This window comes from Talpa occidentalis, unplaced genomic scaffold (assembly GCF_014898055.3).
Source record: "Talpa occidentalis isolate TD23 unplaced genomic scaffold, MPIMG_talOcc4v2.1 talOcc4.2, whole genome shotgun sequence".
NCBI classification, from domain to species: Eukaryota; Metazoa; Chordata; class Mammalia; order Eulipotyphla; family Talpidae; genus Talpa; species Talpa occidentalis.
In genome coordinates, this window is record NW_023602073.1 from 135,460,272 (window position 1) to 135,748,629 (window position 288,358).

A 288,358-nucleotide genomic window follows, 5' to 3' on the forward strand; every position below is an offset into this window, starting at 1 on the left:
TGTAGTAAAGTTTTAAATTATATAAAACTACTCATGGAATTCTATACTTGATTCTTCTAATTTGGCAATATCTATTACACCTTTTTTATATCAACATTATTAACCTATATTAATTTTAATGTGACATATTTCATCTTATGTTTTTATCATAATTTAGTCTTCCCTTTTCGCTATTGCTGACAATTATTCAATAAACATAAATGTGGATATGGTCTTTGGTTTTGGGGAGTTAATTTGGGGGGCAAAAGTTTATGTAAGTGGGTTTGCTGCATGAAAGAATTTTCATACTTTACATTTTTTAATATATTCTCCATCTGCTTTCCAAAGGCTATAACAAGTCATATTTCCAACATGCACGTGATTATGCAGTCCATTTCCCAAAGCCCTTTCCACATAAACACCTGGTATTAACCATGTTTTCACTTTTGCAATAAGACAGGTGAAATAAGTTTCATTTAATTGGTTTTTCTTTTATTAGTGAAACTGACTATTTTTAGTTTTCGGGGAGTCATTTGTTTTTCTTCTCTTATAATTCCCTGCTACTGTTTATAGTCTGTCATTCTTTTAGAGATCAATTTTTATTATATTAATTTGCACAAGCTCTTTGCATTGGGTTATCAATTATTTTTCCAGCTTGGACTGTATCCTTATCTAAGTTTTTATATGATCATGGTAAGAAAAAATTTTAATTTCAAAAGAGTCAAATGTTGGGCCTCCCCTGGTGGCGCAGCGGTTGAGCGCTGGGTTGCGAGGCTGCCCGCAGCCCCTGCAGCGCCAGTTCGATGCCCGGCCACCGGCGAGAGGCCCACCAAAAAAAAAAAAAGAGTCAAATGTTATTTGCATTTATTGTTTCTCTGTCTTGTGACATGCTTAGAAAAACCTTCCTTAACTGACATTTTTTTTAAATATTCACTACAACAGATTTTTAAATTAGATTTTTTTCAGTATTAAAACTTAGTTGAATCCCAGCAACAGAATAAAGTAATATTTGTCATATAGCAAAGAACCTCTGTGAAAGGACAAAGGGTAATAACTTGGTAATTAAATAAGCCTTGGCGTAACATTGTCCAGGTCTAGGAAATTTTCATTTAATTTGCTGTTTGTTTACATAGTCAAACATACAGTTCAACTCATTATCTTTTTTGAATTGATCAGGAATTTGTTTATGAAATAAATACAGCTTTTGTGTTATTCTTATGCCATTCATTTAATAAGGATAATGGTAAAAGTTCAGTGTCCATATTGTATTATGTATATAAAACACAAGTCTTTTAAATATATTAAAGAAACCCCACCAACTGGGAGAACATTTTTGCACCCAACACTAATGATAAAGGACTGATCACAAAAATCTGCAAAGAGCTGATGAGACTCAACAACAACAAAGAAAATAATCCAGTCAAAAAATGGGCAGAAGAGCTAAAAAGAAACTTCTCTGAAGAAGAAATGCAAATGGCCAACAGGCATATGAAAAAATGTTCAACATCACTTGTCATCAGGGAAATGCAAATCAAAACTACCATGAGATACCATCTTACACCAGTGAGAATGGCACATATTAAAAAAACTAGCAACAACAAATGTTGGCGAGGGTGTGGAGAAAAAAGAACTCTCCTGCACTGTTGGTGGGAGTGCAAACTGGTCCAACCACTATGGAGAGCTGTGTGGAGATTTCTGGACCTACTAAACATAGAGCTTCCATATGATCCAGCAATTCCACTCCTAGGTATTTACCCAAAGGACACAGAAACATCAATTCCAAAGAACACCTGCACCCCTATGTTTATAGCAGCACTGTTTACAATAGCTAAGCTTTGGAAACAGCCCAAATGCCCAAAAATAGATGACTGGATCAAGAAGATGTGGTACATATATACCGTGGAATATTACTCAGCATTCAAAAAAGATAAACACATGCAATTTGCAGCAACATGGATGGCGCTGGAAGGGATCATGCTCAGCGAAATAAGCCAGAAAGAAAAAGAAAAATACCGGATGGTCTCACTCATAGCAGGAATCTAGAAAACTTAAATAAGGGACCAGGAAAACGAATAACTATAAGAAAGTGAAAATCAAAATCAACAAAAAACTACGAACCAGAGACACTTTTAAGGGGGCGGGGGTGGGAGGGGAGAGATTGGGGTCAGAATGGGGGGGCTGCAATTGTATGGGGAATATAAAAATAAAATTTATAAAAAAAAAAAAAAGAAAAAGAAAAAAAAATTATTTAAATTCATTTAAAAAAAAAAAGGTCAAATTATATATACCCATTAATTTATATTTATTTTCTCAGATTTATCAATTCCTCTGAAATTTATGTTATAATGCAATGTTACAGCAATTAAAAAATGAAATAAAAGCTTAAATATGATTCAACTGTGCCACTGTTTAAATCCCATCAGTGTGATTTCATTGCCCTCTGATAAAGACCAAAATACTTCAGTGCCTCCCTGGTGACACAGGGGTTAAAGACAGTGCTGGTGGCACACAGGGTTAAGATGCAACCTATGAAGCTATCCACGGGTAAGGCTGGATAAGTCAACCTATGAAGCTATCCACAGCCAACGCAGGATGAGTTCGATCCCCAGCCAGGGCAGACTTTTGACTCGCCTGCTGCTCCCCTCAGCAGTGCATCTCAGTGGATCTGCCTGTTCTGTTCCCGACTCTGTCTCTGGTGAATCCTCTCACCCCCACTTCTGGTCTGTACCACAGTTCTTGGCAATATATCTTAAACATAAATAAATCTTTAAAAAAAAGGCACTATCAAGCTATCACCGGCCACTGCAGCACGAGTTCAATTCCCCAGGCCAGCCAAGAAGCAACCCGCATAGCGCTGCAGACCTCTCCTGCCTTGCCCGCTGCTCCCCTCTGCAGTGTATTTCAGTAGAAATGCCTGTTCAGCTCTCCCACTCTCTCTGATGAATCCTTTCACCCCCCTGCACCTCTGGCTTACACCCTAGTTCTTGTATGCATAAAGAAATAAATCTTTAAAAAAAAAGACCAAATACTTCATGTTGCCTCCAAGGTGCCCTTTCTGTTGATTTATCCTCCACCTCTCCAGTTAATCTGTTATCACTCTCTTCACTGCTTGCTGGGCTTAAGTCACTTTCAGTTTCTTAATGTTCCCCAAGAGTCACTGCTTTCTCTGCCCCAGGACTTTTGCATACACTGAAGGTTTGTTTGGAAACAGATTATTCTTCAGCCTTATTCTAGACATTTATCTAGCTCAGTCTTATTTACTTTTGATCTTCAGATGTAGGGCAAACTGAAACATGTTAGTGGTATTCACACTTTTGCAAAAAGGAATATTCCATTTTAGAATATATAGTCATTTGAAAAATCATTACAGAGTATGTATTTTATTAGTAAGTTTAGTGTTTCTGATCTATTACCTTCTCTTCAAGTTGACATTTCATTCAGCACAATTGCTAGAGAAAATATGACAAACTATACCCAGGATCAAATCTGGCCTACCATCCATTTTTGTCCATAAAGTTTTATTGGAACACAGCCACACTCATTGATTTATGTGTTGCCTGGGTCCACTATCATACTGCACTGAGTTGCTGAGTGACCAAAACTATATAGTCCAAAAAGCTTAAAATATTTACATTCTGACCCTTTACATACACAGTTTCCTGACTTATAGTATAAAAAGAAAAATGTAGTAGGAAAACTACAAAGATTATCAATGAATTATCATGCTCTTCTAAGATATAGATAGATACATAAATAGATAAATAAATAAATAAATAAATACTGTAATGTAATGTAATGTAATGGGCAAGGATTTAAACCTAGAACATTCAAGGCCAGGTAGTGCCAGTAATTCTGAAAGAGGTTCTGTGGGGTTTTTTTTTTTTTTTAGAATAGTTGATATAAATCATGCTCTATTTTGATGGCCCTGCCAGAAGGAGTTACAAAGCAAGAGAACCAATTGATTTGTCTGAAACATAACTTGAAATTGCACATTCAAACATTATAAAATGTCTTCCGAATGTGTGTGTGTGTTTGTGTGTATTTACAGATGTTAAAATTGATATAACAGGGAAACTAGTTATCAGGTCCTATTCTTAAGGAAATACTTGTTGATGATAGTAAAAAGACATCATCATCAAAGAAGAGAACTTTTTTTTTCATTTGCTGACAGTCTGGCATGTGTCCAATTAAGTAAACATCAAATCACTTACAAATGTTAATAAGAAGTCATGGTTTGCTCTGACCTCTTTTTCTGCTTCTAAGCACTGAATTTTCATCTGTCAAGAGGCTTTTTCTTTCATCTCCAACAGTTGTAACATTTCAAAACTTCTGGGAAACATAGTTGCTAAAAATATGTCTTCTTCTAATATTTCAATCTAAATACAGTCAGCAAGTGCATGCTTATATACCTAATTCTCTAACTCTGTACCTTGGATGTTAATAATGGTCCATGGGGGGCCTCCCTGGTGGCACAAAGGGTTAAGATGCAGCACAATGACGCTATCCTCAGCCACTGCAGCATGAATTCCATGCCCTGCCATGTGGGTCAGCTCCCTGACCAGGGATCAAACTTGAGCTACAGAGGCTGTGGATAGCTTCATAGTGCTGAGACAACCCCTTGTGCCACCAGGGAAGCCCTAATTCCCTGTTAGTGAAGACTTTGTGTGGATGGTCTGACACTGTTGGTCACTAACATTCTGGAGCCACTACCTACACCAGGTGGCAAAGCTAGTCTATCTTGTTTTCTCAGGTTCTGTCCCTCTCCCATGCAGATTTCTCTGTTGTGGCTTCACTTTTCAGCCTCTGCTCCCTGACCTCTGACCTCTACCAGTTCCCTTAACCACTTCCACATTCCTTTCTAGGACACACAGAAAGTTCTGGGTCCCTTCACTACACATATAGACCCTGGGAACAAGGAATGTATGTAGGGTCCATTCATCCACACCTCCTTCATCATCATTCGAAATTGTTTGGTTCACTGCTATATTCCAGTGATGTCATGCTGCCGGGGCATTAAACTGAATGCAAGCTTAACAAAGGCTTAATAAAGCTTAATGGAGCCTTCTTAGTGGAGCAAATCCTCTGCTTTAGGATTATCCCAAAGTGATTGGGGTTTTCCTACCACTGTGCCTAGCACAGTCCTTCTTTATCTGTGTAAAGTGACATGGAACACAGATCAAATTCTCCAGTTGGCTCACCTCTTGTTAGGGGGAAAAGACTGTCCCAAAGCAAATTCCATACAGGCTTTGTGGACTCCACCCCCACCCCAGGTCAAAGCCAAGACACTGGGAACTCCAAATCCCATCACCACCAAAGGGAAGGTGGCTGGGACCTGAGGGTGGGGTTAAGCAGCCAGGTGGATACAAAAGGCAGACACGTGGGCTTTGGGGGCGCTCCATTTTTGGGCTCCCCGCCAGCTCGCAGCGTCCGGCCAGCTCTGAGAGTGACTTTGGGTTTCCAGGTCGTCGGATCGGGTAGGACGCATTAAAGACTTTATTTCCCTATTTTCTCCCTGAGTTGTACATTTTCCTTATTTCTTTTTCTCTTGTAAATAAACCTTTTATTAACCCTTTTGTGTGTGTCTGTAGTAGAGTATTCATAAGTCCCTTTAAAGCGCGCGGGTGAGGACCCACAGCCAGGAACCCGTTTAATATCGGGGTTGCTCTATAACAGCTTGGTGCCCAAACGTGATTTGCAAGTTTCACCCGTGGTTGACCAGCCCAAAGTAATTTTTCTTGCGTTGGTCACCATAAAAGCGCATTAGGTCTGCAGGACTCGCAGTGAAACTCTTTGTTTCACGTCTTGAAAAATTTTTTTTTTTTTTCTCCGCGCATACGGCTGTTGTGGGTGTGGTTTTGACCCAAACTTGGCCTCAACCATGAACTTCAGCAGTTTAATCCCTAACTTGAGTTCTTTCAGTTTTTTTCCGGCCTTGAATTTAAGTAGCCTTTTTCCATTAAATATTACCACCAGTTTGATAAGTGTAAATAATTGGATTAGACCTAGCTTATGGCACATGATTTTAATTCTGTATACATATGTGAATGGTTTCCAAGCCATCCCTTTGCAGTCTGTGCTTCTAGGTGTTTTTTTGGTAATGTGCATAGGCGCCATGTGCTACATTCTTGTTTCTATGAGAAGTAGTGGTGGTACTTCACATACTGAGAATGTGCTCCAACAAATTCAAGCTCTTAACTTAGCGATGAAACAACAAAATCAGGCTTTTGAGTCAGCTTTTCAAAGCATACAGGATCAAGTGCAACGACAAAATCAGGTTTTTGATTCAGCTATTGGCAGTGTGAGGGACGAAAATCGTAACGTTTTTGAGTCCGCCTTTAAAAGCGTGCAGGACCAGATACAGGCCGCCCTCCATGAATGGGATATGAAGCAGAAGAGACTGAGGAAGGAAGCTGGATGGAGCCAGGAGACCTGGAAGAGGCGCATGGAGCCTAGAGACACGTGAAGAAACTGCGCTTGTCTTTTGGTCGTGGACTGGGTGACACAGATGTGGGTGAGACCCGTGGAGAGATGACAATGGCAGCTTTTATCTTGATGTTGATTTTGCTCTTTTCCTTCCGGGCTTGTCCGGTTGTTTGTGACCCTTTTCTGTGGGTCCCCACTGGAAGATGTTTTAGACTTGTAGCAGGCTTTGGGGCCTTGTTCTGGGCCGATCCCATTTGGATGGAGTTTTACCCACGAGGGGATGGGTAACTTTGGGTGCTTCATTTAGAAACTAGACTCTTCGCCTTACCTGTATTGTTTCCTAGTTTTATTAAAGTTCCTTCCCATTAAAGTCTCCTATGCTTTGTGTTGATGCGGCGGATGGCAGAACCCATGTAGAATAGGCAGGTTTGCGGGGTTTGGGCTGCCCCTCTCCCTGTCCTATAACACTCTTACTCTCTTAAGAACAGTGTTCTTCATACTTATTCAATGCATGTGTTCTGTCTTTGTCTTTGTTTCCACCCCCACTCTCTCCTCCGGCCTCTCCTGCCCCAGTTCCCCTCTGAAAGGTACTGAACCCAAAAGTGGTGAGTGTGCGTATGTTGAGGTGTGTTTCCCACCCCAACAAGCAATTATTGGATACAGCAAAGTTCCAAGAATGCAACATAATTCAGCTCAATTCTGAGAGGAACTGGACAGAGTATCAGATTCCACAGAAAGGGGCTAGCGTCCCAACACCACCTCCTTTCCACACACCAGTTACAAACCCAGGCTGTTATCTGTGCTCTGGGACATCCTTTCCCCCCTAACACTCTGACCAACTTGCCAGAGGTTCTTGATTCCCCCACCTCAGGTTCATTTAACTTGGAAGAGCAGCTCTCGGAACTCAGACAGCTCCTTTACTCACTAGATTACGGATTTATTAGAAAAGAATTCAAGTCAGGAGAAGTGACATGGAAGAGACACAAAGGACAAGGTGTGTGGGGGGGAAGTGCCCTCACCAGTCACACCGCCCAGTGGCTGAAGGCGGCCACCAGCTGGGAACTCCCTGGAACCTGCCCTCTGGGTTTTCTGTGGCGGCTTCATTACTTAAGCCTGAAGGACACACTCACCCAGGACTGGTGATTGAGCACAACCTCTTCCCCTCCCCAAAAGTCTTTAAGGGCCAATCCTTTAATCACTAGTTCTCTGGGCAACAAACCACAATCCTAAATGTCACTCATTTACATAATAAAAGTCACCCTCAAGGCTTGCTTGTGAAATTCCAGGGGCCTGGGGAAGTGTGAGCCAGAAACGGACAAGACCAAATATATGTGAGAAATCTATTTTGGTAATCCGAATGACCAAATACCTATTTTTTATAAGCCACAATATTGCACTCTCCATACACATAGGGAAAATGTTATTTCCTTTTCCTCCTTAGTATGAAATGCCTCCATGCCATAGTCACATCTTTCTCTATTCTATTGTTTATTGTAAAATTCCTGGCTATAGTCTTTTATACATAACTCTTAGTAGTCAAAGCCCAGATTTAGAAACTCTTAAGAAAAAGCTTTATCTTCTGTAAAGCAAGACTTTCACAAATCAACAGATTCTTTCCATGGATTTCAAAAATCCCTTTTTGAAATTCAAATTATATTGATTTCTTTGTCTGGTCCTTGGGTGCCTGCCCTCTGCTGCCTTTGGGCAAATAGGTCAGGCTTGTATGTAGACTTTTAAGGTGGAGTAGCTGCCAGGGACAGCTACTCAGAGAAAAAAAATGCAACAGGTTATATATTTAAAATGCTACCCCAAATTCAAAGTTTTTGCTCAACAACACCGGACTTGGCTCTGAATGGAACCCCCCATAAATCCTAGTCGCCATACCTTATATCAGAGGTTTTTGTTGACATCCCTCTTCACCCATGTATTCAATCAAATGTCAAGTACTGTCAATTTTTTTCATTGTCATGTTCCTATTATTTTCCCATTATCCCCTTTTATTCCCTTTTCCCCTCTTTTATCAGGTCCCCAATGGGACTTTCCAAATTCCATAAATTCATCCCTTAGTTTTTACTTGGATAGTTTCTGGAAACTTTTATCATGTTTCCCTTCCAAAAATCTCTCCTTTAACATATGTAGAGCACTTAGCAAGGTGTCTGTCTGATTTAGGGAGGGAACAAATACCTACCACAATGAAGGTGATGAAGATGCTGCTGCTGCTGCTGCTATGGTTTGAAATGTTTCATGACATTCATGACTGAGATGGTGGTCACTGATGGCATGGTAGGCTTCAGAAAAGTGTAGTAGTATGAAATGATCATAAACTTGGATATGAAGGCAGGGAGGCACAGAGCAGTAATTAAGCAGAGCGGGGGAACAGATGATGTTGAGGAGACAGGGAAAGAAATACTGGAGGGGGCCCTGGTGGTGCAAGGGATTAAGCACCAGCACTATGAAGCAATCCACAGCTACTGCAGCACCAGTTCCACCCCCGGCCAGGAATGGGACCCACCCACATGGAGCAGCAGACCTCTCCTGTCTCGCCCGCTGCCCCCCTCAGCAGTGTATTTCAGTCAATCCGCCTGTTCGGCTCCCCACTCTGTCTCTGGTGACTCCTCTCACCCCTCATACCTCTAGCCTACACCCCAGCTCTTGTATGCATAAATAAATAAATCTTTAAAAAAAATAGAAAAGAAATACTGGGAGGTAAGTTACAGAAAAGTTAGAAATGATCGTAGTTTCTGAAGTTAATTTGTATTTTATTTCATAGGCATTGAAGATAATTTTGTTTTATATTAACAACATTATGTGTGTAGTATTGTTACAGGGCAGGGAGAGGGGCAGCCCAAACCCTGCAAACCTGCCTATTCTAAACGGATTCTGCCATCCGCCGCATCAACACAAAACATAGGAGACTTTAATGGGAAGGAACTTTAATACAACTAGGAAACAATACAGGAAAGGCAAAGAATCTAGTTTCTAAATCAAGCACCCAAAGTCACCAGTCCCCTCGCGGGTAAAACTCCATCCAAATGGGATTGGCCCAGAGCAAGGCCCCAAAGCCTGCCACAAGTCTAAAGCATCTTCCATTGGGGACCCACAGAAAAGGGTCAGAAACAACCAGACAAGCCTGAAAGGAAAAGAGCAAAATCAAAATCAAGATAAAAGCTGCCATTGTCACCTCCCCACGGGTCTCACCCACATCTGTGTCACCCAGTCCACGACCAAAAGACAAGCACGGTTTCTTCACTGTCTCTTGGCTCCATGTGCCTCCTCCAGGTCTCCTTCTGGCTCCATCCTGCTTCCTTCCTTCCTCAGTCTCCTCTACAGCTTCTATCTCTCCCTGCTTAGCTCCACCCTCCATTTGGGTGGGGCAGGGAACCTGGAACCTCCCCTTTTCCTGGGGACCACCCTGTTACAGTAGGAACATGAAAATGTGTGTGTGGATTCTAAATATAAAAAAAAAAAAAAAACCTGAATGTTCCAAAGATAGCAAAAACAGTAAATTATTGAAATGCATAAAACTGAATACCCTGGATTGGAGCATCTGAACTCTGGCCATGGGACTGGGTTGACTTTTAATCATCTTCACAAGAAATTCTATATTATTCTGCCTCAGCCACATGATACCTGACCTATAGAACTGGTTGAGTCAATGCTTGAGTAATTTGCATGCTGAGGAAAATTTTATGAGGTTGTTCTTTCCATTATTGGTCCTTCAGTGTAAAAGGAATTCATTGATCGTGACTTAAGCTCAAGGATACAATATTTTCTTTCACTTCAGTTCTCAGGAGATATGCAGAATGGGCCAGTGCTTGGACCACCGAGTTATCCCAGAAGGATGATATTCACATTACAATTCTTATTAATTCATCCATCTTACTCTTCCACCCTTCTAAGCATTCCTAAAGGACCATGGGATGTTCTGCAAGGAGTTCAGAATTAATGATAAGTGAAAAAAAGGAGAAAAGGTAAGAATGCTAGGATGGGTGGATTAATTAAAAAAGTAAAAATTTCAAATAATGATCTGAATTTAGCCCATGTCATTCAGACTCATAACTACCCTGTTCTGTGTACAAAAAAAAAAAAAAAAACCAGCCCAAAATTACAATGTCTTCAGTCCCAATGGATAATCACTCTTTGAACCTTTCACTGCACTTGAATTACAACTACTAAGAGTGAGATGGGGGCCTCCCTGGTGGCACAAGGGGTTAAGCACTGCACTCTGAAGCAATTCACAGCCTCTGCAGCTGTGAAGCAATTCACAGCCTCTGCAGACAGGAGTAGTCTGCTTCTTGATGAATTAACAAACACAAGTTTGGACGATGTGTTCCAGGACGAGATGGTCCCCAAACCACATTTTCTTTCTAGTGATGAATTTTTAAGATCTACTCTCTTAGCAATGTTCAAATATAAAATACAGTATTATTAACTATAGTACTTTATATACCCAATTTGCTCAGGTCTTAAAATCTCCAGTTCAATTTGTTTTTTTCCAGGCAACTGAGGTGCTACAAAGTTGAAATGGAAATAAGTTGAAATGAACTGAGAACAATGCTGATTGTAAAAAAACTACCCAGTTTTATGCAAATTCTTGACTGATTAAGCTGCAGAATACCTGAAAGGGACAGGAGATGAGGTGGCTACTCTCTAGGCTGACAGACTCCTGCAGGGAATAGAGTAAAAACCAGAGATGAAGCCAAAGTCACATGTCTCCTGGACACTATTCCCCTGAAGACTTATAAACATAAAACACGTGAAAAAACTAATTGTGTAGCTATAAATTCCATTAGAAAAGATTTCCAGTGGGAATAGGCAATAAGCCCATTAAAAATAAATCAAAATTGGCATTTTTGATGATGGAAAACATTACACATAACTTGCAATCTGGCAAGAAATTACAACCAATAATCATGTTCTAAGAATAGTAGACTGGAGAGGGAAACTATCTACAGTCAATGATTTCCAAAGGAAATTCCAATTAGAAAGAAGCCACCAGAAGAGGAGTTTTAGCACACAGGCCTCTGTCTCTCTGTTAGTTTAATTAGAAACTTTAACGAGTTTCAGTTAAAAGGAAGAATTTTTTAAACTTTCCTTTTAATTTTAATTTGGTCAGAAGATTTATGTTCACCCCATAATGTAAAAGGGTATGTCATCTAGGATTCACGAAGGTAGCCAGCTGATGGCTATAAAGCAATGCAGTCATACAAGGAGCACATGTGTTGGTTGTCCCTTGAGAGTCAGCACTGGGGATTGGGGTTAAGCCAGACCTTGGCCTCATCCAAGATTGTGCTTCAGGTAAGAAGGTGAACAAATATGTAAGTTACAATATAATTGGTACAATAAGAGAGGTATTCAAAAAAAGGCCCATGGGGAGAAAAACAGCTGAAACTCTGGGTTCTGGATCTTCTCACCTGAAAAATGGAAACAAGATTAACGAACAACACCATATGGGTGTTGATGGGATCAAATGAAGTCTATTATAATGAAGGTTTTGGAAAGTTAAGCATACCATATAGATATGCAATCTATTATTAATTTGCTTCTAAAATAAAAGTCTACTAAATGCTAAACACTATTATTAGTCATTTATGTACATAAACTTATTCTGCTATCAAGATATTATTCCCACTTCATAAATGAGGACCCTGAGACTCAGAGATTAGGCAATTTGTGCAAGATTACACAGCTAGGATTCAAACTCAGACAGCTTATACCAAGCAGAGGACTCATCAGGAAACTTAAGCTTTGGACTTGTCATTGGCATGCACCACTCCAAGGCTCTGGGTAGAAATCCATAATATCTTTGCCTGGTCATAGTCTTATAGAATTTGCAGAAGTTAGTTATTTTGAAATAGGCAATTAGTTAAGAATAGTCTTACCTTCCACTCCAACTTGAAACCCCTCAGTCTCTCCCTAGTCAGAACAGCAGTAACCATGTCACTTTTAAAATCTAGCTAAGGGGGAGTTGAATTGATAACATGTTTAGTACAGGTTTAGCAAAATCTGTTCATGTCATTTGCAATCACTCCTCTGTCTGGTTTACTTTTGGCTAGAGGAAATAGAATATGGAGGTTCATCCAACTCTGTGGATAATGCTCTGATGTCCAACTCTATGGATAATGACTGTGATGTGTCTAGCGATCCATAAACAGGTATAATTCCTTATATTAATGGCATGATAGTGTATCCTGAGCCACAAAGCAGTGTGTGAGGAAATTACCCATGTTCTGCCTGCCTGACCACACTTAGTTTGAGTCCCCCTCTACCTCACCTGTACCACACTCATCCCAACTACACACCTTTGATGAATCATATTTGTGTTCATGCTGAGGCTCTGTTAAATTCCTTGATGTCTTGATACAAAATCTGACATTAACAAAGATAACATACACTCCTAATGAACCATAAAAGCATGGCGACAAATGGTTAACAGGTATTGGCAATTCAATAAGCTTCTAGAATAAGTCACTAGACAAGAACATTTTGAAGATTTATTTTATTTATTTATGCATACAAGAGCTGGGTGGTAGCCAGAGATGCAGGGAAGGGGGTGTGAGAGGATTCACCAGAGACAAAGTGGGGAGCAGGACAGGCGGATTGACTGAAATACAGTGCTGAGGGGAGCAGTAGGCGAGACAGGAGAGGTCCGCTGCGCCATGTGGGTAGCTCCCTGGCTAGGGATCAAACTCATGCTGCAGTGGTTGCTGATAGCTTCATAGTGCTGAGATTCAACCCCTTGCACCACCAGGGAGTCCCCTAGACAAAAAACATCTTGAAGAAAAGAAATCCTATGACTTTCATATGAAAAAAGAAACTTGTTAGAAGTACCCCAGATTTTACAAGAATCCTAAAAATTTATATAACATTATTGTAGGGTAAATGGTTTTCAGGCTTTTCTGCCCTCCTGCCATTAGGATTGCCCTGCCTGATAGGGCACCTGCATTTTGTTACTTTGTTATAAGTTATATTGTTTACTTCTGTGGGCCATGCATGGCTCAGTATTGAGATATCTGCCAAGAGAAGCAGAAGCAGAAGAGGCAGGAGAGAGAAAGGGAGAAAGAAGGCTCAGAAACCCAGAGTGAAGACTTGCTTGGGGCTTGGAGACCTGCCCGCCTCCTGGCCCCCTGGCAATCCTGCCTGCTGTGTACCTGGTTGCTGCATTATATACAAAAGCTCAATAAATGCCAGAGAAACCCACCGAGGGCTCCAGGACTCTGCTTTGCCCGGGTCTGCTCAGATCATAGAAATCCTGCTCAGTGGCCCATCCTGCCCCTACAATTATCAACAATGGATTTTGTACTGGAAAGCTTTCTACAGTATTAATAACTGAAATTATTAACTAATGCTTTAGTCTCTCATGTTAGTCAAACAACTAAATTTTCTTTCCATTCTTGCTGAAAGAATATTATCACAGCTGTAAGGTACAGCAAGATACACAGATATTTATATATATTACATATAGTAAAAAAGCATTGTAAGATATCAGCAGTTAGTTAATAAAATATTGTGCTGTGTTTTCTGTTTTGTGGTGTCAGGGTTTTTTAAAAAAGATTTATTTATTTATGTATATAAGAGCCAGGGTGCAGGCCAGAGGTGCAGGGTGTGAGATGATTCACCAGGGACAGAGTGGGGAGCAGAATAGGTGGATCTACTGAAATACACTGCTGAGGGGAGCAGCGGGTAAGACAAGGAGAGGTCTGCTGTGCCATATGGGTCACCTCCTCTGCTGGGGATCGGGCTCATGCTGTGGTGGCTGCTGATAGGTTCAGAGTGCTGCAACTTAACCCCTTGCACCACCAGGGAGCCCCCTGTGGAGTCAGTTTTTAGAAGCTGTAGTTCTTAGATATTTCTTTTCTATTTTTTTTTTTTTCATATTTGTTTTCCTATCTCCCTCAAGAGAGCCCTACAAGTTGTATACAATTAGGGATCCACAAAACTTGGATTTGCTCCCATTCCCAATTCACTTTTTAAAAACCATTCTGTTGGCTGAGTATTGCTTTGGACAAAGGCACTCTCTTTGTTACATGGATTTCTAATTGTTCAGTTTTGCTTTAAATGAACCTTTCTTTGAGGAGACAAAAGCCTACCGGGCAGCGCTGTGGTTGGCGGTGAGCAGTGCTGTGTCCCGGCCAGTTCTGCCTCTGGGACACTGTGTCCTGGCTTGCTGTGTGCCTAGGTCGCCCGCCTCTCTCCGCCTCTTCACACATGTGGTGGCTTCCACTACCTATTGCCAACGATCCCTCTGTGGTTCTGGGTTCTGTGGTTCTCTGACAACTGTATGAAAGATATTTTCTCTCTCTACTTTCTCCTTAATTTTCATTTGGTTAACAGGAAAGGAATGTTTTCCAAACAGCAGAAATCAAATAATTAATGATGCCTAGCTTCTCTCTTCAATTTCCTTCTAGCCCTATGGTCTGCATCACTGAAACTTCTTTAGCAGTAGTATTAATAATACAGGTCAACTAGACTAAAAGACTGACACCATGAATTACTGTGAGGGAAAGAAAAGCAGTTGCTGAGGTCAGAGCAAAGATCAGGAAGCAGCAAGGTATGTGACTGTGACAGGGAAGAAGCCTGGCTGATACACTGCTTTGGATCCAAAGACTAAAAGCAGGTCCCTGGGAGTAGGGGACTGGCAGGTGGGTACAGTCATGAAGGACAGAGGAGCGAGTCAGCAGCAGGAGCAGAAAAATCAGCAAGATCACAGACAAGGCCATGCCCAGCCATGCCATGGCCCTTCCCATAAATACAAGTCTATGGGGGATCAGCTCCAGCTGAATATTAGAACCACTGGAGCCCTTTTAAAACTAACAATGCATTGCTGTCCTCCAAACACCCCCACATTATTTAACTTCCCACATGATTCTAATGTGTAATTAGGTTTGAAAACCACAGGTCTTGGTGTTATGCTTTCCCAGCCATCCAGGTACCGGATGCTAGTAAGTTCTCTTTTAAGCAAAAGCTAGTACCAGAGCAGGACCTGTTTAGCAGAATTTAGTTAAATATAGCTCTCCCTGAAGGGAAAATATTTTAAGCTGTCATTAGTCACTTGTACTGTAGTGCAACCCTATCCAATAAACAGAATTTTCTGTGATGATGGAAATGTTCTATTTATATTGCGCTGTCCCACTTGGTAACCCTCTGGCCACATGTCACTGTTGTCCACTTGAAATGAGCCTACAGAAACTGACAACTAAATTTTTAATTCAAATTTTTTTTTTTTGTGGGACCCTCGCAGACAGCCAGGGAACGAACCAGCACTGCAGTCCCGCTGCGCCACCAGGGGAGGCCCAATTTGTACTTCTATTTTAACTCATTTGGGTTTAAACAGCTACACATGGCCAGTAGCTACTACATTCAGTGTAGTTCTGATGTGGATCGCTGATGAGTAAAGGGAGAGAAAAGGGCACACTTGGGAAAAGGAGTAAGAGAGAACCCCAAGGTTGGAAACCCAGGCTCACTGTCAGAAGCTCATTCCCTAAGAAAACTGGGAGGAGTTGCTATGGCAAAATGCAGTGTGGGGAATGCCCGTCATTCTCTGTCACCCCAAAATACTGCTGAAAAGGAAATTTCTCAGGAGATAACTCTCTTCCACAGAACAGTGCTTGTACAAATAAATGCTCAGTGAAGTCCCTGATTCTTTATCTATTATTGGGAAAGCAACAAGAAGGCAGGGCAAGATAAAGCAGCACCGGGACTCAAGTAACCTCTGTTGACAAGGTAGGAAAAGTCACCAGATAGCGCTGAGTCACTTTTTTTTTTTTTTTGAGATAACATTGGTTTACAACATGGTATATGATTTAGGAGTATTGATTTAGATATATGTCACCATGCCACACCAAACACTAAAGCACACATAGACCTTTACTAAAGTCTGAGTCACTGCTTTTTGTTATATAAATCATGATTACTAATACATGAGTATCTGCTTGACATTACTCAGTATTTCTGATACTGTAAGATTAAATAAACCAGAAAGTCCTTGGACCCCAAGAAAATCATTAAAATATTACTAAGGAGCTTCCTGGTGGCATAAGGGGTTAAATACCAGCACTATGAAGTAATCCGCAGCCACTGCAGCACAAGTTCAATCCTGGGCCAGGGAGCTACCCAGATAGTGCAGCAGACCTCTCCTGTCTTGCCTGCAGCTCCGTATTTCAGTACATTTGCTTATTCTATTCTCCACTTTGTCTCTGGTAAATCCTCTCGCCCTCCCTCTTGCCCCTGAACCCTGGCCTACACCCCAGTTCTTGTGTGCATAAATATATAAAATAAATCTTTAAAAAAAATAAGTAATCAACAACTCATAGTTCAGAAAAAAATCACTCAGATAAAAAAAAGTTAAAAAAATTTAATATTAATAAACCAAGTGCTCTACCAAAATTAATAAGCCTTTGATAAATGTAATCAAGATAAACAATATGAAAAAGGGGGACTGTTTATAATAGAGATATTCTTTAATCATAGAAAATAACATGATAAATCTTCAGTTTGTTAAATTTGGACATGAATAAAATTCACATTTCATAGGAAAAACATGTTCACTTTAAGAAAATTTGAATTTGTGGGATTAAGTCCCATGCATAATCAAAAAAGAAAAGTTCCTGGAAAAAAAACATGTCAGAAAGTTTTATTTGGCAAATTATATGTAATCTTCAAGCAACATATAATATCTATCTGAAAATAATTGTTCCATAGGATAAAAATATGGCAAAACTCTCTGACTTATATCATGGAGTTGGGGTGGGGTAGAGAATGGGTGGGTGAGTGAAGCATTCCAGAGTTCTCCTGGGGATGAGAAAGGAAGTTAAACAGAAAGGGTCGTGAAAGCTTTCTAAAATTTCTTATATTGAGATGGCATGGAAGTAAGGGGCAACAGAACTTCTTGTATAGTAAACTGAAATTCAATGGGCACACGTTTTGTCTATGTACTAGTGATTATATGAGCGCAGAAAGTAAACCACTGAAGCAATGTAAAATCACAGTAGAAATTCTACAAGGTAGTGAACGACAAAATAAATAAAAATTTGGTCAACCTGCAAATACAATATGCAAGAAGTCATGAAAAAAGAATCTAAAGTAACTAATAAATTTAAAGTAAGATAAAAAAGATATATGATTAATACTTATCATCACACTAAAAGTGAATGGACTGTATTCTGTTTTTCTATAAAAGAGAGCATGTCAGGTTACATCCTAGAGGGTATCCAAGAAGTTGGGAAACATGGGACGCACTTATTTTTAAGTAGTAAGATATAATTTCAAAATTATATTAATAATCTTTAATAAAAAAACTTCAGATCCATTTTCAAGTAAGTTATCGCTAGATTTAAAGCAATGCTTTCAGTTTTGAATATACTAGGATCTATCAAAAAGGCTGGAAACACAAGAAAAATCATGTGTTTATATTTTTTCCAGATAATAGATATTTAGAGGTAAAATATAAAATGAGAATAATTTTGAAGAAAATTATAGAAGAGTACATGTAAACATAATGTTCAAAATTCAGAATTGTGTAACAATTTTAAAATTAAAAGGTTATATAGCAAAAATATTGCAAATAATATCAAGAGTAACAATAAAAATGAGGAAATATTTGCAATACAGATGTTAAAGAATTAATATATATCCTATACAAAGAGCTACTACGTTTTATAGGAAAATGACAGATAACCCAATATCTATTAAATAGCTTGGGAGCAAATCACAGAGTTGTTCATCTAAATGGAAAGAAACGCTTAAAAAAGAAATGCTTATTTTTAAAATATGCTTTAAGAAAAGGAGAAAGACATCACTTTTTCCCCATAGACTAGAAAAATTTAACAAGAGCTATGAGACCTATTGGTGGAATGAGGGGAAAGATTAGTTTCATATATTTTCAGTGGAAATATGATGTGCTATAAACTTTTGGAAGGCAATCTGGCAAGAAATCCTAAAATTAAATATAAATACATCCTCCAACCTAGCCATTCCTCTTTTGGCACCTTATTCCAATGGAATAAAAGTACCAGCATGTAGAGACAGATGGATAAAGCTATTTGTTACAAATATGTTTTTAATATTAAGAAAATAAGCAAAGTGTTAATTAATACCCATTAATAGGAGTATGGATGAAGAGTTTATAGAGCAATCTTTCAGTGCTCTCTGAATACTTGGTTCTTGAACTCTTTTTCATAAACTATTAGTTATTAAAAAAATCATTGCTGTAGGGCCTTCCCGGTGGCGCAGCGGTTGAGCGCTGGGTTGCGAAGCTGCCCGCAGCCTTTGCAGCGCCGGTTCGATCCCGGCTGCTCCCCGGTCACCAGAGGAGGGTCCCGCATGGAGCGCAGACCTCTCCTGCCGCCCGCTGCTCCCCTCAGCAGTGTACTTCGGTCCTTCTGCCTGCTCTGCTCCCCGCTCTGGCTCTGGTGAATTCTCTCACCCTCCCGAGCTTCTGACTGTGCCCAGTGCTTGTATAAATAAATAAAATAAATAAATAAAAATAATTCTTTAAAAAAAAATCACTGCTGTACTAATTATTTGTAGTGCTTCCACAAGATACTCTTGAACAGAAAAACATGATACATATATACAAAACATGATGTCATTTTTGTAAAACAACAATTTTTTTAAAGACCCTCTGCATTTCTGTGTTTATATATACAGAGAGGAAAGGAATGGTCAGTTTCTCAGCTCAGTCTTCTAGCCCAATAGTTTAAGGTTGTATTGAAGATCAGATGGGCATTACAAGATACACTGCAGATTAGTAAGGAAACAGTGGAAATTTTAATAAAAGAGTATGGAAAAAATTAACCATGAGAGAAAAAAAGATAAAATTAGAAGTGTACTGCACATCAAATACTAGTAAATAGCCTGGAAAAAATCAAAATCAAATTTTTTAAGCAACACTTTTTTGTATGTGAAAATAGGGGAAATTATGATATTTGGGGAAAGACATTTTTTAAAAAATAAAAAATACACAATATATAAAGGGGAAAATTAACAAAATTCCTATTTTTAATTAAAAAACTACACTTATGGATATAATTTAAAATGCCGAAAAGCAAGTCACATTGGGAGAAGATATTTGCAACTTTATATATCCATCTGATATTGAAAAATTACTAATTATTGACCAAAAGACAACCCAACAGAAAAATAGGTAAGGGATTTGTATTAGTTAAGATATTGCTGCTAGCTTCTCTAACAAATAAACAATCAAATTTCATTGGATTAATATAATACAAAAGCTAATTTTTCATTCATGTAATATCCAAAGGGAGCATTGCTGATGGACAGCCATATTTCCTCCATGTAGTGATTCCAGGAACCAAACTCCTACCTCAGAGAGCTGTTATCTCCTCAGGTTTCAGAAGCCTCGGTATACAGAAGGCAAGGGGCGGGGCGGGGGGGGGGCGTGTGGAGGGGGGATTGAAATAGAGAAAAGGAACAATGATTTCTTATTCACTTTGACCCAAATGTAAACACGTCCCTGAGCTCATTTTCCACTGGGAAGAGCAAGTCATATAGTTCAATGCAGATGTCATGAGGTGCCTGAAATATGATTTCTGTTGATATCATTTAGCAACAGGTCCAAATGATCACAGGAAAGCATGAATATTTGGCAGCTCTTGGCCACTGATTATAAACTGGCGAGTAAGTGAAGAAACTGGAAATATCTTTAAACAAACGAAAGAAACTTAATCTCAGCATTCATCAAGGAATTGTTAATTAAGACAACAATGAGATACACAGGATTTTTTAAAGATTTGTTTTTATTTTATTTATACATACAAGAACTAGAGTGTAGGCCAGAGATGCAGGGGATGAGAGGATTCACCAGAGACAGAGTGGGGAGAAGAACAGGCTGATGTACTGAAATACACTGCTGAGGGGAGCAGCTGGCGAGACAGGAGAGGTCTGCTGCAACATGTGGGTCAGCTCCCTGGCCGGGGTTCAAACTCATGCCACAATGGCTGGCCATAACTTGATAGTGCTGAGACTTTAACCCCTGAACCACCAGGCAAGCCTGAGATAAGCAGAATCTTATATCAAATGTGGTTAAAAATTATGGGGAACCATGTTTATAACCATGAAGTTGACAGTTTAAGTTGAAAGAATCACTTTGGAAAGTCATTTAATTATCAAGTAAAAATGAAGATTCCATCCCTACAACACAGTGATCCACATCTAACTGGACTCCCACACTTGCACAAAGAGACAGCAGGAGGATATGCATTTGTAGCATGGCTTGTATCCAAAATGGGGGAAAAATCAGTAGGAAAATGATATATAGAATTCACTCAATATAATTTATGCTGTCATTAAGTTAAACATCAAAACATCAGATAAAGTTGCAAGAGTATAGTATGGCACCATTTTAAGATATAAAATTAAATATAAAATTAAAATAGTAAAGTAGTACATATTGCTTATAAAGACATTGAAATGCAGTCAATGTATAAAAACATGCATAGCCATAAAACTCCCAATTGTAAGGCAGTGTTTGCCTTGGGCAAGTAGGAGTGGGGAGGGAACTTGGGGGGTGGGGGTGGAAGGAAGGCGCTGGGGAAATTTTAGTTTACAGATCTGAAACAAAGGTGGCAAAATATGAATGTTTAATATCAGTGTTGATGTTGAGTACATGTGTGTTTTATTATTTCTGATGCTCTTCTCTGTGCTTAAAATTAAAATTATGAAATTCTGAAAACTGATATTTACTTTTTGAAATTGAAATATTTATTACAGGACGTCTCATAACCTTCATTTTTTCTGATTTAGTCTTCAAGAGGTGGTTTTACTACACATGACTGTGTGATTCTCCATTTTATATAGTCTGTCACTCAATAAATATTTTCAGGAACATATGCTGAAGACTGACCCCTGAAAGCTTTGTCTCACAATATACCATCTTGCTTTGTATTTGGTACACATTTGTTTATTAGATTACTGCTGTGTACCTTGTACTTTGGTGGTGACTGGAGACCTAGTGAGCTTCAAAGTCTATTTGGAGAAGCAGGTGTGCAAACAAAGTGTTCTACAGTAGGCTTAATTTAAGGTTGGTTCTGGATCAGAAAGACATTGGAGGGCCTCCCCGGTGGCGCAGCGGTTGAGCGCTGGGTTGTGAAGCTGCCCGCAGCCTCTGCAGCACTGGTTCGATCCCCGGCTCCTCCCTGACCACCGGAGGAGGGTCCCACATGGCGCGCAGACCTCTCCTGCCGCCAGCTGCTCCCCTCAGCAGTGTACTTCGGTCCTTCTGCATGCTCTGCTCCCCGCTCTGGCTCTGGTGAATTCTCTCACCCTCCTGCGCTTCTGACTGTACCCAGTGCTTGTATAAATAAATAAATAAATAAATCTTTTAAAAAAAAAAGACATTGGAAGGTAAGGAAAAACAAACTTTTGCATTAGCAGTGCACTGTAGAGAAAAAACATCTCGATTGCAAGTAGGCAGAGAAATAAAAATTAGAACTGTGCCCACATAAAATTGAGAAGTAGGAAGTTTACCTTAACATCTAATGTGAGACCAAAACTCCACTGAAGAATCTTGGTTTTTTTTTTTTCTTTCTGCAATATATTCAAAGGATCTAGTATACAGTAAACACTCAACTATTTGTTGAATTTCTTACAGAAAAACTTCATGTCCCCTACCTTCAAACCACATCCCTGGCAGGAACTTACCTGGAACACTCTTTTTTGGATCCTGTGATTCTAATTCTTTGTTTTCACACTCATCTTTGTTCTCAGGGCTGAACATCTACTGAAATTCTGTTGTTCCTGTCCACACTTGAAGGTCTCCTTCCTGAACGACCTTAAAGATGACCTCCTTCAGTTTCTCCAGAATTGTATTTATGTTCTTATCCTATCTATCAAAGCCAGACTTTCTGTATTTTTCAAGGAAACGGTTACTTTATCTGATGTACTAATTCTTTTTTTTTTTAATATGAAGAATGTTTTCTCTCTTTTTTAAAAGATTTATTTATTTATGCTTACAAGAACAGGGGTACAGGCCAGAGTGCAGCGCAGGGTGGTGAAAGGATTCACCAGAGACAGACTGGGGAACAGAACAGGCGGATTGACTGAAATACACTCTTGAGGGGAGCAGCGGGTGAGGCAGGAGAGATCTGTTGCACCATGTGGGTAGCTCCCTGGCCAGGGATCGAACTCTTGCTGCAGTGGCTGTGAATAACGTCATAGTGCTGAGACTTAACCACTTGGGCCACCAGGGAGGGCCCTGATGTACTAATTCTTGCTAACTTGTTTATGGGGCAAGGGAGCTGTCAGTTTTAGGTCTCTGAGAAGTAGAAGCCACATGGGATTATTAATGCAAGAACACTATTGGGGGAAATATTTATGAAGATTACAGGGAAGAAAATAGAGGAGAGGATGGGAGAAACTTCATTTTGCAGCATAGGTCTGACATCTGTGAAGGAGGAAAAGGGATGGAGAAGGAATGGCCTCAGACCACAGACATAACCCGCTTCTGAGAATTTCAGCCAGACAAATGTAGAGTCCGTGAGATAAGTTACCTGTGATAGGTGACAGGACTCAGGTAGGCATGGCTGAATCTAATGCCTTTGTAGTGTTCAGTCATTGGCTGGAGATGGGAAGCTGAACTTGAAGGGACCTGGGGTGGGTACAGTGGGGAGATCAACAGCTGGAGCTGTTGATCAAATAAGCTACCTACAGAAGATCTTAGTGGTGTATTTAGATGATTGTGGGAAAGAATTAGAAATGCCCCTTTAGTGTTTCTCTTCTTGCCCTGGTAACAAGTGTGGGCTTCTTATAGTGCTCTCTGGGAATCAGGCTCTGGTCTTTGTTTACATTCATGCTTCCCAGGTTTTTTGGTGTCTTGGCACACATAGAAAATGATAACATATCCACAGCACATTGCAAAATAGGAGATGAAGATACTCCAGCAATCCGCAGGACTGATGCAGTCAATCTCTCTCACTCTCTTAAAGCCTAGATTAAAGACTTTTAAATCTCTTTCAGTAAAATGATTCTATAATTCTAATTGCAGATTATACAATTGAAGGCAGCAAGACCCTATACAGGAACTTCCAAGTGGGGTGTCCTGTGTGGGAGACTGAGGGATGAGTATCTATCATGTGGGCAAGGACTGCTTTCCACTGGAAAAACTTGATGTGCATGCAACATGGATCTGTGACTATGCAACAAAATGAGCTGTAGGGCCTTCCAGGTGGCACAGGGGTTACATCTCAGCGCTATCAAGCTATTGCCAGCCACTGGGCACGAGTTTGATCCCCAGCCAGTGACCTGACCCACATGGCACAGCAGACCTCTCCTGTTTCATCTGCTGCTCTCCTCAGCAGTGTATTTCAGTAGATCTGCCTGTTCTGCTCCCCATTCTGTCTCTGCTGAGTCCTCTCATCACCCCGCACCTCTGGCCTACACCCCAGTTTTGTGTGCATAAATAAATAAAATAAATGTTTTTTTTTAAAAAATGAGCTGTATGCTCTATGGTAGGTCCAAGAAAGGTAAGATCACCGTGTCTAAATATACTCATCCATTGCATGTCTTTTATTTTTTAAGGTACTAGAAAAGTCAAAAGACCTCCCATACCAGATTGATAACTTCTCCCTGATATGACTCTTATATTTGTATTATTTTAATATGTACAAAAGCATCTCACACACATACACTACTGAAGCACACGCATTGACTCCATCAACTCATGTTCTAGATGTCCTAGGAGCACGGATGTAGTCATCAGTGTTCTGTACTTGCAAATAATGTAAACAAACTCTGGATCATTTAAGTGGCAATAGATTTTACTGTAAAATGTTGAGTGCTATCACAGAATTCAAAGTATAATTACCATTAGAAGAAAATTCAGGAAGCAGCTGTAGGGTTTCTGTGGCAGCAAAAACCCTGTTGCCTTCATCAGACTCACCAGACCTAGAAGAGGCAGGTTCCAACCATGTTTTCTGACTTGAGGCTCAGTATTCTAAATTCTGGAAGAGAAAAATGGATTAGCAAACCTTTGGCTTTATGTGTCCCTCTTAGCGAGTCATTTTGTAGTAGCGCTTAGATTGAAACGAAAGAGGCAGAAAACTGGATATGTCAATATTCCCCCCAAACAAGAAAGGAGTGAATAGGTGCTGAGTAGTCAACATGAACACACATCCATTACAGAATGGATGAAGGCAGCAAGACCCTATGCAGGAATTATAGAGTTTCTCTTTGAAGAAACTTTATAGAGAACATTATAGAGTTTCTCTCTGAAGAAACTCCACATTTTTCTTTAAAAAGCTATTATCACTAAAGCTTTTTTCCAAAGGCTGTTTTATGTCACTTCCATTTATTTTTAAAAATAGCATTTTTAATCTCTGAGAGTTTGGGGAAGTAAAATTGATGCTCCAGGATTATAAACCATGTCTACTTTTTGACTATAAGAAAGTCCCCACGCATTGTGTGAGACTCAGAAAACAATTATGACTAACTAGATAAAGGAATTGTTGGACAGAGCTGGGAATAGTGTCAGAGAATTTAGATTTGAATTGCCATTATCGATTACGTGTGTAATTTTAAATAAATCCTTTGATTCCTCTGAGTGTCAAATGTCTAAATTAAAAAGTAGAACTAATCTGTGACTAGTGCCAGAGAATATAAAACCCTAAGGACAGTACTAGTAGATGGAAAATATTAGTTATGTTGTTGCTGTTATTTCATAGATCAATAGGTTAAAGGAAATATGTAACATATGTATAATAATTTTAAGGCATGGAAAAAAGTCTAAAGATCTCCCAAACCAGATGAATAATTTCATCTTCCTGCTCTGAAATGCTCCATAAAAGTTAGGCATCATCATTATTTCCTATTCCTAGAATTTTCCACACTAACCAGATACATCTTATAATTCCTATATATTTTTGCTATGAGACTTCCTTAATGATGGTGTCTACCTAGAAAGATAAGCAGCTTTCCCCTACACACATGAATACCAACCTTTCTCTCCCTCAATGCCTAACTCATCTTTCTACTTCATGATACTTGTAGCTTTCACTTTTCTCAGAACTCCTGTATCATTTTACAGGGTCCACCCATTTTATCACCTACTTTGTAATATTATTGCCTCATTATTTCATGAGGGTGGAACTCACTTTGCTGACCAGGCATTAGCATTCAACCAATGTTTATGCACAAGTCACATTCTCCATCTGATAGTCGAGGATGACTCAAGGAAGAGGAGATGGGCTAAGCCCTCAAGAAATTTGTTATGGAGCCAGCACAGTATAAAGAAGAGAAGTTAGCACTTGTAATACCCTTCCTCACCAGGAAGTTTGGGGAAAGCTGGGGAAAGGCCAGGCAACAGGAAGGGCTTTCTGGTCAGCAGGGTAATCAAGGAAAAAACAGATGTGAATCACATCTTCTGTTTCTCTTCAACTTTCCACAGAAGCTGGCCAAGTGCTAAGTACATCCTTAGGACCTCAGTCATTAACAATTGAATTTCACAGAAAGGAAGAAGTGGGGAGAGAACTACATTGGAGGGGTCACGGAACTCAATATTGTTCTGGGTCATTTCTTTTTTAAAGTGAAACAAACCTGAGTAGGTACCCAAGTGTTTCAGGGCAGAATGTTCCGGGAACAGAGATGACAGTGGCCATGGACGTGGTGACTGTGAGTCACTGTGACCTGCCCCAGGAACCAGGGGATCTCTGTGAGCTCCCAGCACAAGCGTCCCAATATGTGACCAGATCAGCAACTCTGCTGAGTGGCTGCAACTTCCATTGCTCTGCGATTACTGAGACCTGATTTCTTTTCATTAGGTGCGTCTGAGGTAGGGACAGCGCTCTAATCCTTACTTGATTTAATCAATGATTATAGGATAAACAACCACAGAAAAATAAAACTGTCAAGGACTACTGGGTTTCATGTCTTTGTTTCCAGGTAAAATTAGGCTTGGGTGATGATCTATGAATCCAGATCATCAGTCTTTTTAAAAGCAAGTGCATTAAGTTACTTTCATCAGTAAGTAATTCATTTCACTGGTTTACAAATTTCCCTCAATAACATTTTATATTTACTGTTTTCTTCTACCACCTTATGTTGTTGTCTACATTTCAAGCCAAACTCCATTTTGTGGCTCCATTCAATTGACTTTGTTTTTACTTCAGGATCTCATTGCCCCACAGGGGTCTTTATATATTTTTATCTCTAAAGAAGCACGTAGAGTTTTCCACAAAGAGCTTTCCAGTTTGCTCTGGTTTCCATTGTGACCACTGTATTGTACTGACCACCCACCAGTTCCTTGTTTTTCGTGCATAATAAATTTTAAACCGCATGTTTCAGCCAACATTTCTGGTAGAAACTCCTACCCCCAGGGAGGGAAATTAGGTATTCCCTTGATTTATTAATTGACAATTAGGCATAGGCGTTTAAATGCATGCAGAGACACAAGTGCTTTGATGAAGTCCAGGTGGCCAAAAAACAAAGTTTCCTGTAAACAAAATAAAATGAAACAAAAAGATACCCCAGAGAAGCCATACTTTAGGGGTGTCTCAGAGGGCATATCTTCATTAGCCTCAAATACAGAGATTGTATACTGTTTCTGGTAGAATTCTGGACACTTGTCAAAATATTCTCCATCAATGGGATTTTTTTTTTAAAAAGACTTATTTTATTTATTTATTTATACAAGCACTGGGTACAGTCAGAAGCGCGGGAGGGCGAGAGAATTCACCAGAGCCAGAGCGGGGAGCAGCGCAGGCAGAAGGACCGAAGTACACTGCTGAGGGGAGCAGCAGGCGGCAGGAGAGGTCTGCGCACCATGTGGGACCCTCCTCTGGTGGCCGGGGAGCAGCCGGGGATCGAACCGGCGCTGCAGAGGCTGCGGGCAGCTTCACAACCCAGCGCTCAACCGCTGCCCCACCGGGGAGGCCCCATCAATGGGATTTTTAAAGCAGAAATTTAATAATGACTTGGCAATGACAATGGTGCTACATACCTGCCAATTTAATATTCACAGTTCTCAGCAGTTTAAATATCAAGTGCCTATGATTTACATGTCTATACACCTGGGAGATACTGGAAAGATATTTTTCTGTGACCTAGCGTCCTCCGGACACAATCTGAAGAAAGCAATGTCTCGTTTTATTCACATCACGTTACAAATTACTTAGGTTCTGTATTGACTTTGGTATGTTCCACAAAACTAAGGTGTTGCTCTCTTTTGACATTTTTAAATAGGACCCCCCAAAAGTCACACTCCTGTTGCCATTCTGATATTTTTCTGATTCATAATACTTGTCTGTAGCCCCAGATGAGGGGGGGTCACTACTTATCTTTACCAGAGCTGACTTCCCAGCTGCTAACATTGTAAATCCTGAAATCCACCATTAGCTATTTTTTTAAGATTTATTTTTATTTATGCATGTAAGAGGTGCAGGGGGGAATGGCGAGAGGATTCACCAGTGACAGAGTGAGGAGCAGAACAGACAGATCTACTGAAATACACTGCTGAGGGGAGCAACTGGAAAGACAGGAGTGGTCTGCCGCGCCATGTGGATTAGCTCCCTGACTAGGGATCAAACTCTTGTCCCAGTGGCTGGTGATAGCTTGATAGTGCTGACTTTAAGCCTTGCGCCACAGGGAGGCCCACCATTGTGAGACTATAAATACGGACCAGGAGGAAGGTAACTGCAACACTTCTAGCTCTAACAACTAAAGCTTTCACAACTTTTCAGTTGGTTTTGATGGGAGGGGAGAGAGAAAACAGACGAAAGACTGTAAGGGAGACTGAATCCTAAGGAGTAAGGGAAAGGCTATAATAAGAGAAAGAAAAACAAGAAGGGGGTTTTATGGGGCAATTAAGCCAGAAACTTCACCTTTTTTGAGAGCCAATTTAATGTCACTTTCTCCCTGAAGTCTTCCCCCTGAGTCCCAGCTAGAAGCAAGAGGTTGCCTCTCTCCTATTAAATCTAGATAGATTTGTAACCAGAGGCTGAAGCCAAAAACTGTTACAGGTGGTGCCCCCTGGAGGGGGTTGCTGGTGAGCATAGATAGCCCCAGGGAAAATGCTAAAAAGTATTGCATTTTGGGGTGGAGCGACTGATAAGAAATATAAGGGACTACAGAAGCAGCTGAGGATTTTTTGGTGTTCAGGATTCAGCGTTTTTCGATCTTCAGCAATTCCAAAGTCAGTGACTTCAGCTCCCACCATACTGATCTACCAGAAGGCTGGTGTGGGCCTCAGAGGATATCTAGAGGCCTTCAGCAGCCAACCTCAGAGAGGAAAAGTTCGGAGGTTTTGCAAGTAGCCGAGCCACTGAAACTTTTCCCGGTTTTGTTGCTGTTACAGCCTGGCAGGGAAGGTGGAGACCAGGAGCTGGGAGCCTTGCTGAGCTGCGTGAATGTGGCTGTTTATCTGGACATTCAGCTGTGTTAGCTGCTGTTTTGAGTGTTGCTTGTCTGGTGCTGTGATGGGACATCTCGGCAATTCTGGGGATGATTCTTCTGTTGTTTCTTCTGCTGTCTTCATGAGTTGGAACCTGGCCTATAGTTTGGCTGCCGTGTGCTCCAGGCAGGAAGATGCCATCTTGGGTACATGGCCTATTGTTCAGGAGAGAAGTTCTGCATCCTCAGTGGCAAGAAGATGCCATCTTAGCTGATTTTTGTTTAGGACTTAGGAACACTGGACACTGCTTCGAGTGAGGTAAATGGCCATTTGTGGCCTCAGTAACTCTTTGTTTTTTCCTGGTTTGTTAAATAAATCCCATTGTTGTTCTCTAATCCTGAGTAGTCTTGTACAAGTGCGTAGGTGAAGAACTCAGACAGTGACCAGCAAACTATTCAGACAGTGTCCTTGGCCAGTTTTAGTTCCCCTTGCTGCCCTGTATCAGATTAGTACCAACATCATATTTCAAATATTTAAAAAAATTCTTTGATCCTCTTCCCTCTATAATTTATAAGTAGGTTTGTCTTAACCTGGAGCAAGTCAGTTTATACATTGTTTATTGTAATAATTCTGGAGTGAGAAGATGAGGAAGGGAAATGGAGTCTTCTTTCCTGAGAACAAATGATGCTTCCCTAAACTATAAACCTCAGAGCACCCTGAGGATGCTCTCCCTTTGACTATAGGAAAAGAATGCAGTAAGGAAGTAATTTAAACCTCATTAAGCAAATACTCCATGTTACTGGATGATATTGTATTTGAACAACAGTAATATTCATGTTTGCATATCTCTTTATTCTCATTTCATTAAAACAATACTGTGATGACATTGGGTATTTGTTAATTTCTTTCTTTCACTTTCAAATAGAGATGAATCATCTGAAGCTAAGTGAAGTTAAATGACCTGACTAAAAGGCAGAAAGTTTCAGTGGGTGCAGAATGCCAAGCATACTATGTCCAGAAAAGAGTTGGATCAGTATAAAGATTTTTTTAAAATTCATTTATGCAAAGAAGAACTGGGGTCAGATGTGCAAGGGGTGAGGGGATTCACCAGAGACAGAGTGGGAGCAAAATAGGCAGCTCTACTGAAATACACTGTTGAAGGGAGCAGCGGGCGAGACAGGAGAGGTCTGCTGTGCCATGTGGGTTAGCTCCCTGACTGGGGAATCGAACTCATGCTGCAGTGGCTAGCGATACCTGATAGCACTGAGATTTAACCACTTCGCCACCAGGGAGGCCCAAGATTTGGATCAGTTTTATATCGTTAATAACTTACTCATCCTTTTCTAGAAAATAATGCTTCGGGCCTCCCTAGTGGCACAAGGGGTTAAGTTGCAGCACTATGAAGCTATCCGCAGCCACTACAGCCCAAGTTCCATCCCCGGCCAGGGAGCTGACCCACATGGTGCAGCAGACCTCTCCTGTTCCACCCACTGCTCCCTTTAGCAGTATATTTCAGTAGATCTGCCTGTTCTGCTCCCCACTCTGTTTCTGGTGAATCCTCTCATCCCTGCACCTGTGGCCTGTACCCCAGTTCTTGTATGCATAAATAAATAAATCTTTAAAAAATATATATGTTTGAAAGAAAAAAAGAAAATAATGCCTATACTTTCTTCTCTGTCTTATTTTGAAATTACATCCCTGTTCTTCATCTGGATACAAGCCTCAGAACCATTTCATGTCTTCCTTCATCACTAGAATACAAGTTCCTTTCTTTCTGTTTTGACAATATTCAAAATATTCATTTTCACTGATAATACCTTAATGCAATTCCCTTGCCTACCTTATTGCAATGAACACATATTTTTTTTTATCCAGTCCACTTTCTATACTGCCTTAGTATTCTTATTGTTTTGACCATTTCACTACCTGATTCAACTCTCCATTGATGGGTGTAATAAATGCCTGCTTAACTTCATGTCTAGTCAGTCAAGGAAAGAAGACTCCTAGTTTTTCCCAAAACATGTCTGTGATTTCAAATTCTGTGCTTTTCCTCTTTCTTCTCTGAGCATATCTATATCTAATTTTTTATCTTGTTCCAGGTCCTGGACTCTGTTTTAAGTAATGTATATTCAGTATCACATTTATTTCTCACTAACACATGATATGAGGCTTGCTTTCCTTCCATTTTATAGTTGGAATGCAGAGATTTGATTGCTTTTGGAGTTGTAAAGTATATGGAAACATAACGGAATCAACTCTAGCTGACTAAAGCAGCACACTTCATATTTCCTCTTCAGTCTTAGGAAATTTTGCCAGAATGTGTGTTTCATCTTAAATACAAATATTTTATTCCTCTTTTTATATTCTTTGTGATGTGTTATATTTAATTTGAAAATGGCATTACGGAGTTTTACAACTGTGCCTCAGAGGAAGGCGTATTTGTCTATAGGTTTTACCTTGTAGTGTTTTATTTTTTCTTTTCTGCTTTTGCATTGGGGAATAACAGCCTCATAAAATGAAGTAGGACATTTTCCTTTTTCATCTAATTTCTGATAGAATTTGTGAAGGGTTGGTAATTTTTCTTTAATGTTTAATAACATTCACCATTTAAGTCAATTATGAATTCAGTATTTTAATTGACATAGGGCTATTAAGATTTTGCTTCTTCCTGAGTTAGATTTTGATAGTTCCTTTACATTTTTATTTATTTTTAATTGGTAACAATGGTTTATAAAACTGTATAAGCTTTAGGGGTGTAAGTTCATATCTCCTGTGTTTCTGAATTATTACCTAGTGCAATTTTCTTTCATTTGAAAGGGTTTCTATAGCATTTAAATAGTATGGTTTGATGGCATTAATTTCCTGCAATTATTTTAATCTAAAAATATCTTTAGTTTTAGTTTTGAATATAGTTTCTCTGACTAGAGCTATCTTGAGTAATATTTTTTTCTTTCATCACTTAGAATATGTCATCTGATATATTCTGACCTATATTGCTTCTGATAAAATGTCAAACATTACACAGAGAGACTGTTATCTCCCTGTAATATGTCATTTTTCTCTTGCTCTTTTCAGACTTTTTATTTATTTTTGGTTTTCATTAGTTTGAATCTGATGTGCCTAAGTATGTTTGTCTCTTTTTTTCCTATTTAGCTTTCACAGAACATCTTGAACTTATAAATTTGCTTTTCAATAAATTTAGTAAATTTAAGCCATTATTTCTTTAAGTGTTTTTTCCAGTCCTCTCTGGAATTCTAATTACATGTGTTCTAGACCATTTTACAGTTGCAAAATTCAAAAATTTTGTACAATCTTTTCTGTATTCTCATTTGTCAGATGGGATAATCTCTATTGACCTGTCCTCAAATACACTAATTTTTTTTCTTGGTGTCATCTGAAATCTGCAGTTGAGCTTATTAACAGTTTCTTTTTTTTACTTTAAGTTATTGTTCTTTTTCTTTCTAAAATTTTCCATTTCCAAAAAAGTTTTCATTTTCTTGCCGTTATCCCTATATATTACACTTTAATAAAGATATTTTTTCCTTTATTTGAATAAATGTATTTGAAATTTATGACCATCAAATGAAACCTCTGGGTCCACTTTATTTTTTCTCTCTCTCTTTTTAAAGATTTATTTATTTATGTATACAAGAACTGGAGTACAGGCCAGAGGTGCGGGGGTTGAGAGGATTCACGAGAGACAGAATAGGGAGCAGAACAGGCAGACTGATTGAGCTACTCTGCTGAGCTACTCTGCTGAGGGGAGCAGTGGGTGAGACAGAAGAGGTCTGCTGGGCCATGTGGATAACCTCCCTGGCCACTGGGGATCAAACTCATGTTGCAGAGGCTACAGATAGCTTCACAGGGATGTGCTTAACCTCTTGCACCACCAGGGAGGACCTCTTGGGTCCACTTTAAATTAGTGTATGTTGACATGTGTTCCCCCTCCTTATTTTTAGTATAATATTTTAGAACTAATGTGTTTTAATTGAAAAGAAAGACATTTTACCAACTATGAAATATGTTTTACTCTTCTGAGGATTGTCAGGTGTTTTTTTTTTTTTTCTAGACGTCTGTAACTTAACTAGACTCAAGTTATAAAACCTGTCTCCATATGGTGTGTGTTGAAATCTCTGTTCGATTTTTTTTTTCAGTTGTTGGTTTTCTGTTTGTTATGTATTTTTGCTAACATCCCAAAACTTTCCCTGGCTCAAGAGAAAAAAAAATTCATATGGTAAGAGGTGTGTGTTCACACATGTGCCTTATCTTGGTAATGTCTTGATTTTGCGGGATGAAAATGAACAGTTGTAGAACTGTTTTTGCACTGAGAGCTTCTCCACCACACTGTTATACCAATGAATCATTCCTTACCAAGGTGCCATATTTTTACATTTCCTCATACAGTCTTACTGTCACTTCCAGAACTTGATGCTAGTGAGATTCAGTGGTGCTTCAGAGACCATCCTGTCTCCTCCAATATAGCTGTCCCAAACAAAAGATAAGCTATTAATTTTGACTTTGGATGTTGATTTTGACTCTGAGCCAACTGTGCCCAAGGTATTTTTGTACTGTTTTTTAATCACAGAGTTTTTACTCATTTGGTGGCTTTTCTTTATTTATTATGATTCAACATTGTATTTCCCACCATCATCAAAGATAGAGTTGTTGAGTTTTCTTTCTGACATCCTAAAATCAAAATATGAAAACAATTTAGAACACATGGAAGGGATTCAAGTACTAATAATAAACAGTTGCCCAATACTTTCCATTTAAAGTACTGCTCCCTCTATTATCTAAATGTGACCCAGACAATATGTGAAATAGAAGTTGCTATATGTGGAACTGGTGTTGCTGTAATTCAAATTTCACACAAATTAAGCTAAATGTTCAAGGTATCTTAGATGACAGCTATAATTCGTATTTATAGGATGCATGAGACAATCCTGCTTTACATTTCCATGGACCATGTCATCTTCCATTCAGTTTAGCTTCTCTGGAACTATTACAGGACCCATATTCATTTTCACTCAAGAATAAACACTTATTTGTACTATGTTTCCATAGCTATAACATTGTAGGGCCAATTGAGATTATTTTGAAAACTGTTAGTTTTTAGAATTCCAAATAACAATTCAATATGAAAGTTAAATAATGAAAATATATTCTTACATTTTAAACATATTACATTCAAACCAGATATAGTTACATGAAATTATAAAACTTACAAAAGCTCATGACACTTATTTTATATAATATGTAGTTCATCAACTTAAGCCAAAATATTCATTTTAGTATATGATTATTTAGTATAGGGACATTAAAGAAAATATATAAAGTAAATGCTTAGGAGTTTAATAATATAAAGTGAAATGTGATCAAGCAGGAAAAAAATGTAGTATGACTATATTAATAAATTACCTATAATATTAGACAGAAATTCAAGATTCAGTCTGATGTGAAGGAAAGAAGTGTGTGTTTATTGAAAGAAATTTATATGCATAAAAAATGAATAAGAAATTTATGAATATATATCATAGCCAATGCTTTATTTTAATGACAGGCACTGGAAATTATTTTGAAGACAAAAGAATACTACAAAAACAAAATGTAGGCAGTTCAAGTTCTCTCTATTTCTCCTTCCATGCAGAAGGATGTCTATGGGGAAGAGAGTAATTTCCAGGTGGCTTCTGGAAGCTGTAAGGAAACCTCAGACACGAGGTCTTCTGGCCAAATGTCTGTAATTTCACATTGTTGGAGTATTTATTGTATCTTATGGGTTGCAGCTACCTATAATTTTGCTGTAACTGAACAAAGAAAGAAGGTATAGGCAAATTTCTACAAAAATTATGATGCCGTGAAAGATTTGAGGTAAGAAATGCTGGAATTTTTCAGAGTACAGTTATTTTGGAACATAAAGAATTTCTTTGGCTTCACTTCCATGGAAGCTTGTCACTGACTTGTGTTCCTGAACTATGCCACACCAGTATTTGGTGTAAGGAATAGTTTCTCTTGGTAAATAATGAATTAAAAAATACTGTGGACAGAATAAAAGAAAGCAATACTTTTTGTTAACAAAATAACTACTTTTGGTAATTGAGTTCCTAGTTTGTGGCACACTGTAATTTGTAGGTGCTTTATATTTATTGCCTTTTTCAATTAGAGCTATACAGCAAAGTTTATTTTATTTTTCAAAATCTGAAAAATGATTTTGATAATTGGCTTTAAATCTGAATTCACATATAAAAACTGGTCTTGCAGACTAGGACTACCACTTTACTTTCTATGAAATATCAAATAAAATCTCTCCTGAACTTTCTATATAATAGAAACCTAGCAAATGTTGATTTGCTAATAATGAAAAATGAAAAGTTTCCATTAACTTTGCTTTGAGAATTAAAAACAAAGAATTACTGCAAATTATTTTCTTGTCTGCCTTTAGAATGATTCACCAAAGGACAATGTCTCCTTTAAGAAACAGTAGCCACCTCAAGTCTGTTTGAAAAATACATTTGCTTTTGTGGAATATGACTATATTGTGTTCATTCCGCAGACATGAAAAACATTGCCCAATGGGAATAGATTAATAGTTCTCTACAGAATTGATCTTGCTCAAAGCGATGACCTATGCCTTTATTATTAAAGTTTATTGAGTCTAGCTGAGCTGGGAAAGCAAAATTCATTATTCAGGTTCACTTGGGGAAACCATAAAAATGAACATGTGCTTACAGTCATGAATGTTATTAACTTTGGCAAAGATTTCAATTTAAGTCAATGGCCACATATAAAAACAAATATGCCAATAGTGCAACTCCATAGATCATGAATGGTATTTGGTACGTAAACAGCAGCCAGCTTAAATTTAACATACTCACATGTGGCTGCTGATAAATTAAAACAAAATATCAACTTGTGGTATGAATGATAAGTTCTTTGATATGTGTAATTTTTAAAATGGGAACATAAATTCACAAAATTTATTAATATGGCAAAGATAAAATCAAGAAATCGTTGTGGTACTGTTGAATATACTGATTTTTAAATATTTTAAATTAAATTCATTAAAAAATATTTTGCTGGTTGAATCAGTTTGGATTCTAGACATAGTAGCCCATGCCCAAATGCACTAGCATTTTCCATGTCAAAATATTTTTTTTCCTGAAATACCTAACTATTAGCAGCTGTCTATGTGAGAATAGAGAGAGGACTGTTTTCACTTCACTCAAAGATTAATGATATTTTACAGCTTTAAAAGAAGTTTTCATTTCTGGCTTTCATGGCAGGCACCTCCTTCTTGTCTCCTTTAATTTTATTGCCACTTTTTAAACAATTATTCATTCTGTGGCATATTAAAATAGTCTGCAAAGCAAAAGTTTTTATTGGAAATAAGATTTGCTTGCTGTAACTCTGTGGAGTACACTTCTCTTTCTAATTTGCCAGGTAGCATTATGATCATTCCAATCCATTTGTTTTGTTTTTGCTCAAAAACTTATTTAGTTTTTTAAAAAGAGTTATTTTATTTATTTATGCATACAAGGACTGGGGTACAGGCCAGAGGTGTGGGGAATGAGAGGATTCACCAGAGACAAAGTAGGAGCAGAACAGGCAGATCCACTGAGATACACTGCGGAGGGGAGCAGCGGGCAAGACAGGAGAGGTCTGCTGCGCCATGTGGGTCAGCTCCCTGGCGGGGGATTGAATTCATGCTGCAGTGGTGGCTGATAGCTTCATAGTGCTGAGATTTAACCACTGGCAGCACCAGGGTGGCCTAATCCTGACGATTTTAAAGGAGGAATGCTTGTTACCCAAGGTTGGCTGGAATACCTAGTCCATGTCATCCTCACTCTGGAGCCCAGGGTGAAGTTATTGCCACCGTTTTATCATATTGCCACTTGTTGCGTCAGGAGAAAGAGACAAAGACAACTTTTTTTTTTTTTTAAGATTTATTTATTTATGTAGACTAGAGGTGTGGTGTTGTGAGAGGATTCACCAGAGACAGAATGGGGAACAGAACAGACAGACTGACTGAAAGACACTGCTGAGGGGAACAGCGGGCGAGACAGGAGAGGTCTGCTGTGCCATGTGGGTAGCTCCCTGGCTGGGGATTGAACTTGTGGATAGCTGCAGTACTTGTGGATAGCTTCATAGTGCTGGTGCTTAACCCCTTGCTCCACTATTTTTGAAAAACTCCCTGCCCTCTATTTTTGAAAAACTTATGTCCTCAAATGATATACATCATTTTATACTCCCATCCCATTTGCCAAAGCAAGTCTTATTACCGTGCCTATCCTCCACGGGGAAGAAAGGAAAGAGCACTACTAGCATGTACGGAGAGGGGAAAGAGCCCCAATGATGCCTGCAGTTACACTATATAAAATATAATAGCAAAGGATCATGCACAATTGCATAAATTACCAAGAATCCAGTCCATCATACTTTGCATGATGTCACGCATCAAAGAATTTGGATATCTGTTGTGTAGATTTGAACTAAATATGAACCATATCTCCTTGACTTCTTGAAACTGTTATTTCTTTTCCATTTCATTGTTTCCAAAGTATTTATTTTCTTACCCAGTGCAAATGCAGTTTTCTCCTTGTACTAATCTTCCTCTCTAGTTCATCCTGATTATTTCTCTATAAGTATTGCCTTCATCATGTGGCTCCCTAGACAAGAAGGTAAAACAGAGGCAGGTATAAACAAGTCAAAGTCCTTAGCCTGACCCTCAAAGCTTCCCACTGTCTACATTAATTAGCAATTTGACTATCAATTCCAGTATCTCTAACTTAACTTCAAATATTTTATCATTTTTGCTACTTTGTTGCTGAAATAATTTCATTCCTTTAAATTCTTACTCATTTCCTCTTCACCATGAATCTGCTCTATGTTTTTAAGATTTAACTTCTGACTCTTCTGTTACAAGCTATTCTGTATAAAAATGTCAAGGAAGCTTAACTTTGATCTCAGTCAAAACCTTAGAATGCTTATTTAGTGAACTAACTTTTATTGAGCACCTAATATATTCTAGGCATTGTGGTAGGTCATGTGTTAGCTTGTCTAATAGACATCTCAGACTTACGTCCAAAACTATAATCTTGATTTTCCCTCCAAACTTAATTCTCCCTCACTCTTGCCCCACTGAGCAACAACATTATACCCAATTGTATAGTGGAAAACCCAGAATATTGCTTATTTTTGTAACTATCAGCAAATTGCCATCAATATATCCCAAATTCAGTTACTTCTCACCACTTTCACTCCTATAACCCTAGTTCAACCCATCTCTTTCTTTGATTATGCAGCCTGCTAACTAGTCTCTCTGCTCCCACTTTGACCTCCTTAAAGTCTATTCTCCAGTATGTCAGACCATGTTCTGGTGCATGCAAAGTTACTTCAATGATTATCTTTCAGTAAAATCCAAGGTTTGTGCTATTGCCCATAAAGCAAGTTGACTTTTGTCTACTTCTCAAACCTCATTCATTCTTTCTCTCAAGGCCAGCCTCTCTCATCTCTTGAGGAGAGCTGGACATGCTCTGATGTGCAGGTCACCCCCAACTGTTGCAGGACACTTGCACTTGCTTATCCTTATTTTGGGAGACACACTCCCTTCATATAACTACTTGGCTCTATTTGCCACTGAATTGAAGTATCATTATCATAATATCTTAACAGAGAGGCTTTCTTTGACCATTCTAGAACATAGCACCTGTCTTACTTTCTAAAAATCTGTTCCTGTTTATTTTTATCACCATCTCACCTGTAATTTACATAACTACATTTCATGACTTTACTATATACTTCCCCTTTAACACTACCCCGAGTGAAATATGAGCTTGATGAAGGCAAGATCTTAGTTAATTTCTGCTCACTGCTGTAATGACAGTGACTAGAACACTACTAACCATATTGCAGGTGATCAACACTTTTATTAAATGAATGGATGAGTGAATGAATGAAAAGGAACATTAATCATTACTTAGATAAATGTAACTTTTGTTGCATTTTTCTTGATATTAAATTTTATTTAAGCAATTCAGGAGTGTTCTCCAGTTTTGAAACTGAAGATTATTAGAGTGATGTACATATATACAGCTAAATCATCAGAAACACTGATAACCAACCAGATTGTGAAAGCCAGTTTGAGAATACTTTTGAAAGCAGAAAATCTTTCTTATACTTCTAAGATCTATGTCTTTTTTTTTTTTTCTTTGCATTTCTTCTGATCAGAATGTACACTGCAGCCTCCATGTAAATGTTCCAGGCAAATATAGTTGGGCATGTCAACTTGTCTGGTCAAGCTTATAAGTGAATGTTTTAAAAAAAAAAAAGCCCTGGTTGCTTAAACTCTTTTTGGACAAGTTTCTATATTTGTAGGTTGGTGTGAAGATTAAAGAGATACTGCATTGGGCCTTCCTGGTGGCGCAAGGGATTAAGCACCTCACTATGAAGAAATCCATAGCCTCTGCAGCACGAGTTAGATCCCCGGCCAGCCAGGGAGAAATCCACATGGCACAGCAGACCTCTCCTGTCTCGCCTGCTGCTCCCCTTAGCAGTGTATTTCAGTCAATCTTGCCTGTTCTGTTCCCCACTCTGTCTCTGGTGGATCCTCTCACCCCACTGCATCTCTGGCCTGTACCCCAGCTCTTGTATGCGTAAATAAATAAATCTTTAAAAAATTAAAAAATGCTTTAAAAAGCTCTATGTGTAGTTATATTAAAGTGTCAAGTATGTAGGAAGCTCTTTTAAAAAAAAAGGTAGTAATTTTTATTGATATTTTTATTATCTGCGCAAGTCTAAAGAGCTGCCAATACATGTAAGAGTTTTCAGCCCATGAAGTTAATAGCAGTCTACATGTATCACCAAACTATAAGAATTGGGCTTATGATGTATTTTATGCCAGCTTAACTCAATACATACTTTGTTCGAATCTCATCATCACAAAGGAGGATTTGTCAATTTTATAGATTTTATAGATCCTGTGTCTCCTAGATATTATCAGGGGTGTTTTGTACAAAAGATTGGAATGAGCAATTACTAAGAAACAACAAGAGTTCATCAAGAACAAGTTACATTCTCATATTCACTCTAGTGGATAACTAGGATGCCTAGATTAGTAAGTAGATGAGGATATAAAAGTTATAGAAATTTCCTGATATGTAAAATCACCTGTGATAAATTGGGGACTCCAGTTGGAGAAAGATATGAATTCAGAGGAAGGCAAGATAGAAAAACAATTGATTGAAAATGTGTGCCTTCCAATGTCAATCTCAGTTATCGGTATCACAAGGAAGAAGATCCCTCATGAAAATGAGGAGAAATGAGGCTTAGCTAGGGTCCACATTCCCATTCTGACCCGAAATATATGTAAAAGTATAATTAATTAAGTCTGCATGTAGCAAAACTTGGGAAGGATTATTAATGAGATTAATGAAGGAATCAGTCTTCAAACTGGTTTGTTCATACTGAACGAAACAAAGTAAAACAGCTTCTTGGCCATGGGTTCAGATCATTGCATTAGAGCAGAATGGGCTTTCTGACTTGAGGACCACTCTATTGAAAAGACGTGGGGTTCCCAGTGAAGAGAGACATTGAGGGAAAATACAGCATTGTGAGTCACTCAGAACTTGGCATGGACTCAGCTTCCCTAATTGTTGCATGATCTTGAATAAAGTGACTAGGCTGACTGAGAGTGATGGACCATCATGGATGGAAGTGAGAACAGGACGTTGGAGGAAGCACGCTGATAATTCTGACAACCTGTATGGACTGAAGACTAGAAGTCAGATAGCTTGTTATTTGCTCTCACAGGCAAATCAAGGACAACGTTCTTTTTACCCTTCACTGACAAAAGCAACAAGCCTGGTGAAAGGGATGGAAGTGAATTTAAGAATGAGAGATTAAAACAGAAATTCTGTTGAATTATTTACAAATTAAGATCTATGTCTAGATCAACTTGATTTATAGCATAAAATTTATACACTATCTGGCATACAGAAGATCAATTGAGTAAAATCTGCTCCATTCTCATTATAAATATTTTATATGATTGTTAAAAAGGTCAACATTAATTTTTATTTACACGAGAGTAATGTCCAGTTGAGGAAGGAATCCTACTATCACCAGGGGCAAAGTGCAGAATCCTCTATGTGCACGTGGCCCAGGGGTTGATACTGACTCATGCTGATGAGGAAGGGTGAATGACATGCATGGTGCAGAGCCAGGGACCAGATGGTTAAAGTAACCAGGGCTGTGAAAACGAAATAAGGGAAGGCTGAGGAGAGACATGATAACTGTCTTCAAATATTTGAAAGGCTTTTTGTGCAGATAGAATGTCCTTGTTCTGAATGGAAGTCAATGGCATGAATGTTTGATTCAATCAGCAGCAAGAGGAAGTTTCTCATAGTTGGGTGTTTGTCAATGCTAAGGATTCAAACAGATGTTCAATATTCATTTTGTCTGGAATGTTGTCAGAGGATTCCTGAATGCAGAGGAATGTGATCTTGGCGCTTTCAGTTTTAAGATGATAGATGGGCAGGCGGAGGCAACCAATATCACCAAATTCCAGGAAATATGCTGAGTGTTCTCTGTCATTCGCTCATTGAATCTGACCAATGGCTCGGTGAGTGTGTGTCATTACCAGTCAGTCTAAACAGCGAGCTGTTAGTTCACAGTGCTGGTAAATTACAAGAGCAAGCTTTGAATCCACATTGCTGCATTAAGGACTGAGTATTTTCATCTGCACATGCCATTTCCCTAACACATTCTTCCAAAAGGAAAAGAACACACCCTTAGCTTGAGGACAAAAGTATTAAATACACAGATTTTATTAATGTATTGACCAGTAACAGACACTAAATGCTTGAAATATTTTAGCTATGATTCACGTCGTTGTATAGAAATATCAGAACATAAATTGCATATCCATGTATTTGGGGGAAATATTCTGAGTGTTTCTGTGAATTTTTTTCATGTGAGATTAACATTTAAATTAGTGGATTTGAGTAAGCATATTATTCTCAAAATGCAGGTATGTCTCATCAATCCATAGAGGGCCTTCACTGAATAAAGACTGACCTCCTCTAAGCAAGAAGGAATTCTGCCAGCTGGCAGCTCTTGGCCTTGAACCTCAACTCTTTCCTGAGTTTCTAGTCTATTGGTCTACCTCGCACAATCACATGAGGCAATTCCTTAAACCTCTCACCATAAATATGTTTGTGTGAACACACACGCACACACACACAGTGTTGGTGGGTCTGTTTCTCTGGAGATCCTGTAATTTATTATTTCTTTGTTTATCCTGTTCCTAATTTTTTTTTCCAGCTTTAAAATTATATGAGTGGAACAACTATGTGTTCGAGCTTGGAAGCAGAGGATTCCCTAGTGAAGTCTTCAGATAAGACCACAGCCTTCGTTAACACTTTCACTATTTCTATAAGAGATACTGTCCTGAGTCGTGTCTTGATACCTAAGCCTGAGAACACTGAAATAAGTTTGTTGCTTAAAAAAAAAAAAGTCCTGGGTGGAACTTAAATTTGGGGGATGTTCATTGCAAGACCTGGGAAGTAGCCCTTTATAACTTCTGGTTTGCAGATCTCACATCCCTGGGTTTCATTTCCCTATCGGTAATACAAGGGGCCAGGAGAGAGGACCTTTAGTTTCCCTTAAGTGTTACAATTCAATGTCTCCATTAATCATACTGTTTATTCATCAAAATAAATACTGATAAAGTCACAAGAAGAACACACCCTGGATTTTCAGGCCTCTGGATTTGGTGGCTGAGTTCCAGCTTCCTTTCTGGCGGTCCTTGTCTGTGCTCCAGTGCTGTGCTACCTCCTTTCCCACCCCAGAAGCTGTCACTAGCCAATCAATGTTATATAAATTTGTTGGCACTTCTGCATGGGGCCTGTGTGCATGCTCACAGTTCAAGCTGGGTTGCTCTGGCTCTGGATGTGTACATAGCTCTAGCATTTTGTGGGTTGACTCTGGCAGTGCAAAGGGGGAAGAGAATGTCTTTCCAACTGTGAGTTCGTTTTCTCATCTCCAAGGAGGTGTGTCCAGATTCCTTTGCCACGCAGCTACTTTATAGGGGCACTGGTGATCAGGCAGTGGATCTTGCCCTCAATAGGTAGCTGAATTTGAATTTGCAAGTCAATCCTTTTGAGTACAATGTTGTGTGAACATCTTCCCAGTTCCATGTTAATATCCCTTCATTTTTCTTATGGCACAGGTTTTCAAAGAAGGTAGGACTCATCTAGCCCTGTCCCTGAGCCCTCGTGAAGCAGCAGAAAGGGTCCAGGCAGGACAGTTCAGGCAAAATTGTGAGGCAGGCATTGTCTCACTGGTCCTGCTATATTATACGGTTCACCTCCCCCTGCTGCCCCCTTTTCAGCCCCCCAGACTGTTTCCACCTCTGACCACAGGCCCCCACCACCTTTGTTTCCAAAAGGGATATCAACAATTCAAACTGAGGGCAATGACAAAGGTTTAAAGTGTTACTACCCAAAGGGTATTCAGAGGTATTTAAACAGGAACAAAAGGATGAATTTCCCTCTGTGGAACCGCAGGTGTCAAGAAATCAGTGGGAGAATGTAGTGGGGTGCACTGGGATACAGCAGCGGCCTCTGGCTCAGGCTCTGCAAGCTCTACATTTCGGTTATAGAAGGGCGTGTTGGGGGGCTCTCACCCCCTTTATCCCTGAAAAGACCAAGAGATGTGATGGCAAGGGGTGGCAAACTAGGTGTACTCTGAAAACACGGAGACTCTCCCTCCACTCTGATTATTAGCAAGAAAAAGAAGGAAGAGGCGCAGGGCAGGGAGAGGTCGGGGTGCGTGTGTGTGGAAGAAGAAGTTAAGCGAAGGAAAGAAGGGAACAAAGGTCCAGAAAAAAAAAAAGAAAAGAAAAGAAAAGCCAGTCAGTGGCCCTGGGCTTGGCGGAGGGTGGTACGCGGACCCTGCCGGCTGGCACGCAGGACCCCAGCCCGCAGGGAGGAGCTGCGCCCACCGCTGTCCCCACTCCGCGCTTCCCGAGGGTCATCTGGATTCAAGACCTCAGCTCTCCGGCGACCTCGGGTTCCACAGGGCTCCCGCCCCTGCCGGGGAGCTGAACCCCGCGGGGTGCCAAGCCCCACAACTCTGTCCTCTCTGCCCCGCCCGGGGGGCGCCATCCCGCTCCGCAGCCGGACTTCTCCTTTGCTGCCCCAGGACCGGCGATCCTGGGTGGGGCGCTGCGGCCCGGGACGGCCCCCGCCGCGGGGCGCGGAGGCCGGGGCCGGGTCAGACGCCGCGCACCGCCGGGGCAGCCGCACCTGCGCCCCCAGCCCCGGCCGAGCCTGGCGCCGGAAGCGCGGGCGGGCGGACCAGCCCCGGGCGCACCCCGCCCGCGGGGGAGACCAAAGCCACAAAGGGGGGACCACGTGCCGCCCCACGCCGGCGGGGGCGAAGACCTGCGGAGTCGAATCCACACACCCGCCCACCCACACGCCCTCCACCCACGCCGGCCCGGAGCACCCGGAGCGCCCAGCGCCGCCGCCGGGGCGCACGACCTCTGGCCCTAACTTTCCTCGATTGATCTGCAAAGAGGTACCTGGCGCTGCGCCCGCGCCCGCCCCGCCGCGACCCGCACTTGCGCCCCGGCGCGCGGGGCTGCCACCTGGCGCCGCCCGCAGCGCGCCCAGGACCTGCGGCCGGGAAACCCCATGAACTCCCCAGAAAGGGCGTGAGGAGGGTCCGGCCGCCGCGCTCTGCCGGGCGCCGGGGGGTTCTCCGTGGAGAGCTCGGGGCAGCGGAGCGGCACAAGGATCCGGAGCGTGAAGGCGCGGCCCCCGGGAACCTTGGCGCAGTAATGCCAGCATGTAAGTCTCACCTTTCAGCTCGGGATTCCTTCACACCTACATTTGTGTGCGCCCCCCCTCCCCGATCCCCCACCCCCAACCAAACGATTTTGTAAGGACTAGACTGCATTGGCAGAATAAACCGGTTTGTCTTCAGTTTGCCCCTCGAGGCACTGGAGAGAGCTGGCATTGCCAGACGGGGCTGTGACTTGAGTGTGTGGCTTCCTTTTTTTTTTTTTAACCCCAGCGAGAGGTAAACCTCACGTTAGGGCGGCGTGAAGCATAATAAAAAAGGGCTGGGCTTCGAGAATGGGGAAAACGTGTTTTCGATTCAAATTAAACAAGGAGTAAAAGGCGCGGCTCCTCGATTCAGGGCCCTGACCCTGCCAAGAAAGTGCTCTCCTGGATCAGCACCTGGGGGCCTGGAAGGTACTGGTATGCCGAGAAAATGTTGACTTTCACATTGTCACCCTGGACTGTAGAAGTTATTCTTGGATCTTTGGGTTATTTTGAATGGTTAAAAGTAGTTAAGGGCTATGTCATTTTACGTGGTAGGATCTGTGAGGGGACTCGTGTAGCATCAGAATTGGGGGGGGGGTTAGGGCGTTGAAAGGGTTGGGTGAACCTAGTAGGTTTTGCTTGTATGGAATTGTCATCTAAGTGGTGAGGTGCCTCAGAGTGACCCCACCGAAGGGCCACAGAGCACCCCCTGGCCTTCCAGAATGGAAAAAGGAAGGTTGTCTTCAAAAGGGCCAAGCTTATTTTTGTGGGCAGTTCAGAAGTTACTTTTTCTTGTAATATGTAATTTTCCTTCTGGTGTTTTATTTAATCTTGGGCAGACACCCTGCAAGACCTTTTACTCTCTGTCTTTCCCTTGCTGGTATGGTTCTTCAGCACCCCTTTCCAAGCCCCCAGCACACATTTTTAAAACAGGAAAAGAAGCAGTGCCCACATGCCCAGTTTGCAATTCTGTTCCTGGTAGCTGGCCGGGCAGTTAGAAAGGAGCCACTTATTTTTATTTTTATTAAAACTGCCTGTGAAGTAATTCCACACCTGTGAGTTTTAAAGTTTCTTTTCTGCCAGTGGAATCAGCAAGGTATAACCTGAAGGAATTTATTCTGGGATACAGCCAACATTCTCATGTAAGAATTATTCTCATATGCAAGCAGCAGATTTTGAATGAGTGTGAATTTGCTTTGAACTTCAGTTTTCCCTAAAAGTAGAGCAGGATTTTAACAGCAGATTTTTGTCTTGCTTCCTTTAAGCTTTCTAGGTTATTTAGATCATATGGGGAAAATGCATGTCACACATTAAAAAAGATATATGAATACCAATATTTAAAATAAAAGGTGAGACTGAGCAACTGTAAAATTTTGCAGTTATGAAATTAAGTTATATAGTCCATTTGAAATTCACATAATTAAAAAAATTGTGTAGAGTAAAAGCTTAAATATTTAATTAAATAAAATATAGTTTAGTGTTCCTGATTGGCGTTTATTGAACTGTTTTTACTAAAAGTTTTCCATTTCTTCCTAAGTAATGACTTTTTCCATTTTGTTGTTTATAATTAACATGGAGTGGTTTAGGATGAGCTGATTCTTATCAGTGTGTTAGAATATATGGAAATAATACCAACCATTCCAATGTAAATACCCCATTTACATTGTAAATATTCCACAAGATACTACTGTCTTGTTGCAAAATGTTAAAGTGGTGAACATAAACATACTATCTTTTAAATTTCAATTTTCAGATTCTACTATACAAACAATTTCACTGTATTTTCTGCCTACTTGTGGAGAAAGAGTTTTTACGTAGTGTTACACTCAAGTTCTGAAATTACAGATTTTATAAGTATATTTTTGAGTTGTAGTGACTGTATATTTTTCATACCCTAAGAAATTTAGTAGATTTAGCAAGACTTGCATTAATGGATTTCAAGCTGCAAGAATCTACTGTTCCATTTATGGCTTATATAAATTACATGACATTGTGCTTTTCCAGTGTGAATGGTGAATGAGGCTATTGTCTCTTGTCTTATGGGAAATATTAGAAGCTTGTAGTTTTACCGCCTAACTGGACATGTTACTCTGATTTCTGGAAATAATGATTTGAGAGAGAATCAGTTTATATATTAAAAATAAACCAATAACCACTTCTTAAACCTTACCATTTTTCTCAATGCCATCTCTTACAGAGTTTACATTTCTGTAAAAGTTGATTAAAAGTTTCTAGAGATTAGACTTTAGACTAAATAGAAAAAGACTTTGCTCAATGTGTGTGGCATGCTTGGGCAAAAAAAAAAGTAACTTTCCATTTCATTTCTAATTGGATGACAGTTTTACATTATCTACACTGGATAACATGAAGATGCATAGTGAGTGATGTGGGCAGTGACATTTAAAGGACATTTCAGTCCTAACTAAAAATGCAAGTAACATTTGAGTGTGGCTACCTGAATATCATCTTACTGTCCTTTACAAGCATTACTCAGCATAAAATTATTTGGAATATCTTAAGGAAAACTTCAAGATGACTCTTTTAAAAATTTAAAGTAAATATGGCAAAGGCTTAGTATATTTAGTGTAGAATTGGTGAAAAAAATAATGAATCAGTAAGAAAAATATTTATATTGTACAGAAAACTAAATAAATGACTTGAAGATGCCAATCCAAATAAAGGGACTCCAAGTGAGACACTACTTCCATCCAGTTGGCCAAGATTAAAGCAGAAATACTCAACTGTGATTCAGTATCACGGAATAAACATTGATACACTTGTATATGTAATGGTGTAAATGTGTCTCGTGTGTTTAACTTTGTTTAGAAATAACTTTAAACCCACAGAAAGTTGAAAGAAGAATACAAAGAACACCTGTATACTTGATGCAGAATCACTGTGAAAATTTACTCCATTTGTTTTATTATTTTCCTTCTTAGTCCCACCACTCTCTTTCCTACTTACACACACACACACACACACACACACACACGCGCACACACACACACACACACACACACACACACTCTTTTTCTGAGTCATCTGAGTGTAATTCCATACATCAGGGTTTTAGTGCTTACTTTTTAAATGGAACATTTTATTGAGATATTTGTAGATTCACATGCAGTTATAAGAAAAATTTATATCTTTCATAACAGACATCCCCTAACTTTTATCCTTTTTTCCCCCTGTGGTAACATTTTGGGAAATTATAGTATAGTATCACAACTAGAATATTGATACAATACACCTGTCCTTTTCAGATTTCCCCAGTTTTACATAGTGTGTGTGTATGTGTTTCTCAAGGTTACCTTTTAATTTCACCTATGGTATGAACCAGTTATGCATGTTACTACTCAAATATGGTCAAGATTTGTTCAGATTTGAAGAATGAACCTTTTTGAAGTAAAGGTAAACCCAATTTAAAAGAACTTAGAATACTCCAGTAGCTCTTTTTATACATTGCTAAGACTCAGGAACATAACCTTTAGTCAGAAGAAGAAATACAATTTTAGGCAGACTTGAATAAACCAAATTATCATTCTTTTTACTCTGGGAGAGTTAATGTATTCTCTGTGCCAGTCTTGAGGCCCCTTTGTGAAAAGATTTGCCATAGAAATGCAGTTGGGATATGAGGAATGAATTTTATTCGGACTCTGGCTGATATTAATAGAATTATATCAATATTACCCTAATTTCAAAATTTCTTCACTACTTTGTCTTTAAATTGCAACTTTAAGAGAACCAGTAGGGCCAAAAAGATAGAAGATGGTAGGTTTCTAAGATTATTTCAGTGGTGTATTCAGATCAAAGCATATCTATAAGGCGTCATGCCTGTCTTTTAAATAATTTCTATACATAGGCTAAGTCCTAATACTTCCTAAAACAGTACTCAAGCAGATTGTATTTTGTAATCCAGACAGATAGAAAAGGGGGTTGAGTTAGTGATTGAGGGATCTTGGTTCTCCCTAAGGACAGGTGAGTTGGAAACCTGGTGACAGGGTCTTTTGGCTCTGCCCCCACTGATTATGTGGTCTTGGGCGTGTTTAACATTGTAGTTTTTTTCACCTGTTAAATGATGGGTTTTTATTGCATAAGTTTTATATTCTTTTTAGGTTATAGAAGAATAATTTTAAGTATACTTTCATACTTAAAAATATTCTTGCTCTTTCTCTTCAGTAGAACTTTGAGGCCACAACCCAAGTGACACAAGATTGCACTGTTTTTTGGAGTTCTTATTTAGAACCTTAGTAACCCTGTTCAGAATTTTCCATTCTTATGAGAAAGTTGTTTAAATCTCAGGGATGTGTCTTTGCTAAGTGATCCCCTGAGAAGAGACACAGTGCTTTCCTTCCTCTGTTCTATTCTTAATTTATTTGTTTCTGTTCTTCAGTAAACAGTAAAGTGGATGAAAGTTGGCATGTCCTATGGTTTATGTTTGGTTACAAGTGCCCGCCCTGCCCTGGGTTCTTTTTCTGTGTGAAGTGATGGAGTTCTGAGAACTGGACCGCATCAATCCTTTGATCATCATTTGCAACCCTTGTCTGATTTTGTAAAAACAGCTTTTATAAAACAACTTCAGGATTGGATATGGAATTCCCAAATGTCAGAACCTCTTATAGCAAAACAAAGTTGTATGAGCACATAAAATAAACAGTATTAAGTGTTACCGAGCTAATGAACACAGCTCCCTGAGGGTTGTTTAGAGGGCGTATGAACTTCAGGAGAACCATCATTCACATATTGATGAAGGAGAATTGCCATGTGTGCAAAGATTAAGAAGTTGGGAGTCCTCTTGGGCTGATACCCCTTTCTGTTTATATCTGTAAGGCGGGCACCCAGCTTCTATTGCCAACCCCTCTACATTGCTGGACCTCAGTTTCTTCCTCTGAAATGGCTTCATCTTTGACTTTCCCAGCTGTCAACTTCTTTGAATATGTAATTGTGTTTTTGTTTTCGAAGTAAACTCATTCATCCCCTATATGAATGAGAAACTCCTCATTCATTGAGCATCAATGGATGGAAATGGACCTATTCCTCCAAGTGAGTGGACTTTCCTTGTGACAGAAGTTTATCATCTTCTCTTTTGTAAAAGAACTTACCAAGTGCTATGTAGTATTATCTCTAGTTCTTTTTGATGGATAATATCCTATTTACACAAAAGGAAATAGGCTCAGAGTTTAAGTATTTGACCCAAAACCACAGAGAGGATACATCGGAATATAGCTCTGTATCATTCCAAAATATAGCTCTGTAACATTCATGATTACTACTATTGTTGTCATTATTATTGTATTTACTATAATATATTGTGTCTCAAGCAGTAACCCTGTTTTTAATTTAAAATATTTGAGATGGATGTATTTGAAAACATACCTTCTACATTAAAAATACTCCTCAGATCTTAAACTTTTCCTGGTTTAGAATTTCCATTAGGAGTTTAATGATGCTAGAACTTCTGCTTTGGTAACTATAAAAATGTAGTGTGAATACGAGACACTTCAAAGTTTCTGTATTCATGGTATACATGAGTAATCCAATTCTGTTCCCAGGTAATGGCAGAAATAGCTAAAGTTCAATTGATTGGTGGCTTATGACATAAATCCTATTCTTCATTCTTGTTGAAGTCTTCTTTTGATTTCCCCAGGGACAGAACAACCACAGTTAGATTACTCAGGAGGATTATAACTGTAATAATAGTTAATGTTTATTTAGAGCTTGCTGAGTGTTAGCACTGCTCTTAAAAGACATGATGATTTAATCAGCTAGCAGTTTGGAACTGGGATCTATTACTGTTCCTCTTTTAAAGGTGAAAAATGGGAGACCCAGGGTGATCAAGTACATTTCTCAAGGGTTGTATGGTTCATTGTAGCAATCCGTGGTCTGACTCTGCAACTTGTCTATGCTACTTGGATGGTCTCTAATCATAAAAGACCTTGAAAACACAGGCTCAAGAGAAGTATAATAATCATTTGATGTCTATTTTTGTTTATTTGAATATTACTCTTCCCATTTTGTTGTTATTTTTTTTTTTTGGTTTTCAGTTAGTATTATACATTTTACTCCAGATAAGCAATCTTCAGATAAAGAAGGTATGTGACTTAGAGTAAAGCATAAGTAGAATAACTGTGACATCTAGCAGTAAATAACCCCAGTCTCACATTAAATAATAAGTAAGTCTCACATACCTCTTTTTTTTTAAAGATTTATTTCTGCATACAAGAACTGGGATACAGGCCAGAGATACAGGGGGAGAGGGTGTGAGAGGATTCACCAGAGAGAGTGGGGATCAGAACAGGCTGACTGACTGAAAACACTGCTGAGGGGAGCAGCGGGCGAGACGGGAGAGGTCTGCTGAGCCATATGAGTGTCTCCCTGGCTGGCCGGGGATCAAACTCAGTCTGCAGAGGCTGCGGATTGCTTCATAGTGTGGTGCTTAACCCCTTGTGCCACCGGGGAGACCCTCATATATCTCTTATAACCACAGTAACTCCCTTTGGGGATTTTAAAATCTGGATATTTCTTACTTGCCTCTTAACTCTCTTCCTTCTTTACAAATCTCCCACTTACCAGTCCATTTATGGTCTCTTTTGGTGAATGACTTTTGTATTTGCTACCCTCTTCCCTTGCTTGCCTCTTCAGAAGGGGTTAAGTCCATGAAAAATATCATTCCACAGTTTTAAGCCCAGATAATATGGATGTTCCTGTCTAAATCATCAGTAAGTGTAATTTTGAGGTTAAAAATAAGAGTGTTTATACAGAGAATTATTTGACATTTCAAAGCATTATCCTCTAATTCATAACTCATTTCTATGCTACCATGTATTACTAGCCATTTTAAAACATCAATAGCTATTGTTATATATGTTATTCTTACTGGATATTAAAGTTTCAGTGCTTAATTTTAGGAGAAAGAAGAGAGCATAACTTAATTTTAAGTATTTCCATTTATAATTTAGCATAACTTATAAAATGAAAATTTTTCTTTAAAGTCTAAGTTTCTGGAACTTAGAAGGGAGATTGATATAAATATCTTCTTACCACCCAGATGGGCAAGTGTATGGTGATGATGAAGGCTGAAATGAGCTTGCTTTTTTTTCAATAAATGATTTTTTTTTTGAATTATCTGTCACGCCACATTCATGCAGAGGTCAATTATTACATTTTCTTTGAAAAGAAAGTACCACCAAGTGGCAAATAAATGCACAGGTTCCTGCCTTACACCCCCGGCCCCCCGCCGCCTCCCAGGTTAAAGAAGATGTTTATCATCTTAGAAGTTCCTTCTTTATTTGGAGGCAAGATTGGAAAGGATTTCAATTTTACAGTCCTAGCTCAAAACTTGCAATTCTACTCCTATGGCCATAATACTCTATAGAATGCTGAGTGTCCTGATTGTGTTTTTCTTCCATTGTAGGATGTTTCACTCAGGTAGAATGTGGAGATGTCATTGGAAATGGAAGCCAAATTCTCTTTTGTTCTTATTTGCTTTACATCTTGTTTATATGCCTCACTCAGGTAAGTAAGACTTTCTCTTTCAAACTTCCAATTCAATCATGATAAAAATTGCCTTTAGTTTAAGTGTGCCACTTCCTTAAGTTATCTTAAGTTCTTGTCATTTTGTTTTCTGTTTCTGTATTTACAGGCTTTTTCTGTTCATAGCCTCTTATTCCTCTCTGAATTCTTTGTGAATATAATGACTTTGATTATTGTTTTATTTTCTAATGAGTTTATTTCTTTAATCTTGGTTGCATTCCTTTTGGCATTATTTATTTATCTAGCCCATAGTGAACGATGAGATAACTACATTTCTGACATTAAAAATGTGCTGTTTCTTCTACTATTAAATAAACATAAAACTTAATTTTCTTATTTAAGTTTTCATATAGTTATTTGAACTATATGAAACTATATATGAAACTATATGAAACTATATATGAAACTATATGAAACTATATATGAACTATATATGAAACTGTATGAAACTATATATGAACTATATATGAAACTATATGAAACTATATATGAAACTATATGAAACTATATTTCATATAGTTATAGTGTAGAGTTTGCTATTTTTATTTATGCTAGTTTTATTACTATGTTGCAATATGAGACAGGAATTTGAAATTAAGATTTAGACTCTGAAGTTTATTTAGTTGACTTAAAATGATATGAAAAAGGTTTGGTACGTGCAATAATTTTGGAATTAAAATATCTAATTTTTATAATTATAATTGTTTCTCTGCACTTTGAAACAAGATCCTTTAAGCTAAATTTTGAAAGCTAAATTTTCTATCAACAAGTAATTATATGAATAAATCAGTCAGAACTTGAGGAATGTGAATGGCATTTAGAAGTAGACTCAACTGATTTTGTTAACTGAGCAAACTGTGTTTCTCTTGTGTTCATTTTGGTCTCCTTTGCTGTATTTATTTAATCTGTGGTGTTATCCTCTAGAATAAAATCATTATACTCATGGAGTCTTACGTATTAATTGCTAAGTATTTAATCAAGAGTTTATGTATTCCATGTTTATAACATACATATAGGTTATTATAAATAATAAATTTAACATATCACAGAAAGATTATCTGCCAAAATTGTTCATGAATTAAGAAATTAAACTTCTATTTAATATATATATTTTTTGAGCCATCATTTTAAGAGTTTTATCTACTTATTTGTAAAATCCCTAGCATTTATTTAATGACCTCAAATCAAAACTGATCTTTGCGTATTTGTATATTTCTTTCAATTTCATTATAAAGTCACCCTTCATTGCTAGAAAGAGGAAACAAACTGCTAAAGAATTCAGCAGTAAATATACATGTAATTTTGTGATGTACAGTGTTGACTATTTGTAAACTTTCAGAATTGAGTCTCTAAGAACCAATGACATGATGTGTGATAAATTATGAGCTGGAAATTAGTTGAGGTCTATTTACTTTCATTTTTTGTTAGGTCATGGCATTTGCAAATTTTCAAGACCTCTTGAAACCTTAAATTGGGACTTATCATTTTAGATGCCATCGTTTTAATTGATATATACACATTCACTGTTTCAATCATTTGAATAAATGAAATGAAACATGTATTTTTAGACTAATTAAAAGGGGTCCCCAGGCTGGGGCTTGGGTGAGGCAAGAGAAGCACCCATGGGTGCAAAATTGAAGTAGACACTCGTCAAGTCTTGGGAACTGAAATACTGAAATACATACTAATTTTTTAAGTTACTGTCTCATATAAAAAATGTTTTTAAAAAATGTCTTCTATTGTCCAGTACTTTGTGTGCATCCCAGAAGGCTTTGGGACAGATAATTTTTGTATGTATTTGTGAAACCAAAATGAGTTGTTTCAATATATCTTGTGACCTTATCTCACTTAAGACACTACCACTTCACACATGAATTTCTTAACTCACAGACATACTTTAGGGATTATTATTGGTATTTTCATATAAAATTTAAAACAGAAGACAATTCATTATAGAGGTCTTTAACAGTATTTTTTAAAAGTCCTATCTTTAAATCAGTGTACTACCACTGTATTTTTGAAGAACACTTAGTGCTTAACTGTGATGTTCTATCTGTATGCAGGCACTCTTTGACTTTATTTCCTTTCTTTGTATGACCTTTAGGTGATCTTAGTAGGTTCAGTGGTTTTAAAAATCATCTTGATGCCACATCATTATTGTCAGCCCCGATCCCTTTCTTGATTCTGGTATCACTTTTTGGATTGTTTATCCTCATCTACATTTAGTTCTATAATAGATCTTAACTTTACATGTGCAAACAGGAATCTTGCACTTCTCTCCTATCCCCAAATCTGTTTACTCTCAATTGTTACAATCCACCCTATTATTGTATTTTCTCCAACCCTTACTATTTTCTAGACAAAAATAGCCCATGAATTTTGTATTGTTTGACCATACCTTCCTAATACACACTTCTCCCAACCTTCATTCACATTCCTGGTTCTTTCTTGATACTCAGGTCTTAATTATTGCCACCTCAGATAAGCTTTCTTATCCCCCAATTCAAAGGAGCCAACCACTGTTCCTATCACTTGGTGATAATCTGTGTAGATTTGGGTTGCTCTATTAATTTTTAATGTTTTGTTCATTTTCCTGTGGTTGCTTGTTGTGGTGTTAGCAAAGCCTTTTTTAATTGCTAAAATTGACACAGTCCAGTTGATTAAAAATTAGAATCCTATAGTTTAATTTGGATAACATCCATAGCTTAATTCGTGTAATTGAATTGACAATGTTAAGACTTCTAGTAGGTAAGTTAACATTTGTAGTTTCACAGGGCATTTTCAAAGCAAATAGTGAACAAGGTTTGTTCCCTTCAGGATTTTGAGAAATAATGTCTCTTGACACGTGATAAAGACAATCTTTAATAAGAACTACAAAAAATAACAGCTGAATATTAAAGCTGTTCTTACATAAATGCAAATTAAGATAGCAAAACTTTTTGTTTCTACCCCCTAACTTGATAATATTTAGAAGGTTGATAATGGCCAGTATTATAGATGTTATTGGGAAAAGGGCACACACCAACACTTTGGGCTCTGTTTTTGGGGATAATAATTGGGTACCATTTTGGGATAAATAATTGGACACCATTTTTAAAAACTGAGAATGTATACTCTCTTTGACATATCACTCCCACTTGCAGGTATCTATCCTATAGAAATAAAAAAACAGAAATATGTGCCAAACCATGTTAAATATAACATTGTAACAATAGAAAGATGCTAAAAAATGCTAATTGAAATGTGCTGCTATTTAAATCAGTGCTGTAGATGTAAGCATATTCACTGGCAGAGATGTCTTTGATAATAATGTTAAATTAAAAAGCAAGTGGCAGATTACCCCAGATTTGTAATAAATTATTTCACAACACTGGAATGTACTTGTGTATGTGTGTGTGAGAGGCCACAGAAATTAGACTAAAGAAACCTGCAGTGATGCATACCTGACTTTGGAATGGGTCATGGAGTAGGGTGGCGCTGGGTTACAGTGAGAAGGGAGAAGACAATGGAACTTGCTACAACTGTGAGTTAATTTGCTTTGTTTTCATGTGCATACATTATTTAGTAATTTGGGAAAACAAAGAAAACTTGATAAACTTCTTTTGTCTTAATGTCAGATGAAAAAAATGGCCACAGAGACCATTGAGGTGTATGAATATTTTAACTTTTGTTGGTCACTTAGTCATTACTCCAGCTCTTTCTTCACTTGATGGGAATCTCTAAAGGGTATTTCAAATAATAACTCCTTCTTCTGTAGCATGACACTCCATGACTCTGAAGATGAATGATGATATCTCAAGCCAACAGGAGGTTTCAGCTACGAGTAGAGTGGGAAACAAGCAGCCAAGAGCCAAGGAATTTCTAAGCAACCAGGAGCCTGTTTCCACACAGACAGCCTTAGTCATGAGCACTGAGGGAGGAGCCTCCCTTCTCTTCTGAAGATCAGTGATATCAGCAGATTATTTCAAAGCTCAGTGTTACTCTGATATCTATGATACATCAACAACTGAAAGGGGAAATGTTTCTAAAAGTACAATGTAGCCTGAATTCTGTACTTTCTAGCCCAGAGCACAGTACTTTTGGAAGGTAGGTAATTGGACAAAAGGATTCTGGTGCTTTTTTGGTTTTATTTTTCTGTGTTAAATTTTCTCATGATTCAGTAGTATTGATTTTTTTTTTAAAGATTATTTTATTTAGGCATATAAGAACTGGGGTGTAGCACAGAGGTGCGAGGGGTGAAAGGATTCACCAGAGACAGTCTGGGGAGCACAACAGGCAGATCTACTGAAATACACTGCTGAGGGGAGCAGTGGGTGAGACAGGAGAGGTCTACTGCGCCCTGTGGGTTAGCTCCCTGGCTGGGGAGCAAACCCATGCCTCAGTGGCTGGCTATAGCTTGATAGCACTGAGACTTTAATTCCTGTACCACCAGGGTGGCCCAATTCAATAGTATCAATTATATTACAATCTATGTCTAAGTGTGAGACCTATATGTCCCTTATACATCATTTTACATTTGATCAAATATATGTCCAATGAATAGAAAAAAGTAACCCTTTTTTAAATCTGCTAGTTGTAAAAAGTCAATTTAGTATTAATGTGTCCTTAAAATTATCAGTATCGTTGAAAGATAAAAATAAACTCAAGTTGTGTAAACTGTTCTTATCAAGTAAAGAATCAGAATAACGATTTAGTAACAGAAAACTATAATGTATCACAATAAATATTTGTGGTTTTTTTTCGAGATAGGGCCTAAGTATTTTAGATTACTGGCTGAAGCTTTCAGTTGAAGATTTGTTTTTTTATTCTACATTTCAGATTAAAGACCCAATGTAGTAGAACAGATCCTAGAATATATTATATACAATCCTAGAATATTACATACAAACATTGTTTTGTAGTATCTTCCCGGTTTCTCAAATTCCTTCCTGTACCTTTGAGATGATCTGAATTTGATATAAATAAAAATGAATTCCTGCATGAATCATAAAGTCAGTACACAAAAAGCAAATGGGGTCACTTCTCCTTGGCAATAGAGTGGCAAGTGATTAAAATATGTGATGGGACCACTGGTGAAATTGACTCCATTTAGTCAGCCATAACAAAGGGGGAAATTAGAAAACAGTCCTGCTGGTCACTGGCCAGGTCACATTTGTCCTCAGGCATGGTTGACATTCTTTCAAGAGAGCTGCTAAATAGAGTGTCAGAACCAGGTGGGTCAGCATGGAGAGGAGTCTTGAGCTTTCTGCAGAATATTCCATAATGTCTCAGTCTACACCATGTTAGGTAAAGCCTGTGTGGGAGTGGGTCACAGCATTATTGTTTTTGTATAGTAGTTTTTTTTTTTTTTTAAAGTGAAAATTCTGCTAAATAAAAAATACAGAGTCAGCATATTTGCTTTGGAGCAGAAAACTCAGTTGGGATAAGATAGTGAACTTTAGATATTTGAAGAACAGTCATTTGTAAGTGATAACAGACATTGTAAATATCTTGAATATAAGAGCTGACTTAGTTGAAGTTCTAATACCAGCTGACTCGCCTACTGATTGGTTGCCAAAAAGTAAAACCAGCTGACCTTAAGATTGCTCATCACTGGCAATCATGACATGAAAAAGGAATCTTCATATTGAAGAAAAATTTGTACTAAAAACCTCAAAGCCCTCTTCAGTCTACAATTTAACAGAGCATTTGTGGCTGCGTGTATGTTATACTGTCAGGATTTTGATGTCCATGTAGTTTTAATTGTTTTAACTCCAAAGTTTCTTCCACATGCATTCCTTTCCATTTGTGCAGCTAATTTTTATATTGAATGAAAGATTGTGCAGAGAGCATACTTGGAGAACATATTAACTGGGGAACTCTAGATTTTGGCAGGTAGAAAAATTCCTGCCACTTCAAAATTAAAAATTCTTTAAGTTTTTCTTTGGTTGTCAGCAAGTAGAATATGAGCTTTTTGATACTGTTCTTACTATGATTGCAATATCACAGTATTTAGTAAGTAAAGAGTGTGGAAAATAACAAATTGGAAAAGAACCAGAGAGGGAGAGAGGGTGAAAAATCTTATTCCATATTTAATAAGTAAATAATATTTTATAGGGTGGGGCAGCAGGGGAGGAAAGTTAGGAGGTGAGATGAAAAAATATATTAATCCCACAACGAGCACCAAGTCACAATCTTAATAAACATCCTTTACCCTCCACTGAACTAAGATGATTAAACACCTGAAAAGAAAACAAGGTCAACTGCCAGCACATGGGTGGTGGCTTGCTCCAGTTCAGATTAACTTTTTAACTATTTTCCAGAAAAAAGACACTCTTAGAAAGGAATAAAGTAGTCCAATAGGGGCTATGCTAACTACTGTATTTCTATGGTTAAGACTAAATATCTTGACATTTTTTTCAAAGCTCATGTAAATATTTATAGCCAGGTAATCTTTTTAGATGAACTATTTTCCCAGGAAAACAGTTTGAAGCAGGATGCCTTTCATGTCAACATATCTTGGTTTATATTCATCCCCAAGCCGACTTGGTCTTAAACTTGTGCTTTAGAAATGATATGCTTTTTAAAAAAATAATCACAAAAATTTCTGGAATGAATCCACTGTTTTTGAATGAAAAAGATGCCTCAAAATGATGCATTCTTCTATAAGCTTGGTGCTGCTAGTCTAGATAAAGGAAAGTGTTTGCACTACAGCATAAGAGTTGGGTTGTGGCAACCCACTTAAAAAATCAATTTTTCTTTTTAATTACAAAATTATACTAGTCTCTATCATTGGTCTGGGCAAAGCTACAGGAGTGAGCTACTGCTCATACTGTTACAGGGAAACCCCTGACTGTGGGTCCTCACCTATGTGCTTAAAGGGGACTTACTAATGCTAAACTGTAGGCACACATAAAAGATTAATAAAAGGTTTATTTACAGGGGAAGGGGGAATGAGGAAATGAATAACTCAAGGAGAAAAAGAGGGAGATAAATTCATAAATGCATCTTACCTGTTCCACTGACCTGGCATCCCAATGACCTGCTGAGAGCTGGCAAAAAAGCCAAGTGCCATGGGACCAAGAGAGTGACCCCAGCTCACATGGCTGGTTATATACCCAAACAGAAAATATGGCTGCTTAATTCCGCCTTCAGGTCCTTGCAACCCTCCCTTTGGTGATCATGGGATTTGTAGTTCCCAGTGTCTCGATGGAGTGGGGGTGGAGTCCACAAAGCCTATATGGAGTTTGCTCAGGACATCCTTTCCCCTTAACAATTCTTTTTCCATTTTCTAAAACAGAAGGCTCTTTTAGGAAAGTTCTTTACCTGATCAAAAGTTTAGTGAGTATTGTTAAAGTAAAATACAAATCCAAAAAAGAAAATACTCTGAATGGGAATATTAATCAGTGTGCTTAAACATACCCACAATTCCTGCCTGCCTTTGTTGTTGTTTTACCTTCAATAGATGAACAGAAATGTGGCATTAGATACTATCAGTCCTGACCCCATTGAGTAAAAAGTAGCAGTACTTCTGAATTATTATTATTGTTATTATTTGAGCAGCTTTTGGTAAAGGATGTGAACTTTCTGGCCATAGTGATTTTATCAGCTTCAATAATGGCACAGTGAGAGAAAAATTGGACTCTTAGAGATATTTTGCTGTGGTGCTGGATTTTTCAGAGAGAATGAGCTCCACGTGTACACACTAAGGCACTGTAGAGTGTGCCCTCACCTCTTCCTGAATTTCAATGAGACTGTGGATTCCATTGTCTCCTTCTGGCTCAGCAGAGGTTAATATTAACTTTTGCATTGAGCTGTTGATCTCATCTCTCCTTAGAAGGATAACCTATAAATCTGTTACTTTTTTTTTTTAAGATTTTATTTATTTTTGGGTAGAAGAACTGGGATATAGGCCAGCAGTGTGGGGGTAGGGAGAGGTGAGAGTATTCACCAGAGAGAGAGTGGGGAGCAGAACAGGCAGATCTACTGAAATACACTGCTGAAGGGAGGAGCAGATGACATAGGAGAGGTCTGTTGTGCCATATGGGTCAGCTCCCTGACTGGGGATTGAACTCAGGCTGTCGAAGTGGTAGCCTGAGACTTAACTCCTGGACCACCAGGGAATCTGTTACTTATATGAAGCTCCTAACCTCAAAATTTCTGTTACAATTCTGAGGTACTATTAGTATTTCTATAAACAGTAAGTTCTGTGGTCTTCTCCCAGGCCCTTTGCCAATTGGACATGAGTTTTTCAGTGCAGGAAGTCTAGATGCTTCCATTGGTGTTTGAGTAGAACTTTCATTACTTTTCATCATCTGAGTTTCTCACACATACCTATTAGTGTAGCTATTTCAGAGGAAAGTCCTCTCTGAATTTTCAACCTTTCTTATATCTAAAATGGAGTCTGTTTACAAACATGATGCTAAGATTGTACTGCCTCAAAAGTTTTCAGTAAATGTTTAGTGAATGATCAGATTGCTTTCCAAGCTGCCTTTCTGTGAATTTGTATTTTCCTTTGAAGAGTAAGTCTTGTAGATCCAAGAATTACCCATAATAGTACATAAAGGAGTTGCAAAGAACATAGACATAGAGTTAATAGTGCTACTCTTAGACCCACTGAAAGGTTTAGGGTTATGCTATCATAATATCACAATATTTTATCTATTAATATATCAGTCCTCTCACTCTCACTCTTGATCTCTTTGCAGAGTCCTGGTTATGTAGAGCCATGTTTCTTTTTTTTTTTTTTTAAGATTTATTTATTTATTTATACAAGCACTGGGTACAGTCAGAAGCGCGGGAGGGTGAGAGAATTCACCAGAGCCAGAGGGAATAGCAGAGTAGGCAGACTGATGAAGTACACTGCTGAGGGGAGTAGCGGGCAGCAGGAGAGGTCTGCGTGCCATATGGGACCCTCGCATATCGGCCGGGGATTGAACCGGCACTGCAGACGCTGCAGGCAGCTTCGCAACTCAGCGCTCAACCGCTGTGCCACTGGGGAGGCCCTAAGCCATGTTTCTTAAACCTGTGTTTAGGAATAATTTGGTGTTGATGAGTTAACAGACATGAGGCAACTAGGAAGCACCGTGGTATGTGGTCAGGATACAATTGCAAATGTGATATCAAGGAATAATAGAAGAGCTCCCAGACCAGTTTTCATGGAGGAGGTAATGTCAAAATTGTGTCTTTTAGCAGGGATGATGAACCAAATATTTATAAACTGCTATGGCATCATCTGTGATCACTTGAAGAGGTTTCACAGCAGTCAGATTGATGGCTACCTGTAAAAACTTCTGGGATGGATTCGCACCTGGAAATAAAGTGGCTTCTGAGGGATTATTTGTTCTGCTCTGGTTACTGACTTGAGAGGTTTTCATGGGTAAATAGTGGGTTGAAAGCATCAGTCAAGACAGTCTCATTTCTGCAGATGCACCTGCTCTGACTCTGTCACTGGCTAAAGGTTGCTATTTACCTATGAAGGGTGTATTGAGAATGTGACCATTGATTGAAGCAAAACAATGGGACTCACATTCATCAACTGTTAATATTAAGATCCCAGATGATGCCTAGATTATACAAAAACATGCCATGAAAGAAAGAATATATCCTTTCTAGGTAGATCATTTGGGGAAACCATTTATGTAATTCAGTAAATCCACAGGGGGAAAGATAGTATAATTTCCAGTTTAAATAAATATTCCAAATAGCTAAAGCTCATTTTTTCCCCATGTGTTTTGTTATGCAGGACCTGTGCTACTAATTGCAATATCATTACCTGTAGTCGTTGAATAGGAAAACGTTTTATTTTCTTAAAAATTTATATTACTAAGATGCTTTGGCTCCTTAAAACCAGTCCTAATGATAATAAAGCAAAGGAAATTTTGGGGATTTCCTATTTAATGATGCCACTGCTCTCTGTTTGGGTTCGTTACCTGGTGATGCCTTGGGAAATGCTCTCAAGACAGAAATATGGGACTCATTTCATGTGTTTCCTTTTTCTCAAGGATCAGGGCTTTGTTCTGTTTTCCAACGTCCAAAAATAGTTGCTGTATGTACTTTGCCTACTTTCATTGTTGCTTATGATGGAAGGGTAAGTCAAACACTTGTTACTTCTTTGTGACAGGAGCCAGGGGCTCCTTGCTTTGTATTTGAACTTAGAATGTAAGCCTACCCCGTTTGCCTGTCACTTGGTAAAGAACAAAATCTTGCCTTGAGGGTTATCTATTCATTGGAACTCAGTATTATTTCTTGCATACTTTGTGCTCATGATGCATTATCCATGATTTTTAATTTTGTTTCCTTTACAGTGAAGAGAGATTATGAAGTGATCTGAACTCACAATCCTTATTTTTATTAGTGTGATCATCACTTGTCTTTTAAGGTAGTCTTACCCATATCTAATTGGATGACTGTTTTTCTGTACCTTTATGAAAGCTTTCATAGTCATTCAACTACATTTTCACAAACCTGTGTTATCCTTTCATTTTCATAATTTTGTTGGTTCATGTAAAGTAAAATAAATTTTGTGACTGGAATATGAAACACAAGGAGCAAACAAAAAGTTTGGGGACAATCTAATGAACACAACTCAAGTGGTGGGAATGGCTGTTCACAGGACTATTGGCTTTGACTATTCACTTTGCTATGAAGATCATTTGGTATGCTTTTTGGAAGAAATGTTGGGAGTTAGCTAGCTCAGGGAATCAAGTATAGGGCGGTGAGGACAACTCATGGCCTCTGGGCAGCAAGGTAAGCTCTTCTTCTGGTGTCAGCTTGTTAAATTTAGTTTTCCTTCCCTCTGGGATCAGTCTTTCAATATATTTTGAATCCTCCTTAGCAACACTTCTCTGATATCTAATCTGTGGTATCTCTGTGGATGCTCTTTGAATGCAGATCCTCATTCCCTCTTGCCTCAACTTTAGTAATAGAAAAATTGATGTTGTCACACAGTATAGTAATAAACCACTCTATTATAAACATTTATTAACATGTTATTTGCTCTAGAACCTTGAAGAGCATTTAGTTGCTGAATTAAGTACTGTCTTTACACACTGATATTCAAGATCCTTTACCATGTGGTCTCAACCAGTATTTTAAAACTGTTTCTAAGTCTCCTTTATGTATAATCTAAGAAATAAATTGAAATACATATTTTTCTCTGATATTCCATGTACTTCCTTGCTTCTAAGTTTTTTTTTTCCTTTCCTTTTTAAAAATGTTTATTTATTTATGCATACAAGAGCTGGGGTATAGGCCAGAGGTGTATGTGGGGGTGATGAGAGGAATCACCAGAGACAGAGTGGGGAGCAGAACAGGCAGATTGACTGAAACAAAATGCTGAGGGAGCAGTGGGCGAGACAGGAGAGGTCTGCTGCGCCATGTGGGTCAGCTCCCTGGCCAGCTGGAAATCTAACTTGTGCTGCAGTGGCTGCCGATAACTTCATACTGTTGAGACTCAACCCCTTGCACCACCAGGGAGACAACCAAGTTTTTCTTCATACCATTTCTTCAGCCTATAACTTCTCCTTCTTTACATCTTGATAAAGTGCTTTCCCATCTTAAGACCTATGATAACTGTCTCTATGTACTGAGCATTTAATGAGACTGGTGGGATGGGCAGTTTTTTCCTTTAGTAAAAACTAAACATGAACATGTCTGTATAAAACCACTTGAAGATACCATTTTAAAATGGAGCAGGAAGGTATTTTCTAAGTCCCCAACTTTTTTGCATTTCTCTTTTGGAATTCTATATGGTTAATCTATACTTTGCCACCATTTTGTGTTTTAGGGTTATTATATCTGCATTTTCGTCCTTATTAATTATTAGTGCCTAAAAGTAGGGGTCATGTTTTTTCTTTTTCCTTTTTTTTTTGTATTTTGAATAAAACCAAGAGAGTATAGGTATTTTAATAATAATGAATTAAAGCACATTATTTAAAGGGAGATATTTGTGATTAGGGTAACCCATCCACTCTACAGGTTGGATGTAAAGGCTATAGAAACCATGTTGTAAAAAAGTAAACAAGGCACAACCGTGTGTTTTAGTTACTCTCCTAGAATAGATTTAGTTGAGGAGCCTCCCTGGTGGCACAGGGGCTAAAGACAGCACTATCATGCTATCGCCAGCCACTGCAGCATGAGTTTGATCCCTGGCTGGCCAGGGAGAAACCCACAACCCACATGGTGCAGCAGACCTCTCCTGTCTCGCCCACTGCTCCCCTCAGCAGTGGATTTCAGTAGATCTGCCTGTTCTGCTTCTCACTTTCTCTGATGAATCCTCTCACCCCCTGCACCTCTGGCTTCCACCCTAGTTCTTGTATGCATAAATAAATAAATCTTTAAAAAATAGAATAGACTTAGTTGAGCTATTCACAATGCTGCAAACCCTAGTGGCTGATGCTATATTTATTCGTTTTGGCTCTGTTGATGTGTACGCAACATTCCTAGCACCTAAGAAAGACTTCCCAAGACGATGCTAACATAAGAACCCCGAACTTAACAAAACGTGTCGTAACAAGAAGTTTAACCTGTTTTTGCCTGAATTATCCTTGTGGTAGGTTTATACTCTCAGTCCATCCATCCAGGTAACCCACCTTCCTCCACTTTCTGTAGGAGAGCAGTACTAGTGCCTTCTTCCTTCATACTCTTTACATATCATGAAACCCAAAGCTCAGCAGAAGCTGGGACTGAGGCTCCATATGTCAATTTGAGGTTCTTGGCTGCTGTTAGTTTTGTTTTAGGTATATTATAAACTGGCATGGGATTTTAATTGATTTTTATAGTGTTATTTCCATGGAAAAAATAATTCTAAAATCCATATGATCACTGGGAACTTAATTTTTGCAGTATAGGAATTTGTGCATTTTGGACATAGTATTTTTAACTTTTTAAGGCCAAATAGTACAAAATTCATTTTATCTTCACCTATTTTTAGGTAAAATTAAAATTTTCTTTTTGTGAATAATTTAGAAATCTGATAAAATCAGTGCTTTAAACATTTATCGATCTTATAGGTTTCTTGTTTAAATGAGGATTTGTAGATGTTTGAAAAGGATTTATCTCTTTTATAATTAATTAGTGGAGTTATCATATTGAAATTAAATGTACACATTTGATTTTTAAAAATAGCCCATGCTGAAATTATCCAGGAAGGTTTTGTTGTCCTTTTTTGATTAATTACCGAGAGATGTACCAAAGAGGATATATTTAATAGAAACCAAGGCCTCAAACATGAAGATGCTCATTTAATACAATCTATAGTAGAAAAAGAAAGAATACTTAAAACTCCATTAATGCAAAGTAATTTTATGAGTTATGGCAAATGACTAAAATCACATCATAGAAATTCAGAGTTTAATATAATAAAGAAAATATTAGGTAGTAAATGCTAGGTATACCATGCTTGCAAAATATGCATGTATATATAGATGACTGGGAGGTCATATGAAGATGTTAAAGTAAGAGTGAGGAATAATACCTTTATTTTTTCAAAATATGTCTGCAAAGTAATTCAACTTGATTTTATTATTTTATTTTTTTTAAACTGACATCTATTTATTTCTATTTAGCTGAAAAATATAAGGAAGTCAAAGTTTGTAATCTGTCTACAAAATCCGAGTTTTTCTCACTTGCAGATGCACTTTGGTTTTTTTTTTTAAATTTATTTATTTTTATATTCCCCATACAATTGCACCCCCCTTATTTTGACCCCAGTCCCTCCTTCCCCTCCCCCAGTGTGTCTCTGGTTTATAGAATTCAACTTGATTTTAAACAAGTTGCTTCTGGAGCAATAATACAGGCCAATTTAAAGCAGCATGCATTAGGACAAACTCAGAACTGTAATTCTGTTTCTCTGCACTCTCTCCTAACAAGACAAATTATTTTTAAATAATAAGTTATTCTCAGTTGTTGTGGCTCTTTTCCCCTACATTGCTGCAAAATTTGTGAATTTTCAAAACTCCCAGGCAAAAATAAGTGGAATTAAGATTTTAGAAAAGTAAGTGTCATATCTTACGAGGTCTAATTGCTTATAATATGCAATATTATCATAATTTTTTAGACTCAGCTTTTTTTTTTCCTTTTTGGTCTTGAATGTGGTTCAAGATGAGCGTTGTGCTGAATGTTAACTTCTTGTCTAGAACAGAGTTGTTTTGTTCTTATGTACCCCTTGTTCACTGTTCTTTTAAAGTAATGGTGCAGGGACAAACTCATTCTATGAGACTGAGATCATCTGTTATCAAAACTCCGTTATTAGGTGGAGACAGAAGCCTTGTGGCTAAAGTGATTACAGAAGTATCTGTGGAAAGGGCCATATAATCAAAATGTGTGAGGGTTAAGAGAGTGTGTATGTGTGTGCTGGGGGGGGGGTGGCGAGTCATCAGCTTGCTGTGAGTGCTTTTTGAGACTTACAGGGTTTGTATTTCCAAATGCACATTTGCATTTTACTTAAAAATCTTTGCACTTTAAGAATGATTTTTTTAAAATTGACATAGATCATTCTTTCAGAAACTGATAGCATCCAGGAATATCTTTGTACACGATCTACTGATTCAATATCAAATTACGAGTACTATGAAAGTATAGTTTCTCATCTTGGTCTAATTATGAAAGACTGGTATCCCATCTTGCTTTAATACTTTGGGTATTTACACTTTAATAATTAATTTGTTTTCAGCTGTAATAGAATCAGTGATATGATGACTTTCTAAAGATATTTAAATGTTTAAAGCCTCGTGAAATGAATGGTGAGACAAACAGATCACAATTTCAACTAAATAATAATAGGAAAGAAGAGAAAAGAGGAATTTAGTTTTATTTTTTAATAATTATTTGAGAATTGGGAGGAACTGAAAGTGTCGTCACAACAACTTTCTGAATAAACTGCAAAATCCCCTAATTCAAACGTAACATTAAAGTTCACCTTTTATGTTAAGAAATGTTGTTTCCACATTTAGTATGAAAATCAGTGCCAGGAAGAAACAGATTCTATTAGTACAGATATTTATCTGAATTTCTGAGGCTGAATACTATTACTCAACAAAATTTAAAAATAAGCTATAATATATTTGTAGGAAATATATATTACCATTTCTGCTTAACTGCATAATACCAGAACTCTTTTACTTATGCAAGAGAATCCTCAAGAGGATTGTGTGACTAACCAATTTGTGTTTTGTTTTGTTATAATATTTTAAAGATTTATTTACTTATTTATTTATGCATAGAAGAACTGGGGTATAAGCCAGAAATGCAGGAGGTAAGAGGATTCACCAGAGACAGAGTGGGAAGCAGAACAGGCCAATATATGGAATTACGCTGTTAAGGGGAGCCGCAGGAAGACAGGAGAGGTCTGCTGTGCCATGTGGTTTGACTGTGGATCAAACCCAGGTCATCATGGAGACTTAACTCCTATGCCACTGGGGAGATCCCTCTATTTGGGTTTTTGTTCAGAAGTCACTTGTTTCTATCAAGGATAAAGACTTCACCCTGTTTCCCTTTGAATTGCCTCCATTGTCTCCTTTATTTGGGAAATTTTTAAGTTAAAATATACCCTTCTCATAACTGATTCTGATCATTAACAGTCATGAATTGGTCTAAAATTTAATTTTCTCTGATGAAAACAAAAGCCCTGCATTTTGAGATGAAATCAAATTTGATATCATAATGCTACACTATTTTGTACATTGTTCTTTGGTGTATAAATTTTAGATTGTTACAATGTTGCAAAAGAAAAAAGAAGAAGAAAAGCAATGATTATTCCAGTGTTGCAGATGTGAAGACAGTTTCAAAGTAGTAAGTTAATTCACTGATGTAGGCAGATACTGTGATGTTCACACACCCACACTTGATTATTCTCTGTTTAATTTCACTTCATCACCAGAAATCAGGGAATGTCTTTTATGTCGGATTTTGCTCAATAATAGTACTCAAGACCATTTATTCCATTCTATTTCAGTTTTATGTATCACCAGGAAGATGGTATCAGTTTGTGTTCTTGGGAAAAGATACTTCTCTGTGAAATGAGGTCATGATAACATCTCCCCGCCACCCCGTAAGGTTTGTTGTGACTATTAAGTAAGGGATCCCATGCAGTGAATTTAGCAGAACCTTGGAAAACACCAAAGAATTGTTTGCTGTAATCATTACCATTACTCAGAACAGTGATTTATGCAGTAAATATCCAACCAGTAAGTATTATTTAAAAAAACAATATTTTGTTTCAACCAAGGAACTTAAAATGAACTTTTGGGGAAACCACCAATTTAGAAGTCTTTCCAGGAGTAACACGTAATATGTTTTTCTCATGAACAGCTTTTTATTTTCTTTTCCAATTTAAGATTTGATCTAAATAAACAACTTACTAATAACTGAAAGTAGACATAAAGAGAATGTCTATGTCAAAAAAAATTTGATTTTTTTTCTCTTTTCATGTTGTTACTTTAAAAAGGGAAGTAAAGTGTTACATAAATATCTAGTTTCTGGGTTCAACTATCTGTTACAACCTTTTGTTTCTATTTTAATCTATGAGATTTTCATGATCCTTACTACAAGAAAATTCTGACAAAGTGAATTGAGTCTTCACACCTCTGGCATTTCCTCCTTTTATCAATGAATCATCATTATTTGTAGAAAAAGCTCCCGTGACTTCATTCCTCTTGTGAGCTACCAGGAGGTAAATGACAGAAATCTGTAAGTGACGGAAAGGTGTTCTTACACAGCAGATTTGTCATTTAAGCATTGCTGTTTAATGCTCAGGTAGCCAAGGCATTCCTAAGCTACTCCTTAAGATTTGTAGTTCCTCCCATAAGGTTCTGATAGTAGCAGATCTGCCATCCATCTGCTGTGGGAGGAAGTGGGGAGACCAGAAGATCCTAGGGAGAAAGCAGCTGTGTCAAGGCTAAATGTGTGAGTGCCCTTGTGGGACTTCACTCGTCCCTGCAGCCCATAGCCAGCAGCTGTTTACCCCTTTATTTTCATCTTTAAAGGCTCTGGCAAGGAAAAATGAAAATCTGCTGGAAGAAATTTTTTATTGCCACTGCCTTTTTTTTTTTTAAAGCAGAAAAACAGAGTAGGGGAGAGGTTAAGAACTAGGTGGTGAAAGCATTTTTTTTTCCTTAGTGGTATTTTCAGCCAGAAGGGGCTTATGCAAGCCGGAAAGATGTGGGAGTAAATATGGTAATACCATCCATTAATCATGAAATCCAAATTAAGAGCTTCCCCTTTTGCCTCCATAATCCTCAGTGTCGTATACCAGGTCACCAAACTTTGGACTCGAATTTTTCAATACTGTTATTTAGAATCAAGAAGCAGATGATGTGTTTGTTAGTTTTAATAATTTACCTTTCCCTTAAGGAAAAGAAAGACAGTATGCTTGAGAAGAAGACACTTGATTTACTATAACATTGCATATTAGATGCATTCAGTGGGCTGAAAGTTGAAGATATTTTTATGTGCCTTTTCCCTTAATGATCATTAATTTAGGGGTTTTGAAGAAGAGGAATTTGCAACTTACTTTTTCCGTTTTCAGTGGTAGAGTATAAAAACATGCACTTTCCCACTTGAAAAATCAACTTTATTATACATCAGAGGAACTGTTTCATAGCACTTTTAAAGCATAGAATTCTTGCCGATATAAAACATTTCAGAATTGTGTTCAGAAAGATTGTTTTTAGGCTTCATTTATATAACTGGGCTTAATCAACTGTGTTTCTCAGAGCAAATCTTGCTTTTGCCTGAAAGTCACATATGAGACCCAGGGAGTCCCCATCTGCTTTGCAGTTGAGATCAGAAATGACTGTGACATGGATAGTCTATAGAATATTGCCAGAAAAGAATTCGGAAGAAAAATTCAATCAGTCAAAGTAGTGATTTTCAATTGTCCTGGATATTTTGTGTTTCCTCACTAAAGTCTAACCTTTGCGATCCCGGTGCCTCTAGTTCTGGGAAGATAGACTCCCTCTTCTCTTCAGTGGCTAACCCCCCTCCCCCAATCTTATGGCTTCTTTAAAGTGTGTAGTTCAAAGACAAGCCACAGTGAAAAGGACTGTGTCTTTTTAGGTCCAGTGAAACATGTCCTGCAGCCCATGGGCTTTGTGTGAGGCTTTCTGTGATCTCATCTTGCAGGGTCAGAAATGAAAAGAGATTCTTCTGTTCTGTGTTTGCCGGTATAATAATCATCACCCTGTATGACGAAAATGCAGTGGGGCTCCAACAATGACATGACCCTCTGAAAAGGATGCTTAAAGAAAACTTCTGAGAAGTGTCGTTAGCTTGACCTTTTTTTATTCTCCTTATTGAAAAATAATCCTGAAATGCAGGGGTATTCACAGACTAAAGATCTAGCTGGGTATATTTAAAAAAATATTTTTAAAGCCTGGATATTCATCACTATTGGTACAGCTGATGTAAACCATTGCCTCTGCACTTTTTTTATACTGCAATTTTTTTTTTAGTGTACTTATGACTAAGTAGGAAAATATGTGTCACTGTTTCCCTGCCCCCTCCACATTAACTAATCAACTTAATTCACAACTTGTGGAATTTGGCATATTTTCATGTTAATTTTTTTTTTGGTCTAGTAAGTCAGACCATCTTTTAATGAGATGTGAAGAAATATTGTTATCTTAGAAAAAATAGCTGCATTTTTACCATTCAACTATATTGATAGCTTTTGTAAATAAGAGCTTTGTGACAGGAAATTAAAGGCTTTAAAATCAAATACTCCCAATCAAAACTATATATAATTGATATTCAGTAAAAACAGAAAGCCTATATAAATGTAAATATGACCCATAATTCTTAAAGTTGATATAATGGATTTTAAGATAAAATATGAGTAGGTTCACTCATTGTTAATTACTTCAAAACAACTTCTCTCTCTGTGGTATATAATTAGTTCTCCCATCCTTGTGAAAGATTTATATAGACAACTTTTGTAGCAGAGAGACAATATTTGCAAGTAGAGTTCTGGAATATTAATGACAGTCTTCCCAATTCAGTTCACAAAGAAATTTAAACATATGTAAGTATTAGATGACATGACATAGTAATAGTTTATTTTTAATAAAGGTAGATTATGTAAATTATTGGCTTCATGACCTTTTTCTGTTCTCCACTAAATTAGAATGTTTTTTAACCAGAATGTTTTTTGCCTCATTTGTGGAGGAAGTCTGGGTTAAGCGGAGTTGACCTTCTGCTGGCTTAGATAATGAGGCACCTCATTCTGAGGCATTTTCTCGAGCAAATGATTTCCTTTCCTTCTGAATATTGCCGTGAAGCTTGGATGTGGTGGGACATAAAACATTACGATTTACCAAGCCAAAAAATGATAGCTTTTGCAAGAGAGATAAGGGCAGATACAAAGATAGATTTTGTTTATTTCATATACATCTGTTTTGTTTATTTTTGGAATTTTATCAGATCTTTCTCTGCTCTAAATTATTCTATGTAAACTAGTCAGAATACACTTGAGGCCTTTTCCCTCCCACTACAGGGAAAAAAGTATAGAGCCATAGTTTGGATTGAAGGAGGATTATGGCAGGAGGAGCAGGACAGTAAGTGTTCTGGAACTTTCCAGGGAAGAACTTCTATCAGAAGTCTGGGTTGTTAAGTCTGGGTTATAAGGTAGTGCACTGTCTAGTTATCCTTCCAGTCTACCTACACCAGGAAATCTGCTGAGTATAAAAATAACCTGGCACTTACCTTACTGACTCAGAGCTGTTTGAATTGTTTCAAAAACCAGAAAGTGGTAATGGTCACAGGGCTCCGGAAATCATCCAAATGGTGATGACAACAGAAAAGTATGTTCCTGTCCTTTGTCTCAAATTTCAGAGCATAGAGAATATATGATACAAGACTTGATTGAAACACCATTAATTTATATCCTTGCTTGGACTTGTCAATCAGTGTCTCAGTGATGACACACTCCACCCACTGGAACAACTTTGGACCGAATGGGAGGTCCAGATGGTTATAAAAAGAGCATTTTATGTTGACTTATTTAACTCATCACCAGGTACATTCCCTGTGGTTTTTCAGGGATGTATCCCTTCTAAACTATTTTACTTTTCCCTAAGTGTTTTCATATGTCATTAGAACAATAAAAATATTAGCCCTTAAATATCAAGAGTTCTTCTTCAGTTTAGCATATAATGTGGACAGGAGTGCATGTTGGTGTGAGGCCAACCGGAGTCATTATTTTACCTTCATCACTTTCAGCTGCAGACTCTGAGCACTTGGACACTTAATCTTCCAGTCATTTTAGGATGGGATTAAAAATACTTATGTCACACTGGTGAGGTTAAAACAATATAATTGATGTCTGTGATACCATGTAGTTTATTATTACTTAGGGTTGAAGCAATTTATTTGCAGAGAAGTCATTTTTGATATGTCCATCTTCATAGGACTTAGTGGCAAGGAGGAGCTTCAAGGCAGGCCTTTGTCTTTAGTCCAGTTTCATGTTTTCACGATCATTCCTCTTAATTCAAATGGCTATCAGTGAATAAAATCTTTCCAAAACACAGTATGTAGGTAAACTAATGGTGTTTGCTGAGGAGGAGCTGGTACAAATTACTGCCAGTTAGTGATGTCAGATAGTCACCTGAGGGAGGAAAGAGGGTTTTCTAATAATGCCTGAGGCATGGTTAATGGATGTAGCAGTCTATTCTGTGGTAGTTTCAGGATGTTTTCAACATGAACCCCAAAGTATGGTAGCTCAATTTAAAATTCTAGAAGTATGGTCATTAGGGAAATACAAAATTCCTCGAGAAAAGTTGCAAGAAATAATCCCAGGGGGAGGCTAGAAAGAATAACATTTCATATAAGAAGCAGAGTCTAATAGTGATTTTTGTGGAAGGAACAAAATGATAAGGAAAAGTAAGGAAAGGGAAAACTAGCTTGCATCATCAGATATGATGGACATACAGGTAAGGGATATAGATCATACATCCCATATCCCATAACGCAGCAAGGTGGATTTGCAAGCAGTGACAGACTGTAGGAATCCTATTACCTAACTCTCCAGAAATGACAGAAGCCAAGTGTTTGTAGCACTAGAACTAGGAGTAATGAAGAAAAGCTACCAGGAAGTATGTCTTGGCTCAGAGTAAGGAAGAACTTTCTAACAATAAGAGCTGCCAACAATGGAATGTCCTATTCCCCAAAGTAATGAATTTCCTTTCACTGAAGAGTCAGGCAGTAGCCAGAACATTGTCTGGCAGGGGTGCCATGGAGGGTTCCAGCAGAGGGTCACAGTTTGAATCAGGTAAACCTGAAGTCCCCTTGTGAAAATCTTGTGAGTCAATGACTTCTGAGTTCACCTTATTTCTCTTTCATACTCAAAGTTTTACTGTTTTTTCATAAATATCTTTTGATATACACAGGCAAGGACTTGGGTTTATGAAGCAAGATTAGCTGTGATTGCCCTTAAAAAACAAGTAATTAGATGAAATTTAAAATAACGTGTATTAGAGGAAATAATCAAATTATGATTCTATTAAAAGTCATTTTGTATAAAGGCCATAGGAGTGACTGTAAATCTCACTAGAATAAATAAAGGTGATTTTCAGTGGAAAAACACATGTAGGAAAGAGTTTGTCAGTTGTATTTAGTATCACTCTGGCAGAGAAAAAAACTTAATGTAGAATAAGAAGAGATATGTGCAAGGAGCCACAGCAGGCATTTTCCCTTAGTATAGTTGATTGGAGGACAGTACTGGGGGGGAGAAAATAGTCAGATATAGTGTCATGTATTTCAGATCTGGATGGTTGGCTTTTGATGGACATCTGATTTCTGTTGTATTTATGTTATCTTTTTTTATGACAACATGGTATTGTTTTCATTGTATAGAAGAACAGACTGAGTTTGTGGGACATTGTGTAACCGTCCAAACTGAGATGGATTAAGAACTGAGCTGGTGGGCCTCCCTGGTGGCGCAGCGGTTGAGCGCTGGGTTGCGAAGCTGCCCGCAGCCTCTGCGGTACCGGTTCGATCCCCGGCTGCTCCCTGGCCACCAGAGGAGGGTCCCACATGGCGCGCAGACCTCTCCTGCCGCCCGCTGCTCCCCTCAGCAGTGTACTTCGGTCCTTCTGCCTGCTCTGCTCCCCGCTCTGGCTCTGGTGAATTCTCTCACCCTCCCGCAATTCTGACTGTACCCAGTGCATGTATAAACAAAAACTAATAAACAAACAAATAAATAAATGAAGCATGCCTCTATTTAAAAAAAAGAATAAAATAAAAAAAATTAAAAAAAATAAAAAGAACTGAGCTGGAAGTGACTCTAGAATAGTCTGTTTTCAAATCCAATATTCCTCATCCCTGTGTCATACTGCCCTTGTTAGGATATGAGATGATCAAAGTGGAAGCTGCTCAAGGGCTTGAGTGTTGAGGTGTCAGTGAGGGGCAAACATGGAGGCAGGTTCAAGACCAGCTGGACAGGCTGTTGTCCAGCTGTATCCCTTTCACCCCAGTGTGCCTGTATTGGGGCATTTTTTCCCCAAATTCTGAATACATTCAGAAACCATTCTAACCAATTTTCTTCTAAAATGTCTTACCATGCTCATTCTTTCTTATACTATCCTGGGATTTTATTGTAATGTTATGTCTTCATAATTTCTCGTGACTTGGTATTCCTTGTGTGTTGGCGACTATGCAAAATTCAGTGTCTTTTAGTTAGGGAGGACAAAGTTTTTGCCTACTGTAAGTAGGCAAATGATATCAGAGTTTAAGGCTAAGAAGAACATTGTGCTTTGTCTTTTGAAAATTATAAAACAAAATAGATTGTGGTTCTGTTTGAATCTTACATGGACTGTTTGAGTGAATGTCACAAGCTGACTGAAGCCTTGAAACCAAAGTAAACCAAAAAGAGGCAACAGGGCCTGTTAGGGGGAAATATATCTTCTCTTCTGATGGTTCTCCCAGGGAAAGGAATGCCAGGCTGACTTTATTCCTGGAGGAACTTAAATCATTGGCAGTGTGTGAAAGGTGTAACAGGGCGAATCAAGCCTAACTCTGCCCACATTGTGGGGTTTGCTGCACAGGAGGAGGAGGTACCATTGTATAGCATTCTAGGGAATCTCCACAGTGAGCACTCTGGCTATCTATGAAATGAACATTATCAGTGAATAGTTAATACTATTTTATGTACATGTCTGATACTGAATTTCGATATACTTTTCATGTTGAAAAAGAACAAGTATATGTTCATGTACTTTATCTTTGATGCTCCTTTGAAATTAAGGAGCTAAATATTTCATTTTAATGGTATTAAAGATATTTCTTAAACTGTATTTAGAATGTCTAATTTTGTTTTGTTGTAATTCAATAATTTAATTCTTTTTAAAATTTAATTTTATTTATTTTTACATCATTTTCATTTTTAAACAATATTTGCTCCCCCCGCCCTCAGGTGTAGTCCCCATAGAATTTCCTTCACCAAGGCACCTGTGCACCATCACCTCAGTCCCCTGTGCTCCTCCCTCCCTCCCTCTGATCCCTCTCGTGCCTCCTCCCCTGCAGGATGGCTCTGATTTATAATTGTCTGTTTTTGCTTTGTTGTGTTTTGTTCAATAATTTAATTCTTAGTGAAGGTTCTAATTAACAGTACTTACTAAATTTAAGATTTTTGGTGTTTAAAAATTGCTAAAACTTTATATTGATAAATTCATCATTATCTTAGCTTTAAAACTCTACAATATCCAAATTATTTCTTTAGAGTCATCTTAATACAAAGAGTTCTTGGCAAAAATTTTACTAAGATAATTACTATAATAATTCAATTATAATTAACATTAGAGATATACTATAATCCTTTAAATAATCTGAAAGAAGTTAAGTATAATTCTTAAATTCATCTGATAAGATATGTGTGATTGAGCCATTTTAGTTATTTGTTCTAATTCAGCTAGTACGGCCTATCACCCATCTATCCACCACCCCCTAAATATACACAAACTTAGAAGCAAACCAAATAAACTTCCATTTCTCCCTCAATAACTAATAGTTCCAGACATTTGTTAAATTTTACCTCCATTCCTGATACAAAAACCATCCACATTTCACTGCATGTGATTTACATAGTATTAACTCTCTCTGTATTATCTCTATATCCTTAAATCTTCAATCCAGGACAGTTAGTAATTTGTAACCTATCTTAACTAGTTATTGTAAAAATCTCAGATGTTCTTTTAAACATTTAAACACTAACTAGTGGAGTTCTTTATATTTTTGTCAGGGTCCCTGTTAAGAATCTGAGGATGGCTATGCACAAGCTTCACCATTACATGCCAGAGATTAATAGACCTCTTAGAACTTATGCCAGTACCAGCTAGGTAGAGAATCCTTCCTTTTTGCACCATCAGCTGCCATTGGCATGGGAGGCATAGCAACGATGTGAATGCCTCCAGAGAAACTGGAGACCAGGAAACATTGGCACCAGGAACCCTTTACACCAGTAAAAATTGGCTTGGGGCACTGCAACTAATTGTTTGATTTAGAAATGATCAAGCATGGTTATCGTAAGGCTGATCTCAGAGCTTTCTAGAAGCCATACTAAAATTAGATCTCCTCCTTCCCCTCTGCAATGCCAAGAATGAGTAATGACAGAAATTTTGGCTGTTTCTTTTTCTCTATTTCTGCTTTGCTTGAGTACTCGGATGTGTCATGCTGCTTTGTGACTGGCATTGTTTTATGTCAAAGACACAATCCTTTTGTCATATCAGTGGCTGGGTGCCTGCAGTGCGCTGTCACACTTGGTGGTCATGAGCAGGCCTACCTCAAGATTATCCATGTTCCTAGGATGTTTTGATTTTAATGATTATTATGTGCTTTACTAGAAGTACAAAATAAAAACCACTATGAAATTACCCTCTTAATCTTTCCATTACAACTCTCTATTTAATCAGATAATTGTTTCTGGATTGCCTTACATCACTGAAACGTTAGAAACCAGGTGATTTCTTTCTTTTTCTTTTCTGCTTTTATTCTAGTGTACTACTCTTTCAACATCATGGGGTAAGTGTTCCCTTCTGTGTTGCATTGTTATTCATGCATGTGTTTTGCATGTGTGGTTAGCATTGGCAATTCAGGCTCTTGATCTACAGACAAAAAAGGTGTTCAAATATTAGTTAGGTCGTGCTAAATCATTTTCTTTACTCAAATTAACTTCTTGTTTTGTCTTATTAATGATATGTTAGCACAGTTAGATTATATGCATATAGACCAGATGTAGACCAGGATGTCTACATCTGTAAGTACATCTGTGTAGTTAGAACATTAGAAGTGGGAGTTAGATTAGCAAGTATTATGCTGATGTGCCAGCATCTGTTGCAAATTATTTTGCAAGAAAAAATACATTTTGCAGATGTATTTGCAAGAATAGGTGTCCATGTATGGCAATTTGTACATTACCTACCAAAAACTTAACTGGTTATCTATTGTGTGCAAATATTCCTATTCATGAACCGTATCTGTTCAGTTCCTATCATGTGCATTCAACTCCCATAAGAGGACATTATGGTAGTAAGGTTACTTGTTTGAATTTATAAATGTTCACATAGATGTTGATATAGGTATCTGAAGTTACAGAGCATATAGCCATATATGTACATTGTGTAAAACAAAAACTTGGATGTTCCAAAAAAATTTCTAAGGAATATATCCTTACCCTTTAGTTAAGAAGAAAGTAAAGAGATAAGAGATAAATAGATTTCCATTCTTTCTCAACTCTCAGTCCTTTGAGTCACAGAATTTTCCAAAAAGGAAAACATCCTTGCCCCCATACCCATGCCCAGTAGCACCTGTGAATCTTCGATTCTTACTCAGTTGCTGAACCTCAACAAGTAGGTACTTTTTAAAGGCTTAGAGGATTTATTTGAAGTCTATATAGTTTATGTTTCTGTTACTAAAACTCTGAGGATGTCCTCATAGTTTTTCTTGTTAAGAGATTTAAATAGTATGGCTCTACCATTTATTTAACACCTTTTTTAAAAAAGATTTTATTTATTTATTTATACATAGAAAAACTGGGGTCTAGGCCAGAGGTGCAGGTGGTGAGAGGATTCACCAGAGACACAGTAGGGAGCAGAACAGGTGGATTTACTGAAACACACTGCTAAGGGGAGCAGCAGGTGAGACAGGAGAGATCTGCTGTGCCACATGTGGGTTAGCTCCCTGACTGGGGATTGAACTCAGGCCATGAGGTGATTGTGGTGGTAGTGATGAAACTTACCCCTTAGGCCACCAGGGAGTCCCCTCTATCATATTTTCTCTGGTCATCTTGGACTTTGAAGCATTGCAGGAGAATTTAAGTTGTAACATTTTTAATATGTACAGAAAATAATAGTCACATAAGATGAAGGAGTAGGAATTAGTTTAGGAAATTATTGTGGAAAGATGTCTTTAAAAAATACAACCAAGAAGTCAGTTTCTTGCTAATGGAAGTTTTGAAAATGGAGACTGTCAGCCTGGAACTGACTTCTGTATTTGGAGGTAATAATGATGCTCCTAGATGGCCAGGGGCTCTGGAGCAAGCTCCTTGAGTTTGAACCCTGGTTTTTGCAACTTCCAAGTGTTGGTTTTTTTTTTTTTTTTTTTTGCAACTTCCAAGTGTTGTGAGTTAGCAATTACTTAATTCTCTTCAAGATAAGAAGAAAACAGTTTTCTTAAGTGTTCAATAGGATTATTTATTATTAATAAATAATATTTATTTATTGGGCTGCCTAGCCTATTATAAGAACCGAATACATTTTATTAATGGAAATCAAGATCTTTGTTGCTTGCCTGCTTGGAAATATGAGTGGAGAACTCATTGAAGAGCAAGATTCTGTCATTATGCCATTGAGTAACTTGGACAAGTAGTATTCTCCTTTCACGTCCTCCCTTTACATTATAAAGTGAATTATATGTTCTCTAATGCTGTTCCATTTGAATTCTATAATTGAAAGAGTTTTTACCAATGAATACCGATTTTTAGAAAACTTGATCTCTGCAGTCTGAATGGTTGAAACAACCCCCATTCCCATCTTGTTTTGTGAGTGTCAGAAGTTGAATCTGGAGCTGAACCCCATGTATAAAACATTCACCATTTAGGGTCAATCTAGAAAACACTTTTTTCATTCCATTTACCTCCTGAGATACCCGTGATTCCTGCATTTGATGACTCATTTGATTAAATGAGCCTGTGGTTACAACTTGTGTGAAAAGGGGGTAAACTGGATGGAAGGCAAGCAGGGAGTAGGAGTTTCCGAGAGACCCAGCAAGTGGTAAAGAAGCGAATTATAACTGAGTGGAAAGAAAATTCTCCAGAGGCCAGAGAAAATTCTTGAAAGGAAAAGCATTAGTAAACTTAGTTTGTCTCAGGGACATAATCCAAAAATCAAATTCCAGAAGCGACCCATTTCCACAATCCTTTTTTATGCTGTAGGGCAGTCATCTTTATTATTCAAATGAAAAATTACAGTAGCCTGAATAATCAAGGAAAAATAAATGAATTCTATTGTCTATGACACAGGATGTATATTTAAAAAGTTTAGGACAAACAGTCCCTAGCATTACCTTGGAAAATTTTTTATGCAACTCCTAGTTTCCTGAGTATTCTTACTGAGGCATTAATTTCTAAAAAGAATATAGGAGTTCTTAATTAACTGGCCATTTCATTTGTTTTTTTAACCAAGACCAAAATGAGCAAGCCACATATCTGATACTGTGTTCTTTGCATTGCTGTCTTCTGAGTTTTTCTTAATAATTATAAACCTTATTAGCAATTAAAAGAATTATCAAAATTCCTGAGCAAAATCTATCACACAGAAAAATGAGTGAAATTACTTTCATCCGCTTATCTGGCATAAGTTACCTTACCACGGAAAATATTTCGCTATTTAAAAGAGGACATATAATGGAAAAGATCCGGTTTTATCTGATTGAAAATATATTTATGTATGTACATTGTCTGCTGACAATACAAATGAAATTCTGACTTCTGATTTACATATGTACTATTACTTTTTTATGTCCTCCAACATGACTCCTGGATACCCATGAATGAATTCTCTATATTAAATTGAGTAAACATATGTCTCTAAATACATTCTCTGCAAAATGAGGTACGTGTTTTGATGATTATGTAGAATTCATTTTTTGATTTTTCTATATTTGTATGTTACCATTTTAATGATACCTGAATAAGTATCTGTGCATTCTTCATATTCATGAGTAACTAAACCAAAACTTTCCTATTTGGAATAAAAAGAGCACTTGAAAATGAGAAAATAATGTAATGTCTTCAAAAAAAATTAAATAGCCAGACATAGAGAACTATCTTTAAGTAATAATAAATTCTAATTTCAGTAACATTCCAGAAAACAAATTACATTAATTTCTTTTAATAAAAATGAGAAGGGGTATCAACATCTTTGACTAGAGACCTTTATTTACTGTTTATTTTAAATTTTGATTTTTCCTTCATGCTCTCACGTAATCAAATAGCTTTATGAAGATAATATGATAAAGTCCTTAGAGATACATATTTTTTAAATATATAACTTCAGTTTCTTCCTGAGATAAAATTACAGATTTTAAATTATGGATTTTTAAATTTGAAAAATCTAAAAGTAGTTTTAATACTTTAATTACTGTTGAGGGAACAAGAGTCAATTTGGAAAGTACATTTTATTTCTAAGCATAATAATGTTTAATCATTATGTTATTATTATCATTAGGTGAATTAGATTAGCCTAATCTACAGTTAGAAATTTGTAGTTCACTTATGTATTTTAATATGGTATAAAAAATGAAGATGTGCATTTTCTGGCAAAAAAGAAATAAAATTCAAATCTTGAAAGATTAAAATTCAAATCTTAAAAATTCAAATCTTAAAAGAACAAAATTCAATCTATATTCCTCTGCATTGAAACATTAAAATTTATACTGCCCCATAATTTTCCCTGCTATGCTTCACTACCACTTGAAATTTATATTACTGAGTTCCTGTTTCTAAGGTTTATCTAAATATTTTGGAAGACTGAGACAGTTTTCATAGAGAAGTCAAAGATCCAATTTATGTGCTAATACATGACTTATTATTCTGGATGTTATTACTCTGTGAAATGTGAATAAAAACCTTCTTTAGATGGTGTCACTGATTGTTTTGTTTCCAGAGTATTAGTGATAAGAAAAACATTACATGAGCTCAAAACTGTAAAAGAAATACATACTTGCCAAAAACCATCTAACAGTGTAATGATCAGAATAAACAAGTTTTTCTTTTTTCTATAACTTCTTGGTCAAAGGGTATTTGAAATGTTCATTAATGAGATCTGAATATTTTATAGGCGTATTTGCATATCTCTCAGGGATAATGATATCTAGGCCATGTCTGCAGCATATACAAAATCTCTAACCTTAAAAGAAAGCTTATTATTTGAAATATCCTTTGAATGTGTTTAAAATTAGGCATTTAATTACAACCATATCTTAGAGAAAAGTGTGTAGAATACTTAACAGGATCTCATGGGAAGGAAAGTTTGTGAAGTTAGCCATACTAATAATTTTCACAATTAGCTAGTTAAATGATGTTTTCTTTAGACATTTGATACTGTGTGATATGTTAAGAGGCACTACCTCCTCCAAAAACATTTGTTAAAGTACCTGCTTGCCTTGAAGCTATAAAGGAAAAGCTTCTGTTTCCATTTTATTTTAGACAATAATTGGTAGCTAAGATTTAATGGAAAAGATATGCAAAAGAGCTACATAGACACTGCTATTAGCATATCTAACATGATATTCAGTATGAGTTTAGAATTGTATTTATCAAGTTATCTGTGATGAAATATTGATAACTACAGGGATTTTTGAAAATCTCTTAGATCACAGGGGTATTAGGAAATGAACTGATCCTGCTTCCGCTTCAGATAGTTCCAAGTATCTGAATTTAGGACATAGCAGGAAGACTGGATGGAAAATTAGGAGAATTGAGTGTCAAACCAGCCCAAATATAGGTCAGATTTATGGGTCACTCAATAACCGGACTGTAAAATTTTGTTGGCTATCAGAGTCAGAAGAGACTTAAGAAATATTCATTCCGTGTTTTTAAAGCTTTGCATCACCGAAGTTTCCTACAAAGTGGCAAAGGAGAAAAGACATGTATTATAATTCATTGATAAGTTTTGATGTAAAAATACAATTGCCTCTAATCTTTAGTTTTTTTAAGGTTTTAGTCTAGAGAAAATGTATGTAGCTTGAAAAAATATCTTAGTATTCTTGACAGTGATAATGAAGACCTATAAACATTATAGTCATTGTATACATAATGAAAATAATGAAATGTTGGTTTTCAAATATTAAGCACTGTATTAAATATCTTCCATATTTGGTTAGAATACTTTTCATATCACGATCATCTACGTTTTAATTAAAAAAAGTCTTTCAGGGTCCCGCATGGCACGCAGACCTCTCCTGCTGCCCGCTGCTCCCCTCAGCAGTGTACTTCAGTCCTTCTGCCTGCTCTGCTCCTCGCTCTGGCTCTGGTGAATTCTCTCACCCTCGCGCCCTTCTGACTATACCCAGTGCTTGTATGAATAAATAAATAAATCTTAAAAAAAATTAATAAAAAAAGTCTTTCAGGTTTACATAGGTAAATGCATGGAGTTTTAGTAGTTGTTTCTGATATGCAGAAGGGAAGGAAAAATAATATCATATATTTAGGACCCTCTCAAAAGCATGTTCTGGAAATACTCACCAGGATGGTTTGTTTTATATTCATGTAAATTTATGATCAAGTAATTTCATCAGCTAAAAATACTTTGCGCAGTGGCAACTTGGCTAATAGTCTGGATCTAAAGCATAACAAATTGAAAAGGGAAGTTTTATTATTACATAATTTAAGTGACTGTTTTAGTAATCAAACTTGTAACTATTAGCCAGATTTTAATTTGAAGCAAAATTGGCTTCCTACATTAATCCATTAAATTAATTAGTTGCTATTCTGTTTTAGATTAGTATCAAGAAGACTTAGAATATAATATCATCTTTAGGAAAAGTCATTAATAGATACCTTTAATTTTTTTTTTTTTTTTGGTGCGGGGTTGGGGGATCATTAAGGATTGCTCCAAGTTTCTTCTTCCTGTTGGTAATATCTTTGTAGGTACTGTGGTAAGATCTCCATGGTGTCTCCAGGGATAGGTCAGAAAGTAAGCTGTCTTCAGGAGGACTGATAAAGCTGTTTCCCAGGAGGCTCGGAACACTACTCCTTACCTTGGTGTCTTAGTCTAGCCCTCAGTTTTGGAGGCTCAGAAGTTTGGTTTCGAACCCACTGTGAAAGTGGGTCCATCTTTAAATGGTAGATTCATCCAAGTTAATCCATCTTATTTACTTGTTCTATTATTAGTTCTTCATTCATTCATTTATTCTTTAGGCTAGGATCAGGGACAGGAATTATATGAGGCTTTAGAAATATAGTGCTAAAGTTATTGGAGGAATGTAAGGGAACCAAATAAGACATCAGTGTAAGAAAAAAATAACAGTACAAAACACAACAAAGCAAAAACAGACACTTATAAATCAGAGACCTCTTGCAGAGGAGGAGGAGAGAGAGGGATCACAGGGAGGGAGGAAGGAGCACAGGGTACTGTGGTGATGGTGCATGGGTGCCTTGGTGAAGGAAGTTCTATGGGGACTACAGCTGGGGGCGGGGGGAAGCAAACATTGTTTAAAAATGAACAATGATGTAAAAAATAAACTAAAATAAAAAATATGTTAATTGGCTATCCTTGGAAAATTAAGCTATGGGTATACACTGGAGCAAAACAAAGCAAAACAAAAATATAGTGCTAAGTAACACAGTCCCTGTACTCATGGACCTCATGCAGGAGAGGGAACAGACATGTTAACCAAGTATGTGAAAGTTTGATTGTAAGTGAAGGAGAGTATGGAAATTCACAGTCAGAACTGATATTCAACTGTGTTTAATGGTTTACCTTCCTGGACAGCATCTACCCTGGTCAGGACCCATCTTAATTGCTGTGGCTTCTTAACTGTTTTTAATATTAGCCCTGTTTACATGACTGCCATGAGGATAGCACTCGACTTGAGAAACCAAATTACAATGAGCTAATTTGATTTGTAATGAATAACATCTGTCAGAGGACCTAGAAGTGTACATGGCCCGTCTGGGTAGGAAACCCATCAATGATCTGCACACAGATTAGAAGACTGATGAATCCAGTTTTTAACCCTCTCCATCCAAATGAGACTTGTGTATCTGACTCATGAGGGCCCTGATGTTACCAGTGTTACCAGACTGGGCAGTTTTTGGCTGGCCCAGGATAATTCTTAGATAGGTACCGCCATTGAAGTCCTAAGTTTTCCTTTTACCAAACTCACACAGTTTCTCCACATTTATTCTGAAAACAATCAAGTCTTACTCTTCTCAGAAATATTTTCTTTGCTGAGATGACTGTGTCTGCTGGTATCAGTGCAAAAAGAGCTAAAACTTAACAGTTTAAGAACAATCTGATTTCTAAATTCATGAGGACTCTTCATGACTTGCAAGGACTGACAAGAGTTCTTATTTGAATAAAGTAGCTAAATATTCCCTTGGATTCTTATGTTAGTTTTTTTATATTCTGGAGCAAGGTACCATGTTTTTTCTGGCTAACAGATTTAAAATCTAAACATAAAGGTTTATTTTTCATAAATATGTTTTGAATTTGACCTTCAGAAGGAACATTTTAAGTGTCGTAATCAATGAGGTTTCAGGTACCTCTTTACAGAGAACTACTGTGATTATGTTTTTGTGGTTGGATTTTTCTGAACCCATTAGCTACATGGTAATGGAGTGGTAGAATTAAGGTTTTGAGAATCATCATACCACCCGCTTACCAGAAATTCAATGAAAAACAAACATGAGTGATAGGTTAATGTTCTAGTACAGTATATTTTTAAAATGATGTTTGTTAAACTCTCTAGAGGATACATCAAAAGGAACATGAAAATCCAACTTTGATCAACTGAACCTTCTTATAATTGGACTCTGCATCACATGTTAAAAGATCAAATGGAAGAGGCAAATTTAGATATAGGCATAAGATAGATCCTTTTTCCAGTGGGAACAAAGTGTATCTTAGGATTGACAAAAATAGGAAAATACAAAAATATCATTTTTTAATTCTCACATTATTTAGAAGTACTTATTTAGAAGTACCCCTCTGTTCATTCCTGACATCACTTGAAAGCATCTGCTACTTCAGTGTGAATATAAAGTTCATCTCAGTGACAAATAACTTCCTTCTTATGCTTCAAAAAATGCATGGTTCATGAGCAAAGCAATATTTGAGCATGGGATTTTCTTTTTAGATATTTGGACTTCATAGTAATAAAGAACCAGTTCAGAACCAGTTTCCTAAATATTACATTAGGGCTTAATGTCAACATAGGCCTTATCAACTATATATTTTCATTAGTATTCCACAGTTATTTAATGCATTTCCACTTGGCTAGATTTGTCTGGAAAGTTGTGCATCTCATATCTGTTAAGAAAGAAATGATTTTGGGCCTCCCAAAATTAAGCACCACACTATGAAGCAATAACAGCCTCTGCAGCACGAGTTCGATACCCGGCCAGCCAGGGAGCTACCCACATGGCGAGGCAGACCTGTCCTGACTCACCTGCTGTTCCCCTCAGCATTGTGCTTTGGTCAATCTGCCTGTTCTGTCTCTGGTGAATCCTCTTACCATCCCACATCTCTGGCCTGTACCCCAGCTCTTGTATTCATAAATAAATAAATCTTTTAAAAAATCATAAAAAAATCATCTTAACTCTGTAAATTGACTGGATTTGATGAAAATATCAGTATTAGTTTTTTTTCAATGCAGGTACTTTTTTTCATGGCCTGATCGAAATACTAGGATGTAAAGAGAGAAATGAAATGACTGAATCTAAACTTTGTGTTAAATTTATAATGCTATTACATTTTATTTTACTTTTTTATCTTACTAAATTTTTTGGTAATATCTATGTCTGTAAAACTTTGGGGATTTCTTTTCACTCCCCTACATATGCACATGCTTCACTCACCCTCCATCCAACCCCCATGTCAGTGCCATCACATTTAAAAACATTAAAGTTGAGATAGTAAATAAAAAACTTATTGTGCCTAGGTAGTGACTAGTACCAGATTTACATCTTTCAATTTTCAACTACAGGATTTTTTTTCTATAAAATCTCTGCAGGTTTAATGGGGATTTCTTTACTGAGCATCTTCAGTGTCTGTTGTTTCACTCAAGCATAAGTCAGTGAAATGGGGTCTGGCCAGTGCTCTGAGCATCACTACCCATGTCAGCTCTTGCATAGGACACTTTCTGTAGGGTTTTGCTGATCCATTCAGTGACCACAAAAACAGCAGGTGATGTCCTTCCTGTGCTAAGAGGAAATAGAGGTTTAAAGAGGTCAAATAACTTGTCCAAGATCATGCACAAATGGCAAATCTCTCTGACGCCAAAGCTCACGTTCTTTGCATATTCTCCTCCCTAGGGTAAGAGGTGATGGATGGATTACCTAAATTCTAAAGTTCCTTAAAATACTTTCATTCTGGAAAAAAATTTGAAGGTTAAATTTCATTGCTGATACTGTGATGATCAATTCTGCCAACACCAGAGATGGACTTAGCATGGGATGTTGACTAAACCAAGTTAGATGTGACCCTCAACTTTCAGAAATACACAGACTAGATTACACAAGAAGAGTGATGCATTCAAATTTACATCAAAATCACAATTTTCTCATTAATAAAAGAGTGACAACTCTAGTTGCTTTGTGAGGTTGTCATAAGAATTGAACTTACTTAATTTAATAAGGAAAGGTAATTGTTACATGACTGGCTATACCTTTGGCACTCTAAAATTTATTTATTTATTTTTTTAAAAAATTTTTTAAAATTTTTTTAAATTTTTTTTTTTTTTTAAGATTTATTTTTATTTATTTATACAAGCACTGGGTACAGTCAGAAGCTCGGGAGGGTGAGAGAATTCACCAGAGCCAGAGTGGAGAGCAGAACAGAGTGACGAAGTACACTGCTGAGGGGAGCAGTGGGCGGCAGGAGAGGTCTGCGCGCCATGTGGGACCCTCCTCCGGTGGCCGGGGAGCAGCCGGGGATTGAACCGGCGCTGCAGAGGCTGCAGGCAGCTTCGCAACCCAGCGCTCAACCGCTGCGCCACTGGGGAGGCCCACTCTAAAATTTATTTTCGATGTTTAAATTTAGTATAAGCAAAAAAAATAAATTCAGTATAAGCATATACATATTAGAGAAATATTTGCATTGACCATATTTGGGAAATAGAAATGATTCTCATTTTGATTTTTATTCATGGCATTTTTTTGGCAAGTCAGTTGTTAGCTCTGATCTTACTTTTCAGATCTGCAAAATGAGGGTTTTCAGGTCGGTGAAATAGGTTTCTACAAGGAGCAATATCCTACTAAATGCTATTGAGGATAGCCATTCAGGTTATTTGAGATAAAACAAATGCATAAAGTCAGCAATTGTCTATAAGGAGAACAACCCTCCTATCTCAGGAAGTTTATAGCATGTTAGCTGTGGCTTCTTTTCTTTGCCAAAGTAAATGATTTCCCCCTTTACAATGTGTGCTTTATACATAGTATGTGCTGAGTAAGTATAGATTGACTTGGATTAGCAAGCATATTATATGAAATCAAATATAATGTCAGCCTAGAAGGAATTTAGTTTAACTTTGATCATGCCCAGCAGGAGGAAAGACCAGATAATTTGATGTTCTTCTAGCATGTGAAAATCCTAAAATTCCCAATTATTTATTTTAAATTCTATGTTTAAAAATATATCTTGATTTATAACTTTTTATCGATGTGTATGCCTGTGTGTGTGTCCTTCCCTTAACTTCTGTGTATCTGAGTGGTAGTGAGTCTTTATCTGTGTAAAGGGGACTGGAGACTTGAAAGTGAATTAAATCTGAGCCCATGGAAATTGTCTATATATATATATATATATATATATCATACATGCACCGAAAGTGCACACATTATAGATTACATGTGGAACTCACCCTTTGTTGTTTTCACTTTCTTTATAGTCTGATTCATCTCATGAATTTGTGGTATTTAATTGAAAAAATATCTGACAAGGAAAACAAACAAATAAAATTAAATAAAGAGTGCCAAGGGAAATAGTCTAAAATTTCAGAAGGTGTACCACAAGATTTCAGATCTCCTAACATTCCCTCTCCACACTCCACCCGTACCCCTCTCAAAAAAAACCAAAACAAAACAAAACAAAAACCACGCCTTTCTCTATGTGGGATGAAGGAAATCTGTAACTTTGTGAACTGGCATGACACAATGTCACTGTATGAACTCAAGATTAGTGGGTCATCGTAGTGATATTCGCTTATTTTTTTTCTCACTGCTTCCATTTTTATTGGATATAACCCAAGGAATTAAAGAGGAAACAGACAGCAAAGGGCTCCCACCAAAGCTATGGGCAAAATATTTTATTTTACTTTTCTGTATTCTTTCCACCAGTGACCAAAGGAGGTTGAAAACAAAATAAGATAGTTTAATCACATGTAACAAAATGTTACTTGACATGTGATGACATGATCATTATCAAACATTCCTAACATAGAATGTTTCTTGCAACCTTGCCTTAAAATGCTGATAAACTCTCCAGAGCCTTACTATTTTCTATTTTTTTGACTGATTCATTTTCAATCCACCAAAGACAGCAAAAGGGTCACAACATTGATATGTGGGTGTTGTACTGAGTGAAGTACAATTTGCGTACATTTTTCAGTGAAATTTCATAACTATTAAATATTTTTAATGGTTTTTGTAGAAAAGTTGCTCTCACTTATGAGATTTTCTAACTAAAGCTTTTTAATTTTTTTTTTTTGAAAAGAGTGTGTCCCAGGAATGTACATCTTTTTCTATGGCTTCTACATCACTACAGGTCATAGAAAAAAAAAATCAGACTGTGAATTGAAAGACTGTACCTAAAATGATGTCATGAAACAAATTGATAGAACTAGAGAGGATATAGTGCTGCCTTTGTTTTTTGCTTCGGCAGCCCAAATCTGATTTTCGAATAATGTGCTTTAGAGGACAGTAGTGCCTTTCACTAAAATGCTGTGCAGAAAGTTCCAGTCAGGCAATGTGCTATTTCCAGTCAAGTATATGGAAGGTTTACATACTGAGAGCAGCTGTAAGATGTTGGCATCGGAGCAACTCCAAAGCCAGTTCAAATAGAAACTTAAACTTGTATCCAAAAGAGCTCCTGTGAACTATAGGTGTTTAATTTTCAGCCCTTGTGTGAGCAAATGTTCAAATAAACAGAAATCATAAAATAGGCTAATTTTAAGGTTTTACTTTTCTTACATTCTTCTGTGAAAAAGGGCTTTGCTGTGTCTGAGTTGATCATGAACAAATTTCATCCTCATTTTGTCAACTATAAATTGTTTCATATAGAGTCAACTAGCACATTCTTTTTTTATGTTTTGAAGCAGAATGACCTGCCTTTCAAGTTCAGTGTGATACCTGCGTTTCTTATTGATTGGGATGGTTAAAAGACCAATAGTGACCAAGGAGCTTCATTTGAATTATTTGCTTTTGAATCATGACTTAGCTTCATAAAAAAATTATAAAATAATATCCCTGAAAAGGCTGTATTAGAAAAATATACTTTTGATAATTTAAAAATCTGTTCCTTTCCAACAAATCAAGAAAAATGTTATATTTTAGTAAAAGTTCAACTAACTTTTTTTTTTTTTGACCCATTTTGTACAGTGAAGCCAGCAGTCCTACTTGGAACAGAACCACTTAGGCAGGGTGGTCCTTCAGAAAATTGCCTAATGTCTTGCTCATCCTAAAATTTGAAAACTAACTGATTATATTGGAGTGGGAAGAAAATCATTTTGATTTCCTTAAGAAGATATTTGACTCAAATTATCTTAGTAGATAGCTTTCAGAAAGATAGATTATCCACTTTTCTCCTGTATATGTTCATTCAATATTAAAGAACCCAAAAACATAGTTTCTAATCTTTTTAGGGCAGAGATTTGAAGTCAAAATGACATTTAACTTTCCCTTCATACTCCCTTTCCTAGAAATAGGATATATTTCTCCAAAACTTTGTATTTATATTGGAATGCTGAATTGCCATTGTTTGAAATTTTCCTTTCACTTTATGTGTGCCATAAGCCTCCCTGTGTAATTGCAGTAATCACTGGATTCAGTCTGGCTATTCATCAGTGTTATTTTGATGAAGAGTGGGGGGACTAACCTGCACGTTATAGCTTGTACTAAACCAGAATAGTATTATGCCCGTTACTAATTCAAAACAGCTTCCTTGGATAAATAGTCTAAAACACTTTGCTACTTGATGGTCTCAGTGGGATCATGAAAGGAACCTGAATATGAAAATACTATTTCTCTGTCTCTCAAAGAACACAGCAAAGTTAAACGGACATCAAGAGTAGAGAAGTAATGTTGCAGAAATTTCAGACAACCATTCGCTGTCCCGGTCCTGAGTCAAACAGGTGTTCCCGGCTTCAGCCTCCTCCACTATTGAGTGATAGAGCTTTGCCGGGCACAGCACTCCTGGACACTGACAAACTTCTGTTCTTAATCTGTGTCTCTGAATGGAAACGTGTGGCACTGTTTGCTGTGTAGACCACCTACCCCACCTACTTTTGGTGGTTTGGCCTTCTCCCTGGCTTGCCTGCAGGTGTGACCTTATTCACCATTCACTCTTCCATTTTTTTCTGGAGTTTAAAAATATAACTGGCTGCAAGAAGACAGCAAGCAAGTAGATTTTTATACTGTCCTGGAAACTTATAATTATAAACTTTGGTGAACTTTATGAACTTTTTCAAGTGTGTTTTTGCTGCAGACTTGTGATTGATGTGGAGGCTCCCTGGGGCAGGGGGGCAGCTGTTTAAATGTAGAGAAGTTGAGTGAGTTGCCTGGATGAATACAACCTGCCAGAGGCTCTACCAGATTAGCACCCAGCCTAGTGCAATTTGAAATTAGATAAACATTATGGCAATGGTGTGGCAAAGTTCCAGTCTTGCTTCTCAAACGGTGTGTTAACTTTATAAAAGTAATAACCTTTTTTTTGGTACTGTAAGCTGGTAGGCATCAAGAACACAGCAAAGCTGCTATATTAAGTAAAAAGGAGGTGATTTTTTTCCTGATGTAACCACACTCTAAATCTTCACAATCTGTCACAGCTTGCTCTGTAATTCTAAGCCAGCAATATTCAAAATAGCACAATAAGTACTGTTAGCAAGATGTGGAAATTTTCTTGAGCAGTAGGACTCTATCCCAGAAGCCAGGATGTTTGCTCACCGTTAGCCCTACTTGCATTCAACCTGTATTGACTAACTTATGGCTCCAAAGTGCACAAAGAACACAAACAGACTAATACTCAGAAACTCCCAAAGAGACTCTTGCCTCATAATCCCATGAACTGCATGCCAGCATACTCTTCTTAAGGAAATGTAAGATGTCTTTCATGACTCTTCTGGAAGGTTCTGTCTAGGAAAGGGAACAAGTGAAGTTCTACTAAGCACGAGGACTTGAATTTGTCACAAAACTAGGGTTTTTCAACCAGGAAAATGTGGAGAATAAGAACTTACTGTCCAGTGACTAGTTCAGAGTCCCCTGATTGCTTGATAAGGGAACCAAACCCAGAACTCAGTGTATCCCCACTTGTATGAGGCAAGGTAGTTACATAAACATCTCAGAGGGAAGCGAGTTAGTCTTGTCTCCTCCAGCTCAAAGTTATCACTTACTACAATGCTAGTTATTACAGTTGATGTCATTGTCATTTCTCTGCCTCTTTACATATTGTGAAAATGCAGTGGCATGTTTTATGGGTTTATATGGCCTGTATTAAGATTTTAAAGAAGGTACCTTAAAAGATATAATTGTACATCTAGAAAAGATCTTGAGAATACTCTTTCTAGTTCAGTTTCACAAGCACATTTTCCTTCCCACAATGGTTAGGTTGGTATAGTAACAACACCTAAAGGGGGCGATCCTGTACCTCCAAAACACGACATTGTAAACCAAAGTTACTTCAATAAAAGTATATAAGTATGGGCCTCCATGGTGGCGCAGCGGTTGAGCGCTGGGTTGCGAAGCTGCCCGCAGCCTCTGCAGCGCCAGTTCGATCCCCAGCTGCTCGCCGGCCACCAGAGGAGGGTCCCACATGGCGCGCAGACCTCTCCTGCCGCCCGCTGCTCCCCTCAGCAGTGTACTTCAGTCTGCCTGCTCTGCTCCTCACTCTGGCTCTGGTGAATTCTCTCACCCTCCCGAGCTTCTGACTGTACCCAGTGCTTGTATAAATAAATAAAAATAAATCTTTAAAAAAATAAAGTAGATAAGTAATAACAAAACTGGAATAATGACTCACAATTTAAAAAAATTAAAAAACCAATTAACATCTAGATCTTGTAATTTATCCAGTAAGAATTGGAATTTCAGAAGGAGTCTTTATAAGGGTAAATTTCAGAGTTTGCTGGCCAAAAAAAGATAATCTATTTCTCTCACATACTCCTCTAATATATTGCACTTGAGATTTATGTGCAAAGTTAACATTATATAAATATTTTGAAAAGTAATTCTAGTGATGGATTAATTTAAAGCATCTAGACAGCATATTTAAACAAACTATGTATAGATGGAAAGTTTTACTGAAAAACATTTTTCTTTATTTTTAAAAATCTGTGTTATGGAGTTTTTTTTTTTAATCAACCTTTCTTAATAGTGAGATGTTTACATTAAAAAGTATTCCATAAAGGGACCCAGTTGCACCCATAATTTTCTTTTCTCCAAACCATGACTATTTAAATTGCTTCCATATATGTGTACAAACCTGAGTGTTTTTTTTAAATGCCCTCAAAGGCTAATTTGGAAAATTTCAGCTAAGATGCACACTTATCTTGATACTGTCTTCTTCTTACCAGTTTATTCTCCTAACTTATTGGAAGGGCAAATTTGCAAAACCAAAACTTATTCTAGCTATTAATTTCAGGTTCTTTACCTGCACCACATAACATGGAATAAATTGGAAGCAATAACCTTCACTGACTTTTAAAATCGGTTTTACTTCTACCTTCCATTCTGACTACCTTTTGGTAGCCATACGTAAAGGCATCTAAAAGAAATCTAAATACAAGTGGAAGGGCCTACAGAATTAAATGAATGAATGAATGAATGAATGAATAAATGAACTGAAATATGGCTGACATACTCTGTTGTTAAATAGCAATCACAATTACATCACTGAAAACTATTATTATTTGAGCATCTTACTACAAGTCAAGATCAGTCCTGTACTTGATGCGTGTATCTCATTAGCTGCCTTTATGTGTTCAAGAAGTTAGCAATGTGCTCTTTTGCCAATAATGACATCATTGCCTGCATGGGTATTAGAACTATAATTAGCTTTTATTAGGCCAAGACATTCTCCGCTTGTGTTGGTAATGTTTAGCAATATTTTTCTGATTAATGCCAACTTAAGCCAGTTAAAGCTCTGCAACACTGCTTAGACAATCCACATGGAAAGATTTTTCTGTGACAGTTTCACATGAAGTGAACATTAGGTGTTTGCTTTTGTAGTTTCCTTAGTCGTTCTTTAAGGATAGTAAAATGTGTATGATCAAAGTGAGACAGATCTTCCATGAACATGCATTTGGTCACTTTGCCAACTTTTATGTCTTACCCATCAAGAGTTGGGCCGTGCTTTAGTGAATCTTAATAGAATTAATCTTCCCCACTACCAAGACTGCTACTCTCTTTCCACAAACAAGCTGTCAGGGTAGCCTGCTGTCTGTTGTCTTTGTTCTTGTCCGCTGTCAAGCCCTTTGGGTTGAGCTGCAGTGACTCTTAAAAGGATCTTTGTTTATTTCCTTTGTGTTGTCTCTGTATTTGAGGGTAAAGCTTTAAAAAAATATCTAAACACAAATTTGGTTATTTTACTTTCCCGTAATTAAAACCTTTTTCCTCTTTTTATTACTACTCTTAAATTTTTGCATTTTAAAAGTATAACTTGCAAAATCTTACCAAATCTCTGCCTACTTTGCCATTTTGTCTCTTTATTTCTGTCCATATTGGACACTATGCTTCACTGAATCCAGGCTCTTCAGTGACTTCAGCAATCCATGCTATTGCTCACCTGCATTTCTTTCTTTTTAAAAGATTTGTTTTATTTGTTTATGTATACAAGAACTAAGGGGTAGGCCAGAGGTACTGCTGGGGTTGAGAGGATTCATCAGAGACAGAGTAGGGAGCAGAACAGGCAGATCTACTGACATACACTGCTGAGGGGACCAATGGGCAAGACAGGAGAGGTCTGCTGCTCCATGTGGGTTATCTCCCTGCCTGGGGATCGAACTCATGCCCCAGTGGCTGGTGATAGCTTGATAATGCTGAGACTCTAATCCCCGCACCACCAGGGAGGCCCTCACCTTCGTTTCTGCAGCTGCCAACCCTACTGCCCTTTTCCATTCTCCTCTGCCTTTCCTCCTTATTTGGGTCCCTTCTGTGCTGCATATTTAGGTCTCAGTTTCTTTCTCTTTTGTTAATTAGATTATTACACCCACCTTGCTGTATCAGAAGAATTTTAACATTGTATTATCACTGTTTACTTATCTGATTTGCATTACTATATATATATGCCATAAAGTCAAGGATTATATCTTATCCATGACTGTATTCCCCAGCACCCATCTCAATCCAGGTACATATATGCTTACCAAGTATTTATTGAGTGAAAGCATGGTAAGAGGTGAGTTTTAAAGTGTAAATAAGGGAGTCTAGCAAGGTGGTGGTTGAAGATTCTGGGCTCACCTCCTCCACCTAGCCATAATTATTATTATCAAGTGAATGAGGGCAAATTGAGGTACAGTGTCTGAATTGAGGCATCTGTGGTTTATTCAAGTGGAGACGTTGAGTAGACATTTGCAAGCATGGGTGTGGTGCTCAGTAGAAGCTATATGTCATCAGCAGCTGGACATCAAGGCTGTGTTGCGTGAGATTACCAGAGAGAATGAGTCTAGAGGGCCAAAAGAACCCTGTAAAGTATTGGCTTGAGGGGAATTTTGTTGTAAGGAAGAGAAACTTAATAAAATTGGATCAAGTGAAGAAGTGGGGCAGTAGGTACACGAGTTCTTGCATAGAATCCAAAGACAAGCCATAAAGAACATCTCCCATTTACTAGTAGGTATGCAATGTCTGGAATTGAAATCTGTTTTTCTTAAAGGTTCAGTTTCCTCTCATCTCTCTGTTCTCTACATTTCTCTTTTCTCTCTGCTTGCCATTGTTCTTTTTTGCAGGTGGCTAAGGTAACTACCACCTTTGAGTTTATGTCATTTCTAATTCTATTGTTCATTATTCTCTGAATAAATTATCTGTCTGAAACTCAAATTCTAGAGAAAGAATCTGACTGAGATTGGCCCAATCCCTGATTTGTTTCCCTTCAGGTCAGGCATTCTTTCCTGGGGTTGTAGGACCAATGTGACTGCAAGACATGTGGGAAGGGCATAGCCTCTTGGGAGGTGGATGAATGGACATTGTGAATAACTTCTCAACTGTGTTATTATTTAAAGTAGCTCCTTATTTCTAAAACATAAACAACATTGTAAAACAGTGTTGCCTCAATAAAAAAATTTTAAATGGAAAACAAAAATAAATTAGCACATCTCAGATTTGAAATACCAGAGGATATTGTGAAAATATAGATTTGGGTTAGTAGGTCTGGGTAGTTTTATTTCTGTAACAAGCACTGAGTTGATTCCGCTGCTGCTGCTGCTAGTCTGAGGACCATACTTGGAATAGCAAAGACTCTAAGGGCTAGGAGATCAGCAAGAATGCTCCTAGAGGAGAGAGAGAATGTGGGAAGAAAGCAAGCAGAAGCTATGGGATACAGTGACTCAAGAATCAGGAGTGTCCAGAAATAAATGTTGTAGGGGATGAATAAGATCTCTTTTTGTATAAATAATCTGTACAATTTTGTGATCTTCCGTAGCATTTAGAAGGCTACCTTAAAGAGCAGGAAGGTATGGGGCAGGGTTAATACAGAGTCTATTACAGGGGTTTTCAGTCAGGAATGTAGAAGGGGCCAGGAAACTTGATCATCTTCATTAGGAGGTAGATAAAGTGGTGGACCAATTAGCTAGTTTGCTTCAAATTATGCATTGCCTTTAGATTTTTTTTAACAGCTAGAAAAAGGGCTGAACCACTTTCTTAACCACTGCTTCACAGAGCAGTTTCCCATGAAAATGTGTGTAGGTGTGTATGCGTATGCACACATATTGTGCATCTAATCCTCTTGCAAGGAGTGTGTATACTAGATAATATACTGACTGTAAAAGGATTTGCAACAGTTCACTTGTTTGAATCTTCAGAAAGCATTACCTTTGCAGTTAAATATGGAATGTTCTCACACCACGGTGCTTATGGAAAGATGGGATGTGGAGTCTAAACATGAAGACTATTATGGAAGACAGAAATGTGTTTGAGGGTGTGGTACATGTGAGTGTCCTTGGAAATTCAAAAAATCATCCAGCTCAACGGGTACCTCATCAAGTAACCTTCAGTTCAACCTCATGTTAGTTTTCTACCTATGGCAACATAATTGAACTGATTCAAGTCAAGTGGTACCTTTTTGAACTCATGCTTAAGTCACTGCGGTAACTTCATATTCATGGTGCTTCCAAAGAACATTTTGAGGTTGAAACAGCGCAGAGGGAAATCAAACAATTTTCTGGTTAACTCTGGGGAAAGTATGTTTTAGGAAGAGTTTGGGAGGAAACTGATCTCCTTGCTTGACTGCTGGAAGTTGTAGCAGGGGATTGAAGTGACCAGTGGCACTGGTTTCGGCTCGACCCAGCCTTACATGGAAATGCTATCTTTGAACACTGAGCTTGAAGAGGAGTGGTGAGGGAATATGGGGATGCTGGCCAAGTCTGTCACATTAACAGAACTGCAGATGTCACAGCCAGATTGTCTTCAGATTCCCTGCCATCCTGAAAAAAAAATAAAAATCTGCAGAGGCCTGAACCACTTACTTACTTGAATGAAGTCTTTCAATTCTGTATATTATCAGTCATTGAATACATGCCAGCAACTAAAATATAAGTTATAGTTTACATTTTAATGATCTTGCATATGGTTGATTTTACTCAACCAGGAATATAAAGTTATCCCAGCTTTGGTGTGGTTTAGACCTTAGAACTGGCCTTAGAGCTGTCAATTGCTGTCTCTTGGATCTTATCTTCAGAAACCACAATAACTTAATACTTTCCAAACAGCTAATGGACTTTTTATTCATTAGAATTTAATTTAGTCACATCGATAATTCAAACAATGACTTTAAATAGATGCAAATTGAGAAGATAATGGAAATTAAATTTTCTGGACATAATTTTCATCAGCCGGGTTTTCAGCAAGTATATTAGCAACAGTTTTATAGACATTCAAATAAAGAACAAGATTTAATTTAAATGCATTTATTTTGGTCACCATGTAAACCATTATTGGAAAAGTGGTTATGCCATGTGCAGATCTGTGTTAAAAGCAGCAAAATTGATTTCTTTTGATTTATTTTTCTGGACTTGAAACTATTTTTGAGAGTTTTTTTTAAATTTATTTATGCATACAAGAACTAGGGTACAGGCCAGAGGTGTGGGGGGTGGTGAGAGGATTCACCAGAGACAGAGTGGGGAACAGAACAGGGAGATTGACTGAAATACACTGCTGAGGGGAGCAGCGGGCGATATTTTTGAGAGATTTTTAAAGAACATAGTATTTAACTTACAGAGAAGTACTTGTAACAAGTTGAAGAATCCAAATCTCTGAGATAAAAAAAAAAAAACTCAGTAAAATAGTGGTTATTGTTTCTGTCTCTAGTTGTTGTAAGTGGCTATAGGCTTTGGCACAGCTGGGAGGTTTTCCATTCTAGATTTCAGTTTCATTAACGAACAAGTTATTCATGTGTAAATGAATAACTGCTAAACATTTGCAAGCACAGGGTAGAATTTGTCTTGTTTGTTGAAATTACCTGAAAACTTTGCATTTATTAATTATAGATGTGAGTATGGTACTCTGTCTTTGAGAATATCTTGAACCAGATATTTTGAGTTGGGTAGGAGATATGTGCACTCTGGTTTTACCAAGACTCCATTCAGTAGCTACTTCAGTAGTCATCTTTTTAAGTAACCCTACCTTTAGGAGAGAACAAAGTAATTTCTTAATGAACTAGCTCAAAGCATAAGAATCAATTAGCAGTGACATTTGTTTGCTTCAAATGGACAAATCCAAAGCACTGTATTTTAGACTCTCTAACATACTTTACTAATATATTTAAAAATTAGTTTCGGGGCCTCCCCTGGTGGCGCAGCGGTTGAGCGCTGGGCTGCGAATCTGCCGGCAGCCTCTGCAGTACCGGTTCAAACCCTGGCCACCAGCAAAGGTCCCACATGGCGCGCAGACTCTCCTGCTGCCTGCTGCTCCCCTCAGCAGTGTATTTCTTCGTCAGCCTGCCTGTTCCGTTCACCACTCTGGCTCTGGTGAATTCTCTCACCCTCCTGCTCTTCTGACTGTACCCAGTGCTTGTATAAATAAATAAATAAATCTTTAAAAAAATTAGTTTCTTAAAATATATTAATTTTAGGGTGATGCTACTATGTTTAAGAAATTGCCCATTAAAAATGCTATTTCCTAAAACAGTACTTGAGCTCACCACTTTGCCCTGGATCTTTTAATTGTGGCACTTATTTATTTCCTAGAAAAACTCTACTTGTATTCAGTAGAGCTGGTTTGACACTTGGTCCTGCTGTAAATTAGATTTAAGCAAGTTATCTAATCTGTATTAGTCTATTCAGTTCTTTGAAAGATGGAGATAGTATTAATCCCCATGGTTAAGATGTCAAACGAGATGGTGTAAGTGAAAGCACCTTTACTGTGAAGTGATCTATAAGTGTAATGAACAGTGATTCTGTGCTCAGTTTAAGTGACATTTTATCCAGTTAAGACCACTATTTAGTAGTACTGTCTCTAAATGCTAATCATAAATGATAATCATGTAGAAGAATGTTTTAAATGCTTTTTAAATGAATATTATGCGTTTTCTATCCCAATGAGTGCCTAAGGGAAAAGGAATTTCTACTAACATGGACATTTTCCTCATCTAAAGTACAGTTGTAAAGGTATTGTATATTGTATAATAATAATGATTAATAATAGCCAACACTAAAGTCATGGTAACTATGTGCCCAGTATAGCTCCCAAAACATTCTAGTACTCACCTATTTACTCCCCACATAGCCCTGCGAGGCAGTGGTGTTAATAGCACCAGCATAAAGGTGGTGAAACTGAGGTACAGAGAATCACTTACTCAAGATTACATAGTAGTCAGTCAGATTGAACTTTCCTGTACCTTGATGCTCTTGGGGAAGATGTTGGCAGGAAAATAATTTATCTGGGTAAGGGAAGTTATGAACATTATTTGCTTCTTGACTCATTTTGGGAAAATGATACTACCTGCATGTTCCCATGACACATATATAGATTGTATCTTATTTTCCTTTCTTAATTGCCAGTGCCTATCACTGTATAAATATTGTTAGTTTTCTAGGATTACTTCTTTCTCCTGAGCCCAAGGTATAGTCACATGAAGCTAAATTTATCTCAGAGGCCCAGTCAACTCAAATCTGGTCAATGAGTGAAATAATTGGAAAAGCCCCAAAACCCCGTCCAAAGAGATATTCCAGAGCTCAGGCATTCTTTATATTTATTTTGGATGTAGACATTTTTAAAATTTTTTTATTGAGTATTATATAATGAGTAAATATTATATTGGCATACATCGTTGTTTCCATAATAGAAGTGTAGGCTTTTTTCAAAGCTTAGTTTCATTTACCATAATTAGTCATTCTTTAATTTGGACATGTTCCCGTTTGTTTATAAATGTCCAATTGTATTGAAACTGCCAGAGACACAGTGTGGTCCTGAGGAAAAAGATGATGGAGAACATGGTCAGGCATACCCTCTGCTCGTTGCGCTCCATTGACAAATCAAAGTCACGCAATTTGTGCTACAAAGAAGAGGAACACGTGCACCTGAGCCGGATAAGAGGAGGCTTTGGTGGACACTTGATGGTGTTTTGTTTTCCCGTGTGTCTTCAACCTGGTATAAGATGTTGGAGACTTTGGGAGGAAGAATAGAGGGCAGACAAATTAGACAACATGGATGGGAAGCAGAGTTGACGAGGCAGAACTGTGCTCAAGATGAGGTGGCCACTGGGAAGAGAAAAAGGAAAAACCTCACTGGGGTAGAATGACATATCTGTTGCATCTGTGACTGCCTCATAGAAGAATAAGTGGTATTTGCAATAACTGTCATTCTCAAGAAAAGTCATTTTGTATTTATTCTACTTAACTCAGTAAAAGAGGGAGGGCCACAATAAATTGAAAGTAATTTCCACTAGTGGGGTTAAAGGATTTTATTGTTTGAAAGTATATATGTCCTTTCTATGGCAGTGTTTTTATTTTTATTTATTTTTTTAATAATAAATTTTATTTTTATATTCCCCATACAATTGCAGCCCCCCCATTCTGACCCCAATCCCTCCCCTCCCACCCCCGCCCCCCTAAAAGTGTCTCTGGTTCGTAGTTTTTTGTTGATTTTGATTTTCACTTTCTTATAGTTATTCGTTTTCCTGGTCCCTTATTTAAGTTTTCTAGATTCCTGCTATGAGTGAGACCATCCGGTATTTTTCTTTTTCTTTTTGGCTTATTTCGCTGAGCATGATCCCTTCCAGCGCCATCCATGTTGCTGCAAATTGCATGTGTTTATCTTTTTTGAATGCTGAGTAATATTCCATGGTATATATGTACCACATCTTCTTGATCCAGTCATCTATTTTTGGGCATTTGGGTTGTTTCCAAAGCTTAGCTATTGTAAACAGTGCTGCTATAAACATAGGGGTGCAGGTGTTCTTTGGAATTGATGTTTCTGTGTCCTTTGGGTAAATACCTAGGAGTGGAATTGCTGGATCATATGGAAGCTCTATGTTTAGTAGGTCCAGAAATCTCCACACAGCTCTCCACAGTGGTTGGACCAGTTTGCACTCTCTATGGCAGTGTTTTTAATTGTAATCGAGAAAATAAGCTGAATGAGATTGCTGTTTTCATTTACACAAATATTAAAGAATAACATGATAGTAAGTGTAAAAGCATCGCTAAATAAGAAAATAGTTGATTTTGGTTTCTGGTTCCAGTTGTTGGACAGGCCCTACATAAGTGATAATTGAGATATAATTGATCATGTTCCCCATCTTCCTACCTCTTATTAACTCCTGTCTTTAGTATTTGTTTCACTTTGGGTCTAAAACTGAAGTGTAAGAAGCATTCGAAGACTTTGCCCTTCCTGCTTATGGGTATATATCATTTAGACTAGTGCCTGACATATCAGACACACGCAAGTACTTCTGAATGCATGCGTAAGTGAGATAAACAAACAGGTGTGTAATTACCACTATGAAGAATTGGATAATGAAAGTACTTTCAGAACTATGAATATTCCACACACATTAGGTGATGCTTTTTATTTGAATTTTAGAAAAAGTACAATCCACCACAAGACCCCTCTAAAAAATTTTGTATTGGTAGCTTTCAATGTAAACATTTCCTAAGAGATTCTTTCTTTGTATCCATAGTTTTTAACACTGAGTTCTACCTTCATATTTTTGTGACCCCTTCACCCCAGTTACTCTTAACTTTGTGAAATCCATCATGACATTCAGGGCCTCTGGTTCTCCCTAAAACAGAATGTCAAGTTGGATGACTCTTGCTTCTTACTGGAGAGGACCCCTAACTTTCATCAGATTCCCACAATAGATGACCCCCTCCCCCTACCCAGTTTAAGAGTCATTGCTTTAAAAGTGTGTATTTTCTTTAACATTTTTGTTGAGCTATTGTTTTTCTTTGAACTGGTTTCACTTGCCTTTACTTTTCATGGTTATATTTGGTTTTGTAAAATGTTTACTGTTTGTCCCCAGTATGTGGTATTCGTGGTTTATTATACTAATCTGATCTCAGCCCTTCTCTCTGTCTCTCTTGTGTCTGGCCAACAGTGTGGGGATGTGCCAACTGCAGACTTGTCCTCTCCAGCCCTTCTGGGACCTTCACTTCTCCATGCTACCCTAATGACTACCCTAACTCCCAGGCCTGCGGGTGGACGCTGCGAGCCCCCACTGGCTATATCATCCAGATAACATTTAATGACTTCGACATTGAAGAAGCTCCCAATTGCATCTATGACTCATTATCCCTTGATAATGGAGAGAGCCAGACTAAATTTTGTGGCGCAACCGCCAAAGGCCTATCGTTTAACTCAAGTGCGAATGAGATGCATGTGTCCTTTTCAAGTGATTTTAGCATCCAGAAGAAAGGTTTCAATGCCAGCTACATCAGAGGTATGTAAACCAAAGGCAGCGCCAACCTTCTGCTTTCACTTAACATGTTCTACAATAAACACAAAGACCAGAAGACAGAGTTATGCTCTTTTATGTGAATGTGAGTGATTAGGATTAGAATTAAAGAGCAAGAATCTGTTAATATTCTCTGAGTAGTCTCATTAGTGGCATATAGTTACCAGATCCAAAATCTGGTTACAGTAGAGCTGAATTCTTTTATATTGTTTATAAGTAGAACATTAAAAGGCCGTTTGGAAGACACTGCAGATATTCCACAGCTAATAATTAAAATCTGTAATTCTATCATCTCTTCACTGAACATTTAAAACATTCCTATTTTGAAATAATTTTATTTTAGGTTTTGAAAATGTTGCCCTTTTAAGGACCTCTGCTGGGGTACAAATAGAGGAAATTAGCTTATAAATTAAAATAAAAAGAGCTATTTATAACTTAAGCTAATAAACAAAATAGCCTGAAAAAGTCCCTTGAAAATGGCCAATTGAAGGAAATAAAATAGCATTTATCAAATATATTTCCCAGACAATGGCATATCATAATTTAAATAAGCTCATCACTAAAACTTGTTTCAACATAAAGAAAACTCAAGATGATGAGAAATAGTCATACCCATTTTTTCCTCTTGAGTTCCTTAAATAGATATTGTGTATAAAACCAAGAAACAGAAAAGGAAGGTATAGCTGTGAAAATGATTGACCTGAGTTATTATAAATTGTGTTTTGGCATCAGTTATTTACTGTTTGTGGTTGACATTCAGTGTATATGTGGGTGATTTAAGCATGCATGCTTTAATTTTTGAAATATAATGTTTTAAGAATTATTAAAATATTCTATGCAATTTGAAAATAAAAATAGCTAGCTAGAATTACCTGTATAACCATACTTAATCATAACCAATAATAAAATGTTAATTTTATATGTACATATATATATCTTTCTAACCTTTTAATTTTAGAAATGCATATAGACCACTTGTTTCATATTATACAAGTATCCCTTTGGGCAAATGAATCTAAACTGCTTTATATTAAAAAGTAGACAAAAATTCATGATTCTATTAAATTCTATCATGAATTCTTAGCTAGCATATTTATATTGAAATGATGTTTTTACCATAGACCTATCTTGGTGTATATTAATATACATTCAAATTAGCATTCATGTGAAACCAGTATTAAACTATTTTTGAAGAGAGCTATTTCTCCCAAATCAGATCATAATGTTTCACAGTGTCTATTATATTAGCATAGGGCTAAAACCATTATATTACTCAATAATTTCACATATGTCACGAAAGGAGCAGGCTGAATATGTTAATGATTTGAATTTGTTATGTATATAATACTAGTGATCTATATTAATAATCAATAGTAGCTATATGTTGACTGTAGCAAAGTATTGCATTATTGCTTTGCATGTTTTAACTAATTTAATTATTACTGAACACCTATGCAGTAAATGCTACTGTCCTTTATTTTACAAAGAGCTAAGACAGAGCAGGGTGAATATCAAGCCCAAGGTCATAGCTCTTTGTGGAAGAGCTAGGATCCTCTGCCCTTTTAACTCTTTACTAGTTCGAAAATCTAGTTCAGATGCCCAGATGTAAAGAAAATATAGTTTGAAATTCCATTTCTTTTATGGACTCCCTCTCACCCATGAAATCATTTTGCTTTGTTCCTAAGATAGACTGGCAATTGGATAAAGCAGTAGGATATGGTGTGCCTGAAGGGGATTTGGTTTGGGAAGAACGAAAGACAATTATTAAGGAAAAACAGAACTTTTAGCTATTATGTTTAGAAATTACTTGAAAAATACTAGTTCTGAAAATCAAAATGTATAACCAGAACTTGAAAGTGATGGTTTGTGTGTGTGTGTGTGTGTGTGTGTGTGTGTGTTTCAGTTCAGGGATTTAAAAAAAAAAAACACCAAACTCGTTATCAACTTGACTGTCTATGTAATTGAAATGTGAGGTCCAGCCATGGGTAGAGTCCAGACGGGTGGGTTTACTATAAAGCTGGTCATAGAGGGTGAATGGGCAGAGAAAGGGAGAGATGGGGAATGGGTGGGTGAAAGTAATAAATAGAGGTTGGTGGAAGGTTGTGTATATTAGACATTTTTGCATCCTGTTGCCCATATCTGTAAAGTTAATGTTGTTTATCTGTTATTTTGTTTTGTCCTAGTTGCTGTGTCTTTAAGGAATCAAAAGGTCATTTTACCGCAGACTCTAGATGCTTACCAGGTATCTGTTGCAAAAAGTGTCTCTATTCCAGAACTCAGCGCTTTCACAATTTGCTTTGAAGCCACCAAAGTTGGCAAGGAAGACAATGACTGGACAGCTTTCTCCTATTCAGATGCATCCTTAACACAATTACTCAGTTTTGGAAAGAACAAGAGTGGTTACTTTTTATCTATTTCTGGCTCAAAATGCTTACTAAACAGTGTGCTACCTGTAAAGGATAAAGAAGACATTTTCACTGACAGCTTTGAACAGCTTTGCATCGTTTGGAATAATTCTCTGGGTTCTATTGGTATCAGTTTCAAAAGAAACTATGAAACCGTCCCATGTGACTCTACCATTAATAAAGTTGTCCCTCGGAGTGGGAAGCTGTCCTTGGGCTCTGATCAAAATGAAGTCGCCTCTCTCAAAGGGGACATGTACAACTTCCGACTGTGGAATTTTACTATGAATTCCCAAATTCTCTCCAACCTCAGCTGCAGTGCGAAGGGGAATGTGGTTGACTGGCAAAATGATTTTTGGAATATCCCAATCCTAGCTCTGAAAGCTGAAAGCAACCTTAGTTGTGGTGAGTCTGTGACATCGTCACTTTTTTTGTATTGCTCTATGAATATGTTCGACAAACAAGAAATCATACCCACACATATTTGTACATACACATTATACACAAGTATCTGCTTACAAGCCATGCTCATTCAATGAAATCTTTTGGTCCTACCATTTTAAAGGTGTTCCTGTGTCATAAAATACCAGCTTATCACTTATCTAATAGCAGTTATAATTATTTATAGTATATCAAAAGAAATGTTAACCCCAGAACTGAGATAAGAGAAATTTATGTTATTATTTTTAATTACAAAGATGTTGCAGTAAAAACTAATCTTTATTATTTTAGGATGAAATTTCTATTATATTACTTAAAAAAAATCATCCAAAGGAATGATATTTATTCAGCAGTATTAAATATCAGATGTATCCATTTTATGGATACATTCAAACTTTTTTTGTTTGAAAATTTGAGGATTTATATTTTGTTTCAAATAATCTCCCTAAGAATCTTTAAATGTGATAATATTGAAAGCAGCTAAATGCAAAATATCTAGGGAATAATTCTATGTAATAAAAATTTATATTAAAATAGATTTCTATCCTTCTGGAATTCCTTATTTTACTTGGACTTATTCAAACACAAAGTAGACATTTCATTATCAATTTTGAATGTTGTATGACTAAATTAAAGGTGTTGATAACATAATTTTCTTTTTTTTCCCTATTTTATTTATTTATTTATTTATTTATTTATTGCATTTTTTTAATAATAAATTTTATTTTTATATTCCCCATACAATTGCAACCCCCTTATTTTGACCCCAATCCCTTCCCTCCCGCCCTCTACCCTCATAGAGTGTCTCTGATTCATAGTTTTTTGTTGATTTTGATTTTCACTTTCTTCTTTTTTTTTTTTTTATTTTCACTTTCTTATAGTTATTTATTTTCCTGGTCCCTTATTTAAGTTTTCTAGATTCCTGCTATGAGTGAGACCATCCGGTATTTTTCTTTTTCTTTCTGGCTTATTTTGCTGAGCATGAGCCCTTCCAGCGCCATCCATGTTGCTGCAAACTGCATGTGTTTATCTTTTTTGAATGCTGAGTAATATTCCATGGTGTATATGTACCACATCTTCTTGATCCAGTCATCCATTTTTGGGCATTTGGGTTGTTTCCAAAGCTTAGCTATTGTAAATAGTGCTGCTATAAACATAGGGGTGCAGGTGCTCTTTGGAATTGATGTTTCTGTGTCCTTTGGGTAAATACCTAGGAGTGGAATTGCTGGATCATATGGAAGCTCTATGTTTAGTAGGTCCAGAAATCTCCACAGAGCTCTCCATAGTGGTTGGACCAGTTTGCACTCCCACCAACAGTGTAGAAGAGTTCCTTTTTCTCCACACCCTCGCCAACATTTGTTGTTGCTGTTTTTTTTTTAATATGTGCCATTCTCACTGGTGTTAGATGGTATCTCATGGTAGTTTTGATTTGCATTTCCCTGATTACAAGTGATGTTGAACATTTTTTCATATGCCTGTTGGCCATTTGCATTTCTTCTTCAGAGAAGTTTCTTTTTAGCTTTCTGCCCATTTTTTGACTGGATTATTTTCTTTGTTGTTGTTGAGTCTCATCAGCTCTTTGCAGATTTTTGTGATCAGTCCTTTGTTGATAACATAATTTTCAGCCACTGAGATAGGTCTTAATATATGAGAGAAGAAGGGGCCTGATATTCACAAGTCATACACTTTAGAGAATATTCTACCAGAAATTCATTTCCAATACTTAGAACACGGTGGGACCCATTGTGGAGTCCTGGAACCACCTGTTTAGTTTCCCTGGCCTGTGTTTTTTTACTTCTGATCTGAGGAGCTCTCATACCTTCCCCTCTGTGTGGGTCCCACACCTCTCCACATGGTCTGTGGCACCCTGCAGATGGTAAGAGCCTATGAAGTGATGTCATTTGAGAGGTATTTCTTCTGGGTTGTTGGAATGAGGGTAAACGGTGGCTCTGTTCCAGCAGGAGACTGCAGACCTGGCAAGAGGTAATGGTGTTTCCCGGCACTCTCTCAGTCTGAGAGTAGCTGCAGACAACCCTCGGGAACTCCCGAGGCCTTTCCCATAGCAGCAAGGAAATTGAGATCAAGTTGGCAGGTGTCTGGTGTGGGGTGGTAAACAGCAAGGAGAGAGGGCCACGGTGCACATGCTATATTCTGGGTGATTATTTTTACTCTAGGGGCCTGTTTTCTCCATATCCATGGCCATTATGAAAATGTCAAAATATAGACCATTTAATATTTGCCTTTCTGTGGGGCAGTATTTGAGGTCATGACAAACTAAGGTAATAAAACACAGTTGGCTAAGCATATTCATAATTTCAAATACTTAAACCTACTTAAACTGAAGACATTGTTATACTGGACACTGTTTTAAGCACTTTACACATATTGCCTTATTTCCTACAGCATAGATCTTATGATGTGAGTTTTGTTATTAATGCCATTTTGTAGACAAGAAATCTGAGGCACGAAGATGTTAAGTAATTTATCCAGTGTCACCCAAACCAGAAATTGAACCCTGAAAGTTTGACTTTAAAGCTGTGCTGTCCTAACTAGTATAGATTAGACTTTTTTTTTTTTTTTGAATAGACAGGACTAGAAGAAGATGAGTAGTACTGAAATAGGAAAGCAAATTTTTGCCTAGATGAGAAATACAAAGGCCTAGGAGCTGTTTCTTCTTCTGGCCAGTGTGCATTCTGGGGGAAAATACTTGCTTTCCTGGAAGTTACCATGCTTTTTCCCCCTCATTTTTATTAAATTTACTTATTTATTCGCTTACGTACTTTGTTTTTGGACAATATTTGATTTCTCCCCTCAGGTGTAGACTTTGTATTTCTCCCACCACCAAAGCACCCGTGATCCATCACCATAGTCCCTTGTGTTCTTCCCTCCCCTGTTTTGACCCTTGTCCTTCCCTTTCCTTTGCTGGATGCCTCAGATCTATGGTCAGCTTGCAAGTTTGTCTTTTTCCCGACCCTTTGTTTGGTTTCTCTATAGTCTATATATAAATCAAATGACCCAATATTTATATTTTTCCTTCTGATTTATTTTGCTTAACATGCTTTGTGTTTTCAACAAAATTAATAAATTTCCTCCTTATAATAATCTAATACGCTCTGAGGAATATAGTATAGAAAAGTTCCTTAACATCTCTAAGACATCTTCTAGACCTCTGGCAGGCCACCTAGTTTTGTAAATAAAATTTTATTGAAAAACAGTTCGGCCCATGAGTTTTGTATTGTCTGGGGCTGCTTCTGTGCTTTTATAGCAGACTGTGAGAAACATTCTGAAATATTTCCCATCTGGCCCTTTAAGAAAAAATATGCTGAGGCCTAAAATCAGTCTAATGAATCAAAAGGGTCCAATTTTCTGAAGCTCATACTTTGGACAACACTGGAAAAAGACATGCAAACTGTCCTGGGTCGAAGGTAACAGACAACCCCTCACGGCTAATCTGTGTTCCTTTGACATGTGTGGTGATGGCAACATCTATCTGTTTTCATTTATTAGCATTTTTCCCACACAGCTTTTAAATGACTTATTTCCAGCATTAAAAATTTGGATTTCACTTAAAAATAAAATTTGAGATTGTCTGGTTATTTCCACCTGGCCAAAACAGCTGAGAGATGCCAGCTCCCTCAGAAGACTTCCCAGTTTTCTAGCCCTTGTACTCTTCAGATTCCGCCCATTCCAGCCTCTTTTCTGATGGCCTCTGACCCAGTCAGGCATTTACATTGATTAGGGAACCCCAATTCAGGCCCCTCCTTTCACATTAAACAGGAAATTGAAGATTAGGAAAAATTAGCAGCCAAGGCTAAGAAATGGCTAAGATGTGCTTGTTCTTTTGCTGGGCTTAAACTGTGTTTAAGACTTTTTCCCAAGCCTTGTGACTGCCGGAGTGCATCAAATACATGCCGGGGGAGTTTAATCATTTTCAAAATGATTTTAGTCATTTTCAGAAATCTTTTCCAAAATGATTTCAATCAGAGGAGTCCAGAGTTAGTGCATTTGAATTCCTTTAGCTTTTATAGTGGTCTTCTGGACATTCCACAGCTACATTAAAAAGCCCCATCTGGTCCACACAGATATCCTGGCCTGTGCTTCTGGAGTAATAATGGGAGAGGGAGTTTCCTGCTGCTTAATCATCAGCTCTGGGAGTTGAAGAAGCCGGTCACTTATTAACTGACAGGAAATACCTGTAACAGAGATTATATCTAAGCTTGTTAGCTAAGCAAAACTTCAATAAATGAAGAAAAGTATGCTCTATTAACATTTTAACCTTTCCTTTTTTTCCGGAACATTGTGACTTACTGTTTATGGTAATCATAATTTCCAAAATATAGTGATCAGTACAGTAACCAATGGGAAAAACGGGTTTTCATGCCTAACATTCCACTGGCTGACAATGCCTATTGAATCTGAGCTGTTATTTTGGAATCAGCTTATGGTAGACAGTAAATAGAATTTCCAAAGTCCTCTTGCTAAATAAATTTTAATGATAAAAGATAGAACAAAACTGATTACATTTAACATTAAATCATTATGTCATATTTTTCAAATACTAATTATCCTAGCCTCCCCAAATCAGTACATTGTTAATATTTCCATAATTTCAGAGTTGGACCTTTTTGTTTTCTTATACGATTCTAGATGTAGTTGGGGAATATACCTAAATAAAGACATTTTCAGGAGGCTTTTTAAAGACATTGTTAACCTTTTCAGGAAGGAATGTTTTATTTAGCAACAATTTTTTTTTTATTTCATAGCTTTTTTTCTTTTTTTTTTTTTTAAGATTTATTTTATTTATTTATACAAGCACTGGGTACAGTCAGAAGCACGGGAGGGTGAGAGAATTCACCAGAGCCAGAGCGGGGAGCAGAGCAGGCAGAAGGATCGAAGTACACTGCTGAGGGGAGCAGCGGGCGGCAGGAGAGGTCTGCGTGCCATGTGGGACCCTCCTCCAGTGGCCGGGGCGCAGCTGGGGATCGAACCGGCGCTGCAGAGGCTGCGGGCAGCTTCGCAACCCAGTGCTCAACCGCTGCGCCACCAGGGAGGCCCCCCCTTTTTTTTTTCTTAAAACAATTTTATTAAACAGGGCCTCCCTGGTGGCACAGGCAGTTGAATGCTGCACTGTGAAGACTGTCCGCAGCCTCTGTAGCGCCAGTTCGATCCCAGCCAGCTGGTGAGATACCCACATGACACAGCAGACCTCTCCTGTCTTGCCTGCTGCTCCCGTCAGCAGTGTATTTCTGTCAATGTGCCTATTTTGTTACTTGCTCTGTCTCTGGTGAATCCTCTCATCCTCCTGCACATCTGGCCTGTACCCCAGTTCTTGTATGCATGAATAAATTTTAAAAAATCTTAAAAAAAATTTCATTAAACATACTCAGACCTGTGACCTCCATGGATAGACAGTTTCCCTAGTGTGGCCTTCAATTGTAAGTGCAAGCATTTGCCTGTGCTGTGATTCAAGTTTAGATATTGGCTAATGTCCATCAGTTTTCACAAAGAACAGACAGTGCCTTCTATACCAGTTTATTTATTTTACTGATGACTGCTCTTTCCGGAGGAGGGGTGCAGTGTAACTCAATGAATAGTCTAAGTTCAAACAAATTGCATTTATTTAACAAGCATTTATCAAGCACTTTCACTTAGCAACTACTGTGAATATAGAGATAAGATGCATTTCATAAGTACCTAACTTTGCTGTTATTCTTTTCTAGAAATTTTGGGATTTTTACTGATTTTTGTTTTCAGCTCCAGAATTTTTCACTTAATTGCTAAATCTTGGATTCCTTTCATTTTTCAGTTACATTTCTGTCCTTCACAGCCGTAAAACACTGATTCACTTTTGGTGCCTTCCTTTTATCCCTAACAGATTACTGAGTGTAGCATTCTTAGATTATTGAATTACTTTTAAATCAATAAAAATAAAAATATTTTATTTTTACAAAATAGTTTATCTGAAGATGTCCATGTTCTTTCTGAGTATTAATGGTTTCTAGAAACCATTTTATTCTACATATACTTATTTATGAAAACTCTAAAATTCAATTTAGTACAATTATAGAAAAAGGAATTGAAATGAATTATTATTTTCCCCATTACTGCAACTCACTGTACTGGTTTAATGCTGTGTTATTTAGATGATCATTAAGTAGGGTGTGAGGTGAGTTGTTGGCTACACATTAATCTTTTTTTACCACAACTTGTATAAATAAGCAGTGACTCAGTAACAAGATTTTGGAAGAACAACAGGTAGAAAAGAAAGATTAACAGCTTTATAAGCTTTCATCAACTGCCCATTTTCAGTGATTACATTTTTAAAGGAAATTTGGCTCAAACCTTTGCAGTTAATGCTAAGTAAATAATCTTTAAACACCTTTGTGGTATCCACAAAAATTAGTGAACATACACTCTGAAAATGATTCCTTATTTTTACTATCCTAGTATTAGGATACTAGGATACTCCTGATACATTATTATTCAGGAGAGAAGATTGTCTTTTCTTCCTTCACAATCTCCTGGTTTGGAAATCTTTCTACCTATGAAAATTGATGGGTTGTGTGACATTTTTCTGCAAATGCTGAAAATAGAACTAGGTAGAAACAAAAAGTTTATGTACAATTTTTATGATTTATGTATCTGTTAATGTAATTTGGTATATTTGTAAAGTAAGGTTTCCTTTATTAATATAGTCTCCTAATTAAATTTATTACTTTCATATTTACCATTTTCACTGAAATAATCTTCAAATTTAATTTCTGCTCCTATATTGAATTATTATAAATTAATATTTATTGAGTATTTATAAAGCAGTGTCAATTTGCCAAACTAAAAATGCTCACAAAGGAACAACTGATAATTTAAGTGTCAAGAGGTAAATGTTAGTTTCCCATGAAAAGGGTGTTACCTCTTGAAATTTGTAATTGTTACCCTGCAGTGAAACTGATGAAATTTTAAAGGATTTCTTAAATATCTTATCTAAATCATAACTTCTATTTTCTTATCTCTACCTCTAAGCTCTGTAATATAGTGCAGTGGAAATGCAGTTAACCTAAAAGCTCCTTTCCCACAATACTGCCCCCTTATCTCCGTTTGTCTTCTAGAGATACTGTATCAGTGCCAGAAGTGCCCTAAGTAGCCTTTAACTGCCAACACTGTATGCAACGTAAGAAGCACAGGATCTGTGTCCCAGGGTCCCCCTCTTGCATGTCACAGTGGCTGAAATGCTGTCAGTCATTTTGAGTTTTAAAGGCTTTTTAGTTTTCACAAATCTCTTACTAAAACAGAAATAACTAGAGGAAAGGTAAGGGACGTCCTACATGAGGGGAACATAGTTAAGTGTGTTAGGGAAGACTAATGAGCAGAAAACATGCAAGATGATTTCTACATTAGTTTGTCTGAGTCTGGTTTCAACTTCTACCTCCTCAAATGCGTTTTGCCTTCATGTACTTGTTTAAGTTTTCAACCTTCAGAACTCCCCCTCCCTAGCTCTACTTCTTTCTTAGCCACGTTTCCTCATTCTGCATTCACTCTTCAATCAAATGTTGGCATTCTGGAGTCCATCATTTCCACGATACTGAAAAAAATTCTGTAGATCAATTACCAAAATTTGGATGCATAGGGAAAGATCTTTTCAGTCTTTATCATTCTGGATCTTTCTAGTACACTTACAAGGGTCACCTCCATAAACATTTCTTCACTTGAATTCTGCAAGACCATTTCTATAAGAACTATTCTTACCACCCCAAATCTGGAGATTTTTTTAAAAATCTGAATCTTAAATATAGGAATAGCTATAATTCCATCAAATTTTCTTTCTAGCTTGAGTGATCCCAGACACATCTACTGTGGAGTATTTCCTGGCTAGACCTTTTACAAGAACTCATACACCTGTGCATGTATCCAGAAAGTCGCACAGGAACCTGAGTTCCTATTACTGGATTTTCTGTTTTCCCCTCTCACTTAAGTTTGCTCTGCTTCCAGTATTTCATATCTCCTTTACTGATATCATTATGTGCCAGTTTCTTAAGTTGGAAACCAGAAAAGCACTCTATTATTCCCTTTCTTTCCCTGGTCTCCCATTCTCTAATTCTATATATTCTATTTTCAAATGCATGATATCTTTTTAATATCTTTCTGTCCATCTTGATTGTACTCATATCAAGTCTGAATCTTTAGCATTATTTATGTTTCTCTTTTTAAAATTTTATTTATATATATATATATATATATTACACTGTTCTTCCTTTTTGTACAATGCATGCTTTCTCTTTTTAAGTATAGTCCCCACAAAATTCCCACCACCAATTTGCCTGTGCACCATCACCATAGTCCCTTGTGTAAGAACACATTCCCTCCTCTGTTTTGAACTCTCTCTCTTCCCCTCCCCTGCAGAGTGTCTCTGATTAATAGTTGCCTGTTAATTTTGTTTTTTGATTTATTATAATTACTTTTTTCCTGATCCCTTATTTGGTTTCCCCACATTCCTCCTGTGAGTGAAACCATCCGATATTTTTATGCTCAGTGAAATAAGCCAGAAGGAAAAAGAAAAATATGTATGTTTCTTGTATCTCCTTTTTTTAAAAAAGATTTTTTAAATTTATTTATACAAGAACCAGGGTACAGACCAGATGTGCGGGAAGGTGAGAGGATTCACCAGAGACAGAGTGGGGAACAGAACAGGCAGAATGACTGAAATACACTGCAGAGGGGAGCAGCGGGTGAGACAGGAGAGGTCTGCCTCACGATGTGGGCTGCTCTGGGACTGAAGGGAATCGAACCGGCACTGCAGAGGCTACGGACACCTTCCCAGTGCTGCGTTCAACTGCCTACGCCAACAGGGAGGTCCTGTATCTCCTTTCTTTTACTTGGTTAGGGAGCCTCAAACATGTTTTCAAATTACATATAATTTTCTCATCTAAATTCCTTTAATTTTATTTTAGAATTTTCTTTAAGAGTTCAAAATGTTCGCAGTTGTTCATAATGCATTCAGTAATTTATTCAGTAAAGTCTGACCCACCTGCAGAGTGTGTGTGATACACCAGTGGAAGAAAGGCACAGAGTCCCAGCACTCACACTGCCTACGTTTTACAGGGCTTTCCACAGCCTACCCAGGACTTATATCTGATATAGCTGATCATTCCTATCAATTTTCGATGAATACCCTGTTCCCATAATGCCATGTCAGCTGGTTTCCCAGCCCTTCTCTTTGCCTTCTTGGTGTCTGTTTCTGTAATTCTGTCTCTTAGCAATACCTGTCCCTAGTCTTTTACCCCCTGATCAATATAATGACCCCCATATTCCTCACAGCTCTTCTTCCTTGTAGTACATTTCCTGTCCCCCCTTCTCATCAGCCACTGATCACCTTCCTCTTTGGAGATGATTTCTGGATACATGCACAGGTGTATATGTTTTTGTAAAAGGCCTAGCCAGGAAATACTCCACAGGATCTATAGATGTGTCTGGGATCACTCAAGCTAGAAAGAAAATTTGGTGGAATGATAGCCATGTTTCCTCTTTCTCCATTCACCCTTCAGTCAAATGTTGGCATTCTGGAGTCCATCATTTCCATGATGGATTAAGCACTTCACATACAGCATTCCGGGAACTGTGACTCCATCTTCCATTTCTGCCTCTCTGAGAACAGTGACATTGTCTTAAAGCTTTATTTTAGCCTCTGTGTCATTAACAGTGAGTAAATGTTTATTGAATGAACATGTAAATGTCTGGTATGAGAGCTTCTTGTCAGTTGCATCACCGACATGCCTGTAGGGTTAGGTCTTTGCGAGGTAGCATGATTCCTTCCTTGGGCCAGATGCATGAGGCAATCAAGAATAAAGAAACCATGAGCCTGATGTTCTGTTACACTGTGGGGATATTCTCCGTGTCTGCGTACTGTTTACCCTCTCTTGTTGCTCATGTGCATGATCTGTCTTCATGTATTTACTATTCCCATGGGAAATTTTGGAAAATGTTTAAGGATTAGAATGGAATAACTATTATAAAAATGTCCTTCTACAATTAAATATATGTATTTGTGTAGGTGTATATATTTTTGTTCCTGTGAATTTATGATTCTGTGTTGATTTATAGTGCAGTATGCTTTTCATAAGTTTAGCCTGTTTCCATCAAACTCAACCTGTATAAAAGTCTGTTATACATCAAAGGGAGATTTAGTATGACAGAAACAATTCACCACTCCTGCAAGGAAAATTATTTCAAAACTTGTTTCCTACCCCAATGAATCAGTAAAAGTTTGAAATATGAAAGCATAGAGACTAATTTGAAATCAGACACAAATTCTGGCATGGCAAATAGCATAAACTAATGCCTATGAACTGAAAATTTGCATGTTATTAGCTTGAATGCTATTAATATCTTACCTTTGATATGTGCATTATTTGAAACTTATCTTTAATTTTGATTATTTCATTTATATGAATTTCCATGAGAGTCGAGTTATTCATGATGCAGAAAGCCTAGAACCATTTTTTAAAAGATTTATTTATTTATGCAAGAATTGGGGTACAGGCCAGATGCACGGGAGGGTGAGAGCATTCACCAGAGACAGAGAGGGAAACAGAACAGGCAGACTGATGAAATACACTGCTGAGGGGAGCAGCGGACGCGGCAGGAGAGGTCTGCGTGCCATGTGGGACCTTTGCCGGCGGCCGCGGATTGAACTGGTGCTACAGAGGCTGCGGGCAGCTTCGCAGCCAACTGCTCAATTGCTGCGCCACCAGGGGAGGCCCAGCCTAGAACTTTTTATACAAACTTTAAAGGACAATAGCACTTCTTTTCCTGTCATTTGTGGTTATGATCTATAAATTGAGTTAAAGGTCTTGAAAGAAATTTTATTAACTTGACTTTACATTTGCATGAAGTAAGACACAAAGACTTAATAGATTCTCTTGATGTTGGATTATTAACCAGCGGACTCTTCTGGGGTGCCATATAATTCATGATTTTCTTTATGGTTTATATCATTAAGCCATAAGTTAAATTTGTATAATCACTCTGTGTCCATCAAGGTTCCTACCTGATACCGTTCCCAGCAGCAGAACTTGTCAACTGTGCAGATTTGGGGACCCTCTGCCAAGGTAGGGAGCCAACGTCATCCTCTGGAGTCTGTTTCTTACTTGCTATTTTGGATACAGTTGTTGTCATTGTTTTGATATCTATCTTAATATTCAGCTGAGAAGCTAGAAACCAGGAAAACAGAAGAATTTCTGGAAGTGTTTAAGTTGTGTGGGTGCACAGTACATGCTGTGTGGAGAAAGAATGTTTTCACATACTGGATGACCACAACCCTGTAAAATACCGAGTTTTCAAATGTGAATGATTATATGCTATTAAACAAGAGTTGATTTTATTTTTACTCTTTATTTCTTGTCAAGTTTGCAAAGATCCAGTATAAAGACATTCGTTCCATATTTTTTAAAACATATTCATGTTCTAAAAACTCACGGGAAAAACTCAGTTAAATCTTCAGCTAAGCTAAAGACAAGGCCATGAAGCAATTGATGATAGATAATGACAAATATTAAGAGTGATTATACTAAACTAATATTAATGTAATTTTATTAATTGTTTTAATGCATAATGACTATATTATGGTCAGCATTTCAATTCTGTACTAAGTAGTTGCATGCTTAATAATATATAGTAGAAGTCTCATAAGTTTTAAAATAATGTGAATATTTTGTTTTAATTTTTCATTGCTCTGCCTAATTACCATTTTCATCCATTAATCTATTAAACACTTTCTTTATGGAGTAGCATGTGCTATGTGCCACATTAAGAATGATGACCATGCCTTTTGTAAAAGTTGGATCTCTTAAGGGGATCATAATGTGAAAGTGACACAGACTAGAATGAGAGTAACTGAACGGAAACTAAGCTCTCCTCTGTGGTTCCAGGTTGCAGAGAGAAATGGTACAAGTCATTACTGTCTCTTTCTATTTTGAGACATTATTTCTTGATATTGTTTCATTGAATATCCTATGAAAAAAAAGTCATTAAGTAATTTCTTTTCATGAACTCAGTGTAGTTTTAAAATATATGAAATTGAAAATAAATACTGAATTTTGCTTAGTTTCAGATCTGAAGATTTTTTAATTTTAATTTTAGTTTTTTTTTCTTTTAATTTATCTACAGTACTGAATCTTTGGGTCATAGAACTAGAAGTTGAGCTTTTATTCCTTCATGTCCTAAATGACTAAAAAGCATTTTCATGTTCACTGATGACTTCGCATTTTTCTCTTAATGATTTTGCGTTAAGAGAATTGGTCATAATTAAAAGAAAGACTTAAAGAAAAATCCCCATTCTTAAGAATTATATAGTACTTTTGGAATGGAAAATTGTTTTATCTAAGGATGTATATTTTAATTAAGTAAAATCTAAAGAGCATTTAGGAAGTATTTCTCTGCATAATCACTTAAATGTTTTAATATTTGAAATCATTAAAAAGATAAATAATGGAAGTTCATTACACATGAGATTATATCTAATAAAAATACAAAAAATGAAATAAAAATTCTCTGTATAGTTATTTTACTGCTTATGTTGCTTTTCCAGAATCTCTTAGAAAGTTATTATCAAAGCATTACATAAGACTTTAATCTTTGAGTATTAATACTATCAGAAGTATAACTGTGAATCCTATCAGACTTGCCCCTAAGAAATCTATTTTTTTTAAAGATTTATTAATTTATTTATTTATACAAGCACTGGGTACAGTCAGAAGCGCGGGAGGGTGAGAGAATTCACCAGAGCCAGAGCGGGGAGCAGAGCAGGCAGAAGGACCGAAGTGCACTGCTGAGGGGAGCAGTGGGCAGCAGGAGAGGTCTGCGTGCCATGTGGAACCCTCCTCCGGTGGCCGGGGAGCAGCCGGGAATCAAACCGGTGCTGCAGAGGCTGCGGGCAGCTTCGCAACCCAGCGCTCAACCGCTGCACCACCGGGGAGGACCCCTAATAAATCTATTTTATGCATCAGTGTTTATCAGAGTTTTGGGGACCTTTAAATAATTGATTCAGGCTATACATTTCAATCTTTCATTTTTCTTTACATTTATCTTCTCAAAAAGCAATACATTTTCTTCTCATATTTTATTTCTCTATTTTCAGAGAGACTGACTTAGTTTAGATAATTTTTAATCTGATAACATAAGATTTTTTATTTGTTTTTAACTAAAGAAACTCAACTCTAGAAAGATTTAATAATTTGAGATGTGGTCATCAACCTGTTAAAAGCAAACCTAGGTCTACTTCAATTTTTTTTCTCCTGCCCCTTGTGCCAGCTCCAGACCCTTGTCCAGTATGCAAAGGCCATGTGAACTAATTCTTAATGTGCCATAGAAAGCATTGCTTCTTTTTATGCATTATAACCTTGTTTCATTTAATGATAAGAATGATTTCCATCTTCCTCTATATATGTTCATGAATTAATTATAGATTTCTTATCCATATTAACTGTCATGTGCTCCTTGCAAAATTACTTCTTTCTCATCTTTATTACCAGCTATTGTAAATTCTTCTAATTCTACACCACCCACTGTCACCACTAACATGCCTGTTACTAATAGAACCGATAAGCAAAAGAATGGTAAGAAATCATTATCTTTTATATTTGTCTTGTATATTTATATATGATGAAAATTATATTTTTGTGGGTGCAAACTTATTTTTAGGTCTATGACTTTGTATTAGTTTCTGACATTCAATATCTAAATATGTCATTACGTGATAACCATGTTAACACCAGTTAACATCTGTCAGCATACATAGTCACATTTTTAAATAAGAACTTCTACTCTCTTAGCAACCTTAAAATATGCAATACAGTATTATGCACTGTAGTCACCATGCTATCCATTATATCTTCACAACTTATGTATTTTACAACCAGAAGTTTGAAACATTCTCAGGGAAGCGATATATAATGTTCCAACAAAGTTCCCATTATTGGAATCAATTGGTTCATTTGTTCATTCTCAATATTTATTTGTAAAATAAATAAATATCACTCAATTCTCTTCCATTCCCCATTTTAGTAATCAGTGGAATGAGTACATTCTTGGTACTATTCTTTCATACTATTACCTAACATTTTCAAACAAAGCCATTCAGAAAAAAAGCATTTAATTAAAAGGAATAAATTTTTTTTTACAAGAAACCTGAGAAAAACATTATTGATGGTATTTTGTGATATTATTCTCTTCAGAAAAGTAGGTTTCAAAAAAACTAATTTTAGTAATTTCTCACTGAAGTCAACTTGGTGTTCAGACATTTGTGATATTTAAATTAATTTAATACTTTGCTCCATTTTTATATGTTAAAGAATAATAGAATGTGATCATATATCAACTAATTTATAAATCAACTTTCCGCTGACAAAACCACAAGTAACTGCTGATACTTTTTGCTTTTTCTCTATATGCAATTTTCTAATATATTATTTGTCATTTGCAAATATAGTAGTTATGTAAGACAAGAAATGAGTAAGGAAAATGCCAGGTGAATTGAGCTATTGTTTAACCTGCAACCTATTGTTTAATCTGCAGATATATAGCCTTTTGGTGATTCAGAGTTTGTTTGGCTTCTTCCAATAAAGAGAAATTCCAGTCAGATGACCAACCATATTATTGCCTCAAATACAGTAATAGTCTCAAATATGAAGTATTAGAAGCAAAGGAATTTCCTCAACTCCCATCATTTAGCTCATGAGGCCAAGACATCTGTAACATATCACCAAAGGCCCAAAACCCAGAGAGAAGAAACCCATCTATAGATATACTTCATTTTTTTCTTTTGGTTTCAAGGCTTACATCAACTTCTTCTTGTAAGAACATTTAAATTGGAAGTATGGAATATTTTACATAAAGCATAGATACAAGTTTCATTAGAGTTATAAAGACATCAATTCAGGGAAGTGTTTATGGTTATTCTGTAGTTACACCAAGAAGATTTATGAAGGAACAAAAGTTCCAGCAGCCCCAAGAAAGCAACAGCCGCGGAAGTTTCCAGTGAATATTTCACATGGACTCCAGCCAGTAGATGGGAATATTACAATTCTCACTAAGTATTTTGCTCTTTGTATGAACATACAAAGGGCCTCTGTGGCTTTCTCCCTTCAGGACTGGCACATCCTCTACTGCCCAAGAAACGTTTACATGGTGCTTCAGAGTCCTTGACTTGAGGAGTAGAGCTGTGTTCACTCAATCATGTCGTTTCTGACATTCTTGAAGAGAGCCTTGTTTAGTCCATCTCCCTCTGCGTCATGACCTTCATTAGAGTTTCAACAAAGCAAGCAAATGTCAGAATCACTTAAATGATTGGATTTTACCCCATTAAAGAAAAAAATCTCATTCAGATGATTCTTGATTAAAAAATGTAATTCCAGCATTTAAAAATATTCAGTAGGCATCATGTCGTAGAAATAGTCTAAAAATTGTGTACTTAATTTTATGTACCAGCCAAATAGTTTTTAACCACATCCTTAAACTACCAATACTACTTATTTAATAGTTTTATTCTAAATTGATTCATTGTTTGGCTTAAACATTTGAGAAAATGGGTATCAGTGTTGCAAAATGAAACCAGTTCTATTTGCTTTAAAATAGAAGTGAAAATAAATAAATGAAAACAACATTATTGAATTTTCTCCATATCCACAGTCTTCACACATCTCAGCACCTCAACCCTTCATTATCTTTTTAGAAAAGGAGTATAACAAAGTGTTCAGGACAGCCTATAGCCTATAGCCTAGTTCAGATAAGTTTCTTTTTAAATCTTTTTTATGTGGAGCCATTTATTTATTTACTATATTAGATGTATTTATTTATTTTTATTTTCTTACATCATTGTTAATTTTGGGTAGTATTTGATTCTCCCCTCAGGTGTGATGGATCACAGATTTTTTTCCTTGATGTAGTCACATTTGAAAATATTGAAAAGAGAATTGCTTATTCACCTTGTGATAAATGAGACTTTATGTCATGTCCTGGATTATCTAAGATCTTTCACATACTGTCAACAATTTCAGATACTGAGAGTGACACTTTTCTTATTCCTTGGGAAACTGATAGAGTAAACGTTCTCAGGCTTATGAGCTGATACATTTGAGAATGCTGTTTTGTCCACTGTAAGAAAGATAAGCACCATTTGTGAAATCTGTTGTCTACCTTATCCAGACCTGTGAACTCCTGACTATCAAAGAGCTTTACAGGGTTTATCAGCCATGATATGCTAGAACCAGGAAGAGAGAGGCCTTGAGATTATTTGACAGTCAGGGATATTTCTTTATTGATATAATGTGCTTTCCCAAATTTAGTGAAATGTTCCTATTTTTCTGGGTAAAGTTCTTTTTTATTAATTTTGTTAGAACTTTTGTCTGATATCTCAGATCATATATTGAGAAATGCTTGTCTTTCAGGCTCCTTTTCACAGATATTTCAGTGTATAATGGATTTAAGTCTTCCCACAAATCACCTTTGTACCCATTGCATTACATTCCCATCCTTTTGGACTAGTGATCTCCGCCCCATAGCATATCTTCTGTGCTTATACCATCACTTTAGCACTGCAGACTACTAAAGTCGTGTGAGCTCAGTACAAACAACCCAAATAAGGAGCTAAGTACACTAGTCCTTATTACAAGCTTCCAAGTACAAATTGTGACCTTGTTTGTAACTTCTCACTTAGGTTTAGCTACTCAAATGAAATATTCATTCTCAGGTTATGTGCAGGGATCCAGCAACCAATTGAACTTTAGATGCCAGGTATCTTAAAGTGTTTGTGTAGGATGAACAGGGTTCCAGTCATATTTCTATGCCGCTGTCCTGTTAGAATCGCCTCATTCTGAGGCTTCTGAAGAGAGACTACTTGAAAATGATTCACAAGGAAAGAGAAAATCTCACACAAGCTGCTGTGTTGTTTGGTACATTAATGCATTTTATTTACTATAAGCAACATAACTCTGGATAGTATATTTATAAATTGACTTAAGTTCTCTCTGTTATGGGATCGTTCTCATTTATGAAAACAGTGAAGTGAAGAAAATGAGGCAGTAAATATTAACAACTGAAGAAAAATGTCTTAAGTATTTAGATGCTTCCATAAAAATTTGATATAAGTCAGTGATTAAAAATACTCACTTTCAGTATTTTGCAGTGATTTACTAAAAGAACAAACATGTGCTGTAGGTCTCCACCTAGTGGTAGCTTTTCAGTCACTCTCCTGACACCAGAGAACATCCCCAGGATATACCTAGGGTCCTGAAGTAACTAGAATCTTGGACATCAGCAATTTGAATTTCTTCATGACCATTCAGAATGAACATTATTTGATATGATGATATCTACTGTGGAAAAGAATTATCTGAATTATTGTCATTCGTTTTAAATATATTCCTCTAAATATTCACTTAGTCTATATTTAAAGAAACATAGAAATCTCTTTCAGTATCTGAAAAGTACAGATGAACTAATTTTGCCTGCCTAAACTAAACTCATTTGACCTTGACTTTGAACCAATTTCATGTATGTATATTATTATATCTAAGAGTAGCAAATTTGTTAAACTGATAATTTGACCCCTGTACTAGTCCCACTCAAGTGGGACTGGAATTTTGGTAGATTTGGGGATTCCCAGAGGCATATTTTTATATTCTTTTCAGTGACTTCTCCCAGGTCTTCATTAAATCTCTTCCCCATCATTTTTTAATGATTTCTTTCTACACTTTCTTTGGGTATTTTACTTAAGAATTCCTAAAACATAAGCATGAATAAAGAGGATTGACAATAATGGAGATTCATTTCCCACCCCTCTATAACCTGCCATATTTAAGAGTATTTTCCTCATTAACCATTTTACTAAGGCAGCTTATAGCACACCTTTAGAAAGATTTAACAAACCCTGGCTGCTGAGTTAGATTTTCATTTTTAAAAAGCAGTCTCCTTTAAAGATTGAAACCTCCTCCCTGCCCCCCCCCCGCCAAAAAGCCCACAGGATCTTCTTTTCACATTAAGGTTTTTATTTTTAAAGCAAATCAGTCCATTAAAATTCTGTCTGCAGATTAAGTCTGTCTTCTTCCCTCTCTGCTTTGACACAAATGATGATGTTTATCTGTTCTTTTTTTAAGTTGACTACTATCATCATCTCACCCAGGTTTTTACATCACAAACTAACATTCTTTATAATGTTCAAAAAAAGCATAAGTTAATATTACATGTACAGATATTGACTTACAACTATGCACACCTGAAATGTATATAACGTTACAATGCATTATTATGTCAATTAAAAAAATAATTTTAAAAAATATGAAGAAACATAATTTAAAGGCTATTAGTTATGTATAAGATAAAATTCAATCAGCATAAAGCCAGATATTTAGAAATTTTCTGTACCTACATAAAAAGTGTCTCTTTTTAATTGTCTGAAATTGTTTACTTTTAAATTTAACTTGATAATTATATGACTGTCAAATATAATTAATGGACTAAATCTTATTTCCAATGGACAGATGGAATTGTCTTTAGTATCTCCATAGTTATTGAAAATATCCTTCGTCACCCTGAAGCAAAAGTGCAGAACAAAGTGGTAGAATGGGTAAGTGAATTTGCAAAATTTCTTTTTTTTAAAAAAGATTTATTTATTTATTTATTTATTTATTTATTTATTTATTTATTTAAGCACTGGGTACAGTCAGAAGTGCGGGAGGGTGAGAGAATTCATCAGAGTCAGAGCGGAGAGCAGAGCAGGCAGACTGATGAAGTACACTGCTGAGGGGAGCAGTGGGCGTGGCAGGAGAGGTCTGTGCACCATGTGGGACCCGCCTCCGGTGTCCGGGGAGCAGCTGGGGATTGAACTGGCACTGCAGAGGCTGTGGGCAGCTTTGCAACCCAGTGCTCAACCGCTGCGCCACCAGGGAGGCCCAGCAAAATTTCTTTTTTTGGTTTTAGACATTTAATCTCTGCAAATCTGAGAAAGATGTTTACTATCTAAGTAACTAAATCCACAGATAATGCTGAAATACAAAGAATGGTCATTACAAATCTATGAGTAGATGGCATGTGAGGGGGTTGGGTGTATGCACTGAAAGAGTAAATTTGAAGAAAGGACAAGAAACAGCTTAATAATCATCATCTGAAAAGGAAAAATACAGCATGCATACATATTTTTGTTTACTATAATAATCATATATTTTCAGCACCAATTTTTATTTTTTTTTTCAGCACCAATTTTTAAAAGTAAACAGCTTAATTTTATTTAGTGATTTGATTGTTTGATTTAAAAAACTAAATGTATAAAAAGATATATCATGAAAATCTTCCAGCCATCCTTGTAGCTCATTTACGTGGAGACCAACCCATTTGCCTGGAAATTGTTTAGTTTTTCTTGTATCTTTTCCAGAATTTCTTTGTTTGTAAAAGAAAATAAGACTAGTCTTACTTTTCTCCTTTTTATAATAAAAGCAGCATATTTTACAGACCATTCTGCACTATATTTAATTTTGTTATTGCCAATTTAGCAACATTTGTACTCAGATACTTGCCTTATCTATTTTTTTTTTTTAAACAATGAATAGTATTCCGCTAAGTGACTGTGTACTAATCTATTTAACAAGTCTTCTGTTAATGGCTATTTAGTTAAAAATTTATTGGGTTGTTGGAAAAATCATGAAGTCATGACACATTTTTGCATATAAAACATTGAAAAATTATGTCATGAGTTTTCTGACAGCCCAATATTTAATCAGTATTCTACTGATGAAAATTTGGTGATTTCTAATTTTAAAACTTTAGCATTTTCTTTTCTTGTAGATATACCCTAGAGATTTTTTTAAATTTTCTTCTCCATTGCAATTTAAAATTTTTTTGCTGTCTATAGCTTTCTATTTTTGTTTCCTATTATTTTACTTCCTATCTACAGAATACGAAGGAGCTTTAAATTACTTCTAATACTATTACAAACAGCTTTTGTGAATTAAGTCACTTGGGTACACATTTTAAGCTAAAAAAAACAGATTTTCTTACATTGTGGGTATCTAAGAAATGTGTCCTTGGTAAGTAAGGAAAGCTAAACCATATATTGAGAGCTACTGGTGACAACACATATTTGAAGTCTAATCAGAGTACATTGTATTTTGTATCTCTAACAAAATCTTGTTTTATGATGGTATTTTGTATTTCTAATGTATCAATTGTTAATTTCTAATTTTCTTGCTATGTTATTGAGACGATAATTACTAGCTCAGTGTTTGTTGAATGAGGAATATGGAAAGTGCTGGTTATGTTCATTCACCATGTGCCCTCTTACAACAAAGTTCTCAGTGGCTAACTTGGATGCCTCTGTAAGAGACCCATTATAATACGGGCTAGAGAGGAAAATGTAATATCCAGTTAGACAGACTTGGGCTCCAATCTGGGATTTAACTGCTTATTGGATGACCTTGAGCAAGTTATTTCATTTCACTTAAGCTCAGTTTCTTTATATATTAGGAAGCACGTAGTACCTATCTCAATCGTGGTTGTGAGATTGAAAGAAATAACATTTGTAAAGTTCTTGGCATACAGTGATTCAGTAACTATTATCTTTACCTTTCTTCTACTCTAACTCTCTGGGATTTTCCCAGGGTATTATTCCAGTAACAACTTATCTTTTAGGAGGGAAGAAACTTAATTCAGATTTTTAAAAAGGTATTACCAACACTCACCCTTTTCCATTGTATTTTTTAGCTCAATTCAACTTTCCAAAATTGGAACTACACTGTTTATGTGGTTAATATCAGGTAAATGAAGGAATCAATTATTTAAGAAATTAGAAAAACAGTCTCTAACTTAATGCTACCCTCTAACTTTCTCTCTGATTATACTTACATACACACATTTACAAAAGTAAACATATACATATACTCATATTCATAATAATTCTATAACAACTCTATATTATGCCATCTCATTGCATAAAAAGATTCAGTGCTCCAGCAATGCTTTTTAATATCTTTTGATCATGGATCCTGGTCATTTTTTAAATTTAGCATGTATTCCTAAAATGTATTTGTGATTTTAAATAATTTGTGTGTGTATATGTATGTGTATGCATATGGGGGTGTTATTTCTTCCTCAACATATATGCTATGATACATCCATCACAAATTAAAAGAGTAAGTATAAATAGTAATTCTGTTAGGTTCGCTTCATATCCCATGAAGTATCTAGAACACCCCCTGGACTGCATGCACCCCAGATCATTTTTCTGTAAGATAAGACATCTACAGTCTGATTGCAACCTAACTTTTCAAAATTATCTTTTACTGTTCTTGTGGTTAAATATCCCACTGAGTCCCTAGCAAACAGTATTATCTACTGTTCTTCCTCTGTCCCTGGTATCCATAGTTTTATATTAAACAAGTTTTCTAATATGTATTTTATGAACCCTAAACATATACTATGTGAACCCAAGGGATGCAATAACACAGAAATGGGGATCAAATGGCCACATTAGTTCAGAGTGTACATTACTAAATAAGCAGAAGCAGGTTTGTAATATCAGGTTCTTAATACACTATACTTAACACTCACTGTGAAAAGAGAGCCAGGGACATAGCTGCCAATCTTATCTGGCAATGGAACAATTTTGCCATGGGCATGAGGAAGAACTAGACTTCAGGACACACATTTGGAAATATTAGGTTAGAATATGCTTTCTGTCTCTTTCTTTCACCTTCTCAGATTTTGTTGTTGATGATGCAGCAGGTGAGATTGGTAATGAATATGCATATTTTTATTATAGCTTTCATGTGCACACAGGAGAGGACAAGATTAAAGTCAAGAGAAGTATTGGGAATGACTCAAGGTAACACTGACAAATTTACAGACAGTATAACATCCTTTCTGTTACTATCTGTTTTGATTGTCTAGTAGAGAAATAAAAACAATGAAATAAGAAACAGTTTAATGAAGGAACATGTTTAAATTACTTCTTTAGTACACATTTTTTTTCTTGGGGTAAAATCTAATACAGCCAACTGTGTAGAAATGTGCATATGATAAAGATAATTCGGAACTAGGACCTTTAAAATAAATGAATGATGTTTAGTATTTCCTGTATTTTTTTAAATGATAACCCATTACCTCTTATTTGAGTTTCAAAAAGACCCTCAGAGGAAAAAAAAGGTAGCTGCAAATTTTTTTTTAAGATTATTTATTTATTTATTTATTTATTTATTTATTTATTTATACAAGCACTGGGTACAGTCAGAAGCGCGGGAGGGTGAGAGAATTCACCAGAGCCAGAGCAGGGAGCAGAGCAGATAGAAGGACCGAAGTACACAACCGAGGGGAGCAGCGGGCGGCAGGAGAGGTCTGTGCGCCATGTGGGACCCTCCTCCGGTGGCCTGGGAGCTGCCGGGGATGGAACTGGTGCTGCAGCGGCTGCGGGCAGCTTCACAACCCAGCGCTCAACTGCTGCGCCACCGGGGAGGCCCGGTAGCTGCAATTTTAAGGAAGGAATTTATATATGGTAATACCTAGTGAAATGGGAAATATTTTCATCATTCATAGTCATCAGCTAATTTTCTGAAGTGTTGCCCTTTTCAGTTTGCGTACTGTGATTTTTCTAGCGCCTGACAATAATAAAACCAGCACCTCAGAAATTCTTGCTTGAAAGTCATTTAAACTTATGGAATCTCAGTTTTCTGTCTGTCAAACCAATATGTAACTTCCAAGATCTATGAGTTCTAGGAAGAATGAAAACAAGACTATATATATATATATATATATATATATATATATATATGGGAAATTCATACTTTTTGTTTTTCTTTGATATAAACTTCTGCATTGTTTTAAAAATGTATTCTTAGAGTATTTTTCCCCTCCTTTTTTCTGCTTACTCTCTTACGTTCAATGATGAGCCTTTGCCACCCATAATTGTTCTCAAAGCCACAATCTACTAGTTTCACACACACATTTTTTCCCCCAAACTTTTCCTTTCAATTTGATTGTGACACTTAATATAGACCACAGCTTCAAATAAGGTTATCATACTCTATCGCCTGGACATACAGGAAACCAAAGCCAGAGATTGGTTTATTTGAATAAAGAGTGATTGATGGCAAAAACAGGACCATACAATAGTTTCAGTTTACTGGATGAAAGAGGAAAACAACATAAATAAGGCATGGTCATTCTCCAATTGCTGAATTAAGATATTCAATATCACCCACAATACATTGTACTAAGTATATTCTCAATATTCAAGAGAAGTAGAAGGTCACGTTCCCACCTCAAAGTTCTCAGTAGCTGGCATGGCAGAGCTAATGTCCCAGGAATAATTAATCAAGGGATAGTTTTTCATAGGTCATTCTAAAAATTATTAAGGTGGCGTAGCTCATCATTGTATTCACATAAGTCTCATCCTGAAATAAAAGCTTATATATGAACATTAAGCAGTAAATCATTTTGGAGATAAACAACTTTGCTGAGTGGATTGTGAGACTAGTACAGCGCTTTGTCCTTGAGATTAGCATGATATTTAGGGAAAAACTAGAACTATTCTTCAATTTCATCTGACCTTGAAGCAAAATTTCACTTATTCTTTCTTCTTTTTAGCACCACAGATATTTAATACTCTCCTTCATTTTGATTTATACGCATAGAATTTAATAAATAAAATATGCCACTACCTCTCCACTGAATACTTCACAGTCTTTTCAAAAAGTGCTACTGCTTGGACTTTGCCATGTATGCAGTAACTAATATTGGTAATATAATTATATGATTATCACTCTATCTTATATCTTATATTATGATATAATATCTATCTAAAGATAATATTTATCTTTAGAATAGGAAGAAGATAAAATTTTATTATAAACTCAGAGCTTTAACATGAGAGAAAAAATTGCTCCTTTATATGCCAAGTTTTGTTTAATTTTCCTTACTAGTTTTGATTTTTGCTACCGGCTACCTCTGATTATAACAGAAAGTTTTACTGATTCAAATTATGGAACCAAAAGCTTTGATGGAGCTTTTAGAATTCTTCTCTACTTCCCATAGAGATTTATTTTTAAAGACATTCAAGGTCAGGCATTCTATAACAACATCTTTGGTAATATGCTGGCCAATCATCAAGTACAATTTGAGTACTGACTTCATAACTTTCACCAAAGTACTTGCAAATGTTTGATGAAGATGGAAAATAATTTATCACCATTTTAGAGAAACTGTAAGGCATTTTCAAATAATAAAATCTTATTTTCAGTTTTTATTTTTAAAAATTTTAAAAGATTTATTTATTTATTTATACAAGAACCAGGGTACAGGACAGATGTGCGGGAGTGTGAGAGGATTCACCAGAGACAGGGCGGGGAACAGAACAGGCAGACTGATGAAATACACTGCTGAGGGGAGCAGTGGGCGAGACAGGAGAGGTCTGCTGCGCCATGTAGGACCCTCGCCAGCTGGCTTGGATTGAACCGGCGCGGGCGGCAGAGGCTGCGGACAGCTTCACAGCGCTGCGCTCAACCGCCTGTGCCACCAGGGGAGGCCCTTAATAATTTTAAAAGTAAAATGATTGGTTTCATCAAAGTAGTTGAAATTGAATTTTTTAAAGTTTTTACTTGGGGCTATAAAGAAACAATGTAGATTTAACCACAAGTATGACCTTTTCTTCAATATATACTACGAAATATTATTCACCTTTTTTCCCTAAAAGAAATGGGGTGATACAAAATGCTGTTATAGATGCACACTATTATCCATGCAATATTTTATAAAATCTGTTCCCATTAAGATATTTGTAGTATTATTATTATTATTTTTAAAGATTTATTTATTTATTCAAGATTGATTGATTGATTTATACAAGCACTGGGTACAGTCAGAAGCGCGGGAGGGTGAGAGAATTCACCAGAGCCAGAGCAGGGAGCAGAGCAGGCAGAAGGACCGAAGTACACTGCTGAGGGGAGCAGCGGGCGGCAGGAGAGGTCTGCGCGCCATGTGGGACCCTCCTCTGGTGGCCGGGGAGCAGCCGGGGATCGAACTGGCACTGCAGAGGCTGCGGGCAGCTTTGCAACCCAGCGCTCAACCGCTGCGCCATCAGGGAGGCCCTATTTTTAGTATTATAATCTATGCAGCAAAAGACATCAGTGACAGGACCTTGGTCTGTTTCTTCAATGTCAATACTTTTTGGTCATCTTACTACCATATCAAAATGTTTTGTTTTTCCACTCCCTCCCCCCAAAAAATCACCAACCAGCTGACAGCCCCAGTAACAACTCTATCTAAAATGATTTCCTAGGCTAACGATCTCAGCTCTTCTAGTTTACAATGCTACCAACAATCCCAATTTAGAAGGAAAAATCATTCAGCAGAAGATCTTAAAGAATAATGAATCCCTGGATGAAGGCTTGAGGCTGTTCACAGTGAATGTAAGGCAAAAGGGTAAGTAAGCACTTTCAACTTTTTTATAATATATATATGGAACTATATAGTCAAGTTTAATTAAACAACAACAAAAATATTCTTCCTTTGTATATTGGTTATCAATTTAAAGCTAATTTTCCTGAATGCTGAAAGTCATTGTGTTGGTGACACTGTAACAAATGGGTGACATGATAAGGGCAAAAGATATCAACTTTTTATCTGTGAATTCCAAGGACTGAAAATGGAAGTTTTCTGTCCCTTTTAATGATTCCGCTGTCTTTTTGGGAATAGGCCAGGAATCTGGGAGTTAGCCTTACCTAGTTGTTTTTTTTTTTTTAAGATTTTATTATTATTTATTTATTTATACAAGAAACAGGGTACAGGCCAGATGTGCGGGAGGGTGAGAGGATTCACCAGAGACAGAGTGGGGAACAGAACAGGCAGACTGACGAAATACACTGCTGAGGGGAGCAGCGGGCGGCAAGAGAGGTCTGCACGCCATGTGGGACCCTATCGTGGAGGACGGAGATCGAACCGGTGTTGCAAAGGCTGCAGGCAGCTTCACAGCCCAGCTCTCAAACACTGCGCCACCAGGAGAGGCCCTCATCTCCCTTCTTATACTTGACTTATTCTGTCTCTCCATGTGCCACTCTGACAAATTCCTGAGGTCTGCTTGCCATGTGGGACCCGCTGGCCGGCTGGGATCGAACTGGTGCTGCAGAGACTGTGGACAGCTTCACAGCATGGCGCTCAACCACCTGAGCCACCAGAGGAGGCCCCTAGCCTTACCTAGTTTTAATTCTTATCTGGACACCATTCCCAGCCTACTGCTAGCACTTGCCAAAAAATATCTTACTCTTATGCCTCCTTTCTATCTCTCTGCCCACACTGCCCCCTTCTCATCATCCACTTGATTATCACCTTCATAGTTTTAAAGACAGTTAATGTCACCTTTTCTAAATTGAAGCTTTTTCTGACACCTTTATGTGTAAGTAGATAGCACCACCTTTGAGCCTCCAGCTCCTGTAGTCCAGATTCCTAGAGAATCGCACAGCAGAAAACCAGTATTTGACTGGACTTATTTATGTTCTTATGTATTTTTATTTTTTTAAAGATTTATTTACTTATGCATATAAGAACTGGGGTACAGGCCAGAGGTGCAGGGAGTGAGAGGATTCACCAGACAGAGTTGGGGAGCAGAACAGGCAGACTGACCAAAATACACTGCTGAGGGGAGCAGTGGATGAGACAGGAGAGGTCTGCTGCGCCATGTGGGTCACCTTCCTGGCAGGCTGGTGATGGGGATTGAACTAGTGCTGCAGTGGGTGGCAATAGCTTGATAGCGCTGTCTTTAACCCCTGCGCTACCAGGGAGGCCCCTGTATTTTTTTCTTTAAAAAGTAATTTCTTGTGAATTGAGAACATATCTTCTTTTTTCTTCTCCACCTCACTTTCTATCTCCCCAGCATCTAGCACATCCTCCAAGTAAATATTTGAATAAAATGAGACTTGATTTTGACCAAAAAGACAGACAAAAAAAAGGAAAGTTATTGCCCTAATGTTATTTATAATTATGATGCATCATTTTATATATTTCACCCTGTGAAAAATGATAAAATTATGCTTTGAAGTTTCCCCAAGTGTTTTCATTTTCTCTAATACTATTTTTGAATAAATCTTTCTTTTTATAATTTAATCTGCTAATAATTTACATTAGAGTGAGTATGTGGTTCATGTTTATACTCATACAAGGGTGAAATTTTTATTTGACGGTTTTGGAAGATGCAATCATTTTTATATCTGAAATGTATTATATATGAATTTCTTTGAATTTCTAAATGTTTACAAATTCTGACCATAAAAAAGTAGGATTTTAGTATTATATAAAATAAATACCATGCCAACTTTGTCGCTTCAAAAAATACATGAATATTTCTCATGTGATTTTTATTTTTCACATAGATGTATGTCCTCCTGAGGAGCTCCCCAAAGGTTATTTGTGGCCCCGCATCATGCCCAGGACACACAGAATAACTTGCAGAGGGAAGAATAATGTCAAGGCCATAAGGGAGTGGTAATACTTTCTTTGACTTTTGCTAGTAAAGCCCCATGTTATCCACTTTCCCAGGGTAGCACAGACTGCACAGTAGCCCACATGCCCTGGGTATCGACTAAAAGACAGGTGGGGGTCTCTGGGCACCTAAATCATTCACTCCATGGGAGATCAGGAGAAGCCGAGGTGGGTAGGTTACCAAGAAAAGCCTTTTTACTCCAAGCAGATCTTAATCTAATTTTTGAAGAAAGAAGGTGACATTTGGAATCCAGAGGCTGACTCTGGTGCACCTTATGTTTGGGTGACTTGAGCCACTGCACAGCCATGGCATGTGCATCTGAAATGCCATTATTTTGGACCTTTTTTGGAATGGCAATTTTTAAAAAAGATTTATTTATTTATTTTATACAAGAACCGGGGTACAGGCCAGATGCACAGGAGGGTGAGAGGATTCACCAGAGACAGAGTAGGGAACAGAACAGGCAGACCGACGAAATACACTGCTGAGGGGAGCAGCGGGCGAGACAGGAGAGGTCTGTCTCGCCATGTGGGACCCTCGCCGGCCATCCGGGATTGAACCCACACTGCAGAGACTGCAGACATCTTCACAGCGTAGCACTCAACCACCTGCGCCACCAGGTGAGGCCCTAGAATGGCAGTTTTTGAAGCAGGGAATAAAAATAAGTGCAGGGGTTAAAGACAGTGCTATCAAGCTACTGCTAGCCACTGCAGCACAAGTTTGATCCCTGGCCTCCCAGGGAGTTGACCCACATGGTGCAGCAGACTTGTCTAGCTCCCCTCAGCAGTGTATTTCAGATCTGCCTGTTCTGCGCCCCACTATCTCTGGTGAATCCTCTCACCCCCCATCCCACACCTCTGGCTTACACCCCAGTTTTTGTATGCATAAATAAATAAATTTAAAAAATGATCAAAGTAGGACAGTCTGCTAATGGAGACTGTCAGGCTGTAGATTTTTGCTAAATGTTTAACAGAAAGTTCAAAGGCATGGCCATTGCAGAGGATTCACCCAAAAGGAACTCAAATGCAGTGGCATCTATCCTGTCCCTAGTTAGAATTTTCTTGGGGCTAATTCACAAGCTGAAACTGCTCAGGTAGAAAAGTTTTGCACCTTACCTCTGGTCAGAAAAAAAGAAGGGGATTTTAGAGACTTAGTGACTTGAGTGGGAAATGTGGGTATACCTTCTTCTGTCTATCAGAACTTGGAAAATTCCTTGACTTACCTAAATTTATTTCCTTGTCTATAAAGGGTGGATCAGAATCTGCCTTACGGAGTGATATGAAATCAAAATCAGATTTTGTGTGAAAGGTTTTTAAAGTGATCCTTGCCCCCTGTTACTAAATATGTCTTTAATCTTATTAGCCTGATATATCCTAGGTGAGGACAGTTTACTGGTATTTTGTTTTTGTAATACATGCATCTGATTTTTTCCAGTAAGCATTTTCATGAGTTTCATTTCATTATATTACAGTCTTATTGTCAAATGAAACTTAACTCCATATCAAAGCAAAGTCTAAAACCTATCATTAATTTTCTCAGTTATAATGTCACATATGGCATAATCTGAACTATCATTTTTTGGTTCAAAGCATCAGGTACAACCAAACTTACGTCTACTGGGGACCTCCTGATCTCTCTAATTGTACACGTAAGTGATTTTTTTCACTTCTCCAAGACAAAATGAAATGACCTCATGCTCTGTGGATACTGTTAGCATACTAAAGACTAGGCAAATGATTATTTCATGTAAGGTAGAAAATAATGTTTTTCCTCATTCTAATGTTTTGTTCTATCATCTTGGAGAGATTAAAAAGAGTAAAAAAGTTTTAAAGAAGACTTAAAAATAATGTATCCGTTGATATTGATACCAATTACTTTGTAGTTTTGTGTTACATTTTTAGCCAGCAGATTCACACAAATGCAGTGATTGTGGGAGCATAACTTTTAGAACCATATGTGATAAGTGGGCCCTCCAAGTTACTTACCTGAGTTGCTCAGTTTCTAGGACATACAGTTTGCTGCTTTAATGATACATTGATAAAATGTCACATGGATTTATATTCCCAGGAATGCTCAAAATGCACAGGTAAAACATTGTATGTTGTTTCTTCTGCCTTTTTTTAGAAGAAGCAAATACAATTGCCAATGAGATTTTAAATTTAACCAGTGATGTGCAGAACTTAAACTCAGCCAATATCAGCAGCATTGTAGATCAGGTCAAAAAGCTTGTGAATGAAGAAGACTACATCGACATCACCCTTGGCTCAACCATAATGAAAATTTTTTCCAATATCTTAACCAGTCCAGCTGATGAATTGCAGAATTCCTCTTCTGAGTAAGTTTTTATGTTTTTTCTTCTGGAGAGTAAAATTTATTGCTTAAGTATATTATATAATTTCTCACATAGTTGAATGCTTGGCGCTGAGACCTAATAGTTCAAACCTCTACAGTATCTGCTGATATTTTCCAAGGTCACTCATAGAATGAACTTGAAAGTTCTATTTTCTTTTTTTGGAGACATGTAACTTGCGCAATGATTAGGGTTGTTATCTAAATAGATATGTAATAAGGAGTTCTATGATAGCATCACTAGTATTTCATTTTAACTGAATATATTAACTGTGGTTAAATCAGAAGATGAACAGACTATCACAAATATTCATTTATGACACTTTTTGTTTGCAAAGGAGACAGCAATCATTGAACTTACATCTTTTAGGCATAATTTGGTCACAGTTAGTATCCTGTGAAATTAAATTGCTTCAGGTCAAAATGTACCTACTTTTACCAGTTCCATTTGTATCCAGTGATTTCACTTGATGTATTATGATATTTAATTTCTTTCTTTCTAGTGCCTTCCTTTCAACCAAATTTCTTAGGTGAAAATTTTGTCTTTTTTAAAATGTATTCTTTAATTTGCCTTATCCACAAAATAATTACAAGCATTTTTTTCAGTGTCTCATAGTTTACTTTGCCACATTATTTTCTTTGATTATTGGTCAGTTACGAAGTAGGGAAGAGAGTTTTTCATATGAAGAAAAAAAGGCTAAGATAGGGGAAAAACGGGTATTTGTTAGAATGATTAAATTGTTGATTTTCGTTAAGGTATACATTCCTCTTGAGGAAGTATCTGTACTGTGGTTCTGTGTTTTAACTGATATTATTGTAGTCTGGAGTTATTTTGTAGACATTCATGCTCAGATCAAAGAATTTAAAGACAGTTTTATTCTGTTTATATTTCTCCCTGTAGCAAATCATGTGTGTATGGATACCTAAAACATGATAATAACAGTGGTATTGTCATTCCTTTAGAGCTTTAAAAACAATTGATGAATTGGCCTTCAAGATAGACCTAAGTATCACACCACGTGTGACTATTTCAACTCTCAATTTGGCTCTTGGAGTGTCAAATGAAACTTTAAATTTTAGCATCGGTCTTCCAGGCAATAATGAATCTCATTTCCAGGTAACCAGTCAGTGTTTCTTTAATTGCAATTAATCACACAAATAAAAATTTTCTCATCACCTACCAGTTGCTACTTCAAGGAGATCTTGGTTCAAGTTGGCAGGCAGGTCTGAAGATTGCCTAATATGTGTAGTAGCAATGACTTCAAGTTATGTCATTGCCTAGAAAAGGAATACTTTCAGAACCTGAGTGATAGAGATGGCCATTTTACCATTCTATAAGTGGTGATAATGGACCTAAATATTAAAGCATGAATAAGGGCCACATTGTTAAGAGGAAGGGGGTGGGGGTCAGTTTGGTCAGAGAAAGAGCTTTATTAAAAGGTGGGAAAGAAGCTTGGTGTATGTTCTTTGCCAGTGATTCTGCAGGGCTTGTCAAAACATGTTGCTGGGTCCATCCATGAAGAGAGTTATTTAGTATGTCTTGGGTGGACCTAATTTACACTTTTAACAGGTTCCAGGTATTGCTGAATCTGCTGGTCTGAGGATTATGCCTTGAGAACCAGTGATATCAAAACTGGGATTAACAGGGGATAGTGAGGCGGGACAGGAAAGGTGGGCCTAGATTCATGGAGAGACTCTGACCTGTTCAAGTGATAATTCATCAAGTAATTTTTAAGTCTCTACTGTGTGCTAGACAGTATTAGCCACTATCCACGTCATCTTTGACATGGGAAAACACACATGTGGTGTGTGATACTTACTTGTGGAGATAAAATAATAAAAATCTGGATATAAGGAAGAAAACCTCTTTTTCTGTTTTAGACAAGTTCTTTGGGGGTAATTCTGTTTAATATTTTAAATAAGAGTGAAAACTCAGTCGGCCTCAGTCTCATTCAAGTATATTTTCAGGAAAATACTCTTTGGCCTGATCTATGGGTTCAGGAAAAATGATATCCAAGAGTGTTCATAAAATGTCAGTTGTTTCCTCTATGTAGAGATACTTATTCTCAGAAGTTAAAAAATTAATTATAGTCTTTTGTTGGTGTCATAGTTATTTTTCATGAAGTGTTCTGAGAAAACTTCAAAATCTATTAAATGTAAATCTAATTCTTATATTTGAAAATATTAACTGATTTATAGACTTCTCATTTTGCCTTAGTTAAAATCAATGCTATTTCCTCAACTCACCAAACTTGTAAAACTCAAATGAATCTGGACCTTGCCATTTTAGGAGTTTACCCAGGAGGGACTATACCATCTATAGGGGTTCACCCAGGAAGGCTGTGCCATGTGTAAGAGTTCACCCAGGAGGACATGGTCTTACTAGAAGGAAAGCCCTGTCCTAAATACATTGAGACTTATACTTATTCTCCTGCCTTAATAGCACATGGAGTAAAACTATCATGGCAATGCAATTGTGATTATTCAACTAATATATCTCTCTGTATGACAGATGGATTTTGAAAGTGGACAAATGGATCCACTGGCTTCTGTAATTTTGCCTCCAAATCTATTTGAAAATTTAAGTCAAGAAGATTCCATGAGCAGAGCACAGTTTACTTTCTTTAATAAAACTGGACTTTTTGGGGTAAGTGTTCTTTTAATTATTAGTTTCAACTTGAAAATTGAGTTTCTTTGTTCAAAGGGAAATTTGGAATTTCAGATACCTTGGAAATATATCCAGAGGTCTGGAGAAGTTAACTTTTTGTACATTCAAAGATGGAAAACTTTAACATAATTGTTTAAATATTTTATTTCAGATAATTATGCTTATTAACAGGATGTATTCTTTTGAGTTTTTAAATTAATCACATAATATATTAAGACTTGCATAATAGAATTAAAAATGGAATTTGTCAAAAAGTTATGACTTATTATTCCTTTTTTAAAATATACGCTCTAACAATTTAGACCTTCAGGTTAAAGAAACCAAAGGAAAGAGTTTTTTTTCAATTCATCAGGAAGCAGAGCTTATATAATGAGCAGCATTCTTGGCTTTAATCATTTTTCTCATTAGTGTTTTAAATGACCTTTGGCCTTCACACATTCCCCAAATAAGGTGGTATTGTGCTGAGTACATATTATCATTTTTATTGGCATTGTTTCTAGATACTAGAAAGTCTACTGCTAGCAAACACTGGTGACCTCTAGTTGCCTTCGAAAATACAACCATCCAGCGCAGTTTCACTGAGCCTTTTTTAAAAAAATAAAAATAATGTAATTAAATTGAGGATACCTGTCTATATCAATAAATGTGACTAATGTAGGAGAAAATGGCAAGTTCCAAAGCCAATAGAAATGTTATTACTAGACCTGCCTGTTACATCATTTATACAGGAATAGCAAAGTAGGCTACAGAGAAGCAAAGCAATACCATGAAATCATTTGCAGTAATTAATTCCAAAACTTTAAATTTTTATTAGCTAATATTTTAGAAACAAACTATATAGAAATTCCGATATTAAGAGTGCAATTACTTGTAATTACTCTGAAAGGTTTAATAGCTATGAACAGATTAAACTGTGTTTTTTATTTGAGACTTACCATTGTCACCTTTAAAAACCATACAAAATATGCATGGGGGGCCATCCCATCAGAGGAAGGGCTAAGCTCAGTGGGAAGGATTTAGGACAACTCAGAGTTGAAAGAATTTGTTATTGTCTTATTGCGACTCTTCCTTTTTCTACACCATCTATACCACCTTCTCCTTTGACATCTCCCAAAGTAATTATTAGGAAATATGTGTTTGTTTTATAAAATAAATTTATAGCAGTGTGAAATAGTTTTAAGTTTCTGTGGTCCCCCCTTCACACTGTGAGCAAGATAGAGTATTTTTTTTTAAAGATTTATTTATGCATACAAGAACTGGGGTACAGGCCAGAGGTGCAGGGATTGAATGTATTCACCAGAAACAGAGTAGGGAGCAGAACAGGTGGATTGACTGAAATACACTGTTGAGGGGAGCAGCGGGCGAGACAGGAGGGGTCTGCTGGGCCATGTGGGTCAGCTCCTTGTCCAGCTGGGGATCCAACTCCTGCTGTAGTGGCTGCTGATAGCTTCATGGTGCTGAGATTTAACCCCTTCCGCCACCAGGGATGCTGAAGATAGAGTATTTTTAAAGGTAAGTTTAGGTATCCCCAAGCCAAAGATGAATGTGTGAATGACCACACTAAAGTAATAAAAAGCTATATTCTGAATGCTGAGTGTCATTGGCCATTGAAGAAATCCTACACTTATTCCAAAACAACTGATTTATAAGCTGCAATAGAGTAATTCAGGAGGTTCAGCAAGAAACACGACGGGGAAAAGAAAGTAGTGATATTTCCCTGGAGGGACAGTTTTGTGGGTCCAATCATTTTGCAGCATAGATGCACTAATTTGATTTCCTGAGAACTGAATCTGTGAAATGGAAGCTGCAATTGGGCTGTTGTCATGGATATGAAATGTTATTGTATGCTTTTAAAAATATTTTTCACACCATATTTTCTAATTTTTTCGCAGCTTTTATGTATTTATATTAGTTATGGGTTTGCATTGTTTCAGGTGTTAATTGGCTGGGCATTAGTTACAGCAATCGAGAATGAAGTTTTCTGCGCAGTGCCTTAAACATTCACTCCTAATGTTCCTTCAGTGTATTTATTGTAATAAGGGAAATAGCAAAGCCGTTTCAGGAAAGCCAGCATTTTAGTCTTATAAACAGGATGTTCTATAATTGAAGATCTTAAGTGTAAAAAGTGCTGACAGTTTGCTTATTTTGGAGCCCCCAAATAAAAGTGTGTACTTCTGACTAATACACAATTTATTTTCTTTAAAGGGTGTGAAAAACAACGAGAGCCACTTAGTGAGTTATGTGATGGCATGCAGTATTGGAAACATTACCATCCGCGATCTGAAGGATCCTGTTCAAATCAAAATCAAACACACTGAGGTAAAAAAAATAAAGATGATGCAAAGAGCAATGGAACAGTAGAAGCCTCTTTTGGTGAACTGTGGCTTTTGTTCCTTTACATGATCAAAGTAACTGGGCAGGGGTGGGAGTGTGGAGGAACACCTAGTCTGTTAGTGGCCGAATGTCACAATAAACTGTGGCAACTGGAGTGTGTGTGTGTGTGTTGCGGGGGTTGGGGGGATTAGTCATTTCTAGAACTCAGGAAAAGAATGGAAGCCAATGGTTATTTTGAAGAAACCATATATATTCAAGTAAATTAGGTGCAGATACATTGCACAGTCCTGCTGTTACCGGTTTTGATTGTATTTTAAAGTCAAAGATTGCTGCAGCTGGGAAGTAGAGGGAAACAAGAGAAAGCTGACTCATCCTTTGACAGATTAGTAATTGTCTACATCTCTGCCAAGGTTGCTGTCTGTCTACCTACCTACCTTTCTATCTTGCTTCATTTCTCTTGCTCTCATCTGTTTATTCACTAGACTTATTTGAGGGTTCTTACTATATGTACTCTCTAGCCCAGCCATGTGGCTCCCCCACCCATAGATGGTCCAGGCGTTACTCTGCCATTAGGCAGGAAGATGGAGGGAAGTGAGCTGGCAGATAAGGACTAAGGCTTGGAAGTAAGTGATCTAAGAAGGAGGCCACCTTTGTCACTGAACCCCCTGAGACTCAACGTTCTACCTGTTCGTTCCTTTATTTCAGTGTCTGCATCCATAATGAGTGTTATTTTGGTCACAAAATAGACATGATATAAAATTACTAGTTTTACTGTTTTTAAATGTACAGCTCGGTGGCATTAAGTACATTCATATTGTTCTGCTACCATTTCACATCCATCTCCAGAAGTTTTTCTCTCCCCCAACTACAAACATGTGCCCATTAAGCCACAGCTCCCCAATTCCCCCTCCCAGCCCCCAGCAGCCATTGTTCTACTCTCTGTCTCTCTCTGTCTCTGTCTCTCTCTCTGTCTGTCTCTGTCTCTCTCTCTCTCTTGGAATTTCCCCATGTAAGTGGAATCACATGGTATTTGTCTTTTTGTGACTGGTTTATTCCACTTAACATATTTCAGGTTCATCCATATTATAGCACGTGCCAGGATCTCCTTTCTCTTTAAGTGTGGATAATATTCTGTTGTGTATATGTATATGTATGTAATATATGCTTATATAATATATTATAATATATGTTTATATGCTTATATTATAGCATATGTTTATATATATATTCTTCTTATGTATCATAATATAAATATTATGGAATTCTAATACACATTAAAATACACACACCCCATTTTTTCTTATCCATGTGTCAGGTGATGGACACTTTGGTCCACCTTTGGCTCTTATGACTAATGCTGCAAAGAATGTGAGTGTGCAGTATCTGTTTCAGTGCCAGTTTTAATTACTTTAATAGGGAATTACATTTTACAATGAGACATAAATTGAAACCTGCAGATAGATGGATAACAGGATCCCTCATGGAGTTAGTTATAGTTGATTTCCACTTAGAGTCTTTGTGAAAGGAGATTCCCCTGCACTGCCTGCCTTTCTGAGGTCATATTGGCATGACTAAGGCAAATCTATTTCTTTGTGAAAACCTTAACATTTTCACATATTCAAATTGTATGATTTTTTCATTTATTTTAAACAGTGTCACATGTTTATTGTTATGTTAATATAGGCAGTGCCTCACTCCATCTGTGCCTTCTGGGATCTAAACAAAAATGGTAAGTTTTAAAATATTGACTGTCTTAATAACAACTGAATTTGAAACCTTGTTAAACACCCCCCTCTTCTTTCATTTTACCCTGGACCACAGTGAGTCACAATGTAAGTGTGATGGTGACTAAGCTGCAGACTTAATTTAGGGAGCTTGAGAAGCGGTATCTAATTTCTGTAACTATTCATTCTTGCAGACAAGAAGATAAAGGAAGATCTGACATTTTTTAGTGGCAAACAACCTCTGACCTTAGTTATTTATAAAATACATTGTATTGTACTTTATATATTGCTATGCATTGTTAATGCACTGTTGTGGCCACTTTCAGATGACTGTTCATATATACTTGATCTCATTCTTCTAGACCACTGCAGAGATTATTTGATATACATGAGGCAGATAATTTAAAATTCAGCTTTTAGACCTCAGATTATGGGGAGTGGGTGGATGTTCATTTAAAAAAAAACTAAATGTAGGATTAGTTACAATGGGTATATATTATTTGAAAGAAGTGCACTACCTCCAGAATGCCATTTGCGGATCAAGAGAGAAAGGCAAAATTAAGGGGTGAATTACTGGGTGAAAAGTGGGGAGCTTTGTTTGATGGGAAGGACAAGTCATGAACCCCCTTATTCTGCCCCCAAAGGTATCCCCTCAAAAAGCCCCAGTGGGATTCTGGTGACCACATCAAGTCAGTGTGGGTGGGTGTGTCTTGTGGAGGAGTCCTAAGCCTCTTTCCTGATGCTCCTTGTCAAAAGCTGAAAACTTTTTATTACTGTTCAGTTTCTAGTTGTATAATTTTGAGAAGAGTCTGATTTACTAGATATATATTAATAGTTAAAAATGATACCTCCTTGCAGTCTTAAAATAGTCTTCAAATATAGGAGGGGCTTATATTTCATAACATACCGTAAAAGTCGGGGCAGTATGTTATAACAAGCTATGTTGCACATAGCCCCTGTGTACATAATAGCATGTTCCAGAGAAGTAGATCTTTGTCCTTGTGTCCTCCCCAAAACAGATTGGCTCAAGATAAAAATAATGCATTGCTGTCATACATTGGTGTATGTTATATTTGTATTTTTATGGAAGTTGATTTTAAAATATATTAAAAATTGAACAAACCCGGGCTTCCCCGGTGGCGCAGCAGGTTGAGAGCAGCGCTGTGGAGCTGTCCGCAGCTTTTGCAGCGCTGGTTCGTTTCCCGGCTGGCCAGGGAGATACCCACATGTGTGGCAGACCTCTCCTGTCACGTCTGCTGCTCCCCACAGCAGTGCTTTTGGTCCGTCTGCCTGTTCTGATCCCTGCTCTGTCTCTGGTGAATCCTCCCACCCTCCCATGCCTCTGGCCTGTACCCCAACTCTTGTATAAATAAATAAAAGGTCTTTAAAAAAAAAATTGAACAATCCCCGGCTGCTCCCCGGCCACCGGAGGAGGGTCCCACATGGTGCGCAGACCTCTCCTGCCGCCCGCTGCTCCCCTCAGCAGTGTACTTCGGTCCTTCTGCCTGCTCTGCTCCCCGCTCTGGCTCTGGTGAATTCTCTCGCCCTCCCGCGCTTCTGACTGTACCCAGTGCATGTATAAACAAAACAAACAAAGAAACCAGCAAACAAATAAATAAAGCATGCCTCTATAAAAAAAAAAAAAAAAAAAAAAAATTGAACAAACCCAGTTGAACCCAGTTGAAAACCACTGATAATCTCTGCCTACTCACTGCCAACATCCTCAGATTCCAGGAATCTTAATTCTAAGTATTGGCAACTTTCACAATATAATATGCTTATAGTGAAACAGTAAAGGCATCTGAGGCATATTTCCTTAAACAAAATGTCATCCAACAATGTTTATTGATTTTCTCCTATAGAAAATTTTGGATTTTGGAACAGATCAGGATGCGATGCACAAACAAATGCAGAAAAGAACGAAACGGTGTGCCTGTGTAACCACCTCACACACTTTGGAGTTCTGCTGGTAAGGGAAGAATTTCTAAACTCACTATGAAATACCATTTTGGAAGGCTTACTTCTTTATGTCAGTGAGCTGTTTTAAATTATGTGTCTGGGTATTATTTCCTAATAATTTTCACCTGTACCCTGAATCCTGATTTTTTAATGAAGTACTAATTAGCAGAAATCATAGCTTAAATTATGCAAATGTAATTATAGAAAAGTACCATAACTGAAATGAATGATGCTGATAAATAATCTCAGAAATAGGAAAATCTCCATGAGACCCTTGAATTAATTAGAAGGAAACTGAGAGAGAGGGAGATACAGAAAAGTTAAGAAAATGTTAGGTTTTGCTAACATGGAAGGGAACAGTGAAAAATTTCATTGCAAATCTTAGAGTATATTATTTCTCTGTATATTAGGATGTTACTTTGTACAGGTACTGCGCTACATGATCAAGCTGTGATCCCAAAGGACCACAGACCCCCTTCCTGCTCATCTCAACCTGGTAGGGCAGGTTAATGAGTAGGAAGAGCATGGATTCTTCTGGCCTATAAAATGGAGAATGGAAATGCTATTTCTCCCACTATTAGGCCTTCATATTCTTTTCTTCTTTCTTTCTTATGGCCCTGTTTTTATCTCATTAACCAGCCTCAAACAAAATTAGACAGTTTCAAACAAATATTGGATCTCATTGACGTGTATTTTTACCCACCAAATTTTCAGGAGCCTCGCCACATCCAGCGACTTGTTTGATCATCCACAGACTCATACCTTTACCTTATAGCTGACACACACCTGTGTTTTTCACAGATATGATGGTGTGTGATCAGTGCAACCCTCAGACCCAAAGAGAGCCATTGTTTTTCTGTAGTTTCCATGAAGGGATCAGTCACAGTGGCTTTCTAACTGCAGGTGTGTGTAACCAACTGTGTGCTGAAGCAGTAGAACTTTCAGTCTCATATTCGAATCACAGACATCGAGTTGTGTTTATCCCCTCCCTTTAATCTGACCCCCACTTCCTTCGGGGCTTCCTGTGGAGAGGAAGCAGTGAGGAACTGTGGGATGTAGTACTTGGCTCAGAAATCTACATGGCCCGTGTAAATGGCTATTGTCCTAGGTAAGCCTGCAAGTTGTCATTTTGCTGACAAGCCAGTACTTCAATGCCCTGAGGCATAAGAACAAGTCATTTAAAAAGTAACAGTCAGAGAAAATAATTATGTAACTTTTTCAGACTCTAGATATTTTTTCTTTACTGCTAGAGCATGAAAATGAACAATTAAACAATAATATGTTTTCCCTAAGTAATTAAAAGAAAAAAAACCCTCAATTTTGTTTCATGTTCTCTTTTCTCCAGAAGTGATGTGACAGCAGGCATTTTTTTAAAAGAACACATATTTTACATGATTACTCATATAAGGTATAGAAGCTTTAGCTTAGTTTGTGTATTTCAACTATGTGTATGTCATGTGTGTGCATGCACATGTGTGTTTGAGCGTGATTTTAAGTTCAATAATAGCTAACACGAACACAGTTCACTGTTCAGAGATGTTTTATATACAAAGGTTGACTTCTCTATTTGGGGTGGTCCGTTTCTTCATATATTGTTTACATTTCACTATGAGTTTGTAACTATTATTTTTTCTGTTGCCATCTGATTTAAACAGTTTTTCATGTCTGTGAAGTGATAATACATTTTCGATGCTCCCCTTCCATTTCCCACCTTGGCTACATTTGCAGCATTTTATACTGCTGGATGAAAACTCCAGAGTGTATCCTTTCTGGCAGCATGCTCCATCCTTTCAGCTTTTCCAGACCACCAGGACTTTGTTAAAGAGTCTCTCTTGACTTTCAAATTCTTTGTTCTCTTGCATAAGATATTCTCACTGTCTACACCCACCATCTGAGAAGCTACAAATGTGTAACCCAAGCCCATAACTAGGTCTTCCAGTCTGAAAATGTGTCATACATTTAATGTCCTCTGGTATATTTTTTGTAGTAAAACTGATTTTCATTTTTTAACATTAGTACATTTTCATATTGGCTCGTTTAAGGGGAAAATTTTTTCATATTCTTCATCCTCTAACAGTACAAAACTGTGTAGGAATTATGTGTGAATAAGCATCAGTAAATATCATTATTTTATTAATTAGAGTTTAAATTATGACATTGTGTTTTTGCAAATCAGCTACTTCACTTATATAACAGCCATAGGTTTTCAAGAGGCAATGACAGGTCATTTATCATTCTAGACCATGTCTCTGGAGTAACCAAAATGTTCTGCATCAGTGTCACTGACTCTAGCCCCATCCCCTGTGCCATGGGGGTGCCAAATCCTTCCAATGTTTTAAGGGATTCTAGGATGAGGAAGATACGGAAAGTCCCCTTTGCTCTTGCTGGCAGTCACTTTGTACATTTCTTTGTGTCACTGAGGTGCTGTTACCTCAATGTTACTGTTACTGCATCAGCCAAACCTGAAAGTGAGTCCCTTGTCTCAATTTCACTCACAGACAATCCCCACACACTGGAGGCCTTCGTGTGAGCTGCCGATTTCACTGACATTTTGGTGAAAATTAAAGAAAATTAACACAGAGAATGAAAAAGATCAAACAAACATGGGTGCTATTTTTTTCATAATATAAGACCTAAAAGTTTCAGTGAATTTGCCTTTTGAAATATGTGTCTTCTCCAAGAAGGCTCCACTTTCCATTATGTGCATAATGGAGAGACCTTTCTCCTCCAGCCAAGACTGAGTAACTGGTCTTTAACTCAACATTTATCCCTGTCCCAATACCCCATATAAGGAGGGAACAAAAGATTTTCCTACCAGGCCCATACTTTACAAATTTGTTTCTGCCTGGTGGAATTAATACTTTATGTTAATATGCAAGAAAGTTTTATGTCTTTCCACTCCAGGATAACCCTAACACTTTAATTGGTGCCCTTTCAAGTCCATAAGGATTACAAAACTGTGACCCTCAAACTATAACCCTCCCCTTACATACCAATCTTTGAAATGATCACAGAAGCCTCAGTACCAAGCTCAGAGCCCGAAACCCTCAGTGCCAGTACCCACCTCCGTCTGCTGGCTGAGCCCCTACCTACAGGACGTAGGACCCTCCCAAGGACTTGGCTGTGTGGACCAGACTAACCTCCATTTGTATTTGTGCCCCCAACCCTACAAATGTTAAGGGTGGCCCTGCTCATTTATTCTCCCCTCTTTCTGTCGGGGGTCAGTGGCTTTGTTCTTCTCCTTATACTGGTGTGCAAAGAGATTGGATAACAAGGTAACCATTTGTACAACTTGGCTTGCTCCTTCAGTAATGCTGTAATTTTGTTTCATGGAGTGATGGATAAGGGTACAATAAATGGAAGTGTCCACACTGATTAACACTATTGCTACTAGCCCCTAAGATTGAGTTGCTCCTATGCTAGCATGAGCTTTCTGATACATCTTTCTCATGAAAAGAAACGTTCTTATAGGTACTTCCCATCTTTTGTGTAGGATCTTCAAGGATCTGCCTCACAAATGGATGCAAAAAACACTAAAATTCTGACCTTCATCTCTTACGTTGGGTGTGGCATATCTGCTATTTTTTCAGCAGCAACTCTCCTGACTTATATTGCTTTTGAGTAAGTATTTTTCTAACTGCCAAACCAAGTGCTAACTGTTCCAAAATGAATAAGAAAACTGCCTCTTCTTTTAAAAACATTTGTACTCTTTGTGATGATTCACGTAGGGTGGTTCAATGTTAATATTAAGGTTTCTCTGAAGATGCATCGTGCAATATGAATTTTCCAGCTCTAGAATCTTATCTTAAAATTACTGTATTTCTAATTCTCAAAATGCATTTAAAAATGTTAGAGATTATTAACATTTAAAAATATTGTCGAAAATGCTTTTTATATGATCGTAAAAGACAAAATCACTTGCTTCACAAATTTTATAAAATGAATTCTGAAATAGAGCATTCAAAAATGATCCTTACCTCATTAAAAATCAAGAAGGTTGGAAATGTACTAGGGAAATTGTTTTTTAACAAAAATATCAACTTTCTAACTCAGTTTACCTGGATTAAAAAAGTCATTCAGTTGAAACTTTCATAAACAATTAGAAGCAGTTTTGAAATAAAAATAATATTTAAAAAAAATCTTTATAACTTTCCAAAGCCCTCCTCCTAGTGAGACCATGGCCTAAAAAGATTCTAATGCATTGCCAAGCTCTGTAAGACATTACTGCCTGTGGTTCAGTGATTTATTTACAGGGTTAGTTCTTGTATGTCTTTTCTTTCTTTTTTAGAAAATTGCGAAGGGATTATCCCTCCAAAATCTTGATGAACCTGAGCACAGCTCTGCTGTTCCTGAACCTTCTCTTCCTCTTGGATGGCTGGGTCGCCTCCTTCCAGATGGATGGGCTTTGCACTGCCGTGGCTGCCCTGCTGCATTTCTTCCTCCTAACAACCTTTACCTGGATGGGGCTGGAAGCCATTCACATGTACATTGCCCTGGTGAAAGTGTTTAACACTTACATCCGCCGATATATACTGAAATTCTGCATCATTGGCTGGGGTAAGACTCTAAAATGTTTTGGTTTTGTTTTAACTATTATGGGCAGCTGTCAGTTTTTGGTAAGAAAATCCTATTTTGAAAGAATAAAACTGCTAGAAACTACTTCTAAATTGCAAAGGATGTGGACATGACATACATATCCTAAGGAAGAACAGGATTTTTAAAAACCATTCAATAGCCTTCAACATATTCAGGAGTAAGGCAAAATGTTCAACTCTTGAGTCACCACTTATTTCCTTTGCCCAGAGCCAGCCCACCCGAGTCTGGAGAAGCAACTGTGGATAGTGGTGCATTTCTATTGTATTTCAAAATTTGAAACCCTCCTCAGAATCCTAACTATACTCACCCTAGATGCATGCCCATGTCTTAGAACAAGAGGGAGAAATAGTGTGTATGTGTGTGCAACCAGAATATGGACAGAATTCTTGACTTGAACTTCTTAACATTCTTCAGACAGATGTGGATGGTTGTATTTGCCTTTTTGGGATCTTTTAATCTTTTTTTTTTTTTTAATCTGGGTTTTATATTGCACCAGGCATTTTAGACCTTGTTCTTTTCAGAGAGCAATGTAGAAGTAGGAGACATTCCAAGGTGTTCAGTACCACAGTAGGAGCAAATAAATGGATCTTTCAGGAAGTTTGGATGGTTAGAATTAGCTTTTGCCCGCTGACATACACATGGAAATAATTATTGATTGATTCTTTTTTAGAAAAGATATATTTAGAAAAGATATATTTTGGTGCAGTGGTTGAGCACTGGGTTGCAAAGATTCCCACAGCCTCTGCAGCGCCGGTTCGATCCCCGGCCTCCAGCGAGGGTCCCACACGGCGTGCAGACCTCTCCTGCCGCCCGCTGCTCCCCTCAGCAGTGTACTTCGGTCCTTCTGCCTGTTCTGCTCCCTGCTCTGACTCTGGTGAATTCTCTCACCCTCCCGCACTTCTGACGTACCCAGTGCTTGTAAAAATAAATAAATCTTTAAAAAAATTTTATTTAAAAAAAAAAAAAGATATATTTATTTATGCATACAATAGCTGAGGTACAGGCCAGATGTGCGGGAGAGTGAGAGGATTCTCCAGAGCCAGAGCGGGGAACAGAACAGGCAGATTGACTGAAATACACTGCTGATGGGAGCAGGAAGTGAGTCAGGAGAGGTCTGCTGTGCCGTGTGGGTTGCTCCCTTGCTGGGAATCGAACTCGTGCTGCAGAGGCTGCGGACTACTTCTTAGGTTGCATCTTAACACCTTGCGCCACCAGGGAGGCCTTGATTGATTCTTTTTATAGAAAAAAGGGAGACTATGAAGCGTTTAAGTCCCCATTGTTTTCCTCCACTTTTCCTAGATTTTTCTTTATACAGAATGGGACAAAATAAGTGGCAATAACTTACCTCCTGAACGCTGACAGTCCACCAGACATCATTAATGAGACCACATTTTCTGGTGCTGACTTCAGTTGAAGTCAGGTTTTTGGTTCTCTATTGGTTATCAGCAATCAAACAGAAGATTAAAATAGCTGTCATTAAAGAATATGTTTTGATGATTGCTGATTAGACTGGGAGGTTCCTTATCAAAGAAGGGATTTTCTTGTTTTTAATCAAATTGCCAGGTCTAAGAAATTTGATTCTGTAATATGAAATGGTTTATTTATTGTTTTTCTTGCTATTACCAGTATTATAAGGCACTTCAGGCGATCCTGAGAAGTTGTTTATATATATATATGATCTTTTTATAACAGGTTTGCCGGCCTTAGTTGTGTCAATTGTACTAGTGAGCAGTGGCAAAAATAAAGTCTATGGAAGAAAAAGTTATGGAATAGAAGAAGGCGGTGAATTGTAAGTAATACAGCCTGATTGGAAATTGATTTGTGATGTTTAAATATCATTTGCTAAAATTTAATAGATGTTTCCATGCCAGTAGTGGGCCTCTTATTCTGGAAGGTTGAAATGTGTTTGCATGCTCTTGTCAAGGTCTCTGCTCCACTACCAATGAGTTTAATTGACTGCCCCGAAGTGTTTGAGATGCTTTTCCACATGAACATAGTGCCCTGCCAGATAGGGAATTTCCTTTTTTATACTAAACCTTCCCTTTTTTAAAAAAATATTTATTTATACAAGAATGGGGGGTACAGGCCAGAGGCGCGGGAGGGTGAGAGGATTCACCAGAGACAGAGTGGGGAACAGAACAGGCAGAATGAAGAAATGCACTGCTGTGGGGAGTAGAGAGTGAGACAGGAGAGGTCTGTTGCACCATGTGGGTATCTCCCTAGCCGGCTGGGATTGAACCTGTGCTGCAGAGGCTGCGGACAGCTTCACAGCACTGCGTTCAACCACCTGCACCACCAGGGAGGCCCTAAACCTTCCCTTTTGGATCTTTAAGAAAGAAAGAAGGAAAGAAGGAAGAAGGTTGTGAGGGAGAGAGGGAAGAAGGGAGGAACTCCACAAGCACTTGAATAACTTGGAAAATTCCATTTAGACTCAGATCACTGAGGCTAAGATCTTCATATTGTTCAAATTTGGCAATTCTCTCCTGTTTTATCTAGTACATATTGGGTACTTAATAAATGTATGTTAATTGAAAGAGTTACTGAGAGCCTCCCCGGTGGCGCAGCAGTTGAGCGCTGGGTTGCGAAGCTGCCCGCAGACTCTGCAGTGCCGGTTCGATCCCCGGCTGCTCCCCGGCCACTGGAGGAGGGTCCCACATGGCGCGCAGACCTCTCCTGCCGCCCGCTGCTCCCCTCAGCAGTGTACTTCGGTCCTTCTGCCTGCTCTGCTCTCCACTCTGGCTCTGGTGAATTCTCTCACCCTCCCGCGCTTCTGACTGTACCCAGTGCATGTATAAACAAAAACAAACAAACAAATAAATAAATGAATAAAATACGTGCCTCTTAAAAAAAAAAAAAGAAAGAGTTACTGAATGAGTCTCATCTTGAGATGAGATCTGGGAGGCACATCTCTGTGCTTGTTGCTTGGTTGGAGAATACTTGACTACCCAGTCCACATCCAATCTCTGTCCATTCCCTCACAGCCTCTCATAGTCAAAAGCAGCATTCAAGAGCTAGTAGAAAATAAATGTAAGGATTTTAAGGAATTCACATATGTAAAGAAAACTTAACTCCAGGACAAGCAAGCGGTATTAATTTGAGGACCTTTACAATTAAAATATATCAGACATAGAAGTAAACGCACAAGTCTAAGTAAGGAAATTTTACAAGTATGTCAGTCAATTCTTCTTGGTTTTTAGGGCCTCTCTGGTGGCACAAGGGTATAAGCACAGCACTGTGAAGCTATCCACAGCCTCTGCAGGGAGCTGTGGTGCAGCAGACCTCTACTGTGTCGCCCGCTGCTCCCCTCAGCAGTGTATTTCAGTAGATCTGCCTGTTCTGTTCCCCGCTCTGTCTCTGGTGAATCCTCTCACCCTCCTGCACGTCTGGCCTGTACCCCAGTTCTTATATGCATAAATAAATCTTTAAAAAAATCAAGTAAATTTAGTAAATAGTTGTACAGTCCTCTCTCACACTGAGAATTGACTATATGCTAGGAATCAGGTTATAGAACTTAAAGACTTTTTTCAAGATATCTTTTGCCATTGTGAGGTCATGCTCCAGTGTGAAAAGCGGACCCAGAATGATGATCATTTATACTAGGATTTTAGGATGAATTTATTGATTTCAGTAAGTCATCCAGTTTTTGAGGCACCTACATATCTCCATAATATTAATTAGGTAATATTGATGGAATCTAAAATAGCAGCATTTATTAATGTGACTCATAGTATACCTTACACATAGTGCTGTTTTAAAATTACTTTCATCTCTTTTCAGATTTATGTATCATTCAGAATATCAAGTACATCCTTCCTCAACTTAGAACAAAGTTATAAACAATGTAGCCTTTTAATTGTACAAAACTGTCAGTAGAAGAATATCCTTGATCCTCAATAAAATCTTGCCACCTCTATACCAATTATATTCATAAGAATTATTTTGTCTACAGTAACAGAATGCACAATTATATGTGCATAGGAAGAATTTACCTTCCTCACATGACAAGAAATGTGAAGTGGGCAACAACCTGGGCTGATTTTGTGGTTGAAAATGTGACTGCTGCAGCGCCACGCTCACTTCCAAGTTTGAAGCAGGAAGAAGGAATAAGAGCCTGCTGGTTGAGTCCACCTAGACTAGCTCCCCAAAATTTCTTTAGTGGACTCTGCTTCCATATTACTTTGTTAAACCCCTTACATCCAAAGGAGATTGAGAAAATGAATACTTATGCTTCCTTTTCACTGGAGGGCAGACACATAAAAGAAAAGGCACTTAACAGTATTTTGGGTGAGCCTACTGACTGACATTCTTCATCCCATGCAGACCTCAAGAAGCTACCTTGGGGCCTCCCTGGTGGCCTAGAGGTTAAGTGATACCCGCAGAAGTCCCAGCTGAGCCCGGAGAACCTTATGTAAACAGGACATGCTACTAAATCTCTCTCTCTAGCTACAGTGACCACACCTGAGGGGAGAAATCCTATACTGTCAAAATACTAACAGGGATGTAAAACAATTTTATTTAAAAAGAAAATAAAGTGACTAAATCTTTCCTTTCATCCCTCCTTTTCTTCTTCTCCTGTAAGCTGTTGGATTCTGGATCCCTTTGTATTTTATGTGAGCTGTGCCGGTTATTTTGGAGTCATGTTTTTCCTGAATGTGGCCATGTTCATCGTGGTCATGGTGCAAATCTGTGGGAGGAATGGCAAGAGGAGCAACCGGACCCTGCGTGAAGAAGTTCTCAGGAACCTGCGCAGTGTAGTCAGCCTGACATTCCTGCTGGGCATGACGTGGGGATTCGCTTTCTTTGCCTGGAAACCATTAAGTGTCCCTATGATGTACCTCTTTGCCATCTTCAACTCATTACAAGGTAAGCTAGATGGTACCTGAACACTTTCCACTTTCCTAATTTTATTTTCTAATCTTAGCATCTTTATAAACAACTTTGCTTTTGGAGAGATGTTATGCCTTGTTTCTTCTTCCAAGTGTTGACTATAATTCCAGGCACGGGGTACTCGGGGAAAAGACCTTGAATGGAAAGATGAGGTAGAAAGTCAGATTGTTTTCAGTGATGCATCCCAAGCAATCAAATAGTACCTAGCAGATAATCGGTGCAAAGAAGGAAGTATTGCAACCTGTGTGAATATGGGACAGAGAGGTCCCCCACAGAAGACGACTTTTACTTTGCTCAGTTTTGCTGTTTGTGTTCTTCATGGACCCTCTTCTCGTGTGGGTTTACTGCTCTTGGCTAAAAGTGTTTAGATTCTGTGCAAGGACAGAGCAATTTATATTGACAACTTGGCTTCTTGGATTTCAAAATAAATACCAGACTCCAGCTTAGATACACACCAGTTTTCATGGCTTAGCATGAGGAATGGCAATGTGTTCAACAATTCAACCAATATTTGCTAATTCCCTACTTTGTGCAAAATTACCAAGCTTCTTTCAAGGAGCTGCCTTCTTTCTGATTTCATAACACATAACGTACAGTAATCTATGATGATTTAACTTTTAATCTTAAGAGAATGTATATATTGTTTGCTTTTTGAAAGTTGAATGGCATTCTTTTAGTTCTCGGCTATACCCTGTGGTGGTAAAACTCCAAAAGTTCAGAAACACCATGAGGTCCAGTCTCTAAAAGGGATAAGGTGATGAAGTTTAGGGTCTTTCTAAGCACTCCCAGCATACCTGAACCTTGCAGGTATGTGGGGAAGGAAGAACTGAGGCAAGTTGAACAAATCTGACTTGGGTGAAAAGCAGGTTTGGTTCTCACCAAATGAGATGCCCAGGCAGATGATCCCCAGATATCTGCCCTAAGAAAAATCTGAAATCACCTGTAGTAAAGTGTCTGCATATCTATAGTGTATGTATCTGCTTTGCTTATCCTCCTAGGATTCCCACTAACTCATAAACTTCTACAAAAAAGAAAAAAATATCTGTCATGTAGTAGATTCTCAACAATTGTTAAATGAGTAAGGGGACAGAGAAAGGGAAGTGCTTTGGGGATTGCAGTCAGAGACTTCCTCGGCATAAATACACAGCTAGTAAATTTTATTCAGGTTGATCCTCCCAAAACAGAGGAATTATGCAGGATCATTATCTTTAGTAAATAGAATAATAAGCCTCAAGTATATCTCAAAAAGTTGGAGACGAAATAGGTAGTAGAGCATATATCTGGTGAAGTGGAGCTTTGGAAAGTGAATATTTCTCTAATCTCTTCTGTAATATATAACACAAAGTACCTAGGTAAATACTGACAAAAAGTGGACATTAACTTTAGAAATTCCATGGTTTTATATTTCAGGATTGTCTTTGAGATGTTAACGTGCCAGCCCAAACTTGTTTTTGCTTCTAGAATTTCCTGGCAGTTTCAGTAACATTCAGCAGCTACAGTTGTGTGTTCAGCTCTGTTTTCGTTAATGAAAATTGGGATATTTTATTTTTCCCAGGGTTGGTCTCTTGTCGAGGGAAAAATGTTGTAAACCATCACCAACCCTGTGTTCTTCATAAGACACTGACTTTTAAGACTGATTTTAAATTATGTAAATTCAGAACAGATTTCTACACATCCAATGATATTAAAAACACCTCCTTAAAAAAAAAGAAATTTAAATTAAAAGGCAGTGATGTGGAGCGCATGTGTCTGCTAACAATTGCTTACTGGCCAAGCTTGTGCAGAAACTTCTCAGGAGGCTATGGAAAGTCACTTAATGACTTTAAGTTGAGTCATTTTCTGAACCTTCCAGGAGAGGCTTGGTGGTCATTAAAAGTATATGCTTTATGAAAAGAAGCATGTAGAATTTCAGCAGTTTAAAGAAACAATTTAATGAATGCACAGTGAACTTGAGTAGTCCTTAAGCAAGTTTATTATGTTTATTTCTTTTATTTCTGATTTTCTTCTGTCTAGGAAAAAAAAAAGAGAGAGAAATATTGATGTTGTCCCTGCCTCATGGAACTTATATCTTAGAAACAAACATTTATCAGATTAATCCCCATATACAAAATACCTGATGTATTGAGAGTACATGGCCAAAGACTTGTCTAAGCTGAAATCTGAAGGATCAATAAGAATTAAGTAGGTAAAAGATGGGAGTAGTAGCAGTATAAAACTATTTGAGACAGAGGGTATGTCTGTAATTTGCTCTAAATTATGAGTACAGCATATACTCAAGGAATTAAAGGAGAGCGTATATTACCTCAGAACAGAGAAAGAACAGGAGAGCTTCAGAGTTGTAGTGGGTGTGGCAGGGTCTAGAGTAGAAGGCCTGTATTTTGTTTTTGTTTTTTTTTTTTTAAAGATTTACTTATTTATACAAGCACTGGGTACAGTCAGAAGCACAGGAGGGTGAGAGAATTCACCAGAGCCAGAGTAGGGAGTAGAACAGGCAGAAGGACCGAAGTACACTGCTGAGGGGAGCATTGGGAGCAGCAGGAGAGGTCTGCGCGCCATGTGGGACCCTCTGCAGAGGCTGCGGGCAGCTTTGCAGCCCAGCGCTCAACCGCTGCGCCATTGGGGAGGCCCATAGTAGGCCTATATTTTGATCTTTTAAGAGCAATGGAATGTCTTTGAAGGGTTTTGACCTGAGGGGTGACCTGATCAGATATCTATTTTGCGAAGGTAATGCTGGTCATGATGTGGAGAATGGATGAAAGCAATTCAGTTGTGTCTGTGGGGAAAGCAGATAGTAGGCACTTGGATAAGATAAGGCTGTGCAGTACTTTAAACTATGGTGGAATTGGGGTTGGCAGAACTGGAGAGACATGAGTATAGAGTCAAGAGAAATGACAAAACATGGGCCTCCCCGGTGGCGCAGCTGTTGAGTGCTGGGTTGTGAAGCTGCCCGCAGCCTCTGCGAAACCAGTTCGATCCCCGGCTGCTCCCTGGCCACCAGAGGAGGGTCCCACATGGCACGCAGACCTCTCCTGCCGCCCGCTGCTCCCCTCAGCAGTGTTCTTCGGTCCTTCTGCCTGCTCTGCTCCCCGCTCTGGCTCTGGTGAATTCTCTCACCCTCTCGCGCTTCTCACTGTACCCAGTGCTTGTATAAATAAATAAACAAATAAATCTTAAAAAAAAAAAGAAATGACAAAACATTCACCATTGGTTAGGTCGTTAAAATAAACTCTTATTTGGGGGAAATCGTTACGCTAAGAGATGTTCTTATTAGTGTAATATAATATTGTCATTCGCTGAAGCCTGTAATACTTCCCTATGGTGAAAGAGTTAAGAGTATAATACAATGTTCTGAAAACTAAAACTATGTCAAACAAAGTTTAATCTTCTCAGGTTTAGCTTGTGGTTGAGCATCTAAAATCATTAGAGTCTTTACCATGAACACCTCAAGTCACTCTGTCATGTTAAAGAAGTGGGCCCTCCAGGAGAGACAAGTGCTTGAGCTCAAGCTACAGTGATATCAGGAGTTACATAGGGAGGTGGGGTGGGTTGGAGAGGCTTTTGCTAGCAGATTTATTTCTATGTCTTCAAAATCTTGATTCAATCCTGTTAAAATTCCATTTTATCTATTCATGAAATACTTGTATGCGTGTGTTTATAAACACATACATGTATAATTATGTGGTTATTCATGTAAATTTCTATGGCCTATATATAAAAAATTTGTGTAGACTTTTATATTTTTTGTTTTATTTTCAATACATATTTTTATGTTTATTTTAATTTGGTTTGTATTTTTATCTTTTATGTATACTTACCCTCTACAATTTAATTGTTAACAATTGTGCTAAATGGATACCTGAAGTCACATAATTATGTGATTGTAACTAAACTGTTACCTACTTGAAAAAGCAAATTAAATCATGAATTGAATCAAGATCAAAACCGAGTTTATTATTTTCTGATTTTCCATGGTATACTATTTTGTCCTTTTTATTTTATCTTCTTCACTTGTTAAATGTTAATTCTTCAATTGATTTTTTTTCTAAGATGAAAAGATAAATAAATCTTCTAAAACAGTACAATTACAATTCTATCTGCTTGTGCTACCTTTGCTGTTTTCTCAGGAGGAAACTTGCAGATCATTTCACTAGAAATTCAATATTTTCTGAAGAATACAATTTTTTTTTTTTTTTTTATTGAGGTATGTGGCTTTTTTTTAAGGATTTGAAGATTTTATTTTATTTATTTATTTATTTATACAAGCACTGGGTACAGTCAGAAGCGCGGGAGGGTGAGAGAATTCACCAGAGCCAGAGCAGGGAGCAGAGCAGGCAGAAGGACCGAAGTACACTGCTGAGGGGATCAGCGGGCAGCAGGAGAGGTCTGCGCGCCATGTGGGACCCTCCTCCGGTGGCCGGGAGCAGCTGGGGATCGAACCGGTGCTGCAGAGGCTGCGGGCAGCTTCGCAACCCAGCGCTCAACTGCTGCGCCACCGGGGAGGCCCAAGAATACAATTTTGAAAAAAAAAAAAAACTATGACATACAAAGTGGTATTTAAATGAGAACAGATGTTTGACAAAATTTTATCATAATCCACATGCCTGAGAACATTAGCTTATATACTTCATGAAATATAATGTAATTCATCCTAAAGAAGTAAAAGACAATTCCCTGGTTGCTAAAAAGAACTTAGCCAGAGTCTTCTTGTGTGGTTGTCTCTTGGTGACATTGAGGCACTTGTAGGATTGAATTATTGCTTTAAGATATTACACATTCTCATCCATGTTTGTTTTACAAGCAATAAACTGGTGTCTCAGACTATATAGTTTTTTCATTAACCGAGTAAAATTATTTGACACTATCAATTAGACTTTTCTAAAATATAGGAATTTTAACTCTCCTGAAAAGTTTATCAGAATCTAAAGTCTAGCTCATACCAAGAGTTTGGTCTTTAACTTTGCTTTTACAGGCATATAAACAGTATTGATTAACAGTCTTGAGTGTAATTAGCACATTTTATGTATGTATATATGACACTATAATAAATTTCAACATAGAATTTGCAAATAGAAGTTGCTGTGGTGTACACAGAAGGATATTATCGGTCTACCCAGAGATAAAGTTTGCCATTAATTAATTGGAGAGCAGCACAACTAATTCATATTTGTAGAGTGCATTATGTTTTACAAAACATTTCCATCATTTGCAACATTTGCAACATTTGTTTTACAAAACATCACATATATGAGCTGCAAATCTGAAAAGTAGGTACCCAAGCTAGAGAATTTATTATCCATTTTATAGATGAAGAAATAGCTCAGAAAAGTTAGTGACTTTCCCAAGATCAGTTTGAATCTGATAATGTAACATAGCACAGAAAATTATGTTATTAAAGCATAAGCAGAAAAGTAAAAGAAATTACTGCCCTTTCAATTTTTTATTTCAAAGTTCTAGGAAGTGGGCCTCCCCTGGTGGCGCTGGCGGTTGGGCACAGTGCTATGAAGCTGTCCACAGTTTCTGCAGAGCAGGTTCGATCTTGGCCGGCCAGAGAGAATCCTACATGGTGCGGCAGACCTCTCCTGTCTCGCCCCTTGCTCCCCTCAGCAGTGTATCTCATCAGTCTGCCTGTTCTGTTCCCTGCTCTGTCTCTGGTGAATCCTCTCACCCTCCCATACTCCAGACTTGTATTCATGAATAAATAAATCTTTAAAAAAAAAAAAACCCAAAGTTTCTAGGACGTGATTATCCACTTCCAGTTTAAAAAAACTGTTTACCAATATATTTAATGATTAAATTAAAAATTTAATCTCTTACCCTTATTCAACAAAAATCATATAGTGAAATATATATGTATTTTTAAAGATTTATTTATTTTTATACAAGAACTGGGGTACAGGCCAGATGCATGGGAGGGTGAGAGGATTCACCGGAGACAGAGCGGGGAACGGAACAGGCAGACTGAAGAAATACACTGCTGAGGGGAGCAGAGGGCGAGACAGGAGAGATCCGTTTCGCCATGTGGGATTCTCGCCGGCCGGCTGGCAGGGATCGAACCCGCACTGCAGAGGCTGTAGACAGCTTCACAGTGTGGTGCTCAACCGCCTGCACCATCAGGGAGGCCCTAGGGAAATATATTTTTATTAATTATTTGAATCCTACTAATAAAGTAAATTAAATCAAATTATGTTAGGATTCTCCTGATAGGTAAGATGTGCCATAATCACATTTACAACACACATAGAGAACTGGGGTCAAGATTCAAGGATGAACAAGCTTTAAACCCCAAACATCTGAAATGACATCATGTTGACTGAGATATTACACACTGCAAGGAAATAAATTGTTCATCTTTTGGCAGGGCATTTTGTTTCACAGAGAATTCATTTTATAAAGGGCACCTTGGTAGTATGAAAGGAGGACCCAAGTAATTCCCAAAGAGAATGATAAATCCTAAAGCTCCCAGCCTGCAGGCAGCTGTCAGAGTCTGTGACAACAAAACATAGGAATTACTCAAAAATTTGAATTCAGGCTGGAGAGGGAGTTCAGAGGTCATCTAGATCATTTTTTAAAAATGAGTTATCTAGCGTATGTGGCCTCTTTTGCCCTAACACTTGATTTGATTGATTCTTGATTGATTTTCCTATCAAAATTCCAGCCCATGGGCCTGATTAAGATACCCTACACTTACCATTAGCACCCACTCTGATTCCATCCCACATTCCTTATCTATAGCTGTCTATCCCCTTCACTGTGTTTCTGAAACTTTAATATCCATTATAAGAAAAAGTCATTGTAGGCTATTCTTCAGCAGTGTATTTCAGTCAGTCTGCCAGTTCTGTTCCCCACTCTGTCTCTGGTGAGCTCTCTCACCCTCCCATACATCTGGCCTGTACCCCAGTTCTTGTATGCATGAATGGATGAATCTTTAAAAAAAAAAAAAAAGAAAGATGGTGGTAAAAGAAAGGCAAGAGTGAGGTGGAATGAGAGGTAGAGAACTGATCAGAAATTTATTCAGGTAAAATGTGCCTAAGTTTTTGTTTGCTTATAGTTCTAGCATGAAATCTGCGTTCATGGGGTAAACTAAAGAATCAAAGTTGTAATTAACTGAAGAAACTAGTGCAAAGGAACTTTGGCTTGGGGGTCTCAGTTGTGGTTTTCAGGTGAAGATTCACCAAAAAAAAAAAAAAAAGACCAACATGAAATCCATTTTTTAAGATACAAAGGTTTCATGAAACTAGCACTAGCCTGTCAAGATGAAGTACTGGCTTGAATTCTGAATTCAGTCTTTTGAGCCGTTTTTAGCTTCCAACTTTTATGGGCAAAGTTCCCTATTCCCTAGTCAGTTAAATAAAGCTCAAGGCACTATGAAGAGTAAAGGCCAATTATCATGTTTCCTGGTCTCAGCTGAAACCCTTTCCAGAAAGCTATTAGGGCATATTTTTCCAGGTAGTATGAAGATCCTTTTTGAGGTACAGTGTGGTTGATCTGAAGATTCTCAAAGGGAAAACATACTGTAGAAAAAGAGCACAGATGATAGAGAAACAAAATCAAACATTCTTTTGGATGTTAATGTAGAACTCTAAAGTTATGTGATTTTAGTTTTGCTTCTGGCACCAAGATATGTAGGTAGATAGAAAAAGAAAACCTCAAAATTTAAGACGGGCTAGCCCTCTGTTTTCTTTCTTTGGCCTCCAAGTGACCTTGGCTGTCTTGCTAGTTTCTACTCCTCCTTCCTGAAGTGTTTGGAATTTCTTTCCATACTGCTTATGTTGCTCTTCCAGATGTGGGCCCCTACCACATTTCCCATGGCTGAGCTCTAAAAGGAATGTTTTGTGCTGGAAGAATTTTGGTATTTTCTTACCAGACTAACTGAAATTCATGTGAAAGGGCTAGTTACTACAAGTGAAATAACCTACTATGAGAATCCTATTCTGATTTAAAATGGAAAAATATCTCATAGCTTTAAGAAACTGCATAATGCCCTGGAACTGAAAAAATATTTCTTTATTCTAAAGAATTCTGACTTCCTAGGCTTATGATCTAATTTTATCCCATGGCATCACAATTCATAGTGTGAGCTGTGGAGCGTTTAAATGACTTGTGTCATATAATTTTAAAGAAAATGTATCAGATTTTGCTCCAGTTTACATACCACTGTCTTTTAAACTTGTTGGATGCCTGTATATCCACAAGGCAAATGTGGTTGCATAAACATAGGCAATGTCATCTAATGTTTTGTCATTATGATTTAGAGCGGCACTGCACATCTAAAACATTCTTAAATCAATTTTATGTTACCGTGAACCTCCCTCTATCTGGTCAGCATCAGATCCTCAAAATAATTCACATCTTAGCATATCAGGAAGACCAGGCAGCAAATCTGAGAACTGTTTCTCTTCCAATGACTGCAAAACACAAGACATAACTTCTAAGGTTTTTTTTCATCCAGTGTATATATGACATTTAGGGGAACAAACAACAAACAACTATTGAGTATTAAGGGCTGCAATGTCTAGCAAAGTTTATTTTCTCAACTAAAAGAAAATCATTTGCCTTCTAGTGAGCAGTGACTGGATTAATGCCTGGGATAGGCAGCCCTTAATTGGAGTTTATAATCTATTTCCTGTTCTAATACATCACTCTGCTAAACAATTGTCTAATACATGGTTACCTTTGTTTTCCACTCTGTGACAAAATTACGTTCAAAGACAAATTCTGCAAATTTGACCCAGTGAACAAAAATGAAGTAAACCCAAGGCAAAGGGTTTCTCCTTCTCAGCCATGTGCCCTACCTTGACCTTGCTGTAAACTTCAAGCTTCCACTCTCCTTACTTTGTAAATGCTACCCGCTCTTAAAAAATGAAAAACTTAAGACTCTTTTAACCAATTCAGATTGTTTATGCAATTCGGTGATTCACTGGAGTAGTGATGCAACACATGTGTGTTTATTAAAAGAATTTTCTTTTTAGTAAATGATGAGGATTTGGGGACTTAAAGGAGGGAGAGGTTTTGAAAAGCAATCAGATTTACTTGATTAGAGTGTGAAGATGAGGTCTAAACACAATGATGTTGACTCCCTATTCTCAGGGGCAGAGATCAGCCTTCAGATTCTGATTCTTGGGGTTTTGAGTGGAAGATATTTCCCTGCACAGAGACTGGTCATGCCCAAGCATGGGCCAATCAGTCTAAAAGTGACATCCACTCTCCTTCCTGCATCTTCTCCTCCCATGCACAGCCCAGGGATCCCAAGAGGGTGTTTGTATCTGAATGATTCAAATTTGATCATATTTATTAGAGCTTTCTTTTTTAATTAGGAAACTTCCCTACCATATTAGTTATAATTTTAGACAAATAATTGGATCTCTAGGATTTATTTCCTTTACTGATTATTTTATTATCAATGAACTATTAGCAATAAATTATATAATACTAAATAAAATATTTTACTTACATTAATTATATAATGATATAGTAATAATACATTGATATTACTAATTACTAATGTGGAAGAAGATTGGGTTCACACCATGCACAGTGGTTACTGTTTATTCATGATTGGGGAGTAAGGAAGAATTATTTGCTTGTTTTTAAAGAGAAATTTGCTAGAACATGCTTGGAAATAAACAAGTACAGAGGGAGAAATTGATGAGACAGTTAATAGAAGGATAAGATGAAGAAGCAAATTCCATGAAAAGGTAAAGAAGTTGGCTTCCAAGACATAAGTGATGTAGATATAGGAAATGACTATCACTCTGAAGTCTACTTCACAATAAGCAATATTTCTGTTTTAAAATAGTAAATAACCAAAGCTAGCCAGGTGGAATGATTGCATTTGCTAATACGTGGTCTTTTTCAGGTCAAAAGGGCGGGATTTTTTAATATCCAAAAGGGCAGGTTTATTATCAAAAAAAAAGAAAAGGAAAGGGACACTTGCACAGACACAAGGAGGCAGAAAGAGCCAGAATACCACTTCTCTATAGCCCAAACTCATAATAACATGTACACATAAAATAGTTCAGAATATACAAATTGAAATAAATGATGAGTTCATGGGTTTTTCCATTTTTTCTTTTCTCCCCTAAACTTTATATGTTTTCATGTAATTTTTAAGCAAATGTAAAGAAAATATGAAATGCGTCTTTCATTGAGTTTAGCTTTTAGGTTAATTCACAGTCAGTACTAAACAGAACAAAGACAGGCTCAGATCCATGTAATGATTCCACTTTTATCTGACCCTCTGTATTCTGTTCTCAGTGATAAAACCATCTACTATATATGTACTTAAGATTCCTGACAATCTGCTTCATGACTCGGATGTAAAAATTTTTAAATAAACATGAATCTATATTTTATGGGATTTATCTTAAAAGCATGCTTCTTTTGTTCCAGGTATGTTTATATTTATCTTCCACTGTGCTATGAAGGAGAATGTTCAGAAACAGTGGAGGCGACATCTGTGCTGTGGCAGGTTTCGGCTGGCAGAAAACTCAGGTAAAGTGGCATGTCAGTCACTGGTTTTTACATCTAAGGGTTGGAAATATTCATCATTTGGTCTTGCGTTGTCAGAGCAACCCATTTGTCGCCTTGAGGGGCGGCAGTGTTGGAAGCGGATGAGGGCAAGATTACTCAGAGTCCATGTGGAGCAGTAAGAGGCCTGGAAGGGCTACATAGGGATGTAATGTGCAGCCGCAGCCAAAGGCAGTCTTGTATTTATTAGCATCAAGTACAAAGGGGAGGCAAGTAAGTAGGGAGTGTACATGTGTGGGGAAAGCAGTTATTGGGGATGTAAGACCAGGGGCTATTGTCTGGGGTCGGGGGGGGCGCCCTGTTTCTCCTGCTGGTCAAAACATGTTACTTCTATTCTAATATCTGCCTGCTGTTTTCAGCAGATACTGGTTTCTAGTATGTTCCTCATACCGGGACTTTTGCCCTTGGTGAGAGGCCCCTGCCTGACCCTACACCTAGCTGACGAGCAGGAACTCTGGGCACCAGGACAATAACCCTGAGAATAAGGAGGGCTGGGGATTCCATACCCAATGTCAATGGTAGCTATTGTGAAGTGTGTGAAAATGCTTCATTGAAGGCTTTGACTATTAGGACGCCAAGAAAGCTAAAGACCATGGCCTAGCTCTCCTGTTCTCTGAAGGAAAGGCGTAAATTCCACACACATTAATTGAGTTGCCCAAGGTTATATAGCTGTAACAAGTGAGCTATCCAAAGGTCTCTCTGTACTATATCTTCATTTCCACAGTCTTGAGATCCTTAGTAACATTATAACATTATTGGGCAAAGAGATTCTCTCTCTCTCTCTCTCTATATATATATATATATATTATATATAAAATATTATATATAATATATATTAAGTGCTTGAAGAAGAATATTACTATTTTACTTTTTTTTACTTGCTTTTCACCCTTAGAACACTAAAGTAGATTTTCTGAACAACATGTACATATGATCAAAGTGAGAATCTTACAGTTAGCTTCAGTTTATGGTTTACATTCAATATTCTGGGTAAATTACATAACTGATGCAGTGTTGATTCTTTAGGTAGACCATGTCCCCCCAAAAGATTCACAGAGAGATGTCATTTCTTTCAGATTGGAGTAAAACTGCCACCAATATCATCAAGAAAGGTTCTGATAATCTGGGAAAATCTTTGTCTTCAAGTTCCATTGGTTCTAACTCAACCTACCTTACTTCCAAATCTAAGTCCAGCTCTACCACCTACTTCAAAAGGAATAGTCACCCCGGTGAGTTGTGCTGGCCACGGTGAAGACCTCTGGTTCAGATCTCACCATGTTTTCATTGAGAAAATTGGCATATCATGAAGATTGAAAGATCACAGTGCCCCATTGGGTAGTAGCTTTAAATTTGTGAAAATCAAATTCTGTTTGACCTTTCTGAATATTTGTGTTTTTTTAATTTTATAACTAAAATTAGCTATAGTCCTTAACTCTGAATATAATAGTAATTTCATTTGATTAAAACCTTAAGTTTAAAAAAATATGGTATTTATTTAAAAATTTATATATGTCTTTTGATTTAAGAAAATATAGAAATTGTGGATAATTTCAACATAGTATGAAAGTTACTTGGTAAGTCAACATAGCAACAGGAAGAAATAGCATCCTGGATATATGTTCTATTTAAGACTTAAGTCCTTAATCATTGGATGTGTTATTGGCAATTGCTGTTAATTTTTAATTAAATATGAATGACCAGAGACCATTATACATGAAGGTGACAGAGGATGATGAGAAACACCATATCTTTGCTCATCTTCTAGAATTTCATGATACTTGAAATGATATGTATTCTGATATGGAGTATGTACATGAAAAATTCTGATGACAACATGGAAATAAAAATTGTTTTGATAGTCAGCGAGTGGTGTGAAAAGGTGTAATCTTTCAATAATATCAAAGGAAGATAGCAGGACTGTTCCCTTTAAATACTAATTAAGCCTCAAGCAAGTAGCTGACAAAACTTAGCACCCAACACTTCCTAATTAAAGATGCTTCTAAAAGGATAAAGGAAATATCTTTTTTTAAAAAAAAAATTGGGATTTGTTTAGCTATTGAACATAAGCAGGGGTGAGTGGCACAGAAAAGATTCATATTTGGCTTTTGCAGATAGGGAATGCATTGTGTGATATGTCAGTAAATGTTCACATTGCAAACACTTGTATGACAAATGACCCTTAGGTACATCTGAATCCTTCTACATGTCCCTGTTTGTACCTCTGCCTATGCCTTCCCACTGGAGTGGCCACCGTCTGGGATGCATGATAGTATTGTGGGGGAAAATTTGAGTATTTTGAGAGCTTGTTAATTCCAAGTCAACTAAAGTAATATCTGAAAACTTGCAGCAGCTTAGGACAGTTTCCTGGAGTCAAGAATAATTTTTGGAATCAAATGAAAGCTGTGAACTTTTCTAAAATAAGTTGAAGTCTTTGAGTCCTGTTTAAAAGCACTTTTGCAGAAAATGAAGAGTTTTGTGTATCCCTGCTGAGAATACCTCTTTAACAAATCAAGCACAAGTGTATAGTCTAAGAATATTTATTGACATGGTAATTCCCTATTATGAAATAGCTTTTCCTTCAAATGAATGATGTTTTCACTTTATTTCATCAACTTTAAAATTAGGTCCTCATTTTTCTTCCACTTCTCAAATACAAATTGTTACTGCATTATGTCAGTAATAAATGAATAGGAATTAAACCAATTAAATTGTTTTCCTTTTAACATAACTGAGAATGACTAGACCGAATAAATACAACTTTAAAGGTGAGAGAATATAACAAAGTAGGTAAGTTAGAGGAGGGGACATTTGGAAGTAGTAATAAAATACTTGGAAATACTAAGTCTTAAACTATAGGATCATGGAGAAAATTGACAAGGAAATAAAAGGAGACATAGAAATGGAAGTATACGAAAACTTGGACTATTTAAGAAAGGTGTTTTTTAAAAGAATGCATTCATGTTTTCTTTTTCCATAACAAAACCCTCAGGGTTAAATGGGTTCTTCTCAACTAGCATAAGGATGTAGTCTCCTATATGCCGTCCCTTCCATCATATCATACACTCTGGTTTCCAATCAACTGGTGTACAAGTGGCCCTTCTGCCACCAAACCAATTCTCAGAGGATCGCTGGGGCACTTGGGGCACTCGGAACATGCAAGAAGTTACTGCATGTCATGATGGATGTCTAGCTGGTTTATTTCTTGGAATTGATCTAGAAATTCATATCTTTATGGCATAGATAATGTCTCCTAAGAGCATTCCTTCAACAAAAGTGGATCTTTTCAGGTAAACTTTTATTACTTTATTGAATGCATGAATTTTTTTGGCAAGGTAATAAGAGAAGATTTGCATGAATTAAACTAAGGCTCTTGCTGCACCAGCAAAATTGCTTGCTCTTTACAATACTTCTCAGCTAGCACAATGACATTCCTGCTTTGAGCTGGAATTTCTGAAATTTCAAATGATTGTGGGCTGTGCTGGCTCTTTCCTGCATGGGTTGTCTCCAAGCCGCTCCTTCTAGGAAATGTACAATGCCCTGCAGTTAATGGGTTAGTTATCAGGTAAAATATCATCAAAGAAAGTACTTGAGAGGTTTATTGTAGAGGGGAGTGAAATACTTAACTTTTCCGACTGTTCTTATGAATTACTGCATATGTCATGGTACATTCATAGAAGTTATAAAGGAAAAATTGCCAATTCTATGCCTGCTTTTTGAGGGTTTTTATCTGCTTCAATTTTCATCATAGGTTAAATAATTATTCATTTCCCTAGCCCCTGGTTTTCTCACAGCTATAATCAAAATCTGTATTGCCTGTAAGATAATATTTCACTAGAGTACTGGGAAAGATATTGAAATACAGACCTTGTTCAGAATTTTACTTTATTCGACTGTGAATAGACTACTTTATAAGGCCCTGAAAATAGGGTCATTTATTTGGAATGGCACTCATCAAAAATCTCAAAATATTGTCCATGAAGCAGAATGAATTAACCTTACTTTTCTTTCCAGATTGATGGTTTAAAACAACAACAAAAAAATCAGCACAAATTGTTCATTATGAAAATTTAAGTCAATAGCAAAATCCCCAACAGAAAACCAATGGCTAGTGAATACCTGAACTGAATAAGAGCACAGAATCAGTCAGCTTGCGCAGGGCCACATGGGGGACGCCTTACACTGTGACTCCCTGACCCTTTCTCACCAGCCCTGGGACATTCTCATTCTGCAGCGCTTTGGTCTGCCCATTCCTCCCATCAAACTCCTATCCTGGCTTTCTTCCTGTAGTGTAGAATGAGCACACTGTTTCAGTCATTTCCAAAGACGGCGGATAAAATGATGATGGCTTTTATCAATTGCTGATGGATTTGTAGTGCTCTGTTACATACTGGATTCAACTTACTCGAAACATAAAAAGCCGGGAGTGAACATCCCAGTTTTGAAGGGAGCCATGATCATACTTTTTTGGGATAGAGTGTGTGTCTCTTCTGCAGTGAATAGAGAAAATATAGATGGAGGGAATTGAGTGCTTTATAGACAGTCGTATTTGCTCCTTCATCTTTATAGAAGCTTATAATTGCTCTTTCCTTGGTTTGAAATCTCTATGGTTAATTTTAGGGTAGTGTTTTTCTCCAAAATGTATTGGGAGAAGAACTGATTAGATCTTACCAAGATATTCATAGGGTATAAGAGGATATCATAGGTATTTGCACATAATAGAGCTGAAGTGAGTTGCAGAGACTTAAGTTTAGAAAGCTTTTGGGTTGGCAAATATTATTTCAATATTTGATATTGAACAAATCAGAACAGATAATTATTTAGCAGTCCTATATTACTATCAGTTGTTCTGCTGTTATTGTGGCCAGCAGTGGCATAATTCTGAGACCAGGGGATGGCTAATAAAAGCAAATACTTAAAAATATGGCTGGGTGAAGATAATTTTCATTTTTAGCATCTAAAAAATTAAAGATGCATTTTTCTATATTCCAATCATTTTGCATGCTAAAAACCATGAGAAAATCTATTGAAAGTAGCCTTTTGCTTATTTTCATTACTTTCATTCTCCCAAATCTTTTAAATTTTATTTTATAATTTTTTATTACAAAGTAGAAGGGGTAATATAATGAATCCCTTTGGATCTATGAACTCATACCCACCTACCCATTTCCCCTTCCCTGAATTATTTCAAAACCATATCTCAGTTACCTATCGTTTATCCCTTAAATATTTCAATATATAATTCATTTGATATATAATCTGTCTTATCTTTGGAGCCATTTGCCACATATATTTATGATCTGTGTATTCACTGGCTCTTTGAAAGTCACGACTTACTTCCCAGAACATTTCTTAAAGCTCAACACAGATGAGGGCCTCCCTGGTGGTGGCAGGGGATTAAGTCTCAGCACTATGAAGCAATCCACAGCTACTGCAGCACAAGTTCGATCCCCGGCCAGGGAGCTGACCACATGGCGCAGCAGACCTCTCCTGTCACACCAGCTGCCCCCCTCAGCAGTGTATTTCAGTCATTCTGCCTGTTCTGTTCCCCACTCTGTCTCTGGTGAATCCTCTCACCCCCTGCACCTCTGGCCTGTACCCTAGTTCTTGTATGCATAAATAAATAAATCTTTAAAAAAAAAAAGAAACACAGATCACTAAGCAAATTAACATTTTTTCATACATAGGAATGGATTTTGAAGATGAAAACGATGAAATTTAGTGCTACATATTATCTTAACCAAGAACCAACCAGGTCTTCATTTCCTTTGTCTATCTCTTTAATGTGCAAAATAGAGCCCAGTGTCTTAGGCTTATCACCAGCTTATCTTGTAGCCTAATTTCTTGTATCATTTTTTTGCAGACAGCACTTCCATGGACAAGTCCTCTTCAAAACTGACCCATGCTGATGGAGAACAAACATCAGTCATCCCTGTCCATCAGGTCATTGATAAAGTTAAGGGTTATTGCAGTGCTCATTCAGATAACTTCTATAAAAATATTATCATGTCAGATACTTTCAGCCACAGCACAAAGTTTTAATGTCTTTAATATAAGAAAAAGGAATCAGAAATGTGAAGCTCTTCAAGCAGTGAAACTACAACTAGCACATGTAAATATGTGATTCCTTAGGAAACTGCATCTGTAGACATATGTGCAATGTATTTTCTTAAGGAGACTCTGTGAAATTCAAAATCTGTCTATATTCAGTGTACTTCTTTCCTGTGGAGTGTCTCCCATCACTAAAACATCAGTGCTGAGAGCAATGGGACTCAATAGCTGCAGGAGTTATGATTTTTTAAACATACAGTTGAATCAAGCTAACCACAACTCCGGAAAGGGGGGGGCAACATTAAAATTAGAGGACAAGATTGAGAGAACTTAGGATAAGTCTTTCCTTAGGAGTACATTCAGAGACTACCTAATAGTTAACTTTGGATGTGGCCATGTGCTTCATCCTCTTTCTCAACGATCAAAAGCACACTAATAACCATTTTGGATGCCCACAAGTCCCAGCACCAGTTTCTATGAATGTGGTACCATTTCCTCTCTTTCCAATGACATTTCAACCATAAATAAAAAAGGATGTATAATATCTGACCCAGTGATAATTATATTTAATGGTTAACCTTCAAGAGCATAGCATGCTCGAGAAAGAAAAAAATTTCAAAATTTGGACCTGCTTAATATAAAGCCATGTGAATGTCTGTTATTTTACTTAGTCTAGTAAAACACAAGGCTTAATTAAGCATCATCATTAATTTTAATGTAAGCCCATACATTTGAATCAAGTTTAATGCTGCCATTTCTGTAATGTAGACCACCCAGTAGTTAAGAATGAATCTCTTACAATTCTGCTTTTTCCTCTGCCGTGTATTGAACCCACAGGCTCATGGGAGGAATGAGAATTTCCACTCGGCATGTGGTGTCTCTGCCTTGCCCTTCCAGAGACAGACAGTTGGCAATCCCTGTTAGGAAGTATAACCAGTGAAACTCCATGGCCCTGTCTGTGCTCTAGAGACTTTAAGACATTTCCAGTTACACAAATGAAAAAAAGCCTCTTTTCCTTACAAGACTTTTGTTCCAAGGAATATAAACTGAGACATGTGGATAACTTATTATAATCAAAATAATTTATAAACATGTGGGTCTACAATTGCTAGTCTGAAAATTATTTGTATATAACTCCTCTGATTATAAGAGCCAGAGGAGATCTGGCAGGATAGATGGTGTATGATTTATGGACCAGTTGCTGCATACACACCGTGCATAATAGTAAGCAGCTTACCTAATTTTTAAACTATTCTGAGTCATAGTAAATGTGCTTGCTAGTAAATGTGTGGGAAGTTACATTTTAATTGATCTTGAATGTTGACGTCATATCCAGATTCTTAGAAATCAGTCTTAGTTCATGCTATACCTTTTCATTTGCTCTGGATTATCTGGGAAGTATCTGGTTGGGGTAAGTAGCAGGGTAAGTGATGAGACTTGCTGGCAGAGCTGATTTGCTTCAAGGTAGAAGTCAGCGCTGAGCAGTGTGGGGCTTTCCCCTTCTGTGCAGAAAATAGGTAACTCGGTGTGAGGCATGGGAGAGCCTTCTGGCTCTACACCAACCACCTTTTGCCCATCTTCAACCATGAAGATACTTGCCAGACTTGAATTGGTGATTCAACACTGTGAATTACTGTCCAATTTTGCAGCTGCCTGAACACCATCCTGGAGAGATGCAGTGTGGCTTTGACAGGTTAGGGGTGTATGTAGTAGGGAAGGAAAGGAAATCTACAGGTCACTAAGATTCACTATAATAGAGCCAAGACCTTTTGTATAGGCTTTTATTAACAGGCTGCTTATTCTGGCAGCAGTTACATATAGATGAACATTAATCTTAGTCACTGAATTGTTATATACTTTACCCCCAAGCCTTAGAGATTTATAATAGAATTTAATTAGCTTTCTACTGTGAGATTTCTGCCCAATGTGCTTATTTAGTTAATAGTAATTAAGATACAGGCTTCAAAAAAGCCTCTGATTTCTATTCCTATTCATCCAGAGCTGGGAAAATATTTTTTTTTTCATATCTGACAGCAACATCAGCTCCACTTTAGAAATTTTTGAGACTTCATTAAGGAAAATGAAGAAATAGCGGAATAGAAACATTTGCAAATGGGTTTAGAAGACTGAGCTGCACTGCCCGCAGTTCTAAGCATATGGTTCTCACCCTCAGCACAGAGTGACAGGAATTTAGCCATGGAGCCAAAAATCAGTTTAACCTAACTTCAAGGATAATATCAGTTTGACTCACTGAGTTTTTCCCCTCGTTTTAAACTGTATTGTGTTAGTCCACGTTCCTGCGGTATTTTCCATGCTCGTCACCATCATGTACATTGTGAAGCTTTTCTTTATCCATTGTGGCATAGACTTGTCTGCACATATTTATTTATTTGTGTTTATAAATGTCAGCTTGTTTCTTAGCTTTATATTGCCCGACTTCGTTTTATTTTAATTAACTTTCTATCAAATAGGCTGTATATAGTTTTTTTTTTTCTAAATACTTTGTGAAATAGTTTTCTGCAGCGATATCTTTGACTATGAGGAATAAAAGTGACTGAGTGCAAGTCAAAATTAGTAAAAAGAAGCTGCAACAGCTGATTTGCCATTTTACTTAAATGGAAAATTGTTTTTCAAATAAATACTTATGTTGTTCTTGTTCCAAATTATTCAATCCCTTTATGAGTGAATGTTTTTATTTCTGACTCTTAAATAGGAAAAGATTATTTGACATCTGGAAAATAACCTGCCACCAATTAAGCTAGTGACATGGGTCTATTTAGCCAAAAACACTAAGGATGAATATGTTACTGAGGTCCAGTTCTCTGGGGATGAATGCATTTTGATGTTCTTAGATTTTCTTAAAATGATTGATGCAGAGCCAAGCTCTGTGGCAGATTAAAAGTAGTGCAGGTTCTTTTAGGGGAAGACTTCGGCATCCCAAAAAGGAAACCAACTTAGAAACATTATGTAGAACTTGGGCCCTGGGATATTTTTCTCACATACATGGTTGCTGTTTTCATTGTGGGTAGAAAATGACAGCATTTCGCCAACTTCACTTGTATGATCAGAACAGAACCTCCCCGCTTACTTTGCTGTGGTGATTTAGGATAACTCTTCGGCAGCAGGAAGCCAAGGCCCAATTTGGCTCACAGTGCAACTCGGCGCAAAGTTGTGAGGCGCTTTGGCGAGTCAGTGCTCAATCGGGCCTCTGGAGCCAGCCTTCACAACTCCCATCCAAGCCTGTTAAGAAAACAGGCAGGCAGCTGCCTGAGATTCATCTACAGTCTCCTCTGAGCGGGTCACTCCAGAAAGCTTGTGGGGAAGAGCCTGGGAGGAGGTGGGAAACACTTATGTGATTCATAGACTGACCTGCATTTGTATTATTTTGAAATCTGAAGGAAGCAGGCTTTATAAACAGTGTTTTGGAAGCACTTCTGTGTTTGCGGTTGAACAGCCTTCCACTTCTTACATAAAAGCATTAAATCTCTCTCCCTGTCTCCTTCCTCTCTCTCTCTCTCTCTCTCTCTCTCTCTCTTCTTCTTCCATTTCTCTTCCACTCACCCTTTCTCATTCTCTCCTACACGCTTCATTTCAAGGAAACATAATTATAGTAACAATTTTCTTTTGCTGCCAGAGAAAAATTAAAATGTGAAATATTCAAATGTTTGCATTTATATTCTATGGCCTGTCAAAAACAAAAAGTTAAAAACATGACATGTTTTATTGCCACAGGCAGCTCCAAACTAAATTAAGTAATTTGAACCTGATAGAAGTAAAACCAGATCTGTAAACAACTGTGGGTGTCAGATGCTTCTTATGTGTTCTCCCTTGTTATTTTCCTCACAGTTCTAGGAGAGGGTGTTTTTATTCTAATCTCCTATTTGGAGGAACTGGTTTTAAGGACAGTAAGTAACCTGGCAGTGGCCACAGAAAAAGGAAGGGAGCATTCAGAGCTGCGTCCATCTGACTTTGTGTTCATTCTTCAGGCTCAGAGCAGCTGAGCCCTAGGAAGGAGGAACCCAAGGACAAATCCATGTCGTGAGATTTGGTGGAAGATCCAACTAGCCAAGAAGTCCAACTAGCCAAGCTTAGTGATGCTTTGGTCTTTGAAGTTATAGGAAATTCTGGTAGACCTCCCTGTGTAAGAAAAGTCATTCCAGTCATGGAGATTGGTGAGTGAGGAATAGTTGAGGTTGGATCCATGGAGGTGGTTATAGAATGAGGGAGTCACAGTGCAAGAGCCCAGTGTCTGGCTGGGGAGAGCTATTACCAGCTGGCACAAGGGAGACATGAAGTCTTCTCCATATCTCCATAAAGGCAGGTGAGGAACTGAATCCTTATTGGGTTTGAGAAGGTCATCGTAGAAGGATAATTAGAAGGCGAGGGACTGGACTCGGAGAGAAGAGTGAGGAGGCCTTTGAAGCAGTTGATAGAATGAGGAATGGTATTTGGAGGGACAGGTCCTGAGGAGTGAGGACACCTGGACAGGCCTATAATGCCATGGTCAACCTACCTTTTGGCAGGTAGGTACTGACTCACCTACTTAGAACAGTGAGTACCAGGCGGTTTCCAGGTACAATGGGCTGCAACAGACTTCCTTCCTCTTTCCACATGACTTTTACATGAGGTCTGAAATCACCATGGCACAAATTCTGGCCTCAACCAGCAACATGAATTTACAGCTCTGGTTCTCAAAATCATGTAACCATGGTTTCAGTATCTTATCATTAAAATTCTTGGGAAAGAGCCCTGACTGACTTAGCTTTGTTCAAGTGGCTACACCTGGTCCAAGAACACTGTGGCTGCACTGTTTTTCTCACCAACAGAAGCTGTGAAGGGGGCAAGAGGTAAAGTGTTTAATTCAGGCGGGATCCTTAGTGTGCACCACTAAAACAATTGGATTATGCAAAAGATAAAAGTGAGTGTGAGTTCGTTATGTCAATGTGGAAGCAGAATCCAGGAAGCAGAATGGATTTGGAAATTCAAGAAGTTTATTGGGAACACCACCTGTGAAAGAAAGGGGGAAGAGAAAGAATAGTCAAGGTATGACACCTGTGACAGGAAAGTTGGAGATGGAAATCAGATAGGAAAAGCCCTGGAGTGACGTAGATCCAAGACAGGGTTCCCAGCCCAGTGGGACTCCAGCACGGAGATCTCTGCTCTGGGAGTGCCTTGTCTGTGGATGTGGCCAGGCCCTGCACTGTGTTGTGCTCAGGTCTTGGTTGGAGCTGCTTAGGGAGAGAACTTCTTCAGTACCTCACGGATTCTACTGGCACCTCCCCGGTGCTTTAGGGCATACGTCTGGCAAACACAGAGCACAGGATGCATCTGATCAGCCAGACACTTAACAAGGAGAAGGGAGCTTAATAATAGAAAGTGAAGTTTGAGATTAACTCTCAATTATCCATATATTCACTTTTACTATGTGAAATCAAGAGACATCTTAAAAATGAAACTGAACATTTGAAAATTATTTTTTTATCTCCCTTTGGTAAATTCATCAGTTCTTGACTGTCAGGTTGCTGAGACAACAGTGGTAATCTGGCTAACAAGATGCCGATATTTACTAAACTTGCTTTTGTGTGAACTCTTGGTAAATCTGTTTTTGTCCTTGTTAAAAAGAAAGCCTGAGATCCCACCCAGCTTCTTTGCCTGGGTTCGAAAACCGTCTCTGTCAGTTTCTACAAGTGAGAGATTCATGGTACAGCCTGCAGTGAAGGCTGACAAGCTATGATGTGTGACGGCAGGATAATAACTGGAGGATACAGCAGTGGAGAATTACTATTATTTAAGCCTTAAAAAGACAAATGTCAGATGATTTCACTCATGGGCTATAAAGAAACCTAACTAAAACAATGGAAACAAAACGCTAGAAATCTGACCGTGGAATCGAGGCTACCAGAGGTAGAGGGTAGGGGGTGGACAGTCAGGGAGGGAGGGTCCCGATGGACTATGGTGGAGGATGGTGGAGACTTTGGTGGTGGGTTTGGTGTGGTAACGTACATCTGAAGAGGCGTGAACCTGTACCCCTAAGGCACATACAGTGTTGTAAAATGTTACCAAAGCAAAAAATAAACTCAGAACTCACAAACTCACAGCAAAAGGTGGACTGATCCCATTTTGCTAAAGCCAACAGATCCTTCATGCTGATGGAATCCTGTTACCTAGCAGAAAATTCACTGGATATAATTTTAGGAAATAGTTACTATGCTAGTAATGATCTGTGTTGTGGCTTTAGTGTGACCTTTATCTGTTCTGCATTTCAGTTCATCTGTAAAATAAAGGAAATTGATTAAGAGCTAAAGCATTTTGGACACTAGAGTTGTATCATTCCCTTTAACTTCTTTAAATATGAAACTGCTGGTAGTTTTCATTTAAACACAGAGTCCAAAGAATCTATGTCAATTATTTCTCAATAAAACTGGAGGAGGGGGAAGCTCTAAATGTCAAGAGCGTTGTTTTGCTAGCACATGACCAAGGGGTACTGAGGCACCCCAAATTTAAGGGGTGCAAGCTCTAAAACAGGATGGCACCCTCTGCCTTATAGAGACAAAGGGAGCAGACTCACAGTGAAAGATCTTTAATAGAATTAGCGTGTTCAGAGAGGAAAGAGAAGCGGGCATATTATTCATTATAGTTTCCCAGTAAAATCCCTTAAATTTCCCAGCCTGAGGGCAACAGGGTTGACCCAAAGTAGGGCCCCTAATGGTCTAACATTAGACAGTTCTCATTGTGAAGATTAGAGATAAAAGCCCAGGCTTAATTTACCAGCTCTGTGGGATTAAGATGCCCCCAACATGGATACAAAAATCCCATTTCTCCTCCCCGACTGTGTTACAACTCTGTGCGTAGTCCCTGGGGGAAGGAAGAAAACAGATCAGCAGGAAATACAAAGACAGCAAGCAACACAGATTTGACAGTTGCAAAAATTGGCCTCAAATGTGCGATACAGGCTCTCTTGCTGGTGAGTGAGAAAAGCAAAACAAATAGGCGCCATTTACTGAATTCAGAGTTGAGCCCTCCAGCACAGCAGGGCGCTTTTACCTTCACCATGGCTGCCTAGACAAGGTTAGCATTCAATAAGAAAAAGCTGTGTGCCTATGAACCCTGGAGGGCCGTTCTTAGCACAAAACACAATGCCAAAGAAGCAAGAAGCACTTCTAAGAGGTCATATTTCATGTGATTCCCTTGGAAGGGTCCCGAGCATCTCCTGTGGGTCTGCTAATACTAAGTGGTTTGTTTGGCCACCATTTTTGTTACCTGCAGTTCTGTATTCCTATACAAGGTCAGAACTGCCTGGTTAATCAGTCATAGGAGCCCAACCTTACAGTGTGCCTTTCAAATCAATCAAGAGCAGAAAGCTTGATCACTCTGGGAAGGGTGTGCATCATGAGGTATGACCGCGAACCTCCGGGGAGCTGTAGACTGGTATATAGCTGGGGACCCCAGCAGCTGATCAGTGGAATGCCTTGGAACCATGGCCGGGTGTCTGGGGTATGGTTTCAGTTACAGCACTTGGTCACCAAGTAAATAGAAACTATCTGGTCACCAGACTCATGTCCCCCTGAAGCCCTACATGACGTAAGCCCATTTTCAGTTTCACCCATTTTTTATCCTACCCCATTTAACTGTGGCTGTGTGATTATTTTATCAATAAAAAGGCCAGGATCATGGGCCTCCCAGGTGGCGTAAGGGTTAAAGACAGCACTATCAAGTTATCACTAGCCACTGCAGCACAAGTTTGATCCCCAGCCTGCCAGGGAGCTACCTATATGGCACAGCAGAGTCCTCCTGCCCTGACCGCTGGCTCCCCTCAGCAGTGTATTTCAGTGGATCTGTCTGTTCTGCTCCCCACTCTCTCTGGTGAATCTTCTCAACCCCCACCCCCCCAACCCCACACCTCTGGCTTACACCGCAGTTCTTGTATGCATACATAAATAAATCTTTAAAAAAAAAAAGGCCAGGATCTGGCTCATTGGGCAGCATCCTGCATCAAGTAGCCTGATCCACAACTCCCGCTTATCAGTGTGGTGTTGCTGATGCAACAGTCTCCTAAGTTGTATTATTGAACTTTAGTTTCCAGATGTCACAGCAACAAGAAAATGTCTTTAGTAATGCAAATGTGCAGCAGAACAATCGGGAATCAATCGGGATGCATGAACAACTTGGAAGTCAGGATGAGGACCAAATCAGTGTCAATATTTGAAACATATTGTAAAGTTTTCTGAGACACCCTCCTCACTCCCCTGTACCTGCCCAGCAGGCAAAAGAGCAAAGCTCATCTGCATAGAATTAAGTCAGAATACGCTCCACTCTATGGCCTAAGAGGAATCTGGGGACTGAAGGTAAAGCAACCTCTGAACCCACATATAACAATGGATTCCCAGCCTCTACAAGTCCAGTGTAATCTTTTGATTTTTTTATTGTGACCTTTGTCTACAGCACTGTATATAATTCAGAAGTATAAGCTCATACCCTGTCAGATGTCTATTACCACACTGCACCCGCCAGCATGGCCCCCCGCAGTCCTGCGCCCCAGGCCACCAGGCCCATTCGGCTTTGCTCTCTGTGGGCCTCTTCCAACCCCGCCCCCCACCCCAGCATTACCTCCAGTAGCCTCAATTCTACTGTCATATTTCTAGGGTATGTTTTGAGGCTGGTTTTGTCTACTCCTTTGTTTTGTTTCTCAGTACTCCACATATGAGTGAGACCATTGGTATTTGTCTTTCTCCTCACTTAATTCATTTAGCATCATCCCTCCCAGTTCCATCCATGTGTCCTTTAAAAATGAAGACATTAAATCCTGCATTGGGGCCTCCCTGGTGGTGCAAAGGGTTAAGTCACAGCACTATGAAGCTGTCTGTAGTCTCTGCAGCATGAGTTCGATCCCTGGCCAGGGAGCTACCCACATGGTGCAGTGGACCTCTCCTGTCTTGCCCACTGCTCCCCTCAGCAGTTTATTTCATCAGTCTGCCTGTTCTGTTCCCCACTCTGTCTCTGGTGAATCCTCTTGCCCCCCCACTCCTCTGGCCTGTATCGCAGTTCTTGTATGCATAAATAAATAAATGTTTAAAAAGAAAATAAATCCTGCATTGCCTTTATCTTGCATCAGCATATCTTTAGTTTGGAATGTTTAGAACTAGAAGCCCCTGTTGTCAAGAATAATCACGTTTAATGTTCATCACTCACTTCTTACCAATATAAACTAAATTCAGTCTTGTGTTGAAACAGTTCTTGAAGAGTAAAATTTGTCTGATGGCTTCTCAAGGCCAAATCCTCACTTTTATTATCTAATAAACTCTAACTATCATTGAGATTTTGCTTCCAGGTAACAATATATTTTATAGTAGCATGTATTTCAGCAAATAAAAATTGCTACTACCCTGTTTGACTTATATTCAATTAACATTTAAACCTGAAGCTAATTACTCATTCCTTCAATTTTTTTGGCAAATAGAAATATATGTATTTTAAAATAAAGCACTCAGAATTGTAAGAAGGACATTTTCTTCCCAAGCAAGCACTCCAATTATGAATCAGAAATTATGATACCAGGCCTCTGCCGCAGCGACAGAAAAATCAGTGAGTGTGTTGTTTGGTTGTTTTTTTATCTTTATCCTCAACAGGTTTAGAGAGGCTAACAGAGCCGTGGTTTCCTTCTTTCAAATAATTCCCAGTTCACTGGGAAATTTTTTTCTTCCAAGGATCTTTTTCCCAAACATTTATTCTTCCATTTTGCATGACCAGTCTTGACTCAATCACAGCACTTGAAGTTTACCAGTTCTCGCCTTAATTTTGACTTAATTTCCCCCCATCTCTCATTTCTCATGTACTTGGAGCCAAAGTTGCCCAAGTCACGGAGGGGACATAGATGAACCAGAGCCTCCCCTTGTTTTCATTCACCGACTTCTCTCAGCCAGTCTCACCTGCATGAGCATTACCCTCTGAGCTTCCTGAAAGAACAACCATGTGCAAACCTTGCTTCTTCCCAGTCATGACGACATAACGGGGACACAGCCTGACACAGTGGCTGCACCTTAGCCTCTCCCTCCTACATTCTTTTTCTTTAAGACTTATTGATGCATACAAGATTTGGGGTACAGGCCAGAGGTGGGGGGGTGAGAGGATTCACCAGAGACAGAGTGGGGAGCGGAACAGGCGGACTGACTGAAATACACTGCTGAGGGGAGCTGAGGGATTTTTTTGTGGATTCAGAAATCTCACAATTGATCTAAAATTCTCTAAGAGTTGAGGAGACAGGTGAGGTCTGCTGCACCATGTGGGTCAGCTCCTGACCGGGGATAGAATTCGTGCTGCAGAGGTTGTGGACAGCTTCATAGTGCTGCATCTTAAGTGCTTGCATCACCAGGGAGGTGCCCCCACCCCACATTCTTGTTAGCACAACCTCTGGAAGTTCAGCAGGGGGTGGGCTGGAATCCAAGAGCTAATGTTTCCCTAATGATAATACTACTGTTTCCTAGAATTCAAGAAAACAAGCTGCTATGTTTCATGAAATATTCTTTCTCTTAAAAAATTGTTCCATATTGTTCAGGCAAATGAAATGGTTCTTCTAGAAAGCCTGGAAGGAAGTCTCTGTTTCCTCCGGAGAAGAAGGCAACTGAAAAGTTCAAATGAGATAATTGCCTGCTCTCGAATGCTGAACCTCAAATCTAGAGAAAACTAGGGTGTGGTTGGTATCTTCTCTAGAGGATGATATGGTCACTAGGTCTGCAGGCTAATTTTAATTTGATAGAGGGCAGTAGAATTCATTCATTTTGGTGACTGCATTGAGTATACATAGATGGGTGTACATGTGTGTCTTCTTGTACTGTGTCTGTGTACATATATTCTACATTATATATGTATCTTACATGAGTGATTAATCAGAGACTTCCAGACAAACAAACCGAAACATACAGAGAGATTTCCATGTAACATGCTGTGGTTAAGCATCCCCTAGATGCAGCGGCCTGGGTGCTGCTGAAGATGCTTGGCTGAATAGAATCAACCACTCTCCTTAAGCTCATGATGGATCATGGAGAGCAGGTGTGTTGAACAGATGCTAACAATCCTGGGTGATTAGATCTATAAAACCAAGGAAGGTTGAATAAGGCATTTCATGGTATTAAGGGATTATTTATGAAGAATAAGAATAACAGGCTGACTATGTTTAAAAACCTTATTGATTAAAGACAGGCACATTATTAGTTACCTATTGTTGCCATAACAATCACCACACACTTAGGCATTAAAATAATACCTTTTCCTAGTAAACCTGTCCTTTTAAGATGTAAAAAAAAAGAAAAAGAAACTGGTGGGAAGAACTTGGATGTGCTGAAGGAAATTTTATTGCTCAAGGACCGGACCTGACAGCAAAAGACATTTGGGATTTTTCTGTGGATTCAGAAATCTCACAATTGATCTAAAATTCTCTAAGAGTTGAGGCTACCAGAGGAAAGAGGGTGGGAAGTGGGAACAAAAGGGGCAGGGGGCACAAATAACTATAAAAGACTGGGTGCTTTGGTGATGGGTGTGGGGTGGTAACCTACTTCTGAGGGGGTGGGAATCTATACCCCTAAATCACAGCGTTGTAAACCAATGTTATCTCAATAAAAAGAAATACAATTTGAAAGTAAATTTCTCTAAGTTTTCTTTTTAATTTTTTATAAATATTTACTTTTTAAAATTGCGACAACACCCCCACCCCCTATCAGAGAGCACAACCATAGCACACCCACCACCCAATTACCCATAATCCACTACCAGAGCCCATTGGGCTTCTTCATTGAAGAAAAGTTTTCACTTAGGCCAAGGGGATCCCTTGCCGCTGTTTTAGGCTAAGAAAGTCTCTGAATGTCCACAAGAGGGCGCCGCTCGCCCGTTGATCTGTTGATCTGCTCCTGCTCCCTCAGGTGCATCTGTTCAGTCACAGCTTTTCTTTTCCCAGGTTTACTTAGACTTCTCAGTACAGGTGTGGGAACTTAAGGGGTTTCCTGTTCTACGGAGACCATATTTTTTTTACTTTATTGTGAAATATATGAACTGCCCCCACAATATTTATATAAATATTGTTAAAGCAATATAAAAATTAAAAAGTCCCTCGATTTGATTTTCATGGATCCACCTGCAATTATTCGCATGACCAGCAGATGGCAGTGCACCATTAATAATAGTTCAACATCATTAGATCAAGGTGGGTTATTTACCTCTTTAGAGGCTGGTAGATATAATATACTAAACACATGTGTGTGGATTCCCTTCTACAGGTAAGGTTCTTATTCAGACTCTGGATGGTTGTACTAGTTAATAAAACAGACAAAGCCTGCTCTGATGCAGAGTTCTCTGGAGGGTTATATGTGTAAGCAAGAAGAGAGAATTGCCCCAAGCTTGTCCTTTTCATTTTCATCTCACCTTTCCTCTCTTTGTTGAAAGTTATATGTCTACGAGAAACTGTTAGAGTGAGAATAAGGAAAAAAAATGCTACTTCAATGTTTTTTACAGAGAAGGAGAGTTAAGAAAGGTGAAGTGATTTGCGGAAGAACACAGCTGGTCATGCTTAGATCCAAGTTGGTTGAGTCTATATTTTCTCGGATATTTTTTACCACATTGATTCTCAAGGTAAAAAATCAAGGAATGAAGAGTTCTAGTCCTTGCCCTGACACTGAATCTCTGGGGGTTAATAACAAATCATTAAATCTCTCTAGGCCTTAATTTACTTTTCTGTAAAAACTAAGACTTTGAACTAGGTAAGGATGACCCCAATTTTTCTAAAGATTTATTTATGTATACAAGAACTGGGGTACAGGCCAGAGATGTGGGGTGGGGGTTGAGGGTGAGTGAGATTCACCAGAGACATAGTGGGGAGCAGAACAGGCAGATTGACTGAAATACACTGCTGAGGGGAGCAGTGGGCGAGTCAGGAGAGGTCTGCTGTGCCATGTGGGTTGCTCCCTGGCCAGACAGGGATTGAACTAATGCTGCAGTGGCTGGGAATAGCTTTATAGGTTTCATCTTAACCCCTTGTGCCACCACGGAGGCCCCTCCCCCCACCAAAAAAAAACCTCATCTATAAAGTTCTTGAGTTGAAGGTGACCTGTTACTCTTGAGTTTCTATCTCTTCTCCCCTTGGCTGGCATCCTTCCTTAGCTTAGAGTCCAGTTTTAAAACTACATTATTTCTCTTAAATGCAATGAATTAAGTGTGAGATAGTCATAACTTCAAAAAGTGCTTGCAGCTTGGTTAAAAAAAAAAGAAATTCCAAAGATTAAGACAAACACATGTAACCAGTCAATAAGAATAAAGAGTAATTGTCATTTAAAGTCTTTTTGGTGCTTTCCACACAATCTCTTACGAAGAATGACATTTTCTTCATGCTTTGCCGAGTTCTCGGCCACCCTCAGTCAGGTTTCCGCTGTGAAAGTCTCTGGCAGATGCTCTGGGAGCTGAGGCGTTTCCAGGTGGAGGAGAACACTGGCTTCCCCACACGCAGGGCAGCAGCATAGGATTTGGCTTTAATAAATTAATGGTGCAGTGACTCCCCTCTCATCAGGGTGCATTGACCTAAAGCATTCTGGAAACCACTTAGTCACCAACAATGGAGGGAAGGGTTAGTAGGACTATAGGAAAGGCAGACTTGAGAATCAATCTTCCCTGATTTACATCCCAACTCCATAACAATACTTACCGGAAAACAAACAAATAGGGTAAGTTTACTTTGGCTCTTAAATTTTAATTTTGGATAATAACAGTAACTACTTCCTAAGAATGAAAAGACCTTACAGGGCAACTAATAATTTTCAAATAATAGTCCCGTAAAGGAGCACCCAGTGAAGTCTCAGCTGTCTCTCACAGGATTTTTGCAAATGCCCCCAGGCTGGGCTCATCATTGCTCCTCTAGGCCCCTCCACCTTCTCCTCACAATGAGGAAATAAGCCAGAAAGAAATAAGCCAGAAAGAAAAAGAAAAATACTGGATGGTCTCACTCATAGCAGGAATCTAGAAAACTTAAATAAGGGACCAGGAAAATAAATAACTATAAGAAAGTGAAAATCAAAATCAACAAACAACTATGAACCAGAGACACTCTATGGGGGGTGGGGGGTGGGGAGGGGAGGGATTGGGGTCAAAAAAAGGGGGTTGCAATTGTATGGGGAATATAAAAATGAAATTTATAAAAAATAAATAAATAAATTATAAGCCAGGTCACTTCTCTCCATTTCCATTGTAAAACCCTTCAGTGACTCTCCCTTGCACTACAAAGAAAATCTGAACTCCTAAATTCCTTATGCTGACCTAGGAGTGAGAATAGTCTTGTCTACTCCCTAATCTTCTTGTGCGTGTATATGTGACAGAGCTTCACAGGGGTTCTGGGGGAGGTAGAGAGATTTATTTATTTAGTTAGTTTTAATTTTATGTATTTTTTATTTGTATCTTTAACATCACTGTGCATTCCCTGTAAAATTCCCACCACCGGTTCACCCCTGAACCATCACCATCGTCCCTTGTGCTTTTCTGCCCCCTCCCCCATTCCCTTATCTTAATTGGCCTCTTGCTGACCACACTCCAGCCACACCAGCCCTCTAACAATTTGTGAATCAGCTGAGGCTTTCCTGCCCTTTCGAAAACTTCTACTTACTGCTTCTTTACCCAAAACACATGGTATTTTCTAAGGTCTCGGCTGAAATGCTTTTCCTCAGAGAGCTCTTTTCTTCCCACTCTATCTACAATATCAAGAAGAAAGTGTGTGTGTTTTTTTACCCTATCACAGGGGTGGGAAAATTTTGACCCAAGAGCCAAACCAGCTGCCATCAGTGCCTTATATAAAGGTTCATAGAAACACAGCCATGCTTATGCATTTATATACCATCTATGGGACTGCTTTGCTGTGACGATGCCTCATTGAATAGTTGCAAAGTCTAAAATATTTACTATCTGACCCTTTACCTAAAAAATTGACTGACTCCTTCATTGCACTAAGCAGATCAGAAATGGTTTACTTGTTTACTTATTCATTGTCTCTTACCCCTGTTTCTCTTACTGAGGCTGAAGATGTTTTCTATCTTATTCTCTGTTACAGCTTCAATACGATGTCTAAAACAAGTTATCAATCTATTTATAGTAATAATTACATTGTTTGAAGCAATAATATTTATTGGAGGAAAAAAATAACAGAATCCAGAATCTCTTATGTCCACTGTATAGTCAAAAAGGCCCAAGAAAATGGAACACATTCTCAGAGAAAAGGGGAGTGTGAGATACTGACATTTTTCTGTCTGTGTGGCCACGTTTTATGATGTTTTATGATATACAAGTGCTTAAGGTCATGATTCCAATTGAAATGCTATTGAAAGAAGGAGGAAACAGGCAGCATCGTGACCCCTTGGTAATGATGTGGTGCCCTGTCTCAGTCTATAAAACACCTTTAGAACTGGTCTCTCATGGAAAAGGCAAAATTCACTGTTGGGTTGGACTGAAAACTCATTTCTTGGGCAGTAAGTCTGGTTTCAATCCAGATCTTTTGTTTTTGCTGAACTGTGTTGATTCTGCTCCCTCCTACACTCTTCGGAAGTTAGAGGTGGTTCGACAGGTTTGGGGATGACTTCTCTAGCTCTTTTTCCTTCTAGAATTCCCTCACTCTTTCAGCTCTTGTGATTTCTGGTTTTCCATGTCAGAAAGTCCCCAGGCTCTTCCACATGAGCCTCAGTCACCATCATGCTCAGTCTGAATTTCACAGAGCCTGGGCTGGACACTGTCGATAGGAACTCGTGGGACTCTTCCCAGGCCTCCTCCCAGCAAGCAAGCTCTCCCACCACAGCCTCGCTGATTCTAGTCATTTTCCAGTGTCTTCTGGAAGTCAGTGTTTCATAACATGACTGAATTAGTTGCTTTCCTCAGGGTCTTATTCCACTACATTTACAAGTCAATCCTAGTTGTTTTAGAGGTTCTGTTTGATAATGAATTGGGGTTTAGGGAGCAGACCCAGAGTCTGAGGACCCCAGGTGGCCTTTTTCTTAGTTGTTATCTTCAGCAAGGAAAGAATTCAACATTGAGGCCAAAGTTACAGAGAAGCAGATTTATTTATTTATTTATTTATAGATTTATTTTATTTATACAAGAACATGGGTACAGGCCAGATGGGCAGGAGGTGAGAAGATTCACCAGAGACAGTGGGGAACAGATCAGGCAGACTGACAAAATACACTGCTGAGGGGAGCAGCGGACAAGACAGGAGAGGTCTGCTCACCATGTGGGTTGCTGCAAGGCGGGTGGGGTTTGAACCAGCACTGCAGAGGCTGCGGACAACTTCACAGTGCTGCACTCAACCACCTGCACCACCAGGGAGGCCCCAGAAAAGCAGATTTATTGATAGATAAGAGGAAGGGTAGGAGTGCTCTCCCAGTGGGGAGTGGTCACGAGTGGGTAATCACTAAGGTGACAGGAAACAGGTGCTTGTATAGACAGGGGGCATGGAGTGGGGGGTTAGGCTGTTGGGTGTCTCCAGGTTGTCTCTTGCTGATTGGCTGGGTCCTCAGTGGTCTCCTAGGTTACTAAGGTCACTGAGTTTTCCAACTTACCCAGCCTGCACTTCTGAAACCACCTTTAGTCCATTTCTATTGTGCTATTATGTTGGTATTCTGAAACATTCCATTTTTAATTGAATTGAGGTCTGCGATTGTTCCAGATACCCTCCTGGTCTGTGATTATTTCTCAATCAGACTGGTAAATGGACTTGGGGCTTAGGGCACCCTGTTCCTTACTGACCGCTAGTACCCATTTCCTACCTTCCTCCTTCAATAGTTAGTTCTACATCTTGTTCTATTGCTAATTTGTCCCTTGACAACAGGTAATTTTTCTATTTTTAATTTTATATATCTCATAATTTTTATAATGCCCTATATTACATGTCAAAGAATGATAAATACCAAGGCAAGTAGTGCATTTGGTAGGACACAGCTCTCCTGTGTGGCTATTGTATGGCAGGTTGAGTTCATGTCATCAGTACCCGGGTAGGGCTGTAGTATTTTGATTGCTGTCATAACCCTTCAAAATCCTCCACACTGTGTTTGCTTTAAATCTTTTGTTTTAGAGGTTTTTTTTTAAATTATGCATACAAGAACTGGGGTATAGGCCATAGGAGCGAGGGTGAGAGGATTCACCAGAGGCAGAGCGGGGAACAAAACAGGCAGACTGATGAAATACACTGCTGAGGGGAGCGATAGGCAAGACAGGAGAGGTCTGCTGTGCCATGTGGGTTGCTCCCTGGCAGCCCAGGGATCAAACTCGTGTGCAGAGGTTGCTGAGAGCTTCATAGTGCTGTGCTTAACCCCTTGCACCACCAGGGAAGCCCCTGCTTTAAATCTTATAAACATCTGGCAGAAGCCTGCAGAGATGAGAGGCGTGTGAGTGTGAACTTGCCTTGTGTGGGACTTCCGATTATTCTAAACTGGTGTGCTGGCTCACACTTGGCTTTAATGTGTTTTAAAATTGTTCGTCCATTTTTTCTTTCCCTCTCTTATGGCAGCTTCACCTTCTCATGTTCTGCCAAAGATGAAAAGTCCATGTGCCCCAACTTTCCAGTCTTGTCACCCCCTGGAAATTAGTCTACTTGTTTGACTTACAACCTCAAGTCTCTGATTGTTCAAGAAAAGTTATGATTTTATAGACTGCTTTTCCCCCCTCATTTTTAGAGCAAGCAGGACATTCTGTTGCTGCTTTCTACTTCCCAACACAAAGTAAAACTCAGGCATTTATAGTCAAGTGTTTTTTACCCTACTCTCAAATGGACAGAGAAGAAAGTAAATAATATTATATCAATAAGATAAGGCATTTGAACTGATAGTCGGACAGTAAATTTGTTGAGTCAATTTGAGAAGGATTTTAGAAACAGGGAAGTATATAGAATGGACCTTACCATTAGAGGACGTTAGCCTAATAGCTCTACTTCTGACAATCTAATCAGAGATGTTAACAAATATTCATACACTGTTATTTATAACACCAAGTAATGGAAACAACTTAGGTGACCCAATAGTAGGGTAGCATTTTTTAAAAATTATTTTTAGTGCTGTACTGTTGTCAGTGTTCCATAAGAAAATGGCCCCCAGGGGAAACATTTTTAATAAATTCAGGTCTAGCCTATATGAGAAAATATTATGCAAATATTAAAATCCTACTGCTAAAGAATATTGATTGGTACAATGATCACAATATGCAGATATATTTTATAATTATTTTTAATTTTGCATAGAAGAACTGGGGTATAGGCCAGATATTCAGGGAATGAGAGGATTCACCAGAGACAGAGTGGGGAGCAGAATAGGAGCAGCGGGCAAGACAGCAGAGGTCTGCTGTGCCATATGTGGGTCAGCTCCTCGGCTGGGGCCCGAACTCAGACCATAGCAGTGATAGTGCTTAGACTTAATCCCTAGGCCACCACGGAGGCCCCACAGAAATATTTTATACTTTTTAAAATTTGTCTACAATTCTAAAATTATTTTACAATATCATGCTAAAATAAGGTTTTAAGCTGGCTGATGGGAAACATTACAATTTAGATAGCACACTTCAACATTATTTCATGGCAAGTTTTTTTTTACATTTATAGGATGAAGCACAATGGAAGTCTTCATATTCCATACCTCTGTTCCCACACATAGTAGAAACGAGCTAGAAAGCTATACAAAATATACTAATAGCATTTATCTGTGTTGTATATTTCCTGGTGCCTTTTGTGTTCTTCTGTAAGCATTTCCATCTTTCTTTTTTTGCATTTCCATCTTTCTGCTTCTACAATGGGCACTTGGCACTTTCATTACAGAGGTCTGGAATTTATTCATATTTCCACAGTCCCAGCAAAGAATGAAAGAAATTAGAGAGAGAGAGAGAGAGGTGTCATGTTAGAGCAAGCACTATCTTACTCCTGGCTGTCCAGGAGCCATTGCATGTGCATGCAACTTCCCTGGATGGGGATGTTCCTTTGCTAGTGCTCACAAACTGCTCCCCAAAGTCCCGTCATGATCTGGCTCCCTGGAAGAAAGCACACCTGTTCACACTCCAGGCTTGACCATTTTGGGGGCACTGAGATCTAATCTGGTAGGTAAACTCCAGTTCTGTTCTCTTGTCCCCAAACCACCTGAAAGAAAGAACCTCAACTCCAGAGTCAGGCAGCCATAAGACCAACACACAGACATAGAACAAAGCCACTGCCCACTGGAGCATGACGCAGTGAAATATGTGTGAAGAGTTATGACTGGCGTCATGCCAGACAGGTGATGAGCAATGTGTGCAAACTCTTGGAATGGTCCAGATACAGAGTGGATAACCGTTCAGTGCTAATACTCTGGAAGAGTACCAAGTGCCACAAAGTTCACAATTTCCTTCTCTTGGGACATTCTCTCTATTCAATAGCACCAATGTCAAGCTGCAATAGAGCCTTTTACCCATTAACTCCTTGGCATCTCTCTTCCTGAAAGAGTTACTCAGAGATTTCTTCCTCCATGCCTGTCTCCAGCTCCTGTGGGTAGATTTACACCCCACACCTGGCTCTGCTAGACACACCACAGTGCCTGACGTTCCCATTAATGAAGCCATGGAGTAAGTGTGAGAGAAAGGATGTCACGCAGTTTAATTACCTAGTGGAGGGAGTAACGCAAAGCACTGTGGCCAGAAGGGATCTTCACGAAGTGTGGGTGAGAAGTCGCCTAGCTGCATTAAGCATTGAGCCCTTTGGGTCTTTCATTCTATCAGACACCTGCTCTGAAGATGTTTTATAGACTGTGGAGGGAGGGGGTGGCCATTACGTCATTTCTAAGAGTTCACTCTGCTCTCTGCTTGCACTTTCCTTCAAGAGATATTTTACTCCTTCATTCATGGGCCAGTTAGTCTTGGCTTCGGGAAAACACACATAATAAAAATTATTTGTTCCTTCATGCTCACAGGTAGACAAAGAAGCCAACAGGCAACATATTAGATTCAGTTAAGACAAATGATACAGAGAAATAACTATTTGGTCTTGAGTTAAATAGCTGTAGCTGCAAGCATGTAGTTTTAAACATCAAATGTGTACCAATCTGTCCATCTTCCCAGTTTCTAGGACAGGCTGCATGAGGAAGGAGCGTGATTTTCCTCCATGTGAGCCCCGTGTCCAGCTCCAGCTCTCATACACCGTCCCTGTGTGTCCCTTGGCAATTTCCCTCCCTCTGAGAACCTGTCATCTGGATTATAAAGTCAAATTGGCAACAATTACTTGTTAGAGAATTTTATTTGTATTAAACATTGTGCATATAAACGGTCTTGCAAATAGTAATTGCCTAAAATGGGTCGCACCTATTGCATTATTATTTTTGAGAATGTGGCTTATCCTTTGATAATTTTCAAGAAAACTTTTGAAAAGTTGTGTCAATGCACTGACCAAAAGAGTTGGAAGGAAAAGGGAAGGAGGGCCTCCCCAGTGGCGCAGCGGTTGGGCCTCTACAGCGCCGGTTCGATCCCTGGCTGCTCCCCGGCCACCAGAGGAGGGTCCCACATGGCGCGCAGACCTCTCCTGCCGCCCGCTGCTCCCCTCAGCAGTGTACTTTAGTCCTTCTGCCTGCTCTGCTTCCCGCTCTGGCTCTGGTGAATTCTCTTACCCTCCCGTGCTTCTGACTGTACCCAGTGCTTGTATAAACAAACAAACAAACAAACAAACAAACAAACAAACATAAATAAATCTTTAAAAAAAAAAAAAAGAAAAGGGAAGGAAAAAGAATCCGGGAAGGAAGAGAAGGAAGGAAGGAAAGATGCAAGGAAGGACTTACTAGGATATGTCGACACCTGAGGATGTTGTGGAGACACAGCCCCTTGGGCTCCCAATGACCCCATTTGCAAAACGAGGGAATCCACTGTGAAGGGATGAGGTTGGGGGCCAGCTGTCTCCCTGTGTCTGCAGGAGAACACATGTGGCCCCAGTGAGATCCACAGAACAGTCAGTTCCCCCCCCCTCTCCCTCCCCTCCCCTCCCCTCCCCCTCCCTTCCCCTCCCCTCCCTCCCCCCCCTCCCTCCCCTCCTCCTCCCCTCCCCTCCCCTCCCCTCTCCTCTCCCCTCCCCTCTCTCACTCAGTGGAAATGAAGCGCATTTCATGTTCTCAGGGTGCTGTTTCCCCCACAGAGAATTTCCAGCTGAGAACTTAACGCTCTGGATTCCCTCATCTGCAACTGCTTAAGAAACTGCCTTACATTGAACCTGCATCAGCTCCACACTGAACTGTGCTTTCAGATACATCTTTATTTGATTTGAAGGGATTCATGGTGAGGTTGTGCTAGTGAACCTGCATTTTGCCTGGTGAACCTCTACTGTTTCATCTCAACTTCCTAACTGGGAGATGTTTAGATTATTCTATCACCCGTATATTTTTAATTGGCCAGGAAATGACTGCAGGGAGCCAAGAATCACAAGAAAGGGGCATAACAACTTTAGAAATACTTTTCAGGTGATTTCAGGAGAATAGCAATCCTCTCCACCTCCTAAGAAAAATGGTTGGGGCAACCCCACACTGTCTTTTCCCTTTCAAGTCTGGGAGGAGTTATTAAACCATTGAGATAAGGGGAACTGGAGGCCTCCCTGGTGGTGCAAGGGTTTAAGCACAGCACTGGGAAGCGATCCATTGCCACTGCAGCACAAGTTCGATCCCAGGCCAGGGAGGTGTGTCCCGACCCGCGGGATTCGTAGGCACGAAAAGAGAAGGGCTGAGGATTGAAATGAGGGGCTTCAGACAACTTGACGCTAGCGCATGCTTCTTTATTTTTCCTTTACCTTTCTTTTACTTTTCCCTGTCTTTCTACCTTCCCTCACCTTCTCTCTGCTCCTCTCTCAGTAACCCCCTGACCTTCTCGTGGTTCTCTTCTTATATCCTGGTAGCTCCTCCCATCGTACCTCCCAGTCTCATTTGATTAACAGGAAAAACCTGTGGTTTCTCAGAAGGCGAAACGGTAAAGCGAAACTTAATTGATGGCACGTGTTGCGCAACACTACGCATGCTCCGGACAGAGGTGACCCACATGGTGCAGCAGACCTCTCCTGTCTCACCTGCTGCTCCCCTCAGCAGTGTATTTCAGTCAGTCTGCCTGTTCTGCTCCCCACTCTGTTTCTGGTGAATCCTCTCACCCTCCTGCACCTCCGGCCTGTACCCCAGCTCTTGTATGCATAAATAAATAAATCTTTAGAAAAAAGATAAGGGGAACTGATTTCATTCCAAATGGATCAAACTCCAGCTTTCTCTATAAGTATTTGGAGAGCAGCGATAACTGGGGGGCTACCATGGGGTCAGGGCAGATGCCTTCCAGAGCAGAGTGACCAGTATGAGGTCTCAGATGCTAGAAGACTGAGTCAGTCTCACTAACCTTTCCAAACTATCTGCTAAGCGTGACTCATATATTGGAATGGCTCACACAGGTTCTGTTGGTTCTGATAATACACCTGACATTGATCTTATCCTCTTATGCAGGAAAGGAAGCTTGACTGGTCAGTGTCTCCTTATTTTTCCAGTCCTCAGGGACCTTCCAGCCTGTGAGTCATGGTGGATGCAACTGACACCCATTTAGAAAGTGAAAAGGTGGGCCTCCCTGATGGCACCATGGTTAAAATGCAACCTATGAAGCTGTCAGCAGCCACTGCAACATGAGTTCGATCCCCTGCCGCAGACCTCTCCTGTCTCACCCACTGCTCCCCTTAGCAGTGTATTTCAGACAGTCTGTCTGTTCTGCTCCCCATTCTGTCTCTGGTGAATCCTCTCACCCCCTGCACCTCTGTCCTATACCCCAGCTCTTGTATGCATAAATAAATAAATCTCAAAAAAAAATAGAAAGTGAAAAGTTGTGCTTGCTCTACAGAATCCTCTGGCTCTGAATTTGGAGACACTAATGTGAAGAAGTAGGTAGACTGATGCTTTATGCCTTTTTTGAGTAGCAGCAACACCAGGGTCTTTGGAGGTTTCACAAAGGCAGGGACACTGGATTTGTCTGCTAGCGGCACCATGTGGGTTCTGGACAGTGGTTTTGGACCCAGTTTCTCTGCTTGCTCCCAAGCCTATGTCTCCATCAACTCCAAGAGCTACTTCTACCAGGGGCATTTTCTGGTACTTACTCCTAATAATTTGACTAGTTTCCATTTCTAACTCCTACTTTGACCAGTTTTCTCCCACATCCTATCCACTGGTTATCTTGACCTTTCTTATATTTCATTGACCTTCCAGAAATATCAGCCAGGTCATCTTAGGACACTTTATAGTTGGATGATTCCTTCCAACATTAGAGATCCTGCTCAGAAATCTTATCAATCCTTCCTACATGAGTAATGGTAATAGCAATAACTAATATTTATTAAAACAAATAAATCATTCACTTGATATTTCAGGCACTATATCAGATAATATTAAGGGGGAAGTCTGAGCTACTTCCTATTGTAAGGCCAGTTGTACTGATTAGGAAATGTGTCCAGTGTGTGTGAGATGGAGCGTGGCAGAGAGAGGGACTGAATCCAAGTCTCCAACCCCAGAGCCTGAATTCAAATGACTTCCCTCCAATGTCTCTGGGGAGCCCTATAAACCGTGTCCCACTTCAGCCCAGAAACTGGGTCAGACTCCAAATCAATCGCTGTAGAAACATTCATCTACATTTCAAAGGGCAGATAAGTAAAAGGTACCTGAATTGGGGAGATTTATTGACGCAAATGATTGTTGAATCATTTTCATCTGTGCGCTCTCTCTTTTCTTAGCGAGAGAGGGAAAGACTCGAACAATTACCATGCCATCATTCCTGTACACTTTCAAAATTTAAGAGATGAGGAATTTAAAGAAAGAACATCTCTTGCTCTAGGTATCAGGTGCTCTTTCAATATTTCCACTGGGTGATGTGACTGCCAGAAGTCTGCACACACCAACTCCTGTCCATTCAAAATTCAAAGCAGTTCTCATCAGCACATTTTTTTCAGTGCCTTCAATAGGCATTACGGGTCAGACAGGTTAATCCAAAAGAGTATTTCTGATCTAAAAGATTTGAAGAGACAAAAAAATTTTTCTCTCTCCAGTGAGAACTGATAAGACAGACATGGAATTCTCAATGTAAAAAAATCCTTTCCTAGCAACAGGAAAGGCAGCTTCACTTCTTCATGGGCATTTAATTCTCAAATATTCAGCATGCGATGGACACAAGAAATCAGTGTCAGGATTGGTAGTGGTTCTGCTTTATAGTTGTTTATCTCCTTAGGACACTCTATAAATTATCTTTTCTTTTTGGTACATTGTTCTTTGCGGACATCACCTACTATTTTTTGGAGAAGGCAATAATTCAAAGCAATGCTGTTTACTCCAGGGCAGTCCAGCCCATGTAAGGCTCTGGCTAAATCACTTGCTTATAATGTCTAAATTTTTCCAATTGAAAAGTCAGAAGGTACCATGTGCTTACAACTCAAAAATACTCTTGAAGTCAGGTGAACATATCTTGTATTGAGAGTACATTTGATAAAAGAGATGAATAAACTTGTCTAGTATCTTCCCTCATGTTTTTCTATCAATTTTATTCCATAATCTCCATCCCTAAAAAAAATGGACCACATCATTTATGCTTGCCTTACCGTGAAATGATGATATATCAGTGAGGGTAGGAGAACCGGGTTTATGATGTTTTCTGCAAGGAGAACATTACCTCTGGCTTATGCTATAACCAGCCTTTATGGCAAGCTAATTCATTTTCCATTAGAAGCTCAGAGGTGCTAATGAAACATATCACTGACCTCTGATTCCTATGCTCTCTGCGTGTTGCTTTTTAAAATTACTATGCCTATTTTGGTTGTTAATGAATCTCTTCTCTACTAACTGCCTTCCTACCTGTCCATTCTGCCTTTTCAGAGTAGAACCACAGCACCCTCAAAGTGGCCACAAGGTGTGCACCGTCCCAGGTAGCTACAGGGAGGCCCTCAGAAGTCCTGCCCGCCCATCTGCTCCAGATTTTACCAGAACTTCACGGGGAGAGGGTGACAAGAAGCAAAAAGATGAGGCAATTCAGCAATCTTGTTAGAACAACAAACGGTGCATCAGAATTAAACTTTGGTATTTAAAAACTAGCCTTAAGCCACCCCTGAGCCCCGCCCAAACTTGAGGAGAGCAGACAGATTCAAGAAAAAGGATATTAAAGTTACTGGAAAGTAGACAATATAAGAATCCTTTTTGTTCTAGTGTGGGGCATTAAAAGAGGGACACTGGGATCGAATAATCTAGGTGGTGCCACTTACAATATGACAGTTTTCTTAGTTTCTTATAATCTTTGACTTTATAATTATATAAAGTCACATATAAATGATATACACATATCACATAATTATATATGACTTTATAGTTATATAACCTATAACACTTGGCCTTATAATTTCTTATAGGAACACTCATTATATGAAATCAAAAATGTATACAGTAGGCCCTAACGACATGTTGAGGTTTTCCCTCCAAAATATTTTTGATGAATTGGATATTTTGAAAATTAATGTACCCATATCAATGAAATAATATACTTATAGCAATCACAAATAACACAGGCACTTATATTTACCATTTGCAGAGTTATTATATAAAATATAAGAACATTTAGTTACCCTCTGAAAGTTTTCATCGTCTCTCTGGTGAGGGGTTGTGATGTGGAATGCCACACAAATGAGAAAAAACAAGGATTTTATCTTGAAATACCATTTTAGAGCCATTTTAGGTTTACGACAAATTGAGAAGAAACAAGGGTATTTGTCTTCTAACGTTTTTGAAGGACAAATGTAAGCACAAACTGCAGAATAGAGTCTTGGGGACCAAAACAAATCAACAACAACTTGTCTTTGCCCCAGTAGAATCAGTATTGTTTGGTTCATGAGGAAATAAATATTATGAATCCCAACTGACCAATTAATAGCATACACTACACAACTGCTGAACAAATATAGATAAAAGAAAGAGCATCTGGCTTTTTGGCAATGGGAGGATATATAGCAATTGTAGTGGGGGATTATTCAGGGAACTGCAGAGAAGTTAAGCTGTACTGTTCCTTGTTATGGAAGCAAGGTCACACAAAAACATGTTGGAATGAATCCATCCCTTCTTCCTGGGGTCTATTCAATTCTAGGAATATTTATTGAGTGAGTCCTGCAAGAATGCACCCTATGTCAGCCACACTGGTTGGCATTTGTGGGAAAGCAGTAAACTGGAATGCCAGAAGCATAGACTTTGGTGTCAGGTAGAGGCAGTTTTGCAACGAACTCCTTCATTTTCTAGATTTTATTTTTACTATGCGAAGTTCAGTAGTAGCTCTCACGTGCGCTCATTCTCTCTCTTTTTTCCTTTTAACTATTAATCGCAATCTTAATAAACATTTAGATATAATGTTAGTTTAATATGGACAATATCTGCATCATCTCAGAAAGTTCCCTTGTGTTCCTTCCTCATCAATATCTCCAACACAACCCTGTTCTACTTTCTGTCACTCTAGGTTAATTTAATTTGCCTACACTTGAATGTCACATGCCATATTTAATTTTTTGGGTATCTGGTTTCTATTACTCAACATAAAATTTCCAAGATTCACCTATGTTTTCACATATTGTATGTTTTTATTATTTTGTTTTTATCATTGTATATCTATATTTCTCTTGTTTATGCATCCATTTGATTGACAATTGGCTTGATTCCTGTTTGAAATATTATGAATCGAAGCACTTTTGTCAATATATGTACTCTTGAGACTATATCTAGAAGTGGAATGTTAAATCATAAAATGTTTAGTATGTTTATTAATAAGGTTAAATTGAATAGAAATTAAAAGTTTCCCAAATGGGTGTACCATTTTACCCTCTAATAATTGCAAGAATTCTGGTTGTATACATTCTCTTTGATTTTAGTTATCATAATGTGAAAATTGTTTCCATTTCTTTCCCCAGCTTCTTGGATTTGACTGTATTTTCTCTGCAGAAGAGCTGCTGACACTTTTAGTTGGTTTATATTAACTTTTCTCTCCTAGATTCAGATGTTCAAATGCAAATCGGACTGATGATAATATTGTATGTTTTGAGATTGCTGTGGGAATTAAATGAGGTAATATGTATAAAATGCTCAGCGCAACACACATAGGCACAGAGAATGTTTAATAAATATTTATCAGTTTGTTTTTCTATATTTTACACTACTGGTTGTAAAAATAACAGTGTCAATATTTCATTCAATTTTATTACTGAGTAGTTTTTTATTGCATGGACAAAACACAATTTGTTTGTATATGCATCTGTAGATGGACATTTGCATTATTTCCAGTTTGTGGAGCCGCTACGAACATTTGGGTATAATTCTTTGTATAAGCAAATGCTTTCCTTTCTCATGGGTACCCAACAAAGATGGGGATGTCTGCAGGTGTATGATTAACATTTTAAGAAAATTTTCCAAAATTGTCAGACATTTTTACATTTCTACCAGCAGTAAATGAGAGTGCACATTTGTTCCTACACTTAAAAATGTTTGGTATGGTCAGTCTTTTTCACTCTAACCATCCTAACAGGTATCTAGAAATATGTAATTATGGTTTTAATTTGTATTTTCCTAATGACTGAGATGATGATTCTCTCTTCACATGTTCACTTGCTGCCATCTCTCTGGTGAAATGTTTGGATATTTTAACCATTTTTCAAAATTGGGTTTTTCATTATTGAATTTTGAGGGATTTCTATAAATTACATTGGACAGAAGTTCTTTGTTGTACATATCATCCAAATATTCCTCCAGTCTGTTTATTAGTAACATTTTTTCAATAACTAAGCATTTTACATTTGATGAGATCAAGTTATATTTTCTTTTATGTTCAGTAATTCCTGTATGGAATCTAAGATATCTTTGCTTAACCCAAAGTTACAAAAAATTTTACCTATGCGTTCTCTAGAAAGTTTTATTATTTTAGATTTTCATTTAGTTCTATGATTCACTTCAACTTAATTTTTGTACACGATGTGATGTGCAGTTCAAAGTTCACTTGGAGGAGAAGGGAATGTGGATGTGCAATTATTCCAGTATTGAGGAGATCTTTCTTTCTCCACTGATTTGCCTTTATACCTTTGTCAGTTATCAGTTGATTACATATGTGTGGCTATTTCTAGATTCTCTATTTTGTTTCCTTTATCTATTTATCTATTTCTATGTTGACCTTGCTATGTTGATTACTAAAACTATAATAAATTTTGAAATAGATACAAGTCATCTAAATTATCCTAATTTATATCCCTTCTTGGTTCTTTGCAGTTGCATGTGATTTTCAAATGAGACTTTCAGACTTTACAAAATAAACTTTTGGAATTTTTATTGGGGTTTCTAGGAATCTGGGGCTCAGTTTTAAGAAAATTAACATCTTTACAATGCTGGGTCTTCTAGCCCACAAACAAGGCCTATATCTACATGTATATAAATACCTTTTCATTTCTCTCAGAACTATTTGTGGTTTTCAGTGTAAAGTTCTTTCACATATTTTGTCATAATGATCAATAGGGAGTTAATCTTTTTTTATATTTATATAAATGGTATATTAAAAATTTCAATGACTGGTGATTGCATATGGAATACAATTGCTTTTGTAAATTAAACTTCTATAGACTTGCTCTAGTACCTTTTTTATGCACTTAATTGACTTGTCTACATAGGTGATCATGTCATTTGCAAATGCTAACAATTCTACTTCTTCCTATCTACTGTGAATGTATTTTATTTCTTTTTCATTCCTTAGTGAAAAGCCTAGAAACTCCAGTACAATACTAAATAGAAGTGGTGAATGTAGACATATTTATCTGATTTTTGATTTTAAGAAGAAAGTATTCAGTCTTTCATAATTGGGTTTGATGTTAGCTAAGGTTTTTGTAATTGTCCTTTATCAGACTAAGGAAGTTTCCTTCTATTTTCAATCAGAGTAATATTTTTCAGGATTTAATGTTGAACTTTGTCAAATTTTTATTTCATCTTTTGAGAAAACATGTTTTTATTTATTACTTTATTAATATAGGGATTTTCTTCATTGATTTTCAAATGTTAAACCAGTCTTGCATTCCTCAGATAAACCACATTTGTTTGTGATGTATTATTCTTTTTATGTTGTTGAATTTAATTTGTCAGAGTTTTGCTTAGAATTCCTAATCTAGGTTAATTATTTTGGTCACTCACATGACTGACTCCTTCAATATTTCCTTGAATATACTCTCTGATCAGTATAAATTGACCAAACATCAAAGCAGTACCCACATTTTCCACTCCCTCTGCCCAGTCTTACTTTCCCTTGTATTACCTATTTTCTTTAATGACATTTCTCATATTTGAAATAATTATGTTTTATTTTTCTGTTTATTTTATCTCCCTCTTTGAAAGCGGATACTTTTCTGCTTTACTAACTTCTGAATTTCCAACACCTAGGATGGAGAAAAAATAAGTTGTGATTTCCTATTTCTCCTTCTCCTGAACTTTGTTATCATTTTAATCTCAACAGATCATGTGTAATTTCTTTTTTTTTCTTTTAATTATTTATTTATTTATTTATTTATTTATTTATTTATTTATTTATTTATTTATTTATATGAGCACTGGGTACAGTCAGAAACGCGGGAGGGTGAGAGAATTCACCAGAGCCGCCAGAGCAGGGAGCAGAGCAGGCAGAAGGACCGAAGTTCACTTCGGGCGGCAGGAGAGGTCTGCATGCCATGCAGGACCCTCCTCCGGTGGCCGGGGAGCAGCCGGGGATCGAACCGGCGCTGCAGAGGCTGCGGGCAGCTTCGCAACCCAGCGCTCAACCGCTGCGCCACCGGGGAGGCCCAATCATGTCCAATTTCAACAGAGATGTCTAATATTTAAAGCATCAGGCAGGATATTAAAACAGTTAGTATGATCAAATTTGTATCTCCAAGCAATTTTGCCTCTTCTAAAGTTTCTTGAGTAAGACAAATGTCTTAGTCCTATTTTAAGTTACTCTGTGCCATAGAAAATACACAATTGGCCATGGAAATGAGACAGCAATGTTCTTACCCAATGCCAGGTTCATTACAAACTAAATAATTTTATGTAGGATTTACTTTTTATATTCCCATTTCTTCTACCATTGTATTTGACAAAAATAAAGAATAATTAGTTATTATTAGTAACTTATCACTTAAGTAATCCATCAAATAAATTAAAAATAATAATTATTATGAAATATTTTCTAAATGATAGGCATAAACATTTTGGACTTAAACGATCAGAAATATGTGTTTCCTTTTTGGGGGACAAAATCAGGCCTTCTAATTACTTTGTAGACCTAAAAGTTCCTTGGAAATCCCTCTAGAATTTTAAATACAGAAAAGCAACCTAAGAACATACAAAATATCTCAGTTGGAATCACTCTGAAAATACAGTCAATGTGAATCATTCTCAACTGCTAGAAAATATAAAGTTTAAAAATACATTGGAATAATATAAATATCAAAAATTTCCAAACACTATGTTCAAATGTTCATTTTTATAAACAAAGAAAACCTGGGGAGAAATTTACTTAAAATACCCATTCCAAAAAGATGTACTTCAAGATTATTTAGTTTTTCTTTTATAGACTTCATCCATGTATTTTCTAAAAATCACCATGTAAATTCCCCACCATTCTGGTATGCTTGTGCATAGTTCAGAGCATTTCTTATTTGCAATTGTTTACAAATTATTAACTTTGAAAGGAAACTAAGCTAAAACACTGTATTTTATTTTGATCTAACACACCAATTCTTTATTTTACATCAAAATAAAATGATTCTGTAAAAAAAAATCTCTTTAAGATGATCAATGATGCTATCTACTCTCACAAACTTTTGAACATATTTCTAAGATTTTTTAATCTTCATAGACAAATAATAAAGGCCACATTTTGTTTAATATGTGCCATTCTCACTGGTGTGAGACTCAAATTTGCAATTACAAGTGATGTTGAACATTTTTTCATATGTCTGTTGGTATTTTGTTTCTTCCTTTGTTTTCAACCATCATTCAAGTACTTGCTCTGAGTGTCCCCTATGTTATCAACACGAGACATGTCTTTCCCTTATAAATGCAAAAACCAAAGAGAATTCAGACTTGCCGGCAGCATGACAATCGCTGTTAAAGAGCCTTGTAGGGGCTACTCCAGAAAGATACAAACACTGGTGCTTGGGGAAATGTGTAAGCCAAGAGGGAAGAGATAACATGGGAAGGTGAAGATGCCTTTGTTCTTTGGAAGGTAATATGAGTGGAAAGGTGTTTTGGCTCACAGAACATGTGAAAACAGGGAGGTTGAAAGGGAAGGCTGCACTGCAGCCAATCACTTGGATGTTAGCAAATCAGTAGGCTGAAAGACAAGAGATAAATCAGCTAATTTCCAAAGAGTTATCAAACACCCATTGATCAAAAACTCTGGGCTAAGCACTGTGTGTGGGGAGAAGGGGTTGCATAATCAGTTTTATACTCCAGTTTATATTCTAACTGGGAAAAAAAAGACCAAAGTACATTAAATGTAAGCTATGATACAAGGCACTAATAAACACTTAAGGTTTGGGGAAATGACAACTTTATTGACTAGAGCAATTGGTTCTCAACCTCTTAATTACTTATTTCTACCAGTAGAAAAAGTATTGTAAGCCTGTATATGTATATTTACTTAAAAACCATGCACATATACTATTAGCACAATCCATTAAAATTAGTAAAGCTAAATCTTTCTTTTTAGATGAAAGTTAATAGAAATAGAAACTCTAATATTTTCTCCACACTCTAGTGGTTTACACTGTGCGACTCTTGGGGTGCACACACCTACTTGGAAAACTACTAGTTTTGAGCATTTAGATATCTAAAGTTTCATATTTTTTCCCTTTTAATAGCATGGCCTAGATTTGCCCAGAAATGAAAGGTATTTTTAAGAATTAAAAATAGGAACAGGATATGTTCTAGAAACTGAGGTATAAAATACTAGATCTTTGATTAAAGACAGCCTTTATACCAAGTTTAGAAAATCTATAGCAGTTTTTCCAGTGTTGTCTTGCATCAGAATGGCTTCAGGCTGCTGCTGATCTGTGGGTTCTACTTGTGGGCCCCACTAAACACTCATGAATCAGAATATCTGGAAATGGGAATAGGAAATCCATAAAAACTGATCTTTTTCATCATTAAAATTTAAAAACAAGTAATGTGATCAATGGAGTCTTCTAGTAGCCTGAGCTAAATTTTGCTTATGAAATCTTAAAGAGTTATAGAGATTACAGATTATATAATATATGTTTGTGAATTCATAGGTCACAAATAACATAGAATCCATGAAAAAGTTTTCCTTTCATTGTTTAGTTTGACCAAGCAGAGGAAAAATCTGTTATTTTGATCCATATTCAATATGAAAACTATTTTCTCTGAGAGTAGTGGCTCCACATACAAGTAAGGTCATACTTTTTCCCTAGTAGATTTTACGTCGTGGAAAGTGGTTTTCAGTCTGGGCAACTCGCTCTCCACACAGATGAATCTAGATAAATAATGATGCTAAATGGATCATGTTCTGTAATGATCACCATAAGGCTTAGTATTTGGTGTATACTTCTTACCATATTTTAGAAGTTTTGATACAATTAACTCATTCTTCTCTAAAGCTAATCATATGTGAGCTAACCAAATTAGAATAAAAATTTTTGATTGGCTTATTCCATCAGTACCTTTTGTTATATATTGTAACTTTCACTCAATAGTACAAACTGATCTTAACCTTAAATTGAAAGAAACAAATAATGGTTTACAGTATTATTCATGACACAGAATTTGTACTCAAATATCCACTGATTTAACTGAAACATAGTTAAGTTTTGTTGGGTTAGAAAGACTGGATGAAGGGAGGTTTTTTTTTTTTTTTATATATAACATTTTTATTTCCTCTATCTGGAAATAATAATGTTCTAACTTCCCACAGCATTTTATCTATATCTTTGTATGTCACTTGTCATTTTCTTATATGTATCATATAAGTACTTCCTTGCATATGCCCCATGGTCATCTGTGCTATAAAGAGGTAGAGTTTTGATGTATTCATCTTTGTAAAGTCTACCCTGTCTAATAGTAACTTTAGAAATAACTCAAAAATCTTTACCTAGTATGAAATTAGCTCTCAACAGCTAATCAAGAGTCTGAGAAAATCAAGTTCACATCTGCAAGCATGTTAACTGCCTTCAAGTTCCAGTTTGAGCCCTTCAAGTTCTTACCACAAATCCAAAACTGCAGTCCAGGCAAAGCCTTGAGTCCAGTGCTCATCCACTCTTGGCCACAAATTGATGCCTTAATCCTAATGATACAATTAATATTTACTGTATTCATTTACAGAGTTGATAACCCTGATAATTAAAGAGTTTAAAGAAGTTGCTGACAGTCATATGTTGAGTGGGCAGAGCCAGTCTTTCAATCCAGGTCTATAGGACCCCAGTGCCTAAGGCCATGTCCACACTCTTTCTGCCTTCCATTGTTCACTCTTGCCCATGACTCCATGCCAGTTTCCACGTATCTCTTTTTTTTTTTTTTTTTTTTTTTTAATTTTTCTAGAGGCATGTTTTATTTATTTGTTTGTTTGTTTGTTTGTTTTGTTTATACATGCACTGGGTACAGTCAGAAGCGCGGGAGGGTGAGAGAATTCACCAGAGCCAGAGCGGGGAGCAGAGCAGGCAGAAGGACCGAAGTACACTGCTGAGGGGAGCAGCGGGCGGCAGGAGAGGTCTGCGCGCCATGTGGGACCCTCCTCCCGTGGCTGGGGAGCAGCCGGGGATCGAACCGGCGCTGCAGAGGCCGCGGGCAGCTTCGCAACCCAGTGCTCAACCACTGCGCCACCGGGGAGGCCCCAGTTTCCACGTATCTCCCTGAATTATAAAACAAAAACAAAACATATTTGCAATATATTTGCACTCTTCAACACCCAATCATGACATTTGGTGGGAAAATATTATTAATTAACCTGTGCATTATGGGTATATTTACAAAGGATGAAGATTAGTAAAATGTAGTGGCTTCCCTATGTTATGCCCCAAAGTCAGAGACAGCAAACATTTTCTGGGAAGCTATATATGATGGTTGAACTTCCTCTCAAATAAGTTTAGGTAGTTTGTTGAGTATCAATCACATAACAGGCATTGCACTGTCTTCTGTTAGGCATTATTGAGAAGGAGGGCATTAGGTACATAAAATTTCAAAAACCTTACTTTTACCTATTTTCAGAGATAATAAAAACTCCAAGAAAGTAGTGACTACATTGCCCATTTTATTTTTAAAGATTTATTTATTTATGCATACAAGAGCTGGAGTACAGGCCAGGTGTGGGGGGTGGGGGTGGTGAGAGGATTCACCAGAGACAGAGTGGGGAACATAACAGGCAGATTGACTGAAATACACTGCTGAGGGGAGCAGCAGGCGAGAAAGGAGAGGTCTGCTGCACCATGTGGGAGCTCCCTGGCTAGGGATCGAACTCGTGCTGCAGTAGTTGCAGATAGCTTCATAGGTTGCGTCTTAACCCCTTGTGCTACCAGGGAGGCACAACACAGCCCATTTTAAATAAAAGAAAACAAAGACTCAGGGCAGGGTGGGGTCGGTAGGTTTCTTGCCTCATGAAGCACTGTTGGGAGCAACCTGTAAAATATTTTCCCCTCCAATGCCTTGTTCTCTCCAATAAACTACATTCCCCTCTGCACTTGTTCCCTTCAATCTGAAGTTCCTCCTTTGAAGGGTGGGAAAATGTGCCATATCTGAACATTCCGTATACATGAAGCTCATAACTCTCCTATGCTCTGTTCTTATTTATCTTGAAGAAGCTTTGTTATCTTTAGTTTGTACCTCTTTTCCTCTTACCAGAACTCTTATTTTCTCAATTAGCTGGGGATCCAGTATTTCATTAATCCAATAATTGTGTCCTACTCGATTTGTTTCTCTGACACTTATTTTTCATGTACTATATGCATTTTCCCAGGAATGTGCACATCCTTCCCATTTTCTTGTTCTGTTAAAAAATATTTTTTTCCTGCTGAGTCTGTCTTTATTGCATTTCTTTATTCCATATACATTGGCATTCTCTTTGGTACTGGTACCAATAAAAACAAATATCATTTGAAAATGGAGAGTCTGCATCCCATGACCTGGCTAATCAAAATCCATTCAGGGCTGAAGGGACACTGGTCATGTAAAATATTGACAGTTCATACCCACGCCAGCTGCCCATCTAGAGTGAGATATTTTCCAGAAAATATTCAGATTATGTTTAACATGCTCTTCACAGAGAAGAATTTTACTGAATTCTCTCTTCTCTGATTGTGACCAAGGAGAAATAGAAAGGGGAAAAAAAAGCTTGCTATTTTAGTGTGGTGGAAGCTATATTTGGAGAGGAAGCTTGTGTTCTATTGGAAGATAATTTTGGAGAAGATTACAGTGGAAATTAAGGATAACTAAGAGAGAGGGTGTTAAGTGCATAAAATTGATTATCTTACTTTTACCTATAGCTAGCCAAATTGGAAAATACTGACACCTGTTATGTAATATTTCTTCAGTGCCCTTTGGGAGATGCTATAGGCTTCATGTTCATATAATGCATGGGCCTCCCCAGTGGCACAGTGGGTTGAGCGCCACGCTGTGAAGCTGTCCACAGCCTTTGCAGCACAGGTTTGATTCCGGCCAGCTAGGGAGAAACCTGCATGGCACGGCAGACCTCTCCTGCCTTGTCTGCTGCTCCCCTCAGCAGTGTCTGCCTGTTTTGCTCCTTGCTCTGTCTCCGGTGAATTCTCTCACCCTCCCGTGCCTCTGATTATACCCTAGTTTTATATAAATAAATAAATCTTTAAAAATAAATAAATAAATAAAAACTAAGATGAAATTTACAATGAAAATACAATGTAGTAGTTCTATCAATAATACTGAATGTAGTTAAAAAAATAAAAATATAATGCATTCACCAGTTTAAATCTTCTCTTCCCTCAGTTGAAAACCTAAAGCCTACTTTTAAAATATCTTTCTTTTATTGGAGAAAACAAAATATTGTGAGATGATAAATGAGTAATAATTTACCACCTAAAGAAACAGCCACACTGCTAACAAGCATCTCTCAAGATAGGTAAGACCCACATAAATCATGAATATTTACTCCTGGCATACCTAGACCACCTGTACATTCCCTGGTGTGTAATGAAAAAGAAAAAATATTTGCTGCACCATTATATTCCTTGCAGATGAATGCAAATGCTGTGTGAACAGCACTTCACTTCAGAGGAGATATGATAATGGTTACATTGCTTTTTGCTATGAAAGATGAAGGGAAAATTCTCTGTTGAGGATATTAGTGATAGAGAGAGATGAACCATGTAGGATAACATGGACAGAAGGGGCTGATGGATGTATGGATAAAGCTGACTGTAGCAGTTGATGAAATACACCAAAATCTTTTTTGTTTTCAATTAAATATATCATTTTGACCAAATGCAAAAATATACAAGCTTCTGTACAGCAAAGGAACCATTGACAAAATGAAAGTGGGAAAATATTTGCAAATCATGTGTCTGATAAGGGATTGATATAAAAATTATTAATAATTCATAAAACCCAATAGCAAAAAAAAGAGATTTTAAAAGAATAAAGGTAGACATTTTTCCAATGAAGACATACTGAGGGTCAACAGGTGCCTGAAAAGGTGCTAAAATGAGTCATGAGGTTAATGTCAACCAGATCAGAGTGAGCTATCACCTCACACTTGTTGGAATCTTTATAACTAAAAAGACAGGAAATAATAAGTCTTGGTAAGAATGGATAGAAAAGGTAACTTTTATCCATGGATGGAGGGCATGTAAATTGATGAAGTTGTGATGGAATACAATGGAAAGTTCCCTCAGAAATTAAAAGTAGAGCAAACATATGCTTTAGATATGCCCTTCTGGGTATTTATCAAATAAGAAAAAGAAAATAAACAACACTAACATGAAAAGATAGGAACACTCAGGTTCATTGAAGGCAAAATAAGGAAGCAATTAAAATGTCTCCTGATGGACGAATGTGTAAGGAAAATATGGTATAAAATATTATTATTTTATGTCTGAACACAGACATAAACAAGAAGATCTTTTCATTGGCAACAACATGGGTAGAACTTGAGGGTGTTATGCTACCTGAAATAAGTCATACAGAGAAAGACAAATACCTTTGATTTCACTTATATGTGGAATCTAAACAAAAGCAACAAAAAATCCAAGCTCATGGATACAAAAACAGATTGATGGCAGTCAGAGGTAGGAGAGGGATGAAATAGATGAAGCAGGTAAAATGCTACCTAGTTCTAGTAATAAAATAATTATTTATGGGGATGTAACGTAGAGTACTGTGATTACAGTTAATACTGGGTCACATATTTGGAAGTTAAGAGAAGAGATCTTAAAATTTCTCATGATAAAAGAAAAAAAATGTGACTGGTGATAGATATGAAGAAGGCTTGTGGTGATCATTTTGCAACATAGACACCTGAAATTAATATAATGTTACATGTCAATTACATTTCAGTGAAAAAAGAATATCAAAGGATTATTATCATAAAATTTTTAAAAACAAAAGTAATATCTTTTCATTGCAGAATACTAGAAAAGTTAAACAGTAAAGAAATAAAAAAAACCCACTCATGATTTCAACATAAAAAGAAAATTATTTGATATACTAGCACTGTTTTAATGCATCAATCTCAATTTCTTAAAATAAATATTGAATATCTGACTTGTAAACTGTTTATTTCACTCAAATATATATTGTAAACAGGCTTTTGCATTATTAAATATATTTATTGTTTTACTCATTAATTTCAATGTACCAATTTTAGTAAACATTTTAACCTCATTTCCTCCTACAGGATACTTGTTTTCCAACTTTTAAATTATTATTGCCACTTACGTAATTCTACCTTAAGAGCTAGTTTCTTAAGTGGAATTGTTGATAGGAAATACTAAAGAATATCAAAATTTGAGGACTTCTCTTGAAACATGAAGTTACTTGTTTGAAGTAAAGAATAAGCATTTGAGGGCCTCCCTGGTGGTGCAGCGGTTAAGTGCTGGGTTGCATTGCTGCCCGCAGTCTCTGCAGCGCCAGTTTGATCCCCGGCCACCGGGCGAGGGTCCCACATGGCGCGCAGACCTCTCCTGCTGCCTGCTGCTCCCCTCAGCAGTGTACTTCATCAGTCTGCCTGTTCTGTTCCCCGCTCTGGCTCTGGTGAATTCTCTCACCCTCCCACGCTTCTGACTGTTCCCAGTGCTTGTATAAATAGATAAATAAATCTTTTTAAAAAAAAGTTAAAAAAAATAAACATTTGAAAGCCCTCCAAAATTGCAAAATTATTTAAATCTATTTAAAACTCTATTTGTAAGAAAGAAGTTTAAAAGTAGTTTTCAATTTATGAGCAAATATATTCCATAGGATAATTTGTAATTCAATTATTCTTTCCTTAGGATAACATGCTTGTCCATGCTGGTACATCTCTGGATCATTCATTATTCATTTCACAGAGAGATTTTTTGAGAGCTTTCTGCTTATAAAGGTATGGTTGCAGTCCTAGCTCTGTTGGGAAAATGATAAGGCTTTCTATAAAGAAGAAATGGATTATGCCGAGAAAGTGCATAGGAGTTTACTGCTGATGAGCCCTTGACCCCCACCCACACTCTAATGGCTACCCACATCCTCCAGTATACACTACAGCCTACCTCCTCTGTCCTCTCAAAGATGGCACTTCAGCAATTCTGCCCTCATACTTGGTTATCAATTACTGCTTTTCTATTTAGTCATTTACATTATATGAACATGTTTTTATCTTCCTATTTTAATAAAAACCTCTCTTGGCTCAGTTCCCCCAAGGAGTATGAAATATTTGGAACTTTTCCAAATAAGGTGGAGGGTCTAGAAAAGAGTAGCTAATTGTGTCAGATTCTGCAGGAATCCTTACTTGTCTGTACCAGTGAAGGAAGAAAGCAGAAACTGCTGCAGGTACTTGAAACCTGAAGGAGTTGAAGTCACTGAATTGGCTGCATACAAAATTGTTGGAAAGATTTTAGATTTTAGGCTGGGCTTTCTGATGAATGCAAACTGGGTCACGTCTCTTCACACTGGAACCTAAGCTGATGGTAACTCTACTAGCTATTGACCATATAGTCCCACAAGTCAACTCTTAGATATCTATCTGAAGAATGCAAAACCACTAATTTGAAGGGAGATATACATTCTTAAGTTTATTGCAGTACTACTTACAACAGCCAAGATATGGAAACAACCCAAGTGCCCAAAGACAGATGAGTGGATTCAGAAGATGTACATATACACAATGGAATACTATTCAGCTATAAAAAATACAAACTCCTGCCATTTGTGACATGGATAGGGGATGAGAAGAAGTAAAATAAGTTAGAAGGAAAAAATAAATACTGATGGTTTCACTTATATGTTGAATATAGAGAAACAAAATAAAGGGTCAGACTGAACCAAATCAATAATAAACCCTAGAAATCTGACTGTAAGTTTGAGCTACCAAAGGAGGAGGAGAACAAGGGACTCTTCACTATGGTGGAGGACTTCCTGGGCCTTAGTGGTGGATGTGGTGTTGCAACAGACCTCTGAAGAGTTTGGTCCTGTACCTCTGAATCATGTACAGTGTTCTAAACCAATGCTACTTCAATTAAATTTTCTTTTTTAAAATAAATAGTGATTGATCTAAAGTAAATGCTAAGTATTTTTAGGCATTATTTTGTTTCTCTATATCTTTTCCTTAACTCTTTTCTCCTGCGGTGCTTCCTTTCTCTGTTTTTTTTTCTAGTCCAGCCAGAATTTTGTTCTGATCTGCCAGTGCATTCTCCAAGTGAGAGAACCTGTCTCCATTCTCCACCCACCACACAAATACCCTGCTAGGGAAAGAACAGACAATTCCTCTTCTTATGTATCAAAATAAATCAGATTTCTCTCTTTAAAAAAATAACTCCTGGAGATTATGACATCTGATCCAGTAAATAGCCCTCTACCCCTACCTCCTCTAATTGGAACAATGGCTCCTCTGCAATAGCACTAAAGACTAAGTGGGAGCATATTGATTCCTTACCTCAGTCATCACTACTAGGGGGACTTGAACTTGTAATCAAGCTCGAACACCTTGGACTTCATATTCTTCAAGGCAGCATATCCCTCAGACAGGGATGAATGGATGTGGACAACATTTCCACTTCTGCTCTTTCTCTCTCTCTCTTTCCACCCCTCACCCCCATACCAGGAATTATATGCCTTCATGAACCTATTTCTGTCTTTTCCCTGAGAGCAACAGAATCCATCACAGCTGCAGCCTGGAGGGGGAAGGGTCCTGAGTACTAACAGCTGCCTCTGCTCCTCACACCAGGAGAAATGCAGAGGAATTTAAAGAGCCACACATGGCCAAGCCAGGGATGGCTGAGCCAAAGATCTACTTGGCCTCCTTCTTCCTTGCTCACCCCCTCCTTGTTTCTTTGAATTTCCAGCTCCATTTTAATCTAAGGCACACTGGGTGGTCCTCTCATGCCCTAAGGTTTTCCTCCTTCCTCCAGTCTCTTGGGATTTCGATATCCTCCCAGGAATTCTTGCCGATGATGAAAAGCATCCTGTGACTGAACATTCCTTTCTGGTTCTGACCTCACTTTATTTATTTAAGAACCTTCATTTTACATCCTTGTAATTTCTCCCCTCAGGTGTGTGTCCTCACGTTCTTAGAGAAGAAAAGGTGGTGATATTTTTCTCCATACTGTCATCTCCATCAAAGGTAGTTAATAGTTTCATTTCTTGGTATTCATGTATTCATTCAATATACAATTTTCATTTCAAATAACATGTCAAAATGGTACCATACATTAAGTGCCTTCCTGGATATTAAATCTTTCGATCAATTAATGTTTTTAACATTTATCCAAGTTGACACATATAACATTAGTTCAATATATATTACCAGTTGAATATTATTGTTCTTTGGCTATACCATAACCTATCTTTTTTGACTTTTGATGAGTATTTATGCATTTCAAATTTTTGCTGTTAAATATAGTTCTGCAGTGAACATTCTTATGTATGCCTCCTTGTTCACCTGTGCAGTATTTTTCAACCTTATTATGACAAGGACCCACAATTAGACTACATTTTAAAGCATCACCCACAAGCCCAGACACAAAATTGAGATGTCTGATTTATTTCTGTTATATTCTACCCTACTCTACCTACCCTACCCTACTCTATCTTACCTTTTCCTACCCTCTTCCATCCCATTCTATTCCAATTATTTTTAGAATCTGAGATTGACATATAAAATTGATTGTATGACTCAACAATGAGTAAGGGCCTAAGGTTTGAAAAACACTTATGGCATGACACAGGAATTAATAGGCATAACCAATTAGTGAAAGAAAAAAAATGTTTGATTAGTCCATATTTTCCCCATTGACTACCTATTCTAGTTTTTGTACTAGAGTGATTTGACCTCATATAATGTATTTGGAGTATTCCTTCTCTCTCAAATTTTTGGAAAAGATTGAGCAGGATAGGTATCAGTTCATCTTTGAAGTTTTGGTAGAACTCACTACTGAAACTATGTGGTTCTAGACTTTTATTTTTTTTAAGATTTATTTAATTTATGCTAGAACCAGGGTACAGGCCAGATGTGGGAGGGTGAGAGGATTCACCAGAGACAGAGCGGGGAACAGAACAGGCAGACTGACAAGATACACTGCTGAGGGGAGCAGCGGGCGAGACAGGAGAGGTCCACTCGCCATGTGGTCTGCTCCGCTGCCGGCAGGGATGGAATCGGTACTGCAGAGGCTGTGGACAGCTTCACAGTGCTGCGCTCAACCACCTGTGCCACCAGGGAGGCCCTAGACTTACTTTTCAGGAGAATTGTGATTACTGTTTGAATTTCACTGCTTGTTATTGGATTGGGTTTTATATTCCTTCCCTATTCAGACTTGGGCAGTTGTATATCTCTAAGAATCTGTCCATCTCTTCTAGGTTACTCAACTTACTAGCATACAAGTGCTCATAGTAATCTCTTATGACCATCTGAATTTCTGACATGTCTGTTATAGCTTCTCTTTCATTTCTGATTCTATTTATTTCAGTTTTCCCCCCATTTTCTGTTATGAGCCTATCTAGAGGTTTGTCTATTTTTTTTTTCCCAATGACTAGCTTTTGGTTCCATTAATCTCTTTTGTTACACTTCCTATTTCTTCCTGATAATAGATTATTTCTTTATTTTATATTTTATGTAATTTTTATGCTATATGCTTAATCTGTGTGTGTGTTTGCGCTTACACATGTAATTTTTGTTGTAGTTCCATGTGACTTATTTAGAGATTATTCCAGCAAGCAATTTTATATTTGTTTTATGTGGCTCTTTAGGTATTTCATTTCTCTGGGATAAAATTTTATGTTCATGTCCTTGTAGAGGGTTGAATTGTATTCCCCAAAATGATATGCTTAAGTCATAACCCTTGATATCTATGAATGTGACCTTACTAGGAAATAAGGTCTTTGTAGATGTAGTCAAGTTAAAAGTCAAGTCATCTTGGATTATGGTAAACCCTAAATACCTTGACTAGTGTCTTTATAAGAGGGAAGAGAGGGAAATTTTGATACGGAAATGCAGATAGCAACACATGAAAGAAGGCCATGTGACAATGGGTTTACACAGCTACAAGTCAAGGAAATCCAAGGATTTGTGGCCAGCCCAGAAGTTAGGCAAGAGGCATGAATGATATTCTCCCTCACAGCCTTAAGAAGAATGCAGTGCTGCCAAAATTTTGATTTTGGATTTTGGCCCTTCGACACTGTGACAGCATCCATTTTTGCTATTTTAAGCTACCCAGTGAATGGTACTTCGTTATGACACTCTAGGAAACTAATACTATGTTGGTTTGGGATTTCCTATAAAGATAGAAAAATGTCATTTTTTATCCTCTAGAGCTTTTATTCAGGTTAGTCACCCACTGCCATCAGCTCAGACACTGTACTGACTTAAAAGTCCCACCATACTCCTGGCACTTAGTGTTTCCTTACTCCCTATGGTTAAATATGTAGTAGTATAATGTTGCTTTAAATATTCTATCTGGCATACACAAGTGCATCTAAAAGGGAAGTTGTCATCTGTGTAATTCAATTAACCAAATTTCTAGACCCAGAAATCTTATGCTTATTTATGGACATGGGAAGACAATCATAATAGAGTGCTATTAAGAGAGAGAGTAAAGTACCCTCTAGACACAAAAAGGTGGAGACACAGGGAAAGTAGGAAATGCAAAGGGAGCCATGCACCAGGCTAAAACTTTTGTACCTTCAATTATTCTCATATTAAAGACAGCACAGTTCCCTCCATGTAACCTGTGGACTCTGCCTGCATCTCCCAGGACAAGAACATGTTTCATTTCCTCAAAGGTACTATATTGTCTTTTACTTGCTTGCCTCACATGTACATTTCTTCTGAGAACTAAGGTTCCCTCTAGCATCCAAGTCCTACATATCCTTCAGGCCTTCTCCAGGTGAGAAAAGCCCAGCAGCTACTGAAGAATGAATGAATGATGAAAGAGAAGCAAGTCTGAAATCAGGAGACCAGTAAGGACATGATGTGATCCCAACTAAAGTTTGAGGACGGAGAGAAATAGATAACACTTGGGTAAGAACAGTCACTGGCTTCCTATTATTAAGTATAGGGTTATTACCTAACCAACATATATATTAGGTATAGTTTGCCTTTGTCTTTTTTACCAGATCAGAAATTCCTTTAGGTCAGGAATAATATGGAAATGCTTTTTTTATCCTACACAATGCCTTTTCTAGGCCTTTGCAGTAATGCAACTAATATTTTTTTTTTTCAAATGAGGGCTTAAGGAATAAATTAGTGAATATGTAGCCTTTGGAAATGTATTTTTCCATATATTCTAGCTTATGTAGCTTGACTGCCAATAGTAAGCCTAATTGTGAGTTGTATTTTAGTTTTTAGTTGGGGAAAGGTGGTATTTTGCGTTGTTTTGACAATGGCTGCTGGAATTTATTTTCTAATTCTTTAGTTATGCCTTTCATCCACCTTTCGTTTTTCTACCTCCTTTGTATCTTTGATGTGAGTCCTCAGAGAAAGGTCATTGCTCATTCTATGTACCACTGAGGGTATAGCATGTTGTTGGATTTATTAAGAGTTAACATCAACAAAAGCATCGTGAAGAATGATTACACAAGAGCTAAGTAAACAGAAAGGCAAGAGTTGGCAAGCATCGAATGGATACACCCACTTCTTCCCCACTCATGGTTACTGAAGGTATTTATTTTCTCAGCATCTTTAACTCTTTCACTTTTGGATACAAGTATAGAGAGAACCAGATTGCGAAACTAATTTTTCTGGAGAATTCATCAGGAATTCAAATTACTGTCTCACTGTGGTAGCTATCTCATAGTTATATCATAGCACAGTATGTATTCCTCAGAAATCCCCAAGGTCAACAGCATCCATATTGGTGGGAATAGTACACAGAGTACCAGTTTTCTCTTTTCCCAGTAGGGAAAACCTTTGTTCAAATATGAGAGTTCTCCAGTGCCCAAGGACTACACCTCTTCATTCCTCTCCATAGCAAAAGCAAGGAAATATCAAATAAAAAAAAATTAAAAGCAAGATCCAGCTACCAAACACCTTGTCTTCACCAATGGTTCTGGCTGGATGAACTGCTTTCTGATTCTAATTAAGTCTTTCCAAAAAAATTATATGTCGGCAGAAGTTAGAGAAATAAAGAAAGCATTTCTATTTGGCATCAGGGAAGCTTTTCGTTGGCCAAAAAAACATGTGAATGAAGTAAGCTTTTAAGAGCTTATGGTTTCTTTGTTAATATGAGCCTAATAAATTAACATTGGAATTATTTTCTGCCATCCCCACAAGAACTCATCAATCACCAATTTGCTTCATCTCCCTTCCTTCTAATTTGAATCCAAGGAAGAGGAATAGCTGGCAAGCTCTGAGAGCTTAGTTAAAACAAGCCACATTATTCTTAGTAAAAAAAAAGGTCTCTTGTGAGTGGATGTTGGAAGTGCTAGCTACAGGTTTGTGTGCAAAAGGAAGAGGGTAGTTTCTGAAGAAAGAAAAAACGAAAACCTTTGGAATTTTCAAAATTGTTTGTTGGCATCCCAGTTAAGTATTAGATTAAGCCCCACAGACATGGAAATGAGAAGAATAAATTAAATATTTCCTTCACATCCACATCCTTCAGTTTGAATGGCATATAGCACCACTTAGGCAAAGAAGTAGGTGTTTTCTGAAGATAAATAATCAAAAACCCTTTAGTAGGTAGAATTTGCTCTCGTTAAATCATAAGACTACTTCCCACGCCCAGATACCTTCTTTGGTAACAATAACAGTAACCTATTTGAGTATAGTGTAAACATAATATAGTCTAAAACCTGATTTCTCTTCCCTTTTTCTTAAGATTTTTAATTTATTTTTATACAAGAACCGGGGTACAGGCCAGATGTGCGGGAGGCTGAGAGGATTCACCAGAGACAGAGCGGGGAACAAAACAGGCAGACTGATGAAATACACTGCTGAGCAGTGGATGAGACAGGAGAGGTCTGCTTCACCATGTGGGATTCTCACCGGCCAGCTGGGATCGAACCCATGCTGCAGAGGCTGTGGACAGCTTCACAGCACGGCGCTCAACCGCCTGTGCCACCAGAGAGGTCCTTCCTTTTTTTTTTTAAAGTAAAGAAAATGAAAAGGCTTTTGCATTTCAATTATTTGAACATTAAGTACCAGAACTATCAAATCATGATTCTTAGTATATCATAAGAATGATTAAAGACCTAGACCAGGGATCATAAATGAAACGTCATAGTGAGTATTAAGTGAGTGCTGCTGGTCCGGTGAAAACATTGAGGAATGGTGAGGACTATGGCAAAGCATAGAGCTCCATTCCTCTGTCAAAATTGTTTCAAAGTTGTCAAATAAGTACAAAATATTTTAGAAAGTACATTGAAGAAGAAAGAAGACTTATCTGCAAAGTTCCAAGCTCTTCTGGATAAAAGGGTTGTAGAATTTGACAGTTTTTAGATAAACAGAAAGGTCATTCTTTTATAAGTCTAAGTGAAATATTCAATCCCAACCTAACTTTTGCAGCCACAACTGCTTGTCTTTAATGCTAGTATATATTCTAATGCTGACACATCAATCAAAACAAGAGATCTTCTTTATTCTTCAGGCCAGAATACAATGTCATGTTGTGAAAGTCCCCCCTGAGACATTCAGAATTGTTGTCTATACTAAAAGGAAATGACTATATCCTAGAAACACTGCTGCTGCTTCATAGGAAACCAGGATCCAAAGCCCAGAGTTCCCATTTAAGTTCTACACACAGCATTGTATAAAGTAATGATTTTCTTATGGTGAACGTATGCTAATCAGCGGTGTGATTGATGGAAAGAATATTAACCACGGATAGGACGGATGTGAGTTCAAATTCTGACTCTACTACTGAGGAAGTTAGTTTATGTGAACTTTAATTTTATCATCTATAAAATTGAGATTGTAATATTAGTAATTTTCTAAGGTCTGCCATACCAAGTATCAGACTGGGTAGCTTCAACAAACTTATCTCAAGTTTTGGGGGCCTAGAAGTATAAAATCAAAGTGTTGGCAGAATTAGCTCCTTCTGAGGGATGTGAGGGAAAAATTATTTCCATGTCTCTCAACTGCTGAAGGTTTTCTGCTCATACTGGGGTCCCTTGGCTTCTATTTGATCACTATGGTCTGTGCCATTATCTTCACGTTGTGCCACCCTGTGTGTATGTCTGTGACCAAATATCCCCTTCATATAAGAACACCCACTTTATTGGATTAGAGCTGACTCCGATATAGTTTCAACCTAACATTATATTTCCAAAAAGTGTATTTCTAAAGATCATATTCATCTGTGCTCAGGATAAGGACATCAGAATATGAATTTGATGGTGGTGAGACACAATTCAGCCCATCACAGTATTCTTTACCCCAATCATTGTTCTCAGAATTAAATGGAGATATAGGAGCCTGAAATATGGTAGATCTCAAACAAATATCACCTTTGGATGGTGACTACAAAATGGCTACCAAAATTGCTCCTTAAATTTGAAATCTATCTCTAGTCTTACATTACAGACTTTCAATCCATCTTCCATGTTGCTCCCAGAGTAAGTTTTGAAAATTCAAATGCAACCATTTTTAGAGCTCTTTAGTGGCTGTGAAAAGTTCACCCTCCCTGTTCTGAATAGCAGATTCTGCCTCCGGGGTCCTACCTTTGTCTTACTAACTCCTTAGCCTCAGCTCCCATCTCTTCTCCTCAGAACCTCTATTCCAACCAGGTTGGGCCACTAATTGCCTGTCCTTTTCCACTGCTTTTTGCTATTCATGATTTGGAATGTGTTTCCTCTCTGTCCACTTAAAATTCCTGGCCATCTTTTATGATTCAGCTCAAAAATGTCTTTAATGAAGTCATTCCTAACATTAACCTATAAATCTGAGTCTTTTCTTTGCATACTTTTGTATGATTTATTTTATTCATAAAGTGAAATCATGTCTTGGTTGTTTTAAACAGTCCTGTTTATATTATTGTCCTAATAACCTACACAACTTAACTTATCTAAAGTTAGCACCTCCACTCATTCTTAAAGGGAATTCATTTTAGAGGATAAATTATTTGGTTGCTTCCTATACAGAGTTTTTTCTTTTTTTTTTAAATTTATTTTTTATGTGTTCAAGAGCTGGGGTACAGAGGGGTGGGTGGGTGAGAGATTCACCAGAGACAGAGTGGGGAACAGAACAGGCAGATTGACCAAAGTACACTGCTGAGGGGAGCAGCAGGCACGTCAGGAGAGATCACTGCACCATGTGGGCTGCTCCCTGGCCTGCCGGGGATAAAACTCATGCTGCAGAGGCTGTGGGCAGCTACATAGGTTGTATCTTAACGGCTTGCAGCACCACGCTGGCCCCAGAGTTTTTTTTAATATCTATTACACTTAACTTACCTGGCTATAGGTCAGCATACTTTAAGAAAATAGGTTCTAGTAAGAACTAAAATATCTTATTTATCTCCATATACCCACTGCCTAATCCTAGAACATGCAAAATAATAGTAGCCAAAGCCATAGTAATTGCTGAAGAAGTATAGCATAGTATGATATAGATAGAAGAATAGGGAGAGACATAGATGGGTAGGTAGCTATCTTATCAACTAACCTACTGAATTATACAATATGGTATGAAATTATAATCAAGTGCCAATCATTTCTTATGGTATTTCCTTTTATATATCCCTTTTTCTCTACTTTCCTTCTCCTAGTTATTTAATTCATGAAAACTCAGAACAGGAAAAGAGGATAAGTTGTGTTCAGTCAGGCAATAGCAAAAGACATTGACAGGAAAAGCCTCTATAATACAGGCTACACTCAGTGATAATATCCCAGCTCAGCAGTGGGGACACGGCAGGACTTAGCGGAGATTTGCATTCCAGACACAGAGTCTTGGTCACTGCAATGAATTGTGAGGATGGACTCTACCCCCTGCGGAACAGATGGTGAAAAAAGACTCTCAGCAGACAAAGAACTGATCGTCTGGGGCTAAGAAGAACTGTGACTGGGGTTTATACAGCAGCACTGTTGGTTGTGTTCTCATTGTCAAGAAGACCGTGAGATGAAATCAAGATCTTGTTGGTTAGCACTGGGCCCTCCAGTTTCTGGGTTTGGGAATATACCTTAATTCTCAACTCTATTAAATACAGATGCTAAATGTCTTGTATGTGGATTAGTCCTTGCCTGGAGATAGAGTGAGTCTTCAGAAGAGAAGAACTATGGCAGGGCATTTGGAATAGGAGCTGGTAGAGATCTGGCACTGACATGGAGGCTGACACCTGCTCCCTTCCAAGAACCAACAGGGCATATTTTCCCAGTCTAGATAGTGGTTTTGATATTGCTTTTCCAAATGTAGCTAATCTTATTTAAAGAGTTGGTTTTGCTCTTTAAGGTCTAATTATTTTCTTTTATATTTAAATAAATATTTCCTTTTATCTCATTTGATTAGTATATTAATTAAATAATACTGATAATTCAAATTAGAAGTCACACCTTATCTCTAGGGAAGAAGTATGATTTAATTTGTTTCATTAGAAATGGAATAACTCCTGCATAGCCAGGAGAGCTATGGTGAAACTGTCATGATTACTCTAAGCCACACCCTAACATTCCCATGTCGCTCCCTGCCCCAGGAGGTTGACCTGCCCAGTGTGAACCAAGGACTCCATTGACCTCTGGCTTACAGTTTGGTTCTACCAATGGGTGGAACCAGCAGGAGAACAAAGGCATGAACTATACCAAAGTGAGGGTTGCCAGGGCTTGGCCTTTTCTGCAAGAATCCTACAAATGTTAGGTTGCCTTTTCTCTCTATACTTATTCCAGATTCCACTTCTTGTCCCTTCAGGCCCTTTCCTAAACTCTTTATCATCTTTGTAAATTCACCTGTCCCAGGCATGGCTTCTAGGAAGCAGATTCCAAGGCAAAGATATGTGGGCATAAAATTTATTATGGTCGGCCTTTGCGATCAAAACCTGTGGAAAGAAATGATAAGATATAAGAAATAGCAAAGAAAGAGTATCAACTCAAACCAGTGTGGGTCTCTGAAGCTGGCATGGGCCATCAGAGTTGCCCCATTGGAGCAAAAGGGCAAGGCCTTACACCCCTATGCTGACAGGTTATTGGATTCACGCTGCCCAATGAAGAAAAGTTATGTGGTGTGAGGTGACCATCCTTCAGACCTGACAGGGAACTTGTGTTGTACAGTGGAGGTTGTGACAGTCCAATCTTTATGCTTCTTGGGTCTACTTGACTTTAGGTTACAGAAAAGCTCCTCCTGTTTTTTTCTTAAAACTTAAAAGGAGAAAGCTAGTGAGTAATAAATCTTTGGTACATCTGGTCTCAAAATGACACCAATATTTAATATCTTTGTCCTTTACATTCTAGTTCCTCCTCTCTCTGTTAGAACTTCTGCTGGTCTCGCTCTCTCGTGGGGTGACCCAGATTCTTACCCCTGTGGGATCCATTCCCCACATCATGTGCCTTTATCTGGTTGAGAATATTGCATTGGTCATTACATCATCCAAATGGGGGAAGGGAATTCTAAGAGACCTCCAAGGGAATCAGCTGGCTGCCACATTCCTCTTTACTTCTACCATGTGGAAAGAGGTCTATTTCCTTTGGAAGATCCATCCTAAAATAGACATTCTTATTGAATATTTGTCTCTTGGCAGGAGGAGCCTGATTTTCCCAGGGGCAACCTTAGGTTAATCGTCAATCAGCTCTAAGTTGTGTACCCCAGGGGAGCATGTCTCCTTTGGGAACTGGCCCTTTTCTTTTAATTTTATTTCTTTTTATGGAGATAAGTTTGGCTTATTGCACCATGTATTTAGTATAAACTCACACCTTTTCGGGACAACATTTTGCGGTGAATTCTATAAATACATACATGATATACTAAAATCTTGCTTTTAGAAAACTGGCTTTTCTCACCTACATGGAAGCAAGATAGAATCTTTGATCTGTTTAATATAAATTTGCTCACTTATTCCAGAACATAGAAAAAACCCTGTTACTATTTTAAGTCACAAAAATAACAAAATGATAATAATCATAGTAGTAATAGTAATATAATTATGAACATGAGTCATTTTCTGCATTCCTGAATTTATATTATTAGCCCAGAGACAGTTCATCTCAGACAGTGAGACAACCTCTGTTAAAGTCTGGGGAGCGAGGTGGAGGATGAAATCAGGATAAGCTGTTCGTTGCTCTGTTGAACACAGGGAGTAAGAAGGAACAAAATACAAAAGACCAGAAAGTTAAGACAGCCAGCTGCAGTGATGCTTACCATCCTGTTGTTCTATTACAAAGCCCCTTCTGTTCAGGACTATGATATATACATCTAACGAGTGACTTCCCGAGCCATCAGTTCTCTCTATATCCTTCTTAATTCATTTGGTCACATAAGGAATAATTTTAAAGGTGACTATTAACCATATTTTCAGAAGGTTCAAAGATATATTGTCTTGAGATTTATCTGTCTAATATGATTGTATCATTCTTTTTCTTCTAAGAACCATTTCAGAAGATAGAGATGCTGGATGGCATTTCCAGGAAGAATTAATTTTTTTTTTATTAGATAATAAATTTTATTGTTATATTCCCCATACAATTGCAGCGCCCCCATTCTGACCCCAATCCCTCCCCTCCCGCCCCTGCCCCCCTAAAAGTGTCTCTGGTTCATAGTTTTTTGTTGATTTTGATTTTCACTTTCTTATAGTTATTCATTTTCCTGGTCCCTTATTTAAGTTTTCTAGATTCCTGCTATGAGTGAGACCATCCGGTATTTTTCTTTTTCTTTTTGGCTTATTTCGCTGAGCATGATCCCTTCCAGCGCCATCCATGTTGCTGCAAATTGCATGTGTTTATCTTTTTTGAATGCTGAGTAATATTCCATGGTATATATGTACCACATCTTCTTGATCCAGTCATCTATTTTTGGGCATTTGGGTTGTTTCCAAAGCTTAGCTATTGTAAACAGTGCTGCTATAAACATAGGGGTGCAGGTGTTCTTTGGAATTGATGTTTCTGTGTCCTTTGGGTAAATACCTAGGAGTGGAATTGCTGGATCATATGGAAGCTCTATGTTTAGTAGGTCCAGAAATCTCCACACAGCTTAGGAAGAATTAATTTAAATCATCCTCCAAGTAACACATTCTGTTTTCTTTTATTGTACTATTTTATGTAAAGGTAGACACAAATTAATAAATTGTTTTGCTTTGTGACTAAAATATCAACTGTAGGTGTTATGGGACCAAACACCTATTATAATATATATAATAATATATACACACACACACATATATATATAATTGCTATTATAACATTAAGATAATTAAAGTCCTTTAGAAAGACAATATTAATCGAGGCTTTCTTATACTTATGACTAATCCACTGTAAACAAATGCCAATCTTTAAAACCCCATTCCAGACTAAGTACAATTACACTAGGACCCATAAGGAACTCAATGGCTGTGCAACACCATATAGATAAAAAGCTAAACTGATTTTATCCTGGCATGTTCTGGAAGGAAGGTAACCCTATCTTGTTTTCCTGTGTGTATGCTTAGATTTCTTCTACATATAACAGAATATGTCATTTCTTTCACTTCAACAGGACGATGTGCCCTTTAGAAAAGATGTGATAATCATAACTCCTAAATTTTATGTTTTCCCCCTACTTTTATCAATTTCCTGATGTATTTAACATAAGCAGGAAAATCTTTGCAGTAAATTGGGCAATTAAAAACTCAAGTGAAGACTCTTAGGTGCTGAAGAACTCTGACAAGTCACCTGTATCCCATATTGCTTTTGGTTTCCCGTCTCTTCTTTGCTATAAACCCTCATTCAAATTTCTCCTTTTTGGGGGCACAACCTGTGAAATTTCAACATTGACTTTTATTTCACAAAGTTGCTATAGCAACTCCTTTGGCAGTTTGTACACTGAGCTCTTGCTTGGTTGTTTGGTGCTGAGCTCCTAATGCTTCTCTCCACTCCACATATCCAATTCCTGGTCTTGCTATTTTCAAGGCCCAACTTCTCATTTTTTTCTTTTTAACAGGGTGCTCAAAGCTACCATTGACTCCAAAACACTGAATAAGCTCCTTTCTCTGAATTTTGCTTGCGGTCTCTTCACGCTGAGATTCTTCTTCATTCTTCAATTCATTCTTCACTTCTTCATTCTTCCTTTTCAGGAGCATTTTCTTTTCTTTTTTTCCCTCTGAATCTTGAAGTTAAGGTTCTCTGTACAGAGTGCTTTTTTATACAATTCTTGAAGTTTACATATTTAAGGGAATTCCAGAAGGAGATTCTTCATAAGCATTTGTTTGCCACCACTTCAGTTTTTGGTCCATCTGTAGAGAAATATGAAATGTCTGTTTTTCTAATGACTTCTTCCTCTATCTTCCAGTAAATTAAACCCGGATTCTCTAATGAGATTTCATCTTCAAAGATCAACTTAGTGTCACTTTCATTTAGGCCATGAGGTAGCAGCTTTCACTGATCTGGAGCCTCTTGCCCGGCAACCATTTTCTATGGGAACCAGCTTGCAAACCCACAGAACCTGGGTATAAATTCCCCAGAGAAATTCATTGTCTGATGGTTATAGACACTAGTTTTGCTCTCACCCCTTGGTTCCCAGTCCCATATGTTTTAACACTTGGGGACATAGCACCTTATTAGGGCTCTTTATTTAGTATATATTACATCTGGGAGGATGGTCCTCCACTCTTGCTAAGTAATGTCCCCCACACTCACTCCTCAGCCATATCTTCATAAGCTTTTCAATTACTCTACCAGTCCAGCAACTTCTACATGGTGTATGTAGTTTGTGACAGGACCATAGAGCCTATACTCACTTATCCATTCTTGCACCTCCTTTCTTATGAAATGGGTCACTTGTTTTGATGGGATGTTATATGAGATGCCATGTCAATCACTCTCCAAGTTTATCAGAGGCCATCAAGGCAAGAATGGTTAATATAAATATAAACCCAGAAATATAAATATATTATATTTATATTTAATAAAATATAAATATAATATAATTATCAATCCAGAAATATAAATCAATTATCATTAAAATAAATCATCGCCTTTTCCAGTGTAAAATATACACTGCCACAGAAGAGGAGGAGGTGGTCTCTGGCTGGTAGTTTGGACATTTGTCAGCCAGTGTCTGGATCAACATTGAACAGTGAAAGTGCATGGTGAACCCATGTACATCTGCCATTCCTGCCACCAAGAGCACACCATTCATGCAGCATTGCGTGAGCACTGGCATGTGATGACAGAGATTGGCATGTGTCAATTTCTTAGTCAAATTATTCTTTCCTGTTTACATGGTCACTTAGTAGTGGGTGTTCTTTTGTAGTGGATGCTTCTGATGATCATTAATGTGGAATATGAAGACCTTTGCACATCTTTCTCATAAATCATGCACAGTTCTCTAAACCAGACCACCTTACTCATTTTCTCATCATCCTGACTAGCTGGCTAAGTCATTTGTTTTTCCATTTATATATATATATATATATATATATATATATATATATATATATATATACACACATACACACACACACACACACATATATATCATTTCATCTGGAGAGGAGAAAAGGAAGGAAGGAAGTGATGGAAATAGAGTAAAAGACTGAAATGCTAGGTAGCCATTTCTAGAAAACACATCTATTTTTCACATGCTGTGCATACAATGCATATTCTCATATAGCTAAGCCTTCAAAGAACCTCAAGACAAATACTTGTTTCATATCTTAAATATTCATTAGGACAAACAATGCTGATATTTAAGTTCTTAGAACATGAGTTATTTGACACATTCGTAAATCATCCTCTCTGAAATTTCCAGATAATTAAAAACAGGCAGATAAACAGCTTTCAGAATGAGGTAATTCCAAACAAATTTACATGAATTCAAGAAAGAAAGAATGTTGCCTTCTTTGTAAAATAGTCAAGCCGTGAAGAAGAGGAGGAGGAGGGAGACGTAGAGGGGGAGGAGAAGGAGAAAGGGAATGTCCAGGGAATGTGCAAGGCTTCTTCTTGAATTACAAAAAATTCATCCTTCCTCTTCAGTTCCTATTTTAAAGGAAACAGGAGACGGAATTGCTACTTCCTTCCAAGGTCCAACTATTTTGAGGACTGCAGGGTTTTCTCCATCATACTTCCCCAGAATTTGCAGCCTCGTTTTATCTCCTGTACCAATCCCAGTATCAGCTCTTAAAATTTTTTAACACTGTTAAAAAAGCAAACACGATTCACAAGGAATAAAGCTTAGCATCCTTTTGTCATTTATTACTCACATTCTTAAAAACTTTCGGTTGACTGTCTCACAGAATGCTGGGCCTGGGCATATGTTCATGAGCAATGCAACCTGTCTGCATCCAAATATAGCAGCGTGTCATGCTTGCAACGGTACGAAAAGTAGAGGGGATGATGGAAGTGGCAGAGGCACAGGCCCCAGTCTGGTGGGAGTAAAGGGGTGGAGCAGATTAATTGACATTTAAGCAAAGCTGAAGAATATGCTTGGGAGCAAGACCAGATTAAAGCACTTACCATGTGGGTGAAAAGGAGAGAGGAGGGAGTGGAGCGGCAGCAAGCAGGTAATAAAGGTTCTGGAGACGATCCCAAGGTCAGTATGAAGCCGCTGCTGGATTTTTAAGCATCTTTCTTTCTCCCTCCCTTTTTGCTCCTTCCTTCTCTCTCCCTTTCTGCCTTTCTTCTTGCTGTTTCTCTTTCTTATTTTATTTTTCCAAAGGCAGCTCTGACTGTCTCATTGAAAAATGAAAGAAATACACAGATGCTAGACTTCACATCCACCTAATCCAATCCCCTGCCTTTAAATATTGTCCACATAACTCTTAAATTTCTATCTCTAGCTCCTACCTTTGTGTCGAACTCCAGATTCACATATGCAAAACCCTAGTTAATTCTCTATTCGAGATCTAATAGATATCTCAAATTTATCACGTACCTAACTGAATTATTTATCTTGTCCCATCACCCTAATTTTCCTGAGCTTGCTCTGACTCTAGCTGTCCAATTCCTCAGGACAGAACTTTCTTTCACATTTGACATTCGGTTCTTACTAAAATCATTGTGCCTGCCTGCAGGATAGATGCAGGCTCTTATACTTCCCACCCCTCAATTAGATCACCCTGATTTGAGCTGCATCACATTTTCCCTGGTTTTCTTAAACAGTTTTCCAACATCTCTCTTGTCTTCATCCTGTATCCTCAAGAAAACCACTATTTTAAAATTTCTCAGTTCAAAGAAGACCATCAGTGGTTTCCTAACTCACGCAAAATAAAAGCACAGGAGGTCTTATATAATCATCTATACATTTCGATAACACAACCCACTGACCTACTTTGCTCAAACTCTGCTTAGTCAGTGGGTCTTTCATTGAAAATTCTGTTTCAGGTTGTCATTCCTCCTCTTATGACTTTTCCAGGCACATGTCACCACCCAGTTCTATAATTTTTTTCCATAATACTTGTCATCACCTAATGAGTAACATAATTTATTTGTAATTATGTTTATTGTATATTGTCTCTCTCCTCCTGATAAAATATAAACTGCATGAAAACAGGGATCTTTGTATTTCATTCTTGGATACACCAAAAGAGCCTCAGTCTTGTCACTAAAGTGTTTGTTGAATAACGAATGACTTCTTTCTACTAATGTGGCCATATAACTAGTGGTATACATGACTGTCCACAAATATTCAGTGTCCTTACCTGCAAAATAGAGTCATATGACTTGTTTAACCAATGAAATGTGATAAGAAGTTAGATGTGCTATTCTTGCTCAGCAGCTTTGACACCAGCATGTGGCTTGACATGCTTTCTTTTCCCTACCTCTGCATTGTAGAAATTTATGTTGCATTGGGGCCTCCATCATCCCAGGTACCCGAGTGCTTATGAGGTGCGTCATATCCAGATCATGATGGACACGAATTAGTGACAAGGAAATTTCATGTTATAGTCTTTCCTGACTGACATAGAATCACATTCTGTGGTCTTTGTACTCAAGTTCAGTATCACTAGATGATTGGAATGCAATAGACTTTGTTAATATTTATATTTATCTTGTCTGCAAAAATAAGGCAGGATATCAAGGGCTATTGGAATATAGTAAGAGAGGTGTGACAAGTTTCCATTGTTTCTTGAAACATTGTGCTACAGGAGACTCCACAATGCTAGAGAAACTACAAAACAGTTCTCCTTCCAATGCAGCATGCACATGGCATCTGGTAAAGAAGATAAATCACATTGGCAGGTAAGTCATCACAATGTGAATGACCTTCACCTAGAGAAGGATCAGAGTATTATTATTAGGTCAATTCAGGTCTCATCACGATGACATTTAAATTTTATTTTTATTGCAGTAACTTTGCTCTATAATAACATATAAGTTTTGAGTGTGTATCACTGAAAATCAGTTTGTGATTAAACTTCCTTGAGTTCACCACCAGAAGTACAATTCTACCCCTCACATTTAATCGACACTGACACTTCTAATGTTTACAGAGCATTGTTCATCTGGCATTGTTTCACACTATACATATGCAAAAGGGACATTGAGCCTTCATAAAACAAAAAATGGTCAAACCATCCTTGCTCTGCAGGCAGTGAAGAGGTTCTTAAAACCTATGAAGAGTTCAACTCAATAAGCTTAGTCCTAGGAAGACTAGAGGGACCGTAGGTGGCCAGAGCCAAACACCAATTGCCTCTAGCTATGGGTGACTTTATTCAGTTAACCCACTGACTCGTGAAAATGTTGCAGTTTTGAATGCATGCTGTGAACCAAATAATTTGAAATCACTATGTGCAGTATGGTAAGTTATAGAGTAATATAAATTGCTATGGAAGCCACAAGACCATCGATTCTTACTAATTCATTTTAAAAAATTGAAAATAGGGGAAGGGGAAATAAAAATAAATTAATTTAAAAAATACAAAACTTCTATCTGAAACCAGCCATGGTGTGACTATCAGTTCCATTAGAGCTGCAGAGCTTTGGAACACTTACTTTTTAAAATATTTTTTTTAAGATTTATTTTTATTCACGCATACAAGAACTGGGATGCAGGTCAGAGATGATGGGGGATGGTGACAAGATTCACCAGAGACGGAGTGTGGAGCAGAACAGGCAGATCCACTGAAATAAACCGCTGAGGGGAGCAGCGGTGAGACAGAGCAGTGAGACAAAGCTGCGCCATGTGGGTAGTTCCCTGGCTGGGGATCGAACTCAGGCCGTAGTAGCTGCCGATAACTTTATAGCATTGACTTTGACCCCTGTGCCACAAGGTGGGCCCAGCTTTGGAATCCTTGTCAAAAACTTGGCTTAATATTTAAAATTAAAAAAAATTATTATGTGACAGGAATTCTAACAAAAAAAAAATTCTAGAAATTTAATTGGATGTATCTATGACTAGAGAGGAAGTTTTTTTCCCAAGATTTTCAGGGGCTAATATACAGCAAATTTCTACTTAGATGTGTATGACGTGTCAGTAGCTAGACAACTGCTGTCCCCATTTCTACCCAAGGCGGCCAGATGAGCACTTCCACGCTCTTCAAGCGCTTGGGTGAGAGGCTGAGATCCTTCCGTTGGTGCCTGTTTCCTTTCTCTTCTTCCCAACATTCACATCCTTTCCATTGCCACTTTCCCAAAGGCCCAGGGAACACATGTGAGCAGAAGCCCTAGAGCGTGTGTGAGGAAGAGGAAGGAGATGAGCTCTCCAGCTTCACTCAACCCCACCTCAAGCCTGGCCTGAGAGTCCCAGCCGGTGGTCCTCGCCACTGGAGAGGAGCAAAAGCCCAGGTGGTCATGGCTGTGGCCAGCCTTATCCTAACCAGACATTTTTGACTGGTGCCAATAGGGGCACCCAGAGCAATATCCGAATAAGGCAATGCACAACAGTCTCCTAGCATCGGTGCAACATCTGTGAAATGTTATCGACTAATTAGAAACATGAGTGAGATACAAAGGCCTTGGGACCACATGTTTCTGCCTCAAGGAGGAATGGGTCTGGGAGAGCTTTTATGGTAATTTTCTTCCTCGCAGCATGTGGAGGAAAGCGCGCAAAGGACACACCTGCAATTTAAGGATAGTACATTATGGTTCTTGTGGCTGTGAGCACCGAGAGGCAAGTGGCCTCCTTAAAACAAGGCCAAGTTGGAGTGGGTGAGAAGCCATTTCTCCTCATTCGATCTTGGTTACAAAATAAGGCAACACGTTCCCATTAACTGGTCCTTCAACATTCCCCTGGAAGCCGTGTATATGTCTCACGTCTGGCTTCTGTGAAAAAGGACATTGGGGTGTGGGGAAGAGGTGCCGCATATCCACACCGTGGTAGAACCAGGACTCACCAAGGCAAATAGGACAACTGTGTAGTTCTGGGCTGCACCTCCAATCAGAACACTGGGGTTTGCACCACGGTTGATACTCATTGCTGAGGAAAAAGGCTTTCTGTGCAAATCTGCCTTAGGTAGAGACAATGAGGCAATCACTTTTACAAGTGCTTTTGAATGCAGTCATCTGCATAGCTGGCTGGAGGCACTTGGTGGGAGGCATTTGCTGGGGGGGGTGGCTCTGCTTTTATTCCTTTTCTTGTAAGCATTTCTAGTCCATAGGTTGTTATCTTAAAATGCAAGGTATATTTTCAGATCCATAGTTTTATTTTAAAGGAACATGTTTATTCAGGTGTTATTTATTTATACACGTTATTGAAATCTTTTCATCATTTATGGGCCTTAGTACATATACTCTTAGAGCAAATTCAGATGAGTCTGTCTTCACCCTGTTCTTATGAGATGACTTCTGAGAAACACTGGAGGACTCTGGGGTACTATCTCCCATCCCATTCTCCCTAAATGAGGGTCTTTTGCAAGGCAGGGTGATAAATGCATTCAAGCACACACATGCACACCCACAAACACACACATACGGGGTGACTTAAGGATAATTCATCCTTTTAGTATCTAATCCCACTTCTGAATTCAAAGCATATGGCTAAGGCTTAATTTTTAAAGAAAGGCAAATTTGTATGCTTGCTGCACACAAAACTGGTTTGACTTAACTTGACTTCTTCTGGCTAAAAACTTTTTTCAGTTGCTGCCATCAATGGGAAACAGATTAAGAGACAAATTTCAGATAAACGCTTCCTTTCTTAAAACAGGAAAACAGAAGAGACTCCTCTGCTGGGGCTGATTTTTCGCATGGCTTGCTGTCATGGACGTGGGCCTCATTCTTCTACGTTCATCCTTTATATTTAACTAGTGTTGAAAATCTGTGGGGTAGTAAAAATGGAATCGAAAGCCCTGACCCCCACGCCATGAAAATTTCAGGCTTACATAATTTACTGGAACACAATTATATTTTTTGCACATAAATTACCTATGTGTCTTTAGATTAAGTGGACCTTCCAAAAAAAAATTTCCACATCATTATTGAATTGCTGTTTCATACACTTAACCTGAAATTTCCATTCTGTCAGTTTCACTCATATTACCCACAGCTTCAAAAGACTAAAATCATTCTTACAGTAACTATATATTTTTTTCAATACTAGGCCAAGGATAAATGTGGTTACATTGATTTCTCACAAATGAAACTCCAACCCCTGATTTAAAAGGAGAAAATCTCTGTTCACAATCATTTTCAATCTGAGGTACATTTAATTGGCTTTAAAGAAATGCCGCCAGCTCATTTGCAAAAAAAAGTAAAAACAAGAAAAAGCTTTTGAGCTTGCTCCTATTTCCAATTCCCTATAAGAAGCTTGTCATGAAAAAACCTCTCCTTCTTCACCGACCTCATCTGCTTCCCTCTGCCCCCTCATGCCCCCCTGCCATTCCGACCCCCCATGGCTGTTTCTCTAGGAGAGTAAAACCCCCTGGCCTCCTTTGTTTTCCCTCCTGAGGGCCCTATCAGCTTGAGCCCAAGTTGTTTGAGTACAAACCGTGATTCCAAATGCTGATGTTGACTCTTTACATTCTGAGGGTACTGTTAACAGCAAATCTCTGCTCCCTGAGCCTAGGCTTAGAGAAGAATCATCAAATGTTTGCCAATCAGGCATAACCACCAACCACCACCCTCTGTGCTGGGCACTCTGTTTGCCTATCAGGTCCTCCACCCTCCCTTGCTCTGGTGCCCTGAGGACTGACCTCTGTGTGCATCAAAGGCTCTCTTGACCCTTGGCTGCCAGTGAGAAGCACTGGCAGGAGGCCAGAGTGAGGGAAAGCAGGAGCAGGAGTGTGTCCTCGCCCCTGGGTGTACCTGCCCCATGCCAGGGGGCTGTCACTAGGGTTGCTGGCTTTTCCTATAACCTGCTGAGGAACCCGATACCTCCTTTTGCTATTGCCAAGTTTTCTTTTAAGCCCTAGGCTTTGGGAATACAGCTTAGTTATTTGTCTGTATTAGCATTCCTTATAATAAGATTAAAAGATCAGTTATTAATTTAAGAAAGGGACGCATCACTGAATTTGAAGTTACGGATTTGAACAAGTAGAGCTGTTCTCAGTGACATAAAAAGATACATGAAGAGAATGTGAAGCACCTCAAGTTACTGCTTTTGAAAGATGATCATTCAGATGCCAGTTGCTTCCATGCAATCTACAGATGGAAGCAAAGTGCAAGCAAGAAATCCAAAATTGATATTGATATTTCAGAATCACATCATCTGTGTTGAGGCCCCACTCTTAGCAGCTATGCTATTACGAGCAAATTACCTTTAGAGAGAGATTAGAGGTAGGGCACCCATCCTGTGTCCTGCTAGGAACCCCTTCATTCAAATGCTGGAGTCGTAATCATTGGATTGCCTACTTTCCATCACAGCTACTACAGCATCTTTTTTGATTTCTGAAACTGAAAATATTTAAATAAATAATAGGCTTCTGCTTATATTTCTAGAATGGATAGGCTAACTTCAAAGTCTTTAAATTATTTCTTGATTGGACATGAGTCACCTCTAAGTTTCAAGCCCCAAACCCTCCTAAACATAATGCCGACCAATTCAAAAATTCAGCACCAGTCTTTCTGTACTGATATTTAGTATAACAGTTCCTGTCAACAGATCAAGTGCCCTTCAATCATGTTTCTCTCCTTACACATTTGACTAATACAAGGCTCAACCTAAACCTTCCTTGTTACTCATCCCCCTTCTTTTTTTTTTTTTAAGATTTATTTATTTATTTACAAGCACTGGGTACAGTCAGAAGTGTGGGAGGGTGAGAGAATTCATCAGAGCCAGAGAGGGGAACAGAACAGGCAGACTGACGAAATACACTGCTGAGGGGAGCAGCGGGTGGCAGGAGAGGTCTGTCGCGCCATGTGGGACGCTCCTGCGGCGGCCGCCACCAGGAGAGGCCCTCATCTCCCTTCGTATACTTGACTTATTCTGTCTCTCCACGTGCCACTCTGACAAATTCCTGAAAGCTCCAAGATTCTTTGCAATAGTCTATCCAGGTCATTGGTTTCCTTCATTAATGATAATTCCGTCTTACAGGTGAATGTATTTAAGAAATGAAGTCTCCTATTTTATACTAGCTTAGTGCCTATGAACCAAAATCTGCAGACTGCAGAGTAAAATATTATTGCTGGCTTACTGAGGTGGTGCTGGAAAATCTGATTTTATTAATACTTATGTTTGCCCTTGATAAATATACTAGAGTTACTAAGTTAACCAGTTAGTTAAATATGGGTATTTTTAATAAACAAATTAATAAGTATGTATAGGTATGAGAGCTAGTGGTCAGTTCAAGAATATTATTACTCAAAAAAAAAAAAAAGTATTCACAATTTGCTCTAGTCTGACATGAAAGTAGGATCCATTCACACTCAGTAACAGCAAGTTCCAAATCAAGAATGGTCAAGCTCTGGTCATAAGGTGTTGCCTGAGCACTTCTGCTTGGATTTCCTGACATTGCTGCTAATTTAGTGAAGGCAAGACCAAATCCATTATTCATAATAAAATTTCTCTCCCCAGTTTCCTTAATTCTTATTGAAATGTCCATTGTTCTGTTCATCCAAGAGGTGTGATCCTTTTCATATTCCTACTTTCATCATAAATCATCAAAAATCACTTACTTATTTTTGCATTCTAATCAATGAAAAGTTGATTAGATAAATGAACTATGAAAATAGCTGCCATATTGTTGCAGACAAAAGCTCTGACATAAAAGACTATCATTTTTAAGACAATGAGCAAGAATTCCATTTTTCAAGAATGGAACTCCAGAAACTTTTAAAAATAAATAGCCAGCTGCCAATATAATAATATGCATGTGGCATATTGATAAAATAATTTTCAATGAATATGTATTAAGGTTTTATATCTCCTTATATATTTATTCCAAAGAATTGCATTTTTGACAATGGCTTTTCTTAATCCATGATGCAACTTCAATCCACTTCTTTCAGCTCTTTTATGAAGCAGTCTCACTTTATGGTTCACACTCCCTGGGGAAATGTAGGAAGAAGAAACAAGAGGAGGAAATGTGGTTTTAATAGTCATTGGTTTGCTGTGCAAGGTAGCGAAACAGAAACTCTATCCTGCCATTACCCTGATTCTGTCTCAGGAATACTTGAAAGTGGCAGAGGAGGGAGTTGAACATCATTCTTTTGTAAATGAATCACTTGCTACCCCCTTTATGTTTCTTACTTATTCCAATCAGATCTATACTCTGTTTGATATTAGTAAAGAGAAATTATAGGGGAAAATATTTTCTAATCTTTTATTAAGGAAAAAAACTCACTGGAAAAGACCTTCATTGTCTTGCAAATCCTTAACTTACATAAACTTCCAGTTCCCAATCTGTGAATTCACATTCTTAGACTCAGTATTTCATAAATAATTTTAATGCCTGTGCCTGAGCATCTGAAGTTCAAATCCCAAAGTCTGGTTGTTGAAGGACTTCACGATTAGGATTCACTCTTCTTACTCAAATTTATTTTCCATTACTTCCTGCCATGCATTAGTCAGTCAATCTCTTAAATGCTTTTTCTTCCCTAAAACACATTACCGTTTGGGTTTTTTTTTTTTTGCTCCTATTTGATTGTTCCTCTGCATTATCTCCCTTCCTTTCTTTCCTTCTCATAGGTAAATTCTTTTTTTTTTCAAAGATTTGTTTATTTATGCATACAAGATCTGGGGTACAGGCCAGACATGCAGAGGGTGAGAGGATTCACCAGAGACAGAGTGGGGAACAGAACAGGCAGACTGACTGAAATACACTGCTGAGGGGAGCAGCAGGTGAGTCAGGAGAGGTCTGCTGTGCCATGTGAGTTGCTCCCTGGCCAGGGATCAAACTCGTGCTACAGAGGCTGTGGACAGCTTCATAGGTTGCGTCTTACCCCCTTACACCACCAGGGTGGCCCCTCATAATTAAATTCTTCTAGTCCTCAAAGATGTGTCTTCCCTTGATGGCCTGCTGACAGTGCTTTTGTTCTTCTCAGGCTTCCCTGTACATCTTGGTTTCTTATTGACAGTGTTGTGTGATTGAGCACCTCATTTAACTCCCTCAGAGGGTTCCAGAATTAATGCATGTGTGCTAGCCTTGTCTCCTCAAGCAGACTGTCATTAGGGACTGTGGGAAAAGTTATTTGTTTATATATACATCTATGTGTGAGATTAAATTTGTTTTAACATATGTTGTGCATAAAAATAACTGGTCTTTCAAAAGATGCCAAGTGGTTAAATCATCTACCAAGTATTAAACCTGAAGATTTGCAAGACTGAGATCATCGGAAGTTGGTCAGGATAGGCTTGGGCTACTTAAAACTATGCCAAGATTTTGGAGGGAGATGGTCACATGCATGAGCAAGAAGCTCAGAGCAGGAAAGTCCGCTTCAGGCAGAGAAATCATCACTTTGAGGAGCAGTATTGATCCGGTATAGTGACTACTTACTGTTTTGAGACCCAAGAAGTAAGCAAAATTGAGGGATAGAAGGTATTTGAACTCTAAGCAATAGGAAATGATAATTTTCACTATGATTTTAATCATTTAGAACAAAAGATTTTTTTTAAGATGCTATGATAGCCAATGACAGAGATGGAAGTAGCCCAAATTAAGCAATCGCATATCTTACAAAGAGGTAATATGTAGCAGGTCCTCTTTGAGGGATGTGTGTGTGTGTGTTGGGGTGAAAGACCCCAGGGGTGAAAATCCAGCTGTTGGAAATGGGAGAAAAAAAGTCAGGGAGGCAGAAGATGCAGGGAGGCACTGAGAAAGTGTGTCAGGTGGGGCTCAACTTGAAGCGTTGGCAGCATGTACCAGGGACCTATATATGGGAGAGGGACTATAAGGCAAGACCCAGTCTCAGAAATATCTGGAAAGAGCAAGCAGGCGCTCATTTCAGGGAAACTCGGGTATAGAATCAAGTCAAGTGCCTGCTGCTCTTTTTGTAAAATAAAGGATTGGCTTTAATATAACTAGAAGCCTGATGACCAATCACTGGGTAAGGCCCTTTTTAGTGCTGAGACCCAGAGGAATGGTAAACCTTCTGGTGATAAGGAAATGCACTGATACAGAAGCTGGAAGGCTACAAATAGGTATAACCACTGATTTTCATAGACCTTTAGATATTATTAGTGCTTGATGCCTTTAAGGTTGACTAAAAAATTATTTTATGTTCATTTTAAGATAATTTTTTTTCCTGCTACATGCACCTTGGTTTGGTATTTGCCTCGGGGGTTCCTATTTGTTCAACACTAAAGCATCTGTCTTCCCTTCTGTGATGTGTTCTCCTTCTTAGAAGATGGCATCTTTGACCCTGGAGGTCAAGGGTGGGGAAGGTACGGCATTTAGACACGAAACCAGGAGAGGACGCCCTGATGGGTGTGGGTACAACCTCAATATTCTTACAGAGGCATAAGGTCTGTCTTTATGCTGCTTCTTAAATCAGCCTCTCTGCACTACCAGGCTGAGCCATGGCAGGTGTTCAGAAAGCACTTGGAGGGCTTGGATCGCTCTACACAAATGCTAACGATGATCTCATTTGCAAAGTTTACTTGCAGGAGCCCTGTTCACTGAATAAAAGATTTTTACTGGAGTTGCAAGAATTTAAATATTACCGTTTTCTTTCAGGGGGTACACATTTTACTTTAAATCTGCATGAATTATTCATTGCACTGTCATTCTGTGGGGCTGACCCTGAAATCACAGCCCTGCAGTACTGCTGCATAGCCCAGGTCTTCTAGGAACAAGGACCAGTCTGAAACTTCAAATAATGTAAGACTTCAGATATCTTCATTTGCTGCCTATTGCTTGGGGACACTTGACAGATTTCCATAAATTTATCTCCCCAGTGGTGGGGGGGAGATAAATCTGCCAGCACAGCTCTGAGCAGAGAATGTATTCCATCCCTGAAAATACATGTTTAAATATTTAATAAAAGCATAAATTTGAAGAACTTCTAGCAGCTGTAGGGAGAGCAGCTGAATAGAAGGCAAAAACAATCTTCATTTGAGGAGATTAAGAAAGTTAAAGAAATGGCCGTGGTATTATACAACTCTAGGGTAAACAAACACTCCAGGCTAAAATGAAAGAAAAAAAATACATTGAATGCTTGCCTCCTGCAAGGCGGTGAACATAGCACAGAATATTCTAGAGGTTCAAATGAAGCAAAATCCTGCGCCAAGCTGAGTCTCTAGCCTCACTTGTAAATCAGCCGGGCTGCTCGGGAAGACAGATGGCTCAGTATATAACACTTACGTAACCACAACCTGAGCAGAGCTGGACCTGCCAGAAGCAAAAGAACAAGGATGCCTCTGAGAGAAGATAAATTGTGGTCTCTTGAAAACCCACTGGAGCTGCTCTCCCTGGCAACACTGGGTACAGCAGGGGGCATCAGAACCTTCCAATACACAGGCAACCAGCTGTACAGCCTTGGCAATGAAGCCAGCAGACCCAGCCAGGCGGTTGTGTGTCATTAACTCCAGCCTCCAAATCCCAGGGTGGCTCCCGGTCCCCCAGGGTGTTTGCAGGCATGGCAGGGGTGCCTCCTGAAGGGGTTGGGGGAGTGGGCATTCCAGGGCTTCGGGTGGGGAGTGTTAGTCAGGCTTCCTGAGCACAGGCAGTACCAGGCTTGCACATTCCCAGTTTATAAATAAATGATCCACAGTGACACAGAGGGTCATTGCTGCCCAGGCAAATGGCAGCACTGGTGTTTCTGTTTCCAAGAAAGTTAGAATGAAATAACAGAGCCCTGAGAGATGGTGGATGGTCAAAGCCAGCCAACATCTATGAAAGTCAAGAACAGTGAGGTGGAGTAACCTTGTCACTCACACAGACAAGTCATGGGCTTTTGTGCCTTTACTGTGATCAACTTTGTTTATACCACACACAAGTTCAGCATCTTATACAGTAAGATAAGAGCAGCTATGGTTGTAGATTTTTGGTTGTAGATATTTGTAAAAGTGGATATTTGTAAAAGGGTGACATTTTAGGAACTATGACAGGTTAAGATGAGGCAAAATAATGTTCTAAGATAAATGGAAAAGTCTCAATTATTCTTTTTTTTTTCTCCAAAACATTGCTCAAGGACCACTCTGCACAGAGACAGACCTCTGCCTTCGTGTCCACTTTGAGAGAACCCTGCCCTTCAGCTCTGATTTCAGATTGTTATGCGAATCTAATGATTTGATGACACTCTCCATTGTGCCTTCTAGCTTTGGCAGGAGCCTACCCACCATATAAAGAGACATTTCTTCAGGACACACTTTGAAGTTCCCCGTAAATAAATGAACATTGGAGAGCAATGTTTATGATGGGGACACCTATCTAGTCTGTCGTCTCCAGTGATAAAATGATTCATGTGCACCAAGTAGAACAGAGGATTCCCCCAATGTCATATTGCACATACTCTGTCATTTGAGAGTTTATTGGGTATGTATGAGATGCTGTGGATTCAGCCATGAGTGATATGTGATTCCAACTCTTCAGCAGCTCATACTCTTAAGAAGCAACTACTATCTGATGCATGAAGGACTGTGATAGAGGGGAGTCCTTGGGGGAAGCATAACAGAATACTTTTCAGAGGAAGTGGCTCCAGACTTCTAACTCAAAGAACAAGTACATTAATTTCTCCTGAGGAACATCCTCGTATCATCTTTCAGAGTGTAGCACATGAGTGCATTATTTTATGACTATTTAAATTATGACCTGCTGTCCTCATCTGAGTGCTCCCTAGACAACACCATTTCTCGAACTTCTCCCTAAGACTCCCTCTCATGCCACCAAGATCAATGGACTGTTTGATTTACTTTTTGGATTTCAGTGGAATTAATCTCAATGGAGGTACCTAGCAGAAATATTCCTACCGTGTGTCCTTCGTTTCAGATTGAGGAGTTGCAACCAGCCAAGCAGCTCAGAATTGGCAGCCCTGTTGCTCAACTTGTTTGACAGAGTCAGTCATGCCTCTGAAATTGCAGGTCAGTGACTCAGGATGCAAAATTCATCGTGATAGGCCTGCAGCCAGGAAGGTTGGCAGCTTGTTGCCTGGCAACAGATGTTGTAACAACAAGTGGACCAACCTATGCGTTGGAGAAGATAGAGATTTGTATGTTAAACAGCCTACACTGATGAGAAAGATATGTTCTCGGGTTTTACAGGTAACTACCATGAGGAATTTTCCTGGGGCGAAAGTCTAGGTGGTCCACATTGTGAGATGACATTGACACTTAAAAGTAATTTCCCAGAAAGTGCCTCTGATTACTTGTTCTACGTGAAACTGGTGGATGTTTGGGAACAGGATGGAAAGAAAAATACTATGTTGGGTGGCTATGGAGCTGAAGAAGACTCACGAGGCAAATCAAAGTTTTATGATTGATCTGTTTCACATGATTCTGTTGGGAATAGAATGTACTCACATATGTAGAATATATAGCCATATTATATCATCATATATGATATATATGCATGTCTATAATCTACATTGATACATGTTCTATCATTCACATATATAAGGGTTCATTTCATTAATAAAAGGAAAAGAATCATAGGTATGAGCACCATTACTTCTTTATATACATTGTGTGTGTGTGTGTGTGTGTGTGTGTTAAGTATCTTCATCCATATGTGGTCCATTCACCCTAAAATATGAAAAGGAATTTTTTTTCTTCTGGAAAATAGAAAATACAACATGTAAGAAAAATGCCAAAAAAGAAAATTCAATTGCATCAATACTTTGAAGAAATGCTAAAATAGAAATTTACTAAATCCAGACTAAAATATTAATAATTAATTGTATTATTTTATATCAAGGTCATGTTGGTTTACAACACTCTATATGATTTAGAGGTACAGGTTCACACCTCTTGAGTTGTATGTTACCACACCACACCCACCACCAACCCCCCCCCCACAATCTACCACCATGGTCCATTGGACTCTCCCCCTTTTGTTCACTCTTTTCTCTCCCCAACTGAGATCCTCAATTCTACAGTAAAATTTCTGGGGTTTGTTAGTTTTAGCTTTGTCTGTTCTTTTGTTTTGTTTCTCTATAGTTCAAACATGAGTGAAATCATCCAGTATTTTATTTTCTCCTGACTTGTTTCTTTTAGCATAAAATTTAAGAATTGAGGGACTCCCCAGTGGCGCAGCGGGTTCAGAGCCATGCTGTGAAGCTGTCCGCAGCCACTGTAGTGCAGGTTCGATCCCGGCCGGCCAGTGAGAATCCCATATGGTGCGGCAGACCTCTCTTGTTGCGCCTGCTGCTCCCCTCAGCAGTGTATTTCTGTCGTCTGCCTGTTCTGTTCCCTGCTCTGTCTCCGGTGAATCCTCTCACCCTCCCGCACCTCCGGCCTGTACCCCAGCTCTTGTATAAAAATAAATAAATCTTAAAAAAATTAAGAATTGATGCAAAATTAATTTGCATAGGCTACTAGGCATTAGGTACAAGAGTCACTCAGATTTCAGCCCATGAGAAGCTCTCAAAAACAAGCAGAGAAAGAACTCACATCAACTGAATGCCAAAGGCAGGGAAATTTCACTGTTCTAAACTCTTTTCATCCAATTTACACTATTCATAGGGAGAAGACATCACAGAAATAACAGAGCATGGGCTGGGGCATCAGAAAGAAAGGACTGAAATTCTGACTTTGTCATTCAGTAGCTGGATATGCCATCCGAGTATTTTGAGAATCCATGGATCTATATGTTGCAAAGTATTATCTTATTATCTCACAGAGTTATTGTCATACACTAACCTGCCAAAAATCATATCTTAGTCTAGCCTACCTAGTATGTGCTCAGAGCACATACAGTAGCCTGCAAAATCATCAAATACAAAAATCTATTTATAATAAAATGTTGAATATCACATGTAATTAATTGAATAGTCCAGAAGTGAAAAACTGAATGCCTTAATTAAAAATTAAAATACAGTTTTTAATAAATGTTTATTGCTTTCATACCATCATAAAGTCAAAAATCATAAGTACATGAGACTTCAGGGATCATCTGTATTCAGAAAATGTTCATATTGCCCCCAAAATCCTTTACCCCAAAATGATAAAGACACATTTATCTTTGCCCAAGTGTACTAAATAGTATATGGAAAATCTTCAGGTCCACATTAGGTAGTAAACTAGATGCTTTCCCAATTATGCTGTCTTACAATACTGTGTAATACTTGCTTCTGCCCTGTATCCCTCCTATCCCGTTTCATAAATTAATAAACTGAAGTTCTGAAAGTTCATACTCAAAAGCAAGGTCATTGTAATCACAACATTTTCCATCCATATATCAAGTGACCCTGATTCTTTGATGAAGGAAACATCCCAAGGAAGCATTTGTTCCAACTGCTGCAGGGGTTGCCTCATGTTTTAGGCTGCAGATTCATAGCCTGGAGACCTCCCCAGTTCTGCTCAGCTAAGCACTCTTGTAGGCAGCCATTCATTGGATGCTGAGCAACTCTTATATGCCAGGCACTGTCATAAACATAGAAAAACTGAGGACTTCCCTGAAAATTATTAATCTGGTAGCTTGGTATGCCAGTCTTAATTTTCTTGTGTCAACTTCTGTCCTCCCAAAAACATGACAGCAGCTTTGCTGATAACTGTGGGATCTTTTCATGATCAAGCAGGCTACACTCCATGTGGTTCTAATGTTTCCATGAGCCACTGCAGCATATATTTATAGAACAATTTTTTTGAGAAGCACACTTTGGTATGATTTTTGAGAACTATAACTTAGACCCCTAAAAAGTTACCCTTTTCCACAGACAATAAGTTAAGGATAAAAATTGCTTGGAAGGGGGCTTAATCTGAACAGTTAGCTCAACTGTAAGAGCCCCTCCTTCCTGTAAAGCCAGCATCTCGTGCAAGGAAAATGCCAAAAATGAATGGACACCAGACAGAAATGCATTATTGCAAAGCAGCTGAGTTTTGATGATTAACCTGAAACCTCAACAATGTGGCAAAGAATTTCAATAAGCAGATACAGAGGTGCTCCTCTGTCCAAACTCAAGATACCCAAGGTATCTTCCTTTAGAGCAGGAGGTACTCCTGACGCTGCTCTGAAATTCCACACGGCTGTTAGGGTCATAGGGGAGTAGAGTTGTTACGGTTAGAGTGCTTGCAGGATTCCTACTGACTCAAATCCACCTTAAGTTGCATTTTGCAGCCTGGAGACTTTTTGGTCAAATGCAGGAAACTAAACCCTCCCTTCTCTCTCTGAGGGAATTGACAAGCATCCTAAAGTTTCTGGATTTCTTTTGGCTCCTTAAAGTGCACTATTTCCTGTTCTTTCCTGCTTACGGCCATGAATTTTCCTGGTGGCTCTTCAACCTTGGATTCTTCAACTGGATTCTCTCCAGTTGCCCAGTGTGCCCACTCACCCAGAATTGAGTGCTGGGCATGATGGAAACTACAGAACCAGTACAATTCACTGCAAACATTCAATGAGCAGGATGCTGTCATCGTAGACTTAAGCACATCCCTTCCCTGTTATTGCATCACCCTCTTCACGTTACATTCACTTCAAGTACTGACCCTTTGTTTCAAATTTTATTCCTGAAAGCTCTCTGACATGGTACATAATTTCTTCCATTTGTTGGATTGCTGTGTATCACATAAACCCACATATGCAACTGTGGGAAATGAACAGGAAAATGATGTCACAAGGCAAAGGAAATAAGACTGCTGCAAACCACAAGTCAATACAGAAGCATCAGCTAACTATTTACGACAAAGCATTAGTTTGTGCTCTAGGTGGAACAGATAAAATATGGGAAAGACAAAGAGTTCTCTTCCTGTTTATGAACTAACTTCCCTTGATTGGTGTTTTGGAAAGAGGGGAAGTATTTTTAAAAATTTCAAAAATGAGCAACAGTGTCTTTCCCTATTTTCTCCAAGTAGTCTCTAAGCAACCCTTTATATAATCAGAGAGTATATTTCTCATGTGGCCTTGGAGTTGCTGGTAAAGATGGCAGCAGGGTCTCTCTGCAATGCCCTTGGAGTATTTAGAAAGGCCTCTGATACAGGGAGTAATTGCTGTGCTGATTCTGCATTCAGTTTTCTAGAGTTGATGAAGGAGAGTGGATGTGGCACAAGAGGCAGGGACACCTCTATCCACATACACACCCTCCCTCCCATCAGCCTCCAGAGGTTGAGTCAGGAAACTTTCAAGATCTGGGCAAGTGAACTTCAACTGAAAGAATCTTTCAGGACAAAGAGGAACGCATTAAAGCGAAACTTTCCTATTATATGCCATTCTCAGGATGTGACCTTGCAACCCTGAAGTCTGTGTTACCATTGTAAACATTTTAATGGTAATTAAAAAAAAAAAAAAACTCTTCTATTTGACGGCAGCAGCATGCATGTTGACACAGAAAGGATTGCTTGGACCTTAATCAACAAATTGAATCACAAAGTATGTATGGGATAATCTCCAGGAGACTGGAGAGCAACTTCCCAGAGCCAACCCAGTACTGAGGGATGGAGGCAGAAGACCAGGGCTGGAAAACTGTAGTTTCTTAGAGGATTCATTGCTCTTTCCTTGGTGGGGGGTTGGAATGAGGGGGGCGGCAGGAGGAAGTCTGAGAACTACAGTCTCTTCTCAGGTCCTTCTTCTTATCTTCCCCAACCCAGATGATATTTGCAAATATTCAGGGGTCTTGCTAATATTGCTCATCCATCCTCTTCCCTTTGCTCTCTGCTCTGATTTGACAACAAAACCTCGGTTTTGCTCCTACTGTTCGTAGCTTTATCATGTAGTCCCTTCATCTCCTAATAAGCCCAGGCTCCCAAGGCTTTCTCTGCCTCTAGGCTCTCCCCAAAAATCAGAACAACAAATAGAAAAAGTGCCTGTCATACATTGTCTCACATCCAGGGAGCTCAGGATTTCACTCTTATCAGGACATGAGAAAGGTGGGGTGATGAAGAATGTGTGCAGGGGGCATGCCTGGGGGCAGGCTCACCCAAGATGGCAGGGCTAGGCTTTATCACATAATGGGAGAGCAGCTATTGGAGCATATAGCCAGATAGAACTGGGTTGGAGTCTTTGTTCTTATAAATTTTTAGCTAAATGACCTTAGTTGATTACTCAACAACTCTGTGCTTTGACTTCCTTACCCACGTAATGGGAATAAGAAAATCTATACCTTGAATTGTTGCACAGACTTAATTAAATAACTGAAAAGCACTCTACAGAGCACCTGCCATATAGGGAGTACTCAGCCAATGATAAGCTCTTGAAGAATACTATCTTCGGTCTCAACATGCTGACCGAAAAATCCCAATGAAGACTTGCTGTTATTTTTACCTCCACAGACAAAATTCTAATAGTTAATACTTACAAAGAGCTTTCTAAGAGTCTAGTACTATTTAATACTTTACATAGGTTAAGTTATTAAATCTCTACTACATAGAGCTATTCTTGCACGTATCCTTATTTAAACAGAAAGGAATGGTTCAAAGAAATTTTGAAGTAATTTGTCTGAGGACCCATAGGGAGGACCGAGGGATACCCAGACACAAACTTGAGTAGTTTGACTGCAGAGTCCATTCCTTCAGCCCCTACGTTTTTATGCCTTTCTGTGGGCCCAACAGTTTCAAATAAAAAATACTTTACTGCTTTTCGATCCATCAGTTATAGCCATCCAGAGATTGCTCTGACTCTTAAGTCTGTTCTTTGGATTTACAAATTCATTGCTGTTCCAGTCTTCTTGGTCTGTCTAACACAATTACACACAAATATATAGTTCACACATGCAAATAGTTCACATTTTTAGGTATAACTGATAAACTTCCATGTGGACCACAAGCAGGTAGCGCTTTGCATCAGCACTGTAGATAAGCTCATTTTTCAAAACATCCTGTCCAGGGCCTCCCCGGTGGCACAGCAGTTGAGCACTGGGTTGCGAAGCTGCCCGCAGGCTCTGCAGCGCTGGTTCGATTCCCGGCCACCGGGCGAGGGTCCCACATGGCGTGCAGACCTCTCCTGCCGCCTGCTGCTCCCCTCAGCAGTGTACTTCGTCTGTCTGCCTGCTCTGCTCCCCGCTCTGGCTCTGGTGAATTCTCTCACCCTCCTGTGCTTCTGACTGTTACCCAGTGCTTGTATAAATAAATAAATAAATCTTTAAAAAAACAAAACAAAACATCCTGTCCAACTGTGGGGCCCTTTCCTGATAGCATAGGAATCCTCGGTAGGTGTTTTTTCCTTTTCCCTCTTTCATGCTCTCTGCCTTTTCTGTATCCTCTTTGCTATATGGATAGATTTAGATGTTGTAAAATGTCAATCTTGGGAACAAAACATTTCCCAAGAGCACTCCGGAAAAAAATCGATTCCTAAATTCTGAGAACTTGACCCCCAAATTAAGGTGACTGCTGTTTCCAAGCATCCACTCTAGCTTTTGCTTTGATCATTTGGTGAATGGATCCTGCTACTGTCAACTGAAATAATCACCACTGTGAAGCAATTCACAGAGAAGTTGATCCATGAGGCAATTCAGAGCTGGCTCAGGATCTAGACCCAGGGAATTGGACTTCAGATTTCTCTGAGTGCAGGTCTCACTCTTCAGAGTTTTCATTTCCGCTTTTATGCCTTCGGGCTAAGCAGGTTATGTGGAGAAAGGGTGCGCTACCCATTCTAAAAGGCTGGCATCTGGTTATTTTCTACCATTCTTTGTTAAAGGCTGTGGGGGAGAGAGGGTGAGCACCTTTATACCTTAAGAAATTAGTTACCTTTGTGATCAGATCTAATTAATGGTGAGAAGAGGTGAGACCTTAGGCTACTACATCTGTTTTTATCACAGAAAACATCTCCATAAACACTGGTTCAAACGAAATAGTCCATTTTCGTTTTCCTCCCAGCAACAGGACCCCGGCCCCAAGGGGGTGTAGATTTCATAAGTTGTTCTGGCAGACAGTCAAAGGGCATATTCACAGCTAACGGTATTGTTTAGCTGACTGCAGGTCTGATTTCCAGTGCCCAAACATGTTTGATTTTCTGCCTTTTCTTCTGTTCTCAATACTACTCCTGCTAAGAGACAGAGCGCCGTAAGGCGGGCATGGCAGGGTCTGCCCAGCGTGTGTAGAGGATGCTGTGAGCTAAAATCCTCAGTCTGACTGATGGTTAGGAGGCTCTCCAGTTGGCATGTCAGGTTTCTTTATACCTTGACTCAATTCCCATAGCAGATTGTATTGTGTTATTTTAGCTAATCTAGAACTGTTTTCTAGAATTCCCATCATTGCATGAGCCACATTAGATATGTTGCATGATATCTGGCAGATAGGAATGAAGCTACAGCCATCATTTATTTTTTTTATGCATGAAAGGTCAGAGAAGACCATGAGACATTACTGATGCTCATACATATTTTCACTTACCTACTCCATCACCTGCTTAACAAGGGGCAGCAGCAGCCCCACAACCACATAAGCTTTGCCGCATATCTTTCTTCAGTGTCTCTGACTCCAGAGCCAAGTACATGGTTAACTCAATATTAAAGGGTGCTGTACCTTCAGGTCACCCCATCATCAAATTTGGTGACCTAGAGACGGTACAGGATCACTAAGTCCAAATATCCTGGAGGCTTCTTATTTATTTTTGTAAGTTCTAGTTTGTCCATATCTTTTCTACTTCATGTCTGCCTTTTCTTCCCAACTGCAAGCTGTATTATCTGCAACTTCAAGCTCCAACATCAGATACACAAGCTAAGGCCCCTTGTAGATATTTTAACCAGTTCCAATAATTGTGTATGGTCAAATTCCTGAGGAAAAATATCATATTACATACTACATCTAAACACACGTACACACACGTATCTCCTCATGTTGCCATAACAGAATACCACAGACTTGAACAATAGACATTTATTTTTTCACAGTTCTAGAAGCTAGAAATCCAAGATCTAGTTGCCAGCAGCCTTAGTGAGAGTCTCTTCCTGGCTGATGGACAACTACCTTCTTGTGTCCTCACATGACCTCTTTGGTGTGAGGATGTAGAAGGAGAAGAGTGTTTTTTCATTTCTGTCTGCTACCTCACCAGAATCATCTTTAAGATTCATATTCCAACCAACACTACAATGTTTCCTAGCATGGATCTCAAAAACTCTTCCAGCCTCTGCTGATTACCCAGTTCCAGGGTCACATCCACATATTCAGGTGTTTTTGTTGGTTTTTTTTTTTTTTTAATAGCAGAAACCCTCTCCTCACTACAATATCTTTATTAGTCTGTGGCCATAACAAAATGTCACAGACTGGGTGACTTAAACAGAAGAAACTTATTTACTTGCAGTTCTGGAATCAAGAAGTTGAAAATGACTTCATTTAGACTTAATTACCTCCTGAAAAGACCTGTCTCCAAATATAATCACATTAGTGGGTTTAGAGTGTCAATGTATGAATGGGGCCAGGGCAGGGAGTAATAAAGTCCATAACTGGAGAAATCCATACCAAGAGCTGTATGAATATAGATGATGATTACCACAATTCTGCTTTCCTAACCCACCTCTAATTGATACAGTTCCTCACAGGGAGGTAACATGTCCCACTGCAGCGTGGAGGAGGGCGTGCATTCCTCTTGGCCCCTTTATTCTCAAAAGGCACACAGCAGGTTCTCTATGATCTGGGCAGATGGGTAAAGGAGAGTCCTGGAGCTCTCAGTAGATTTTTCAGGCTTTTATTGAGCTTTTTACACCATTTATATTGTGGCACCCAGGTACATGGCAGGAAGCGGGCCGGGGGGCCAGGAGACTGGTGGGCTCCGAGGCCTGGGAGAATCTTCACTCTTTCTGGACTCTCTGGCGTTCTCTCATGGTCTCTGCTTCTCCTTTGCTGTTCTACTGGCTCTGTTCTCATTCTGCTGCTCTTATCTCATTCTCTCTTCTCTTCTGCTGGTGCCCCAATGACACCACCCTTATAAGTCCAGTCACAGCCCAGGTGTGCCCACCTATGCATGCCCACACCCTATTCCAGGTGCCCACCATCAGGCACGCAGGTAGGATCACAGGGATCCATCATTAATGCTAATGGCAGGAGGGCGGAAAAGGCTGATAATTTTTCACTTACCCTACACCTACCCCTCCTATCCACGGAGCCATACTTAGTTGCAGCTACCACCGAGCCAGTCAGTGATTTCCCAGCCCTTGCTGCAGAGATTGACTCAAGGCTATGTCTTTAGCCTATTTGATCTAGTCAGAGGGAAAGGCAGGCCTTTTGTTGAATAAAATGAATGAGAGAACACATCACCCTAAGAGTTCCTCCCAGTCATTTTGCCAGTTTGTGTGAAGTCAGAGGACAGAACCAAGAGCACAGAAATGGAGCTAAGGGCTTAGTGATATGGTGGACCTCTGGATCCTGAACCCAGGAAAACTAGTGGCTTTCATTTTAGATGATCTTTTTATTTAGAGGAGCGATAAGAGTTGTGCCTTCTGTAATAGGTATTCATTCTTACTAATACACTTAATCCATGGGAGGGTCATGAATATACAACCTCAGTTCTTGATGTAATGATGGATCTTGGTCCTGAGCAGGCCTATCAGAATCCTGTCCCTGGGTGTGCAGGGAAGTTGGTGGAAGCACAGCGATTTGCCAAAGGGAAAAATATGTTGTCTCTTATTATGAGAGTCTAACTGTATCTCCCACATGGGCCTAAATGTTTTCTTTTGTAACTATGTGGAGAGAACTTCCACAGATGAGAGAAAACATTTGTTACTTTCTCTCTCTGATTTATTTCACTTTGCATTATCTGTTCCAGTTATCCATGTTGTGGCAAATGGCAAGAATGTACCTTTTTCAATAGCTTTTTTGATTCCATTGTGTATATATAAACCACAGCTTTTGAATCCACTCATCTATCTTAGGGCACTGAGGCTGTTTTCATACCCTGACAATTGTAAATTGTCTTTGCTTTCATTCATTTGAGTTTTTGTGAATTTCAGCCTGAAGTTTTTTTTTTTTCATTTTTAAAAAAGATTTATTTATTTATGCATATAAGAATGGGGGTGTAAGCCAGAGGTACAGGGGGTGAGAGGATTCACCAGAGAGAGTGGGAAGCAGAACAGGGAGATCTACTGAAATACACTGCTGAGGGGAGCAGCAGGCGAGGCAGGAGAGGTCTGCTGTGCCATGTGGGTTGCCCCCTGGCTGGCCAGGTGTAAAAGGATACAGTGCAGGTCTTCTGATCCCATGCAGACTGGGTAAAGGAGGAGTCAGAGTCCTCAGTAGTTTTGCAGGTTTTTTATTTGGGGTTCACCAGGCATATGGCAGGCAGGGGTGCTGGCAAGTCTTCACTCTATATGGGCTCTCTGGTGTTCTTTCTGCTGCTTCTCTGCTTCCGCTTCAGCTTCTACTGCTGTTACTGCTGCTGCTGCTCCTGCTGCTTGCATCCCCCCGTGACGTCGCCCTTAAAAAGCACAGTCTTAGCCCAGGTGAATTCCATCTACCTATGCCCACACCCTATTCCAGGTGCCCGCCATCAGGCATGCATTCAGGACAAGGATCCATCATCTATCCTGATGGCAGAAGGGCAGAAAAGCCTGATATTTTCTTTACCCTACAGTCCACCCCCTCAGGGTTTTCTGCCATACAGTCTATATATATACAATTTTCTTATCAAACAGACAATGCAGCCATGGCCCACAAAAGCAAATACATCACAACAAAATACAACAGAACACAAATAAGTCCAGGCAGGGCCCCAACCTAGTGCAAAAGACAATTATTGGTACCAGCAGATGAGCCACCAAATCTGCTGCCGAAGGCACTGCTCATACAAGGGAGGGGAAATCACACACGGCATCTGCTATAACATACCAGGAGCCGTCAGGCTTCCTGGCCTTCTCTGGCTGTAGTCTAGGCTACAAGGCACACACAGCATCCACCCCCAGGATGCACTAGCTCTGGGATTGGCAATTTTATTCTGTTGGGGGTAATCGCCAACCCTCAGGGTTTCTGTCTGCAGTCGCTCCAACACTCGGCCTTCACAGCCACCCATGCGACTCACAGGCCTCTGCACTCAAGCCAACCCACTGCACAAGCACATGGGTCGGGGATCCAAACTCTGCATTCGGCTTAGGCTCCACCCCAAGCCACATTCCCCACCCATCCCCCAAGGACAGGTTCCTCAGCTCCTCACCCTCACTCAAGAATGAGCAGGGCATCACCCACAGGTGATTTTAAGAGACTCACAGTTCTTCAGCATACCCAGGCTGCTTAACAGCCACTTAGGGCTTCTCAACTTAGCATCAGTACCAGCTTTTGCCTTCTTAGTTGGCTTTTCTCCTCCACCTGGCTGCTGGGCATAACAGGCTGCTTTTGGCCATCTAGGCCCACTGGCCACCCCCAGATTCCCATCTCCTGGGGTTTACAAACAAAACTGTTCCACCCCCAGGGTCCCAAAACATATCAACCTGCAAGGTCCTCCGCCTTCTGGCGGGATTGTCAGTCCTAGTCCATCAGTCCATCAGTTCAAGTCCATTGGCCTCTCCCTGCGTCAGCAAAGGCCTGCTGCCTCAGGGGTCATTGGCTGGTCCTTTCCGGTGTTGTTGGCTGGTCCTTTCTGGTGTCGTTGTCTGGTCCTTTTGGGCGTCTCCTTCACGCCAGGTCTCATCCTGTAGCTCGTGGAAGTTGTCCACCTTCTGTGCCGCCATGGCGCCTCCAGCGTCATCACAGGCAAACAGTCTGTTCTCTTTAGTCCCTCCAGGTCTTCGGAGGGCTCCAATACCCGTCTACATGGATCCTGCCAACTACGCCAATTGTAAAAGGATACAGTGCAGGTCTTCTGATCCCATGCAGACCGGGTAAAGGAAGAGTCAGAGTCCTCAGTAGTTTTGCAGGTTTTTTATTTGGGGTTCACCAGGCATATGGCAGGCAGGGGTGCTGGCTGGGGGGCTGGGAGGCTGGCAGGCCTCCCAGCCCCCAGCAAGTCTTCACTCTATCTGGGCTCTCTGGCGTTCTTTCTGCTGCTTCTCCGCTTCCGCTTCAGCTTCTACTGTTGCTACTGCTGCTGCTGCTCCTGCTGCTTGCGTCCCCCCGTGACGCTGCCCTTAAAAGCACAGTCTGAATTCCATCTACCTATGCCCACACCCTATTCCAGGTGCCCGCCATCAGGCATGCATTCAGGACAAGTATCCATCATCTATCCTGATGGCGGAAGGGCAGAAAAGCCTGATATTTTCTTTACCCTACACCAGGTGTAAGTGCAGGACTGACCACTGAGCATGTTTTCTAATATCCAGGAGACCGGGTAAAGGAAGTGTCAGAGTCTTCAGTGGTTTTTTTTGCAGGTTTTTATTGGGGTTACCAGGTACACGGGAGGCAGGGGCGCTGGAGCGCCGGCAGGCTGGCAGGCCTCCCAGCCCCCAGCAAGTCTTTACTCTTTCTGGGCTCTCCAGCGTTCTCTCTGCTTCTCTGCTCTTGGCTTCTCTTTCAGCTTCTCTTTTGGCTTCTGCTGGCATCCCCGTGACGCCGCCCTTAAAAGTCCAGTCTCAGCCCAGGTGAATCCCATCTACCTCTGCCCACACCCTACTCCAGGTGCCCGCCATCAGGCATGCATTCAGGACCACAAGGATCCATCATCTATCCTGATGGTGGGAGAGCAGAAAAGCCTGACATTTTTCCTTACCCTACACCAGGGATTGAACTACTACAGTGGCTCGTGATAGCTTGATCGCACTGTCTTAACCCCTGCACCACCAGGGAGGCCCCACAGTCTGAAGAGTTCTGATAATGTATATTATTTTCAAAATGACTGCTTAAATATAAAGATAGCCTTAAAATAACTAACAGGAGACATATGATACTGAATTTATCCCACTCATTGCAGACCATGCTCCATGGGGTTGTTTACAGGTGCCAAATGGTAACAGCCGCAGGTTCTGACCCTCCGAAATAAGCAGCTCTAATACTGTCTTACCTATTTTACCTACTGGGATTCTGCATGAAATGTTGTTTGAAGAAAGAATCCTCTTGTTGGAACTATTTTAAAAATCACTGGCTTGTCAGAATTAATAGAATTGAGCAGGACAACAAGGTGATGAGATACAAAGCAGTCTTTTTGTTAAAGGAAATTCTGCAGGATTTGTCTGCATAAGGCTGCAGTACCATCAGAGACTGCCAGAGGGCAGTCTAGAGACACAGCTGGCCTGGGAACCAGGCACCAAAGGTAAGCTGGAGGGCACTGAGAAAAAAAAGCCTGGCTTAGACTGCCTGCCTCCTTATATGTTTTTCGTAATTTTGTATTATTTGTTAGTCCTCACTCCTTATGGTGCTGGTTTGACTTGAACTGTGCCAGAACTGACACCAGAGCATTTTCTAATGCCTTTACAGCTAGTAAACATGCTTCTTGACATCACTGGCCAGCTATCAATCTAAGTGCATTTTTTTCCTTTTTTAATTTTTTCCTGTTTTTGCTAAAATCATTCTGACAAAAGGGCAAACCCCTCTGTACCTGTATGTTGTTCTCTTCAAATCATTCACCTGATTTCATGTGTATGTGAAGCATTTTTCCCAGCACATCCCATATTGGATAATTATTGCATTTTTCTACTAATAAGGATCACAAAATCTATCCTTCAGCTGTTCTAAGATCCAAATACTCATCCTGAAGCCAAGGTTTTTAGACTTCCTATAAATCAGGGCAACTTTCCCTGGATGTTGTTCACAGTTTTGGAAACTAGAATTCAGCTGGAATGGTTTTCACATAAGTGAATTAACTTCTGTGATGAGAACACTCACTTCTCAGTCACCTGGTTCTCCCCGTGTCACAAGGTCTTCTAGCAGAACAAACATTCTTGGTCCAGCAGCTGACAGGAGTGCCATGCTCTCTCCTTTCCCCTTGGCTTCCCAAATCTCCATTAGTCATTTCCTCACTGAGACCATTTGCAAAATTCTCCATAGATTCAATGTGGAATCTATTCTTGCTGCTTAATAGGCCATCCCATGATCTGGTTTTATTTTCAAAAGCTTTTTATGTTCCTCTCTCAAATTCACTTCCACTTTGCCAAATGTTACTATTTTGAAAAACAGTAAGAGCATTCTAGAAGTAAATTATGATTCTAAAACTGGCTTCATCAAAATAGGAACAGATGAAAAAAAAAATTTTAATGAGCCTAATTCAAAGGACCTGAGCCAAGGAAGAGAAGAAGAAATCAACTGAATTTCTAGAACTTCATGTCTCAATGAGGACCACCTGCCTCCGAATCCTTGGACTGCTGGTTAGAAATGCAAAGTTCTGGCCCCAAAGTCTACCTTTTAAAATCAGAATCTCTGGGAATGGAGCTTGGCATGGTGTTGTGAACATCTGCCTCAGGGGCAGAGATGCCTGCTAATCCTTGAGAACCTTTGCCTTAACAGCTGGACCCCAGGCCTGCTTACTGTGGCCTTTCCACATGGGATACTTTCCTTCACCAAGGAGACCAAAAACAAGCCTTTGTACTGATATACTGTTCCCTGAACACAGTCTATGCCAGAGCTGTTTAGAAATCCCTTCAAAGGCCACAAAGGACACCAAGTAAAAAGGTAGCATGAGGCTTCAGTCCAACTTAATCTCTACTAGAAAAAAAGGACATGCCAAGAACACCCCCTCCCGATGTCAGGGTCCTGGTGTCCAGAGAGAACACGGTGTAGGGGGCTTTGCAGCTTAGCACCTTGTTCATAGAGGTGTCCAAAGGGCACCTCCTTCCATGCTTGTATGTTCCTACTAACTGGTCATTCCCCCAAATTTCTCTGTGCCAGCCAGCATCATTCTCTGCCTCTTGCACATCTTCATTGTTTTGTTTCATAGACACCGGATTTGAATTTGCACATCAATCACTGCACACAGATGTGTTCCTGCTGAACTTAATGAAAAGGTGTTTCTTGGTCTTGATCTCACTTTTGTTTTGTAAATCAGATCTTCTTCCACTGACTCAAAATTTTAAAGGCTTTTGAGAAAAAATATACATCATCGATTGAACGTCTTATGTCACAAATGAGGAGAGTGGGTTCTTTCTGACTCTAGAACTATATGAGTCTACATTGTTTTATTTTTCAAATACGAATTTTATTTTAGAGATAGTTTCTTTTCAGGTAAATGTGAATTTTGTTCTTTATTTAACAATCCCTTGATCTTAAGCTATCTTTTATGACTGGCACTCTTTTTTTGAAGATTAATTTATGCATATAAGAGCTGGGGTGCAGGCCAGAGGTGTGGGGGATGAGAGGATTCACCAGAGACAAAGTGGGGAGCAGAACAGGCAGACTGACTGAAATACACTGCTGAGGGGAGCAGCAGGCAAGACAGGAGAGGTCTGCTGCTCCATGTGGGTCAGCTCCCTGGCAGGGGATGAAACTCAGGCTGCAGTGGCTCTGGATAGCTTCATAGTGCTGACAGTCAACCCCTTGCGCCACCAGGGAGGCCCATGACTGGCATTCTTGAGGAGGTCTTTTAAAATGTCAAATTTGAGAAAGTGGAAAATATTTAATTCTCACCTTCTAGTATTCCAATATAACATAGAAATTTCCACTACTTTATGACGTTAAGAACTATGTTATCTAAAGATGATTTACCCACAGACGAAATAGTCACCTTCTTTCCAAAAGGTTAATTGATTGATACCTCTTTGCAAAAGATTTAATATTTCAATACATATCTACTCCTTATTTTAAAATTGATAGTGACATACCTCTGCCTAATCAATTATTTCTTCTAAGTAGCCCTTCTCATGTTAATTTTTTTTATCATACCCGTAATCAAACACAAGATTTCAAAAGTTTTTCCCTTGAGCATGTGAAGTAGAAAACAAGAAGATGGGCTTAACAATGAGTCAGAGAAGAGAAGCAATTGTGACTTGATGTTTATGTTTGAAGCAGTCAGCCTCTGGGGTGGCCTCTGACCATCTCCCTGAACTATTCAACTGCAACTCTATCACTTAACCCATTTATTAAACAATGCTTCCTTGCAGCTCACCTCTGTGCTGGGTACCTGGGATATGGAAGTAACAGACAGTCAAGCCTCCACTGGCTCATGTCCTAGTGGGAATGAGACATGTGAGTAGCCAATGTAATGTGTTGGGTGACACTTTAGGGATGTGGAAAAGGGAATTCAGAAGGAAAGAAAGAAGAACTCATTCTTCCTCAGGAAGGGTCCAGCTATTTCTTCAAATAATGAATAATGTAAAGTAGGAGATGAAAGTTTCAGAATTTTTAGTTAATATCCTAAATACTATCTGTCAATAATGTGGTATCAATGAGTAGAGTAGAAGAGTAGACTGCAGAAACTGATGGGGAAAGTTAAATATCAGGTAGATAAGAAGGTCTGCAGCTAGTACCACTGTTCACCTTGGAGGCTTTAAGGGGGTGGTGGGCAATAGCAGGTAACAGAGGATTATGGGAGTTGATACATATAAAAATATAAGGGGAAATGACCTTTAGAGTTAATGAAGGGATTTTTTTCTTTCTTTTTTTTTTGAGATTTATTTATTTGTACAAGAACCGGGGGACTGGCCAGATGAATGGGAGGGTGAGAGAATTCACCAGAAACAAGCAGGGAGCAGAATAGGCAGAAGGACTGAAGTACACTGCTGAGGGGAGCAGTGGGCGTGATAGGAGAGGTCTGCTGCACCATGTGGGATTCTCGCCGGCTGGCTGGGATTGAATGCGCCCTGCAGAGGCTGTGGACAGCTTCACAGTGCAGCGCTCAACCTCCTGCGCCCAATTGCCTGCGCCACCAGGGAGGCCCAATGAAGGGATTTTGTCATGAATAAAAAAGATGTAGATTTTATTAATATATGGAATGGGTTATGTTCCTCTATCTCTCAGGTCACTGCATCAACAGATTCTGTCCATTAAGAAGTGAAAGCCTTGGAACACTAAACGTTGATTTTTTAAAAATGGACTCTGTCATTAAGGGGCCAGGGGAAGTCAGTCGGGAAAGCTGGCCATTTAAAAGGCAATACAGAAATTTGAAAATGAGTGACTAAGTCAAAGAGTTCTTTTGCAGTTGAATGACCAGAGAAACTTTAGAGCAATGCCTGTAGATAATTTTCATTGTCACAACTAAGGAGGGTAGGAGAAGATGCATCTAGTGAGTAGGGGCCAGGGTTGCTGCTAAGCTTCCTGATATGCACCTCATAGCCCCACAACAAAGAATTGACAATTCAGCCCAAGATGCCGATAGTGCACAGAGACTGTGCTCTAAAGTTTAACGGAAGTACTGTGGCATTAGTATTTTATATTTGTGGAATATACATGTTATAAAGGAAATGAAAGTTACCATCTGAATGAAACATAGAAAAAGGGACCCCAGCAGAATTTTATAAAGAGTAGATTCAGAACTAACCAATGAGAATATCCATTGCCATTGTATGTAAGTACATTAGCCTAGGAGCAAGGTCATCCTTAACTGAAGGACTCATTTTATGAGATCTTCATAAGTTCTTTTTAATTGAGCTCTATATTCACCAAAGAAAGATTCTGATTATGATGTAGCTTCTTACATAACTTAGCAACAGTGAGAAATGCTGAGAGTCTGCTTTCTGCAATCTGGAGAATCCATTGATTTTTCATTTTTAACCAATGACATTTTAGTCTCCCTTTGATTCAGAAAATCCTCCATGGCTTCTTTAATAAGAATACTACATAGCATTAAATAAAACTTCTGGGTTACCACTTTCTTTTTTTCTGAGATTTTGCTTCTGACTCATCAATGGGTGTGAAATTGAACTGTGGAGGAGAAGAGATAACAGACTGATCAAACATCAAGCATCACTTTTCCCCAAAATTCACACAAGAGGTTTAATGAGCTATCACCTCACATATTCTTCACAACCTACATTTACCTAGAAACACTGAAAGGCAAAGTGACCCCAAAGATCTCCTTCCTTCTTTTAGTCTGCACAGCCTCAGAGACCAGCTGCATTGTGAGCATTTGAGCTACACCTGAAACCGTTTATGTGCATTTTTATTTATCTAAATTAAGATTTGCTACCAAGGTCAAGCATCAGTCCAAGTTAAAAAATTTACGATATTGCAGTTGCTGATGAGATATTTTTCTGATCCTGATCATGGCTGAGCAAATGGCATGATGTCAAATGCTGGAACAACAAGATTTACTCTCCAAAGTTTTGTATTCTTGAAACATGAGAGGGAGGCAGGAAGGAGAATGGGGTGGCAGCATCTGAGCAGCTGAATGAGAAGCAAATGTCCTTTTTGTTCTCTTCTTCACATTAAGGAATCAAAGGTATTTCAACTCACTTCCCACACCTGAGATGTTTGTCACTAAGCCACTTCCTTCTCTCTGAAGTGGTTTCAGACAGGCATCTTGCTTTCTGAAATTTACCTCCTATTCTTTTTCTAAACCGTATCCATCCAAGCTCTGCTCAGCTCATCCTCCCCAGAAACACCTACTCTATATAGGGTTTGCAGTGTGCAAGCTTTTGCCTTACATAACAGACAGAAAACAAATTAAAGTAGGGCAAAGAAGTCTCTTTCCAAGGAAATTGTAAGACCTTTTGAAAAGCAGCCTATTTTTCCAGGTGTCTGATTTTTGCCAGCCTGAAGGCCAACCAAAGCAAATTATGTTGTGATAAATATTGTCAATCCCTTTGATTTTTTTTTTAAACTAAGCATGTTGATGGAAGCTGAAAGTTTAAGCTGGTTTCACTGGGATGCTTACCTGAAACTCACCTCACACATTCCAATTACTGAAGCACATGACAAGTCTTAACTTGTTCATCATTTTCTCCTAAGTTTGAGAATAGAAACCTGGTATTTAACTTTGTGGTTTGTTAGGGTTTAAATTTCTGTTGCTATTGCAGCTGCCTTCACATTGCTAATCCCAAAGCAAAGAAATGTGTGCTCATTTTGAATGTGTTAGAATTTTTTTTTAACTTTTACTCCTTGAATTCCACAGGAAATGATGTCATCCAGCTCAAACAAACACAGAGCAGCTTGTCAAAGGCGCATGCTGTTCTATGTTCTTAGAACTCATTGGGCTGGTATTATAAGTAGATAAAGCAATTAATAAATAATAGTAAGGAGGGGGTTTAAATAACATTAAGGATGGACGAATTCTTGCGAGAGTACTTAATTCATTCCTTCAACTTCACACAGTTCTACTGATAAACCCTATCTGATCAATGACTTTCTATTGTCTTTTCAAATATTGTAACATGAGGTCTGCCTTTGAAGTTAGATAAAATGGGTAAACTGTCAATCATTATATGGGCACTACACAGGACTAAAAATAGCCACTTCTATGGCTGAGAGCAAATCTTTGGTTTGACTAGATCTCTTTGCAACCAAGAATATGCAAACAAATCCTTAGAGAGATGATACTCAATTTTAAGAGAATGTAAAAGAGTTGTAAAGATGCAGAGAAAAAGTTTACCTTTGAAAAATAATTTTTATAGATGACAGGTTCTTAATGTTATTAAAATAAGCAAGATGACATGACAGCCCTGGGGAAAAAATAATTATCAAGATAAAGATTATGAAAGTAACCACCCTTAAATTTTAAAAGAAATTTAAAAAGCTTCTAATGCAGAACAAACTTATCTGAACTGGAGGAATTAACGTATAGCATTGACAAAACACAAAGTAAACTAATCTTGTGAAATCTCAACTTAAGTGTTTCTGAGAGAGACAGATAAAAAAGTAAAAGAGTTTAAAAAATTGAGGGTGAAGATGACTGATCATTGCAATGGGAGGCCCAGGGAAAGTAGGTCATTAAATTATAGATGTTCCAAAGAAAAGATGACTAACTGGAATAAAACAGAAATCGATGATTTCATAAAACAGGATAAATCCTAATAAATATCAAAAAATAAGATGCATAAAACAAAATAACAGAAGAAAAATCAAGTTGATTTAGCTAAGTTAAAATAAAAGTAAATGGGGAAATATCCTTTTTAAAAGGGCAAACACGCAGGGTAAACAGAAAATAATTGAGGCTACTCAATACAATAATCAAAATGACAAAGAATTATTAGATATAAAAAATAATATGCTGTATTTCAATAAAAAGTTAATTATCAATAAAAAAGAGTATTAGGAAAATGTTAAACATACGAGACCAGTTATGTTATTTCTATCCAATGAAGTAAAATTATAATTATGATGAGAAATGGAATGTTTGCATAATTTGTTACGTTACATTCAATAATAAAACTAAAACAATCAGGCATATATATGTACCCAAAATCATAGCATCAAAACACAGAAAGCAAAAATTTTTTAGACAATAAAAATTAATAAATATAACCTGCACACACCTATCAACCAATGGCATCATGAGGAAGTAATAACCATCTATTGACTCTGTACCTTGAAACAGTTTCCCAGCCAATAAGCACTCATGTGTCCTAGGTTCTCCTTAGCCTTTGGCCATACATGGAGTTTGGGGTATTGAAAACTTCAGATTGGCCCCTTCTAACCTTAAGTAGCTTCTTCTGAGTCTGCTCAGGGAATAACATGGACTGTTCCCTGCAGTCTGATAGCCTGGCCCAGAGTCCCTGATGCCAATAAACGCAATAGAGACAACTCTTTACCTCAGTGCGTGGAGACTGGTCAAAGGAATGCTCTCCTGCTTAGGCATCTGGTTCTGAAATGACCTGAAGAGAAATCTGCTGCTCTCTGTCATGGACCAAAGGCCTTGCAACTGCAACCAGCTCTGGTATCAGTGTCCAAGTAGCAGGTGACGCAGTTAAGATTATAACTGAAAGTTGGAGTAGAAAAGCAGGAAATGCCAAGGAGTTGCCCTTAGTCTCTGTTATCCTATATTTTGTATACTCCATGCCTTTATGGTTAATGTGCCTTCCCGTCAGCAGACAGAAGCATCTGACTGTTCTCCCCAGGCATGCACAAATCACAAATTGGAGCTACATTGTTATTTTTAAATATTGATACAAAAATCTTAATTACATATAAGCCCATTTGCTCTATCACAATTTATTTCAAGAATGCACTTTTCCATCATTCCATCATCCAAAAGGAATTGAGAGCTACTCAAGTATATAAGTGTGGAGAAAATCGAGGAAGAAGACAGAACATATTGCAGATACAAATGAGAACTGAAATAGAAACCAAACCTTGGGACCCTGAAACTATCTCACAAGGAAGTATGTGCAGGTCACAGACATTGTGTTTGGGCAACTTAAGGACTTTTGATTTACTTTTTTTTTTAAGATTTATTTATTAATGCATACAAGAGCTGGGTTACAGGCAGAGGTGTCAGGGGTGGTTAGAGGATTCACTAGAGACAGAGAGGATTCACTAGAGACAGGATTCACTAGAGACAGAATAGGCAGGTTGACCAAAGTACATTGCTGAGGGGAGCAGCGGGTCAGTCAGGAGAGGTCTGCTGCGCCATGTGGGTAGCTCCCTGGCTGGCCAGGAATCGAACTCATGCTGTGGTGGCTGCAGATAGCTTCATAGGTTGTGTCTTAACCCCTTGCATCACCAGGAAGGTCCTCCATTTTGACTTTTCTCTTCTGAAATGAACAGTTGTGTAGTGTTCAATTGCTCTGCTCAGACAGAGACTTTTACAAAGCAATCAGTAATGTAGTTTCTTGAGTTGTTAGCCAAAATGAAATCACATTGGTGTCTGACACCTTGTTTTTCATGAAGTTTGGAAATGAGATGTAGTGAGAGGAAACTAGTCTCTAAGTTAGAGAAAGTTCACAGCTCTAGAGGGAGTGAAGCCAACTACCGTCAGGCCAAAAAGGAAGTGCTTCCAAACACCTACATATTTTTTTAAGTTGTATTCTGCATGCTAGCTCACTTGAAATAAAAACAGCTTGAAAAACTCTGTAATGTCATGTAATACAGCTCTTTTTCCTCATTTTCTTTTCTGAACTCCCAGGATTCAGCCTCTCCTTCTCATCCTCAATATTATATTTATCATGAGTCAAAGCAGTCACTCCCCTTAAGTACCTGCACTCCACACATTTCTAGGGATTCTGACAAGTGACCCAAGAATAGTCTTGTTTTGCATGTTGCTTCAAATTCAAGAGACTATAATAAGAAATGTTAGGTTGTAGCCCAAAATGAAATTACGAAAGTGAGTGAAGGGGTCAATACGAAATCCACAGCCATCCAACTCCAGCACCTAATCCCTTTTTATTAAAAAACAGAGAGGTGACATGTTTGTGAATTGTAGGGAAGAAAAGAGGTATAATTTAAGGTGAGGAATGGTGAATACAAGGGGAAAGAGGAAACTCCAATCAGAATACAGTATCTCCAAAAATAGTAGAAAGATGTGATAAGAAATGTCTGAGCCCAGAGGCTAAGAAAAAAAATGCCAAGTTGAATTTCCAGGCCACAAGGAAACTGATACGGATTTAAGGGTATGTTGATTTGAAATTTAAGGGTCATCCCACCACTATGTGCTGGTCCCCAATACTCCCTCATTTGCAGGCATCTGTAGCCCCATCTGTCACTCTTCAATTACTCTATTCTCTTCCAAGAGTTCATCCAGTCCTTACAGATATTTTACATCATCACTTAAATATCTTCATGTCTTTTTTCAACTGCATATATCTTTTCTTCTGTCCTGTCTCTCCCTTCAGCTTTGACTATTTCTTTACTACTTTTCAGGCAAACTTGTTGAATTCATTGCTTTTACCTCCTTGCTCCCCATTCACTCCTCAGTCTGTTTTCTTGCCCCTCCCAAATCCATTACCACCACATCATTAAATCCAATAAATACTTTGAAATTTCCACTTTTACCATTTCAGCAGAATTTGACATTTTCATCATTCTTTGGTTTTCTTGACATCACTCCTTCATGGTTTTCTTCCTAAGTCTCTTTTAACATTTTGTAGAGTAACCTACTTGCCTTTTTTAAGGCACTAGTGGTCCTTAAATTTCTGCCATAGGTGTAATGCCACCCCTACTCCCATCACTGTGTCCAGTTCTCCTTTTCTATGCCCATGGCTTTAATTGTCAGTCATATACAGATTACTCTCTGTATCTCCAGTCCAGTACACCTTTAAGAGTTCCACAGCATTATTTCCTACTCTCTATGAACATGTATACTTGGATAGCTCATGGACACTTGAAACCAACCCTCTCTATTTCTGACTAGATTATGTTATTCTCCAAACCAGACATTTCTAGAAATGTCCACATGAGCAAATCATTCCATTCACATTTTATTTGTGCAATGTGAATACCTGAATGTTGCCTCCCTTCCTCTTTCACCAGCCCATTTCCACTACATCTAATCAATTGCACAATCAATTTAACCTCCCAAATGTTATTCAAATTGATCTACCTTGTTCCAGTCTCACTACCGCTATGATAACCAAGTGAACCTCATCTCACCTTCATAATAGTGGTCAATCTTAACTGACTTCTCTGCATTCAGGCGTGTACCCTTTAATCCATTCTTCACTTCTCTGAGAGTCCATCCTATCATTCTTTCTGAAAATTTCAATGGAGTCTGAGTGTGTTTTAGATTAATTTCAAACTCTAAACTAGCTTGCAACACTCTAATCTCATCTCTCCCTCTCTTCTCCCAGATCTCAATACATTCCTTTCTCACTCTCCTCCCTTAGCAACAGAACTTCCTGGAATGCTGTTACCTTCCCCACATTGTCCTTCCTTCTCATCCGGCTAACTGCTATTTATCTTCCAGATTTGGTTGGGTTTTGAGCGCCCACTGCACTCAGATTTTTGCTTATAAAACTCATCATTCATTACAGCAATAATCGTTGGATTGTCTTCCCCATTGACTGAGAACTTTGTGGGTACCAGTGTGAGGGTCTGTGGGACCATGCTCAACTTGATATTTGCAAAGAATCTTATTCCATTAAGCTGGATAAATGATCCAAGCTCGCAGGACAATTACATAAAATCAGAAAGTTAGCAGGAAGTCTAAAGTGGCTGGACATAAAGCAGTAACCTCCAATTCCACTACTTTGACCCTATTTTTGCTCTTTGTTTCACCAGTGTCAAAGCTGGTAGGTACATGATATACCTGTGATAATCAATTTGTTCCAAAAATCAATTTGTTCCAAAAATTCCAAAAATAGAATTTTAAATCCTAAAATAATTTAATCATGAAGCATTTGAAGAAACATTTACCATTATATCATAATCTAACTAAGAAATAAACACAAGGTAAGTTTCTTGTGTAATTCATAATGAACATGTCTGATTCCAAAAATATAATTAGTGAAAATAAAATTATAGTTAGGCTGACCTATGCATTTTGATATTATAAAAATATTTATAAGAAAATGAGATATCTTAAAATTGATAGCAATGCACTTTGACCTCAAACAATCAATCTTGGTAGAGAAAATAACCATAAAAGAGAAAATTGTAGATGGAAGAATTGATAGTTCATTAAACTGTAAATTTCAAAAATGATCAAATCAAACTCAGAGTAAAATTAATTGCTCCCACTGAAAATAATTTTAATAAGGTAAAAATGGAAAAAGAGTATAAAATAGATTGTTTTCTAGAGGGGAATAAAAAATAAACTAAGTTAGTTTAATGGGTTTTAATTCAGAAAATACCTTTTAGCAAAATTTAGTATTGAACATATAAATATTTAATTAACTATATATACACAGAAACACATATACCATTAACAGTGTGGCTATTTGCACAGGCATGTATATCACTAATATTAAAAATATATCATATATATTGGGAGTATGTGCTTTTTGCTCCTATATATATTTATATATGTAGATACACACGTGTATATATTATAGGTATATCCACCTATATATGCATGTATATTTGGAGCAAAGAGCAAAATTAATGAGTCAAAACAGTTTGATCAAAAGTGCCAATACATGTAACATAGGTATTAGCTTTATTTCCTATCTCTAAGCTCACAGAAATAGAGAGCTGAGAATTCTCAGCAATTTCAGCTGAGAATCAGGACTATTTGATGAACACACACTCAGTATCAAAATGAAGAGAATTAATTTACATTAAAATATTTAGACAGCAGTAGCCTAAGGTAGCCTGATGATATTCAACTTCATACCAGGATTGGACCACCCCAATAATATGATCTACTAGCTAAAATTTTCAAAAATTTTTCTTTTTTGTCTGTGCCAGATTGGAATGCAATTTTTGACCCTCTTATTCTTATTCTTCACTATAAATGCTCCGATCCCAGTGGGCTCATTTTCTTATTCACTTACATATACTGTCATATATAATCCCATCTTTGCAGTCTTGCTCCCTGGAATTGTCCTCTTTGGCTTATCCACACCCAGTGCACACATTCTTTTTTTTTTTTAATATTTTATTTTATATAATTCTTACATCATTTTTCATCTTTGCACAATGTATGCATTTTCATTTTGGTTATATTCCCCATACAATTGGAACCCCCCCTTATTTTGACTCTAGTCCTTCCTCTCTCCACCCCTCCCTTTGCCCCCCACCCCACCCCATAGTGTGCCTCTGGTTTATAGTTGCTTGTTGATTTTGATTTTTACTTTGTATTGATTAGTCTTTTTCCTGGTCTCTTATTTAGGTTTTCTAGATTCCTGCTATGAATGAGACCATCCAGTATTTTTCTTTTTCTTTCTGACTTATTTTGCTGAGCATGATCCCTCCCAGCGCCATCCATGTTGCTGCAAACTGCATGTGTTTATCTTTTTTGATTGCTGAGTAATATTCCATGGTGTATATGTACCACATCTTCTTGATCCAGTCATCTATTTTTGGACATTTGGGTTGTTTCCATAGCTTAGCTATTGTAAATAATGCTGCTATAAACATAGGCGTGGTGCACACATTCTTTTAATGAGGTCTAGTTTGACCAACACAACCTCATATTTACTTTCCACACTTCTCTTTGAATTTCCAGGAATTTTCATAGTTTTTAGAAATATTTTCTTGGCCTTTACATTTGTCATATTTTGAGGAAGAGTGCTTTGTGGGGAAGAAAGTATTTCTCCTAACTATATAATTAATTTTGTGAGAAAAGGAAAAGATGAATATATTAGACAGACTTGTGTCTACTATACTCTCTTACACATAGTAGACAACAATGTAAGTTTTGTTGCCTTTTGATTCAAAAAGGAATGAAATTATCTTTGCAGAATAATCTCTCATAGCAGCATTCTGAGAGATATATTTCTTCATGAACAATTTAGAGAAATTGGTAATAGCCTGCATGATAATTTCATTTTAGAATCCCAAACCTTGTGGAATATATAGACCACAGGTTGTAAGCTAATAGTCTTTGACTGCAAACATGTTTGTGTTTCAGCGCTTAAATATGTTGTCATTTTCAACTTAATCCATTTTCAATGTTTGAAAATTAGAAAAGTCACATGAGATCAAAATTGGCACTTTCTTTTGAAAAGTCAGTATTTGGGCCCAAATACAGTTAACCAAGGCAATATTGCCCATAGCCAAGTTTAACACACATGCTTCAGTATCCCACTGCGTCCTCTACCCCATCCTCTATCCTGTCCTCTACCCAACCCTCTTCCCTACTTTTCCTTCCTAGCCTGATACATATAGGCTATGTTGTTGTCTCTACTCTTTGTGTCATTCTTTAGCAATTATAATATTTGTTCTTACTCTGAGAAGAACTTCCTTCCCTAGAGCAAACCTCCGTCTCATCACAAACATGCTCCTGATTTTTGCCCTCAGACAGATAAAATAAGTTATGATCAAATGTATAGCCCAATTCACACCAAATGACACCAAGATTCCAGTGGTCAGTAAAAAGGTGTTTGATTTATCATAAGAAGTCATTAAGGATGGGATCCAGAAGGCGAAAAAGAACTGAGTTTAATTAAGAGAAAATGGAGAGAGAGCAAGAAAAAAAAATTAGGAATATATGAAAATTAGGAATATGATGAAAAAGTAAGTCAAGGAGGAAAGGGAAGGAATTTCTTTGAGAGGTGACACCTAAGAAGAGATTTCAAGCAAGTGGGGAGAAGGGACAGGAGGATATTGGGGCGAGAATTTTGGGGGCAGCAGGAATAGTAAGTGCAAAGGCCCTGGGGCAGCAGGCATGTATGTGAGAAGTATTAGTTTCCCCTTTCTAATTTCTTAGGCAACAGCAAGATCAGTAAGACTGGAACCCTTTCCTTAAGAAAATGATAATTTATTAGGAGGGTAAAACAAGTATACTGATATTTTTTAAAATGGTAAAGAAATCAAATTAAGAGTCAAAAAAGATATTTTTTTAACTTGGAAAGAGGGAAATCACTGAAGATTAGAAAAGACCGAAAACCTCCAAGAAGTGACTTTTGAACTCTCCATGAATGATTAGGTTATTTGAGCATTAAGAATTTGGCTATGGGCTAAGTTCTTGAAAATGAAGAACGTTTTCTAGCAGTGGGAAGAAATTGATCAAAATAGAACACTATAGAAAAAGTAGTTCAGTTTGACCAGAGTATAGCAAGATTGAGAGTTAAAAGAGAAAAAACATTTGCAAACATTGATTTAGGGCATTTTCAGCCCAAGTTAAAACATTTGCAAGTCAGTATTGGTAAGAAGCTGATGAGTTATTAAATGTGGGGATTGAAAGGGAAGAATGAATCAACAATGACACTCATGTTTTTCCCCTTGGTGCCAAGGAGAAAGGTTAAGAGAAATAAGGAATAATAAATAAGTTAATAGAAGGAATTCAAGAAGAGGAGCAAGTTGGTGACTTTGCAGATTATGTACTGACTATAATGAATATGTGTTCTGGGGCACTAGTTCTCAAGCAAGAGCACATCAGAAAATAGGTAGTGCTTTTTAAAACATTGATTGCTTGGTTCTTTCTGCTAAGTTTGTGAAATCAGTAATGCATTAGAATTTGCATGATAACACATTCCTAGGTAATTCTGAGGTTTCTGGAGCAATGTCCACATTTTGAGAACTGTTATCCTGGAGAATGTTCAGTTTTAACAAATAAAGGAAAATTCAGGACTGAAAAAAGAAATCATTTTCCAACAATGGCAATGAAACTAATAAAAAATGGCGAAGTTTTACAAAGTTCACTGTAGGCATACTTTAGAGAAGTAGGATTTCAACCCAAGTCACTTACTTGGGTTTTTCTCCATTTCATTATCACACATTTTTTGTTCTTTAAATGCTGATGACAGGGCCTCCCCGGTGGCGCAGCGGTTGAGCGCTGGGTTGCGAAGCTGCCCGCGGCCTCTGCGGCGCCAGTTTGATCCCCGGCTGCTTCCCAGCCACCGGAGGAGGGTCCCACATGGCGCGCAGACCTCTCCTGCCGCCCGCTGCTCCCCTCAGCAGTGTACTTCGGTCCTTCTGCCTGCTCTGCTCCCCGCTCTGGCTCTGGTGAATTCTCTCACCCTCCCGCGTTTCTGACTGTACCCAGTGCATGTATAAACAAAACAAACAAACAAATAAAGAAAGAAAGAAAGAAAGAAAAACATGCCTCTATTAAAAAAAAAATAAATAAAAAAAATAAATGCTGATGACATGGTTACTGTTCTAGTATTAAGAACAGGTGTCTCGAAAGTAATTTGTAGTGTTTTTGTAAGCACTGTTTAATAAAAACATAATGTACTCCACACATGTGATTTGTAATTTTCTAATATATCCATTTAAAGTATTTTAAAATAAAGACAAATAAAATTACACATAAATCATATTTAGCTAAAAATAAACTGGTAAGGAGAGATTTTGCACTGCTGTAATAAATTTTTGCAACTTAATGTACATTTTAACTTTCAGTTCATCTCTGTTTGGACTAGCCACACTGCAAATATTCAATGGGAACCTGTAAGAAAATTCTAGCATACTGGAAAATGTGGTGCCAGAGTCGTATACTGGAGACACCTAATAGTAACAGAGTTGAATGTATCTTGGACTAAGAGCAGTAGTCAAGGAGATGGGATCACACCGAACTTAAAAGTTACTTATCTTAATTTATTTATGCCAAGGTCATAACCAGAAAGACGTATATGTAAATGGGGGCTAAGGATGAGACCAAATTATAATCAATTGACTTCTCTTCCATTCAGGATGGAGTAACAGGAACCAGATTTAACTTTATGATTGAAATATCTAAAAAAGAAAAAAAATCAATGGATGAAATACATAAAACAATGATTTTCATATATTAGATACCAATCTGTACATAATTTATTTTCTGAGAGAGACGACATAAGGTTAAGTCTAACAAATGCCTCATTTTTTGTTGGGAAAATTTCTAGGTCATAGTAGATACTGTTTGAACTAAAAAGTGTTAAAATAGGCCAATATCCACATCTTTTGGTTCTAAGGGTAGGGAAGTGGGTTAGTTCATGTGGATGAGGTAAACCCTACCAGTTAAGGAAGACTAATTTTAGACTTTTAATTTGCTTCTGTCAACTATTAATTTTATGAGAGAAACTGCTATAACTCAGTTTAATTTTAAAGTTAACAGAATAGGAAGAACACCCAACTATTTACTGGTTATTGCTTCAAGCAACAAATAGGATCCTGTGAATTACAAAATGCATTCCTTGTTTCTTAGTAACTCATCTCTGAATTTATTTTGTAGATGTGTATATTCTGACTACCTATTTTTCTTCACTCTAAGTTTATAACAAGGTATTTCCAAGGAAAAGCTTAGAGGAGATAATTTCTTAGCAATTACTATTTTTATATCCTTACATTAAAATATAGTCATTTTTATCTATTTAACTTCCTAAACTTCATATACGTTATTTGTTTTGTTTTTCTTAATAAGCTGGTTATCAGATCATGAGGATTTGTGCTTAAATTTTGTTCCTGGTAAATGGAAATTTAAATATTTTTAAAAGTAGGGGGAAAGGAATGAAATACCTATGGGCCTCAGGAATCTCCCTCGATTGAGACTATTGAGTTGAAAGACTGGAGAAAGCAAAGCAGGTAAAGTTTGAAGGGCATACGGGGTGAGATGGGGGGATAGACTTCCTAGAAAGAACACTTCAGAAAGCCCTAAAGTATCCTGCATGTATCTAAACATGAGTACCATAAATAAATGACATGAAACTGCAGGAAAAGCACCCTTAAGTATCAGAATGAATAATATATGAAACAGAGTTGAGAATAATTGGTGTTTATTGCAGCAAGGAGGAACAGTTCGTGTTTGCCTAGCAATTAATTTGCCAGCAATGAAGTCTCTACCTGTATCTCCCAAGTTAACTTTGTGGAGGATCCCTCACTTAGACATATCTGTAGGGGCCAGCATTTTGCCAAAGACATTTTGATTAAAGTTGATCCAGAGAAGCAACACATCTATTTAAGCAACTGCTCATAGCAGCTTGGAGGCTGCATGTTGAGATGAACCGTAAAGGTTCACGTACAAGGAAAGATCTGGAGCATCCTCATTTCTGGATTCATTCACTTGCCGGGGAGTGGGCCGTGTACCTGTCTGGTGCATGAGCTATAGGGTGAAGTCTTCTTGAAAACTAGTTTCCTGCAGACGCATCTACATGAAGAAACACAGTGTGTGGCGTTTGGCCAAGTATCCATACATATGAAATGTAAGAGAAATTGAAGAACAGAGCACTTGTACTTGGTTGGCATAAAGACAATTTTTAAATGTACCTAAAAAGAACAACAAATTGGAAAACAAGGTTTTAAAAAGGACAGTTTTTTAAATACACTATGACAGAATAAAAAGTTAATTCCTGTGAAAATAAAAGCAAGTAATTCTGAATATGCAAAATAAACTCACAGATTCCCAAACCTCCATGCCCTGAAGCTTTTTGCTTAGAGAACAAACTGCTTCTCACTTCACTAAGCCAGCTGTCTCTTAAGACAAGGATAAGAACTGCTAACTGGATTTCTGGGTGCCTGCTGGGGTCTCAGGCTTTGTTGAAAAGTCAGTTTCTCTGACAGCACAGTCCCCTTGCTCCCCACTTTGAAACACACAATTATCTTGTAGGACAGGAGAACGCCCTTTAAAATGGTAACAGAAAATTTCTCTGCTAGATATGTTTCATTCATATTTTCTAAGAAAGGTCAATAAGATTAAGGAGCAATTTTCAAGGGAAGGAACTTCCCTTCCTGCCTGTCCGTGAACTTCACTATTAGACATTCTGAGCTACTGTGTTCTGTAAGGAATATTATCTGCCAGACTAAGTCTTCGTCTAGGCAAGTGTAGCGTTGCTTGGAAATAGCCGGGGGAGATGCATATATGGCTCACTTCCTAACCTATAAACTTACGCGATATGATTTGAGGACATAAAAAATATCTTTCTGCTTTAAAACATTTATCCCACTTGTCTAAGTGGTGCCATTGTTGCCATAATTTTAGATACTTTCCTTCAGGGTAGTGTGAGGTAAGTAATAAACAAGATGAGATAATATGCTCAAAGCATGGGATCATTTCTTAGATCTTTCCAACTGAGAGTAAAAGGAGCAAATATTTTCAGAAATTGATCCCTGAGAGAAGGTAAATAGTCTCAGAAAACAACTAATGGACAGACTCAAAAAAACAAGGGCCTGATGTCTAGCTAACTACAAATGTTTGATGAATCATAAAGTTCTATTAAGGCAGGGGACTGCAGTGACAAGGTCATCTACTGGAGGAAAGAGAGCAGATACACAAAGATTGGAGAGAAGAATCCAGGTCAAAACAGAAATGGCAAAAGTAGATAGGTGGTTTCTAAATAGATGAGCTTCAGCATCTAAGAAGTAGGCGGACTAAAGATTCCAAGATTCCTAGAGCATAGACCAGTTGCCATCTTCCAAAATCAGCACAGTCCTGGGAGAATGAGTCAGGATGGACAAGAGCTTGCCTGAGAGGAATCAGTTCCGAACCCCCCAGCACCCCTGGCCATTTCTTATAGGAGGTTATTTGAGAGTATGATTGAGTCTAGGACAGACTCTCTTCCTTTCTGCTTTTAACTATTCTGCTTAGAATGACTTGTAGTGGACTACAGTCAGAGAACATTGTGTCTCCAAAGGCAATGTTAACCATTCAGCTATAATACAGACAGGAACTTTGCAGAGAGTTCAAATAAATCTTTGAACTGACTGAAAATTTTACTTCATCAAGTAACACATTGCCATATTTGTCAATCAATTTTCTGAACTTTTCCACTTCAAATTTTTTAATTCAAAGATTTTTTTAATCCTAGTCCTAATCTACTCACATTTCTCATTAAATCTTCTCTTTGATAGTATCTCAATTCAGTCACCTGGCCCAGAAATAATGGTTTCTGATTTGTTTGTCTCTCAGAAACACACTTTTGTTTGAGCTCATTCAATAAAACATCATTTCTCAGTACTTTCCCAAAGTGTGCAAAATATGTTAAGGGCTGAGATATAGGTCAAAGACTAAATATTTATGCAAGTTTGAAAATTGAAGAGCTCTTATGAGATGCTTGAAATGATTAAGCTACATTAAGTATCTTTTTACCTTTCCTTTTACCATAAGGAAGATGGCATCTGGGACTTTCTAAGGACATCCCCCCCAAAGTAAATCCTAGTAAGAACAGAAGCTACTTTGCACTATGATGGGGAACAACACCATAATTCCCTAAAACTACTGAAAATGGAACTTAAAGGAGGAAACACTAATTAACCAATGCCTTTTTCTCTCTCTCCTTCTGAGGCCTAGTTCGCTAGCATTTTTTTTTTTTTTTAATTTCTGGCTACATTTCTCCATGTGTCCTCTTTAATCAATACTCTGAGCTAGCAAGTGAGCATCCATTTTACTCCAATTTGCTTCATTAATTGCTCAATGAATATTTACTGTATGCCAGACCCTCTGGCGAGCAGACAAACATGAGGATAGCATCTTCAACCGAACCAAGTTCAAAATGTCCTTTTGGACTTCAATGAACTAATAATTTATGATTACTTTTATCATCATATATTTATATGTAATTTCTATTAAAGGAAGCTCAGGTATATTTCTTCCTTAGAAAAAAGTAGGAAAATCAGAAGAATAGGTAACCCTCATATAAGTTCTAAGTGCATGTGAGGAAAGCTGATAATTTACATAGTGGCAGTCTTCATTCTATGAAAAAGCAGTTGTAGGATTATAGTATGGATGATAGCGACAAAGACAGAGTTGGGAACTTCATTGAGATAAATATCTGGAGTACTTGGTATGGTAATGAGAAGGAAAAGTTGATATGAACACATTTTTAAAGCCTAAACTATTAATTTAATAGGTCATTTAACCTGTCCTTTTTCAAGACCTGAATGCTAGTTTACCCAAGCTCTGTTAGCTATTTTCTTATATTCAAAAATGTTCACTTAAACCCTTCCAAGTTAAATATAGGGCATTGAATAGAAGTTATTGAATGATACGCTAATCTTTTAAGTCATGTCTTTTTTTTTGGAATGTCTGAGGCAGGAAATTAGACAAATAAATGAGATTCAGGCTTACCCTTTGATAGACTACAATCAGGGGAGGCAGTCTGGTGTGATAATTAGCAACACAGTTTCTCACACACCAGATATTCAAGAACTGAATCTCTACTCTGCCATTTTTCAGCTAATCAGTAGTATTAGACAAATTACTTAACCTCACCACTGCCAGTTTTCCTGCATGTAAAACAGATAATACATGTAAATATTTTTCAGTGTAATGCTCAGTCCAGAGAAAGTGCTCCCTAAATTTTAGCCATTATTTTTAGCCCAGTGCTCAAGGCATAACCAACAAAGGAAAGGGTATGAGAATGTTAATAATGGAAGTAGTAGAAGTTTCTTGTGGATTTACAAACTTACAAAAGATATGACCAAGATTTTACTTCAACTGAGTCAAATTTGCTTATCTTCCTGGAAGAGACATTAAAGTCTCAAGTCAAGGATAATTTGGAAGGAGAATTTTGGTTCTTTAAGGACTACATAATGATTTACTTCGATCCATTTCTCAACTTTTCCTGTCCACTCCATTTAGGATTATTTCAGTTAATAGCGTGACTCCAACAATCGTCTTGAGAAAATTCTCAATATTTTTCCAGAACATCAGACCCATATTTCCAACTTGCTGAAAAATATTTGACTGCATATCCAATCCCAGCAACTGTATTATTATCTTGTCTTCATTTTTCCTTTTTCACCTATAGGAAGAATAAATATATTTGTGTTTAAATTGAATAGATTGAATTAAATATGAAGACATTCATATGTAATGAATAAATAAAAATTTGGGACAATTCTTCAATATAGGTTTAGTTAAGATTAACACAAGCCTTTAAATTTTTGTTATTCACACAGTCAAGCTAAATTGAAAAATAAAGTGATGACATCTTTCTTTAGTTTGGAATAGAATTCAAAAGTGAGGGTCAGCAAAGAACTGACCCTTCTACACAAAATTAGCCAAGAGCTCAGGTCACCATGATGGGATGGAAAGCAGGTCATGGATCTCATAACCAACTGCATAATCTGCACAAACATTAGCTCTAAATCAAAGGAATTTCTAAGGGTAAGGAAATGTTAGGCAATCCAAATCTAATGAACTTGGCTGTGCACTCCAAGAATCAACCTTCTTCATTAAAAGCATTTAAGTCATGAGTAAAAGTGACCAGCGGTAACAATAGACCAGGAATTGACACACACAAACATCCCTTCCTCCATTCTTAGCATCTAGCCTTTGGAGGTAAATATATCAAGAAGCAAGAAATTTGAGAAAGTACATAAGAAAAATTAACTCCCAACTCATTAATTGTATTTATTTATTCAACCAGAAATCCCTGAAGGCCTGCCCTGTTTCAGGCACTGTCCGATATTCCCTCAGATATCCAAACCAAGGCGTGGGGTAAGGTTGGTGCTTTGCTAGCCATCAGTCCTACTGCACCTTGGGGGCAACCCTCTCCAACATTTTCAAGTCTTCCTGACTCCTTTCAATTGCACCCTCTCTCTCTCACACACAATAATGGATCCCTAAGAGGCTACTGCCTGCATTTAATCAAACCTTGACAAAGTCACCAGAGACTCAGCCCTTGTTATATGCTTGTAGAAACAAAATCTAATTGTGACTGTTGATCAAGCAGAAGGTTCATTTTTGTGCCATTCTTCTTGTTTGTGAATGGTGCCTACCACACATGTCGAGAACTACTAAGGTGGAATGGTGAAGGGGCATATACCAGTTCAGATAACTGATGTCTTGAAGGGCAGGGATTGCACCCCTCTGCTGGTCTCCTTTGGGGACACACACTGATGTCTTCCCCCAGGTTCTCCATGGTCAGCTAGCACTGGACAGTTAAATATGTGGCAAGGACAGATGGAGAATTGATACAGAAGATTTTGGTTTCCGGTCCTGATCAAGTTTAATATTTGCAAGGATGTTGGGGTACCATCGGTTGAATGGTGTCTCCCAAAGTTCATATGTTGTGCTTTTTTGCAGTGCCTTCAAAGTGAACTTATTTGAATATAGCATCTTTACAGAGGCAATCACATTAACATAATATCATGGGGGTAAACCCTAGTCCAACATAACAGGTGTCCTCATAGAAATCAGGACTCTGGAGACACATGCTTATGTATGGAGAATATGCATGAGGATGAACCCAGAGGTCATGGGGATACTTGGACAGGTGAAGGAATGCCAAAGATCTTCAGCAAGCCAGCAGTAGCTCAGGAGAGGCATAGGAGAGCATCTTCCTCACAGAAGAAACCAGTTCTGATCACATCCTGATCCTGGACTTCTAGCCTCTGGAGCTGCAAGACAACAGGTTTCTGTTGTTCAAGTCACTCAGTTTGTGGGACTTTATTATGGCATTAAACTAATTCACAAGACGGATGCTTTAAACTGCTTAAGGTACTCAATTGTATCCAGGTTCGTATGCAACCTCCTAAAATAAATAAATGCCTGTCAAAATCTTTTCAAATTTTATGTTAAGAGCTTTGAAAATGAAAAGGAAAAAATAAGAGTGAATATTATCTCTTCAGAATGATTCTCCCAAAATAATGACAGTGTGCCATTTGAAAAACCCCTCTCTTTAGAAAAGGACACCTTATATCCTCAACATTTATTTCCATCTGAGATAAAGAACTGCTTTTCTATTTCAATAACAGAAAACCTTGTTGCAACAATCAAACCAAGAAAGCAGTAGTTAACATAAATCATTGTATATACTTCTTGCCATGTTGCACTGCCTCATTTTGCCTCATGAATAGGGCACTAATGAAAGAAAAGACCAGAAAAGACCGGAGGTGGGCAAGTTTAGATGCATTACTTTTTATTATGAAATCATGGTTATGATAATTCTTATGTAAAGTGAAAAGTAGTTAAGCAGGTCTTCGTTGTTTCCTTGTTCTAAACTTATAATCATCACCATTATGTTCTGGAACGCCAAAGCAAAGCAGAGTGAGATCTTATGACTTAGAAGGTAGTGGAAAAGATTCTAACCTAGATTAAACAGGGCTGGCTAAACAATTTGTAGGGCCCATGCAAAATGAAAATGTAAGATTCCACAGTAAGAAAGCATGAGGAAAAAAAGAGGCATTGAAGATTCTGAAATATTAAGCTATTTCCTTTCTTCTGATCATGGTGCTTTTATTTCTATTTTATATGGTGCTGGGTAAAGAAAAAATTAAACATTTAAACTTCACTTTTTAGTCTTATATTGTACAATGATAATGAAAGTTTTAAATGAAAATATAAGATCATTTTACATATGCAAAAAGATTAAAATCGCACAAGTCATCATTCATAGTTTTAACTGCATTTACATTTTGTTCTTACCAGACAGTGGAAATGCTCTATAGGACAAACTCAACTGTTTTTATTTCAGTTCTTGATAATTACACAATCTATAATCACACGCTACCTTTGGGTTATAGAGGGGTAAGGAAAAATTAAAAGGGACCCTATCTTTCTCTTTCCTTCTGTGCCATTGGGCTTAGCATCTGTGGTTGGCTAATACAAGGAAGTCACACCACTAAGGACATGCTAATGTTTTTGGTGATTTGTGTTCTGCGAATGCAGAAATGCTCTCATTGGAATGGGAAATGTGGTCTTTTGAGGCTGTCTGGAACCCAACATTGACTAGTCATAGACCTAACACACCTACACTGTACTTGCTTTGAGTCTTATTGAGCTTCCTGTGCTGTCAGTCCACCAGAATTTGGTTCTAAATGAAAATGAAGTGGCAAAGAACAGCAAGCTCTGTGCCTCTGTTACACATCTAGAAATCACTAGTTCAAAGACAAAATAATATAGAATTTTTAGACAGTGAAAGCAGAGCATCACCATGGGGTCCTGTGTAAACAGAATGTACACCCATAGAGTCAGCCCTGCAGTCTTGCCTTTGTTAACCAGAACTTGCTACATCCTTGAGCAATTCATTAACTTTATCGGACTCATTTCCCTTGTCTGTGAGATAAGTGGGAACAAACTCACTTATGTAATCTTATAAAAGAATGTTGCTTCAATAAAAAAGAAAGAAAAAACACAGAATATTAAGAGTTACATCATTAAAAGAGTGACCTGAGGCTCCCTGGTGGCGCAGGGGTTAAGGACAGCACTGTCGAACTGTCATTACCCTCTGCAGGACGAGTTCAATGCCCAGCCAGTCCAGGGAGTAACTCACATGGCACAACAGACCTCTCCTGGCTTGCCCGCAGCTCCCCTCAGCAGTGTATTTCATCAGTCTGCCTGTTCTGTTCCCCAGTCTGTCTCTGGTGAATCCTCTCACCCCCTCCACATTACTACCTTACACCCCAGTACTTATATGCATAAATAAAAATAAAATCTAAAAAAATATAAAAAAGAGTGACCAAATTCTCATATCATTCAAAAATTCTATGATTCATTCCTTTTCACGTCATTTCTTTCTAATCTTTACTGATCAAGTGTTTTTAGTGTTTGTAGTTCCAAAATTATAAAGTTATGTAAACAATTGACAAAAAAAATCAATTCAATTTAATTGAAGAATAAGTAGTTGGATAAAAATATTGTAACAGATAGAATGAACAAGTTTGAAAAAATTTTTAAGCAATCTCTGTCAAAAGAATAAACATTATGAAGGCACTATATTTGTCTTGTTAAAATTCATGTACTCAGTGCATAGAACTGAGGCTTAGAATACCAGTAGCTTCTTTCTTTATAGGTAATGAAAGAATGAATAATGTAAAAAAGCCCTCTACACCATATTTCCTAACCTTTCTCACTGTTTATCTACATAGTAAGACCTAGAACATAATACTTTAGAGACACATGCATTGAAGTCAAGGGACAATGTCATCTTGATGACCTATGTAAGTAATATAAATACAAAGACAAAATTTTTAAATTGAGAAATTTTATATTATAAGATGTGATTTCAATTATTTTTTAAAATCTAAAGAAATGGAACTTCTCGCCTAAAATATTCTCAAGTTTGTCAATGCCTATTAGACTTGTTTGGCTCATGAACGTCACCTGCAGAATTCATTCTCAAATACTTGAGTCAGTGATCCCTGCTTTATGCCATCTGGAGAGAAATAAAACAGATGATCTTGGTAATTTCAAGTCATCCCATGGCTACACGGTTTGGTGAGCATTTTCAGCCTTTTTTCTCAGGGCCAGAATTCTGACAAACTTCATTGAACCAGTGGCATGAGTGTGTGTGTGCTCATGGGAAATCCCTTTCTGTATACGCTTGACAGTATCTTTTGGATCTACAAATCATCCGATGCAATAGAGAGCCTCTAACAAATAAATAATTCATAGCAAGTTCATGATAAATCAATGAGCTATTCCTTCTCCAAAGCAACTTTGTTTTTAAGCAGCTTTAGCTAGAGAATTACAATATTCTACCTATTAGTTTAATTTCAGTTTCTGAAAAACCTGAGTTAGGGAATTGTTTTGAGTAGGAAAAGGCATCGTGGTACCGCTGAAATCATATGCACAAGTTAGCATCCATCCCTCTAATTTGTGAAGTCACTTTATATGTAACAACTCTAAAAGAAGGACTGTGACTTTAAAAAAATAGATGATGTTACCTACTTAAACACTTGTGCTAAGGCAGAAATATATACTAATCAGGTACCTCGGTGATCACAAATGGTGGAACATGCATTGTCAGGTACTATTATATTATTATTATATTGGTATACATGTATTGGGATATAGAAATAAATATTTAAAATATATGTGTGTATATGTGTATATATACATAATTACATATCCATCTATTTATCTATCAAAAGAGAAAGAGACAAAAAGTAAATGTCATAAGTATAAACATATTAATGTTTGGAATATATACTTTCAATGAATATGTATTAGAATCAGACTATTATAATTTAAAATTCAAGTTACAGTCTATATATTCTTACAGCACAACACCTTGTGCTATTTTCTAATAAGATTTTAATAACCAAATGAAATCAAAATGCTTAAATCTTGTTTCCAGCGGGTGAGAAAACCAACATTAGTTCTAAGAAAGTGTTCATGCCAAATCCTTCCTCTTGAGGCTTTTCCCATTCTCCTTGGAACTCATATTAAAATAAAGTCTTTTGCAACTTGTACAAGTAAGAAAAAGGAAATTTTCCTCCATATAAAAGCAAATTTACATGGAAAAATTAATTTGAAATCTAATATGAAGTCAGATTTTTACAAGTATTATTCCAAAACTCATGCCAAGAAATGGGTGCATGTGCAATTGCATACTTCACACTTAATTTCTTAAGGAAAGCAATTGAAAAATTCATTACCTTTTTCTTGCACATGAACCTAAAAGTTCTTATTTACTCAGGCCAGCCATTATGCTATTTTACTATCCTGTAGTTGCTTCGAAGGTTAAATCTGTATTACAAGTTTCAACACTTGCTATTGCCAAGACAAAATTTTTAATTGCTGACTTGTTTGTTTGAAGAGTTCCAGTACTCTTGTACCCTGGGGACAATGATTCTTTTGACCTTCCTCCAAAACCTGTGATCTTTTGCCCTAGTGCAAAGGATGAGTGTTTAAGATCTGCCTGCCTTATTGCTTGGTATGGATCTTAAGGAAAGGTGAGGCCATTTTTACCTATCAAATCTTTCCCCCAAGTCTGCCTTAATATAGTGAATGCTATTACTTAAGTGGTGTAGACTCTGAAAAGTCCCCATTACTGTACACCAGACAGATACATCATGGATTTGTAAGACTATACATCAGCCCTTCTGTATTTGGGGAAATAAATCCTTTCCACCTTACCTATTCTTGCAAGTTTTTATTAGTGAGATGTTAATTTACTTTTAAGTCCAACCTTTCATTTCTCTTCCTTGTTTTCCTACTGACTACTTCAAATCTATCAGCCTAGAAGATAGAGTAGGACACAGGAGAGTTCAGAACATGAAATTTGCCCTCGATCAGACCTAGATCTGAATCCTGCTGGGCTCCTGGCTGTGTGACTGGGGCTAAGTCATCTCTGATGATCAGTTTCCACAACTGGTCAGGTTTGAGGGTTAAATCAGATAACATTTACATGGAGTACATAGGAGGTAAATGGTTTTTAGTTATCAGTTTTTATTCTTTATTAGTATTGTTTTTATTTATTAATAATCTTTTTACATGCATACAAGAACTGGGGTATAGGCCAGAGGCGTGGGGGCTGAGAGGATTCACACTGCTGAGGGGAGCAGCAGGGGAGACAGGAGAAGTCTGCTACACCATGTGGGTGAGCTCTTTGTGGGTGGGGGAGGGGGATCAAACTCATGCTGCAGTGGCTGTGGATAGCTCTATAGTGCTGTGACCCAACTCCTTGTGCCACCAGTGAGCCTCCTCATTAATAGTCTTGAAACACTTGGTAAACTTCACTAACAAGACATTGCTTATATACAAACTGATTGTACAAAATTCCTAGAAGAATGTGAAACTACTACTTAACTAATAGGACAGGGAACACAGATACATTTATTTATATGCACACTATAGAATATTATTTGGAAGCCTCCCTTGTGGCCTAGGGATTAAGCCTTAGTGTTGTCACTGCTTTGGCTTGAGTTCGATCCCCAGCTAGGGAGGTGACTCACATGGGGCAGCAGACCTGTCCTGTCTCACCGTTGCTCCCCTTAACAATGAATTTTAGTAAATCTATCTGTTCTGCTCCTCACTCTGTTTCTGGTGAATCCTCTCATCCCTCAACCTCTGGCTTGTACCCCAGTTCTTCTACACAAAAACAAAACAAAACAAAAGAGATGGTCCTTTAAAAAAATAATAATTTTATTTGATCTTCTTACTAATTTATGAAGTAGGTAAAGCAGGTAATATTCTTCCCATTATATAAATGAAGACACCATGATTAAATAATTTAAAGAACTGCCTTCTAGGATTAAAGAACTACTAATTCTGTAGGTTTGACCCAGGCCTTCTGGCTAAAATTTTGTTCTGTGTTACCACACATTTCTAATTTACTAATTCCTATTTCTCAAATGAGTCATGAACACACGTGAGTAACTGGAACATGTGTGTAAAAATCGGCCATTGTTAGTAGTGACACTAAAAGTAGCAACAATAGCAACAGCAATGGCAATGATGTAATAGTACATTTCTACAATCCCAAAGGAAAAAATATAGGTTAAGAAATAGCCCATTCTAATCCAGTCAAAAAATGGGCAGAAGAGCTTAAAAGAAACTTCTCTGAAGAGGAAATGCAAATGGCCAACAGGCATATGAAAAAATGTTCAACATCACTTGTCATCAGGGAAATGCAAATCAAAACTACCATGAGATACCATCTTACACCAGTGAGAATGGCACATATTAAAAAAACTAGCAACAACAAATGTTGGCGAGGGTGTGGAGAAAAAGGAACTCTTCTGCACTGTTGGTGGGAGTGCAAACTGGTCCAACCACTGTGGAAAGCTGTATGGAGATTTCTGGACCTACTAAACATAGAGCTTCCATATGATCCAGCAATTCCACTCCTAGGTATTTACCCAAAGGACACAGAAACATCAATTCCAAAGAACACCTGCACCCCTATGTTTATAGCAGCACTGTTTACAATAGCTAAGCTTTGGAAACAACCCAAATGCCCAAAAGTAGATGACTGGATCAAGAAGATGTGGTACATATATACCATGGAATATTACTCAGCATTCAAAAAAGATAAACACATGCAATTTGCAGCAACATGGATGGCGCTGGAAGGGATCATGCTCAGCGAAATAAGCCAAAAAGAAAAAGAAAAATACCGGATGGTCTCACTCATAGCAGGAATCTAGAAAACTTAAATAAGGGACCAGGAAAATGAATAACTATAAGAAAGTGAAAATCAAAATCAACAAAAAACTATGAACCAGAGACACTTTTAGGGGGGCGGGGGTGGGAGGGGAGGGATTGGGGTCAGAATGGGGGGGCTGCAATTGTATGGGGAATATAACAATAAAATTTATTAAAAAAAAAAAAAAAAAAAGAAATAGCCCATTCTAATTAGATCCATATCCAAGCTTTGTTTATGACATTGAATAAAGAAAACAAGGGCTCAGGAGAAGTACCCAGTGGAGAACACGTTTCATCCATTGTGTCTTTTTAAGTTTTTGATATCAGCAATCTGAAATCCTGGGCAAATCTATGAGAGGTCTTTGCTATTTCCCTCAGGAAAGTCAAAAAATATAGGCCTTTTTTTTTTTTTTTTTTTTTTTTAAGCTGGAAGACCTTAGAGAATAAGGTCAAGAAAAGCACAAGATGTTCCAAAGAATGTTGTCTGGGCAAGTCATTTCAAAATATTAAATGGGTTATTGTCTTTCAAGACAACACTACTGGGAGCTACATAATTATATTTTATGTGTGGAATGTCTCATTTTATTGATATCTCCCATGAGTTCTGAAGTGCTTTGTAACTGACGGTTTCCCCACCCCCAGCCCTGAGTAATGGCAGAAGAGCTGGTGGTTCTGCCTTATACATCTAAGCTGTTTGCACATACATATTTGATGTACCTAGGGTGGGCAGGAATGAATGTGCTAGGTGCTGCACAGGACACATTATGGTTGTTATTCGTAGTCCATGTAATAGAATATGCAGTTGAATTTGGAATAAAAAGGACGCTGGCCCCATTATATTAAAAAATGCTCATTTATCAAATAAAGAATCAAGTTCACACTTGACTCTAGGTATTTTCCTAGGAAATAACTCTCCCATACATATTTCTATTCTGAGGGAGAAAGCACAACTTGAGAAGAAGGAATGGGGCTAGCTGGGAGAAATATTCAAAATTCTGCATTTATTTTTCACAATGACTTTTTTATCAGGCATGTATTGAGTACCTACTGAATGTTCAAAGATGATAGAAAAGGATTTTCCCTTCAAGAAAGACTCTCATGCAAAGTAGGAGTGAGAGTCACGATCAGTTCAGATTTTCACAGACATATAACTTGCTTTCAGAGCCTTCTATTGTAACCAGTAAGTTTGGTCACAATGCTAGGGACCTCCTTCTGATATCCAAAAATTAATCCAAGATGTTTGTACCCTGGGATATAAGAAGACTGGGGGCACCTCTATCTCTTCTGGCCCCCTGACCTCTATAAAACACTTCCTATTTTCTTTAAAAGTATAATGTTTTTGGCCGTAAGGGTTGTAAAAATGCTGATAGGGTTTATTTCATTTTTTATCAGTCCCTTGAGAAACCTAGATTGAGAGAAAAATATAGACCAGCAAATTTTCATTATGGATATATGCACAGTGATCTGAGCATGAAATGGAATTCAGTGATATGGTTGAAATATCAGCAATAATCCGCAAATGTGCCTTGCAAAGTCATATATTACATCCCTTTGATGCTATATATCCAGGAAAAGATTGCAAAAACATGAACATTTCTGTTCACAATTCTGCTGAGAACCTAAAAAATAAAAACTCAGCCACATGCATTAAAAAGTGCTTTTTAGGGCCTCCCCGGTGGCACAGCGGTTGAGCGCTGGGTTGCGAAGCTGCCAGCAGCCTCTGCAGTACCGGTTTGATCCCCAGCTGCTCCCCGGCCACTGGAGGAGGGTCCCACATGGCGCGCAGACCTCTCCTGCCGCCCGCTGCTCCCCTCAGCAGTGTACTTCGGTCCTTCTGCCTGCTCTGCTCCCTGCTCTGGCTCTGGTGAATTCTCTCACTCTTCCCGCGCTTCTGACTGTACCCAGTGCTTGCACAAATAAATAAATTATTCAAAAAGAGGAAAAGTGCTTTTTAAAATGTATAATATAATGCTTTTTATACTGATTCTCCACATCCAGGCTTATTTTTGACTATTGACTTATATTTATAATTACTTTATAACAAAATTATTGGACTTCACTTCCAGTTACAAAAATCAACTTTCAACAGAATTACCTTCTGCCTATAAACCCCTGGGTGATGGGGTAGAATATATGAAACAATTGTTTGCAGGTATTAGGCAACAGGCAACATGAACTGTGGTCCCTGAAACAACAGAAGCAAATAGTATGAGCCCTACAATTGCCCAAGCTTCCTTCCTTCCAGATCAGAACATAGGGAGAGAGAACAGCAGTCCTGATGACACGGGAATAAAAAATTCAGAGTTCGGGGACGATGAGGAGACTGGAATGGGTGGGGTAAAGTGCTGGAGGACAAAGATTTACTGAGAAAGTGTCCCCCAAATATGCATGAGATCACCTTGAGTTTTGCCTGAAGAACACATGCATTCTGTGCAAACTTACAGGCTAGGCAAAATCTAACTTCTTGAAAAAGAAAACGAACTCAGGGAACTATGAGCAGAAACATTTCCAGAGCTTGCACAACACTGTGAGATAGTTGAGGCCCATCTATCCAAAATTCTCTAAAAAGCCAAGATATTCAGGAGAGATTCAAGTGGTATAAGTCTTAGTAGTAGGGGTTAAACTCATTTTAGAATAAAATTTACCCTAAGGTTCAGAAATAACTCTCAAAGAAATGAAGCTTATATGCAAGTAACTTAATTGCATATCAAAACAAAATATATTACTATTAAAGGGAGCAAACCAAAAAAGACTTTCTGCAATATGACATCACAATATGCAGTATCTACTCAAAAGTCACTGGAAATATGGGGCACCATGAAAAATGTGACTCTGTACCACAAGAAAAATAAACTGATAGGCACATGCCCAGAAATAATAGAGATGGAATCAATGCAAAAAGTTGCAATGAGCTATAATAAATATGTCTTATTTATTATAATTTATTTAATTATATTTATTATATTTATTATAATTTATTATAACATATGTCTTATTTATTATATTTATTTATTATAATAAATAAGGACTTAAAAGAAAATGTAAAAGTGATAATGAAAATCTAAAAAAGCACCAAATAGAACATCTAGGGCTGAAAAATTTATATCTGAACTGAAATATCTTACTATATTGCTATAATGGCATAATAGATGTGAGATTTAGCAAAAAGATCAGATATCTTCAAGGAGTGGTTCTCAAGTAGGGGCAGATCTGTCCATCTTCAGACATTTGACAATGTCTAAAGACATTTTTGCTGTCACAATTTGGGGAAGGAAGCTATTAGCTTGTAGTGGACAGAGGTCATGGGTGTGCTAAGTAGACTAATATGTCCAGGGGATTCCCCTATAGCAAATCATTATCAGACCCAAAATACCAGTATTGCTGGGACTGAGAAACCATTTCTTAGAGTTATTGAAATAAAAACTATTAAAATTAAGAGAGTTTAAAAAAAATGAAGGAAAAGAAGCTGAGCCTATATAAGTTATAGAACAATATAATGGAATATATTGGAAAAATAAATGGAAAATAAGGAGTTGGCAGAAGGGTAGATAAAAATTGAAAATTTAATGTCTGGACTTTTGGGGCACAATTTTATTTATTTATTTATTTATTTATTTAGATTTTTTTTACATCATTCTTCAGTTTTGTACAATGTATGCTTTCTCATCTCTATTATAGTCCCCATGAATTTCCCACCACCAATTCACCCGTTGTACCATCACCATAGTCCCTTGTGCTCTTTTCACCCCTGTTTTGATCCTATTCCCTTCTCCCCCACCACAGAATGTGTCTGGTTTATAGTTGCCTGTTGATTTTGATTTTCATTCTATTATAATTACTTTTTTTCTCCTGATCCCTCATTTGGATCCTCTACACTCCTCCTATAAAACATAACTTACAGAATGAAGAAATTTAATTAATCTTAAGCAGTATAAACATAAAACCATATCAATTTCTTTCAAAATCAAGTTACTGAAAATCAGTGACAAAGAAAAAATTATAAAAATATCCAAAGAATTAAAGCACACTATATACAATGAACAAAACAAGAGTGATAACGGAATTATAATTAGAAACAATGGAAGCCAGATGAAAATAACACAACATTTTTTAAATGCTAGAAGAAAAAAAAGGTGTCAACCTACAATTCCAGGAGTAGAAATGAGTGGAAAATATCCTTTAAAAACAGAGTGAAATTGAGAAATTTTCAAACAAGAAAAGTTGAGAAAAGTTGTCATCTGGAAACAGCATAATAAGAATATTAAAGAAAATTCTTTGAACTAAAGGAAAATGATCCCAAATGGAAACTCAGTTCCACAGAGGAAACAAAAACAGAAAAGGTAAATATGCAGATAAATGTATGAATTTAGATATTGTTTTTACATTTATTTGAAAGGTAATTGACTACAGCAAAATAGTAATTATCTAATAGCAAAATAGTAGCAATGCAATGGGTGGTTAGTTAACACACATAGGCTATCAGTGCAGGACAATAAAATCACAAAGAATGACAGAAGAAACACAAGTTATAATCTTATGAGACTTTTACATTATCCATAAAGTAGTAAGAGATGATTTGAAGGTTAACTGTGCTAATCATGCATATTCTAAACTTCTCATCATCCACTTTATTTTTTAAAAGATTTATTTATTTATACATACAAGAACTAGGGTACAGGCCAGAGGTTCAGGGTGGGAGAATGTGAAAGGATTCACCAGAGACAGAGTGGGGAGCAGAACAGGCAGACTGATTGAAATACACCGCTGAAGGAGCTGCAGTCAAAACAGGAGAGATCTGCTGTGTCATATGGGTCGGCTCTACAGATTGCTTCATATTGCTGATGGTTAAACCCTTCCACCACCAGGGAGACCCCCTCATCATCCACTTTAGAAAAAAATAAAGTATAGTAGAGATAAAATGGAATGCTAAGGGCCTCCCCGGTGGCTCAGCAGTTGAGCGCTGGGTTGCGAAACTACCCACAGCCTCTGCAGCACTGGTTCAATCCCCGGCTGCTCCCTGGCGACCAGAGGAGGGTCACACATGGCACGCAGACCTCTCCTGCTGCCCGCTGCTCCCCTCAGCAGTGTACTTCGGTCCTTCTGCCTGCTCTGCTCCCCGCTCTAGCTCTGGTGAATTCTCTCACTCTCCCACGCTTCTGACTGTACCCAGTGCTTGTATAAATAAATAAATAAATCTTTAAAAAAATGTTTAATGCTAAATAATTCAATAGTAGAGATAAAATGGAGTACTAAATAATATTTAAGTAACCCGATGAAGAAGTAGAAATGGAAAAAAAAAAGGCTAGATAAAACATGTGGAAAACAAATAGCAAAAAGTTAGATAAAAACCCAAGCATTTTATTAATTATATTAAATGTAAATGGTATTGACTAAGTGCTTCCATTTAAGATACAGAAAGCTAGGAAGAACAGTGATCCCATCTAAAAAAAGAAAAATCCAGTTAATCTAAATAATCATAACTTTTCTTGAAGTCATCACAGAACTGAGGTCACAGAGTTACCAACTAACCTAAAAGCTAAGGAAGACAGGCACCCCAAGGAGTGATAGGTATAAGCAAGCACTTACTTGGGACAGAGCCCAGTTGGAAGAGGTGCTAGAAAACACAAAAGTTGGTAAAGGAATTTGGATAAAATGTTTGAAATTTTGCTAAAAGTCAATTCTACTAAAACTTTCCAGAAAACAGAAAACCATGAGTTTCTCAATCCATTTTATGAGGCTAACATTATTATCCATATACCAAAGCCAGACCAAGGCATTACAAAAAAAGTAAAATACAAACCAGTATCCTAGTATATACATATCCAAAAATTCTATACCTATTAATCTAGTCCAAAAATATATTTTTAAAATAAGTCATGGTCAACCGGGAATGTTAGACTGATTCACCATTCACAATTCACCATATCATATTAACACCCTGGAAAATAAAATCTATATACTTGTTTCAATTGAAGAAGAAAATGTATTTGTCAAAATCGGACATTTATTCCTAAAGAGGGAATTTCCTTAATTGGAAAAAAAGGCATCTATGAAAAAACTACAGCATCATTCTAGGGACTATTGCCAGTAAAAGAAGTAAAAAAGAAATTAAAATTATGGAAATTGCAGAAGAAATAAAATGCCTCTATTCACTGATGAATTAATCAATAAAAATTTTCATAGAATCGTCAAAAAATTCCTAGAGCTAGTAAGTGAATCCAGCAAGGTCACAGGTTATAAGATCAATATCTACAAATGAAATCCATTTCTAGATATTATCAATGAATAATTGGAAATTAAAATTAAAAGCTCTAAACATGACAGCACCAAAACCCATAAAATGCATAGATTAAAAAACTAAAAAAAAAATGTGCAAGATCTATGCTAGTAAATGTAAATATTGACTATAGAAATCAAAGACCTAGATGAATGGACAGATACACTATACTTACGAAAGAATGACTTAATGTTGTTCAGGTGCCATTTCTCCTCAAACTGTGTTATAGATGCAACACAATCAGAATCCGAATGGTTTGTTTTGGTATAAATTGCCAGGCTAATTTGAAATTTTATGTGGAGTTGCAAAGGACATCAGATGTACAAAACAATTTTGAAATGAAAACTCTAAATTAGAAAGTGTACAGTAATAGACTTTAAGGCTTATTAAAAATCTACATGAGTCAAGATGGCATAGAATTGTCATAAAATAGAATATAGTTCAAAGGAAGTCTTTAAATAGATCCACACACATGTCAACTGATTTTTAATAAAGGTGCCAAGGTAACTCAAAGGAGTTAAAGATTGGATTTTCAATAAATATTGCTGAAATTTATAAAACAAAAATAAACCTCTGCTGTGACTACATACATACCCAAAAAGCATTGCGAATATGTCACAGACCTGAACAGAAACATTAAACTTATAAAACTCCAAGATGAAAACCTAGGTGAAAAATCTTCAACATTGGTTAGACAAACATTTCTTAGAAGAATTGTAAAAAGCAGTAAGTATGAAGTAAAAAATTAGAACACTGACTTCACCAAACTGACAATTTCTGCTTTTTGAGAGATAGCATTAAGAAAATGTATAACCAGGGCCTCCCTGGTGGCGCAGCCGGTTGAACACAGTGCTGTGAAGCTGTCCACAGCCTCCATAGCACTGGTTCTATTCCCGGTCAGCTAGGGAGATACCCACATGGTGTGGCAGACCTCTCCTGTCTTGCCCGCTGCTCCCCTCAGCAGTGTTTTTAATCTGTCTGCCTATTCTGCTCCCAGCTCTGTCTCTGGTGAATCCTATCACCCTCCTGTGTCTCTGGCCTGTACCCCAGTTCTTGAAAAATAAATCTTAAAAAAAAAAAGAAAATGTATAACCAAATCATCCAGTAGGATACAATATTTACAATATACATATGAATGCAAAAGAACCATATCCCAAGTACATAAGAATACTTAGATGCAATAATAAGGAGGAACACAATCCAACTTCCAAAATTTACAAAATAGTGGAATAGATGTCACTGCAAAAGACAAATGAATGGCCAGTAAGCAGGTAAAAATGTAAGCTACATCATTAATCATCAGATAAGTAAAATCACAATGAAATACCACTTTGTATTCCCTAGAATGCCCCCACATTTAAGAGTGAACACCAAATGTTCATGATGATATAAAACAATTGGAAGTTGACACCTTCCTGAGGAAGTAAAACTAGAAACCATTTAGAATATAAACCACTTGCACTTTCTCATAAAGTTAGATATGTACTGTCAAGAACTGTCTGCACCATGACTTGTATAAGTTATTCATGGAAGTTTTATTTTCAGTAGCCAAAATTGAAAATAACCCAAAGTACCAATGAACCATAGAATATTTAAAAATTTGTGATGTTTTCATACAATGTAATATTACTCAGCAACAAAAAGGAATGAATTACAAATACCCACAAGAGTGTGTGGGAATCTCAAAACCATAATGCTGAACAAAAGAAACCAGATAGTAAAGAATATATCTATGTGGTTTCATTCACATGCAGTTTTAAGATAGAAACATATATTCTACTAAAGCAGAAAGAAGACAGATGGTTCCCTGAATCCAAGATGGTGGGATGAGCTGCAGAGCAAAGTCAA

The 288,358-nt window shown here is 38.1% G+C and overlaps 1 protein-coding gene across 5 annotated transcripts; it reads left to right on the forward strand.

The window, feature by feature from the left end:
• Nucleotides 1–44,448: 44,448 nt before the first annotated feature.
• On the forward strand, nt 44,449–172,690 carry ADGRG6 (adhesion G protein-coupled receptor G6). 5 transcript variants are annotated; one of them, XM_037520492.2, is made up of 26 exons: nt 44,449–44,589; nt 51,983–52,083; nt 102,240–102,581; nt 104,780–105,403; nt 116,473–116,541; nt 118,963–119,046; nt 123,967–124,052; nt 126,182–126,234; nt 127,239–127,301; nt 130,749–130,891; nt 132,835–132,946; nt 134,534–134,592; nt 135,069–135,279; nt 136,257–136,410; nt 137,806–137,940; nt 140,167–140,280; nt 141,979–142,024; nt 143,882–143,988; nt 147,472–147,599; nt 148,267–148,535; nt 150,267–150,363; nt 153,154–153,437; nt 163,851–163,952; nt 165,065–165,217; nt 167,229–167,275; nt 169,849–169,885. In XM_037520492.2, coding segments are annotated over exons 1-25 (3,552 nt in total). In that variant the 5' UTR covers nt 44,449–44,587; the 3' UTR covers nt 167,243–167,275; nt 169,849–169,885. The 5 variants fall into 5 exon arrangements, with proteins under 5 accessions (XP_037376389.1, XP_037376386.1, XP_054553845.1 ...); XM_037520489.2 differs by lacking the exon at nt 167,229–167,275 and having other exon boundaries at nt 169,849–172,690; XM_054697870.1 differs by lacking the exon at nt 118,963–119,046.
• Nucleotides 172,691–288,358: the final 115,668 nt, after the last annotated feature.

Coding starts and splice junctions, on each gene's coding strand:
- ADGRG6 (XM_037520489.2), top strand. Junction 143,989..147,471: donor CACACTTTGGAGTTCTGCTG/GTAAGGGAAGAA, acceptor TCTTTTGTGTAG/GATCTTCAAGGATCTGCCTC. Junction 148,536..150,266: donor ATTCTGCATCATTGGCTGGG/GTAAGACTCTAA, acceptor TTTTTATAACAG/GTTTGCCGGCCTTAGTTGTG.